The sequence below is a fragment of the Rhamphochromis longiceps genome, linkage group LG4 (genome assembly GCF_057381845.1).
Source record: "Rhamphochromis longiceps isolate RC_006_pf linkage group LG4, R_longiceps_female_GT1.1, whole genome shotgun sequence".
In the NCBI taxonomy this organism is placed as follows: Eukaryota; Metazoa; Chordata; class Actinopteri; order Cichliformes; family Cichlidae; genus Rhamphochromis; species Rhamphochromis longiceps.
This window is the reverse complement of record NC_140560.1, coordinates 28,228,526-28,483,007: the sequence shown is the minus strand read 5'-3', so window position 1 is coordinate 28,483,007 and position 254,482 is coordinate 28,228,526. Positions and strand designations below refer to the sequence as shown.

At 39.8% G+C, this 254,482-nt stretch overlaps 14 protein-coding genes across 23 annotated transcripts; 7 read left to right on the top strand and 7 right to left on the bottom strand.

Annotated features, from left to right (window-relative positions):
• The first annotated feature begins 31,414 nt into the window (after positions 1 to 31,414).
• gpr146 (G protein-coupled receptor 146) lies at positions 31,415 to 43,721 on the top strand. The gene is made up of 2 exons (XM_085404353.1): positions 31,415 to 31,749; positions 39,138 to 43,721. Exon 2 carries the CDS (start codon positions 39,179 to 39,181, stop codon positions 40,178 to 40,180), a length of 1,002 nt encoding a protein of 333 aa, XP_085260479.1. The 5' UTR covers positions 31,415 to 31,749; positions 39,138 to 39,178; the 3' UTR covers positions 40,181 to 43,721.
• An 8,559-nt stretch (positions 43,722 to 52,280) lies between these two features.
• Positions 52,281 to 53,345, top strand: gper1 (G protein-coupled estrogen receptor 1). Its single transcript, XM_085405250.1, has one exon. It carries the CDS (start codon positions 52,281 to 52,283, stop codon positions 53,343 to 53,345), a length of 1,065 nt encoding a protein of 354 aa, XP_085261376.1.
• Positions 53,346 to 60,279: 6,934 nt separating this feature from the next.
• Positions 60,280 to 75,689, top strand: unkl (unk like zinc finger). Of its 5 annotated transcripts, none has more exons than XM_085404349.1 (16): positions 60,280 to 60,419; positions 61,044 to 61,253; positions 67,425 to 67,601; positions 68,615 to 68,748; positions 68,889 to 69,024; positions 69,103 to 69,220; positions 70,215 to 70,299; positions 70,401 to 70,567; positions 70,740 to 70,931; positions 71,912 to 71,962; positions 72,063 to 72,240; positions 72,338 to 72,427; positions 72,528 to 72,764; positions 72,984 to 73,171; positions 73,252 to 73,509; positions 73,688 to 75,689. In XM_085404349.1, the coding sequence occupies exons 1-16, from the start codon at positions 60,355 to 60,357 to the stop codon at positions 73,841 to 73,843; spliced, it is 2,442 nt and encodes an 813-aa protein (XP_085260475.1). In that variant the 5' UTR covers positions 60,280 to 60,354; the 3' UTR covers positions 73,844 to 75,689. The 5 variants fall into 5 exon arrangements, with proteins under 5 accessions (XP_085260475.1, XP_085260476.1, XP_085260474.1 ...); XM_085404350.1 differs by having other exon boundaries at positions 72,317 to 72,427; positions 73,053 to 73,171; XM_085404348.1 differs by having other exon boundaries at positions 72,317 to 72,427.
• Positions 75,690 to 79,299: 3,610 nt separating this feature from the next.
• On the bottom strand, positions 79,300 to 88,226 carry LOC146671923 (dynein axonemal assembly factor 8). Of its 3 annotated transcripts, none has more exons than XM_085404345.1 (27): positions 87,396 to 88,226; positions 87,207 to 87,308; positions 86,919 to 87,014; positions 86,715 to 86,834; positions 86,530 to 86,632; positions 86,348 to 86,453; positions 86,006 to 86,224; positions 85,779 to 85,923; positions 85,524 to 85,709; positions 85,292 to 85,432; positions 84,264 to 84,455; positions 84,052 to 84,159; positions 83,772 to 83,916; positions 83,385 to 83,664; positions 83,073 to 83,152; positions 82,752 to 82,906; positions 82,198 to 82,324; positions 81,939 to 82,070; positions 81,700 to 81,858; positions 81,267 to 81,569; positions 80,918 to 81,199; positions 80,715 to 80,809; positions 80,493 to 80,607; positions 79,953 to 80,155; positions 79,776 to 79,852; positions 79,631 to 79,700; positions 79,300 to 79,493 (listed from the first exon to the last, which is right to left on the bottom strand). In XM_085404345.1, exons 1-27 carry the CDS (start codon positions 87,480 to 87,482, stop codon positions 79,425 to 79,427), a joined length of 3,897 nt encoding a protein of 1,298 aa, XP_085260471.1. In that variant the 5' UTR covers positions 87,483 to 88,226; the 3' UTR covers positions 79,300 to 79,424. The 3 variants fall into 3 exon arrangements, with proteins under 3 accessions (XP_085260471.1, XP_085260470.1, XP_085260472.1); XM_085404344.1 differs by having other exon boundaries at positions 83,073 to 83,155; positions 87,396 to 88,224; XM_085404346.1 differs by lacking the exon at positions 86,919 to 87,014 and having other exon boundaries at positions 83,073 to 83,155; positions 87,396 to 88,225.
• A 365-nt stretch (positions 88,227 to 88,591) lies between these two features.
• Positions 88,592 to 99,866, bottom strand: igfals (insulin-like growth factor binding protein, acid labile subunit). 2 transcript variants are annotated; one of them, XM_085404343.1, is made up of 2 exons: positions 99,619 to 99,866; positions 88,592 to 90,820 (listed from the first exon to the last, which is right to left on the bottom strand). In XM_085404343.1, exon 2 carries the CDS (start codon positions 90,813 to 90,815, stop codon positions 89,079 to 89,081), a length of 1,737 nt encoding a protein of 578 aa, XP_085260469.1. In that variant the 5' UTR covers positions 90,816 to 90,820; positions 99,619 to 99,866; the 3' UTR covers positions 88,592 to 89,078. The 2 variants fall into 2 exon arrangements, with proteins under 2 accessions (XP_085260469.1, XP_085260468.1); XM_085404342.1 differs by lacking the exon at positions 99,619 to 99,866 and adding an exon at positions 90,958 to 91,380.
• A 9,375-nt stretch (positions 99,867 to 109,241) lies between these two features.
• shisa9b (shisa family member 9b) lies at positions 109,242 to 127,296 on the bottom strand. The gene is made up of 4 exons (XM_085405249.1): positions 126,484 to 127,296; positions 124,198 to 124,304; positions 111,601 to 111,732; positions 109,242 to 109,990 (listed from the first exon to the last, which is right to left on the bottom strand). Exons 1-4 carry the CDS (start codon positions 126,990 to 126,992, stop codon positions 109,611 to 109,613), a joined length of 1,128 nt encoding a protein of 375 aa, XP_085261375.1. The 5' UTR covers positions 126,993 to 127,296; the 3' UTR covers positions 109,242 to 109,610.
• A 34,688-nt stretch (positions 127,297 to 161,984) lies between these two features.
• mrtfbb (myocardin related transcription factor Bb) lies at positions 161,985 to 176,650 on the top strand. The gene is made up of 14 exons (XM_085404337.1): positions 161,985 to 162,246; positions 165,554 to 165,619; positions 167,911 to 167,966; positions 168,056 to 168,131; positions 168,336 to 168,482; positions 168,877 to 169,055; positions 169,289 to 169,435; positions 170,537 to 170,784; positions 171,065 to 171,197; positions 171,308 to 172,177; positions 172,918 to 173,028; positions 173,147 to 173,284; positions 173,358 to 173,418; positions 173,507 to 176,650. The coding sequence occupies exons 1-14, from the start codon at positions 162,147 to 162,149 to the stop codon at positions 173,935 to 173,937; spliced, it is 2,763 nt and encodes a 920-aa protein (XP_085260463.1). The 5' UTR covers positions 161,985 to 162,146; the 3' UTR covers positions 173,938 to 176,650.
• A 4-nt stretch (positions 176,651 to 176,654) lies between these two features.
• LOC146671919 (uncharacterized) lies at positions 176,655 to 182,793 on the bottom strand. The gene is made up of 5 exons (XM_085404338.1): positions 178,504 to 182,793; positions 178,240 to 178,374; positions 178,067 to 178,168; positions 177,618 to 177,765; positions 176,655 to 177,483 (listed from the first exon to the last, which is right to left on the bottom strand). Exons 1-5 carry the CDS (start codon positions 178,640 to 178,642, stop codon positions 177,375 to 177,377), a joined length of 633 nt encoding a protein of 210 aa, XP_085260464.1. The 5' UTR covers positions 178,643 to 182,793; the 3' UTR covers positions 176,655 to 177,374.
• Positions 182,794 to 182,930: 137 nt separating this feature from the next.
• On the bottom strand, positions 182,931 to 188,694 carry snrnp25 (small nuclear ribonucleoprotein 25). The gene is made up of 5 exons (XM_085404340.1): positions 188,289 to 188,694; positions 183,623 to 183,713; positions 183,392 to 183,497; positions 183,229 to 183,303; positions 182,931 to 183,131 (listed from the first exon to the last, which is right to left on the bottom strand). The coding sequence occupies exons 1-5, from the start codon at positions 188,514 to 188,516 to the stop codon at positions 183,074 to 183,076; spliced, it is 558 nt and encodes a 185-aa protein (XP_085260466.1). The 5' UTR covers positions 188,517 to 188,694; the 3' UTR covers positions 182,931 to 183,073.
• Positions 188,695 to 188,737: 43 nt separating this feature from the next.
• polr3k (polymerase (RNA) III (DNA directed) polypeptide K) lies at positions 188,738 to 191,433 on the top strand. Its single transcript, XM_085404341.1, has 3 exons — positions 188,738 to 188,984; positions 189,085 to 189,172; positions 191,176 to 191,433. The coding sequence occupies exons 1-3, from the start codon at positions 188,874 to 188,876 to the stop codon at positions 191,301 to 191,303; spliced, it is 327 nt and encodes a 108-aa protein (XP_085260467.1). The 5' UTR covers positions 188,738 to 188,873; the 3' UTR covers positions 191,304 to 191,433.
• A 705-nt stretch (positions 191,434 to 192,138) lies between these two features.
• cdip1 (cell death-inducing p53 target 1) lies at positions 192,139 to 203,663 on the bottom strand. Its single transcript, XM_085404339.1, has 6 exons — positions 203,551 to 203,663; positions 201,817 to 201,870; positions 198,580 to 198,732; positions 197,807 to 197,953; positions 197,105 to 197,381; positions 192,139 to 195,631 (listed from the first exon to the last, which is right to left on the bottom strand). Exons 3-6 carry the CDS (start codon positions 198,653 to 198,655, stop codon positions 195,520 to 195,522), a joined length of 612 nt encoding a protein of 203 aa, XP_085260465.1. The 5' UTR covers positions 198,656 to 198,732; positions 201,817 to 201,870; positions 203,551 to 203,663; the 3' UTR covers positions 192,139 to 195,519.
• Positions 203,664 to 209,196: 5,533 nt separating this feature from the next.
• mgrn1b (mahogunin, ring finger 1b) lies at positions 209,197 to 216,341 on the top strand. Of its 2 annotated transcripts, XM_085404336.1 has the most exons (17): positions 209,197 to 209,555; positions 210,234 to 210,352; positions 210,478 to 210,566; positions 210,666 to 210,812; positions 211,416 to 211,533; positions 211,657 to 211,723; positions 212,319 to 212,362; positions 212,477 to 212,524; positions 212,923 to 212,991; positions 213,071 to 213,230; positions 213,335 to 213,444; positions 213,578 to 213,792; positions 214,174 to 214,285; positions 214,364 to 214,409; positions 214,492 to 214,596; positions 214,960 to 215,005; positions 215,260 to 216,341. In XM_085404336.1, the coding sequence occupies exons 1-16, from the start codon at positions 209,468 to 209,470 to the stop codon at positions 214,998 to 215,000; spliced, it is 1,578 nt and encodes a 525-aa protein (XP_085260462.1). In that variant the 5' UTR covers positions 209,197 to 209,467; the 3' UTR covers positions 215,001 to 215,005; positions 215,260 to 216,341. The 2 variants fall into 2 exon arrangements, with proteins under 2 accessions (XP_085260462.1, XP_085260461.1); XM_085404335.1 differs by lacking the exon at positions 214,960 to 215,005.
• Positions 216,342 to 218,693: 2,352 nt separating this feature from the next.
• Positions 218,694 to 220,949, top strand: aanat2 (arylalkylamine N-acetyltransferase 2). The gene is made up of 3 exons (XM_085404334.1): positions 218,694 to 220,023; positions 220,182 to 220,336; positions 220,429 to 220,949. Exons 1-3 carry the CDS (start codon positions 219,855 to 219,857, stop codon positions 220,732 to 220,734), a joined length of 630 nt encoding a protein of 209 aa, XP_085260460.1. The 5' UTR covers positions 218,694 to 219,854; the 3' UTR covers positions 220,735 to 220,949.
• Positions 220,950 to 221,262: 313 nt separating this feature from the next.
• Positions 221,263 to 250,206, bottom strand: rhbdf1a (rhomboid 5 homolog 1a (Drosophila)). 2 transcript variants are annotated; one of them, XM_085404332.1, is made up of 19 exons: positions 249,814 to 250,206; positions 230,487 to 230,631; positions 230,272 to 230,411; positions 229,669 to 229,776; positions 228,214 to 228,427; positions 227,692 to 227,898; positions 227,420 to 227,542; positions 227,189 to 227,352; positions 226,640 to 226,888; positions 226,429 to 226,540; positions 226,252 to 226,326; positions 225,943 to 226,104; positions 225,751 to 225,851; positions 225,598 to 225,661; positions 224,973 to 225,067; positions 224,803 to 224,878; positions 224,504 to 224,604; positions 222,315 to 222,468; positions 221,263 to 222,191 (listed from the first exon to the last, which is right to left on the bottom strand). In XM_085404332.1, the coding sequence occupies exons 2-19, from the start codon at positions 230,601 to 230,603 to the stop codon at positions 221,772 to 221,774; spliced, it is 2,682 nt and encodes an 893-aa protein (XP_085260458.1). In that variant the 5' UTR covers positions 230,604 to 230,631; positions 249,814 to 250,206; the 3' UTR covers positions 221,263 to 221,771. The 2 variants fall into 2 exon arrangements, with proteins under 2 accessions (XP_085260458.1, XP_085260459.1); XM_085404333.1 differs by lacking the exon at positions 229,669 to 229,776 and having other exon boundaries at positions 249,814 to 250,204.
• Between the last annotated feature and the right edge of the window lie 4,276 nt (positions 250,207 to 254,482).

Sequence of the window (254,482 nt, the reverse complement as noted above, 5' to 3'; positions counted from 1 at the left end):
TTAATGAGACCCATCGCAGAATCATCTTCACACAAAGTTGTATCGACTGATCTCTATAGAGTGAGAAGGCGAGTCTATTCCTGGTCCATCAATATAGACACATGGGTTTTGACATAGACATTACCTTTAACCCAATGTTCAAGCAATAAGTGCTTGAGGTCTCTCTGAAGTCTACAGTCCCACCAACACTTTTTAAAAGAATTACTGTGGAACTGTATATAGTATTATACTGCTAGCAGGTAGGGCTGTGCGATATGACCAAAATCTCATATCCCGATATAAAACATCTATCGTCCGATAATGATATAAATCACAAAAATTTAACATTTTCTGTAAATTCTGTGAATTCTCGGGTAGCTGAAGTGTTTCCAGTGTGCACCTGGAGTCGAGTGTTTTATTGATGCACGAAACTACACATTTTTAGACATAGGTTGTAACGGCCGCCGTTTTCTTTGTGAGTATTTATTACGCGTGCTGCGGGGAAAAACCTGTTCTAACGTTTGAGTCTAAGGTTTATTTTTTAGCACCTGGCGGCTCTTTTTTGCTTCTCATGCATAAACTCTTTGCATACTATTTCACGCGATTCAGTTTATTTTGAAAAGTCTCAACAGGATCTTGAGCTTTATTGTGAAAGGCTTATGTGGAAAATAAACACGCAGGCACATGATGGTTTTACCATCGTTGTTGCTAACGACAACACATAAAAACAGGCGCTTGTCTGTTGGTAGTGTGGTTATATTAAATATAAGAGAAAGAGAGAACTTTAAGAAATTAATAGAGCCACTACAGTGACCATCAAAACGATGAAAAAATATTGCCGTAAACAGTTTCTTTTGCAACACCACAAAACAAGCGATAGCGTAAAATGAAACGATAGACGTTTTTATATCATCATCCGATACATATCGTTATATCGAACAGCCCTACTAGCAGGCCCCTTTGTAACTGCAGGAGCAAGTAGTTACAACATAAAACAGCAGTATAGGAAAGAGTTCAGAAGTAGCATTACAGGAGTGGGTGAAAAGGGCAGCACTAACTGCCGTCTAACACATCTTGATAAGTATAGATCAAAAAAGTAGAACTAGGTAGAAAGCTTAGCTTATTTAGAGACCCTACATGCAGCACCCACGTGCATAGAAAATGAGGGCGTGCAGAGAAGGAGAGATGAATTCATGTAAGACTGTAAAAGGAAAAGATAAGAATGTTAAAGGAAGGAGGAGATGTTTTGATCAAAACTGTGTATGAAGGGTACAGGAACACAGAGTACTAAATAACAGGAAAAGTAGGCACTGAATGAGGAACTTTGAAAAAGTATAAATGTAACAGATCGAGGGACTTCGCGCTGTGCACATCTCCCCTTCATGGGTGAATAAAGAAGTTCTTGAACTGAGAAGTCCGCCTCGAGTCGTGTGTTTCCACCAGGTCAGAATCCAAGAATCGGGAGCGACAGCTGGTCGGGACATTACCCATGATTCATAGCGTTATTAAATTATTAAAATGAACAACAAGGGAAACCCAAAGCCTGGATTTGACCCCAGATTTGGAAAGAACAAGTTTAGGCCTACAAGAATATAGCCAGGCACCATTGCAGTGAGTTCATCCAATAATAGCAAATTTCTAATGTTTATAGATGATCTCAGCCAATAACAATATGGCTTTATTATTATCCCCCCTTTTAGTAACACTCATTTAATGAGATACAAAACATGAGCCTCACTTCCCTGACCACAGAAATGCCTGTGCTTCGGTCACTATGAAGAGCAATATGCTATTTTGAGCTATTATCCTCATGCATTCATGTTATCCTGTCCGTGACGTTAGTGCAAGCATGTAGGTCACCACTCGTGGCAAAGGGTGACAAGTGCCAACCACCGTGGCTGACCAGCAAAACCAGCAAAGTTCATATACATTCCATTAAATACAGATTTTCTAAACTATTAAAGCTGTGCTATATTGTTTGATTACCAGTTTCTTGTGGCCTCACCTCAAACAAGTGAACTACCTTGAAACAACTACCAAGATACATCACTGTTCATTTCATTTCCCAAGAAACAGTGTTTTTAGAAAGTGAAAGAGATCCACACACATTTATTAATTCAGGTTTATTTTGCACAGGCTAAATACCCTCATTTCCTGAGAGGTTGCCACAATGGATGGATTTGCATGTTTGATTTGGCACAGACTTTTGCTCTGGATGCCCTTCTTGACGCAACCCCCAGGCTACATAATAAAACAGAAATATTTCAAAAGCTAGCGCGCATGTATTTACATAAATACAAATTACTACCGGTAGTGTTGCCACATCAGCCTCAGAGTACTGAGGTGATGACATATTTCCTTGATGTGTACTTGTCAGGGATGCATCAGGACCTATTCAAATTTAGACTGCAAATAATTAAGTAATCAAATGTGACCCAGATCGCTTCACAAGGGGTAAGTAAACTGTGTGGAGCTCGGCCCCCTGATGGGTCGCGAAGGTACTGCTGACATCATTTGAAATAAATAAATATAATAAAACTTGTTTGCTCAACAGTGATAAAAAATTTATTTTAAAAGAATGAAAACTATTGAAAGTTGTTTTTTTTAAATTACATTAAATTTTGTGCTTTTAAAAAAAGATATGTTTAATTGTCATAGAACTAAATCGATGGTGCTCGAAGAACAGTCATTAAAGTAGAATAGACTTTAAGAGGTAAATTATTTTTAGAATAAAATGAATTTTAAAAAAACCCCAAAGACTTTATTTTGGGTTTGCTTGATGATCAGAGGTGTTATCAAAGGTTTGGGTGGCCTGCAGAAGGTTTTTCAGATTAAAAGGAGCGTTGGGGCCTTAAAATTGTGAATGGCTGGTTGTCAATTTTCATCTAGCATTCAAAGTTTAAACCAGGTAACTGTTTTTTTTTTTTTTGTGCTGCTAAATTTCTCAGCCCTAGCAATGCAGAGCATTTAGATATTTATTCCTCTGAGACATTTGTGAGAGAGCAGGAAGGAATTTGCAATAAGTTACCTATGAATTTGAAAGATATTAAAATGCCAGTGGTTTGTTAAAGTTGCTCCCAAGTGGCCAGAAAATTCTTCAATTCAGTTACAAAAAGAAGTCAGAATATCAGTAACCTACACAACACTATTTGACACTTCAATACATTTGTGTTTAACCCTGTGTCTACACAATGCACTCGCACGCCACTGAACTCCCTTCTTCTCTCTGTGTTGTGCATTATGTTGTTGTTTTCTTTGTCCACAATTGCTCCACATGACATGACTCCCGGGTTGCAATAATAATTAACTTTTCCTCATTCTTCACTTGAAGGAGTGACAGTTGGAAGTAGTTTAAAGAACAAACTAATCAAGGAGACACCCCGCTGTCTCGCTCCTCCCCTGCTGGTGCCCTTGCAGAGTCTGCCTCAAAGCCTTCACTCCATCTTTCTGTTCATGCTCTTGTTCAAATGTCTCCATTGTGTTCACACAGTAATTGTGCTGTAAGCTTTGAAGAGCTGTAAATAATTAGTTATGACAGCTAAACAATAGATCGTATACACAAAAAATGTGCAGTGCCTCAGCACACATTCAGCATTCTGGCCTTTTTTGACTTATGATATCTGTAAAAGGTTATCAGAGGATTTTTTTCTAGTCATACTCCAGGAATTACTAGACAGCTTGCATGTGAATGACTCCTTTGCTGGTAGACCATGGACTGAGGAGGTCAGCTGCACAAACCCAGAACCTAAAAAGCAGAGACAGGAGCTCACAGTTGAGGCAGGCCAGCTCTGCGCTTTGATGTCGGTGAAGGATGTTCATTTTGGGACTTAAATAAAAACAGAACGGTTTTCTTTCTTCTTTCTGTGAAGAAGTCATTATTGTGGCAGGGCATGTCCACATGAATCCTCTGTTTATCCACTCAGTGCGGGGAGCACACTAACCACAGTTCACTCAGTTGGTCTCAAACACGCACATCTATCCCCAGCTATTTCTGCAACATTATAAAAGACTTATACTTCCACAGCAGTATGTACTTACACAAAGCTCCCAAACAAATCACAACGCCGGAAGAAAAACATGTTGGCACAGTAATTATATGACTGAAAGTGAGCATTAAACATTGTTATCTCCCCCTGGTATTCTCCTTTGTCTACAGTATGGGCATTCATGCTTGATTTTCTCTTGGCAGTGCGTCTTAATGGAGAGACTAACTGTTCCTAACTTTGCTTGTAGTCTTAAAATAAGCCCGTAGTTTAACAGGAGGCCAACATAATTTGCTGCTTGGCAGGACTTTACATGCAAGGCTGGCCTCAAGCTGCTGATTTCTTCAAGTCTTCAAGTCTTCATCAGTAAGATGCCGCTAAAATTTAACGTTCATCAGCGAACATATGGTTCAGAGCAGATGTAAAATGGTAAATGACGGAAAGTTTGAGATTAAAAACCTGAGCTAGACGCTAGACTGTGCACAACTCGCCACAATATAGCGCTTGGTAGAAAAACACATACCATAAATGGTCATTTCAGTTGAATGTGTGTGATTTTAATTTTGGATGTAAATGCAGGTTGTATTTAAGGTTTTGAATACATGAGAAAACATATCTCACCACAAGGATGTTTTTATTTTCTTAGTTTCATTTACAATCAGGGGGACTTGTTTATAGAGATGGACCGATCCGATATTACGTATCGGTATCGGTCCGATACTGACCTAAATGACTGGATCGGATATCGGAGAAAAATAAAAAATGTAATCCAATCCATTAAATATCACGAAAGCACCTCACAAAACTTGCAACATGCCGTAACTCACCTCAGAACGTTAGCACGTCGGAGCAGTATGCATCACGTGATAGAGCGGCTGTGGCATGCGGGACCTGTCGGTGGTCTGGATAGCATGTGGAGCTTCGCTAGCAACCCGGCATTTCATCTCTGACAAAGTTACCCCGAGAGAAGTAAAGCAAGTGTGTAAGTCCATCTCTGAATGTTTGTAAAGCATTCCTGCGTTAAGCTTAACTAGCGACTGCCTCTCGCTCTCCGGCTGCTACTTCAATCATGAAACTGCTTAATGATCAGCTGATCGGCTTTTCTGTCGCGAGTCCGTGTCTTTTGTTTGTTTTTGGCCCACTTTGCACCAGAAAGAGGAAACCAGCGGCTGAACAACAGCAGCACGTTTAAGCTTGATCAGCTGTTGTTAGAATGTATTTAATATTACTTTCTACTCCAGGATCTTTTTCTACGTAGCTGACGCTGGTAACTGTGCAGGGGCGGATCTAGCAAAGTTTAGCCAGGGGGGCCGATAGGGCATTAACAGGGAAAAGGGGGCACAAAGACATACTTTTCTTTCTTATTCTCATTTAAAATGTCGAGCTTTTAATTATTTAATATTTATCTGAATCTTACACCCAAAGTTTTAATTTGATGTAAAATGAATAGAAGTCAATTACTGTACATAGTGACTATTAAGTCTAATATATATACCCTAGTAAGCTATAGTACTTTTTACTTTGGGAAGGTACCATCTGTGCAGTCTGCAATTTTGTTGAAGAAAGATGTTGAATCTATTTAATATTTCTTGAAAAATAATTGATTTCTGTGCATTTTTTTTCACACTGCATCAAATTAAGGTTGATTACGTTGATTAAGCATCATGAGGTGGAGCGTGAGGGGTGGTTCCCTATTTTTTATTTATTTATTTTTGTTGTTGCTGGGAGTTGGAACCCTATTAGTTAGGTTGCTTAATATTTATGCTAAGTACTCTTTAAAATACCAGAATAGGGAGGATGGTGCAGGTTTGAGTTTATTAGATTGATCAGTATTGCTGAACTATGAAATATTTTTTTTTGCATACAGGTATAACAGAATAGCTTTAGTGTAGTTGTTGTTTTAAACTTGAGTATGAACTTATACAAAATGCAGCAAGATATTTAAAAAACAGTTTTGTTGATTAAAAAACACTATATCGGATTCATATTGGTATCGGCAGATATCCAAATTTATGATATCGGTATCGGTATCGGACATAAAAAAGTGGTATCGTGCCATCTCTACTTGTTTATACTTCTGGTCTGCTTATTATAAGAGCAAAGCGAAATAAACGACTTTTTAATTGTTGCGTGTTTCCCTAATAGCTTTCGATACCTCACTCCTTATATGCAGTCAATAGCATTAATTAGAAAAACACACTATTTCAACACAATGTGCACTTATTCATGCTGTTTGCTTTGGCACTGAGAGAGAACATTGGCAGGCTTTAAGGAGAACTGAATTTAGGGATCGTGCCAGCAATCTGGCATTGATAAAACAGTTCAAAGTGAATAATTTTTATCCAGCACTAAATCTATTTTTCATCACATTAGTCATACGATGTGACGCAGCCTTACTTTTACTACAACTGCACAAGCAAACCTAAACCTTTCCTCTTTCTGGCTCATGCTGGCTGTGTTGATGGATGCAATGAAAGTTATTTCACTTCCTTTAAAAAATGGGGAAGAAAAAAAAATGCGCTCACTCTAATTTCACGAGAGAGCAAGAAGGTCACAAAAGGTGGGGACCGCATCCAAAAGAATGGATCTGTATCTCATGCATATTGAAGAATGCAAACCATTGCACCAATGCCTGGGGTGACATTAAAGATGACATTTTGACCAGAGTTGTTTAGACCTCTTGTTATTCATTCGTTGTCACCGCTGCCCTTTTCACAGGCAAGAAATAACAGAACCAAAGTCTGAATTCTTCAAAGTAGCCGCCGTGCCACCCAAAGTCAGGATTAATTGAATCTGAAGGACCACCACCCTAGTATTTATCTCTGAGTGCCCGGTGTATTCTTCTCGCTTCTTGTTGCAAAGGCTAATATCCTCTGGTGTAAAGCCTCTTTTTATCCCCTGACTGATTGTAGGCAGACTAATCTTCAGTTCATTTCCTATCACAGCTCTCCACGAGCAGGGCATCTGAGGGTCAAGTGGTCAGTCTTAAAGCCAAAGTGCCCACAGCTCCATCTTTGAAGTCTTTGAAGGTGACTAACTAATAAAGACAACTGTATCCATGGCCACCAGTGGTGAAAGAGGGAGAATGTGACCAGTCACTGCAGTTGAAATCTCCCAGTTCATTTCAAAGTCAGCAGACTTTTCACACTTCCCCAACTTTTTTTTGGACAAGATATAAATTGTGTACCAAACCTTTACCGCTCCTTTATAACTTTCATAGGCTTGTGATGATTCATACAGGAAACGCTGGCTGCCGAAGCAGACTCCACCACAATGTGTTTCCTCTCGCATCCCTTGGGGGCTTTTGTATGACTGCAAATTCATAAAGTATACGTGAGAGCTCTAAAGAGCTGTCTTGTTTTTTAGTGCCAGCTATTCCGTTTCCTTGGAAGATTTCCAGTCAGCTCACATGAAGGATCTCATGCCCTCTTTCACTGCACGCATTAGCTGGATGACTGAACAATGCAGTGTGCAAATGAAGTGGTGAAATATAACTGTATTGAACAGGGAAACGCATATCCTCAACAATTTCAGATGAAATAAAATAGCACACATTTCTTCGTGGACGATGAGGAGATTTGCAATAATGGGGGCTATTCCTGCAGCACTTCCTGAAAGTGCCATAAAGTCGAGGTTCACAAGGTAGAGGGTACAGCTGTAAACAGTGCCCCCCTTTCTCTTTCCTGACCGGACCTCTTGCATGGAGGCTGTGGGAATAGATTCAAAGAATCCTCCCAAAAGAGAATAAGGGTAAGAAACACAAATCTAACACAAATCTGCGGTTACTCGGCCTGTGGGTGTAGTGTATAAATGTCAGCCTCTCTCCCATGCCCCCAGACCTCCACATAAGCCAAATCAACTTTCCCTGGGTGGTGGAGAGTAGGTGGATGGGGTCTCAGTTATGGGGGTGTTGGCACTTTCAAATTGTGTGTTTTTTCATGGACGGGAGCAGCTGTTAAAATGTTATCCTAACACCCTGTCCAATCACACATATTTTACAGCCGGCTCAGCTGTCCCACGTTTTGTTTTGCAGTCTCCTGTGATCTTGACTTTAAACGCCTCTTAACAGATCATCAGAGCAGGTAGGAAATCTACCACGAAAGGCGGGAACAAAGGCACAGACCCTAGCTTGTCTTACTGGTGTTGAAACATGCAAATGATTTCACATGAGCCAAAGGGGAAAGCTGAGGCTGTCAGAAATAGTCCTGTTGTCTCCAAAACATTCTTCCAGCCATGCCATGTCTGCATAAATAAACAGCCTCAGTTAAACACAGTATGTGACCACAAAGCTGAAGAAATTCAAAAATTTTAAAAAGCTCTTTTCTCTGTATTGTAAGCAGTATATTATTTGAGTGTGTCACTGGAACAAAGATGCATACACAGAAGGAGACAAACGGCTCAAAGGTGACAGTTTAAGCAAACTATTTGGCCTCGACAAGTCAAAATGCTCTACAGTTAGACTTCAGCCAAAAACCCACATTCAGCCTATTTAGTTTGCTCAGAGCCCCAATGGATGCCATCATTGAGTCCCCTGGGACCACCATGGCAGCTGCCAACACTCACAGTCTGCTCTCATCAGCTCCCACGCAGTTAAAAAACTCTGTGGCCACTGTGGGTAAGCACTGCTCCGTATTTTCATATCATGTGGACATCATGTGGTGAGATTTAGAAAGAAAAAATTGCCATCCTGTATTCCAGTGGAAATGTAGCTCGGGCATCCCTCTCATGCTCAGTAGTATGCAGTTCTTTATGCTAATGTACTTGTTTGTTCTTGCTGGCATGCTTGACAAAGACCATTTGCCCCTAAATTCCCCTAAATCCTAAAGTAACATGCAAACAAATTTGTAGACTTTGTTCTTACCCAAAATGCCAGTAAAGGTTACAATCAGCACTCAAAGGTTCGCAATAAAGTGGACAGAAACAGAAAGACAATGCTGTTAATCAGTCACCACCAGCTTTTTACTGTAAATGAAGCTTCCCCTACCCTGATCACAGAGGCGTGTACGGCACTCACTTTCCTTACATGTTATTAAAACTGGCCTTTGGACAAGCATGCATGAAATGTGTGCATATAAGTGAGAGGGCTGCCCCTCTGGTTCTAATCAGCGTTGCTTGTTTGGCGAGCACCATCTGCTGAGGACCAGGCCTCAGCGTGATGAAACTCAATCCAGATGCCTGCTATTTGGCAACACCAGCACTGTCTCATCCTATACCCCTGAGTGGATTCCACTAACAACATGGCTGATTCCTCACATAGCAGCGGAGCTTTGCTTTAACAGCAAATTTATCCAAAATCAGACAAAAACGTGAGCAGGTCTTCCACTTTTTCAAAGCTTAGTAATTGTCAGTAAATTGTCAGGATTCTCTATCAAAATAAGACAAAAAAAGAACAACGTATTATGTCATGAAATAACATTTATATAATCTGAACAATTGACGTGAATGTAAACCGAGGTTATCCAGTCTTCGTTTATATGCACATCTCCCAAAGCTTCAATGGAAAATACCAAACAGCCTCGGTAATCAGTGCATGAGCAGACAGACTGTACTTTATCAGATCAAGTGCATACAAACATCCACACGCTCACACATATCAACCCAGCCAGCCAGACGCACGCACATACGCACACACACACACATACAGCTTCCCTTTCACTCAGATCCTAGAAACACCCCATGGTTGTTACACAACAGTAAAATCCTGCAGTTTGCCCCAGAATGCACTGCTCTCTTTGAAGTGAGGAGAGTGGGGAGTGGTTGTTTTTTTATCATCTGAGGATGAAACCCTACTGTAAAACCCTGCTCTGTCTGTTCATCTAACATTTATCTCGCCGTTATTGCAGGAGCAGATGTCTGAATGGAGATAACAAACAGGTTAGTCTGGCTCTGTGTTAATCTACATCTTCAGTTTCCCAGGTGGATAGAGCACACAAAAAGTAGAAACCATTAAATGTTCAATGTTCTCAGTGAATTGAATTCAAAATAGTTCACGAGCCTCACGTACACATAGTTACCCCTCAGTTTAAAATCATTTTTTTTGTCTTGTATGCACACACTTAGACAATAATCGGTGTCATAAATCTCTGTCCCGGCTAAACTGCAGTGTAGTGCACAACATTTAAAGAACCATACATCACACTCTTCGTCGAGCCAAAACTAGTAAACAAGCCATTAGACTTAATGAAATATTACTTAAGGAAAACTGAATGCTGCAAAAATAAACGCCAGCATAATGACATCAGATATTAATGGGATGGAAATACTTCATGATGACTTCATCCATCAGCAAAACTCGGGAGGTGTGTTACCGTAAACGGAAAAAGATTTACAGTTTTAACAGCAATTTGTGATGAAAGCTGGTTGACAACATAAGTGTGACTTTTGATTTGATGGACAGAAGATTTAGATGCAATGTATGAAAATCAGGAAGCAGGAGTCTAAAGGAAAAAGTTAGAACCTGCAATTATATGCAGACATTACCTAATAAGAAATTCTGACTAAAAAGAAAGATGTACTTTCTAGATACGAAAAGATGTTTTATGTTAATTTAGTTTTATTCTTTATTTGTTAGGGATTATGCACAAAAATATTGATCTCATGAGAAAAAAAATTTCTCATTCCAGATTTAGCTGCTAGTTAATTTCCATCTGTATTCCCTGCAGGTACACAAAATAGTAAAGTGATAAAACACAGGATACAAGATCGAAGTAATAAAGTGAACATATGGTAAAAATAACATAATCAAATGTGCAAGTGATCCTTATACTTTTACTGTAAAGTTGACTGCGCAGCAGGCTTGTTAAAGGCTGGATTGTGAGTGTTGCTGCTGACCCTTTCCATCCCTTCATGAACGCAGTGTACTCATCTTCTGATGGCTACCAGCGGGATAACGCACCACGTCAAAAAGTAATCTCAAACTGCTTTCACTTTCAAAATGTTTCGACTGCCTTGTTATTTCTAAATCATGAAACACTAAGGTAGTTCATAAGGAAAAAGGGGGTCCAGCCCAATGCTAGTGATATGTACCTAATCAAATGGCCAGATTATATTTCATCCTTTTCTTTGTGATTAAGAGATCCTAAAAGTCTTGGCAGGTAAGACTACATCTACCACAGAAATGTAAATGATCTTTTTTTTTACTTGTGCAGCATATTTTCTTTGAATTTAATGTAGCCAGGTGTCGGAAATTCAGAAATGCCCTAGAGGGCTTTGAATATAATGATAGTACTTCTCCCTGTGTCCCAGCAAAGAACATTAACCCCTTGTATCTCCAGCTGAATGCTACAGTGCAAAGCTCAAGATGAATTCGAACTTACATGTGCTGTCTGATGCAGTTTCTCAGACACACGAAAGGGAATCGTTATTGAAAGGTGAACAAAACATAAAATGTTGTACGTATATAATAATTATGTAAGTGCAGCTAAATTAAACTTTAAGTTGGTTATTTAATATGCAGATGCAGTACTGTCTCTCTGGAGTTTATATGGCATTTAATGCCACGTACAGCTGGGTGGCCCATTATCTACAGTAGATGTAGGCTCTAATCGCATCATCTTTCTGTGTGATCCAGTTAGGCACAAGCAGATAAAGCCTTTTGCATCTTAAAAACAGCACACATCTAACACTCCCAGTGAAATAGGGGCCACAGCTACGGAGGGAAGACAAAAGCCGTCTTGTGTAGCAGCACAGGAATGCTCAGAGAAGTCCATGCCTGCTCCCTGGACTTACTCTTATCTGATTGAAAGCACATGGAGGCCCATGCATTTATTCAGGCTTTCTTGTACAAGTCATTTAAGCTTGAAGTCTGCCTCTCCTGCACAGCTGCTCTGGAGTAACTCAAGTTCAAGATGTCACCCTGGAAAACCCAGGACTTTGGGAAGTCAAACTTTGCGGTGAGGGCAGTCAGTCTGCCTTTGAGTTTCTGGACAGAGCGGAGGCATGCTCTTTGTTTGCACTACAGTCATGTGTTTTGGGGTGTGAAGGATATGTGGCTGATGTAAGCAAAACTGTGTAATGACACCCTTGCGGTTCAGTGGTCCTAGTCGCACCTATATAGCTTTACTTTCCCAACACGACTTTCCGGTCTTGCAGCTTAAGCATATAAATAATAAGAATTTTACAAACATGGGAACAATCCCTTATGTACCTGCATCGTGTAGATTCTAACTCTGCGTGCAGACAGAGAGGTAAGTCTGTCATCTGCTAAACTCTGCATGTCTCTAGAAAATCCTGTGCGGTGAACGCAGACCTCCCATAAAACAAACCTTCCAGACAAGGGCGGGCAGCCTTAACTCTACCTCCACACAAGCCTCCCACAATGCACTAAAAGGGCCAATAAAAGGGGCTGCTGGCAGGCAAAGGGTGGAGAATGTCCTGAGAGTGAGGAAAACTTGGTAAATGTGATGGATGCAGACAAATATGTCCTGCAGATTTGTCAACTAATTAGCTGTGTTTAATGTTATATTTGTTATTGCAGCTTTCGGGAGCCAGGCAGTTAGTGCGCAACGGGGGGAGAATTTGAGATGTTTATAAATAGGACAGTTGGAGCCTGTACAGATGATAAGAGAAAGCCTCAAACAAAGCACCAAACAGATGAACAATAGCGAGTAGGAGGGTTTTGGAGGGGAAGGAGGCCCAGAGAGGGGCAACTGAAAAGGCCCACAGTGTAGCCAGACAGAGAGAGACACACACACACAGCACCACTCTGAAAACAGCATAGCTAATGTGTTTTGCTTGCACTATTTCACAGATCAGCAACTACATTTCGTAACTCAGATACCAAAACCGGCCAATATTCCAACCGTAAGATCAGCTGATGAAAGGAACTGGTTTTAGGGAATGACTCTGGAGCTTGGAATAGCCTCACAGCCTTGAGGTCAGGTTGGCAAAATATTGAAGTCTACACAAATAAAGTTTACAGTGACCTGAGAGACGATGTGTTTATTTCATTTAAACCGCATCTTTTCTCAACACCAACCAAGGTTAGATTCAAATACTGTGTGCGTTTCTTTTCTCTAGGAGACAAGAGTACTACTGAAAAGAGTCCATTTTATTTTCCATTTCAAATGATCTTCTAATTGAAGATTTTTTACCAAATGGGTACAAGATACAGACAGACCAACAGCTTATTGCACGGGTCAGTTCTATAGTGATCCAGCTAAAGTCAAAATAAGAAAGAGGTTGGATGAAAAGATTAATAGCATTCTTTTGCATGCTAAGAAGCATTTTGATTTAACTCCCTCTCAAGAAAACAACATCTGCCTACAAGCACATCTGGAAGCTCAGTGTGCACATTGATTAGTTTTTGCTGAAAACACAATTGGTTTTATTGGCTGTTCTTCAGAACAACCACAACCAAGGTTGTAGTTGACTCAGGTGGACTATTGGTGTATTTATTTTATTTTTCACTGTACAACTGAATAAGCTAGCTCAGACTTGTCTGTGAGAAACTTGGAAAAGTTCTCCTTTTTATACCAGCAGGCCACTTTATAAGGCAGACATAGCCACCTGACCTGCTGAATCAAAATAGGCTTAAAGATTAATTTAAGTGACTTTGAATGTGCCATGTGTGTTGCTGAAAATGCTGATCTGCTGGAATTTACAGAGAAAAACAGGAAATATCCAGTGAGCAAAAGGTCTTTGGGTGAAAATCCTTTGTTGATGCCAGGGGTCAGAGGAGAATGGTCAGACTGCTTTGAGATGTCAAGAAGGCAACTGTAACTCAAACAACCACGGGCTACAGCCAACATATTCAAATGAGTATCTCTGAAAATCCTGAAGCAGATGGCCAAGAGCAGTAGAAAACAACACTGGGTGTCACTCGTCTCAGAGTAAACTGAGGCTACAGCTCGAACAGGCTCATCAAAACTGTACAACAGAAGAAAGGAAAAAGCTGCTTTGGTATGATGAGTCTCGAGTTCTGCTGCAACATCTACATGGTATGATCAGAACTTCGGCGTTATCAGTATGATGGCATGTGTCCAGCCAGCCATGTTTCATTAGTTCAGGCTAGTAATAGTGGTGTAAGGTGTGGGGAACACTTTTTTGGTCCACTTCATCATGCTATGATGTTAATATGGACTAAAATATCTGAAAATATCTCGTTGAATGTATGCAACAAAGAATTAAGGCAGTTTAAAAGCAAAAGAGGGTCCAAACAAGTCCTAGAAAGCTGTAGTGAGTGTGTGTGTGTGTGTGTGTGTGTGTGTGTGTGTGTGTGTGTGTGTGTGTGTGTGTGTGTGTGTGTGTGTTTCTAAACAAGAAAAAAGGCGCATTTCAAATTGTACAGCTTCAGCCCAGCCTTTACACGCCCAACTCTACTCATTATGACATCACTTATGAACTTGATTTTTTTTTTATAACAAAAATTATAGTGTTTTCTCAGGGCATCTGTGTAACATTAGTAAAACAACAGCAAGCTGCAAGATTTCACTTCCAGTTATATCATGTTTGCCAGCAGAATTTAAAAACAAAGGCAAGAACAGTACATGTTTACAGTGAATCTAAGACATGTTTCTGGCATTATGCACAAAACACAGCTGTTTTAGTCATTTACATGTTTGTAACTTGACGGCTTTGCTTCACAGTATTAAAGTGCCTATTACCACACAATACAGAAATATGACAGGTTTGAGTTATGATAATAGCCTTCAGATTTATTGCCTTTTCTCAACCACGCTATGTTGGGTAACTTTGTCCAGACCTCCCTAACTGTGGCTTGAGCCATGGTAACCAAAGATTTCCCTACAGTCAAGAAGATGTTTTAATCGTACAACTTAGTGTGCCAGAAAGGCTGATATTGTTTAACCTTCCTTTTTATCCCCACATGAGTCAAAGCAGAAATGTGTATTTTGTAAGGAAGCTAATGATTAATCTTTCGGGGGCTATTTCAACATGAACCCACCTCGTCTCTGATGAATACACTGTTTTTGCGCATGTTTTCACATCCATTCGCTTTCCTTCCTCTCCTTTAACAAAAGCATTCCCCTGCTTGGAAAAGCTCAAGTTGAGAAAAATAGACAAAAATAATACAAAATCAACTTTTGTGCAAGTGTAACCTGATCTGTATCTGCACTATTCATCAAGCTGGAACAGGTGCTACAGCCACTTAAACATCATGCACACAGCAGATGTTTTAATTTGGGTGCGCTAGCTTTTAACACTAAGAGATCTCATGGAGCCAGTCATCCATATAATGAGCATCAGCGCGAGATCAATGGACTTCATGCGTATGTAGTTTCATATAATTTGAGCTCTGAGAGAAAAAGCACTCTTTGAACTTGAATCCAGGAATGTGGATTATCAGCGTTTGAAGCTGGTTGTGCAAAAATGACAGCTGTATGTTTTGTGGCTTTAGAAATTTTAACAACTTGAAAAGAAGCTTAGGATAATGAATTCAGAATTTAAATAGTCCCACCTCATACACTGACTGTACTATCAGGTATATGGAGCTGAAAAACTGAAACACAAGTATAGGCAAGTGACACTAAGAGTGCTTTCATCTAGAAGTCTAGGCCTAACAGCTGAGGGTGATGAAAAGGAGGAAGCCGCATAAATAATGAATTTAAGGCTGGATTGCATTCATCTGCTAGCACAGTCAACTTCTCCCTGAAGTATATTATTACACAGTACATGTTCCCCATGTAGAAATCATTATTTGAGCTGTTTCATTCAAACACTTGCGAGCCAGCATGTACCTTATGGGACTGTGCATGAAACATGTGGTCTGATTCTGTGGCTTTTTTCCCAAAAAATGCATGGTTAATGTTAGATCACCCGCTGGTGGCTGTTTGGCACACCACAACGGTGTGAAAAGAGAAACGTCTTACAAATTATGGTTTCAGCCTGATCTCGTGTTAAAGCTACAACATTTGCCACAACCACAGCATGAAGTCATAAAACGTCTTGCTTTTTGGTTATTGTTATTAAATTACACAATAGAGCATATCTTTGCATGCAGAAATCACTAAGTAGTTAAAAAAAACTGGCAGGTTGATGAAACTAGTAGAAGGGTGAGATTACTTGTGTATTTGACTTTAGAATTTTATGAAATATGTGCCATTCTATCGCTTACTAGCTTACCCTAATATAGCTATAGTAGCTATGTTAACCCTAGACAGGGTGACGGTGTGACATGACATGTTTAGGAATGACACTAAACAGGTCACGTCTTGTTTGTTTAATTTGTACAAAAAAAGTGACTGCTATGGTATGTATGTTAAGCTAACTGGCTCCAGGAAGTAAAGCTTTTTTATTTCAGGCAGTAAATCATTCTTCTTTGGGAAAGGTATTTCTCACAGCTCTTAAACTTTATTTGACTTATTTATGCAGTTTGCAAATTAACACTAACATTTTCCAACACTATACAACAGTTGTAGCACAATCGCCTAAGCTACTGAAGAGGCTTTAAAGCTAATGTATGAACTAGAACCAGTTCTTTCCAAAGGAACTAATTGTCAGGGTCCTGGGACTGGGTGACCCAGGATCCCTGAGCAGTCATGTATTATATTATTATTATTATTATTGCTGTGTATTTTGGTGTTGCTCCCCCTTCCCTGTGCTTGTGTATATGTGTGTGTGGGTGGCTGAGCACTTGTTTATAGGCGGCGTCAGGCCTGGAGGGTGTGGCCCTGCAAGGGGACTGGCCACACCCGAAGCCACACACCTGCTGCTGATCAGGCCTCGTCGGGGGAGCTACTTAAGAGAGTCTTGGAGCTCCCACCGACGCGGGATCATTCCTTGAGACGCCACGTTAGTCGTCCCATTGAATTGAGTTAATGTGTGTAAGTGTATGCCCGCGGTTATTTGTGTCCTGACGGCTGCGTCTATTGTTTCCCGCAGGAGGAGCGTGGAAGGCACGAAGAGCAGCGAGCACCGGGGGGTGCTGACACGGGAGCGGAGAGCACAGAGACACGAACTATTCACGCAGAGACACGACACGGGAGTCTGGGAGAACACGGGGATTTATTGTTGTTTTTGTTCCACTCTGTAAATAAACACACTGTTTATACATAGAGCACCGCGCCTGGGTCCTCCTTTCCCCACATCCCCACGGTCTGCCACCCAGACCGTGACACTAATTGTGCAAAGAAGAAGCAAGTTCCAGCCGAGGAAGTGACTGTTGTTTAAATATTATGTTTTAGTAGTACTTATAATTTGACCATAAAGCCATTGGTGGTGCATCAGCAAGAAAGTTAGTACTATGTTTTTGAAGAAGTTCAAAATCAGTTGTATCTCTTCACCACTAATGGCGGCATAAGAGGCATAAGACTTATGCCACCATTAGTGGCACAGGCCTAGTGACCAATCAGCAGATTACCAGTGGTGGCCTTAACTTGCATGGAAGAGTAAGTAAAAACACTCACCAACTAACATTGGTGTCTTGCCAATGAAACCAACAAGTTTCAAAAGGCACATTTACTCTGAAGGCAAACTGTTTCTGGGGGTTTTTGTCACACTTTTCACCATTTGTTTACTACTTGGCAAGCAATTGGTGAGTGTGCACGAATAACCTATTTTCCTAGCATCTGGTGGATGACAAGCAGTCACCCACTGGTCTCTAGGCCTGTGTTACTGAGGCCTTGTAGAATTGGCACCAAGGAGTGTGCATACTGTGAAGTGTCCTACTAGTCTTCCCTTACCTTATTAAATAGTAAACCAGAGGTCAATAACTGGGATATACCAGAATGATCAATAATGTTACAACAAATGACACACACAGATGTAGTCGAAAGGTGACACATCAACGTTAGTAAGTCATTCATAGATTGAAAGTTGGGAAGTTGGGAAACTATTTTAAGACAGGAGGTGTTGCGAAATATGATGCTCGGAAGAACAGAAATGATCTAGAGTCAACAGCATGTCCTGGCAAAGAGCTTTTCAACTTCTGTGTTTTGTCATCTCTGCTTCACTAAAAAGCCAAAATGCCTTTTGACGTCATTCTTCCCCTGACACTCACTCAGTGGAACTAAATCACAGCAAAGTTTATTGTTTATTGCCCCATAAAGATCATTAGCATTTCCTCCCCTGCCATCATCCAGTCCCTTGTACAAATACCCACACCAATTCAATTCTTCACACTCAGAGAGGCTGCCCTGAGTCACAGCCAAAAGCTCATACAGCCAAGCAGCAGAGACAAACTCCTCATGCCGATCAAAAGTCATAAACACAGAGGTCCTCGATTGGACAAGATCCCGATCACTTTTTCTCTCTTCCAAATAAAAGAATCAGTGGGGCTATCAAAAACCATCCCCTCAGTCTTTTTATCATTGAATTTTAAAAAGTTAAGAGACATTCAGGCCTTAATGTCATGGCTGTGTGGAATATTTGCCTTGTTTCTTTAGAAAGGCACATATTCCGTACATAATTAACATTTCTTTGCAAGCTCCTTTGACTACATAATTAACAGTTACCACATTTTGCATTTGTGACAGAATTTTGTCACTTAAATTGTAAGAAATCAGTGCATGAACTATGTCTCTTAAAAGCCTGGTTAAGGCATACATTTTTTTCGTAATAATCACCAGCCATATCAACATTACAGTATTCTGCATAGACAGCAAACCCATTTTAAAGGTTGGGGGGTTTTTTGTCTTTAAAACTGAACGGATTTCTACGTGCCTTGACTATGCAGCTTGCAAAGACATTGAATAAATATATTTATGTGTATATTATCCTATATATATAAATTACTTCGCTTTTAAATGTTTATAAACAAACAAAGGTTTTGTTCATCTCACTGTGTACAGCTGTCTAACACAAATATTTGAAAAATAAGAACATGAGTTAACCACATCATGAAGTCATACAAGACAACAACCCACTCTGCAGGCAGTTCATGTTAGCATAAATAATGATATATTGGACAACGTTACCATTTCTTCCACAGTTACAAAGTTTGCATTTAGTAACGAATAAACAAGCTGTTCTTAGCACGAGTCATCATTTCCTATAAGTCAAAGTCTTTCTGTTTCTGCTTCTATTTAAGAATAGATTTGGAATGGTATGTCTGCTGTTTAAGGAACTAAGGAAGTGTGACTAAAGTTAGTTTCCTGAAAAACTAAACGAAGAGCACTCTTAACCCTCTCGAGGCAGGCGTTGCCGATTTGCAACAGTTAAAAACTAACAACCTGATTACCCCACATACATATTTTATGAGGTTGTTTTTACTCAGAAGTACCACTGCAGGACTTGGTTGTGCATTAGCAACACAAAGTTGAATTTGAGCCTGAGAGGGTTAACAAGAGAGAATAGGCTCTGCACCTAAATGAGCAGTCTGCTCCGAGTCTGACCATGATTAAAGATGATGGATATCATTAAAAAGTAATGAGCATGTTCTATGTACACTCCTCATCCTCCCAATAATAGGATTATGAGATGACTGCAATACACTGCAACTAAATGATGAGCAGAGCTGGAAAAACATCAGCTGACTTGGGATTGGTTGTTGGGTGCTTGGCTGACAGCCAGGGGCTCTTCTTTATGGTTCACCTCCTCTGCTGGCTGAATAAGTGTGTTTTGCAGCAAGTACATACAGCATATAGGAGTGACAGTTTATTGTGAAATTTACAGTAGTGGTGCACAAGAAGAAATACTGTGTATACACACACACACACACACACACACACACACACACACACACACACAGGCACACACACAAAGCAGGCAGTTGTTGTAGTGGATGGTAGACCACAGGGTGTAGGCAGACAGCCAGTGAGTCAAAATGAGGCCCAGAGTAACCACTCTGAAATGAACACTTTAGAGGACAGCCAAACCACGACATCAAACACACAGACACACACAGAGAGTGAGAGGAGAGACACACTGAATCCAAAAAATTGTTAGCAATGTTGTGTGCAGACCGAAGCCTTCTAGAAAAAGCTTAGAAGGACAGCATTTTCTCCTGACCACTCCACTTTCCAATTTATAGGGAAAGTCTTTGAGAAACAATGCAGGAATACAGCCTGTGTCAACAACACAAACTGTGGATCAGACACCTTTGAACCAGTGTTTCTTCTGGATATTGTTTCTAGGGCTGGTAAGGTCAGGTTGTGTCTTCCAAAAACTCTTAAACACACCCAGTTTTTCCGTTTCACATACCACAAATGTAAGAACACAGTTTTTTTCTCCAAAAGTGAAACCAATGTTTCTTTTTTGTGTCATGACACAACTTATTTGGAAAATGGTGGTCTCCAAAGCCCATGATAAATGTAAAACTGTGTTTAATATATTTTTCCACATCAGTGCGTTGTAGCTGTTTTTTTTCCCCCAAAGACATTTATCATCTGACTCTTTTTTTTCTACGGGGATCGTTTTCTGAAAATAAAAGATGTCAGCTAACAGGGGCTGCTACAGGGAGGTGAAATATGACTATAGCAGCCAAAAGGATATAAAGTCACCCTTTTTTTCGTAAGACTACCAGCAAGGGTATCAGTTGGCAACCACTGGTCACTTGGAAAACTGACTGATTGGCGGGTGGATGCAAGTGGTTGGCAGCAGCTGCTAGGTGACATCCCAGTTTGCAGAACCCCTATTTGTCTGCAAACACTTGCCAACTACTTGCCGAATGGAAACTCTTTGCAATCAAAGCAAAAGTTCTTCCTTAATGCTGTAACCAGGAGCTTTTGAAGGCAAATGAAGGAATTTGAAGGCAATCAGTCTTCATCCTGCAAACATGGCAATTATTTGCAGACAAATCGATATTTTTCATGTGTGCAATGGAGGACTGCTGCGATCTGCTACTAACCAAAGAAATTACAAAGACACTTTTGGTATGCCACCTTCTTTGTTACCAGTTTCACCTGGTAACAGCCAGCAACCACTCACCAGTCAGTAAAAGTGTGTATGAATAAGCCCGTTTGCTTCCCCCCCCCATTCACCCATAAGGCAGCTAATGGGCAGATGGATGTGCTAATGCAGAACTTACATAACTCAAGTTACTTAATAGTTTGATTCCTAACTCTGATGTGATTACTGAGTTTAGGAACAGTAATGTGCTTCTTAATGCATGCATTGCATTATCCTAAATGCTGTTTACATGTCTCCCCAAGATACTGCATTCTGAATATTTTTCATTTTAAATGCATGAGATGTTTTTACACAACACTATATAAATTTCTAGCAGTTGTGGCCATTAAAAAAAAAAGAGACAACGCTGTCAGATGATGGTGTTTGTCTGAGCACTTCTCTCCCACAATACCTCAGGGAGAGTCTTGTTTCTCTAAAAGCTTTCATGCTGTTCCAGAAATTTAGGAGTTCCTGCTGTCTGCAGTCCGAGAGTTCCCTGAACTGTGAGGTCAGCGGGAGGGAGAAGTGGTTCAGGGTTGGAACCAAAGCCAGAGACAGACCAGAGGCCAGAGCATTATGAAACACAAAAATACACAGCTGTGTGTGGACAGCCTCCCAGTGTTCAACAGCTCACTAATCCCTCTTAGATCTGCTCATCAGCGCCAGACAGTGCCCATCCAGTTGTGCTGCTACATCTGGTGGAACCAAACAGTGCAATAATCTTGGCTTACGGCCACATCAGAGCAGGGGAGCCCAAGAGGCAGACGTCCTGGTCTCCTTCACTGAATCCCATTTTTGATCCTCTTTGTCATATGATGAAACCAAGGATAAAACTCACACATAGGTCTAAAAAGGCTTTCAGTTGATTTTTCCCTGTTTCGAAGGCATGTGGTCATAGGTAGAATCACATCAAACCATTAAGCAACTTAGCTATGTAAATTATTGTTTACCCAATTCTAATTATTCTCTCAAATTCAGCTAATTACTTCATTGAAGACACTGTAGTGCATTCCTAAATGTTATTTTCCTTAAATAAGCAACAAAAAGCTGTTGAAAACAAGGCTGTTGCACAATTAAAGTGTTTAAACCCAATAAATTCTTAACTAGATTAGGTGCAAGAGGATTTGCATGGCCTCCCCAGACTCAGCAGCTCTAATAAAAACAAACATCTGAAAACGACTTGCACTTCAATATGACATAACCCAAGCATATTGCATGCACACACTAATGACATTATTGGTTTGATTATTATTATTCTAAGAATTGATTCTGACTTGCAGTTTCAGAGTTATCCATTTAAATTTCCTTATCGCTATAGTTTTGCCCATGTTTTCAGAATATCTCAGCAATACCTGCTTGACACATCTTTTTTGTGTGTGTGTTCATCCACCCGTTTTTGTATTGTTTTCTCAGTATGACCTTAATGCAAGTTAATCTGGCAAGTTGTAAATAGGTCTTTTATGCTGGTGCCAAACAGCACCACCAGGGAGATGCTTAAGTACCACTAATAACCTATAAGCAATCCAAAACATGGCTGTTCATCCACATTACACCAAAAGAAGTGAATCGAAAACATAATGAATACATATCGAGGGGACATTTAAATGTGCTGCGCAGCAAAAGCTTGTGCAATAATGAATCTGCCAGCAAGAGAAAGTACATAATCAAGACCTATTTAATCACTCACATTCCTCATGGAGGTCACCCAAATCTTCTGGATTTTATTACCACTAAAAGCCTCACACAAGCTGGCCTCATTTGAACTGCTATACTGTGACAAAAGGCAACAATTAAATTTCCCATGAGATACAAGGAAAATTCAAGGAACGTGCCATAAAACTACCGCTAAAGCATACAGCTGAGGTGGATGTTATTGAAAAGGATAGATTACAAGGTTGATCTGAGGTCAGTACTCATTCTGTCACTGGGACAAGGTAACAGGAGAGCAGTGTATGGAAGCAGCTGTCTGTTTTCCTCCCTGAGCTCGAGCACCTCCTCGGTTACTCTGTAGTTTCTTCTCGAATACGCCCAGTCCCAAAACATCAGTCCTATTTAGTTACTCCAGGAATGTTAGGCCATGCAGCCATGTACTGTGCAATTTCACTACAACAGCACATTTAAAACAAAGGTATAACAAGTATTTCTGTTTAAAACTAAGTCAAGTGTGTATCAGATTACAAGCAATCAGTATTTGTTTATTTACATAGCTCAAAAAGCCGAGTATCAACGGAAAATGTGGAAAAAAAACAAACCAAAGAAGGAAATTGCATTTAACGGGTTCCTTTCATTGCTTCAAAGCAGATGTGTGCCTCAGCAGTTGAATTGTGAAATTCCCTGAAGAATGTCTTAAGAGGCTGTGTAAATATCTTTCAGTTCAAGAAAATGTGCAAAGAAAGAATTATTAGACTATATGAAACTGCCCAAAAAAAATGTTGCCTCAACTGATGATAAAATATTGGGCATTGTTTGATTGTCTTTGTACTTGCTATGTAACTGTGAGCAACACATCGTATATCTATTCTTGATTTTGTATCTAGAGTTAAAGTCAGTCAGATTAACTCTTTCCTTTGCCCTGTTCCTTATTGAAATATATGCAAACAGTCTTGAATTTTAATCTCTTTGTTATGCAGTTTTGCATTTCCTCAAGCACAACAAATTAAGAATTGACAATTGTATCGGTTCGAGTAAGCAAAAATGTCAAGCTAAGCTCCAATCCCAGCAGATCAGCTCTCTGTGTGCCAGCCTGTATCAGCTGACCGATCAGCTGATAATCTTCTATGCAGCTGATTGCCTAATCTAAAACAGGGCATGCTGTTTAAGCTTTTTCAGCCTGCATGCTGCAAGCCACTGAGCAACCCACCTCCACCTTAGCTCCTCATTTCATCGATGCCTCCCTGTTCCATTCCGAGAAACAGCTATCTGACTTTGATTATAATCATCCTGAATTAAACCAAATTAAATAGTTAATATGACTGCTGAATTGAAAAATAAATGGATGGACAGTATGTTGATATATATATGTAATAATGTCTCCCTACATTATACATGATTCATTTTACATGAGGAATATCTCCAAATGCATGGAGACATTGACTTTATTTTATAGGTTTAATTAGGAGATTTCCTGGTGAGTTATTATATCTTCCTAAAAACTCTCGGAGCAACTATGCTGCAACTATGTACTCACATACATATGTTATGTGGGTTGATATTCCTATGCTGAAAGTAGCTACTTACATGTGTAAACTTGATGGTTTGGATATAAATACATCAAATTTGCATGTGGCACAAGGCCGCAGTATAGCTCACCATGCTAATGTGTATCTCTGGTCCTGCCGTTATTAACGTGAACCGTTGGGTGACCTAGTGATATTACACAGGTGCTGAAAGTACACACACAAGGTTGATTATTTCTTTTTTATTGCAGATGCTGGGAACATGGGCAGCACAGGAATAGCACATAATTGTTTTTTTTCTGCTGCCGATTGCAAAGTGTTCAGCTCCCTATCAGACAATTACGTCTTTCCTGTTATAAAATATGACTCACTGCATGTGAAAAGTCGCACATAGTGGGTCATGGTCATGGTTAGCACAAATACAGTTTTTCTATGGCGTGGGAGGGAACAAATATATTGCGCCAATTCTGGAAACAGCTTTTATTGGACAAAAAGGAACATCAGATGTATTAGCCTTAATTAATTAGTCAGCTAATTACTGGTATAACTAGTTAGTCTAATTAATAGCTGGTTATTGACTACACAACAGTTATTATATATGGTAAGAATATGGTGAGGGAAGTGTGAAGACATAAAAACAAACAAATGGATCCCAATAAGAAACCCGGAACTACAATTTATTAAGGCTTTCACAGCACAACTGTTAATAGTATAATGAGTATAAGCTTAGAGATAGTGTTGTACTGTTATACATATGAGCTACATGTCTTTAAAATATTCATGTTCTACACCGAAATCAGTCATGATGCATGTGTGCTCAGTCATTTAAGTACATGTACACACACTTTACGGGACTGTACATAAATTATAGTGCCTGACTTCTTCTCAAAGTGTTCTGTTATGGCCATTATACCTTTATCAGCACTGATTAGAGTAAGATGTTTCTTCAGACTGACAGATGTGCTATTTGCCATCTCCCTCCAAGGCATACTGCTCATTTCAGCATAAATATGAGGATGAGCCAGGACAACAAAAATATCACCGCTGCTCGTGACATTATTTGGCTCACAAAGCCCAAATGTTAATGAATCTTTGGAGAAAAATGGATGACACAAACAGATGGGAAGGGAGTACCAAAAAGTGACAGCAAAAATCTTTCCAAAGCATAATTTGTCCCAGCAGGGAAACACACGCAGACACCAGCTTAAAGGGATAAGCTTATGTCTTGTCATATTAATCCATTCTCCATTGGGATTCCTTCCTTTCGAGAAACACCATTGGTTATATGTATTCATCTATACCTGGTCCACCATTAAATATTTTAATACTGTATTTACATTCATATTTCTAGTAATACAATACGGTTAGCCCTTTGTCTGAAACGGAAGTGTCAATAGTGAATAATAAGAAGAGCTCCTCCACTCTTTCCCCTGGCCTTTAAAAATGAGGAGATGTCCAAGCTGCTGGACAGCGCTGCCTGGTCTGCAGTAAACCATAATCTCCGCCACAGACTTAATGAGCTTAATGTGCACTCCCAGGCCTCTGAGCTTAAAAGGAGTGTGCACAACATAGTGCTATGCAGTTTGCCTCAATGTGTTTGTGAGGAGGCAGTTTCTCACATAAATATTTTTGTAAGTCAAATAAGTATTTAGCTGTGTCTGCTCCTGTGAAATATCTCAAATTTCTTTGAGCAACCTAATCATTGATTATTTAGGCAATTGTTCTGTGTAAAAGGACACAAAGTAAGACTAAAATCTGCTGAAATGCTTCATACTTTCAGAGTGTCCACAGACACTGTGTTTTTTCATTATCATTAGACTCACATTACGTGTCTGAGACCATCTGGTGCCAAAGTGACTGTGCAAACAGATGCATCCAGGGCTGAATGAAGCTGAGTGTAGATGAGCATTTGTAAACAACCCCTATGTCGTCATGCAGCCTAACATATTTAGGGGAAAGTAAATTCAGTCCAGAACCTTACAGTGGATTGAGGCTTCCAAGAAGAACAGATTTTTTTTTTTAGCGTGATTAGGGATAAACTGTGTTTAGTCCTCAGACTCACGACACACTGTGCCCCTAACACTCACTTTCTCCCTGCTGGAGTAAATGCCAGCATCACATGCACTGCCACGCAAACAAATACACGTCAGCACGTTTTCCTTGTTTAAACCTGCCATTAAGACTTTAAAAGAATTCACTTTATTCTGATGACGCTCATTAATCTAAAATTGAAAAGGTGTTAGACTATACCTCTGATCTTTAACTGATATAAACACGGGAAATATGAGGTGTAAATTCAAGGTTTAAATTCTTGGTTAGAGTAACAGTGGTATGTAAAAGTGTCTGCCTCTTCCTGATTTCCTATTTGGTCATATGTTTGTCACATTTAAATGTTTCAGATCATCAAACAAATTCAAATACTAGACAAAGATAACATAAGTAAACACAAAATGCAGGTGTTTGTTATTAGGGGAAAAAAATCCAAACCTATTTCCTGTGTGAAAAAGGGATTGCCCCCTAAACCTAGTAACCGGTTGGGCCACTCTTAGCAGCAACAAGTGAAATCAAGTGTTTGCGATAACTGGCAATGAGTCTTTTGCTGCACTGTGGAGGAATTTTGGCCTACTCATCTTTGCAGAACTGTTGTAATTTAGCCACACTGGAGAGTTTTCGAGCATGAACCGCCTTTTTAAGGTCATGCCACAGCATCTCAATCCGATTCAGATCAGGACTTTGACTAGGCCACTCCAAAGTCTTTGTTTTGTTTTTCTTAAGCCATTCAGGGGTTGACTTGCTGGTTTGGTTTGGATAATTGTCCTGCTGCAGAACTCCAGTGCACTTCAACTTATGGTCACGAACAAATGGCTAGACATTCTCCTTCAGGATGTTTTGGTAGACAGCAGAATTCACAGTTCCATTTCCATTTCTTCCAGGTCCCCAGGTAGCAAAGCAGCCCCAGACCATCACACTACCACCATATTTTACTGTTGGTACAATGTTTCTTTCCTGAAATGCTGCGTTTGTTTCACGTCACATGTAACAGGACTCAAACCTTCCAAAAGGTTCCGCTTTAGTCTCATCATTCCACAGAATAAATTCCCAGAATATGTTATGTCTTGGGGATCATCAAGCTGTTTTTTGGCAAATGTGAGACAAGCCTTTGTGTACTTTTTGGTCAGCAATTGTTTTCTCCTTGAACTCTCCCATGGGTGTCATTTTTTTCACAGTCTTTTTATTCTTCTCTTCTTCTTATTGTTGAATAATGAACTCTGACCTTAACTGAGGCAAGGGAGGCCTGCAGTTCTTTGGGTGTTGTTCTGGGGGTTTTTGTGACCTCTTGGATGAGTCATCGCTGCACGTTTGGGGTAATTTTGGTCAGCCGGCCACTCCTGGGAAGGTTCTCCACTGTTCCATGTTTTCGCCATTTGTCGATAATGTTTCTCATTGTAGTTTGCTGGAGTCCCAAAACTTTAGAAATTAGTTTGTGAAATTATGTTGTGATGCAGATATGGATGATGGAGAACATTCAACCAGGGTATGTGATAGTTTAAAATAAATTTTTGACAAGAGATTGTGTCTTGATTAGCTACAACAGATGTGCAGCATAGGTGAACCTGAAATATCTAAGCTGTCAGAATTGTTCATCCAACCTGGATAGCCTGTGCAGACCCAAGTTTACATGACAAAATGGTAAGTATAATACATAAAATCTCATTCTGTTTGTTTCTTTATCTGCAAACTCCTCTTAACACCATAGCAACCAAACCTTACCTGGCTAAAATGACCCATTTTTAAAAAACATTTATACACTTGTAAAATGTTACAGATGTATCAGATCATTTTTATTTTGCAACAGTGACATCAAATTTATAACCACAAAAACTGAATTGATATGATGATGCATTACGATGCAATCACATTGCCTGCCAACATTCTAGCAACAGGCTAAAATTATTTTGACCTTTTTGCACCCATCACATCTTATAAAAGCATTCTAGTTTTAAAATACCTGGTTGCTTCTCATTTATGGTGATAACATTTTCATTATAACTGCCTAGCAACCATCTAGCAACATGTTAAAGCGACCTAATATTAGCACATAAATAACACCTACCACACATTTTCCCCCTCCAGTGTGATCAAGAAACACACAAATAGGCCAAACAATACTGTAGCATGGACATGTGGTAGTTAAATAAATAAAACTGGTTTCCTAGTAGCAGGTATCTGTTTTCTAGATCTCTGTGCATTAAAGGAAATGTGGGGGATTTGTTTTTTGTTTTTTTTTGCTTTTTAATGATCAATCATTTAAGTATATGATTCAATGAATACCTGTGGGGTTGAACGTGCCCCTGCTTTTAATTGTTCCTTACTTAAAGTTCGCCTCAATGGCCTTAAACAATTGAATGCAATTTCATGATATAAAACAGACTGTCAATCTGCGAGACAGCGGGCTGTGAGATTAACGTAATACTGAAATTCACTGATTGTAAAGAAAACCAATCGTTCATGAATTTGATCAGTTTTTTTCAGAAGCAGAGGGGGTGGTTGCATGAATGAGCACTTTGTGTTCCAAGGACAATGTGACAAATTCTGAATGTCTTACCGGACAAAGGAACACAGTCAACGCTGTAATCACTGGAACAACATCTCTGTCTCCAGGGCAATGCTTTCACAAGAAGTGCAGCGAGTGTGTGCTGTTCTACTGCAGCACCTCAATTAGCTGAAAAGCAATGATAAAAGACTGAGACAAGCAGGAACAAGGAAAATAAACACTTTACAAGAACTCTGGGGATTGAAGTTATACTTAATTTACAGAGTGGCCACTTTCAATCTAGTTGTGAAACGGAACTACAACTGCTTCTGTTTTGTAAAGGTTAGACTCTTTTTCGTGATGCCTTTATGTTGCTAGATAGTTGTACTATTGTTGACATTTTTCTGCTTGGTCCAAGCCTTTTGTAACACTGACTAATAAACTAACACACTCATGCGATACTCAGTATCCCTGCCTTTTGCATGTATAGCACAGAGTTTTCAGTTCTTATTAGCTGACAGAGTCAATGATAACAAAGGAAATAGTGTAGCATACAGTTTCCTGTATTATGACTACTTATCTGATTAAACTTAATGTTCTTGAACATCACAGTTCTCAGTATCTTTGACTGGCTGTAAGTAACCACCAGAAATTGTGCCAATGTAGCTACTTTGTTTCTTTGAAAGTGGAACAAGAGACTAATGTTCAGCACTCTTAAAGGGCAGGAATACTAACTGAGACGACGAAGCACAAAAAGCACAGGTACTGTACTTCTACTTCTCTTAGATATTAATGAAGTATATGTTTTATGTCCTTGAATACTGTGTTTTACTTTGTTACTGTATTCCTCCTTCCCTCAGGTAAGCAGTAAATTCACACTCTATGTATGACTCCTGTATGGGCAAAAAGGTTTTTGTTGTAGGGTAATTTAAATACTTAAGATCACTGAGCTCCAGTTCAGCTATAAAATGATGATATCCCAATAATTGCATATTTCTTCTTGAAACACCATTGCTTTTAAATAAATGAGTTTCTAACTTGGCCCATTATCTTGTAACAATGTAATGTTTGGCAAAATGAGCTATTAGTTGCAATAATCCTATAGTGTTACTTTTTATGTTACTGACATGTCTCATAATCCAGGTTTCTGCTTTAAACTGTAAACAATTTGCATTATAATGCTTAAGCTCCTTAACCAAACTCCCGCTGCTTTTTCAGAGTCCATTCAGCAGGACAATGCAAACGATTTTTATTGTACTGCATTTATTGTAATGTTTCCTCAAGCAATTTCTTCCTCGTGCGTGTAACAAAGTAGAAATCCACCAGTACGCTACGTTTGGGGTTATGAATGTAACCTTTGTTTTCTTTCTTTCTGAGAGACGGGAACATTGCATTTCATCTTCATTAAAGAAAACAGAAACGGAACGTTATCATTACTTTCTCATTTAATTTTCTCTTTAGTTTATAAAAATGTGTCAAAATGCATTAAAACACAATATTTTTCTCAGGAATCATACAAAGCCACAGCAGAAATTGTATATACAGGCATCTGTCTTCACCTCTATCAAGACTTCAATTGTTTCTGGTGTTGCTCTCAACAGTTACTGTTTAATCAGCTGGAGAAACACCAAAGCTACTTTGAACTTTGCAGGTGTTATGAAGGTCAGTAATGGGTTGAAAGCCAAATTCAAATTTCTGATCAGTTCTGATTGAAATGAATTGAGCAAGAGCGCCTAAAAATGTTGCATGTCAAAGCTTTTGAATCACAATAAGAGTTTAAGAGTAAAGCAAGTCATGCAACTTGCAACATTAAGTTGGAAAGGAGGTTTGGAAACTTTCTTTGTACCCCAGAGTTTCAGCAATACAAACTCAGCTTTTGCCCTATTCTTTCACAACCTGATGTCTTTGACAGATTATACACTGATCCCAGACCAATCGACTTACCATCACTGGGTTGTCTGAACCCAACATTAAATTAGGTTATGGTTAGGGGTCCTTTGACCTTTAAAAAAACGCATCTTTTAAAACAATGAGCTGGATTGTTTTAGATTGTGATGAGACAATAAACCAAACTGTGAAATACAGCTTAAGTAACAGACCCATGCATTTAAAGTTCAAAAATACTTTGCTCAGACAGGATACTACATCTCAGAAAAACATAACATTGGTAGCTGTTTTGTCTTTCACCCCAAAAACTAATCTAAAAATAATGCCGCCCAGTGATCCTGTTACAAACTGTGTGGAATGTAGAGGAGGAGGAATGCATGCCTATTTTGTGTGTGCATCATCATAAAAGCACTTTGTCTGTCCTGTGACAAAACTTTAGGTTACCTGTATATTTTTTTTCATGTTGTTTTGAACAGGTAAGTAAATTAAGGTAGAGGTTAGGTAAGTTAGGGACAACTAGTTATGTTGGGAATAGGTTTAGGTAGGATTAGGTTGATTGGATGGTTAAAATTAAGCATTGCATAAAAGGGTTAAGTTCCTGGTTGGAGTTAAGCAAAACAAAATTGGGGGACAGACTGCTACAAAAATGTTCTGTTTATTCATGATGAATGTTTTGAGATTTCGCCATTCACAGAGAAGTCCATAACAAATCAGGCTGTGTATTATGCCATTCTTCTGATGAATTACTATGTATATTTTGCACCATGATGTCCTGGAGATTCATTGGACTCCTTTTTGGGGGGTATACAAAATTAAGTCCACGTAACTGATTTTAGTATGAAGGCTTAGCTTGAGGTTTGGATAAGGTTTGGATTAAGTTGAACGTTAAGACAGGACTCCAGGAAACAAACATAAATCAAAGTAATGTCCTCTAAAGTGATGAAAACACGAGTTTGTGTGTGTGTTCGTGTGTGTGTGTGTGTGTGTGGGGGTGTCCCTCGCGCCCCACCTCCCTGTCCTCCATCCAATCAGAGCACAGAACGGCCACTCGGGCCTCGCGACCATGGAGCGGCAGCAGCAGCAGCGGGGAGCGGAGTGAGGAGACAGTGGGGGAGGGTCACGTGTGTACACACTGTAGAGCTCAGCAGCACTCCAGCAGTAGTAATGCCTGTAACGGTCGGCCCCCTTTCAGATCCAGCCTCGTCCGAAAAGTTGATAGATGCGAAGCGAAACAACTGAAATCCACTAAAACGTGATTTTTCCCTTCCCGCTGTTTTACTTTTCACGAGCGCAAGTCTTTTTTTTCCATACCCAAATGAAACGACTGAGAAATGCCAGTGGAAATGCTACATCAAAACCCAATGCCTCCCTAGGGTTGTCACCGATCCAAGCCTATACGTTTGTGGTGAGTTCTCTTCTCGTTTCCATTGTTTCATCTCGACAAATACGAAAGGTATCGGTCTCTGGCTTTCACCTGAAAGTGGGAAGAAGTGAATTTGCACCGCTGGGGATGACTAGATGCGAGAGTGAGTAGTCGCAGTTGTGCCAACAAAGAAGGGGGTGTAATAAATAATGGTAAAGTCGTGACAGCTATCCTCGCTTTCATCTGCCTGGTCAAGTGTAATGACACGGCGTGAAGAAAAATAAATAAACCCCCCCTCCAACTCCATTAGCTGGTGTTTTCTTAGCTTTGTTCAGCTTCAGAAGTTCCACAATTTTAGCGACGGGCTTGTATTTGGAAAACAACACCTGACGAGGAGGTTTCTCACGGGATCAGCTTTCTGAGGTGCAGGGGAGAAAAAAAGTTGTATCATTTTGATCAAAAGGCCTCTCAGGTAATCTGCTCTTTATATGAATAATCATTTCCAATCTGTTGTTGATACCTTCTGTTGGGAGCTAAAACTAGTGGCTCTGTTAACTGTGAGGAATATGTATGTTATGACAAGCTGCAACATGAGCACAGCTTTGTTACCTAGGTCTGAATGCGCTCCCTTATATCCATGCCTACACATATACAGTCTTGTAGTGCTAAACCATTAAGATACACACAAAAAATAGTCTTAATCTTAATTTTAATGAGGTTTTACACCCAACTTTCGGTTTGTTTTGACAGATCGTGTGTCTTTGCTTTACCTACTTCAGTCCTTTTTTTACTTCATCATTGCTTTTAGCAGATGCAGGAAGGTTATTACTGGTAATTACTATATTTTATCATTCATTTTGAAATGGGTGCCACTTCATTGCGAAGTAGCTCTAGCCACTAGTCAGTGGTGCTTGTCACCCAAATGAAATGCTTCTTAAGACTCGGTCTTTGCACTTGTTGTCATCAACTTCATCCATGTGACCGGAGGGCAACTGGGCGTGTGTGGCTGTGGCTTAATGACAGTAAGCCTGCTTTGTGCTGACCATTGAACTCTTCACTTTGTTGAAGCCGCTGACAGTTCAGCAAGTTGCCGGAAAAGAAGCCGGGAAGTCTGCTGAGACTCAGACCGACCTATGTTTGCCCAGACTCTGTTACACTAGAACTCAATAAGAGGAACTACTGTTTCCTCAAAGATAATCAGATGATGTTTGACACCCCTTTTGAAGTAGATAATCCATTAAAGCATCAGTGATGCGCTCATTAATCAAGGAAGCAGATCTCTATCGTTTGCAGGAAAATGTGCCGTTTAAAAGCTTTCAGACTCAAGCTATTTTGCCTCCGCTGTACAAAAACTGATAACAATTTGTACAATTTGTGCATAGAACCTTTCCCCAGGGCTTGAATTGGAATGCAATGAGTTACTTTGTAGATTTGAGGGTTATTAAAGAAACGCATGTGCTGTATTGTGTCACCTGTCACGTCTGATGTTGCTGCATAGCAACAGTATCTGAGGCGAGTCTACTGGGGTGATGGCCACCCCTCAGAGTGTGGGTTATTTTGAATATAAAGATTGTACTTAATGTACCATTTTATATCAATGCTGTAGTTATACAATACATACATAACAATAAACCAATGTCCACATTAATAAATCAGTAGTTATGATTCAATAATATCCTATATATGATGATAAGAATAACGCTTGCTTTAATTTTAGATACTTGAAGCATATTTCTTTATATATTTTTAACAGTCTAAATATTGGAAAACAAATAGTCCATGCAAAAACAATCTTCAGTGTCCAATATATTCAAAGCCAATTTTCTACACTGTTTATTTCTAATCAAATATTATGATTTCCGTCCCGTGGACAGCCGTTTGAAAAAGCCCCGGAAACACCCTTGCACAAAAACGTGCAAAAACGAGTGGCGTAATCTTATTTTCTGGCTGTAGTACATTCTGCTGCTGCTGTGTTGCTGTAGACATGGCTACAGAATCATGTGACATCACTCGCAGCTTTCTGAGAAGGGCCTGTAAATTCCAGTAAGGCTATACGAGGGGTGTGCGCCCAGTATGTCACACTGCTCCCATCAGGCGGTGATATCTGGCTTCAGAACGCTGAGACGTCAAGCACGTGGGCGTCACTGTTACACGATCGTGTTTGGTGGGGCCGAAGCATGCCGAAGCAGGGCTGCCCCCTCTGGGGATAATAAACTTGACCACTTTTCACATGGCGTAGTGCAAAAAGTTCAGACAAGGTTTAACCAAGTGTACAACTGCAGTCAAAGTCACGTTCAAGAGTTTTCAGTTTAGGCTATAGAGCTCTCTCCTGGTTTGCATGCTTGTAGCAGTAGATGTAAATGAATGAATAGTTATATCTCCTGTTAGCACAGCTCATAATTAATGTAGCATAAAAGAAGGGAACCGTGATGGGCATGTTCTCTAAGGAACGGTCCTTGAAAGACTTTATTCAACAACCGTATGAAAGGAAAATAAAGTGACAAGTTACCATTCTCCTTGGAAATTAATAAAAGATAATATGCATACTTCAATGACTGCATGAGCTTAGCCCTGACCACAACTGCTCTGACAGCGCTCGTGCCGTAATAACAGCTGGGTGTAGTGTCTCTCTCTGACCTTCACTCAACCCCAACAACGTCACCTCCAGCTGTAGCCTTGACAGGCTCCAAAATGGGATAGAAAATGAAATGGCCCTCATTACACTGAATCAAAACAGACGTGGATCATGCAGCATGAAGCTGTTCTGCCTCCGAGTCAGGGGTGGACGTTTTCTTACACCCCGCTTGTTTTTCCCTCAGCTGAGTAGAAAACTAGTGATTTCATTATCGTGGGCTGCTGGCAAAACGCGCAGAGCTAAAGTGCACTGACTTTCACGACATGAGTGGTTGTTGCCTAGAGTGAATGAATGCTTTTGGTAAACAGCGAGCAGTCCACAAGGATTATACGAAAACATTCATTAGAATGTGGGCTTTTTCAATTTTACATAGCAGGTCATTTAAAGATTCATCTTTGCAAAAATAATATTAATAATGCAACTCTGATATACTCTGCACTGCATTGGTTGTTTGTAAGATTGGATTGGTAATTAAGACAATGCATGTCTTTTGGTCATATTTTTTAATGCATAATATTGTCTGAGAAAATCGGCAATGGTTGTTTTACTATGCATTTTCAGTGTGATCCCTCTAAAGCTTTGTTTATGGTCAGAGCATTGGTTTTTGTGCACTCCACAAGTCTCCACAGCCTCACAACTATTTGACACCGGCATTTGAGGTGTGCAGTCGTCGTGTCAGAGCTCAGAAAAAACAAACAAACCTCAGCATCAATGCTGGAAAAAGTCAAAACAGGAAGCAAAGGAGTTTTCTCCAGAAAGTCTAATTTTTTTCCAAACTGTTGCAGTGTCTCTCTGTGTATATCATCTGTGACTTTGTGTACTGATATATCACAGAAATGGCGGTTAAGACCAACACGATCGTGAAATCGTGTCTCCAACATGGTCACGCCAATCGCACCACAATGGCAAAAAGGCTGTTACTGTTACTGTTGTCATTCACGAAGGCGATGACAGCAAGCATGAACGCTCCCGTTATTTTTCCTCTCGCATGACGTACAGCCTTTTTCCTACTGTTCAAAAAGAATAGAAGCAGAGAGAAAATGCGACCTTTAAGTGGAGAAAAATATCAATACGCCAGCATTGCTTCCTCTCGCAATGCAATTATTGATATGCCGCTGTCAGATATCGATATTTTAGTCAAATTACAGATTACAGATTCTGTAAGTGGATTTCCACAACAACAGCAGACAGCTCCTATTAACTCTGCTTTGGAGGGTTACAACAATACGGCTCCGATTCCCTATGGAGATTATTAATGGGACTTTTTCTTCTGGAGTTGTTGAGCATCACTGCATCCTGAGTGACTTTGTGATTCCCACCATCTATGTGCCCGCAACAGTAAAGCACAACTTTGTCCTCATGGGGGGAGTACTGTCCAGAAGGTCACTAAATTTGTTCCTGAAAAGCAAACTAAGATCTGTTTTTGGCCCGATGAGCACTCCTTTGGATGGGAAGAGTGTCAGGGGAATAAACTGAGATGCGTATCAGGGATTTTCCTGAGGGTTTTTGGCATCCCACAGATGGTTTTAAGGGAAATGGAAAGAAAACTCACCAGCAGTGTTACAGAATTACACTTTTAACCTGTTTTCTTAACTTGGGATTCACATTCTCAAGCATAATAGACTTTTTTTAATAAGATAATTAGATAGAAATAAATTAGAAACCTACACAAAGTGCAAATGTTCGAGTCATACATACGAGAGAAAACAGTTGCCCTCTTTTTTTAACAACTCCTGCAGCTATCAGAAGCTGTAGAGTGAGCCAATGTGTTAATGACAGGGAGTTAGAAATGTCCGTATACAGCAGGTGCTAATTAATGAGGACTGCCAGCCACATTGCAGTGAGTCCTCTTTAATAATCACGAACTTCCCCTTAAGTCATTTTCTCTGTAAGTGATGAAAGGTTGTGGGAGGAAGTAAAGAGTGAATAAGCTTACTGTACTTCTTAGTATATGGAAGCATTGTGGTGGTGGTGGTGGTGAGGGGGGTTTAGCACGAATCGATGAAAAGAGGAGCACTGGTTATAGTGTGCTTTTTTTTCAAGGTCTGCTTTCGTCAATGAGTCACCAAGCTGCCGGTGTTTGAGAGCAGTGTTTACAAGTGGGCTGACCAGTGCTCCCAACTCGGTGAAGACTGCCCTCCTCCCGATCCACTTCTTGTCCGTCTCTGTGCTCCAGCCCCCACTACAGCCCCGTTGCAGCCAATTGGAGCAGCACAGAGGAGAGACTGAGTGTATCTGTGTGTGTGTGAGAGGCTTAAGGCTAAAACAGCCTCTCTGTAGTGGTGTTACGTAAGCACACAGAAGAATGTTTCTCCTTTACTGGCATCGTTACTCATTCTCTGAAAACAAAACTGCCTTCCTACACTTTGTTTCAGGGTGTTCTCGGGGAGAAAATTTCCAGAAAATTCTGCACAGATTAGCGGGCGTACTGTTTCCATGTAAAAATGTTATCGTCCCTTCCCAAAAGCAGTTTTGCATGTGGAAACATCTCTCTCAATTTAGTTCTGAGGAAAGGAAATATTGTGGGACCTGAGTTATTTACTTTAGCTTATAATAATAATCTTCCGAAGAATGACCCCAGTTAATTATGTAAGGAAACATCTAAATCATCCAGCCCCATCAGCTTCACTCCTAAATGTTCCTGACATCTACGCTGTCTCCCCCTTTCCTTTGTTTTTTGACCTTGTCCTGAACTCCAACCTACACCACGTCCTTCGCTGACCCTTCACCAAAGCCTGCTTCACATTTCACTCTTTATAAATCTACCCATCGCCGCCTGCCCAGCCCCCAGGCAGCTTGGCAGTAACTTTGAACGGAAGATAAATGCTTTTGACTGGGCACCAAAGCTGTCTGTGAAATGTTCTTCTTTATCACGCTGCGTGTGAATGAAAAATATAAGGGCAGCTCTGCACAGTCAGCGGCGCTCTTGCATGCAACTGTAGGAGGGAGAACGAGGAGGCCGAGGCAGAGCGAGGGAGAGACGCCAAGGTGTCAAACAAATGCAGTTTTGTATTCTTCCACCAGAACAAAGGCCTCATTTTCTCTGGCCAGTGAGGAGCAATGGTGGGTTTTTGAGGCTGAGCTAGCAAATCAAACATATTGTGAGGCGTTTGTATTCAGTCAGTCAGATGCAGTGAAGTGAAATTAACAGTGTTACCCGTGGCATAATAGGCGAGACGTGGTGGACGTGTTTTTGTGTCGCGGCCTTGCTTAAAAAACTAATCATTTTAATAATATCAAGCAGGATAAACTCAGAGACCTTTTCATAAAAGCCATAAATATGACATAAAATAAAGATAGTTTTGGGTGATGTTAAAAATAAGTTTTAAAATGTTTTACAGTCATATATACTGCTGTACACGCATAGATGACAAATTAAAGGAAAAGCCTGAACTCAGTGGCTCCCTTAAGCTGTTGAGCGTATTTCGTTGTGCACATTGTTTAGGTGCACTTGTTCCCTAAAGCCCAGTCCGCATATAAAGGGATTTACCTCTGACGGTTGCCTAGGTAATCCACTAATGTATTTAGTCATATGTCAACAGCTGTATCCTTTACTTCCACGGATTGTTGCTTCAGTCTCTCACCTAAAGGTGAGGTACATTTACCTCAATATTCGCCCCCTTTGTGTCACCAGTGGTTATTTTTCCCCACCGTCACCACAAGTTGCTGAATTCATTGACATGTTATGGTCACTGCTAGGCTCTTCCTATGTCTGTGCCCCTTAAGAGGGAAATCCCTTTGCAAGACAAAATACAGTGACTGTTTTTATCCTATAATGAAACATTTCTGTCACGATGGTCGTCATCAAAGCCCCTCTAAAAGAAAGTCTGGCGACTTGACTGTTATTTTGACTCATGTCTGGGTTGTTATTTTAAAGCCCTTATCTAAATGAATGGGGAAACAAGAATGACTCACTTTAACGTAAAAATTAAATGTTTATAATCAACAGTCACATCCCAGGAAGAAAAGGTTTTAAAAGCTTCTTCCTCTTGAAAGCTGTATGCATCACGAGTGAGAAGGAGTTACTGTTCTTCTTCTACTGTAACCCTTCTACTCCAACAGGATTGGCTAATATGTTTCCTGTTTAAGCTGTTAATTGGCTCACCACTTATGCCCTCATTGGTGGCCACCATCATTAGCATTTCAGAGGTCCTTCACTGTTCCCTGTGTGTCACTAGAGTTGTCTTTTTTCAGGATTTCAATGCCCTGATTCAAAGGGCGCAAGAAGCCACTTAATGATTTGCTCTGTCTGAAAATGATGGAGAGTTCAAATAGCAAACGTGCTATTCAGCTTTCTCTGGTAACCGTTCGATTGTTATTCGAAGCTCGCATTCAGTCCTAAACCGCTCTCTGATGACTCTGCATAGTTGTGGTACATTTATGGCACGCTTTATCTTTATCTGTTCTAATTTGCACTGCACCGTGTTTGGATTTATTATTCAAAGGAATTCCAAACATTACTCTTTAACAGTTATTAACCTCAGACTTTGCGCGTTTGTCCTGTTTGTACAGTGGCACTTGGCAAAAGGCGTGTAGGTGCATTACCTCCAGCTTCTGACAGTGGAAGCACGTGATGAGGGAAATTCATATATGTTAAACAAACAAAAAGAAAACAAAAGCCACACAAACTTTAGGATGTTGTGAACTTTATGGTTTTTGAGAAGAATGGTAAACTAATCCTTATAGCAAAGCTTAAGAGTTTAATGAATCTACCAGGAATTCTATGTTATTTTTACCTTTATCATACACATATCTCATTAATGACTAATTCTTTTCTCCTTGACTCTGTCCACAGTCGACCTGTTGAGAGTGCTTGATCCGTGTCAGAGCCCAGCGATGTGGATCTGCATGGTTTACAATGAGACGGACACCAGCGTGGACTTCCGGCTCTGCCGGGACTTTGGCCTCATCCTGTCAATCCTCTCCCTCATCTACCTCCTGGTGTGTTTCCCACTGGGCCTGTGCTACAATATGCTGCTGGTCGTGGTCAACCTCTCAAACAAGGTGTCCATGACCATGCCTGATGTCTATTTTGTCAACATGGCCATTGCGGGTCTCGTGCTCAACCTGGTGGCGCCCGTGGAGCTGCTGAGCTCCACCTTCACCCGCTGGCATGTGTGGGAGTATAACAATGAGGTTTACATCACCCTACTCATCCTCTTCAACATCTCATCTCTGGTTATCATGTATTCCACCACGCTGCTCAGTCTGGACTACTACATAGAGCGCGCGCTGCCTCGCACGTACATGTCGAGTGTGTATAACACCAAACATGTGTGCGGGTTTATCTGGGGCGGCGCAGTGCTCACGAGCTTCTCCTCGCTGCTCTTCTATGTGTGCAACCACATCTCCACCAAGATGGTCGAATGCTCCAAAATGCAGAACAAGGAGGCAGCGGACTCGATCATGATGTTCATCGGCTACGTGGTGCCCGCCCTGGCTGTGCTTTATGCTTTTGTGCTCATTCTGCGCATCAGGAAGGAATCTACACCATTGGATCAGGACTCTGCTCGCTTGGACCCTTCCATACACAGGTTGCTGCTAGCTTCAGTCTGTGTGCAGTTCGTACTGTGGACTCCGTACTACATGACTCTTTTAGTACATACTGTAGTTGTTGCACCAGGATACATTAGCAGTGCACGTTACTTACCTATCTATTATTTCTTGAGATGCGTATCTAAACTGTTGGCGTTCTCCAGCAGCTTTGCAATGCCTCTTATGTACAGGCAGATGAACAAAAACTTCTCCAACAAGCTCCAGCGGCTGCTCAGGAGGCTGCATTGCAGAGACCAGTCCTGCCCTCGTGAACGCTCAACAGTGCAGCAAGTGGTGACGTGAGATCCCCCGCCCCCCTTGCTTGCATTTTCCACTTCTCGGCCTAGCCAGCACTTATCTCCCCTCTATAGCGCCAGTATCTGACGGGGATCTCTCACAACCCCGGACTGTTTTGAGAGCGACGTAGCTAACTCTGGAATTTCCTGTCACCTTCCCGGATTTTAATCTGTTCTATCTAGGTCTGCAATGAGGGGACAATGCAAACAAAAACCACTAAGTGCTGGGTTTTTTTTGTTTGTTTGTTTATTTTTAATACATTTCTCCACCAAGAAACTCAGGCTTCTAGTTTAAGGGTAGTAAATTGGGAACAATCATCCAATAACTACCGAGGACAGAGTTTCACAACAAAAAAATCCCGTTTTTCCGCATCCTCCTTTGGGAGTGGGTGTGGTTTTTGTGCCTACATTTCACCTCTAACACACAAGCAGATCCAATAAGCTATAAAAGTTTAATTATCAAATGCAGCCAAGTTACTTAGTTTTTTAACAGAACCCTCTCCACCCCTGCAATAATCATTTTAATAATATCAAGCAGGATAAACTCAGAGACCTTTTCATAAAAGCCATAAATATGACATAAAATAAAGATAGTTTTGGGTGATGTTAAAAATAAGTTTTAAAATGTTTTACAGTCATATATACTGCTGTACACGCATAGATGACAAATTAAAGGAAAAGCCTGAACTCAGTGGCTCCCTTAAGCTGTTGAGCGTATTTCGTTGTGCACATTGTTTAGGTGCACTTGTTCCCTAAAGCCCAGTCCGCATATAAAGGGATTTACCTCTGACGGTTGCCTAGGTAATCCACTAATGTATTTAGTCATATGTCAACAGCTGTATCCTTTACTTCCACGGATTGTTGCTTCAGTCTCTCACCTAAAGGTGAGGTACATTTACCTCAATATTCGCCCCCTTTGTGTCACCAGTGGTTATTTTTCCCCACCGTCACCACAAGTTGCTGAATTCATTGACATGTTATGGTCACTGCTAGGCTCTTCCTATGTCTGTGCCCCTTAAGAGGGAAATCCCTTTGCAAGACAAAATACAGTGACTGTTTTTATCCTATAATGAAACATTTCTGTCACGATGGTCGTCATCAAAGCCCCTCTAAAAGAAAGTCTGGCGACTTGACTGTTATTTTGACTCATGTCTGGGTTGTTATTTTAAAGCCCTTATCTAAATGAATGGGGAAACGAGAATGACTCACTTTAACGTAAAAATTAAATGTTTATAATCAACAGTCACATCCCAGGAAGAAAAGGTTTTAAAAGCTTCTTCCTCTTGAAAGCTGTATGCATCACGAGTGAGAAGGAGTTACTGTTCTTCTTCTACTGTAACCCTTCTACTCCAACAGGATTGGCTAATATGTTTCCTGTTTAAGCTGTTAATTGGCTCACCACTTATGCCCTCATTGAAGCAACAGTGGTGGCTGGTATACCCATAAGCAACCACCACTAATGAACGGTGTGCGTGCCAGTGGAAATCACTGTTTACCGCCCTCAAACTATAAGCCTCGGCCACTTCTTTTTTTTTTAATTTGAACTCAGTTTTCCTTCTGCTTGAATTTGTTTTGATTATCAGATTAAATAATCTTCACATGTTGAAGCTGGAGTACAATATTAAGTTTGTCTTGGACACCAATACTACCCTGTGGCTAGAACTAAGTACTGATATTAAGATATGTTCCCATTTTAATTTCAAAGATTGTATTCTGAAGTTTTGATCCACTCAAACATACAAAGAGATTATTTTTACGTCTGTCAAGCTCCACTATATATATACAGACACACACACACATCTACACCACTTTGAAATCACACAGAACTAAATGGAACACTCACGTAAAGCTTGTATTCAGGGTTCAGACATAACCAGTATACCTCGTGTGATCTCTGCTGATTATAACCTTACCTGATAACCACAAACAGTTTGAAATCCCCTCATTAAGCTGAGCTGACAGCCAGTGTTCTGTTAACTTTTGATCTATTTCTGCAGGAATTATCCACCCAGTGGATCAGTGAACCCCCACACAGGGTCACAGAGAGAGCCCTGAGGGGTTGTCATGCACAGGCCACAAGACTCATGACTGGCTGTGAAGTTTTTGCACACTAACAGTATCAAAAACCTTCTTAAACATATGAAAAGCCCACTTGATAAGCACCTAGAAGCAGTGTGTACAATACAGAAGAGTTTGAACTTTAATGCTGCTCACATGCACATTATTATCAAAGCTGCTTTGCTTCCTTGCCTCCCATGGTAAACAGTGAACATAACAATCTGATGGCGACGAATCCCAGCTATCAGAACTAAAAACACGTTCTAGCATTCGGTCTGCTGCTTCACTGCATTAGTTTGCATATTGAATTAAAAGGCCAGTTTGTTAATCAGCCTGTGAAATGATACACCAGCAAGGTGGGGCGTCCACTCGAAGTTAAATGGAGACGGGCGCGCTCTGATATGAATCGTATGTTTGTATTCAGTTTTAATTTACACCTTCAAGCACACATTAACTCTGTTAATGACCCAAAGCTGAGCTGAAATGTTTGAAGTATTTGGGCGAGTGCTCTTTTGCTGTAAAATGTGAAGGAATGCCAGATGTACTAACAGGTTTGACCCTTTTTTTCTGTCAAGATTATAACAAAGTCACATACACACTCTCTCTATTTTTCCAAGCATTTCATGCGCTGCCCTCGTTACATGCATATGGATTCGGTCACTGGGAAATAGTATTCACCTAAAATGCATCATGTGCTGCCCCACAAAATCCTTGAATGGATGGTTTTTGGCACAGTTAATCATTATTTGCTCTCAGTTCAGTGTCCTAATGTGAACTGAGCATTTAGGAATGAAGAGCAAACACTGGACTGAATTTCTAAAAGTCCTTTTATTTTGTTAAATGTAGCATAGAAATTGCTACGTTTTGTAATTATAAGTTCATTCCTCCGAAAAACATACTTAAATTGATTTTATGCAGTTCATGTGATACACTACCAACTGCATGTAAGTGTTATGAAAAGATATCCAAACAGAGGGTGCTCATAATTAATCTTTTTTAGCATAAGTCCTGAAGCTGCACCAAACGACACTAAGAGAGTGACAATCATGTAGAGATTCCAGTAGCTAAATAACTGCACTGTTTTGCTTCAAAATACCATCGAGTTTTTCTGAATTGCTTGAAGATGATGTGTGCATGTGCTGCCTAACTTTGCCTGATCAGTTTTCTTTAACCACTGCTGCAATTTCATCCATTAGTCTGTTTTTTTTAAAATGTTTTTTAACTATCCAACCCCAATCCCTTGGCAGAATTAATGATCAGCGGTCACTACATGGAGTGATAGCGTGATGTTCACATCTAGAAACTAAAGCGTGATCAAAGCTCAAATCACACCTAACTCAGATGGCTGCTCGTGTCTGAGAATGGTTTATTATTTCAGAGGTGGCCAAAACCTCGCGTCGGCGCAAAGAAACAGCCCTAAGAGGTCTTGTATGTTGAACGAGTACAGATACATTTTAGTTATTTGAACAACCAAACCTCAAACATCCAGATGAATCCACATTCAGATGTTATGCTTTTGTGACTGTGTATACAAATGTATATGTATAGTACAAAATGATTTGTATATATTGTATGTAAAAATCTTGCAGGAGGACACCATGCTCTTTGAAAAAATACAGTATTATTTTCTGAGAGATATATTTAGATTCTATAAGTACTCTACTGTCAGCTGAGTCAAAGACTGATTAAACAATAAACTAAAATGGATATAACCGCTCCTTCCTGTCTCAGTGAAATCTTACCATTCGTGTGGTCATGTGAACAATGTTTCTGTTTGTCAGATGTTTGTATTATTTTTAAATAGTGTACATGTTTGTGTTTTGAATCCATAGATCTGAGCTTACGTGGATGTTGGCTAAGTTAAAGTCATCTTGAGATGTTGGTTATTGGTGGACTGGTGGTGCATATGTGAGCTGTTCATTAGTGACACTAATCTCAGTAGTACCCCTGATTAGATGATGGGATGAGTGAATCAGCTCTGATGTAGGCATTTATATACTCACTGGCCACTTTATTAATTACACTTTGCTTGTACCACCACAATCTGCCTTCATTCTTGACAGTAAAGATTCAACGAGATGTTTTCATGTTGTTTATGTCACATTTTTAAACTACCATCTTAATGTTACAGCAAAGATAGAGGCTCGTCTTATTTTCGTGAGCCTGTGTAAAAGCCTCAGTGCACTTTTATAGCTGACCAGACTGACACCTGGGATGGTCTTCCCCTGTAGCCCATTATGTGGGACAACATGTTGTGCATTCAGATTCATTTTTTTTTTTTGCCTTCCTGTCTGGATAGCTTGTTTTTTTTTTCCAGATCAGTTTCTATAAACCCGAGAGATGTTTTTACTGGAAAATCCCAGTAAATCATTCGTCTCCATTTGGATGCTCAGTGTGGACTTCAGCAGGTTGTTTTCACCACTTCCACATACCTTAATGCACTGAGTTGCTGTCATATGATTGGCTGATTATTGGTTAATACTTGCAGTAACAGTTGAACATGTGTATCCAGATGAAGCGGCTGGTGAGTGTAAAGTAGAATGCTTAAAAACTACACGTTTTAATGATGAAGGCTGCATAGAGTGAAAAGCATTGTTTTTTGTTTTCTTTTTTAAGGAAGACTGAGTGCATGTCTGCAACTTAATCCCACAGACCTTTATCAGATCTGGGAGGGGACTGTGAAAGTTGTGTAGGTTGTCCTGTATTTCTAAGCTGCAGTGAAAGCGATTGTGAACAATGCCACAGCTCCCTTCCTGCTTACCACATGGCTAACACCACATCTTTTGTGGAGGGACCCTTTAACCAGGACACACAGGCTGGGGAAAATAGCAGCATTCCCAACATTCTGTGGGTCTGACAGTCCGAGGCTGCTGCTATTCTCTGTCACAAAACAATGTTGTGTAGGCATCTAATAACAATGCCCTACACACTAGAGCTGCGCCAATGTCTGCAAGTAAGAGCTTGAAGTGTGTGAGTTAGCAGGATCACACTATAAACAGCCAACTTTTCAGTTAAATCTGAACAGGCTGAAGTAATCGGTTATGATGTTCATATTACAGTTAGGAAGCAGTTACACTGTATTGCACAACAGTGTGTGGATTAATAATACCTGAGAGACCAAAATATAGAGGCAAACATAAGATCTCCAGTGGGAAGAGGGGGGGGTCTTGAATCATGTGCACTGCATCTGGAAATGATATGATAATGAAGTGAAAAAACATGGTTGTCATGGCTGCTGTTTCCATCTCTGAGGATTGAACTTTCTCGGAGCTTTTTAACTCAAAAAGCACAAACCATCACTCATCAGTTACTGAGTTTGTCAGTTGTTTGTCACTCTTAAAGAGCAGGAAACTTGTCATGCACGCAGGGATTATTATTCATATGTGTTGCTGATTACAATTGGGTAATTGGACATGTTTACAAGCCCACATGATTATGTCCAAAGAAACATACAAACCGCGTACAACCCAAACAACTGCACACCAACTAAAAGCCCTCAAGGAACTATGCAGCAACATGTTGCACTTGATACCAACTCCCCCAGGCCTGCAGGTGCATTAAGGAAAGCATATAGAAGATCTTTTCCAATAATGTCAAACGACTTTTTTTGCCATATACTGTAAAGTTACACATACACATTATCTGGTATGGATTATCTGCTTGGAATAAAAGCAAAGCGTGAAGTGTGAAGTGTGTCAGGTTACAAGTTTCACACTTTCGTCCTTATTTTGCTAAGTGCACCAGGAAAAGCTCTTAAGTGTACCAGCATGTGTCTGGAAATGGAGTAATGCTGACATAGCACAGATTTCGTAATGTGCTACATTAGTCTTAATGTTGTTTTTCTCCTTTAAAGGTTCAGCCAGACCAGAAGTATGAGGGTCGGCTTCGGTCTTACACACAGTATCAGAGACCACCTATGAAGATGGAGAATTTGGCTTGCCGTTTGAAATGTTTTATCTGGCACTCATCCACATTTCACACACAAACCTTAACCCACCGCTGTTTTTTTCTTAATGTGGATGAAAACTGGGCTATATAATGTAAAGGCAGGAGCAAGACCAAACAGGTTACAGTTCTCACGCAGGTATCTCACGCTGGGATCAGAAAAAGGGGAAGAAGTGGCGTCAAATCCTGAATTCCTAGAGCAACCAAACCACAAGAAAAAGAGAGCGAAAGTGTCTGACTGCAGGCAAGGAAAACCCTCCACATGATAGTAAAAGAATAAGAATTAATACATTAAATAGGGCAAAGGAAGTGAAAAGGCAGGAGCACAGCAAAAAGATAGCAGTTGTACAAAAGAAAAAACAAATCTAAAGATTGCAATTTATCAAGAACATGGTGAACATGTTCTTGATAAATGGCAGAATAACAGGGCTACGGTTCCTTTCACATGGTGGAAGGTCTGGCCTTGACACGTTTGAAATCTCCCACCATAATAAATTCAGAACAGACCAGAAAGCTTCAGGAAGGAACCTTCATGTTCAGCCCATCGCATCGCTTCAGCTCTGGGGAAACATGTGCACCAGGGCAGATGCTTTGATTTCAACCCACCCTTCCTCCATTGCCAAACCTGTTCTTTTTGCTTCTCATCTCCAGAAACGAAAAAAAAAAAAAAAAAAAAAAATAGACTAACAATAAAAATCCCAGCATCAGCTAAATATCAAACATAGGCCTGGAAGCAGTGCAGAGGAGCTGGACTCAGGCAGGATGTTCCATTCAGAGTTTGTGGTTGTGGCTGTGGGAGATGCTGAATAGAGCCAGCAGCACATCAGACCGGTAAGTGGAGGCAGATGAGGGTGCTGTACCCTCCCTCCTCCAGACCTCCCACTTTCACTCCCCCAACCACAAGCAGTTAAACCCCAAAACTTCCCATTAACACTGGTTGTACTGATAGTATTGCTTCCATATTTAGCCTAGTTCTTAAAGAGGAGTTATAACAATAGTATGTTTTGTAGTTATGACAGAATTTTATGGCTCAATTTTTAAAAAATGAGACCAAAAGAAATGTTTGATTCATCGTGCATTTATCCATCAGTTTCATCAGTTGACCTGCTGTGTATTTTTAGAATAAAAACATCAACATCTGACCTGCTTTAATACTTTGAAACACTCAGACACTTTCATAAATCATCGTAAACACCACAGAAGACTTTTACCGGATTCCTGTAACCCACTGCTCATCCCACTCCAACATCAATCACTGTTAATGCCAGTGGGCCATCCAGTGGACATAAGCATGAACTGCAACCTTTCTGACAACATTGAGCATATACTGTAAGTCCAGTTGAAACGCCTCAAGACAGAAATATATATTTGAAGCACAGTATGGAAATTCTATGTTATGCAGATCATGAAAAAGGCAAAAACTGGTATAATGATTTGTTTTTTATCTGTATAATAAAGAGCAAAATATGGAAAACAGAGATTTCCTGCAGCATTTTTAAGTAAGTTTTAAAAAGTGTCTTGCTCAATATCTTTTCAGCCGTGCAAGATCTTGCTGGAACAAAAAACAAAAAAACCTTATCCAGATGAGGCCCAGACTTTATGTAACCTTTAGCCTGATTTGTTTCTCAGAAGTGTTTTATACTGCAGAGAAATCCAACAATCGGTCAGTGCCCTACCTTTTCTTTTTCAGCTTTTTATCGTGCTTTGGTGGGGAATGGCATATGTGAGGTATTTGTTCTCTACTAAAACAAATACAACTAAGTGTGCTTCAGCAGTCATCATGAATTTGGTTTTGTTGACTTGCACATTTGACCACTACATCCCCGCTTTCCCCTTATCTGTGTGAAGTCACGCAGACTGAATAACTCAGATTTCAGGTAGCTGGGGAAAAAACAATCACACCAATCTGGCTGACTGCATGACCTCTCGGACCTGCTGCTCTCGTCTTTCTTCATGTGTGCTGCTGTGCTGACCTTCTACCGCAGCTAAAATCCTCTTTTATGTAACCCACAGAAACAGCTCTCTGTTGTCCACTCTCCTGTCAAAACCCCAAAGTTGTTTGCACCAGCAGGGCTTCCAGCTGCTGTATTGACCCTGTCTGCTCCCTCAGACTGCTACTGTTGCTCTGCTGTACCATATCCTCACTGCCAAAACACAGCTCCTTGACGACATGAAGCTCTGCGACATATTGCTGTTGCATGCTGCTGTTGTCCCTTAAAAGTCCCTTCAATAATACTGCTATGTCTTTTACATTATTAAAACACAGTAAAGATCGTAATGCTTTATGTGAGCAACTCCACACACAACAGATTAAGTTGTAATCCTGTGCTGGGGGAACAAGGTTCACATGTTTCCCTTTTTTTACCTTTCTAAAGGGAACCTTTTATGCTTTTCTTCATCTTCTGCCAAATATAAATTCACAGTGGTGGATGCTGATATTTAATATGTCCAAGGTTTTGAGCTAATTCATTGGGTTTCGGCCTGTTTGATTTTGTTTGTTTGTTTGTTTTTTGTCTAATCCTGTCATCACATTATTTACGAGAAAGAAAATCATTCAACATCATTAGGTATTGTTTTTGTGTTGGCTGCAGTTTCTTCAATTCTAACATTTATTTTTGTTTTTCTGTCCAAACTTCAAGCCCAGACGCCTCTGAGTGCGTTGACCTTCCCTGTCTTTAAATTCACTACCTCCACAGACTTTTTGTTGTTGCTCACATCTTTTTTTTAAAGCCCTGAGGCTGGCACACAGCAATACCAAAGGAACTTCAACACCATACCTACCAGCACTGATGCAGCTTTGACCCCAACTCCCTGCCTTCCCCAGGCTGTCTTTAAATGAAGCGACCTTCCCACCTTGTGAGAAGTTTACAGTCAAGTTTGGTCTTTTGGAAGCTTTTGCCTGAATTATCAATTTTTCTTCACTTTAGTCCTGCTTAGATGTTTTTGTTTTTGAAGGTGAGCTATTATGCTCTTCTATAGTTTCACGTTTTTTATCCTTAGACTCTACCATTGTGTTTTTGTATAATTCATATTGAGAAATTAAGATGTTTAATGATATTGTAAAGCCAAAATTAGAAAAAGACTTTCCACATCAAGCCTTTGGCTCACAAGTCACTGTGAGTGATAGGGATAGGATTATACTTTTCAGCTACTTGGGATACCAAAATGATAAAAAAAAAAAAAAAAAAAAATTTATGTTTATTGAACCTTGGCCAGTCTTGGTCGCCGGGGATTGCTCCGCCAGGACCTCTGCTCCTGGTGGCCGCCCAGCTCACAATGCATCCGACCCCTATGGTGCCCACCACCTGCAGGAAGATGGGCCCATGTCCCTTATTTTGGTCTGTGCCCAGCCGGGCCCCATGGACTAAGGCCCGGTCACCAGACGCTCACCCTCAGACACCCTCCCTGGGCCTGGCTCCAGGGTGGGGCCCCGACAACTCTACCCCGGGGAGGGTGAACTATTCCCTCGGTGGTTTTCTCATAGAGGTATTCTAAATCGCTCTTTGAACCTTCTGACAAATGAAAGAAATTAAGTAAAAATTTGCATTTATAAGTCATATTGTTTTTGCTACAGCCTGTATTTTTGTTTAGGTGTTTCAAGTGAATGGAAGTCACATTGACGATAGAGGTTTTAAATATTCATGTATAAAATATTATACACTTGGAATTACAGGGTCAGGTTAATTTTAGCATCCACCACTGGATACGTATATAATGTCCCCTTTAATGAGTTTAATGAGTTCATTTATTATAAGATTACATCATTGTTTTCCGTAGCTGCTACCGTTTTTTGCATCTGCCAACTGATCATTTGGGAATACCTACTCTTAATTATAGTAGGCTTAGGCTTAGGGCATCAATAATTATACTGGGATAGTTTAATCTATTATATTTTCAAGCATAATTTAATTTCACATTGATGTCTTCTCAGTAAATAGCTCTGTTTTAGCACATGGTTATTGTATGTCTGGAATAATTGTAGGTATCTGTGGCTAATCCATCTGAGTGTTCAGGAAGATGCCAAATCAGCCAACACTACATCCAACAGCTCTCCATAGTCTCAGGTGTAATAGAAATGAGCACAAATTATACTGATGTTAAACCCTGGCCAGTAGCAAAATGCCTGTTTTGTTTCCCACTTATTGAAAGTGACACCTCACAGCGTTTTAAAGATTTATCTGGGTGTAATTGTCGTATTGACCATGGGCATTGAATAAGCAACCGTCACTGTTTTTTGTTGTACATAAAAAATCAATTCTTTACTTATTATACAAGCATACTAATGAAAAAGCAAGGTAATGCCTGGTATTTTTCCACTGGCCCTAGGACTAAATGCTAGGCTACCCAGGTGAACAAATACTTAAAACAATATGTGGTTTCTATAACAACACAAGCTGGTTGTGTCCAGGTAAATACCACGCTGCATCTAATTGTTGCCAGAACTTTTCTTTGATTTAAAGTTTAGCACGCATCCTGTTCAATTCTGTGATTTTAGGATTTAGATGTTTGTCAGATCCTTGGAATCACTAAGTCGGAGGAGAAAGAGTAAGATAATGAAATGAAGCATGTTGACAAACTATGCGTGACAGATCATCTCTTGCCTCCCGCCCTCCCCTCATTTCCAGACAGGGTTGGGCCAAACAGCAGGTGGTGCAGAGGAGAAGCCTGGACATGGGATATACAAATCTCTGGCTCCCTGACTTCTACACCAGGCAAGCAAGAAGGAGCAATAAATGCTAGAGTTATATGTAAGTGTATTTTTTTTTAATCACCAAATTCTTTGTACTGGTTGGAGATTTATGTATTTCATGTGTTTTGTCTTAAAAAGACAGAAAATAGCACATCACGTGTGGGTGTTACGCTATGTACTCAGTTAATTTCACTGTGAATGGGGCTTTCTCTTGTGTGAATGCAGTTACGTAAGTTATGTATCATGGTCTTCAACTTGAGTAATCACTCAGAAAGCTGTAATATATTACATTTCTTAGATGTCAGATGATTTTTACTGAAATTCTCCACCCTGATTAATTGATTGTTGAAAAAATATAGGAATAAAGTGAATTGTTGATCAATGCTGCCATCAGATTTCAGGGTTTGCACTGCCTTTAAATGTTTAATAGAAAAGTCTAATTAGCAGCGCAATCATGACGTGCAATGCATTTAAAGAGCAGAGACATTTAAAGTAAAGATAAAAAAAATACTGTACACATATTGCTTTGTGAGATTCATAGTCTACACATTAATTTATGATATTTGCCTCCCAAGAGTGCATTAATATTGCAGAGGGGTTTACTCTGATGGGAATAAAACCCTGGGAGCTGAGAATTTTTGTTAAAGGTCAAGTTTGCCATACAGAATACACTCTGCGTTTCACCAGGGAGGGTGTTCGGATTGGTTGAGGATTTTAAAGAAGGATTTCAATGCATCTGTTTAAGTCTAAAGCTTGAATGTTAATGTGCACATTTGGTTGTTGCTATTCATTTATTCCCCTAACTGTTCTGTTTAAGGTGTATAATTTTCATGTTTTATCTTTGATAGTATTTTTAAGTAACTGTTATGTACCTGATATATCTCATTTGTATCATGATTATAATGATTTGTGTTGTTTTTCCAAGATTTTACCCCTAATTGTCTTTCATGTTGTTGTTTTTGGAGGGGCGTTTTTGTTCAGACAGCTCAGGTGTCACAGCAATAACATCTTGGGTCAAAGCCTGCTGAATAGAGATACACGTGGACTTGAAGAGACAAATCAGGACTCAGATCAGATGACTCAAAAGAGGAGAAAAAAAAGCCACCCTTTAATCTCAGGACTGCAGTTGTGATGTGAATTGGAGAAGCTGAGGGCCAATGGCCATTTTAAGACATGGAGGCGCTCCTGTTCAGCTTCAAAAATCTTTTGGTAGATGAAACTTGATGTAAGCATGGGGTCAAAGAAGCCATAAAAGATTCTCTCCACTCACCTGACTTCTGCCAGCATGCCGTCACAGCATAGATGATTCACCCTTTGAAGAGGCGAAGCTGGGAACTACTGTGGTGTAATGATGTAGCAGCTACAGGTGACTTGCACTTGGCTTATGATTTAGGACAGGCCGACCACAGACAGTATGGAAGGGCAGACAATCTCTTGGGTCTGGATATATGTAAACAGTACGGAACAACTGAACACTTCATATCCATACAATGCTACAGACTTAAGCGAAAACTCAGACAAATACCAGTCATACATCGTTGGTCTCTTCCTTTCCTGCCTGTATACCATCCTCCTTTTTCCTATTGGATTTATTGGTAACATCTTAATCCTGGTGGTGAACCTGAACCACAGAGAGAAGATGACCATCCCCGATCTTTACTTTGTTAACCTGGCTGTAGCTGACCTCATCCTGGTGGCAGATTCCCTCATTGAGGTCTTTAATCTGAATGAAAAGTATTACGACTACGCCGTCCTCTGCACCTTCATGTCACTTTTCCTGCAGGTCAATATGTACAGCAGCATCTTTTTTCTCACGTGGATGAGCTTTGACAGGTACATCGCCTTGGCTAGCTCCATGAGCAGCAACCCACTGAGGACTATGCAGCACGCCAAGCTCAGCTGTGGCCTCATTTGGATGGCCTCCATCCTGGCCACGCTTCTCCCCTTCACCATTGTGCAGACCCAGCACAGAGGTGAGGTGCACTTCTGTTTCGCCAATGTCTTTGAGATTCAGTGGCTGGAGGTAACCATTGGCTTTTTGGTGCCCTTCTCCATCATTGGTCTATGCTACTCTCTGATTGGGCGAATTCTCATGAGGGCCCAGAAGCACCGTGGACTGTGGCCACGGCGGCAGAAGGCTCTGCGCATGATTGTGGTGGTGGTTCTGGTATTCTTCATCTGCTGGCTGCCAGAGAACGTCTTCATCAGCATTCAGCTACTGCAGGGCACAGCTGACCCATCGCAGAGGACTGCTACCACCCTGTGGCACGACTACCCGCTCACAGGCCACATTGTTAATCTGGCAGCTTTCTCCAACAGCTGCCTCAACCCCATTATCTACAGCTTTCTAGGAGAGACCTTCAGGGACAAGCTGCGTCTCTTCATTAAGCAGAAGGCCAGCTGGTCGGCCGTGAACCGCTTTTGCCACCATGGTCTTGATTTACACCTCCCTGTCAGGGGTGAGGTGTCAGAGGTGTGAAGAGAGACAGTTACTAAAGTTACACAAACTTGCGTCAAATCAAAGTTACGTATCAGTTTTCTTCAACTGTTATTTAGCTTTGCCTCATACAGTAGCTGTGCCAGTGTCTCAGTTAATCTGCTCACTTTCTGAACAAAAAAATTAAGGATTTACACCATGAGAAGGAAAACAAGGTGTTTAGTAAATATCAAACACACAAATACAGTATATAAAATCTATTTCATGCTAATCTCCAAATTTACTTTTCCTTAAGTTCTCTGTGTGGCATCAGAAAATGAATGACAAGCAAGATGTTGGTATGTGCTATTTAAAGTCTGGCAAAGTGAGATTAATAATAATAATAATAATAATATAATATATATAATAAATATATCACCCTGTGTGATATATATATATATATATATATATATATATATAGCATAAGGACGCCTACACATCCACACCATCATGTGGCCTCATTTGGAACTAAATTAGCAACCGTCTTTGCTCTCTTCCTGTCTAAGACAATGCAGTGCCTATTTATTTCTGCTTTTAAGTTTTTTCTTTACTTTTGTTGAAATGTTGCCATGTTTAGTGAAAGTGGACCTATTAAACTTATTTAAAACTCCAGATTTTTATGTTTTTACTCTACTGGAGTGACTTTGCATGATTCACAGCTCCAAATAATCCATATTTATCTCATACTGGGGGTCATTCAGCCCCTCAGTTCAGCTCCCTGCAAAAAAAGACGTAGCTCCTTCTTTATTAGCTGCCCCTCGCAAGCAAAAGATTTGCAGATCTATCTCTGACAGCCATATTTGGTATAACCAGCCTCATAAAGAGCTATAAGTGGATGAAAATCTACATTTCTTTTACATGGATTTAGCAACCTGAAATGTTGGCCATGTTTAACATGACAGAAAACAAAGAAAAGCATAATAGGTCCACTTTAAACATTCACTGGAGCATGCAAACACATGTTCACAAACTTACTTTATTGTTATAAATAAAGAAGATGTCCCACTTTTCCATGAACTGAAAGTCAAAGTTATTGATAGCATCAATAAACCAGTTTTAAATATTGAGATTATTTTGTAGATCTTTCAGGAAATAGAAGTTAACACACAATCTCTATTTCTTAATTGATAAGCAGAACATTTGTGCTCATATTTATATTGAATCCAATGTCAGAATCGGGATCAGGGCTCAGTTTAAAGATGGCTGCAGTTATTACCTCACTTGTCAGTTCCTGTTAGCATGACGGTAAAGCAAAGAGGCAGGTGTTGTTTTTGCCAGAAGAGCAGGAGACTGAGTAAACATATCATTCAATGCTAACAACATAAAGCTGCTGCTTCATTCAGGCTTTCTTTAACATATATTCTTAATTTCTAAGTACGAGGCTTTGACAGACAACATTTCATCTTCTCATACTGCATCCACATATTTTATTTACAAGGTAAAAACTTCTCTTTTTTAGGTAGAATCAAACAACTAATGACAGTAACACAATTTGGCCAGTCAGACATGTGTTTGTTCCAGATTCACTGTGTTCCCAGAGGCCATCACTGCGATATAGCTGCCTGTAAATTGACAAAATGATTTTGACAGAACATTATAAACATTAAGATAATGACCACAAAGGTTAATTTAATTCAAATGAGCAGGTGCAGTGTACAAATTTTCAACTGTATGGTCCCTGAGGCGTTGCATGAAACCTGTCATAATTTGTTTGTTGATCTGTAATCAACGTCGTAAATTCTTGTGTAGTACTGCACTTCCTTCTTAATTTCACAAGTGCTTCTAGTCATATATTTTATCATTTATTATAACATGGTTCAAAGCATATTAACAGTGTTATTTACATTTTTACAAAAGCAAACATTTTACAGTATCATGCATTATGAATACTGGATACAGGAATTGCCATCACAACCAGGTTATCTTTATACACAATCTGTGTATTGCCAGCCTGCAGGCCGTGTGTGTGTGTGTGTGTGTGTGCGTGTGTGCGCGTGTGTGTGTGTGTGTGTGTGTGTGTGTGTGTGTGTGTGTGTGTGTGTGTGTGTGTGTGTGTGTGTGTGCATTAGGCGACCAAAGATAATGGCGTAACTGGGAAAAACAGGAGTCCAAACCACAAACTGTTATTCCAGCTGTAACGGGCCCTCAGCCTGGGAAAGCTACTCTCAGTATTGCTTCAGTGATTGTTTATTAGACATCCGCAAAAAATGCTAAACTTTTTGCAGTGCACGATGCTAAAAATTCTCTCGACTAGTGTTTCCATTACGCTAATTTTGGTTTTTTGTTTTGCACTTTCCCCATTCAACAAGCTCTGCTTTTCACACCTGTCCATAAATCTGTTAATCTTAACAAAGATTAAGCACAGATTGTATATTTGGAAAATTTATATGAACGTAGACATTATCTGAAGATTTATAATGTTCTGTAAACGGCACACGGCTATAACAGTGCCGTGAGGGCACAGAAACAGGAAGACAGGCAAGTAATAATGCAATGAGGACTGTCAAGTTCATTGATATAAACAAGCAACACCTAGACTCCAGAGGCAAGACCCTCTTTGTTAAGCCCTGAAGGAGAGGCAAAACCCCCCATCTGTACACATATAAACACACACAACTGTGAGAAGAGCTTTTCAGTGAACTATGTGAACAGCTGAGACTACTGAGGAAGGTTAAAGGGTTGTGGTGGCTGACGTCACAGAAGGGAAAAGGGTGCGACTTTTCCACTGCCTAAATTCAGTCCTTCCTCTTGATAATTCTGACTTGCACAATAAGCAAGAACCATTTGATAAAAGCACAAAATGAAATACTATTGACTTATCCAATGTTTGAATTTTTGGTCATTCCTTAAGACGGAGATCTGCTTTATTTCTTCATAGTTTGCTTCCAAGGAAAAACAATCGATTGTAATTGTTTAAAGTGGTCTTCAGCAACAGTTCTTCGCTCTTTCTGGAGGGTTTTAACAGTTCTTCTTCTTTCCCACGTCATTTGAATCCAGTGCTTTTACCGGACCATTTTCAGAACAATGTTTTTGTTTGTCAGAGGGCTCGGTGGCGCCAGTGTCCGGCAGCCTCGCCTCTGTCAGTGCGCCCCAGGGTGGCTGTGGCTACAATGTAGCTTGCCATCACCAGTGTGTGAATGTGTATGAATGGGTGGATGACTGGATGTGTAAACCGCTTTGGGGTCCTTAGGGACTAGTAAAGTGCTATACAAATACAGGCCATTTACCATAACATAGACTTGTGAATCATTCAAAGCAGCTAATTCAAAAGTTAGCTAACTGAAGGGATGAACCAATTATGTGTCTTCAGTCTGAACAGTCTCTCAAAGTATTGTCCTTAAGAATTAAGAGGAAATTCAGCAGACACCTGACAGAGGACCTGAGAGATGCATCTGACCCTTCAGTTGATCCATCTGTTGTTTGCCAAAGCCTCAGACAAGTAAGGGTGGCTGTCAAGAAGCCATTATCAAGGGAGAGAAACAGATAGAAAAGGCTGAGGTATGCCAGGTATTACACAAGAACTGAACTGAAAAATAGTGGCAACAGGTCTCATGGAATGATAATTCCAAATTCAAAATGTTTGTTTTTTTCATCAGCATGTATGGAGAAGATTGAGAAAGAGGTGTTGACAGCCATCTGTAAAGCACAGTGGAGGCTCTGTCATGGTTTGAGGCTGAATTCTAGCCATTGGTGTTTGACATTGTGCCAAAAGTGATGGAAATATGAACACAGAAAGGTACAGTCAGAGTTTGATCAACCATGCAATGCCATCTAGAAAATATCTGACTTGCAATGGCTTTATTTTTCAAGGATGACAATGATCCCAAACATACTGATAATCCAGTAAAAGCATGGAACGATTGAACAATATCAGTCATGGATTGGCCTCCAGAGTGCAGACTACAACACTGAAGCAGTGTGGGATCATCTTGACAGAAAAGAGAACAAAGGGCAGCCAACATCTAAAGAAGAGCATTACATTCAATTCAACTCAATTGAATTTTATTTATATACCACAAAAGCAGTCTCCTCAAGGTACGTTATATTGTAACGCATAATAACAATGTCCTTCAAGAAGCCTGGAGACCTATTTCTGAAGACTGCTTAAAGAAACTACAAGAAAGCTTGTCTAAGAAAGTTCCAGCTATGTTGAAGAATAAAGGTGGTCATACCAGACACTGACTTTTAAGCTCAAAATATTTCTATTAACTCCATTTTAGCTTTATGTACAGTATTTCCATGCGTGTTTGCACATTTCAATAAAGCTGTGCACTAGGGCTGCTCAATTAATCGAATTTTAATCATGATTACGATCTGGGCTTTCAACGATCATTAAAAATGACTGAGCCGATTATTAGCCCCTCCCTCATTTATCCGCGACACCTTAAAGGCCAGTCCGTGAAAATATTGTCGGGCATAAACCGGTCCGTGGCGCAAAAAAGGTTGGAGACCGCTGATTAAGAGGACCCGAGGGAAGCTCGGAAAGCTAAGCAGAAGTTATTTGGAGAGGAGAGTGACTGCTGTTGGTTGAAAAGAGAGGTTAAAAAAAAAAAAAAAAACTTCAGTGGTGTTGCACACTATTTTATATTATTTTTTAAAGTCATTGAAGCCGGTCAGAGCAGCACACTCCGTTTTGTGTAACTATTTTTAAATCCCTGTAGAACCTGAACCGTGTAAGCTAGCGCAATAATTTTTTTTGCATATGAAACCGGAGGAGTTGTACTTACATCTGATGCCATCAGCTTGTCCTCGGTCACGGTTTCCTTCCACATAAAGCTTTGCAAAAACTGCATAAAAAGCGCTTGCAGGAACAAAAACATAATATTCCAGAAACACGCTTTGCCGATCCGATCAGCTGTTCGTAACACTTCCCAGTGAATCAGATGTCAGCACGAACTACCACATGTCGGCCATTTCCTCCCCGAAACCGGAAGTGACGTCATTTCGCGGAAATGTAGTTTTTTACTTGTAGGCCTTAAAAGCCTATACTGGTCATGTTTGACTTTTCTGAATAGTTGCTGGGATGCTTAGAACTCGAATTGCACTGCTGGAAATCGTTTATTTTGATGCACCTTCTGTTTTCTTTGCAAATTTGCATCATAGGATTGTTTTTTCGTTTTTCCTGCAGTGTATATAAAAATTGGTGTATCTCCAAAATAAAACTATGAAGACACTCAAAATAAATTTCCTGTTGTTGTAAACTATTTTTTGCAACTTTTTTGTATTTAAAGTTTTGAGGGATAAACCTCTTAAATTTCTCCAAGTAGAAATATATGTAAAAAAACAAAACCGATTTTCAATTTTTTTGTAGTTTATTGCAACTTTTTTGCAATTTATGTAGTTACTATGGACATAATGCATACATATTATTAAAATATGGGCTATAACAGTTGTATAGCAACTTGAAATGCTCCCACAAATGGCACTACAACATGTAAAAAAATAATATAAGCTCTGGCGGACTTGGTTCTATGGTAGGTCTTAAAGGGTTAAATAAATATCGTCAAATAATCGAGATCTCAATTTCAGTGAAAATAATCGTGATTATCATTTTTGCCATAATCGAGCAGCCCTACTGTGCACCTATTTCTCATTTTCCTAATAAAATATAAAAGAAAGGTTGGGTGGCTCAAGACTTTTGCACATTACTGTATGTTGAAGGATTCGTATTGCTGAAATCTAAAAAGAATCTATCCTCTGCTATGAACATGAGCTGCTTAAAGCATACCAAAAATAATGCTTGAAAAATATGATTCCGCTCCTTAAATGTTATTTTTACATAACAAACATTCCCAACATTGTCTAACTGTAAGCTTAGCATAGGTGGGGCATGTCAATGTAATTACAACGGGATGCTCTGGAGCTTATGCATAAATATAAGGCAGTGCACTCGGTGCACCTGAGCAGCTGAATAATGGATGAGCTGTATAATTGCATTTGTACATTAAAATCCCAGGAAAAAAAGAACTTGAACAGTGCAGATTATATTCCCAGATACAGGAGTAAAGACCCCTGAAACTACCTGATGTCAATTTAATGTGGAATTCTGGTAAGCTGAGAAAGATGCAAAAAGCAAAACAACTACTCCTTTAGATTTTTCGACAATAAAGAAACAGAAAAAACAATCTGATATATCACCATCTCATAACATAACTTACTACATCAAAGCTTACTTACTACAAACTACATCACATTGATTTTTATCTGTCATTCCAGATAATTCATCATTCAAGCATATTTTTTAAATCCTGTGACATAACAGAAAGTTGGCCTGAAATCGGTTAGATTTAATGAACACTCAGCACATAACATGAAAAACAACTGATTCTAAGATGAAGCTTGGTTTTCTGGCCCTCTCTGACTGGAGCTTTAAACTCCACTTGTTGCTCAGTGATGGCTTGATAATCCTTTAAAAGGTTTAATTGGATGAGAGACCATTTATTTATACTACTCACAAGCAGTAAGGTGCATTTGACTAAACAAAGTCACTTTTTTCAAGTAACACTGAGGGTTTTACAGGTTTTAACACGACAAGCTTAATGATTGCAACTATTTAAAAACAAACAGACAGAAAAAGGTAAATAAAGGCAGAGAAATTATTTAACACAAAAGCTTTTTTTTTACTTTTGTGTTTAAGCCAAATATTAAACACAACCTATAGCAAAACAGCTATTCAGACTATTAAAAATAAATACAAAAGAAAAAGAAAGAACGCCATATCCATAGGTAAAAACTACAAAAAGAATGACTGAAATATCATGAAATCTCTAAACGAATGAAAATCTAAGTACAATACAAACAAATACAGGTATATTGGTATGAGGCGTAACAAAGGCATGTGAATAAGATATAAACAGTGTGTGAAGTGAGTCATCGTTCCGTGATTACAGTGCCCCCATACTCCCCCCGTGCGGTCGCGTTTGGTGTTTGCAGTGCGCTGGCGTGCAGGCGAACATGCATTCACGGGAGCAACAGATCCGAGCGCATGCGCAATTCATTGTTTTGACTGAAAATGCCGTCGGTTTCGAAAACGGCGGCCAATGCGTCTCCTCAAACCGAGAAACCTACCCACTATACGTGAGTAAAGCTGCTGCAAAGAAACAACAAAATCGTTCGCTGCTGAAAATGCTCTTTTGAACGCGCACCTTTGCGCGCGTGCATTTCCAGCATTCCTCAACTCCTGTGCGTGCGTTAAAAACATGGTGCTTTTCCTGGCTTTGTGACTACCTAACGTTACATAGCAGACAGCGACTGTACGCTAAAGACATCTGCGTCAATACAGGAAACTCTAGGATCTTAAATCACCAAACTGGTTAGCCAACCGTTAGCGGGATCGTTTTGAAGTGTTTCGTGCTGTTGATGAAAGGGTTTTGATGGGTCTGGTTAATATTACACCGTCAACTTGGTTCGCTAAATGATTAGCCAGGAACTCGCTAACCAGTCCGCTTGTAAATAGCTCGGCCTTATTTTGAGTTCCCTCTTGCTACGCACATTTATAGACGTACGCTCAGGTGCTCTGTACGAGCTTTACGACGAAAAACATACGTAGTCTTCACTCAGCATAGCAAGCTAACTCTACTGACCCAAAATGTATAGTAGGCTACAACACGACTCCCTGCTAAACTTTTCCCTTGGCTAAGCTCTTACTTGCTAGCGGATAGCCGTTTAAATCCCGCTTCGTGTTTGCCCTGCTTGTTTCAGATACTTGAAGGAGTTCAGGACAGAGCAGTGCCCGTTGTTCCTCCAGCACAAGTGTACGCAGCACAGACCCTTTACGTGCTTTCACTGGCATTTTCTCAACCAGCGACGAAGGCGACCCATACGAAGAAGGGACGGGACTTTCAACTACAGCCCCGACGTTTACTGCACCAAGTACGACGAGACCACAGGCATCTGCCCAGATGGCGATGAGTAAGTCCCGCAACTTCAGTCAGGGCAGCTACATGAGTGTGTCACTGCGTCCTGGCAGCTGTTGACGTTTGAAGCATGTTTGTTTGATCTCAGTTTACTCTTTTCATGTCATGTTTTACATTTTTCAGGCTGTATGACCAAAATAGCTTTCCTGAAAGGTTTTAAAGAATTTTAGTTGTTTATGTATAATGAACATGTCTTTGTCTCGCACATAAAATGAAATTAATAACAAGTAAAAAAGCAAATAAGAAAAAAATGATGCCAGCATTAGGTAACATATTTTGTGTTTAATTTTAACATCAGTATTGCTTAGAAATGTCCATCAAAAAATGACTCAGTGTTTTGTGTTTCTGATATACGGCTGCACATTTAATCGAATATTAATCTCAATCGTGATTTTGATTTTCCACAATAAAATGATGATGATTAATTGATATTGTAAATCCGTCCTTCGCCAATAGAACATAAAGCAAGAGCAAATCAGACACTCCCTGACGACATGCCTGCCTGTGCCAATCATAGCTGTTACCTGCAGCACACTACACAGCCTCAGGGCTCCTAAATGCACTGGACCGCAGTGATGACATACTGTAGATAACAAACCGTTAAAAAGTCTGTCAGCGCAGCAGAAAGTGAAGAGCTCATTCCTAGAAGTTGGATCATCATCATTTGTTGTTTAGAAATGCTTTGGATTTAGGGCAGGTGATGTTAATAAATGCAACAAGCCTGCAGCATTTTTTCTAGATGTGTTGCGCCACAAAACAGCACAACTACTCAGTGTTCCATCCGCTTTACAAAGCAATCACATTCTTTTTGGCCAACGATGTGCCTCCATGAAAATGGACTTCAGGTTCATCATGCAGGTACAATGAATTGCATGAAAGGCTTTATATTGTGCTTCAAAAGGTGCACTTCGGTCTGGTGTATATCACAACACCTCAGAATTTTTAAATGAATAGCAATGGAGCACAATGTAAGAGTAAAAGCTGTACTTATTTTGGGGCTTTTTTTCCCCAATATTTTTCTTCTAAAAGCTTCACTGAATGAGGACCAGTTTTATTTGAATACAAATTTTTTTACATAGTTTTGTCATGCAATATGAATATAAAAACAGCTTTATATCTTTTTGTTAGAGCTGGGCGATAGAACGATAACGATATGTATCGCGATATAACTTTTACTCGATAGAGAAATTAAGCTATCGCGATAGACCTCGCCGCTCTTGTCCTCTTAAAAAAAAAAAAAAAAAGGTCAGCCGATCCAAATTCAGTAGCGCAGAGCTGAACCAATCACAGCCGCAGCGTCACGTCGCGTGACTTGCTACGCACAGCACAAGTGCCAAGCCGCACGTGTGTTTGTTTGGGAAGCAGCCAGCGGGTAATGGAGCCAGCGCATAATGGAGGAAATGAGTGTGCCGACTAGAAAAATCAACCGAGCGTGACCGAAGAGAAAACAGATGATGGTTCCAATGCCGGAGAGATTGTCGAACGGAAGAGCCAAAGAAGTTCCGTAGTGTGAAGGTATTTCGGCTATTTCAAGTCTGACAAAAAACAGAGTAGCGTGCACTGTAAATTGTGCCGAAAGCAAGTCTGGAAATACAATAAACTGGTGCATGCGTCACACTGTGCGCCACGTTATTGTTTCGGTGAAATGAATTTCTACAATACTGTTACTTCTACTCTCTGCAGTGTTTAAATGCTTACATATACACACAGTTACTGTCCCTCCACACATACGACTCTGTTCTGCTTCTATGCCGCAGCTTTGTTTACTTTTTCCCACCGAGGCTTCTAGACTTCTGATTGGCCAACATTTCTGCACGGTTAGGAATCTAGCGCCACCTGCTGCTTTGGCATGTTCATAGCAGCGTTTTCCTTCATTTCTGCCTTTATGTGTGGACGGGATTATTTTTTAAAACGAAAACGGAAAATCTCAGTTTTCAAAAATACCCGTGTACGTGTGGACGTAGCCTCAGTCTCTGACTGGAAGCGCTAATTCGTCATTCGGCTTTTGTCAGACTAAAGTAACTGTTAAAACTGTTTGAAAAGCTAAGCTATACAACAAGGAGAGATTGAGAATTTCCTTTTAGTTCTCAGTTTATTTGATATTGACAAAAGTTAGTCAGTTTTGTCTGTTCTTCTGTAAAACAAACTAAGATTTATTTTTAGAATTAATATTTTGTTTCTAAGTGGAATTGATAATTTAGTCTGTTTCATTTGTTCTATTTTGAAACTTAAACGCTTTAGCGGCTGCCTTTTGTGTAGTTTGCAATATTTGCCTTTATTTATCTGAAAAAGTCTCATGTTCCTTAAGTACATCTACCCTGTTGAACTTATTATGGGAAATAAATATTTAAAAACAAGCTGCTGATTATTTCACATTTTACTTGTGAGCAACGGCACATTTAAATCTTACAAATATAGTTATTTGGCTTATATCGTGATAGATATCGTTATCGCCTGAAATGAAAAAAACATATCGTGATATGAAAAAATCTCATATCGCCCAGCTCTACTTTTTGTTAGTTTTTTTTTTTTAAATCACAAAAATGAATCAATCATTTTGTTAAATATTCACAATCCCAGTATAGAACCAAGCAACTGTGATAAGCATTTTGGCCATAATTGTACAGTTCAAGTTTGATAGTGATAATAGGGGGGGGGACATTTCCATTATGTATGTATGTATGTATGTATGTATGTTTTGTTGTTGTTGTTTGTTTTTTTTAACAATCTTTTTAACAATTTTGTATGAAGGCATTGCATGACTTCACACCAGTGTTGCATGCATTGTGCAGATAAGTGCAGGTCAGACATAAACATTCCTGCATATCTTTACTGCGCCATTATTAACTCATAAATTGGCTGCATCTACCATTTAGATCCCTTTTGTAAAGGAGAAATTTTGCCACAGATGTTGTCAGCACATTACAGATGTAGCATTGCACTGGCGATGTATCACCTTGCCTTTTGGTGTCTCATACACTTACTACGTATAATATAAAAAATATGCAATTAATGTAATATTTAGAGATACACTGATGCTGGAATTGTGGTCTACTGTTGATGTTCACTGGAACAGTGTGAGTTCTTTCTTATGAATAAATAATGGAGCTATTTCAGAGACTTTTAGCTCTTTATGACTGTCTGAAAATGTAGCTACTGCAAAATCATGGGACACAACAGATAAATCAAATATTGGCCACATCTTCATTTACTGATGTTGATAAAAATCTACAAGTCTGAAATCACCATTTTTTTTGACAGGATTTGCCCTTTATGTGTAGTATGAGAGCAAACCCTCTTGTCCTTGAAGTGGGATATTTGGCTACGTTCACACTGCAGGTCTTAATGTTCAATTCCAATTTTTTGATCAAATCCGATTTTTTTTTCTCTGCTTGTTCACACTACAAATAAAGTGTGACAGCAAACACGCTCTAGTGTGAACCCTCAAAGCGGCCCGCATGCGCAAAAGAAGACGTCACACACAACGCGCTCTGTTTAGACCCAGACCAAACAATATTGTTTGACTGATGGCCCTTAATATAAAGACTTGTGTCGGACTTTACGTTTCCCAATTTTTCTTTAAGTTGTAAAGTTATTTTGTTATTTACATATGGCCTAACAATGATCCATATTGCTGTTTTAGAGAGGAGCGGTGCTTCAAAGGATAGTTGCAGATTTCTGTCAGAATCTGCAGATTATACAGTACAAATAAAATATTCACGTTTCTTCAACGTTGTCTTCCCAACAGTTTCACTGGATGGCCAGGAAGTGTTCGCGATGTCTTATCTGGCGCTTCACCGGCGCTGATAATTGCCGTCTGTCTTGTGTCAGTGACGTAAAAGACGGATTTAATGCGACATGACCGTTCAAACAGCAGTCGCTTTCTAAAACATCAGATATGTATCGGATTCAGTACCACATACGAAAGTGACCCAGATCGGATTTGAAAATTATCGGATTTGTGCCGTTCACACTGTCATACCATGATCGGACATGGGTCGCATAGGGTCAAAAAAGTTGGATTTGATGCGCTTTCGCCTGCAGTGTGAACGTAGCCTTTGAGAGGCTGACTCTGCCCCCCAGCATTATATTTACTGCTTCTGCTATTACCTCTGTCTAAAGGCTGTGTAATTTGACACACAACCATTTATTTATATTCCAGGCGTCATATTTTCGAAATATCCATTTACCACAGTGCCCCATTTATAGTTTAATATGTGATTACTGATTATGGAACATCTGTAGTTTTGTGTGTTGGGTATTTTGTGGGCTGTCCCTGGGGGGAAATGGTTTCGCTAAAGGGCTGCGCTTCTCGGTGAGGTGGAAGTTTAATTATCGAGCTGCTAAAGGGTTGCAGTGACATTCCTAATACTAATGCAATAATTTGCGCCGAGTAGTATATACAGACAGCAGCCTCTCGGTGTGACAGGAAATTGTGATGGCGCATTTAATCGAGTGCCTGATAGAAATGATTAAAAAAAAATGAAATGATTAAAGTATTCAATCCTTACAATTCCTCCTCTACTAATGGATGCTATTTTTGTATGACCTTATGTGTTGCTATAGCAACTGCTCAAGAAAGGAAAATTTGGTTTATTCAAGAGGCTTATTTGCTCTACATATCTTGAGGCATTGGTAGTGTGTTAGCCCTGCATTGTGGTAACAGAATAAAGCGTTTTAGCGCAACTTCACCTATTTCCAACATGTATGGAGGAAAACAAAGTCTGAAGCAATTAAAGCTCAAGCAACATGCATATAAAGAACAAGTTTAACATTGACTGATTCAGCTTGTGGCCTTCAGGATCATTATAAAACGTGCTGCAGGCAACATTTTAATGTGTGCAGACTAAATAAATAAGTAAAAACATTTCTATATGGCCAACATACATATCCATGAAAGAGGCAACAGCACAGATGGCTGGGTGTATGGTCATGTGGCTTAAAGCCAATCATTGTCCCTGAAAATGGGGTGTGCCCAATAGAAAACCAGGGTGGTACTTAATGTGGCACTTAGACAGGAAGAGTGTAAATAACTGGGGTTATTTAAAAAAAGAAATCCCCATCTAGTATCACACACATATCCACTACAAGGGGCACTTTAAAACAACAGGAAGAAAAGTACAGTGGGTAAATAAAATGACGTATGCATGTAAATGCTTTTCACAAAAAGAAAAAGTGCTTTCAAAGGGATATGTCATCCAAATAAAATGGTGTAAACTATTAAAAAAATGCTCTGAAATCATAAAAAGAAAAAAATACACATATTTTGGAACCACGGGGAAAATCATATTAATTAAACATTCTTTGATATTATTAGGTTAGGGTCTTTTTTTAAAATAAAAAATCAATAAATATTAGAGATATTATTGTCTGATATAGGATTATGTTCAACATTCCTGTGTCTTCCTTGTTGTACTTTTTTATTTCACGGTGCAACAAATGTTTTGAGATGGTGAAAGGTCTGAATTACCAGCAGGCCAGTTCAGCACCTTGGGCTCTTTGGATGAGAAACCATGCTGCTGTAACAGATGAAGTTTGGGGTTTAGTATGCCCTACAGAAATATTCAATCCCTTCCCTGAAAAAGTTTGTGATTTGGATCAGAATATATGTTGCTCTGAAGCCAGTATATCTTTTTAGCTTTGATGCTGCCTTTGCAATCTTGCAAATCCATAGGTACTAATGCACCCGTTATACCCCATATCATACGGGTCAGAGATGCAGGCTTTTGAACTGAGCACTGATAACTGCAGAGCTGCTTTTAAGTTTGAAAACATTTGCTCGGAAGAGTGTGTTGCAACTTGTGTGGTTGGTACACAGATTGCAACATTTACATCAAGGTTAAAAGTGTCAATCACTGGCCTGCAAAGTTACCATTTTAAAACTCTAGATTTCCAGAGTCCTGCACTTACAGCAGAATCTTAAAATATGTACAGCTATAAGAATTCCTTTATAGTCCTTATGGATTTATAGTGAATTGTTATAGCATTAACATTAATAATCGAAGAAGGATGAAGCATTTTAAAATAATTGTACTTGTGCTATATGTTTAGTTTTTGGACATTTTATGTTGCATATTATTTCATTGCCTTGTCAGATTGTTTCTGTTCGGATATCCTATTTGGATCAACTGGTGAAAGTTGTGAATGTGTTCTTTGTTTTTCTTAGCTGTCCTTATTTACACCGGACCACTGGTGACACAGAGCGCAAGTACCATCTACGATATTACAAGACTGGCACTTGTATCCATGAGACAGATGCTCGAGGGCATTGTGTGAAGAATGGCCTCCACTGTGCTTTTGCTCATGGGCCACATGATCTCCGACCTCCAGTCTATGATATCAGGTGACATGCAAAGCAAATAGTGGCCTCTTTTATGCCTGCCAGACTTTTCACTCAGAGCTTACAATGCATTTAGCAAATGAGCTAGATTAAACCCCTGCAGTGCAGAGTAGCTATTTTGTATGTGTGGATTTGGTTTATAGAGACTTTTTTTTTCTGAACAAGTTATAATATATAAATATGTTTTAATGAGCTTAAGGAGTCTGTTTAAATCAGTGCATACACTCATAAGTAATGGTCATTTTCTGCTCTGCTGACTTTCATGTGAGCTGGACAAGTAAAACACATCAATGACAACCTGTTAAAAAGAAACGCCTCCAAATTTGTCTTTATTTCTCATGTCTCAAGACAGTCTGACAACATTAACAATTAGCTAGTCATTTATAAAACAAGTTACAGCCAAATTAAGAAAAAGAAGACATCATGTCTTGGTTTTTCCAGCATGGACTACACTCACATTACAAAGAAATACTACTATTGAAGATGAAAGAAGGGTGTGGGCACAGGGTCTTGGTTTTCACGCTGTCTGTCTTTGTGAAAGTGACAATGGTTCAGACTCAGATGAAATTACCAGCTCACACTACTACTTTAATGACATCATTGTCAGTGTTTCTGCTGTAACTTCTCCAAAATCCCTTAAAAGTTTTACTCTCAAAAACCATTACAGTGGGCCCTGTTGGATCCTTTAGTGGTCCAATTCCAGCCCACAGGCCGTAGGTTTGCAGTTTCCTTTGGATGTACTATATACAGCTAATCCATGATATGGTGTCTCTTTATATTTATTTGTGTAGTATTTTGAGTTTCAAAGTAAGCAAATATCATTAGATTGAAACTTGTTTTTGACTGGTTATGAGAGTAGGCTTGGAGATTTCCCCTTCAGAGTGTTTTTCAGTTTCCTTTAAAAGTGTTTTTTGGTGTTGTTGTTGTTGTTGTTGCTTTGTTTTTGTTTTGTTTTTTTTTTGTTTGTTTTTTTAAGGTACACTGAGTTAAAAATGTTTTTAACTCTTTATGCACAGAGAAATCCAAGCACAAGAGGCCCTCCAAAATGGACAGTTGGGATCTGGGGAAGGGATTCCTGATTTGCAGCCTGGTGTGCTAGCCAGCCAAGCTATGATTGAAAAAACTCTGACAGAAGATCCCCGGTGGCAAGGTTAGAAACTCCAACTTGCATGCCGTTTGTTGTATTGAATGCTAATCAAATCAATGTTCTTTATTTATTCGTTTTGTTTATTTATTTATTTTTCATTGTAATAGGGATAAGAAAGTAAACTGCGATGCCTCTTTTTGCAGATACCACTTTTGTTTTAGCCAATTATAAAACAGATCAGTGTACTAAGCCACCCAGACTATGCAGACAGGGCTATGCTTGCCCCCACTACCACAACAGTAGAGATCGGAGGAGAAATCCTCGAAAGTTCAAGTACAGGTGAGTTTTCATTCTGTATAAGTTAAAATATGAAGGCTTCTAATTCTAAAATGTTAAAGCTGCCTCTTCTGAATGCAGGTCAACTCCTTGCCCTAATGTGAAGCACGGTGATGAATGGGGCGAGCCCTCAAAGTGTGAAAGTGGAGACAGTTGCCAGTATTGCCATTCTCGTACCGAACAGCAGTTTCATCCAGAGGTGAGTTAAGTTTGTTTTAGTCACGATGCGAGTTTTTCAAGCTTAGAGTGAAAATACAATGGCCATAATGCATAATATGATGTATTTTTGAGCATTAGTTGTGCCTAGAAGTAGTGTGAAATGTCAACAAAATGTTCATAGAGATGCTTATAAGCAAAAAACTCTTTCACTCACATAATTATAACCATTTTGTGTTAATGCTACATTTAAAAAAAAAAAAAAAAAATTTGTAATAGTAAGATTATTTTAAAAAATAAGATTATTATTATAATCTTAATTTTAAAATTAAGATTATAATAATAAAGATTATTGCACATTTTCATTACTAGTACATGTCCATGGTACTGTATTTCTTGTCCTGTTCATCTTCTTGCCAGACAGATACATGTATCATTGAGAAAAATTACAAGTGCTCGGTGGATGTTGTTTATATGGAAAAACAGAGTAATTTTAGCCTTGTTACTAGGCATGTACAGTTAAATTTTTGTGATGGAAGTTGTTGTTGTGAAATTAAAACAATAGGAAGCTTTCATAAGGTGCTGAAGGAAAGGCTAAAAATGGATTGTCACCCATTGATAGGTGGTTTCCAGGCAACATGATGGCATTAGATCCTGCGTAATTCAACTTCTGTGGATATAGATTCAATTCAGTTTTATTTATCTAGCAGTAGTTTATAACAACGGCCACCTCAAGATGCTTTATATTTATTTTGTTTATTGTAAGTAAAAAGCCTACAATATCAGTGGTATAGAATGAGAGGCCCCCCCAGGAGCCTAAGCCAGTAGCATAACCATTGGCTGGTTCAGGGTCACCTGAACAGACAGATTTCATGTATTACAGTCATATTACTGTGACTACATCACTCATCTCCTCAGTCTCTAATGTATGAACCATAATATTGTTTTGTTGATGAGACTGACGCTGTGGTTAGTTTTCTATAGTGAGACACATTTTCATCTTATTTCTTTATAATCCTGATTTTCTGTCTCCCAAGATCTACAGATCCACCAAATGCAATGACATGCGCCAGACTGGATACTGTCCCAGAGGACCGTTTTGTGCATTTGCACATGTAGAAAGTAAGTGCATGTTTGCCTTAATACTATCTGAGTACAGTGAAAAGGATTTGAGGGTGTTTTGAGACTTAACATATACATATGTTATGTTTATATGTTTTTAGGAATTCCTTCTACAGAAGAGACCATGAGCTCATTGCTAACAGCGATACAGTCGAGTTCTCAGTCCCAGCTGAGCTCTCAGCAGTATTCAGAGTGTCCAGTCACTGAGTGGAACAGTGGAGGAAACTCCACCAACAGCACAGCCAGTAGCAATGGACAAATAGGAAGTGTAGGTTGTCTCCATTTCTCACTCACACGAGACACAATTTTAAACAGTTTGATTTCAAACGTCTGAGAACTCTGTCATCACTTTCATAGCTCATCCATTGTGATGTTTTTATTTCGTGTCATTTTTTTGTATTCATCGTTTTTATAAGACCATGTGCACTTGTCTTTCTCAGGTTTCATGTTCTAATAGCTCAACTGTAACGTCAAGCTCAGGAAGCGACACTTTGTTATCCCCAATGGGATCCATCAGCAGCAGGCTCAAATCCTTAAATAATAATAATTCATGTTCAGAGTCCACCACATCCAGTGTCTCATCTCTGACGTCTAACTATCCCAAAGCTCCGGGCTTTGAACGTGAAGATCAGGTACACAGACTGCTCTCTCTAACCTCGGGAAAACCAAACCCCACACACAGCTTAGGGCTTTACACTTTTATCGCAGCCATTTGTCACTCGTTTATTGTTTGCCATGCCATTTTAATTTGACCACTTCAAGCCCTTTTCCTCGTATTTCATTGTTTGCTTGTCATGTCATTGATTTCTTTAAAATATCCCATTACGTACATGCACTATATGTATGTGATGATGACTTGTTAAATGTTAAACACCTGTCGAATATTACAGGACACTTTTCAATTGCTTTAAAATGACTTTAAAAGAGCTAAAATTTTGTTTTTGAGACACTACACTAAGGCCCAGTATAAGATGAAATAACTAGAACTGTGAATCATGGAAAGCTGCTTTATTAGAGCCCTAGAATAAAAATATGGCATAAAAATGGTCTCCACCGCTCCCCTGCAGCTGAGCCACAAACCACATCCTGGACTTTAAAATGAACATAATATGCTCACTTTATGGCATTTCTGTTCATCTAAAGAAATGTCAAATCTTCTGAAGTGTAGCATTGTCTTATGATCAAGCTGACCAGCAAATAGTTTCGGTTCTTAAACTGCATTTGTGGTTTTATAGTTCCTTGCTAAGAATTCCCCTAAAGGGAATTTTTAAATGTTTTCTGGCTTTATAGAAGACTTCCACTCACAGTAAAATGTTACTGTCTCCTGCACTCACGATTTGCTAGTGCTACAAGATGAAGGCAGAATGAAGTAACGTGATCGGTTTAATTACAGTCTGCAGTCAGTCTGAAGAAAGGTGCTCCATAAATGTTAATCATCAGAATGACAAGAGCCGTGAGCGCTGCGAAGCCTAAGTGCAGGGACGGTGAAAAATGGTTAAGATAAAATGTGTTAGTCCAGGGCAGGTGCAATAAAACTATTTTGATTAATACTGGCTTGATGTAAAGGATATGGCACTGAAATAGACTGTCTTTGCCATTTGATCATTTCCAGATTAAGAACAAGGGACAGGTGGATCAAAAAATGATGGACCAAGAAAAACAGGTTTGTTTTTAGTGAGTCATTTAGATAATGTGTTTATTTTATTATGAAACTTGTAATTGAGAACATAGGAATTAAACGCTTTACTGTGCTTTGCTTTTAGACACAAAATACTGTATTCTCTGTGGTGAACCCATTGGCATCAAGCTTTACCTCCAGTATAACATCAAGCTTGGCCTCTAGTATTGGTTCAGACAGTTCTTCACCCACCACCTTATCAACGATGAATGCAAAAGCCACTCCTTTCTATCCAGGGAGCAACACAGTGGAGTCTGTCATTGGTAAGTGTATGCAAAACAAAGGGAAAACAGCTTGAACTGACTGTCACTCTGCAGTTTGTTGTCAAATTTCAGTCAGATTTGTTTTGTTTCCCGTCAGGATCCGCACTGGACCTCAACTTTAGTGACATTAATGTTGCATCGCTTGATAAGGAGTTAGAGGATCAAGATAACAGTGTGGGAATGGCAGGTAAGGTCACTTCATATGTTTCAAGCACTTATTCATCACAAATCCTTCCATTAGGATTTGTGTGTTTCTAAAGAACACCTGTATATGCTTTGTCCTTCAGGTCAAAGGGTGCTAAGTGGATCTGCTCCTGTCAACATTCCTGGCTCATTGGCACGATCATCTTCTTTTAATTCTTCATCATCGCTCTCCACCTCCCCTCTAAGTTCTCTCTCCCAGTCGCTGTCACAGTCCCTGCTGTCTGGGACAGTATCTCAGCAAAATCAACCTTCAAACATGCTAGCCAAGCAAGAGCACGGCCTTCTGGGAACACCCACCTCCTCTTCCCAGAACTCTCTGGGTAAGCTGATCGCATTTTCCCCCGAGCAAGCTGGAAAGCATTTGCTTTCATCAGCCCCTTCCTTCAGCTTCCCTTCGGTGTTTAATCTAGTTCTGTGTGCAGTAGTGAAGCTGAAAGTATGACTAATAGAGATGGATCGTGTAAAAAGTGACACAAGTTAGTGCAACCAAGATTTTGTTTAATCTAAATCGCTCTTATCTTAACACGTCGCTCACCTAGGCTTGAACGGAGGAGCTAGCAGCATTTGGGACTTTGTAAGTGGCAGCTTTTCACCCAGTCCATCTCCAGTTTTCAGCAGCCTAACCTCCACAACCACCAGTGCTGATGTGGCCCGCCTTTTCAGAGAGCTGGATGAGGCCAAGAGGAAGATCAAACAATTTGAGGAGGCCTGGCATCAGGTGAAGCAAGTAAGTATACACACTGACTGTGTGCCAGTTATTTCCCTTTTTATACTTTTTTTTTAATTCAACCCTCACCTTTGTTCCAGGCCTGTGAAGCTTGCCAGAAAGACGCTCATGAAGCAAAGGAGCAAGCAAAGACAGCAGAGGCAGAGCGGCAGCTGGCAGAACAGAAATGGGAAGAAACGGAGCGCAAGCTGAAAGAGCTCCAGGGGGACTTTGATGCGCTTTGTCGCACCCCTGGAACACCTCTTCTACGTAGCTATGGAGAGCTGGACCAGCTTCCCTTGTCTAAGCTTCACTCCATCCAGAGTCAGCTGCGTAATGACCTAGACCTTATAGATGGGGTAAGAAAGCCCAGAGCACACACAGCATTTCATTTGTAGCATCGGTTTAGTTTTAAAACAGTTTGTCAGACTGTCATTCAGATCCATGTTTGTCATCAAGCATGTTTATTTGAAAAGTCTGCATGAACTGCATTTCCCTAAGTTGCAGCTGATCTCAATTCTCTTCTTCCCCCAACAGGTAATATATCAGCTTCAGTCAAAGAAATGTATAGTTTGCCAAAAGCATGATCGTTGCATTGTTCTGCAGCCTTGCCAACATTATGTACTCTGTGAGAACTGTGCACCTAGTAAAACAGAATGTCCCTACTGTAGAACAAAAATATTGAAGTGGTGATGTACAGTTACTTAAGGTACTATTTAATCAATTAGCCCTTTGAAAAACTACTAATAAATATTACAATTTTCTACACAGCAGTGTCTGTTAGGATGAAATGGTGTTTGACTGACCAAACAAATAGTATTATCAATCAGATTGCATACAGGGGATTCAATCGTTGTGGTTTTTGCTCATTTTATGTTCACTTGACATCAAATAGCCAAGCACTTTCTATATGAAAACCAGGCACTTAGTTAATGAATAATATGGAATCATGATTAAAACATTGTACAGGACATAAAATCAGGTCCTCCTAGCACACAGCCACCTGTCTACTATCCCACCTAGGCAAGAGTACATACAAAATTATACATTAGAAGTCTGCTACTAAGCTTACTTAAAAATTCCGTACATAAGGACTGAGTTTGTATCTAAATGCAATGCTTATAACTTACAATTATGAACTGCTTTAATGTGAATAAACATTAAAGCATTGAACCATAAGGATGTTAGAGTGACATCTCAAAAATTGGCAAATGTTGGGAACATGGTGGCCATCCAAAGCTGAGGTTATTCTGCTGATGGTAAAGCTAAAGTGAGCAAAACTCAAAGCAGATATGTCTTTAATTACAGAGGAACTCATCCGGATCAAAAAATAACAATTTGGAAACCATTCAAGAAACCAGACATCCTAGCACCAAGTGACTGATGTCTAATCCAGGAATCACATATTTGTTTTAAGCTCAATTAGTCTGATCAGGAAAACAATATGTGCACTGGTGGTGTATGTGATGGAGAACCACAAAGCAGGTCCGTGTCAAGCTGAATTAGTATACATTTCATTATTAAACACAGCGCTACGAGAACTGTTTATGTGATGAAAACCACATTTTCATTGTAGTAAAAAAAACAGATTCATAAAATACTAAAGATCCAGTAAGGTTTGTCATCTTTAAATCAAGAGAAAATCTCAAAACCCCATTTAAAGCAGTCCTCTTTAATTAAAGTCATGTTTTCTTTAAACCCTCCAAAATAAAATTTCACCAACTTTCTTTTTTAAATGCAAAACAGTCAAGCATCATTATTTTGACCAACTTTCTGAAGAAGTTTTTCTTATTAAAAGCACTTTGTTGACCTGGGACTTTATTCAAGGGTATATATAAATATATATAAATATAGAAATTTGCTTTAAGCTGCTTTGTAGGTATTCTTTTGTGTCTTTATTTTTTAGATTTATACATTTGTTTTCTACATAATAAGCTACACAATGTCTGAAGCTTTTGTGTGTACTGTGAAACATAATTGAATATTTCATGTTTCCTATTGTTAGATCATAGCATGGTTCTACATATTAAGATTTCATTAAAAAAAAAAGTACTTAATAGTTTCTACTTTCATAACTAGATTTATAAAAATTTCAATCAAATAAGTGCAAATTTAAACTGCACTTTAGGCATAACCAGCAGCTGTAATATCAGTAAGGCACATGCTACATGTTAAGGCTGTTTTTCAATCAGTTTTGTTTTGTAGAAATTTATATAGCCTATCCATTAGAGAAGCATGTATTGTATTTGCTATAAGCCTGAAACTGGGATTTTTTTTTTTCTTTCCTTTTTTCCCACTTTTTTTTTTTTTTCCTCTTATTTTTTGTAGGAATCTAGCCTCTTGACCTTGTCTAGAACATATCGGCCTCTAACTCTAAAGTGCCTTGCCTTAGTTCAAAAGGTTATGTGTAGAATTGTCAACGCAAACACAAGTAGTCAAAGCTTGTGCACGCGTTTTCTGCAAAATGTGTATTTTAATTCTGCAGAGGCATTGACATGTTTATGACTATATGTGTGTAAATATAAATATATGCCAGTGTATTTGGCCAAATTCCATTAAGTATTTCTGCAGAAGATGATTGAATATGAAAATTGTCAGTGCCTGTGTCCTGACTTTGCCCTTAGAAATGAACCTTCCCCTCCACCTACCCACTCACCCACTCATTCCTTGGTTGTGGTGCTCTTTTGGTGCAGCTTCAGTCTTTGAATTTAGATTTCCAGTTTAAGATTTGGGAGTATGCAAAGTTAGGCCACATGAATTTATACGGCAACATACAAAATGCTTTTTTTAAACAGTTCAGTAGGGTTTGTTGTAATGATTCTGCAGTGAATGAAGATTTCCACAGTAATTTTCTGCGTTGGGTTTGTGCTTAGATTCCCGTAATTCAGATGACCTTCTACTGTGTTTAAAAAAACAAACAAAAAAACCCCTTTTTATTCTTGCTTTAAAACCAGTAGAAAGTCATGCATCTCCAGGTACACTTTTTGCTACTTATAAATGGGAAAATGCATTGTTTACATTTACACAGATGACAATTAAGAAACTCAGAGGAAAAATATCAAGAAAGGTTAATGGTATTTTAGGATTTTCATGATTATATTAAAGCATAAAAGGCAGGCTAAACATTTCATGTATTGCATGTTATGCGATATATTAACCAGCTACACAAAAGGAGAAAAAAGAAAAAAAAAAATGTTCGCACTGTGTCACACTGCCAGAATATTTGTACTTATTTTAGTGTAGTTAAGGCTTAATAACTTCTGCAAGCTTCGCTGCTACTGGAAAAGGTATTAATGTAGTTTCTTGTAAACATTTAGATGTTTGAATGTTGTTGTGCATCCACAGCTCAGATTTCAGATCCTGGAATAATGTCTTCTGCATCTAACTTGACTTAATCTTTTTTTCTTGTTTCAAATTGAATTCTTCATTTGTAAATTCATTTCAGTCTAAGTTTCAGTACTTTTGTAAATCCTTAAAATGATGTCAAGGACCTGCACTACAGTAGATGGTCCCTTTTTTGTTTATTTTTATTTGAATTGATTGAAGGTTGGCTTTGTTTCCTCACCCCCCTATACACTGGATAGCAGTGTACAGTGCAGCTAATTCACAGTATCCTTTTGTTCTGTTTTGTTTTGCCTGTGAAGCCAACAAAATTAATGATGTCTAGTGGGGAAAATCTAAAAATGAACCAAAGCGGTGGTCTAGTAGCTGTCCAATTATGTATTGTGAGGGGAAAATTTACCCTTGAACAGAATTCAGACAAGTACTCGAGTATTGGGCAGATCACCCTGTAGCTGTCAGCATAGCTCGGTCTTTCCCGAATCTCTAGGTGAGACAGCGTTGTGAGTGGCAGGAATTCTATTTTTAGATGGATTTATTGTAATTTGTTTTGCATTAATATTTCATTCAGTATATCCTGAGTCAATAACAGGACTTTGCCAGTGGCTTTCGCTTACAACAGTAACAGACTTGAGCCCATGTTTTGTAGTTTTACCAAAGACCTGTATTGTTATTTCTTTTCTACTACATTTCATCATTTGTCTTCATTAATGAAAAGTGAAATTGATTTTAAAAAGTAAATCACCTAGTACCTTAAATAGTTAATGTTCATTAACAGTAATCTTTTTTTTTTCTTTTTTCTATCTAAAGCTTGTCATAGTGAGTGGCAGATGATTATAAATGCATGGGTCAGATCCTTACAAAATGTGTATTCGTACATTTGATTTTTGTATTAAGTATACATTGACGTTTATGGCACATTGTGCAGTACTGGCAAGCACATGCTGACCTTAAGCGCGGATTCAGTGTAAGTTTAATTGTTGTCTACAGTGAAGGAATGTCAAAGGTGAATGACATTTGTGCTTCTGAAGTGGCCATATAAACTTCACTACTGTTGTGAAGTCAATTTTGTTTGTTGATTTTTGCTTATCTACATAAAAATCAGTTTGGAAATGAATAGCATTGTGTACTGTTATGCTAGGCCTGTAAGGTGCTTTCTTTTTATCCGACTCTGTTTTCTGTTTCTTAAAGCCGTGGTCCAAATTAGTTGTTGTTTTCCCGGGGACAGATGACAATTGTGACGCATCAATTGCAGATACAGACATAATTCCACTTAATTTGTTGCTGACCCTCAGTCTCTCTAGAGACTAGTCTACCTGCCAAAAATTTCTAGAAGAAATGAAACGTTCTCTTTGGAAGCACAGCTTGGTTTTTCTTTACATTTCTTCAGATTTCTTTAATTGTTTCTCTCGGACCAATTACGCTTTCAAATGTGTCTGTGCCTTTTAATAATTCTGTAATGTGGATTAATTGAAGAGACAAAATATAACTTGCTCAATTGGAATCAAAAGTTCAGTGCCTTACAGTATTTTGTGGACCATAATGTGATCGCTAAATGTCTCATACATTCAGCCTACTTCAGCTGAAAGGAAAAAGGCTAATCTAATGAGGTTTGCTTCACCAGTTTAAGAGGATGAAGCAGATTTTTTTTTTTTTTAACTGACTGATAATCGTCTGTATTTGCCATGCACTTCAAGAAAACACAGCAACGCCCGACCACTGAACACACAGATCTGATGTGGATTTGTCATTTGATATCAGAAACCCAACAGTTTGCAAAGAAAAGCACCAAACAGGGAGAATCTTGTATATGAACTGTAATAGATGTATCATTATGCTCTGCATTGGAATAGTTTAATCTATTTTGCATTATTGTTAGTTGTTGTGTCTTCTTTGTTGTTGTTTTTTTTTGTTTGTTTGTTTGTTTTTAACATTATAAAAATGGAGCCAGAAGATTTATGCAATCTTGTACATGTATGGAGCTGTTCAAATTAAGTAAAAAAAGAAATATTAGTGTAAAGTCAAAAGTAAATGATCTTAATGTGGAGCCGGTTGTTCCATGTACTTTAGAAAATTTCAGTAAAAATGTTATTTTAACATTGAAACCCTGAAATATTGAATGTATTGCTCTAAATTAGAATTTCAATGAATAGGTCACTGGATATTATGGAGCGCAGTTAATTGATTATGATGTAGCATCTAGTTGTGAACTTCTATTCAATAAAATTTATTAGAACTTAAACAAATGCAAGTTTTCAAGTTTCTATTTGTTAGCATAATCATAAAATAACTATAAAGAAAGAAATGTATTTTTCTCAGGGTAAAACAGTGATTTGTTAGAGAATGTTAAATCTGAGGAAACTGCATTTCATGGATCTATTTACTTAATGTAAGTGGGTTTAGACATTATAGATTAAAACATATGTCCCTTATTTTGTGATGAGCTGTATGGATATGTAGGAAATTCTATACTGATAATTGTAGAAATTATTCTGTTGGTATATATTGATATTTTTGTGTTGTGAACACAAAAACAGGTGCAAGTCTTAGAATACTAGATGTTTCTTTTCTACATTGAGGATTGTGTACCGCATATTTACTGTAGTGTATTACTAGTTTGTTAACACTTGTTAAATTGTTACACTACAGTTATGCAATGGTTTACAGAGTTCACAAAATTATTTTTATCATCTTGAGAATTAAAATAATTTTTCATCTGAAAAGTGTGACTAATTTTTGTCTCAAACACAACTGACAGAAAAAGATTTTGCGCCTTAAAGAGGAAGTGGACTAGCAGAGGAGGCAAAATGCTGTTTTTGAATAAATATTTATTGAACAATATCTAAAAAGTAAAACAAGTGAAAGCTATAAATTTCTATGCACTTTTTGGAGCAACCTTTGGAAAATATGCTTATACGTGCACACATTTGAATGTTTATGGCACAGTGACATCACAGCTCTCAGAAGACAAGGTATCAAATAGGTAGCATATCAGCAGCATAGCCTGGAAAACAATATAAAATGAACAAACTTCAAATGTATATTAACACATTGTTAGGGTTATTAAGCTGCTGAGGATGTGGTTTATTTAAATATATTAAGAATAAAAAAGAATCAAAAGTTGATATTTTTCAGGTGTACCTCTTTTTCATTTTCTGGGAAGACAATGCTTTTCCCTACTTGCTCCAGGTCTGGCCTTTCCTTGTAAATCCTGTTGCAATAATGCAGAATTTAAAAAAATAAATAAACAAAGTCTACGTTTATCAAGTTTGTTTTTCCTCCATACCTTTTAAGAATCAGGCCAAACTCAGTTGCGATATTTTCTCTTCGGAGAGCCACGATGAGACAAGGAGTTGAGTTGATCTTTTGAGAGCATAAGAAAACAGCCAAAGTCAGCATCTGACTGCACTGTCTGCATGAATTTATGGTCCAAATAAACCTGTATCAAGGTCCCATTCCTCACCTTCTCCCTTATGCTTGACGCTTTAAGTGTCTCTGATATATGTTTTTGCTGCTCATCATCTAGGATGCTCATCCTTCCTGCCATTAGATGGCAGTCTGATCCCAGCACCTGCTCCACTATCTCCAGTTGGGAAGGCACTTGGCTGCCTGGTGTAGCGTTCAAGGGTATCAGCAGACAGGTTGTTTGCCTGTGCTTCAGGGACCCTAGTACCAACAAACAAGCAAAACAGAACATTTGTTTGCATACAGCTTACAAAGGTTACCTGGAACTGAGTCATATTTCAACATCCTTTCCAAGAGAACCTCTGCCAAAAAGATAAATCATTTAAAGGGACATATTTGCTTAAAAATAACTAGTGAACCCTGCAATGTTCACTGTTGTCAATTAAACTGAGTCATATTTAATAATGGGGAGATGTGGATTCATTAATATGAGTACATGGCTAATGCGTTATGATTAAAAGGCATAGGTGCTCATAGCTCTGTTTTGTCAGCAACAATACCGTATAATTAAATAAAATATTAAAGAAAACACCAGAACCTCCATTTGGTCGTGACTCAGAGGAGACTGAAAGACTTTCCTGAGCTGCTTGAGTCAGTGTGCAGCTCCGCTGACGCTCTACGGAGGCTAATGGGTCTGAACATAAGCTGAGTATCTGGGGAAAACAAATCATCTGTTTTTTAGCCAAAATTACAACCCTTGTATTCAACATAGGATGGCTTTGAAGTCTGGTTACCCATGTCCCGTGTTTAACAAGCATACCTGCTCCTGTCTCATTGTGTTGGTCTCAGTACAGCAGAGCCCCTCAGGAAAAAACCTCCTTACATCCATAATTGCTTGCTGATACGATCCTGATCCTGTAACGTTGGTTACTGACATTTTAAACATAATACTTACATGGTAATCCTGTTCTCGTGTACGAGTATACAGGGTAGTGATCACAGAAGCTTATAAGTAGGTCGTACCATGACAGGTCATCCACATTGAAGAGTCCTCTTGGCTCAGCATGTCCAGCAGCCTCTTCACAGCATTTTCTCCCTGAAGGCAGAGAGCCAGCGAGGGGCCAGAGCACAGGTTGTGCCCACTTTCTGCACGCAGCAGTGAAGTAGCACCACTTTTGTCATGGGTCACTACCTGTATGCCCACCAACGTGAGGCCACTCTGCTGAAGTTTGCTGACTATTTTAGTGAGACTGTGATTCCAAGCTCGTGGTTTCAACAGGCACACGGTGAGCAGCATCTGTGGGTCTGAACAGAAAGTTAGCAGCTCTGATGTATCACTGAGAGCACCTTTCATAGAGAACAACAAACTTACCGGGAATCATTTCATGCTCGAAGAAAAAAAGGGAGGCTTGTCTGAGGGCCACTTCAGGTGTGGGAGACATGAGGACACTCAGGCTTTGAGGACAGTCATGTGGTAGGAGCTTCCTCAACGAAGAAAAATCAGCAAATCCTCTCAAAGCACACACTAGAGCTGGAGAAGACATCAGCGTTTCCATGCTGGTGTAGCAGAGCGGATCTCCCACCTCATACGGGCTCAGCTCCTGGGCTTGAAGTCGAGTCAGCACAGGAAGCCACTTCAGGCTGAGGAGCCTAAATCTAGCATGTTGTTCATCACCTATAACATTAAAAAAAAGTATTGCAATCAATCAGAAACAATAAGGGTAATTAAAAGAATTGTGATGAGGCCAAAAAAAATCACTCAGAATGAGGTTTGTTTAGCTAGTTGTGCTCTCAGATACTTCTACCTTCTTCTATCAGCACTCTGTTTAGGAGGCTGAGGCCTTGGGTCAAGTCCTTCCCACACAGAGTCAAAACTACTACCTGCTCCATGTCAGGTCTGAATGAACACCTGTGATGAGACAGGATCACACTGGAGGGATTTGGCACTGCCCACATGCAACTAACTACAAAGAAAACATATATAAGTAGAGAGTTACAGCACGGGATCGTCTTCTCGTATCTGTACTGACCATAAACTGCTTACCAAAGTTTTGGAATAAGTTCTTGTTGATCGGTACAGTGTGGAAACACAAGCTTGGCTCTGATGTGTGAACACCATCCTTTCCTGAGTGAATGTAACCCAGAAGCTTTTGAGCTTTGAATTCTTTCATTAGCACTGAAACATATGACAGTTGGACGAGATTATGTTGACAGCAAAGACTTCCAGCATTATAAGACACACATTTTGACATTTCACGTTACAGAGATGAATTATGTTATAGGGTTGAGACAGATTTTGAGACCTGATGGTAGACCGACACTGTGACGCGATGCATTTTCTTTTCTCAGCAGTAACACGAGACAGTGAGAGGGCAGCTCTAGCTCTTTTTGATCTGGAGTGGAAGCAGGTGGACTGCAGAACACAGATGCCTACCAACAAATTATATATTATTATATGTTTTACTGATTAACTTGTACCTATGAGTAAAAATAAAGTCATATTATATTTCTCTTCTATTATTATTGTTAGCATTTTTATTATTATTATTAACCCTTATTTAACCACGAAAAAGAATAACTCAAAGGACAGCAGTACAATAATAATGACTAATTATTCAGGTTATTCAAGCAAAACATTTGAAACCTGAACTGCCTTAAATTCATTTGATTCCAGCAGGAAAGAGCTGCATTTGAATGCTCTTTTTCCAAATTCAGTATGAACCTTTGAGACAGATAGAAGGAATAATTCTTGAGACCTAAGACAATCACTTTCAAAACCTTTTTTGCTTAGATTTGATTGATTAGAGCTTCTCTCTCTAAGACTCTGTGTACTGAGCGAGTGTCTTGGTTCTTCTACCTGGAAGCTGCTGAAGCCCAGGAGGGAGGCCCCGTGGCTATGAACCTGCAGTCTCTGCAGCCCTCTAAGACTGAAGCCTCTGCGTTCACATACAGCCAGCACTTGGCCATAGCAGCATGGAGGAACAACAGGTGACACCAAGAGGAGGAAATCAGCTACACAAATTAGGGAGAGAAAGAAGAGGAGCTCCACTCAAGTAAAATGTTTTTATCCTTGATACAAACAAGGACTTTGACTCAGGATGATAAAAGTTAAAATTGAAAGGTAAGCACTGACAAATTTTCCCTACTGTGACAGTTTGGACTTGCTGAATTATCATACCTTTAGTTGTGGCACACAGGAAAGAAGATGATCTGCTTGGATTGGACAGGATGGCTCCAGCTCTGTCATCTGAAGGCACACTTCTAAAAAGAAAATGTTAGGTAGCTGATTCTAAAAACATCACACTGTAACACTTTAAAATAAGCTCCAGTCATCCCCACAGGATTACACCAACACCCATCAGTTAATGGCATCAATTAAATGTAATAAATACCCTGGAATTTGTCCAGGGTGGTGGAAAATGTGCAATAATCAGTTATTTGATAAAAAAAAAAACTTCATGGACATAGTTCAAGAACATTTTCCACACACCTGTTGTGATCCTGTGCACTTCCTCCCTGCAGTCTTCCTGAAAACCACAGGCACAGCTCACTGTGGACCTGACTGGCCAGTTGGGGTGAATAGATGAATGGTGGTTCTTGATCTCTGCAGTGTAGACCATCGCTGGAAGTGGTTTCTGCCTTTTTGGGCCGCAGAGAATCTAAGGAGCTAGTTATGTCCTTCAACAAGGAGTGGGCATAAGGACCTCGGACTGCTAGAGTAACAACGGGATGACAGGGCTCATGGTCTCTCAGACTACCCGCTGTTCTACCTGAATGAGAGGAGACGTTTTCAAAGGCTTTTTTTAATCAGTAAAAAAACAAGCATCCAGGCCAAGTGGAGTAACTTTAAGCACAGATGGTATTAGTTATGTCCTACCAAAGCGCTCACTCAGAAGCTCCTGTGGTGGATAAAGCAGCCGGAGACCACACACATCGAGTCCTGAGTCTAGGACCAGCTGGAGGGTGTAGTGTGTTAGAAGAGGATGTTGAAAGAAGCCACTGCACCCCAGAACAACTGACACCTACAACAAAGTCGAGTAAAAATAAATTTAGTCCCTGCTGTTCCTCTGACTCTGTGCTTCCTGCAATCAAAAGAAAGCCGTTAAAGAAAGCACAATTACTCCTGCAGATAGCACTTTTAAAGACACCCCGCTCACCTCTGTGTGCACCTCCTGTGTGGTCTCTTTCCCCTTAAAAGCACGATCCCGAGTTTCCACTGTCTGCCAGTAAAAACCTGGACTTAGACCAAATGTCCTCTCTATGACCTAAAAAACAAAAAACAAAAAACAAAATACAGTGAGCAGGAAGGAAAAACATCTGAGTGCTCTGATGTTGGGAGTCTTAAAGCAACCTTCCTGCAGCAACCCACCGTTTGGTTGGAGGTGGCAGAGATAAAACAATTTAAACAAGATGAAGGGAGGTGGATGGGAGAGGTGCAGGGTCGCTGGTCCAACAGGTTTTTAAGGTGAGGCAGCCAGCTGGTAATTGCAGTGAGTGAGGTCTCAGAGAGGAACCTGCAGACATTATTATAGAAAGGTGCATAGACGTCTGTGTCCCGTTTCTAGAAAACAAATATGAGATCTGCGTCACTGTCAAATTCATGAGACAAAGGCTACATTCACACTGCATGCCTTAGCACTCAAATCTGAGCCACGGTTTACATCCCTTTGTTTGTTTGCCCATTCAGTAACAAAGCTTTCACATACTGTTTCTGATGCAGTGGCTATTACTTCTGTATTAGGTGTCAGGATGCCGTTAAAGGAAGGAGAATCTTGACTCTGACAATAAAATTCCTTCCAAAAAAATAGCTAAAAAATGTTTTAATGTGAAAAGATAATCACAACGAGTTTATATCCAAAACATCAGACCACTTTGTTGAAGCGATAGCCTGTGCAGCTGAACTAGAGCCAGGCCATACTTTCATGTCATGCCAAGTACCATGTCACTTTATCCTTTATTTAAGCAGGCAAAGCATTAAAAAAAACTTCTACAAGCATTTTACAATGCCAATCTGGGAAAGGGTAGAGCCTCTTGAGGAACTAAATTAGCTTCAAAGAAGTCTCAAAAGCAGTAAGAGTCGCTGGTAAAATTTTGCATCCTGGTGGTGAAAGTTTTAGCTAAAAGTTGCAGGGGGGTAATTACAAAAAAGGAACTGTGTCTGCCAGCACATCTCCACTCAACTCTCAGGTCAGGTTAGAGACCGGTGACATGAATTCTGATTTTACTGTTCAGTCTGAACTCATGATGTACCTACAATCTTTGCAAACTATATACAGACCTGTGTCTGATTTAGGCCACAGACTGAATTGGCTCAAATCAGAATTTAAAAGATCAGTTTTGTGCAGTTTAAATGTTTTTTTGTGTGTGTAATTTCTTCCTCTTTTGTTTTGCATGTACCCTTGCTGGATAACAGTGACGAGCCACAATTAAAACATGCAAAGCCAGTCCATCTTCTGTCCACAGCTGGTGAAGTCCTGCAACCCAGAATGGGACCTTTGCACTGATCTTGTCTTCACTGCTACGTGGCTCTGAACCGACCTGACAAAACATGAACACAGAGGGGAAAGAACTCAAAAAAACAAACTACAGTATGGCTAACATAAGAAGATAGAAGCCACTGTCCACTAACCAGAGACAGAAACCATGCCACTAAAGTGTTATAGATGTGCAATTTGGTTGCAGCTGGATATTTTCTCTTCCCATGTCCTCTGTCTTCTATCACACCAGGACTGCAGAGGTTGACTTTCAGCAGCAAGGAGCCCTTACTTTCAATACCTGCTGGTAGTGTGCTGATTGGCTCTTGATGAGATGCTTCCTGAAAAATGGGAAGTAGTAAGTGTAGGGAAATGCACTGTGCATTTACTCTGAATTAAGTGACACTTACAAACTCATAGAGAACATCAGTCATTTCGGCAGCTGGCTGCTTCCCGGACACAGATTTGGTTGGACAATGTTTTTCCAGCTGCCTAAGAGTTTCCTGGGCTTGTTCATGGTGAGACGCCTTCTTAACCCGTCGTCTCAGTTGGTCCCTAATAGTTCGTCATCATCGCGGTTAACATATTTGTTTATAAGAGTTAATACAAATAAAGGCAAACAAAACAAACTCCATACCTCTGCTGTTTTGGTTCTTTAACTAAACTTCCTAAAACAGTTTGTGGGCTTTCCACTTCAGGTTCGGATTGTTTATCTACCCACAGATGTTCTGACTTAACATCTGTGCTTGCTTCCACGCCGAGCTCTGGATGACGCATACGTTTATCAGGATATTTATTCTCATTTCTATTCATCTCCCTTACTTTTTTAAGCAACATACTCTTTCCAGTCTCTTCCCTGCAAGCACAGCAATGACAACATGAGCATAAAGAAAACAAGCACAACTGCAAGAAAAAGGTCGATTATTATAATAATATTATCTTTAAAGGCTCACGGATCCTGGGCAGTGATATGACTTACTTGTCGGAGTCTGGACTCACAGGTTCTAACACAGACGCAGTCTGATTCTTACAGAAAGCAGCTAATTTCTCCATTATATTCTCCTGCAACTTGTCTGTGCCACCACCTGCAAAACAAAGATTCAGTTCATAAACCTGTCATCGATCACTACAGCCTCAGTGAATCGTTTCATAATGACTTACCTTGATGCGTTTTCAGGGGTGCCACTGTTACATGGGGTTGCAAAGACAGCTTGTTCTCTTTTAGATTTTTAAGGGCATCATCCAAGTCCCACTGGTCAAGGCTCTGAATGTAAGTTTTTAGAGAATATTTACTTGCATTGTTTATAACTGCTTTCATATGATGTTTTTCTACTCTTCAAACTTACAGCAAGTGAGAGAACAGGGCAACCATCATAGGATTTCACATTTTCCAGGTCTGGTTTTAAAGAGGCCTTCAGCTTGACGCCTTTATTCAACACCTCAGAATTATCCTCACCAGCACCCGCCTTTAATGATAACAAGAAAACAAAGTACATTTAAAATGCTGTGGCTTTATGGTGCTGTGCTCTAACCAGACCAGTATATCCCACCTCAGCATCATCCACACAGGCTAATGTACTGCTTTCTACAGTTTCACTAACATCCATCGTTTTGCAAATCTCTTCAGATAATGGTTTTGGGAGCTCCTGATTGAGGGAAACGAGACAAATAAAAATAATAAAAATAAGAAATAACAATGATCATTCAGAATCAGAATCACAGAAACAGAGGGAAATTGAGTATTTATTATTATCATTCATGTCATCATAATCAGTCATTCGTTTGCTTGGGTTTCATGATTTTTCTATCATTAAGAATAAAAAAAAAAATTCACTGACCTCAAATTCAGCATCTACTGAAAAACTGTTGAAGTCCTCAGGAAGCTTCAGGGAAAGAGCAGCTGGTCTTTCATATATGGCGATGATTTCGTCTTTCTCTGGCTATACAACGTTAAAACGGCATTAATTGTGTAAATAAATAGTTATTAGCGGACGTTAGCAAGATTTAAGTTTAAAAACACAACTTACAGGTGAAAGGTCAAAGTCCATGGTAGGAATATTTGGTTTAACTTTCTCCAAAATTGAATTCCAACACGAAGAACGGTTAAAATCCATTTATAACAATGTATAAAAAGAAACTAATTTAAAGTAAGAACGTTTTTTGTGTTGTTGGTGTGTCTTTGAGCTGAATGTGTAATTGCTAGTCCCTGGGTACTTCTTGGTTACCATTGGAAACGAGAAGCTTCACAACAGTGTTGCCTTCAAATGCTGCCAGTAATTCCCATACTGAAACGCGAAAGTTTCGCGAAAATGTGAAAGCAAACAAGTACTAAATTGGCATAGTGTTCCAAAGTTGCGTTGTGTGTGTGTTAGGGCAGGTAAGCTCACCAGGATGTAACTTTTCTAAATATAGGGAAATGTTCTTTTTATGCTGGCTAACACTCTTTTATGACCTTTTAAACAGGAATTTTCCTAGTTTGCTAGCTACCGTGCTAAAATTGCTTAAAGTTATAGTTTTCATACAGCTGAATAAACGTCAAACAGAAAACCGATTAAACAGAAGTCTGAGATGATCGAATATTTACGCCAGTGTCCTGTTATATTTTAGACAGAAAGGAGCAGACGGCTGAGTTTATTTAACTCCACCGAGACATCTGATGACGCAAAACTGAAGGCTAGACCGTCCAATTTCACAGCCGCTCACTTCCGGCCTACCGGGACTTCGGAGGACCCGGCCCACGTAGACCGCGAAGGCCGGGTCCTCAGGTGGATGCAGGCTATGAATTTGGACACCCCTACAGGTGCTGTGCATAGCCATACTATACCTACTATTTCAAGGCCTTCATACGATTTTACAGGATTGCTTGATGTTTTTTCTAATTTTAACTAACCAATACTCAGACATTTTTGATGCATTTGTTCCAAATTACAGATCCTGTTTCATTTTTGTGGTAAGCCAGGCCAGTGAAAATGCCAGGATTTAATCTGTGAAATGTTTTGAGTTATTCATGTTCAAACATTTCTTCAAATTTCAAAGGCCCATGATGATGATGATGATGATAATTATTAATATTATTATTTTACTTTGCTTGAAATTACTGCAATTAAAGTACTGTCGGGCCTTATCATAATCTTAATACGTTCTGTGCTAAAGTTAAGTTATCTGTGTTACAGATCATTTTATAACTATTTTAGCAAAAGTCAATGAACCACATTTGCACATTTGAAATGTTTTATTAAATATCTCAGGCAAACTCATATCCATATGAAGCACTTCAGCAAAGGTATTACAAATTGAGCTCTTCACATTCCATCATGCTCTCTAATACTAACATAAATTGATGTGTCACAAAGCATTGTGAAGTTGCTGCATCACATTTTGTTTTTCCTAGTGTTGACAATCTGCCAACTGTCATCACATTCAACCACAACCACATATTTAACATATCTAATGAAGCAAAAGGAATATTGGTTTTCATGGGATTTCCTTTGAAGAGAATCCAGATATGTTTAGAAACAAATAGCATTTTCTGTAAAAGCATGAGATGGCAGGAGCTTATCTGTTAATAGCTATATAAGAACATGAAACACATTTCAGTATTGCAGTTTTGATGTTCAAATCAAACTTAAGTAATTTACAATGTTGAAATGCTAATGCTGATAGCAGAATTTTAACCAACCAGCTCCATAAAACTGTCTTTGTAGTGCAGCTTAGCAGTTTTGGAAGTGTTCACCGTCCACATCCCGTAAGTCCTGACCTGCTAGGCGAGGTGGGCTGGTGCATGTGATGTTGTTGTATATGGTGATTGTCGTATCAGGCTCTTCACCTTCTGCGTGGGTCTCCACTAGCCGAGGAATCACCTGTGACTTCCTCAATGCGTAGTTTCTAAGTGGGAGGTTGCTGCAGTCACATTTCCACCTGTTTCCAGACAGTAATAGTTTTTCTATATTATCAGAGAAGTCTGGGGCCAAGCTTGTTAAGGCATTATCTCTCAAGTCTAGGTAGCGCAGCCTTGGAAGAATCTGCCTTGTGCCATTTTGCAAAAACTGTCTACACTCATTGTTGGACAACAGCAAGTACTCCAAATTCTTGAGGCCAGAGAATGTATGGGTGGTGAGAGCACCCAGCTTGTTGGAACTCAGATCAAGTCCCGATAAGCCTACCATATCCACAAAACTCTGGTGTTCCACAACAGAAATATTGTTGCGTTGCAGAAATAGCCTCCTTAAACCAGACAGTCCTCTGAAAGCTTGAGTTGTTATCTTAGTTAAGCAGCCTCTGTCCAGATGTAGGCTGTGAAGCCTTGGCAGACCTTTGAACATTTGGTCTGGAAGAGTGCGGAAGCAGCTTCCAGAAAGGTTAATGACAGCCACATGAGAGAGGCCTGTGAAAGCCCCCACGTGTGCTTCCTGCACTTGATTGTGTTCTAGTTCTAGGACCTCTAAATGGCCAAGATCTTCGAAGATCCTATCCCCCAGATTTCTAATCCTGTTGTAACTCAGTCTTAGTTCTTCTAGGTACTGCAGATCACGGAAAGTTCTAGGCCTAATTCCAGTGATAGAGTTGTGAGAAAGGCGAAGTACATGGAGATTGTGCAGGCCAAGGAAGGTGTCATCATGTAGAGAAGTCACTTTATTGTTTGTCAGATCCAGCCATCTAAGTGACTTCATGCCTGCAAAAGCTCTGGGGACCACTGTTAAAATCTGATTCTGTCCCAGGTAAAGCTTTTGCAGTTTAGTTAGTTTAAGAAACACGTTGGCTTTGATCACCTTCAGGTAATTTCCTGTCAAATCTAACTCTTTGAGCTCACCAAGGTTTTGAAAGAGCTGTGGCTGCAAGTAAGCAAGTCTGTTTCCTGCGAGTATCAGCTCTCGCAGACCTTGCAGGTCATGGAAAGCTGTCTCAGGTAAGACCGTTAATGAGTTCCAACCTAGGTTAAGAAGCCACATTTGTGAGAGTCCTGCAAACAGTCTTTCCTCAATGCGACTGAGTTGGTTGTTATGCAGACTAAGTGAAGCAAGGTTGGGTGTATTCTGGAAGACTGTACCTGGTAATACCCGGAGGCGATTCCGCTCAAGGTGCATATGTGCTAGTGACCCAAGGCCCTTGAAAGCCTGAGGGTCAATAGTCGTCAGCTGGCCATTCTGAAGATTTAAAAAGTCCAGGTTGGTCAAATCCCGAAAAGCTGCGGCTGGGAGCGTTGTAAACCGGTTGCCATCCAGCCAGAGAGAATAAGTGGATGGTGGCATGTCAGTTGGTACTTGTGTGAAGTTGTGAAAACTGCAGTACATGTTGAGCTCCGAGATGAAATCATCGTATTGACAGGTGCACACCTTAGAGCAGGGAATGGGATCTTCAGCCACCTTCTCTGTAGCTGCTGTGTCTGACTGTGGAAACACCAGTGATGTTCCCAATATCCAGACTACCATCAGAGCAGTGATTTGCATACTAGCTGTGGAGAGAATATTAACATGTAAATATAAAAATGTAATACATAAATTCATTATAGAATGCAAAATATGGTTAAGAAATAAGAAATAAACATTAAATTATAAAATTGTTAATAGTTAAAGGCCAGAAAAGATTTACCTTGAGTTTCAGAGGTCATGATTTAAGGCAGACAACCTGTGTAATAGTGAATGACTGATCCTTGTGCAACTGTATGTTGAATGAAAAGTCCACCAAGCCCCCAAGCTTCTTTTTTTTTTTTTGGTCAGGTCTACTTTTTCTGCACCATTAACCCATTCATTTCCATCAGAGTTGTTAGTAAGTACATTTATTCATGTACTTTTTCTTAGAATTTTCAGTTGGGCTTTCTAAACCTTTCTTCCCAGCATCAATACTGATCATTTCAGTGTCATAATAATAGCATAATAATAACAAAGTCTGCAAAATGAGAATATTTTAGACTTTCCATTCCTCTCTGCGGTTTTTGCTGTGCTGAAATTTCTCTTTTTATGTATCTCATTTCTTTGTAAGCTTTCTAAAATATTGTCAGCCCAGGTGGCTGGCAGAGTCATGCCACTGAGTGCATTTACTGTAGATTTTAACTGAGATACAGTGTTAAAGAGATAAGATTACACAGTGCACTGAGCCATTGACTGAATTTATGACATTTTTCAGTTTTTTTTGTTTTTTTTCCTGCTTATAGGTAACCCATTATCAAAGGAACATTTGTCTAAGGATAAACTGACTGAACATATATTTCACTTCCAAACTTAAACTTGGAAGCATACATCATATGCATATTAAATATGCAATAACATTTTGTCATCTGTTATTGAACAATACTTTTGGAACAAAGCTGTTATATTTGAAAAAAATTAAGATGTATGTGTTTTGACAAAAGCTGCATGTGACATAGAAACTGACAGCAGTGCCAGAAATGCTTCATTCACAAAGTTCATAATGTAGGATGGGGTCAGTTCCAGAGATCAATTTCCTTATCAATGGCTGTAATGACTAACTTTGTGTTTGCTCTTTTTCCTCATATCTGAGATCTTTAGAGAACCATGCTAAAGCTCTGAAGTCCAAGCAAATCTAGATAGTACTGTGTGCTTACTCATTCATTTGATTTAATTTAATTGGGTGATTTTCCAACACTGAATTTTTAACAATATGAAGACACATTATATTACATATATAGTGACTATTTGCTAAATATTGTCCACTGCTGCATTCCACAAATAAGCAAAATATTATCTGTTAAGAAGTGTACGTGATGTGCAGCACAGCCTTCTTCAGTTGTTGATAATTACATCTGGCAGATTTATATGTTAATATCAGTGATAGTTATGTTTATTCCAGCATTCATCTAAATCAGATGGAGCTTGGTGTGTGTATTGTAGTCTTATTTTATATTTGATCTAAAATACACATTTTTAAATGATCTTTAATAGACATTTGTATTGATTAATACATGTGGCACAAAGTTAGAGTTTACACATCGTTTTTTAGGTATATAATAATACTTTTATGTCCCACGCTGAAAAGAAATGCACTCCATATTTCTCATATGAAAGGATCATGTGTCCTGACTGAAACCTTTGTCATGCCTGCAACTCTGATAAAGGCTGCAGAGTGTACAGAGATAAACAGCATTAAAACGTTCTCTTGCCAGTAGAGAGCACTGCTGGTTTGCTGTTTTAATCTTGGTCAAACAGCACTGTCTTCATCTGTGGAAGCCTTTCCTATACTAACCAAAATGGTTAATGCTTAATAGAGTATGAGCAGCAGCGATAAGCAGATCTATGGATTTTGCTGTGTCTTTCTAGGCTTCACTAGATCAACCGTGGAAAGCAGCTTTCTCGTTCTGAAGTCAATTTCTTTCTTTTTTTTCTTTTAAATGACATGAAAAGAAAAAAAAACTTGGAGAATGGCTGCTGCAGCGAGCTGTTCTTTGATTTTTGCATCGCTGACAAACACCTCTGATTGGCTCCTTCTGTGGCATACACAGAGGTTTCCAGCTTGGTCGGTTGCTATGAGCTCACTTGGTGGAGGAGAGGCATCTTAATAGTGAGCGGGAAAGCCTGTCGCTGTGGTTGTAGTATTTTGACTGGGCTTTGTCTTGTTTAAGGAAGAATAATTTTCTCAAATAACTCTATATACATTTTTTTAATTGTTTAGCAGCAGATAAATTGGCTAGAAAGCAAGAAGTCAATCTAAATTAAGCAGCTGGATGCTGATCCGAGTTAAAACTAATATTAATTCTGCTACTCTGCCAATAATTGAGATTGCCAGTTAGAGAGATAAAGTATTAGAACACATACACTGTAGCTAATGAACACACAGGCTTATCCTGCTGCAGCTATGTTAGGCCTGTTTAACTTAGACTTTTGTCATTATCTGGATACAGAAATCATACAAGTTTAAACTGAACTGGGTTTTCAGGGATTTTTATTAGGTTTAACTGTTTTGGAAATATATACTATTCTACATTGCCTGTCCATCTATCTGTCTATTGTACATCATTAACAGTAAAACACATATATCTAGTCACTCTCATCCCATCCAATGACCTACACTTTTTCAACATCACAGTAAAAAACAATTAAACATGCCTATTTAGCAAGTGAAGATGAAAATTTGTTGCTGTGCTTGTTAAAGTGATTATGACTCAGACTTTAGTACTTTGTTTTTTCTCTGTGTTTTTTTGTTTAATTGGCTGGTATTCAATTCACAGTCCAAGCTGATTCACCTTTGAAACCACACAACTTATCTTGTTGTCTTTTCAAACATAAAACGCTATGTGACAAGCCAACACTAAAAAGACTGTGTGCGGTATTAACTGCTTCATTTTAGAAAAGCAATGACAGACAAAAACCACCAGAATTCTAAAACGAGTCTAAGAGAAGTACATAAAAACCAGCTGAATGTAGTAACTTCGGTGAAGAAATAGCTCTATCAAAAGAAGAAGAAAAAAACAAGCTGTAAAACCAAAGATTACTCCTCCTGTGCTGCTGTAGTGGGCCTCAGGACATGAATAATGTTGGACCCTCCTGCTGCTCTCATCTGTTGCACATAACACAGTGGAAAACAGCCAAAAGGAGCACTTTCATTTCTGTGCTCTGTTGCTGTAACAGGGAAATAACTTTTTACTACTAAAGAAAGGTTAAATAACTGATCTCTTTTCTTATTCTTATAATCTGCTATTAGGGAAGTGGAGAGACTTTAGTGACCCAAATTGTTTGATTTGTCTCTGATTAAAGTTGGAGCGACACATAACGATAAACATATATAAGAGCTTCATATGGAGTGACAGTCAACACTGCCATCCTCTGGTCGATTGTTGCACTCCTCCCTTTACATTTTAAAAACAAATTAATAAAAGAGAAACGTGTTTTATCTGAGTTTAAATCATTGTTCAGTTGCCTTTGGTTCAGTACTGCTCTGAAAGCGCTGCCACCTCACCCTTTGACAGTAAAAAGACCCTCAACACCCCTGCAGTGGCTATTAATAACACCCAGGGCTCACAGTCAACTTGCTGCTTTCAAGGAGGAAAGAGAATTCAATGACTCAGTGTCCACATCTGGAATCTGCTGGAACTGGCCATTTTTTGGTAATTGACTGTGATGATGTGACCAAATCATGCAGCTGAGGACCCAGATTAGATTTCTATTGTAACATTGTAACCGTTGGATGTGTGCTGCCATAGCCAATCGAATGCCTATCTATGCTTTTTTACATGCCGCCTGTTACAAAAATATACTTTGTTCCCATATATTTAGTTTAAGATAACACACTCTGACATATATAAAATTGTATTTTTGCACCAGCAAGGTGATTTCTAAAGAGCTATTTGCTGAAAAGTATCAGACCTAAATGAATGTGTACAGCAGATGAACAGTATCTGAAGATTATGTCCATAGAAATAGAAATGATCAAGCAAGAAACCAGACACATGACGTGAGAGATGAATCACAGGCTTTAGCTGATCCATCTAATGTCAAGGGTGGCTGTCAAGAAGCCATCCTTAAGGAAGGGAAATGAAACAAAAGTTTATGTATACCAGATTAGACGAGGCTTAGACTGAAAATCAGGGGTAAGAGGTCTGATAGAGTCATGAATCCAAATGAGGTTTTTGGTTAGAACTGTTGTCAATATGTACAAGATGCGACAAGTATATTTTATCTAACATTATAATGAATGCCTTGCAGTAAACCTTGGCTAGCAGACCTCGAGTACTTAAAGATTTATTGCTGCAAAAGCTTTTATTTAAATGCTTTTTATTTTTATTTAAATGCTTTTTTTTGTTGCTTTTTTTACACCTGATGCCCTTCTATTTCTATTTATTAAAGAAAGAAAATGTTTTGCAGTGATAGACAAGAATCCTGACAAGGTGAAAAAATAGTTTGGCTACTTCAGGGTTAAATTGATTTATAGTAAACTGCTATCACACATGTCAATTTATATATCATCAAAGAAAAAGCTCTGAATTGAAATGAAACTCCATTGAAACGCTCTCATTTTTTTCCCCTCACTGTCATCCTGCCCATTTAGCTATGCTCAGGGGATCCAGGATGAAACTGAAACAGCTAGACAATGTCAGTTGAAGAAGACAGGTGAAAGAGACACAACCAAACACTAATGTCTGTGTGAATTAGGCAACTGGGAAGAGACCTGGATCTCATTGAGAGGAGGGAAGAAAAGCAGCTCCTGAATCCCTGTAGAAATGCAGATAATCTGAAGCTTCATTTAGGTCTCTCATTCATTTTTTTCTTCATTTATACCTTTTTTTTTATCTTCACATGAGTAAATGCAACTTCATGTGACCAGCGTAACCCAAAAATGGAAATATAAAGGTATATTAGCTATTTTATATATTACTAATAAAGCTACATATCAAACATTATAAGGACTTTGTAATAACCTCCCTTTCAAATGCATTGGTGAATGCTGTTTGAAGGGTATGGATTTGATTTGCAGTGGGTTCACTTGTATTGTGGTCCAATTTTGGAGGCCTGTGGGCCAGACGCAGGTGGAGCAACATTAATAGTGACATATCATTGATCTCCTTTGTCTAATGTTAGTTGTCGGCTTGTCTGCAATTTCGGCATGCTTCCTAAAAGTTGGCTTTGAAAAGTTGCCGCAGACCCGATCTTGATTGTGTTTTTTTCCTACATGCTATTATTAATGGAGAGTGTCTTCTGGTAGTTCATGTTCATTTTTTTGAGGAGACATTTCCCTAAAAAATGCCAAAACTTTACCTTTACTCAGCAACTTTAGCAGCGTGTTTGTGCATGTCACATCAGTTCTCCAATTGACAGTGAAATTGGCGCCTTTCAAAGCTTTCTGCCAGAATCAAAAATTTCCTGTACTGCATCCTTGAAAAGAATTCTACATTCTTATCTTCATACTTCTTAACAACAAAAACTCTTTGCACTGTCTCTCTCGTTCAAGTCCTCATCGCTATTGTGACATTTACTATATCTTTGGACCTGTCACACTACAGTAAGAAACCTTCACGCGTGGCAGTTTCCTTCTTTCAGTTGGTCCTGCAAACTTTCCTGACATGCCTTTTATTTAATCTTCAACAACAATGTTGAGATGCTTCAGTGGTCATCTTACAGTTTATAAACAATATATATTCCTGAAGTGGTAAAACACGTAAGATGCTTTTCTATCTACTCCTGTCTTTGTACGTAGGTCAAGTCAAAAATGTGTGTCAGGGCAAGACAATAGAACTGGTTTTGTGTTAACAGTCTGTAGCCCACAGCTCCTGCTCTACATTTAAGGCAGTAGAGTGTATAAATGTGGATAGAAGTGTAGGTCAATAATAAAAAAAATAACACTGTGCCTATGGGACAATGGAAATATTTTAATAGTTCCTTTTCTTAGACAGCTTATAGCACATAGATATCACTTTGGCTTTATCATACAGCCATGAGAGGGCTTTAAAGGGTAAAAGGCAAGATTCTACATTGTTTGCCAATCCATTGCAGAGCTAAAACAAAGAGAGGGGCAACCAGTTCACACTCACAACAGTGGACAACACCAATCAACCAGTTAAACTAACCCCATTAACTGCATACTTTGGGACTGCAGGAAGAGTCTGGAGTACCCAGAGAGAAGCCATGCAGGCACGGTGAAGGCTCCAACAACCCAGTGCATTTGAACAGAAGACCTTCTTGTTGTGATACAGCTGTGCAGCATGCTAATCATTTCAGAGTGAATATACTCACTCTTAGTATGCCCTTCATATAAGGAAACGTAGTATGTCTTTATACTATTAACAAGCCCATAGACCATCCTTGAGGTCTTTCTTGAAACAAAGCAACCAAAACGGCCCATTGATTTGAACTTTTTTTCAGGCCCCAAAATAGTGGCACCTCATCAAATAAAGAGGTTAATTCCAAAACAATCCATTACTACTTTATTTAAAACTTTAATAACTGGGCCTCAGCAGTTGAATTGCCTAATGTCTGGATAAAGAGATGTTATTCTGGGATTACTGGGAAAAACTAAGAGCATCTCAAAGCAGTTTAGATTGGTAAAAACTCGCAACATGCGCTTCTTTTTCTTCAGATTTACTTTACAGTCAGAATTCCTTACAGACAGTGGATAAATGAATTATTAACTAGTCCAACAGTAGTTTCACTGCAGAAGAGCTCGTTTTTGCTGACAACATGGGTTCTGTTTCTGCCTTTTGAATTCTGCCAACTGCTATGCTCCTCTGGAGAAATATAAAGCTGCTTTTTCCCGTCTTGTTTTATTGGGGCTGTAATTTTCTAGCTTTGTTTCTCTCCTGAAAGAGAATTGTTACTGTAATGGGCTGCTGTCACTTATTGTTAATGAGCAGTGTAGGGACGCGGTTTTTCTCCTTCTTATTTCATATGCATGCAGTGAAATATCTTTGTTTTGTTTTCTTTAACTCTTAGAGCGAACTGTAGGGAATTAAAATATAAATTATCATCAAAATAAATTCCCTTTCTAAGTGTGTGGATCAATAGAAGTTGGCTGATATGTTATTTTGTTTGTAATAGTCCATACTATTAAGCTGCAGAGGACTTTGCAGAAATGGGGTACATATCATTGCTAGCTTTGTCAGTGTGTTAAAGTGACGGCAGTATATTAGTTTAGACATAAATGACAAGGGTGGCTTTTGCATTACTGTAACTACCTGCTTCATTTAGGCATTCATTTACATTGTCATTAGATTGAACAGTACATGAAATGGCATTTAATTAATGAGGTTAGATATTTGAGAGGTATGATATTTTGTGAGCAACTCATAAAGACACACAAGATGTCTTTGCAGGTGACAGAAAAGCTTTGTAAGTAGATATATGTTAATGGGCCGCGTGCAATTCAGAATTGAGTTGTGTTGAAGGTAGTATGTCAAATTATTGGAAAGTTTGAATTTTAGTACAAGTGGAAAAGTAAACCATGAAATAAAACACAATAGCATGTAGCCTTGGCTGATTTTACAGAATTCGTGATGGCGTGTACTCCACCTCTTGCTCAGTGTTAGCTAAAAAAAAAGGTTCCAACCCCTCTACAACCCTCGTTGGAATAATGGTTAAGAAAATGGATCGATGAATGCCTTGATTGAGCTTGCAGAATAATTTGGGAGCCGGTTTAATTTTCTTGTGAACCAAAGGGTTCCCAAGCATTCATTTTCAAAGTCACTGATATTATTAAGCTGCAGAGGACTTTGAAATTCATCAGCTTGCTCTCAGTTGTCACTCCCCTCTCTGTGCCATTTCTTGATTAACTAAGCACTCCGCAGAGGATCAGACACATTTTCAAGTGCTCTAAGTTTATGTACATTTACATTTACTCTCATTTTACATAATTGCTAGATTCATAATTTGCAATTTATTATTAAGTATGCAATTAGGGTAGATTGCTTCCAAAGGACTTCATTTTGTTTTTTGTTTTTTAAGTGTCATGGGTACATTCAAGGAGAGATTTCAGAAATAAAATGGTTTCTGTAGATGCTTAAAAATTGCTGTGCTTACAGCTGAAGTACAAGAGGGTATTGTTAGACATGGCTGAACAGAAATAGAGGGACTTTTAAAGTCCAAGCTTCTTTTTGTGTCTCTTTTACCTTTACAGCAATGACTTGGCCCATTTAAAGTGCACCCAAACTGAGGAACAACTCAAGCTCAGAAGTAACAAACTATAAAAAAAATTATATGTTCTTTATATTGTAAGGTAGACCCTACAATAAAAGGAATCTGTCTGTAAAAGGATTCCAAAAGGACCTGGAGTGGTTTGGCAGTTCCTGGGTCCAAGGATAAGCAAGGTTTGAAGGACAGGTGGGGAAACAAACGATCAAATATAAATCTTAAAGCTGTAATATTTTTAAACTTACTTTCCTTAGAATTTCATATGTGACTTGGGACCAACACGCAAACAACACAGGAGGTCCAGGTGTACTTATCTCACAGTCACACGTATGCTTTTCTTTGGATTGACTGAAATCTCTTAGTAGATGACAAGCAAGAACATTCACTAAAATACTGGAGTAAAGAAAAAGCAATCTGGTCTTTGAGGATTAAAGAACTAAAATGGTTCATGTAAGTCTTGTAAGTCTCTGTAGGACAAACGAAGAAGGCTGATAGAAAACTGTATTTAAATCTTCATGAAAGCACAACACAAGTATGCATTTATAATACAGTTAATTCCATATTTAGTGAAATCTTAACTTTTAGGTAAATTAATGAATTTACAATTATTTTACGTTCACACTGATATCATTATGTTATCTTACTTTTATGCACAAAAAACATAAACAGCAGCACTCACCGTTATGATTGAATCAAATCTTCAGTGTGCAGGAATACAACACCCAAAATTTGGTAGAGGAGCTGAAATAAAGCAACTTTCATTAGTAAGGTAAAACACTATGAACCCAAGTTATCACAAACTCCAAAGGTTTTGCATTGCTTCTCTGAGGTAATCAGAGTATCTCAACTGTGCCTATCCCCAAAATAACACAATGACCTTTCTTTTGACTTGAGCTAGAGGAAAGACTTCCCTGTGTCTCTGTCTGCTGTCTAGGCATCTCTCAGAGGAGCTCCACATTCCTAATCTCTGTGTACCTCCCTTCAGAAAGTCTCAGATTGTGCTGTTTCATTTGCTCCACAACAATCTAGGCTAAGTTGCTTTGCAATTGGAAATTTCTTCCTCGTTTAACGTCTAGCTTGGCTGCAGCACAGCTGAATGTGTTGTGATCTTTTCTGGCCTTTCTCAATTAACATAGCTGCCTTTTCATTAGAAATGCTGCATGACTTCTTTGCATTAAGGAATTGTCATGAGAACAATACTCCAGTAAACATCTACTGGTATTGTAATGCTCTTTAAACTGAACCTATAAATACTTAACTATAGTGTAGCATATTTCAAAATGCCTCAGCCCTCCAGGTACATCAAACCAAAGAACACCTTCACTGTATTGCTGTTGCTTAAAAAACACCAATTGTATTCATTTAAATGCCACAAGCGCATTTTTCCTGTAAATACAGAAATCGCCCACATTTCCTCACTTTATGACTCATAAAAGGTAGTTATCAGCTGTTTTTTTTAATAAGCATCAGCTCATATTGAATGCATCTGCAGCAGAATATGCAGCCTGTTCACTTTGTCATGTCAGCGACTATGAAATCTCGACAGCTTGTCATCTGAAGCTTCTCACTGGGCTCCTATTTTTATTGCAGTCACAAGGGAAAAAAACTGGCACAGTTCCTCTCTGTTTACTGTGCGCATAAAAGATATGTATGACTGTATGTATGTCCTCATGCATGTAATTGTTATGGGAACCGATTCTGCAGTCAGAAGTCAAATCAACTGAGTAATTGAATAAGACATGTTAAACTTCCCTTTAGTCCAGCAATGCACATTTCATGAACCCCAAGAATTGTATCACTACTGGTGTGGAAGCAGAGAGGGCTTACACAATCCATTCATTGTATAATTGCATTCTTATAATTGCGTCTTTTGTCTGCTGCTGAAGCCACACAGAGCACCTGAGTAAGTCTGTTTCAAACCATCAGTCAACTGTTCTATTAGCCTGTTGTTGGTGAGCTTGATGATAAGGTTGAAAATTATCACATGAGAAGAGGGTCTTAGTCAAGATTCTGCGAATATGCTAGTGTGACCTTAGATACTAACAGTTACTAATCAGATAGTCTAAAAGTACTTATTCTGAACGTTGCCTGCTGATGTCACTATCCTGAACAGTAATATCGGATAAGCTTTTTTGATGCATTCATTGAGTCGCCACTGACTTTTTTTAGGATACTGGTTAGGTTGTTGTCACGTGCTACACAAAGCTGAAGTTGCACGCATGCATTTGGCCTCATAGTTGTTTTGAGTTAACCCTCAGTAGATATGTAAAAAAAAACATGTGGATGTTAATCTAACCCTAAACAGGTTTTCATTATTTTGGTGATGGATGCTATAAAGTCAAAATGCTGCATGGTCAACATATAGTTTGGGCCATGAGTCTGTTCTTTCCTTTCCTATTAAAAGTGGTAAAAATCTATTTTTTATTACATTGCTGGTGATTTTTGATTAGAAAATCAGATAACAAATATGAAGTGAAACTAATTCAAATAAATATCATTTTATTGGGGGAAAAACAAGATTTTTCTAATGTTAATGTGTTAAGGCCCCTCCTCTACAACACACTGGATACTTGTATTGCCAGCATTATGTTAAAGTGGATTTATAAAGGTTTCACTATACTGTGTGTTTAATGCACAGCTAACTTTTTTTATGCAGGATTATTTTCTTTATGAATTTATTTTTAGTCATTTTATATTCCACTAATACTTTTCTAAAATGTTTTGAGGAAGATCTGTTGAAGCTGTTGAAGCAAAGATTTGTTTTTCAGTGAATGTCTTATAGAGTAGTTAGCCTGCACAGCTGTATTTTAAATTACACAATCAAAGCAAAAAAGTGTAGCTCAGAAGAGGAAGCAAAAAAGAAATCGATATGAACACCAGGGCTTTGGTGATGCTGATGACTTCTCTGAGGACATAGCCCAAAAGATGAAGTTCTGATAGCTGAGTAGTTTTTGTAAAGGACTGAAACATTGTTACCACTCATGTTGAAAATATGCACTCTACTCTGTGTGATTATAGCTAGAAGCTGGTGTACTGTTACTGTTATGAGTAATGATTGATAAAAATGATGGGAATTATTGAGTGAATTATTTTGGTTTCTCAGTTAGAGAATGCCAAAAAATGACTTTAAAATTAAGCAGATATTTAAGAAAAGACCTCTAAAATAAATTGAACTTAATGACATTTGAGTTGTATGTGAGATAATAAGCATTTTGTTTTTCACACCCACTTTTTTCGGTGAAGAAAGCTGAACATTTCTTTTATCTGCATACCACAAGAAAGATAAACCATACGCATCTATTTGTATTTCTGCTTGAGGTTTTATTCAACTCTGTCGCTGCCCAATTTTAATTCTTCCCAACATGTTTTTTTTTTAAAGTAGATATTCTTCCCAACATGTGGGTTTGTGTAAGCAGAACTATAAAACTATGTTATAGTGGTTGACTTGTAGATGATTCTCTGAGTTAAAACCTTTGGCATACTTAATTTTTTACTCCAATGCATTTGCCTGTTTGCAAGTTCGAACTGAAACGTACTTTTCTCCCCTGTGGATGGACTGTTGTTGCATTATTTCATGTTTGAAAAAGCATGCAGTTTTTTTTCTTTTTATGTCATTGCTGAAGTTTTTTCTCACCATAGCTGTGCCCTTTTATCTGACTGAATTAGGTTATTGTGCTGATTTAATTTCCAGAGGGAATCACATTGGTGGAAGGAAACATGATTTGCTAATTAACAAATGTCTCCTGGCATTTTCAAGTAAATGACAGAGCTCCCAGAGGCTTGTTAACACTCAAGTTTTGATAGAAATGCAAACTGTAAACAGTAACTTGTGCAGGATGGATTGAATTAAGTGAAAAGAAGAGTGAACAGCAAAAGGATTTACTTTGTGGACTAAAATGCTGGGGCACTTATAATCCAGGAGGGGCCACCTTCTCCTCCTTGAGTTGCTCTGCGTTGTAAACCCAGGTTTAGAGCTCTCCTGCTATTGAGTCAGCAGAACGTTGGTGACTTTTACACAATGTATGCCTCCACACTTTACAACCCCAACTCTGGTCAAGCTGCTGTGGTTCCTAAACACTTCCACTTTGCAATAATACCATTTACAGTTGATCATCAAATATATGACAGTGGGACTGGAAGTCAAAGATTAAGAGGTGTAAGTGTGTACAGGGAGTGCAGAATTATTAGGCAAGTTGTATTTTTGAGGAATAATTTTATTATTGAACAACAACCATGTTCTCAATGAACCCAAAAAACTCATTAATATCAAAGCTGAATGTTTTTGGAAGTAGTTTTTAGTTTGTTTTTAGTTTTAGCTATTTTAGGGGAATATCTGTGTGTGCAGGTGACTATTACTGTGCATAATTATTAGGCAACTTAACAAAAAACAAATACATACCCATTTCAATTATTTATTTTTACCAGTGAAACCAATATAACATCTCCACATTCACAAATATACATTTCTGACATTCAAAAACAAAACAAAAACAAATCAGCGACCAATATAGCCACCTTTCTTTGCAAGGACACTCAAAAGCCTGCCATCCATGGATTCTGTCAGTGTTTTGATCTGTTCACCATCAACATTGCGTGCAGCAGCAACCACAGCCTCCCAGACACTGTTCAGAGAGGTGTACTGCTTTCCCTCCTTGTAAATCTCACATTTGATGATGGACCACAGGTTCTCAATGGGGTTCAGATCAGGTGAACAAGGAGGCCATGTCATTAGTTTTTCTTCTTTTATACCCTTTCTTGCCAGCCACGCTGTGGAGTACTTGGACGCATGTGATGGAGCATTGTCCTGCATGGAAATCATGTTTTTCTTGAAGGATGCAGACTTCTTCCTGTACCACTGCTTGAAGAAGGTGTCTTCCAGGAACTGGCAGTAGGACTGGGAGTTGAGCTTGACTCCATCCTCAACCCGATAAGGCCCCACAAGCTCATCTTTGATGATACCAGCCCAAACCAGTACTCCACCTCCACTGGCGTCTGAGTCGGACTGGAACTCTCTGCCCTTTACCAATCCAGCCACGGGCCCATCCATCTGGCCCATCAAGACTCACTCTCATTTCATCAGTCCATAAAACCTTAGAAAAATCAGTCTTGAGATATTTCTTGGCCCAATCTTGACGTAGCAGCTTGTGTGTCTTGTTCAGTGGTGGTCGTCTTTCAGCCTTTCTTACCTTGGCCATGTCTCTGAGTATTGCACACCTTGTGCTTTTGGCCACTCCAGTGATGTTGCAGCTCTGAAATATGGCCAAACTGGTGGCAAGTGGCATCTTTGCAGCTGCACGCTTGACTTTTCTCAGTTCATGGGCAGTTATTTTGCGCCTTGGTTTTTCCACACGCTTCTTGCGACCCTGTTGACTATTTTGAATGAAACGCTTGATTGTTCGATGATCACGCTTCAGAAGCTTTGCAATTTTGAGACTGCTGCATCCCTCTGCAAGATATCTGACTATTTTTGACTTTTCTGAGCCTGTCAAGTCCTTCTTTTGACCCATTTTGCCAAAGGAAAGGACGTTGCCTAATAATTATGCACACCTGATATAGGGTGTTGATGTCATTAGACCACACCCCTTCTCATTACAGAGATGCACATCACCTAATATGCTTAATTGGTAGTAGGCTTTTGAGCCTATACAGCTTGGAGTAAGACAACATGCATCAAGAGGATGATGTGGACAAAATACTCATTTGCCTAATAATTCTGCACTCCCTGTATAAGGATATGTCTCCAATCAGCCCTCTATAGTTTGGGTACTTTGATGTGTTTTGGAGATGTTTTTCCAAAGACGTATGTTTTTTAATTTAAATGCAAAGTTATTACCAAACACATAAGAGAGGAAAAAACAACAAAATATTTTCTCTGTTAAGTTGTTCTGTCCTTTTATGCTATCATGCAGTGCTCTTATCAACAAGCCCCAGGCTCTCTGTGGAGTTAAACATAACGCCCTGGGTCTTAGTTCTTTGCTGAATTGATTCATCTCCTTTACTTATCCAGGTTTTGAAAGATGAGCATGAGTGTGTCACATGAGCGTAGGAAAGGCCACAGTTAAAGAAATTTATTTGCACAGAGTGTAGAAATTGTGTGGTGTAAATGAGTTTACTTGTAGCAGATTGATATTATTGATATTATTTAGTTAATATACACACACACATTTTCATATCTTAGTGAGGACATCTCATTGACATAATGCTTTCCCTAGCAGCTTAACCTAACCATAACCATCAAAAATGAATGCCTAATCCTAAACCTCAGCCTAAATCTAATCATAACCTAATTGTAACCCTGACACTAAAACCACATTTTGAGTCTCAAAAATGCCTTCAAACTCATAGGGATCCAATGTCAGCATTATGTCTTAATGAATTGAGAGATACAGTTTCACTGGGAGCAAAAGTAGCAAATCATCTAGGTTTTAAGAATGTGTAAGCACAAGGCAGAGTTTAAATGAAACATTACTTTAATGTTGACACTGTAATCACACTTCACTTCTGTACAGCTGGAGCGCATTTTTAACAGAAGGTCCCAAAAACTGCAATGTGTGTGATATCAAAGTGGTCTTTTGACATAGCTCAAAGGTTCTTCTGTGTTATGATACCATCTGGTGTGGTGTTTGAGAGCGGTGCGTGTGTGTGCGCGCGCGTGTGTGTGTGTGTGTGTGTGTGTGTGTGTGTGTGTGTGTGTGTAGAGAGGGGACAAGTATAAATTAGGAACAAAAAGACACAATGTGTGACAGTGTGTGCGTGTTTTTAAAGCACCAAAACTGCTACTGTCAACTGAGCGCTCTAGAAATGTTTCTGTGATTATGTGCTCGTCACTTTTAGTGCTGCCACAGTAGGCCCTACCATATGTCAGGTGACTGTCTTCCTATTGCAAAAGAAAAAGTCAATGAGAAAACAAGTTATAAAATGTTTAATGTGTAAATTTTATTACATTTGTTCCTGGAATGTTAGTGAAGTCTATTAAAGCCCCAGTCGAACAGGCCTAGAGTCCAGTCAATGACCCTCTGGCAACCTTCCATTGATAGGAAGGATAGCGCTCACTGGAGGTCGTTGAGAGTCGCTTTTGGTTGCTAGCAGTTTGCCGCGGTCACTCATAGTGTGGGAGGAAGATGTCAACTTATCTACAAATGTCTGCCAATTGTTCACTTTCAGTGAGTAAAAGTTGTGACTATTGGCTAAAACCGGTACAACTTTTACTTTGAAGGCAAAGTACTCCGTTTCAGTTTTTAATTTGCTGTGCACTTTTTCAAGTTTCATACAGTTTTTTGAGTAGTTGGCAAATATTTGCAGACTAGGCAGTCTTTGTAACCAATTTCACCTAGTGACTGTCAGAAACATCCAACAACCACTCACCAAATGGTCGGGGAATAAATATTTTCCTTCAGTAACAGCAGGTTGTCAGGTGGTCACTGACAGATCTCCAGGCGTGTGTGACTTAGGCTTAACTACAGGTGATTATTGTACATGTGTGCCTGTGCTGTCTTGTAGAAATCTTGTATGAACATTAGAGCAGTTGCACATACAAGGACACTGTCATGAACCTTGAACCACAGTGAAACATTACTGGATTCAAGGTTTTGCAGGGCACCAACAACATGGGAACTGCAGTTCACAACACAAAAATAACATATGGAAAACGTTCAACGAGTTGCTCAGAAACTTCCCAGTACATGTTAACCACTTCAAGAAAAAGTTCATTTTTTAAAAACAAAGTAACCCTGTACTGTACATAACACATGACAGATAAAAGATAAAATAGGTACTCAAATGCATCTTATGATAATGAAAAAACAGCGATCAAACAAATTGCAGTTATCATTGTGAACAACACTGTTCATAGGAGCGTTCTTTTAATCTTTACCAATGCTGCAGTCCAGATGTGTATTGGTCACATTATGCTTTAACTGGCAGTATAACAGTAGAGCTTCATGATTAAATGTGATGTGCTGTAGTTAAATATACAGTAAGTGATTTAAACAGTATTGACGAGGTAATAAAACATTCACGAAACAAGAATAGTCAAAGATTGTGACTACTCAGTATTGATTAAAAATCTCAACTGACCTTTGAATACTGTGATTATCAGATCAGGTGATTGCTGACACAGTTGATTAATAAGGTGACATGATAAGCTAGTTCAGCCCACTAGATATGTGTAATGGAAAATAGTGCATAAAGTTTGATTGGAAGTGTGTGACAATACGAACAACTACCAAAACACAACAATATGCATATTTTCTGGCCTTGTTATATTTTTTGTTTGGTAAGATGTGGACTCGAGAAGACATAAATATATCTTTACACTAGCAGTTCCCACTTCCCACTTGTGTGGCAGCTCTGAGAACATCCCTGTCCTCAGCTACCTCAAATAGTCAAATGCATGAGTAAGACTTGCATGGAGGCAGGCGTGAATGTCCTTTTGTATTGCTTGGCTGTGAATTCAGCGTAACAAATGATCAACGGCACCTGAAAACCCTGTTTATTAAAAACCTTTTGCCATGTACGGTAAAGAAAAAAAATTCAGTGTATGGCAAAAATGTTCCTATTGATTCAGACCTGACTTGGAATATTTCATTGTAGTTCAAAAACACCTTTGAATACCCACTTACATTGCTTCACAAGAATTTTACATTCATTCTGATTTATTATTGGCCTCTAACAGTCAACTAATATCACTTGTATTTAGACTATCCATACCACGTACATTCTTTAAATGTCAAAATTGGGATTTAAGTCACAAAAATAACATGTTAAAAAACCCAAAAGGTTCAACTATAATGCAAACATTTAAATTACTTTTGTTGGGAGCATAATACATTACTAAGAATAAAACCAGTTTCCGCTCTAATGCTGGGTTTTCAAGTACAAGATTTTCTAGGATAATCACACATACTGATATCGCATGAGGGTCTATTACACCATGACAACACTGGTTTGATTACGCCACAGCTACTGAATGTTTCTCCAAGTTGTACGTCAGTATTGACATGGTTTTCTTTCAAAGTAAGACAACCACAACTTTAAAAAGGGAAACTACGTCAAATTTAAATGAGTCTTAAGTCATTTAAGTAAACATCAACACTTTTACAAACTGATTCATCTATGCTTTATCAACAAACACAGCTTTTGAAAATAGACGGGATTTTGGAAACAGATTGATTCTCCCCGTGAAGGGATCTAGTATGTAAGGTATGTTTGGCAGTCTGGCATCCACAATTTTCAAGATATCATGTTCAAATGGTGTTTGATAGCAGATACCAATAATAGCTCAAGCTAATTTAATTCTGGTGAAAATCAGATCAAGCTGGAGTTACGCTCTCTGAGTGCTCTTGTTTCTGATTGTTTTTCCTTTTAAATAAGTACAGCTATTATCTTGCCCCAGTCCCAAAGGGCTCCCACTGTTTGCTAGGAAAAAAGTTCTCCAGCTGGTTGGTGAGCGGTTGCTGGCAGTCACTATAAAATCAATTGCTAAAACCTCTTTCATGTAAGCCTTGAGATCAGACAGTGATCACCTGGCTACTAGGGAAAAGTTTGTATTTTGCGATGAGGAAATGAAGCTGCTAGAGGTTGCTAGCTGTTGCGAGTGTAGAATTTGCCACAAAGAAGTTTTTGATTTGGCACTAAAATCCTGTAGTTTGCACGGAAGATGCCGGCTTGTCTGTGAAACTGTGAAAAGAGCAATGCAAATTTTAAATGGAGACCCTTCGCATTTAAAGTAAAAGTTGCGCCTCTTGAAACACCTTTTTTTTTGCAGCAATTAGGTTCAACTTTGAAGGTTATTATCATCCGTTTCCAGTTTCAGACATTTTCAAATTTCACTACAGCTCAAAGTATAGTAATCGTTTCCAGGCAAGTCGGTGTATTTCATGCAAAATACGGGTAACTGCAACAATCAGCTAGAGGTCAAAGCATTTGCAGAGAGGTGTCCAGAGCAGCATCCTTTTTTGTGACCAATTTCACCAGTCAACAGCTGGTTGGGGAATTCACAGTTTTCTCTGGCACCCTCCAGCTGCCAGGGTTTCTGTGCCTGTGTGAATAAGTCCTTAAGTTGGACTTTAGAGATATTTAGTCTCATGTGAGGTTTTAGATTATCTCATATTCAGAGTATGGTACAGATTTGTATAGACTGAAAATACAAACCCTGGTCCCTGCAATTGGTCCAACTGCCACTGGATATTAATCCGTACTCTTAACACATGAACAGTTCCCAACATTTTTAAACACTATTCATTATCTAGTGAAGCATTTCATAAAGATCCCACCAACCACAGGCTATTCCACTCTGATTAGATAAATATAAACCTCTTTTTTTTTTTTTTTTTTTTCTTAATAGAAGTTACATAATACGCTTTTATTTTAAGGTCCTTTCAGTAGATACTGGCGATAGTACTTAATGTGTCACATCTCATCACTGTACTATAAGTTATGTAACTTTAGCAGTTTGATTATGTGAATATTAAACACAAAATATTCATTACAGTGCCCATCTGAGGCACGGTGTTAGATACAGAGTCCTGTCAAAGTACACTTCACCTCGTGACAGTGTCATAAATGTTATCCATTACAAAGACAGAGCCACATACTACAGTTCACACTGCTTTCCTGTAACTACATCTGGAGTCTGCAGACTCATTATAAGCCTGACAATTAGGCAGTCGTTCATACTGTCACTTCTGTCTTGCTGTTAGTGACATAGTATGGTTGTGGAGGCATGTAGCGAATGGTGTCCAGCTCCTTTTCTGTGATGCAGAGTTTCTTTGGGCCATAGCTCTGTCGGAGTCCCAGTGTGTCCTTGCTTTCCCAGGATCTTAGCACGCCTGGACTGGGAGCACTGCTGGCGCTGTAGTACAGTGACTGGGAGCTGTGGCTCTTGGAGCTTTTATACTTGTGTCCATTCTGCTTTGACAGCTGTCTGGGAGGGCTGTAAGGATTGCTCGGCTCTGGCTCCATATCCACACCTTCCATTGGAAGGCTACCTTTGGCTGTCATCTCAATCACTTGTCGACGGTTGTTGTGAAAGCTGTCATTAGCTTTCTCCGCTAATAAACACAAAAATAAACAAGAGATTTATTGTAGCAAAAAGTGTGTGCGTTTGTGTCATCATCATATATTAGACATTGTTTACTAAAACAATAAATATATACAGAAAGAAATCTTTGATTTGGCAAAAGTGATGCTGTAATTGGCACAGACACACACACAAGCATATCCTTGCACCAGTGAAACACAAATCATTGTAGCTCATTATAGCTCATATATTCGGACCACAGAGCCTCTTGTGTGCACACAAGATGCATCACATCACCATCCCCTCATTCATTTTTGTTTTGATTGCTCTTGATTGTCTCCTGTTCCTGCTCTCATTTGCTAAGATTTGCTCCCTAATGATAAGTTCGTTTGACGGCACTTCAGTGGATTAGCGGCGAAGAAGCATCAGCTGCTTGTGCCATCACAAAGACTGCGAGCAGTGATTGGACCTCGTTTCACGCATGCTGATAGCTGTCATCTCTCCCATGCTCAGGTCCGTCAAACAGAGCCAATTGATTTCAATGGAATCTAAATAAAGCATTGCACTTCTGTGTTAATAGCATTATGCACAGATCTACAAATACCATCACTAGAGACTTGGATGTGATCGGGTCAAATTAGGACTATTTGTTTGGAATTATTTTTTCCTTCAGTAATCAATGTGATAAGTAGTTGGTTAACTATAGTTCATTCAGATTACTGATAAGGTTAATATAATACAGTGGGAACAATACATTTCAAAACTGAGGTTTTGAAGTTGGAGTTTATTGCTCTTGAGGATATATGAACACACCAATTGAACAATAAAAGATACTTGCTAAATACATACCACTACAATATTGTTACTTAAAGTGGAACTGAGAAGTGATTTTCTTTTCTTTACCCTGACATTAAAAGCATGTCAAAAGATATTTAAAAAGATATTTTTAGCCACGTTTCTAAGTAGTACTATTTTGACAGCTTCTATAATTTCTTGTTTAAAGTGCTGCTTGTCCAGGAACTGGCTGTAGACTTTCCAAAATTAGCCCATGAGAAGAACAACAAACTTGCTTCTATAAATAATCTTTCAGTTCCCCTCGCTGTTGGCATTGATGGACGGTGGATTAAATCACAAGGATTTCTGACAGCAAGAGACTTGATAGAGATTCAAACCAACTATTCTCCTTTATAATAACAAAAAAGCACTTGTAAAGTTTTACCACTGTATTATGTAAGTAGTATCCTTGGCATGTAGATAATAATCAAATAAGAAAAGCTAGATGTATTAGATAAATTGTTGATGTTAAACTAAAAAGAGAGAGATGTCATCTTACTCTTTTCTGTCTGTTGATATGAGCAACTTTTAACACCAATTTTATTGAAATGCCAAAGAATATTTAATGAAGATTTTCATCCAAAATCTTTGCCTCATTAACTTCTGAACTTGCCCTCATGGTTACTCATATGACAGATTGTTTCAGCTCACTCACCCTGACACTCATTATAGATCCAGGGAAATCCTCATTAATTATGCAAATTGCATTTATATCTGATGTAAGATCCTACCTAATAAAATCAAACAATGAATTTCAAGTGCTTTTTCACCATATGTTTTTTTGGTTTGTGATAAACAACCTCTTACCCACAGCCTTGAGTGTGGTGTACTTGTTGAGATCCTTTGGGTCCTCATATGGGCTGATTATTGGTCCCACACCTGGATATGGCTGACTTACCAGAGTTGGTACATGAGCTGCATTGTTCATCTGGTTGCTCTCTAAAGAAGGGCAATCAATAGTTATTAATGCAGAAACTGAATTACAGTTTCCTCTTTAAGTGCATTTGTAAGCAAGATGTCAACAAATTTAAAATGAGTCATAATAACACAATAGCTTTATTACTGTAGCAGTTTTCAAAACACACAGTTTCATGGATGAAATAGACATTAAAAAAATGTACATTTCTACAAGCATGCAGTCGATCATGCGGCCTTCCATTTCTTCATTCTTCCATACATGCATTTGCTCTGAGCTATAGGCAAAAATTAATGCAATAATGGAACAGATTAAGGAAATACAAGCCTATCTATGTGAGCTCATTGCAGCCGTTTGAAACGAACTACTGATTCAGGTGAGCTGATTAGCTGAGAGGGGCTGATCTAAAGTTGAGGCGCTACAACCTCAAAAGTATGGTTGACTTTGGATTTAAAACAAGTGTGTGTGAAACAGTCAAAAGACCCTGATCAGGTGTTTACAGAGGACCAACTGCTGGGAAAATAAGATTCCATAATGCCTTGCCATGGATGTAATTTACATGTAAATAATAACATTTCAATATTGCCGTCAAATGAAATTTAGAATCAGTGTCGGGGAACAAAAACAGGAGTGATGTGCAGGTTTTTAAGTTTTTATTAGCAGCTTAGCTTTTGTGTTCTGTGCTAACTGAAGACGGGCTAGTGGCTAGGTTTGATCTTATCACTGATAATAAGTAACTTTGCTTTTGCTACACGCATTAGCTCTTTCGACATATTTTGACATAAATATGAAACAGAAATTACAAATGTTGGGTTTTTTTCAGAGTATGTTTAATTCAAGTGTACTAGTACTAGAAACTGCAATTCCTCTAGTGGCCATGCTATTAAATAAATAGCAAATTAGTCCTTACAGACAGACAGCTCAATCCAAAAGTGTTTTGTTTTGGTCTCTATGGATAGTCGAAGGAGCTTGGAAAGAAAAGTGTCTGGACTTCTTTAAGTTTCCTTGAAGACGTTTCACCTCTCATCCGAGAAGCTTCTTCAGTTCTAAGAGCAACAGGTGGAGAGCCCCAAAAGAGGAGTGAGAGAAGCCATCTATGTCCACTGTGAGCGACCATCTTTGAACAGAGGCGGTGGCTTACAACACCAACTGTCGGCCATCTATAATCCACTTATGAGATCCCTTCCCAGACGCCTTAACGCCCACTCACATCCTGGGCCATTTGACCTCAGTAAATCACATGATAGGGTGGGGCCAGGTTTCACCTGAAAACTTGGCTGATTGTGACCCACACCCGTTTTCGCGCCCTGGCTCGTGTGATTAGGTAGAGAATCAACAGGGGACACTCCCATAGGGTTTAAAATCTGGGAATCTCCACCAGTTGCTCTTAGAACTGAAGAAGCTTCTCAGATGAGAGGTCAAACGTCTTCAAGGAAACTTAAAGAAGTCCAGATGCTTTTCTTTCCAAGCCCCTTAGACTACAATGACCTGGTTGACTGAGAACCTTCACAGACACGTCTCCATGGATAGCTTCTTCCTTCATAACAACACTAGAGGGGGTGATTTTGATACTAGAGTTAGGGGCATGGCTACTTTAAAAGGTACTTGATCATGTTTCCGCAGTGCTTTTTTGAGCTTTATGGTTTGCAGTGTGGTATAGTCTGTGCACAAAGTTTATGCTTCAGGTTTTATGAATGAAATTTTTGTATTTTATTCACTTATTTAGTCGTGTCTCAGTCAGCTAGTGATGTTCAGTGATGTCAAACTTCCAAAAAACAAATCAACTGTCCAGATGTGAACATATAGGCTAAAACATGAAGTGTTTTCTTTGACCTGCTAGTGTCACTTTCCTTTAAGTAGCCTTTTCTTGGGGAGCCAGCTGTAGAGCTGAACTGCTCTTTGTAAAACCATCCTAATCGTATAGTAGACATCTGGTAAATTAAGGGGTGCACAGCAGATAGACTGGCCCCCTGCCTACTGGCATGACAGAGCAAACAAATGTTCAGAGTGTCTACTCCTACTTTAGATTGGAGAACGTACCAATTCACAGCCGGCTGTTTGAGGACTGCGCTGTGTGCTGTGTTGAATCTGAGTAGAGATATCAACATGCTTATGGTTGTACATGTTGTGGACAGTTTTAATTAAATGTTTGTTTATTATATTTATTTAAGTTTACAAAGTTTAAAATGCAATGATTCCTTTAGCCCCATTGGTCTAGAATACATCTCATAAAAACAGATCATTAATACAGAAAATGGGTTAATTAGGCTCCTATTCCCCACTGGTCAGCAAGAAACTTTATTACTGTGCTAATTAATTCAGAAAGTCTCAAATTATCAATGCTGTCTCATGAAATGATGCAGAGGACAGCTGCAACAGATACTTCACCATAGACAAGGGGAGGGTATAATTAGTACGAACAGATTTGGGGATTTTAAATAGCAAAGGATTAGTGGTGCCACAGTGGTCGTTATATTATAAAAATATCTATATATCAAGCTTTCCTTTCCTGGGACTTAACTTATTCAGTTCAATAAAAACTAAAGATCATCTGTGATCAAGGACATTTTACAGTAGTTCACTAAAACAGAACTAAAAAATTAAAACTAGTTGTAAAAAAAGTTTTTAGTTAACTAAAAATATTCAAAAAGGCAAAAGGTAACAAAAAAAACAATATTTTGTACTTGCAAAGCTAATTGAAACAGGAAACAGTTATATTTCCGTTTTTGTCTTTGTCAGTGTGGTCAAATTTTTCAACAAAATGAGCATCAGGATGACAGCATGACAAGAGTCCAATAAAGTCAGTGGAAACAAATCAATACAAATCAATATGTGACCCTCAACCTATGAATTAGAGGTTTAAGGTCATGGTCTGAGCAGGAGACTTCAGTAGAGATGTGAGTTGACAGTCCAGTCCTTGTACCTGCTCATTTTCAAGTCACTGTTTTTACTGTTAGTGAAGCCAGTTAACACTGACTTATGAATCATTCAGGCATAAGAAAGACACCTAAGTCAAGAAATGACATGGTATTGAATGTGTCCATAGCAGATAACTTAGCAAAGAATTTTAAATGGTCTTTTCTTTCAGTCGTTTGGCACTTTTTTTATCAACAGCCTGTTGCAAGGAAGAAACAAGTAATTTCCTGTACAGTATGTCCTCAATATTTTTAAGGAAACTGAAAAAGTGGAGGTCAAAACATTAGTGGTGACAAGTCTAATAGAGTGATGAATCCAAATGTACCAATCTTCTCAAATTTGGGGTCATAGGAGGGCTAGAGCCTATGGATGGATATATGGGTTCCTGTTCCAAGCTGACATGACTTTGTTTTTTTCAAAGTGTACAAAACAAGTCAGGAGAGACGTACAACAGTGAGCGTCTGCAGCTGCGGTGGAGGCTCTGTCAAGGTTTAGCTGTTGGGGGATATGCTGGAATTATGAACGCAGAAAACTATCATCAGATTTTGATCCATCATATATTACCATTTGGAAAAGATCTGATGCAGTTTCTTCACTTTTCACCATGCCAATGACTCCAAACACACTGCTGGTGCAGTAAAACTGTCCCTGAATAGAAATACACAATGGAACATGATCAATCATGGACTGGTCCTGAAGACGTGAAAACGGAAAACATCAGTGTTGGTGGTGAGGGTGAGGATGTAGGTAGGAGGGAGGACTGCGAAGCTGTCGGCAGCCAACATTGTAGATGCCGTTAAAATGATCTTTTCTTGGTAAAAGAAAAAAGAAACCACTGTTCTGTGTGATGACTCAAATGACAGGCTCTCAAACACATCACAAAAGAGCACGAGGTCTCAAATACCATTGTCCAAGTGAAGACAACCATATTGACCATCTGTAAAATAAGGGGAGGAAGAAAAGGTTCTACAAGACAGAAACCTGGTCCTGTTTCAGTTATTCACTATCTCGGGCCAGCTTAACAACTAGCCTATTTTATTTTTACGGGATGTTCCTCTATTAATTCTGCTTATCAAATTCAGGGTCCTGGGGAGGAGCTGGTGGATGGATAGATGGATGCAGGAATGGATGGGTTCCTGTTTCAAGCTGACATGACTTTGTTTTTTGCACCTTAAAATCCTATGAGGCAGATTATTTATGTATGTATGCATTTATGTATTTATTTATATTTGTCTCCCCTACCTTGAAAACTGAAAACACCAGATGGTCCCATTTCAAGTTGTTTTAATAACCGGAATAAATTTTTCCCCCAAGGTGTTCTTTTTAAAAAAATGTTTTTTCATGGGCTTAGCAGGTATTATTACATCATGAGACCCTGGTGTTAAAGTAAAACTACAGTATAATGGCCATCCTGTAGTTTGTGTCTTGTTTTGTCTGTCCATATGCTTCATGTACATGCTTCATAATTCATAGTTGTCCATATATGCAAATAAATATTCTCTCGGTCTCTATGGATCGATGGAGTATAAACGCTTTAAACGGACTGTGCCATGCTTCCTGCTACCTTTAACGTCACCAAGACCTGGTTTGGTCATGAAGAGAAAACAGTGAAACAGTGGAAGAAAGTCCAGCCACATAGTCACTGCTGGTAAAAATAGTCAAAACGTTAATACATTTAATCAAATCCCTACATTAAATCTGTCTGGTTTAAATTGCTGTCATACTTTTTTTCTGAGCTTATTGACCTGTTTCAGTTTCATACAGTTGTTGTAAGTGGGCCAGCCACAGAGGCTCTCATTCAGCCTGATCTTGTTAAATCACATGGATTAGAACTTTTGCTTTCATACCCAGAAGTTACTTTACTTTTAATAAAAGCAATCGGTTTACTCTTTGACATACATGTTAAATGACATTCCTCAATTAAATATAGTTCCATGTAGTGCAATTTTCTTTTGGATAAGCTATTATCTGTGGAAAACTGTCCATGCCCTCATTTGTTGGGCCACAGTCTCAGGCAAGTTTGTAAGTGATACCATTTGAGCTGTTTCACCTGACTTCTGTTTATCTGATACTCCAGCCAAGGTCAAAGTCTAGGTATCTGCTTAAAGGCAGAGACCACTGAGAGTAAATATTTTAATTCCCATACTCTGAATGCTTTGGTAAAACTGTCATTTCAACATTTGTCATAAACATTTGATCTTTTCTGTGTCTGGAGGTCTCGAGTAAATCAAATTTCCTCTTGAAAAATGGACACTAAAATTGAAACTGGGAACTGATTTTTTTTTTTTAGCATCTGATGTCTTTTTCAGGATTCCAAACTCAGCATCATTAAACTGATGTACTGGTGTGTACTATTGATTATCTTCCTCTTTATTGCATATTTTACTCTGATTGAGTGCCATTTGAGCTTGCACTGTTGTTGTAGTCACGGCTTCTGTGTCAGCTGCTGGTGGAAAGTAGGCCACTTCTGAAGAGTTGTAAGGTTAAAGACTCAATGGTTGATGCGGGAAATAAGTGAGTTAACACTCCAGACACAGACACCTCCCTGGAACTCATAAAAGATTTAAGAGAGTATTTTGGGAGCTGTATGCCCCAGAATAAATGGTACAAGGAGAAGTTTTGCTCTTATTTACAGGCACCCTACTTTCAAGTTGGTAATGAAAATATTAATTTCTTTCTGATTGAATATCTTGACGTTTCTACCAGATTTATGAAAATTTGAATTACCAAACACATTTATATATTTATTTCAGTTTATGTATTTAAACATTTGTGTAAATTACTTGATCAAATTTGAGCAGCAGTTTTCATTTAGGCATGTAGACACTGTGAGTACAACCTGACCTCCAAATAGCAGCTCATATGCCAATCATTACAACCAAGATGCAGAAGAGCACTTCTGACCGCACAACACAAATGTTGAACATTGAAGTGGATAAGCTACAGCAGCAGAGAACCACACTGGAAATGGTCAGTTAAGAACAGGAAACTGAGGCTACAATTCACACAGGATCATCAAAACTGAACAACAGAAGATGGGAAAATGTTGCCTGATATGATGAATCTTGATTGCTATTGTGAGATTTGAATGGCAGGATCAGAATTTAGTGTAACTACCAGTCAAACATTGATTCACCATGCCTCATATCAATAGTTCAGTCTGCTGCTGGTGGAGTAATGGTATAGGACATATTTTCTTGGTGTAGTTTTGGCCCCTTAGTACCAACGGAACAACATGTAAATGCCACAGCCTATTTCAGTATTGCTGCTGACCGTGCCAATCCCTTTATGACCACCGTGTACCCATGTTCCAGCAGGATAATACTTCATATTACAAAGCTCAGATCACCTCAAACTGGTTTATTGAGCATGACAATGAGTTAACTGTACTTAACCAAATCTTTAAAAGAGCACCTTTGGGATATGATGGAGTGGGAGATTTGCATCATAAATATGCAGCTGACAAATTTGCAGCAACTGTGGGATGCCGTCATGTTAATATAGACCAGAATCACTGAGGAATGTTTCCAGCACCTTGTTGAGTATGTGCCAAGAAGAATAAAGCAGTTGTGAAGTCAAAAGGGGGTCCAATACTAAGAAGACTGACCTAATAAATTGGCCAACGAGTATGGTTTAGTCTGATAATTATTAAGTGAGGATTACTTAGTGTACAAAGCTTCATTGTTTTTTTTGTTTTGTTTTTTTAACTAAAGGCATTAAAAAACTTTGTACAAACTCAGATATTGAAAACATGGTGAAGTTAAAAGTTAGTTAACTTTTGTTAGTTTTCTTAACATTTAAGTACATATAGTGCTGTGCAAAAGGTTGAGGAAGTTTAGGTATCATATTATGTAATCAGAGAAACATTTTATTGGTCCCAACTGCATTTTGCATCAAGACAGCACCAACCACAAACCCACAGCCAAAATTATGAAGCTCTATATTCAGTGACGACAAGAACAAGGAGTGCTGCAGCAGATGGTATGGCCCACACAACGCCTGAGCTCAACATCATGGAATCAGTCTGGGATTACATCAAAAGACAAAAGCAATTAAGACAGCCTGGATACACACAGAGACTGATAAGTTCTAGAGTATACTTGGGACATCCTATCCACCAGTGTACCTGTGAAAACTGGTGATGTTTTACAACTGAAGTGTGTTCTAACATTAATTTAATTTAGGAATGGTTTTTGTATCTTAAAGAGATTTTTTATTTACAATAAAAGTTGTAAAACAAACTTTTTACAAAAAAAGTTTGCTTACTGTAAATTATAACCGCTCGTGTTTTTCAATGCTTCCTCGCTTATATTTTTTATTAAATCTCCAACAATCAATTTGAATGTAATAATTTGTTATTTAAAAAAAAACTGAGCTCAGCAACATAAACAAGAGATTCACACAGAGACTGGTACGTAAGTAAGTAAGTAAGTAAGTGTGGAATCCTTTCCATTGTAAAGAAAAGACACAGCAAACAAGACTCACTATATTTGACTCTACTATAAAGAGATGACTTTATGAGTGCCAATACAGAGGACTCACCCCAGGTTGCAAGAACATTTCATAATTCTCAAGAAAATCCAGATTAAACTTAGTAAATAAAATGTGCATAAACATCTGCAAAACTCTGAAGCAACATTCTTAGGACAGATGCAGCAAAGATCAACCTGTACAGGAACTAGGGGAAAAATATGGAAAACGGACTACGTGATGCATGGCTATGTATAGTTTCCTATGCCAGTGAGTCACAGGTGTTTACTGATGCGATGGAAGACAGGTGCAGCTCCATGAATTTGGAAATGCTCTGAAAAGCTATTATTTTTGCCGGATGCAGTAAAGTTGACTGGAATGTGTGTCACAGTACGAATGAGGAACCCAAAATATACTGCAGAAGCAACCTGAAAGATTCAAGGCCAGGAAATGTAATATTTGTTAATGGTCTGCAGAGAAATCCAAAGTAAAATCCTTGAAAACAACATCAGATTTTATGCAATCACTGGCTGCAAAGGATTCATGATAAATTATTATATTATATAAAAACAATTATATAAATAAAGAAATAATTCCTCAACAGTTATTACAATATAATGGTTTACCCCATCATGTGTACTTTATATTCTGCACTTTAAGATCATATTAAGCTCATATTAATCTCATAATGGCAACGCTCCTCAGAGTATTGGCCAGTCAGCTATAAGTGAGAATCCACAACTGAACTTTCTCTCACCATCCAAATAATTTTTCAGGTCACTATGTAGTCACATAGTAATCATCTTCTTTGAGCCTTCTCTACGAGTTTCAGAGTACAGCATGTGGCAGGCGGAAATATAACTATAGGTACACTCTACATTTGGTAGCTGTTTCTCAGCTGCTGTCATAAGTAATGCTGCTGAAATACATTTCTATCTGAAAATGAGGAAATGGGCTGTCATGCACCAGTGGAGTGTTGGCACTGAGTGGAGACTTTGTTCTCACTGGCTGACTGCCTGGAGTAAAAAGAGGCCACTCTTCACAATTACCCCCATGTACTCGGATGTCCAGCAGGACAAAGATATGATAGTCCCGGTAGCCAAAGAAGCCCTTGTCATAAAGACAGTGTTGCTGGTGTCTTAAGGAGAATAAGAGCTCATAGCCCAGTTTAACAGATTTCTATTATCTTTGACAGGCAGCAGATAAAGACGGGTATCCTACGGAGATTTACACCTCTATCTGTAAAATACAGTGGCTTGGGCATGCCACTAGAAACCACAGCTGTACAAGATGGGTACATGTGTCAAAAAATACCACCTCACCTCATGTAACCTTCCAGGGTTTGCTGTCAAGAAAACAATCATGACTCTTCTGTTGCCACCTCAATTACACAGAGTCCTTGTCATAAATTTCTAAGCTGCTGTGCTCTGAAATGGCATGTGCAAGGTCACAAAATAAAAGCTGCAACCGTCTTCTCCTCAATATAGTTAAAAAGTAGAGACTAACTGAATAAACACAAATCGTATTAGCGCTTTTGTTGTTTCTTTGTTTTGCTTTGTTTGGTTGGTTAGTTATTTGTCCTGTGAATGCAGACATCTCACTTCAGTTTCAAAAATCCCCTTCTGCCTTGAAATTGTATGAATGCACTGATGTATAAAAATACACTTGTACGTGACACATCACGCACAGCGGTCTTGTGTTAGCAATATTAGCATGATTGGTGTGATTGCATAACATTTCTTCAGCCTTTTAATACACCTGATTGCTGCTATTATACTATATTTTAACTCTGTAATGCCAAGTGTATTATGTTTGATACATTAGTTTTTGTGTAAGTTTTTGCGATGTCTACAATCAACAATGTGATTTTTTTTTCACAAAAAAATGAAATAAATTGCACAACACATTATAAAGCAATAAATTGCACAAAAATGCCATATGTAGCATATTATATTATATATTTTTTCATAAGGTTCAGTAAGCACTCTAGTTTAAAAAGGAGAATTTTCTGGCATTTATTTTGTAGTTGAGGCTTTACAGAGATTTAAAGAGATTTAACTCGTGCTTGTAAAGTCCTCCAGACCCTCTCTCTGTTTGTCATCTAAAAATGAATGAGAACATTTATTACTATTCATCACTCATCTGTGATCATCTTGGATTTATGTCTCAACATCTTAAAGTTGACAAGTATGTGCTAAGACCTAAAAGATTTTCTTTCTAATCACAGAATTCATGTTTTCACTAATTAGAAACCCTTGCAAAATAATAAGGGTGCACTTGCTGCGCCCGTAAATTCTACTGAGAAAGTGCAAGTGTCTGGGCCTCATTAATGATAAATTAACAAACTGGTGATTTTTATTTCCACCTGAATTTTTTTTTTTTTAATTAAGAGAACCATTTACCATAAAATGGCAGAGCATCCCTCATTCTTTATTTGAATCAGAACCTAGCTTAAATCATGTTATTTCTTTTACCTCTAACTCATACTTCCCAGTATATACTGTATAATATTGGACCTAATCAGTATCATGTCAGTGTTTATCCTAAGTTAAGAGTTTGGAATTTACTTTTTAAAAGTCAGATGTCTGGCTGTAGCAGCTTTTCAAAAATGAGTGCTGTTTGACTGTGTCTGTAAAACCTTTTTTATTACAATGGCATTTGCCATAATTATCCATCTCGTTGGGGCGTGGGGGTGCAAAGAGACCTTTACTGGCTGTAGCTGTTGAGGCAGAAAGTAGGTTGGCAGTTAGCATTAATAAGAACTCCTTTCTGTCTGCGTGCATTTGTGGGTGTGTGTAGGCGTTGGTGCTGACGAATGAAAGAATCACGGTGCAATATAATGGCCGTGGCATACAATAAGTTTTGGCAACGGAAGAGCTCAAGGTTGTCAGTATGAGGGTATGACTAATATGTTCGCCAGGCTTGAGGATATGGGATTTTTTTTCCCCCTGCTTCCGATACTTCCGGTTCCGCACATTTAGGCCAAAAAGAAAACAAAAAACATACAAAGCTCACAGTTTCATATTTGTATTTGAAACAGTTAAGACCTTCGAGGGTGAGCTTTGTGGTACAAAGCAATTAGTCGCTGAAAGTGGGAATTTACTAGAATTAAAAGCTTATGATGGCAACATGAGTTAACAGATATTACCCATCCATCCTGTGTGCTCAGATACTGACACTGACACAAATTAAATTTTTTTTAACTGTTTACTGAAACATATTTCAATTATAGTATATAATGGACATGTACATAATTTGTAGACTCTTAGCTTTCCTTTGGAGGTATCCGCTTTTGAAATTGGATGAAGGTTTTAGGAGTTTTAGCTCCTTAACTTGTGCCACCCTCTTTTTACAGGGACCAAAGTATTTGGACAGTTGACTCAAAGGCTATTTCATAGGCAGGTGTGGGCAACTCCTTTTTTATGTCATTATCAATTGAGCAGATAAAAAGCCTGGAGTTGATTTGAGGTGTGGTGCTTGCATTTGGAAAATTTTGCTGTGAACAGACAAGACAAGAACAGACAGTCAAAGGAGCTCTCCATGCAAAGTGAGACAAGCCATCCTTGAGCTGCAAAAACAGAAAAAACCCATCTGACAAATTGCTACTGTATTAGGAGTGGACAAATCTAAGGTGCCGCACAGCAAGAAGGTCCTGAGTTCAATTCCACCATCAGGCCGGGGTCTTTCTGTGTGGAGTTTGCATGTTCTCCCCGTGTTTGCGTGGGTTCTCTCCGGGTACTCCGGCTTCCTCCCATCGTCCAAAGACATGCAGCTTGTGGGGATAGGTTAATTGGATAATTCAAATTGTCACTAGGTGTGAATGCGAGTGTGAATGGTTGTCTGTCCCTATGTGTTAGCCCTGCGACAGACTGGCGACCTGTCCAGGTTGTACCCCGCCTTTCGCCCTATGACAGCTGGGATAGGCTCCAGCACCCCCCGCGACCCTGAAAAGGATAAGCGGAAGCGAATGGATGGATGGAAATCTAAGAGAGCACTGGTGAACTCAAAAGACCTGGACGTCCACAGAAGACAACAATGGTAGATTGTTGTGAAGAGAAACTCCTTTACAACAGCCAACCAAGAGAACAACATTCTCCAGAGGATAGGCATATCGATATCCAAGTTTATCATGAACAGAAAATACAGGGGGTTTACTGTCAGGTAGAAGCCACTTATAAACCTCAAGAATAGAAAACCCAGATTGGACTTTCCTAAAAAAAAAATATTAAAAATTAAAATATTAAAAAATATATATATTAAAAATCCAGCACGGCTCTGGAAAAACATTCTTAGAAACCAAGATCAACCTCTACCAGAAGGATGGCAAGAAAAAAGTATGGAGAAGGTGTGGAAGAGTAAAATACTGCAGAGGCAGTGTGATGGTTTGGGCGTGCGTGGCTGCCAGTGGCACTGAGACACTAGTGTTTATTGATGATGTGACACAGGACAGAAGCAGCCAAATGAATTCTGAGGTGCTCAGAAACATACTGTCTGCTCAAATCCAACTAAATGCACTCAAATTGATTGGGTGGCATTTCATAATACAGATGGACTGACCCAAAACATACAGCCAAAGCAACCCGGGAGTTTTTTAAAGCAAAGAAGTGGAATATTCTTGAATATTCAAGTCAGTCACCTGATCTTAACCCAATGGAGCATGTGTTTCACTTGTTGAAGACTAAACTTTGGATAGAAAGCCCACAAACAAAGAGGAACTGAAAGCCACTACAGTAAAGGCCTGGCAGGGCCATGAGATCAAGACTTCAGGCTGTCATTGGCAACAAAGGGTTTTCAACCAAGTATTAGAAATGAACATTTTATTTTCAGTTGTTTAATTTGTCCAATTTCTTTTGAGCCCCTGAAAAGAAGGGATTGTGTTCAAAATCTTTTAGTTCCTCACATTTTTTATTTCATATCATCTTTTTGTTCAATACACTAAATAAAACTGAAAGAATGCCCTTCAACTACATCTGAGTTGTTTCATTTAAAATCCACTGAGGTAATGTGCAGAACCAAAATTAGAAAAACATTGTCTCTGTCCAAACATGTATGGTCCTATGATATGTATGTGCATGTAAGTAGATATGTATGCGGCTACTTACGGAAACTGTTAGTTGTGAGTCTGGTTTGTATGTTCTCATAGTGCTGACCGAGTCCAGCGTCGTCTGTATGTTCTGAGGCAGGATGGCGGATCACATGTGCAAGAGCTCTGAAAAGATGAAGAATGTGAATATGAACACATACATGAAATACGTGCAAAAATAAAATATAAGTAAAGATCTGTTTAACATGTTATATAATCCATAGCCAAATCTACTTGGGGTTAAAGTTGCAAAAATGGTTTTCATCAACTTTTCAGGAGACAATTCACAGTACTAAGGTCGCAGGCTTTGTTTCTGCAGTTTTAAGAAATATTGCAGCCAGTGATTGTTGCTCTTCTAAACATCTGCAACACTACTCTCAAGAGACAGACTGAAAAATAACTGAGGCTAAGTCATTCCAACTTTTAGTTCTTGAAGAGTTAAAACACTGGATCATATCTTGAAAGCAAATCTTTAGACCATGTTTGCCTCCTTAAAGCTTCCACACGTTACATCCCACATGCAGAATTTTTCTCTTTTAAGTCTTAGTCCTTGTTTGGCATAAACCAGATGTCATCAGGGCTTGGAGTTAGGTTGTCAACACTGCTTGTCAGAAGGTCGAATATCTTCACACACACACCTTTCCAGCAGTGTATTGGGGAGGGTTGCATCTAACTATTTCTGTAACATTCGCACTCATTTCACAGCGTGACCGCCCTGCTGTGCAGAGGTGAGAAAGGAGATGGGATTTGATCTTCTCTCTCTATCTTGATTTTTTTTTTCATTCTTGAAAATAACAGAACTATTTGTGTCATTTTATTGTAAACAAACACATGCTGCACTGATAGATGTGAGGGAGGTCTTAACAGAAAATATCTGCTGCTCTCCATTAAATTAAACTAAATGCACCTTACTCTCTACAGCTGTTGGCTTGGAGAATCGTTATACACCTAGTTTGATTTTAACTACAAACCTCTAAACCTTGATGATATTTATGGATGTGATGTTTTCACATCAGCAATTCTGTCCTCAAACACATCTCACACTTCTCACAACTCTTGTGGTAGTTCCTGCTGCAGTCTCCAGGACCATGTTTTGCCATGAATACACAAATAGACTCACAAAGTGAAAAGAATACTAGCGCTGCCTCTGTAGCTGTCAAACATACATGCAGAGGACAGGGTCTTTGCAGACAGATACACAAGCACACTTGTAGTGGGAGATAAAGTGAAGATTACGTTGTTGTTAAAAAAAAAATACTCGAGATTTTACGAGCTATACACATGCATGGATTTTGACTAATTGAGGCATTGAGGGTTTTTTTTCCTAATTTCTTTTAAATAGCTATTTGTCTGTGGTACTCATAAATGGAGTAACTATGTTTTTAGGGTGGTCTGCCTCTTGCAATTATGACGCATGAAAAAAATTGTGAATTGCATTAAATCTTACAGTAAAATCCACTTAGACTCATTCTCAATCAGAATTTAGTAAAGGTTACTATGACCTCACCTCTTTCCTATTGTTCTCTTTAAGGAAATTTCTACAAATTGGGTAGAAGGATTGATTCAGTTGAGGCTTACAGATTACCTTGTAAGTCAAGAGTGTACTTCCAATAAAACATAGATTTAATGGGATACATTTGTGTTGAAAAGTCATCAACAAACATAGGTGTAAACAGACACAAGCGGTTCGCTGATGGTGATATCCTGGACTGCTCCTTAAGTCTCTCAGAAGGTCGTTCTTCCTTTAGTGCAAAATCACTGTGAGTATATATAGAGCATCAGCCCTGCATGTGTTTGTGTTTGATTGAAAAGCTGTAAATACTGCAAGCAAATAATGATGCAAGGCATAAGTCCCATTATAGGTCACCGGCTTGGTTTCAGTTGTAATGTACTGAAAATAGGCAGAGACCTAGTTTTCCAAACCCAATATAGATTATATCCATTTTTTTGTATTTACCATCTTCAATCTCGCTATAGATAAAGACCAAAAAGCTAACATTCAGCTTTATATTCTGCTTTATAACATTAACAGACTTAAGAATGAGGAAGATGTTTCTAAAGTCCGTGCGCTACCTCGGGTTGATAAGACTCATTTAGCGTGTATTTAAACAGAATCAATGTCCATATAAAAATAAAACAACCTGTTGCTTTGACTCGTTCTTGATATAAAGTTGGAACATTCTTTCCATACTGACGGAATTTGTCTAACTTGGGGGCTTTTAAATATTTAGACAGATTAAAAACAAAACAAAAAGTCAGAAACTGTAATCCAGCAGAACCAAAAGTTATTACATTTGTAGCTCACCTTGACATGTTTTCTCTGTGTGGACGCTGCGTCTTTTCCAAACCAAGCTTGGTGAAAATCCCTATCAGTGCCATAATGGCCACGACCCCGCATATGACATAAACAATGAGGTTGGTTTTATCCTTCGCGGACTCGAGCGCTACGTCCACTTTTGGCGGAGGTCGCCCTGTCATCATCCACGGTGGGGTGTCGTAGTTCTTACAGGTGGTCTGGTCCAGTCGGGAGCTTTTAAACGCGCAGCAGAACCTAAAGCCACAGGTGCCGCAGCAGTACAGGTAGCTGCCCGTCCTGCACACGAACGGCGGATCCCACTGGCCCATCACGTCGTAGTAGCCACGGCACTTGTCCTCCACGTGTGGGGTCTCCGTGACTCCAATCTCAGCCTCCATTGAGTCGTTAAATCCGGGTATAATATAGTCATCGATAGTTTGACCGGGTTCGCCCTCCGCATCGCACACCATAACTTTCACCAGAAAGTAACCGAGCAGCAGCTCAGTGCCCCGCATCATTGCTCACTTATTCCGCCCTGCTTGACGCCCTGGCGCGCTCTCACAAACTCGCAAGCATCTTCCAAGGAGATGAGATACAGCCATGCGTAATCGGGAAAAGGCTGATTCCAACCTCCATGCGTAAAAACAATATGCCACTCTGTACTTTTTTCTTTCCTTTAACAACAACAGCAAAACGATTGTTGTGGAAAAAGCAGTTCAGACACCCAAAGGGTCGCTTATAGTAGTAAATAGTTGGAGAGCATCACCGAAGCTGTGCCCCTGGCTGCGCTGGAGGGTGTCACACACCTCTGAGGCTGCTCCACTCCACAAAGCCGTCAGAGACAGAGAGAGTGGGAGAAAGACAACGCAAAGGACCCTATGAGCATGTGAATTGGGGGAGAGAGCGAGAGAAGGGAGAGAGCCAATGGGAGAAAGAGAGAGCGATGTGCAATAGCGCTAATTACAAGCCGTGACAGCCCATTATTATCGGGTTGTGTCGTAAAATCGTCTGTAGGCTACAATTCGTGATCCACATCAACCAAAAAAACAGTCATTCCAAGCAGTCATTTCCAAGTTTAGTTGGCAGGGCTTTGATGTGTAGAAGCAAACGGTGTTATTATTGAGCAACTTAGTGATGTCTGCACAGCAGTGCAATGATTGATGGTTAATGAGAAATCATAAAGTAAATACGTTTTCAGGGAAGCTCAGCCAGTGTAAAAAATCTACACAATATTCTGTATATGAAAGAATTAAAACAAGTAGCTTTTCACAGTCAATTTTATTTTGTCCATAAAGATAAATGATACACAGAGTGTGTTACATTGTTTAGTCGACAGTTCTGATTAAAAAAGTGATGGCATCCATTCAAACCTCTTTCTTGTTTAGGCGTAAGGTCATGTTGAAACAGCCGTGACCTTTCAAGTTGCACCACGAAAAAAATGTCATTTGATCAATGACAAAAGAGTCCCAGAAATCATGCATGAGAAATTAGATTTAAATCATTTTCATCAACACACAAATGAGGTTCTAATAAATCTCAGAAGTTTTCATTTCCTCGAAGTCTATCCAATGAGAAAACGTTTAATTTTAGCAGTTTTAATTAGAGCGGTAACCCTCCTGCCCTCTGTTATTGTCGCTTCTCCCACACGATTGTAACACAAGTGAAAACTATCATTCAGGGTGTGTGTTTTTTCCTGCTCCACAGAAAACAAGCGCTGTGGAGAATTTATCTTCTATCTGATAGGTGTAAAACTCCATCCAGCTTTTGGACCTGAATTTAAGATTAAAGCACTTTTAATAAACATTTTATTTTAATAAACATTATAACCTGTTTTATCATAAAAAAAAAAATTTACCATTTGTTGACCTCAGCTATTGATTACTAATCAAAAGGACGATGAATGAGTCTCGACAAGTATGGAGCTGCAAAAAAAAGAATGTGGCAAATTATTTTTAGACAAATCGTTTCATCTAAACTTATGATTAGTGAAAGGAGGCATACCATCTGCCACTTGAGAATTCTCACTCCTCTTGTTTGATGTTGAATCATCTTAGGTATGGAAGGCTACTTGTATTTACAGTTGGCTGTCAGAAGAGTTTTTGCTTGTCTTTGTGAATCTTTAAAGTTTACTATAAATAGTTATACACAGTCCCCAGGGATGAATCTTCAGAGTTCCAACAAAGTGCAGGCAATGAAGTTTTATAAGGACCAGATCAACTCCAGATAATAAATTCGTATCTATGTATTCCTGTGAAGTTTAAAATGCTACATTAATGCTCAGTGAAAAAAGCACATTCTAGTTTTATTGCTCTTTATTCCCCCCCCCATCAGTTTGTATTTTTTTTTGATGATGGTGACACTTTTTTTGTTGTTTTAGTTTTTTCTTTACACCTTCTTTAAGTAGATGGCTCACTAAAGAATTTAACAACCAAGTGATTTAAAAAAAAATCTGCTTATAAATTCAGTCTAGAAAATTATTGTTTGTTTGGGTCTAAAGTGTTTTGATATATGTCCTAATAAAGAGTACCACAAAGTAAATGCTAAAGCTTTAGTGTTTATTAGTCTGTTCAATTAATTTTTGACATCTGCTGTGTTATCGCTGTTTTGTTTTGTTTGTTTGTTTGTTTTTAGCAAGTGGCACATAGTTTAAAATTTCAACTCTCAGACTAAGCTCGAGTAGATAATGAATGAATAGAGGAAATGACACGATGTACCATTACAAAATAACACAATCTTTAATGAAGGGGCTTTAGCAGTAAAGGTTTTTATTTTAAAGCATTAACAACTAATGGATTTCTACAGGATTGCTCTACAGAAATCAAACATGCTCTTCATAAATTCTAGCAATTTGCACCATGAAGCTGCTATATGAAAACTGCATGACTCTGGCAGGTAAATCTTTGCCAGAGAGTTAGTCACCCTGTGCTGTGTTTTGGGTGGGAACAGGTGGGCAAACGCGGCGGTTATAATTCCACTCTGACGGGAGCGTGCTTAATGAAATGCTCGCGCGGTGGGGGATTTCAGTGTAATCCTGTTTTAATGCGACTGTCGCTGACTGCTGTTACAGTCTGCTGGTGGGGATTGCCCTAAAGGGAACTATGAACCACCTGTATGCATACTGTGATTTCTACAGTACAGTTGGGACAATACAATATTCTCACCATATGTTGCTCATAACAATAGTAGTGCTGTGATACAATAGTTAAACTAAATATTTATATATGCCACACCATGACATCTGTGTAAATCAAGAGGAAATAAAAGGCACAAAAAGGGCTTATGCATTTATTCACTGCAATTATGGTGTTTATTGTTATTAGCAGTAGTACTAGTATTAATTTTGTCTCCTTGTAGAACCACTTATTAAGGAGTTACTATAAGTCAGATTGTTGGAGGAATTAATTTGCAGTGATTGCATGTTTTCATAAAATTATCAATATTTGGTAACTTGGATGGACTCCAGCCACCCTGCAACTCTGGTAAGGATAAGTGGCAAAGAATGGAATGGATCAATATTTAGTGCTAGTCTGTTATTTGTCATATGAAGCAAAGGAACTATACTGTGCTATATGTTGTCATATCCATATGTTGTACCATCTTTAATGAAACCTGTGTCTCAGGAAAACCTTTAACACTTCAGTATTGTAAAAAAAAATGGCCAATTAGATGACAAATTACAATTGAGAACCTTAACAAAGTTGTCAAGAAACACACGAATTGGAGACGGTTCCACTAAGATGCACTGCATGGCGTAGCACGCTGTAACATGTATAAAATTGGCTAACGAGATCTATTTGATTCTGATTTTGCATTGAGATGGCAGGAGTCTATTAGATTACATTAGTCTTGACACAGCCTCTGCCACCACATTAGATCAATTGCTCTGGGCCCCTTTTATCAGCTCCATCACCTAGTGGGGGTGGGGGGTCATAGTTTGGTCCCGCCTTCACTGTTGTGATTGGTGAGGGGGTAGGGACAGGCTTAGGGCGTCGGGGGGTTCCCCGGAGGCATCTTCCTTGGGGGGCTCAACCCGGGGTAGCGGTCACGTCCGGTTGAGGGCTCTGTTGGCTCTCAGGTGACTGTTTCCTCGCGGCTGCGTGCAGCGGGGCTAGGGGAGGGTCTGTGCTGACGGACGTGGGTTACTGACCTGGCAACCTGGCTGCCCCTGGGTGGGTCCGGGATGGGCGTGAGGTTTTGGGGGCGCTCCGTCTCTGGGCTGGGGCCCGGGCCGGGCCTCGGGGGCTCGGGTCCTGGTTGGTGTGTTGCCGGGGTTGTGGGCGGGTGGGTGCATGGGGGCCCGGCCCTGGAGCAGGGTGCCGCCGGTGCATCGAGCCGCCTGGGGGGCTCTTCAACTGGTGGGGGGGATGGTCACATCTTGCAGGAGCTTTCTTCTCTCAGGAACTCTCTGCAGGAGGGGGAGATACAGGAGAGGTGGAGGAAGATCTCAGCCTGGGCGTTTACCGTCTTATGTAGTCTGGAAGATGTGTGGTTGGTGGGGTGGGTGCAGTTTTCTCTGTGGTGGGGTTGGGTGGACTGTCCAGGGCTCTGTGGAGCCGGGGGGCGCTACTGCACTGGGCCCCGGTCTGATGGGCCTGGGCCCCCCTTCCCTGGCGGGTCGCGGAGGGTGGGAGTGCCTACTGGGGTCAGCGGGGGAGCTGGCCCCAGGGAGGGGTTGCCTGCCCCTCCCTTCCTTCCCTCCCCATCTCCAGCTGCCTCCCTCTTCCCGCTCCTCCACAACCACCCACACATGCAGGGCCTTGGAGTGGGGGTATGTCACCAGGGTGCAGAGGAGGCTACCCCCCCCCCCCCCCCCTGTCCCCTTCTGGCTGCCTCTGCCTCAATTTTATCCCACAACTTAGACATTCACATTATTCACACTCTCATTACACATACATATAGGATCTTGGGGGTGGGCACAATCACGGAGTCCAAATCACCATCAGGGTGTATACCTCACCCCTGACGTCGTTGCCCACCTCTCAATTTTAAATACACTTAGTCATTGAGGGTTAGCAGGAGGGACTATGCGCTTACCTGCTGCTCCTTGGCAGGTAGCTCCATGCCCTCCTGGGTTTTAATTGCACCTTAGAACACATATGCATCAACACTACAATGAGCGGGTGGAGGGAGGTTTGGAGTCTTCTCCCACCCCCATTCTCTGCGGCCTGCTGGAGCGGGAGGGCTAGTAGGAGGAGTTGGCCGTCCGACTGCGGTCTGGGGTGTGGGGCCTCCCTGCTGCTGCGGAGTCGGGGTGGTCTGCCTCTCCCCACCGCAGGGAAAAGGGTAACACCACCTGGGTCTGGGTGCAATTCCCCCCTCCAGGGGCAAGGGTACCTAGACCCGGTTTGTAGAGTACGCTTGGGGAGTGTGATTGTGTGTACAGCGTCTCTTTATGTCTGTCTCCACGTTGGTTGAGTGTGGAGTGAGTGCATATGAGAGCATGAGGGTGGGAATGGATGTTTGTGTCTGTGTGTGCCTGTATGTCTGTGTCTATATGTCAGGTTGGGTATCAGACGCTACCTCTCTGGGGACACCTCAGGCCCTCCAAGGTTTGGAGGCCTATCTCCACCCACCACCACTTCCCCTGCCGGTGGCGGACTCCCTCAGGTGTCGGTGTGTTGGTGGTTCTTTGTGTCTGGGGGTGGGCGTCCGGGTGCACACCGGCTCACTCCTTGGCGGCCGCTTGTCGGGGCCTGGGGCCTGGGGCTCGCTCGGGCCCCTTTGGAGGTGGGGTGCCCCCGGCCTCTCGGCCTAGGGCTCGGTCACTCAGGCGCAGCTGGGGGCCGGCGGAGCTCACGGGCGCGTCACTGCAACTCCCCCTGACTTCTGCTCCGCGGCTGCTGGGCGAGCCCTCATCTGGGACTCTCCTCAGCTCTTACTGGGACAGTGGCGCGGCTGCCCCTCTGTTGGTCTTCCATGGTCTCTTGTGTTCTGGGGGCCTCTGGATGTCTGGAGTTTTGATCTCCTCCATACCCGCTTCACACCCTGGAGGACGGGGCTGTGGCCCCCCCACACTCCCTAGCAGATCATTACATGGAGAAACCTTTGGAATGCAAGCATGCTGATCCACACAGGTATGCACACATGGGTATTCACAGACGCGGACTAAAGCTTTCTTGGCTGCTGCCTCAAAGCACACTGTGCGCTGTCTATCTTGCGTGCTGCACAATATCGTTTATTACTTAGTAAATACTGATATCTATGACTAGCTAGTTTATTGTGATGGTGCTTTGTTTTCTCTATTATTATGTTGCTCTTTGTTGTTTGCTGTCTCCTCTGTTTGTTTTTGTTTGTTTGTTTTTTTTTTGTTTTTTGTCTCCATACAGGTGACCCAGGAGTTTTTTTTTTTCTTTTTTCTCTCTCTTCCCCCCCCTTCTCACCGTCTCTTCTCCCCTTTGGTTTTCTTTCTTTCTCTCCCCCTCTCTCTCTCATTCATTCCCCCTGTCCTATTTATTAAAAAAAAAAAAAAAAAAAAAAATGACAAAGGATGAACTGAAGCTCTGCCATCACGTAATGTCGCATACTGCTGTTTCTGATGTCATTTAATAAAAAAAAAAAAAAAAAAAAAAAAAAAAAAAAAAGAGATGGCAGGAGTCACGAAGACTGGACAACTTGGTAATTTTTTTAATAGGAACAGTGACGTCTCCGTGAAGGCAGAAATGACTGTGGTGCTCGTGCCTTGGTGATAAGTGAGGTAGAAGAGAAGAGCAACTAGTCCTTAGGCGTCAGTGCATTTAGAGTTGGATTGCAACTCTACTATTGCAACTGATAATGAATCCCTCATTATGAAGATGAATGCACTTGTGAGAGGCACAGGTCTACAGAGAGGTGTGAACAGAGATATGTGGTCAGATGAATCATCCTCCACCATATTCTTGACAAGTGGGTGTGTTTGTGTGGGGAACACTAAGGGGTGTACTCACACTTGGCATGGGTTCCTTGTACCATGTGCCGTGCCCAAACACAATTGTTCCTACTCCCCCGCTGACCTGAACTCAGACTGCGCTTAACAATCCAGGCCCAAATAGGCTTCACTTTCTCTCAGCATCTTGGTTCCTCTCCTATCTTTCATGCATACGCACTTTTTTAAAGCAAAAGCTAACGCTTTTCTGCATTTTAAGGCTTAACTGGGGCGTTCTTGGAACTACTTAAATTTGTTAGAGCTCTTTTTGCAGCTGCAGGTGTAATTGAGGAAACTCCGGAGTTCCGTGTTTGAATTTGGTTAGCTCCCTAAATGCATATCATGTAAGAGTCCATAAGCACAGGCAGTGATCACAACTGTCATCCAATTTGGAATAAGTAAATGGTATAGCCCCAGATGACTGACCCCTACAGTGAGGCCTGTAGGTCATTCGGAGAAAGGTCTCTGCTGTTCACTACATTGACCATCTCTTTTTGTAGGGTTCACTGAATGATTACACTGTTGATTAGTATGAAAATGATGTGAATTATATGCTAACCAGATTTCAAGCCAACTGAACACACATGTTAGACTGCATTCTTCAAAGCCATCATCAAAACACTGAATCATTCTTTTGGAAGACTGGAAGCCTTAATGCAAAGGTAGATTGTAAGGTGTTGAGACATCTTACAATCCTTACAATAGGCTTTCACACTGTAGTTTGGTTTCTCCTTTAGTTTGTCACCTGTTTGCATGTTATAATTATCAAAGAATATAGATACTGTACGCATACACTTTAGCTTGACTAAGGCAAGGCTTTATGTCTCTGTTGTATTCTTTCAGCACGTAGCCAAGTCTCTCGATTAGAGGGAAAGATCAGGTGAGGTAGCGCGTGGTTGTGTCAGATCTGTAAAAGAAACACGTGGAGAATAACATTAGCACTTACATTCAGTGTCAGCAGCAGTGTGACAGCATGTTTAATTGGTTTTGATTTTATTTCAGTTATCTGCATATTCATACTTCATACCTTTCTGTGACATTTGAGTTGTTTCCCTTACAGCTTCTTGTTTTGTCACTTCAGGTTAGTTCTATTCTCTTCTTCAGGCATCTATATTTATCTCTTCTTTTACATGTCATTTTAACATCAGTCCTTTGATCAGGTTAAACAGGTTGAGATTTCCAAAGTGTACTATCCAGAGTGAAGTGGATCCACATTTGGTCCTTTGCACTTGTAACTTGGTTTTTACCCCTACGCCATAAAAGGCTGACTGGGTATTGCTGACACCCTGCTGGGCATGTGGGCAGAACATAGTAAGAGTTTCAAATTGATGCCATAGGTGCATCTACAAAAAATCTCAGGTGAGTTTGGATTTCAGTGACTTTGACCTGAAGGTCAGGGGTCAAGTTTTCTGAAAATCTTGTAAAAGTTTCATTTTAACATATATGCCTTTTATTGGCAATCAGTAACTATTAATTATTTAATTTACTGTATTATTGTATGAAGTGAAATGTGCTAATTAAAAAAGGTAAACCATACAACAAAACATCAACATTAACAGTTTAGTTCAATTCAATTCATTTATATAGTGCCACAGCATTCACCTCAAGGTGCTTTAGAAATATTAGAACTTGGGTAACAAGGGTAAGGAAAGGCCTATTGCAGCATAACTAAGGGAGGATTCAGGGTCACCTAATCCAGGCCTAACTATATGCTTTATCAAAAGGGAAGATTTTAAGCCTACTTAACTTCAAAGTGGAGAGGATGTCTGACTCCCAAATCAAAACTGGGAGCTGGTTCACCAAAAGAGGGGCCTGAAAGCTTAAGACTCTGCCTCCCATTCTAGGAACAACAAATAAACCAGCAGTCTTAGAGCAAAGTGCTCTGTTGAGGTGATATGGTACTACGAAGTCTTTAAGAGAAAATGGGGCCTGATTACTCAAGACCTTGTATGTGAGGAGAACAATTTTAAATGTGATTCTGGATTCAACAGGGAGCCGGTGAATAGAAACCAGGATACGCTCTGTTTTTCTAATCCCTGTCAATAATCTCACTGCTGCACTTTTGATCAGCTGAAGGCTTTTCAGGGAGTTTTTAGGACAACCTGGTAATATAGTCCGTTAAAGTCATTTATGTAAAATGCAGTTACCACCAAATTTCCTCAGCCATTAGGCAGCTACGGTATTTAGGCAGTTATTTTGAGACACCTAGCTAATGAACAGGAAGAGCGCCTCATCATTTATTTCTGTACAACTGGGAATTCAACTCATTCACCAGTCAAAAAAAACATAAAAAAAAAATTTATTTGTTTTTTTAATGTTTTCTTTAACTCTATGTTGCTTTTGCTATACGGTTTCACAATCCTATACTTCATTATTGACTCAAGAGTGCCAGACGATCAGCACATCTGCTCATCCAAAGAAAACACAGGACAAATGCAATGCTTATTCATGTTACAGGTTCAGTAAGACAACAAAAGCACACTTACCTACATCACTTACCTACACCTACATGTCTCCAATTTTGGTTATTGATCTGCTCTTTTGGGGACAGATAATCACCATCTTTGTTGTTGTAGAATTCTCCCATAAAGATTTCAATTAAGATTACTTTGGGTGCTATTTGTGCACCTTTTATATAAAAGTGTACACCATCGTGCAAACGGCGATTGCTCTTGTGATCCTGGCGTTATGGTCTCGAGTTCCAGCTGCATGAGTTGTTGATGTGGGTGTGGCGTGAAGCTTACTACCTCAAAGCGAGACACACAAACAAGTACATGACCTTATGATTTGACTTTTTCAAATCTGTGGTTTCTTTTCATCTCCAGAGTCTTTTGACAGTGAAGGACACAAAATGCGGAGGAGCTACACTGTTTTCAAGCCAGAAAGAAAAAGCCGTGCTTTTGTGCTAAACCATGTGACAATTTGGGAGTGAAAATGTATTCTGCTTCCACTGAGTAGCGTTAAACACATTCCCGCCATCAGTTTTATTTTACTTCACTGACAAATGGCAGAGCAATGACAAACAAATTTTCAAATCCTTTAAAAATGCTTTTGCAAATTTCTTCGGAGAGAGGAAATCCATTTGATATATTGGACAGGGATCAGAGTTTTGAAATGGCGTTAATCGAGAGCAAAACAACTTAATGGCTGACTCAGTCATCCACATGGACTCAAGTGATTACAGACATTAAGTTGCCATTCAAAAGGCTATATTTATTTCATGACACACAAAAACAATACTGCAAGTCACTGCCAAGGATCATTAACTGCTATTTACAGCACTTGGGAAACATGCGCTCAAATTATGGCACTGAAGTGAGTTGTTTTTAAGTCCTAGTTCCATTTTTAGTACGTTTACAGGAAGTTCTTTGAAAATACAGTGCCCGGCTATCATACTGAAGTTTTCCTCTTAAGGCTACTGCATTCACAGGACTTTTCACTGAGTGTTACTGGGTCAAAAAGCTGTACGCTTTTACTTCAGGCTTTTGGTCCCATAGTGTGTCTTGGTGAACATCCAATGTGCTTGTTTTCTCCTTTGTCCTAGTTATGAGAAGTACTGGAGGACAGTGAAAACACTGGAGCTTCAAATCTGAAGGTCACATCAGCGGTACGCCACTGAATGGAGAATTTTTTAAAACAATTTTTTTTGGCGCCTCCCATTCAATCTGATCAGTCTGATTCACTCTGATCAGTTACACCCCATGACTGGTTTCACTAAATGTGCAATGGCAGCGAAGGATTGGCCTGTAAGATCGAGCGACACACTTTTCCGCAGCTATAGATAGACAGCGACACTGCAACTAAAGTTGGTGAGATATTCAACATCTCAAACACATCAAGCTGAGCCTTTTAAGTAATTTGTAGACAAAGTAGGCCAGTCAGTGCTGACTGTTCGCCTGTGTCGGTCTCTGCTGCTCGGCGCCTGACATTTTTCCCTTTGTCTTCTCGTTCATTTTCCACACAATCAAGAGGCAGAGGAGTGCAGAGGGATGTTGTCATGGTAACAGAAAAAAAATAGCCCCAATGACCACGAGTGAGACAGACCTGATTGAACGCTGTACTCTGCAAAGGGGTTTCATGACCTGACGCTAAAGCTGCAGGATATTACTGTGAGATAAAAAAAAAACGAGTGTGAGCCTTAAGTAGAGCTGGGCGATATGAGATTTTTTCATATCACGATATGTTTTTTTCATTTCAGGCGATAACGATATCTATCACGATATAAGCCAAATAACTATATTTGTAAGATTTAAATGTGCCGTTGCTCACAAGTAAAATGTGAAATAATCAGCAGCTTGTTTTTATTTAAATATTTATTTCCCATAATAAGTTCAACAGGGTAGATGTACTTAAGGAACATGAGACTTTTTCAGATAAATAAAGGCAAATATTGCAAACTACACAAAAGGCAGCCGCTAAAGCGTTTAAGTTTCAAAATAGAACAAACATAACAGACTAAATTGTCAATTCCACTTAGAAACAAAATATTAATTCTAAAAATAAATCTTAGTTTGTTTTACAGAAGAACAGACAAAACTGACTAACTTTTGTCAATATCAAATAAACTGAGAACTAAAAGGAAATTCTCAATCTCTCCTTGTTGTATAGCTGAGCTTTTCAAACAGTTTTAACAGTTACTTTAGTCTGACAAAAGCCGAATGATGAATTAGCGCTTCCAGTCAGAGACTCAGGCTACGTCCACACGTACACGGGTATCTTTGAAAACGGAGATTTTCCGTTTTCGTTTTAAAAAATAATCCCGTCCACACATAAAGGCAGAAATGAAGGAAAACGCTGCTATGAACATGCCAAAGCAGCAGGTGGCGCTAGATTCCTAACCGTGCCGAAATGTTGGCCAATCAGAAGTCTAGAAGCCTCGGTGGGAAAAAGTAAACAAAGCTGGGGCATAGAAGCAGAACAGAGTCGTATGTGTGGAGGGACAGTAACTTTGTGTATATGTAAGCATTTAAACACTGCAGAGAGTAGAATTAACAGTATTGTAGAAATTCATTTCACCGAAACAATAACGTGGCGCACAGTGTGACGCATGCACCAGTTTATTGTATTTCCAGACTTGCTTTCGGCACAATTTACAGTGCACGCTACTCTGTTTTTTGTCAGACTTGAAATAGCCGAAATACCTTCACACTACGGAACTTCTATGGCTCTTCCGTTCGACAATCTCTCCGGCATTGGAACCATCATCTGCTTTCTCTTCGGTCACGCTCGGTTGATTTTTCTAGTCGGCACACTCATTTCCTCCATGACCCGCTGGCTGCTTCCCAAACAAACACACGTGCGGCTTGGCACTTGTGCTGTACGTAACAAGTCACGCGACGTGATGCTGCGGCTGTGATTGGTTCGGCTCTGCGCTACTTAATTTGGATTGGCTGACCTTCTTTTTTTTTTTCTTTTTTCTTGAGGACAAGAGCGGCGGGTCTATCGCGATAGCTTAATTTCTCTATCGAGTCAAAGTTATATCGCGATACATATCGTTATCGTTCTATCGCCCAGCTCTAGCCTTAAGGTTCATACTAGTGTGTAGCTAGCGTTTTTGTGAAGGTTATCACTGCCCTGAGATGGTGTTAATAAATTTCATTGTAGCTTAAGCTGTTAAATATGCATTTGGAACAGCGGCATATTTCTGAGGTTGTTTCATTCGCTGAAGTCTCTGCTGTCACTGTGGCCAATTTTCCAAATTGCTTATTTCTTTTTGTGTTCCCAGTATGTCTTCTGGAAATCAACTTCAAAGTACGTAGCGGGGGGAAAGAAAAATAATAATTTGGTTTTTGTGTAGTCCGTACCAATCTCTACATAGACTGACAGCTATTATTGATTCAAAGCATTTTTTAGATTTATCACTGATAGTTTTGTGTGGTTGGGGAAAAACTGGTGAAATTGTGTTCTCAAGTTTTTTCTGTTTTTTTTTTAAAGCAGAAAGAAGCTGAACAAGGCTGAAAGGGTTTGAGATCAGCTCTCTGTTTTTGTTCTGATGATGTATGTTCTTGTCATTAGACGGGGAAACTTAAACTTAATCCTTGGTGTCGTAAGAAGAGTACGCAGCCTCTTATGTTTTTTTTTTTACTCTTTCTACACTTCAGCACTTTCTGCCTAAGAGCCAGAATCCATCGGTCACTCTCAGTGGTCGCTGTCCCATAAAGAAGCTGCTCTGTGACACAGGAGAAGATTCTCTGCTGAGACAGAGTTGAACCACTGACATACCTGCAGCTGTTTCTGCGTACTACTCTGACAAAGAGTTGTAAGAAATGTTTCATCATCTTTGACTCTGTAGCTGCAAATAGCAACTGGAAAGACTTCAAACTCTCTCATCTTTAAAGAAGATGTTTAAAAGGATGTCAGGAGAAGTTTTTGAACATTTTTATTTTTATAGAAATGTCTATTTTAGCAGTTCCCCTTCTTTTATCTGCTTCAGCAGGGAAAAAATGGGCCGAATCACAATAAAAATAACACACTGATCGAAAACGGAGTTGTCTTTTTAATCTAAAAGCTTCAACATGTGTGAATATTTTACTTTTGTTTGATCATACAATGTATGTATGTATTCTGCAGTGGTATAATTAATGCACCAGCTCCTAAAGTAGGTACACTTGTACTGTTCTTCTTGAGTGAGAAAAGTAAAATAGAAAAGAACATCCTGTTCTTCCTCCAAAACACAAGAAAAAAAGCAAAAATATGTACAAAAATCATGGCTAATAATTTATATACCTCAGCGGAGTGACTCAAGATATTTAAGTGTCTTTTTTTGCTCTTGTAAGATGCCGATATGAACAGTTGCGACTTAGTCAGAGAAAACTATAAGAAAAGTCCCGAATGCCTTTTTAATAGTTGGCTCAGAGTGCTCACAGGAAGTGGTGGAAGCAGCGTTGCCTGGCAGTGGGTACCTAACGGCCCATTCAGGACATCATCATAGGGTCCAATCATTTTCCTCAGTCATCTGTGAAGCAACAGGGTGGCTGATTTGTTCTGAGTTGGCCGGCTTCATGCAAGTCTCCATCGGGATGCCAAGCTCATTATACCAGAATGAGAGTTCACCTCTCTTCTAACTATATGAGCTTCACAGGGGATAATGAGCCTCCTGACCACTGGGAGTAATACTCGTCTGGCTGCTACAGTCTGTCTGTGTCAAGCAGACAAAGTTGAAGAAGCTTTCTCCCTGACTTGCAATGTTTTCTAATAGGTCAGCTAGGCTTATAGCTATGTATATTACATATTACTATAACATTTTAATAAGCTGTGATATGCAATAATATACCTTAATTTAATGTTACTGAAACTTGTCTTATAGCAAAATGTGGATATTTTGGAAAAGTACCATCCATCTATGGTATCATGCATGTTTATCTAATAGGTTTAAGGACACATGCAGCTGCTGGTTAGTTTGGTGTGATTTAAAATAAGAAGCATCTACCTATTAGCACTATTTCTCTGACTACATGAGATTACTTTACACTTAATGTTTGTTTGCTTTTGTTGTTGTGTAACTTGGTGACCTTAAAGAAAGCTGGCATTTAGCAGAGCTGTCTTGGTCATAATCAATTTAGAAGCATTAAGCTCACTAAAAGGTCTCAAAAATGATAGAAATACATTAGTTTTGGCAGGATTAAAAAGTATTTCGATACTCTCTGGTACTCAACAGATCTGCAGTGAGAAACAATCAGATGTACAAATGCAACCTTCCAAAATTCCTTTAACCAACAGATCATCTGGGAAGTGACACTAGATTTATACTGTTCCAAAAAATAGTAATGTCAAAGTATCTTACTGTATATTTTACAGTTTTGTACTGTCTTTCTAGAATATCATTAAATTTACATAAGTAGACTGTGATTTTACATGTCAAAGGTAAAATAACATAACATCACTGTAAATATAGTAAAACACAATTTACTTGTTTTTTAAATATATTTTTTGTACATATGCATATTTAGATTGTAAAAATACATTCAGAAATGTATCATAATTTCACAAATATTTAGCTGTTATGTGAGAGAATGATCTGTTAAAGTCAAATGTAATACTATGGAAAAATATATAAAATGATCGAAAATTAATGAGAATAATCAATAATTAAAGGAGTATTTGAATTATAATTGTGCTGAAAATTTCATGTCATCTAGGTCTGATTCAATAATTCAGAGGTAACAAGTGAAAATATAATTAATAGGAATAAAAACTAAAAAAAAACATATAAAACATTGCACGGCCACGCTGTGCTAATTATATATTTTTAAAAATAAATGTAGAGGTAGGAATTGCAATTAATATAAATCTCAAAGTATTCACAACATTCCTGAACAGAAATAGGCCTCTGCACCTGGGGTGAGGGTGTGGCCATGAAAACAATGTGACATGCCATTGGATGTTGGGACACATAATAACATGACGCTAAGCATCGGCCAATGAATGTGAACTAACAACCACAAGGTCGTGGGTATGGCTGCACTGTAGGAAAAAATCCTAATATAAAAGTATTTTACTGTGCATTTTACAGTTTTGCTCTGTTCTTCTAGAATATCATTAAAGTTACGTAAATAGACTGTGAGTTCACATTTCAAATGTAAATTAACGTTAAATCACTGTAATGTAATAAAAAATAATTTTCATGATTATTAAATGTATCTGTCTGTACATATGCATATTTAGATAGTTAAAATACATTCACAAATGTATCATGATTTCACAAATATCTGTCCGTTATTTAAAAGATTGAACTGTTGAATTCAAATGTAATGCTATGGAAAAGTATATAACATGATTCCTATAAGCTTGTGTTACATCACATAAGTATTATTATTATTATTACAATTTAGGGCGATCGTGGCTCAAGACTTGGCAATTCGCCTTGTGATCAGAAGGTTGCCGGTTCGAGCCCCGGCTTAGACACTCTCGGTATTGTGTTTGTGGTCAAGACTCTTCACCTACTGGTGATGGCCAGAAGGGCTGATGGTGTGATATGGCAGCCTCGCCTCTGTCAGTCTGTCCCAGGGCATGCAATCCATTATTATTTAAGCCATCTGTTAACTGTATATTTCTGTACATTTACGTATTATGATTCATATTGCCACATTCATTGACCTTGTTTATAGGTAATTTCATTGTTTGATCACGTTAAAATGTTCTTAATTTGATGTCTAAAATCACTTGAAAAGGCAAGATCCCATGTAAAATTAGGGCAACAAACTGTATTGTCATTACTGGAAAAAAACATATTTTTATGAGGAAGCTGCCGGAATATTACTGTTTTTTTAAGATGTTTTTTTTAACAGTGTAGGATAGTGTTCCAGTTACTGTGAACCTCTTGCACCTCGGTTACCTCAATAAAATTATGCTGCAAAACGCCAGCTCAGCTAAGAGATCACTTCAGTTTTCAATTTAATTCAATTTCAATTCAGTTTTATTTTTATACTGCCAAATCACAACAACAGTCACCTCAAGGCACTTCATAATGGATGTGCATAAACAAATGTTTACACCCTTACCTTTATGCACAGCTCACACCTTTTTCCCCACAGCGATTCTGATGTAGTTTTGCTAGGGTGTTTGGGATCATTTGAGCAAAATACTTTTGTGGAAAGTGTGTCGGATGGCTTCAAAGTCCAAGAAGCAACTCTTTCCATTCAACAGCAATTTTGCAATGTATTTGGGTACTTGTCTGGTCAGTTATTTATATAGCTATAAAAGCTGTATGTATAGAATGTGATCAACTAATTCTTTTTTTTAATTAACCGTCTTTTTTAATCTTAAGTTAATGTTTGATCTAAGTGCTCCATCTCCTCCTCATAACATGCACTTTTAATAATCACTAACCCAGAACACTCAACTTCCACTTGTCTGAAAGTTCAATAGAACTGAAAAAATGTACAATCATAGCTCTACTGTAGAAAATTGTTCTTCTTTTCCAAGAATCACTGCTGTAGGTGGTTATTTTCAGATGTCATTGAGTATTCACCTTGCCATTCAAAAACACTCTTGCTGCAGGCGATGCATTATGTGTGAGAGACCCAGATATGTAGGTCTGTGGAGGGGGGGGACATATTGCTTTTTGGTGCTGGAACATTAGATGCTTGGAGGGAAAAGACTGTGGACCTGCGACAGCAGAGATATCCAGAAATGGGTTGCCAGCCTTGGCATATATCCCAGAGAATTGTGACTCAACTATAGCACTAATGTCTGGATGTCTGTCCAGTCTGCTCCCGGGTGAGCAGCCCCATAAAATGCCCTTTACTATGTGCAATGTGCTTGTGGCTTCTTTGATTATTTTTAGAGTCTTTCAAAGCACAAGTGTAAGAAGCAAAGTCACGCATTGTAATAAGAATAGAAAACAATTGTGCCAAAAGACAGCACTGTGGACCTGCATGTTTATGACCTACTTTAAAATGATGTCGAATAATTAATTCCTGTTTGAGGTCACGAGCCAAAACAAACAAGTTAAAGCACCTTTCAAGTAATCTATAGGTCAAGGGTTCTTTTGACAGATCATTTAGTATCTGTGCAGCTCCCTGTCCTTGGCTTCTTTTACTTCCCTGTGGTGATAATGTGACCTTGCCTGGTGTCCTGTTAGAGTCCACAGTGTGCTGTTCATGAGAAGTGGAGACCTCAGTCCAGAAAAGTGAAGAGGACATCAGCAAGAGCTTTAGCTGCATGGGTCTCCTGTGCACTGTAATATGAAACACTATTCTTCGATCAGGCCTATTTTCAGCTCACACATTTTACTGGAGCAAAGCTGATCTCCCTGACATGCTCTCTGGGAGAATTTGGCAGCAGTGCACGCACACACACACACAAACACACACACACTTGCACACACTGAGCAGACACTTGGCTGGGTTACTCAAATCAAATTGAGGCTAAATTTGACCTTTGAGGGAAAGACTCAGGTCTGCCCAGCCCATCATAATCTGCAAATAGTATCTGAAAACACCCAGATCTGCAGACAGCCTCGTTAACAGTGCTTCACCAACAGCCTTTAATGCCTCTCACTTATGTCTAGACGTATTTGCTGTGTCTTTATTGCTCTGTTTATATTTTCTGTTTGCATGTGGACAGAGCAGATGCCTTTCATAGATCAGGAAAGCTTTAACAAGCTGGTGAGTGTTGCTTGTCACACTTCTTTACAATGTGATCAAGCTGTTCAACTGTTGTCAGGGCTAGACAACTTTTACATTTACGACAAATTGTGCTTTTATTTCACCAAGCCCGTGTCGGGATGGTATTTCAAGGCGGCAAAGATTGACATTTATTTATTTATTTATTTATTTATTTTTTGTTGCAAATTTTCTTTTCCGTGTCATATATTCAGCCCTGCCTTTACCTCTGCCCAATGTTTTTAAAGCTTTATTGCTAAAGGTGCTCGTTGGTGTTGTATTGAAACTGACAGCTGTTGGCATCACAGCTATTTTTATGATGTTTTCTCAGACAGTCTAAACAGATCTAATTTTTGTGGTCTGGTATGATGAAATTGCTCATTATTACAGGGTCTTTATTAAACCCGTTAGAGATTAAGAAAATGAAATCGATATTAGGCTTGTTCGTGTACTTATTAAGAGAAAATAACATCCGTTAGTGGCATAAAGATGGAAATCTGGAAAATTAGCAGCGATTCTGATTGTGAACTAAATCATGAATCGACATCTTAGTTTATTTATGAATCAGGTTTCTGGACTCTTGCCGGTCGTCTTCAGGCTGAAACATGTTGCAGAATCATCTCTAAAGAGTTTAGACTCCATCCACACTCAAACAGACTGTGTTACCCTCCTCAGGAGGGGTCTACAAAGATCACTGAACCACAGAGTTCATTGGAGTCAGTTGTTGGTGTGCTTAAATTATAGATAAATTATCTACTCACAGTCATGTCTTGGAGCAGATTTTCAAGACTTATGTCAACAATACGGTGATATGTATCAGACAGAAATGGATTGACTGTTGCATGATTTATGGTTCATATCAGCATGGTTTGAAAGCATATCTCACACACAGCATTAAGAAAACAGTGTCATTTTGCTTTTTTTCCAGGACTGGGTCCTTAAAAGAAGCCAATACATTAAATGTAAATATTTATGTGCAATTCGTAGAGGAGGTTTAAGATATAAAGTATGATATTTGGGCCTTATTTTACATTCACATCTGAAAATTGAGAAACAAATATATTAAATATATTAAAAAAGGTAACCAAGGTTGCTTTAGCAACATGCATGCATTTAAATTTATTAGAGACTGACTGCCATACAAATGCTTACATAATCGGGCTTCCCATGCTCAGTGATCTCCAAAAGCTTTGGTTTCAGTAACATGTGGAGCATCTATTTGAAACTGCAAAAGCCAAATGCTCATTTGGACAAACAGGGTTTCGGTTCAGAAGTCAAACTGGATCCTGATTGGGATCATTTTAAAATGAAACAGTTTTTAAAGTGGAATCGCTCATGCAGCGTTTCAGTAAACTGAAGTTTGTGCCCTGTACTGTCTGTCTATATTTTGTCACTTGAGTTTTGTCTTTCTTAATGTGTGTAGTCATTATATAGATTGTGCATGTTTTTGATTTTAAAGGAATACTGCCATTTGTATTCACAAGTTCACAATCAGGAAAGTGCTGAAAGATGTGGCTTGCAGGGGTGCAAGGACAAAGCCATGCCATGTACTCCTCTCCAAAAAATAAAAAGACTGTTACCAAAGTGCAGTTTGCAAAAAATCACATGGACAGACCAGAAAGTAGTTTGATTAGCCTTTTATAAATGAAAAGAATAAATGATCGAATGAATAACACCAAAATAAAACCTTGTCTGGTGCTCAGATGCATTCTAGCTATGAAAAAGGGTGATGTTAGCATCATTGTTTAGACCTGTTTTGATGCACCGGGCATGGACGGCTTGCCACCACTGATGGAGAATTGAATTTTGAATTATACAAGAAAATTCAAAAAGAAAATGCCACGACTGAATCTCAAGCGAAAGAGGCTCATGCAGCAAGACAACAAACATGTCTTTTATACCAGAGAATGGTCACAGAAGAATGCAGTTAATGTTTAAGACTGATCTCAGTCGGCAAAAATTACGTTTGCAGTTCATGTGAGAAAACCAGCCAGCACCCCAGATGAAGTTGTTCTGTTTTGGGGGTAAAATTACTCCAAGCTGTTGCGCACTGATCAGTAGTTATCAGAACCATTTAGCTCATATTATTTCTGTACAAGGGGTTCAGACAAGATGCTGAAAGTACCACTGTGGCCACTTGGTGATATTTTGAGACTTATTAAAGATTTCTGTTTTCCTAAATCACCTATAACCCTCTGAATATAACTGACTCAGTACCACTTTGGACATAGGCTGAACTCTACAAAGGGTCTCCGTAGTTCCATATCTTAATTACTGGCTCACATGGACAAACTAAATGCCCAGAACAAACATTGCATAAAGGTTTGCACTCTTTCAAAAGCTCACATCAGACATAGTCTTGTTAAAGCTGAAATGACTGACTAGTTCTTTAACAGAAAATAGCTGCTTTTGGAATTGATCCAGTAGTTTTATGCTTTGTAAAACTGGAACTTGTCATCTTTAAACTGCAGTCTGCCTAAAACTGAGAGACAACATGATGCATCATTTAATTAAGAAAACAGCTGTCAAAATAATAGCTAATAGAAAAAAACAAAGCTGATTCACTGAAGCCATTTTTAATTAAAGTTGCTTGTGTTAGGTTTTTAATATACTTATATAAGTGGGGCTCTTTGGAAGGTAGTATTTATTTGTACTGATTATTCAGTTGAATTAAATTGAATACAGACTTCCAGGGTGCAAAAACAAATGACACAGAAAATCACAATCTGCAAAACACCCCTTAAAAAACCTGATTACAGTGCGAATGTGCTGTTTCAATTATAGCGTTGGCTTATTGTGGGAATTCGATGAACAACTAAAAACTAAATGCCATAAATGGAAACAAGAACAGGGCTAATAAGCTGTACCCAGAGGGATTTTATATCAACCTGTCAACGCTTATCTATTTAAAACAAACGCTGTGCTTCTCGAGATGATAGACGCTCGGAAACCTCAGTGACTCTGGTGGCGCTTTTGCCAAATGGCAGTGTCCTACCTCTCAAATAGTTTTGACATTTACAATCAGAGGGCTTCAGGCTGAGTCCGGCTTATTTGTATATGCCTTAATCACCACTGCAACCCTGCAAACACAACTGTATCCATGGAGAGAGAGCAACGGACTGTTTAAAACTGAAAGGACTCTATTCAATTTAGCATGGACGCAGCTTTTAAAAGCCACCAGTGGCTTTGAAAAACTACACCGAATCCTGTGGTTACTGAGATTGATTTTAGTCATGGAGCAGGATATTGCTGCTAATATGAAACCACATTTTTTATGTTTTTTGGACATGTTTCTTTACACGTTGTTTGCTTGCTTTGCGAAATGTGACATTAAGAGAAACGGTTTGCAATTTCATTTTGTCAGAGTTTTACCAGTATATGTGTGATTTTGAAATAAAGGTGTTATTGTACATACTGAACATTATTTGAAGCAAAACCTTCGCATTTTGATTCTTCACTCCAGAAGTGCTGTTGTCATCAATTTTTACTCTAGTTGTTGTGTAATTTGTTATACTTAAGGCTTTGCTCTCCATTTCCCTTCCTTCAAAATGGCTGGTTAATAGCCACCTTTTCACCAAGAACATTTCTGAGGCTTCAACAAATAGTAGATGGTCGTGATTCATTAGGTTCCGTGTCAGGGCTTTACTGGATTTGTTTTTTCCTGTTTTTTAAGGACATTACTTTCAGATATATTGGAGAGTTTTTTAGGCCTTCCGCTTCTTCTTGTGTCCTATAATTGTTTCGTCGAACTGACATGCTGGTTCCACAGAAGAGGGGCCTGAAAACTAAAGGCTCTCTCTCCCATTCTACTTTTAAATACTCTAGGAACAACAAGTAAGCCTGCAGTGTGAGAGCCAAGTGCTCTAATGGGGGGATATGGTACTATAAGGTCATTAAGATAAGATGGGGCCCGCTTATTTAAGACCTTATATGTGAGGAGCAGGATTTTGAATTCAAATCTAAACAGCTATTAATAACTGGTTATTTTGTCTGTTATTTGTAGACAGAACTCTACTTCATCTCTTGAGTTAGGCGCCTTTTTATGCTTTAAAGCTTTATAGGTCATTTTAAAGCACTTTGAAAAAACATCCCTGACAATTGTCAGGTATAAGAACTGGACTGAAAATGAGTGTAATAGCAGCCAATGTCCAAAGGAAAACATTAAAAGACCTGGAGATTTATTGCTCAAGAAGAAATCTGGCTCCTTAGAAGCAAAATGTAAAGAAATGACAGCTGGATCAAGACTTTTGCACAGCACTCACTATTCCTCTTAGCTGTATTTGAAGTGAAGTCATTTAGTGTGCTGAAAGGAGCTGACATCCATCGCCCTATATATGAGATTCTTACAAAAAATTTAAGCCATCCTGACATACATAATGAAACTTTTAATCATTCTTTTTCAAACTTCATAAAAATAACACATCAAAATGACTGAAATAGATGTGAGTGCAAATTTGAGAAGAATTATCCCAAGCAGGCGTACCTCGTGGTAATTTTAATATAGTTATAGAACAGATAACATCCCGCAGAATCTTGATGGAGTCACTCCCACAATTTGCCTCCGAGGGAGAAAATCACTGACTAATATTATCATCACACTCTTGTAGCTTCATACTTGGATCCATATTTAGGGCAGAGCTGATGGAGGGCATATGTACTGAAAAAGATTTTAAAATTATCGCTCTGTGGCACCGAGCAACACTTCAGATATAATTTTAACCTCCTCTATTCAAAGCCAGATGACAAGCTGCTGCTCTTAAAGACTTCACTGCCCCCTTGTGTCTGTGATTAAATCCAAGCATGAGAGGAAAAGCAAGAGATACATGATGTTAGTCCTCAATCTAATCACTGCATTCATTTTTACATGTAAATAAGCTCTGAAGGCTGACATAAAGATTGTCTTTTTTGGATAATTAATAAAGCAAAGAACATCTCACAAAAAGCAGCTACACGATCATACTACTGATCATTATCCACTCAATTTCCAGCTTGCTCATCCCCGTAGAACTAATTCACATTCGTGCAGCTTGTGCTCACTTAAGAAATTAATTTGGTTTTAAAATTGCACCCCCACTTGGCTGAACGTGCCCATTTCCACATTAGATGTGAAAAATTCTGAAGTACATGTGGCCAATATTCAACACAGCTTTGTAATTTATGCTTTCATCTTTGGAGTGAGAGTCCATGGTGTATCTGGTGTATCTTCTACCACTTATTGCTTTTCATGCTAATTTGAAAGGTAAAATGAAAAACATGTTTGGCCGCTTGTGTCGTGTCTCAGATGAATAGAAGCATGATGCTGCAGCTGCTTTTGGTTTCAAGTTTCAATTCTGCATAAATCACATCATTGTTTGCTGTGGGGCACATATGGCTCCCGAGTAACAGGACATTGATAATGGCTTTCTTCTTGCTCATCCTCTCTCTGATTATTCCACTAGATGGCAGTGTCATTCAGCTGACTTCTATTTGTGATGTTTGAACCTTTCTAGAGCTCCATGCTCCACACGGTGGAGTTTTAAATATGCGATCTTTGCTTCATGTTGCATCCTTTCATCACCTCAGTGAAAAAGATTCTTTAAGAGACCAGAAGGCCAACTGATGCATTATTCAAAACTTTAAGAGTCTTAAATATGATCATCGCTAGATCGAGCCTTCTCAGCAAATTCTGTGCATGGAAACGTTTTGTGTTTGCATTCATATAAATGTGTTGGTGTATTAAAACTGCACAAATCCTATCTCATCCAAAAGAACAAGAATGTCCTGGTGTGCCAGTACATAATAAAACCATCACAATGCTGCACTGCGGGAGCTCCACCCCTCACTTCCCTTGCCCCATTGTGGTTCCTCAAAGATTATGAAACAGTACGTAGTGTGGTATAATATAATAGGTGCTGGCCTCTCCCTCACAGAGACGGTGTGTAAAAGTGCAGTTCTGTTTTCATATTCAAATATACTGAAGTCATTTTATCTGCGTTACAAGCCTGGCACAGGATTGGTCAACATTAGGAGAGAAGTGAAGAAGAACCCGATGAGTATTTCACCTGACATTTTTACAGTCAATCAAACTTTTTTCCCTTTTTTTTAACAGATATTTGTGATACTTATACTGTAGGTGTTTGTGAATGTTTTGTTTTTCACTCACTAGGGATTTCACAGCATCAGTGGGCCTGAGGCCAAAGTGCTTACTCACAGAGTAACAATCATTCTGGAGACATTTGTGTACAAAACCCAGTCTCGGGTCAGGTCACAAGTCCCACACCAGCACCATGGATTCAGTCAAAATAAAACCAGTCAAAATCCTTTGAAATGCCAACCAAACTAGTCAGGTTATCTAACTGCATTGCATAGCTTGTGAACGATTATTTTTATTTCTGTCTGGATGGGGAAGAACCACTCTCCAAGGAAGCCTTGGCTTTTGTAACCCATGATGCATATGCCATGTGGGTGTGGGATCTGCAGTTTACTGCTTCGGGCCTGAGTAAATAGTGCAGCCATTCCAGGCATTGCTGTGAAGACGGGAGGAAGGAAATGTCTGTAATCAGGGTAACTTTCCCATAGCTGAGTCAGGAAGTAAATCAGTTGCAGGGAGATGACAGTAGATGAATAGAGGTAGCATATCCTGATAGACACAAAACAAGGAGAGGTTTTTCATAAACGTTGGGTTTTGAGATGTGATTTATATGTTTTATTTCTGATGTGCATATTTCCACAGAAATGAGATGGATTTATCTCACGTTTTACTGCTTTCGGTGTATAAGCTGTATTATACATTGTTCATCTGAAAACACTGCACACTTTATATTCCTGGCATTTATAGGGTAGTTAATGCTTCCCTTGTGGTCTGGATTGTGTTCTTCCAGTCTGTCTGTCTCCCTGGAGGCTGAGGCCACAGTTACACTGTTGTTCTTACCTGTTATTCCAATGGACAAATATTATTCCTGATCTATTCCTGGGGACGCAGAATTGTAGTCATACCACTTGGTTGTGTTGATGGACAGAACATTTGTGTCGAAGGAAGAAAATGTTCAGAACGCATCTGTAAAATGGATTATTCCCCCTTTATCGGGGGAACTGCAACAAATGTATACAGTTATATGCTTCTTCAAGATATTTTTTGCATCTGTGTCTATGTGTAAAGAGAGAAACATTATTAAACTTAACAGCTGTAGCTTGGGTCTACATGACAAAATAAATCCTAGTGTTCAGACCCAGCAAGTGTCAATTTAGGCCAAGCAGGCTGCTGGGATTGTAATACAAGCCTGTTTACTGCCTACATCCCAGAGTACTACTGCATGCATTCATGCATCCAATATAAGCCTTTGTTGTTCTTGAAGCTGATAAAGCTTCTCAAATTATATCATATTGAAATGATTGATTTATTACTGCATCAGAACAGAGTTTAGGGGATCTATGAATTGAGCTCATTACTCCCTGCAAATGTAATACCCATAAAAACTGGAAAGTGATTAATAAACATCCCCCCAGAGTCTACAGGTGGATTCTGGAGCAGTGAAACACAAGGCAGTAGGAAATAATGTGTCAGAGGGAGAGATGCAGCTTAAATAGACTCACAAGTTGTAAGCGTGTGCTGGACTGGTTCTTTTATAGCTTTTTTTTTTTCTAAATTACTGGAGCACTCAAAGTCTCATTAACCAATTCACATCCACAGGCCCTGAGTGCTTTCTATCTAACACACATAATAATCCAATGGTGTATGTTGGATGCTTTAATAATTTGGCACAGACTGGAGCAGCCAGGGATTGAACCACCAACATTTAGCTGATGACCTGCTCTACCTCCTGAGCTACAGCCACCCACAATATGGGTGGGTATATGCCATGAGACATATCAGTGTGTATAACACAGTGTAGCTTGAGCTCCCTGCAACATCTAACTCAGAGGCTTTGTTACACTTCAGACCCTATTAGGTCTTTCTAAAGAGTTCAAGATCCATCCAACCAACCAACCATCCATCCTCCACGTATCTGAAGTTGAGTTGCAGTGGCAGTAGCTAAGCAAGGTTTTCTACATATTCTTCTCCCCAACAACACTTTCCAGTTCTTCCTGGGCGATCGCGATGCATTCCCAGGTCAGATGAGATTTATAATCTCTTCAGTGGGTTCTGGGTCTGCTCGGGGTTTCCGTCTAGTTGGGCATGCCTGGAAAACCTCCAAATTGAGGTGCCCAGGAGGCATCCTAACCATTGAACCACTCCAACTAGCTCCTTTTCTTGAAAAAAGCAGTCCCTCTGCTCGGCCCTCAAGTTTGAAAATGAATATAATCTCATGTTGTGTTAAGCAAATCTTAATTTGTTTTGACATGTTTTTGACAAAGAAGAGTGTCAAATGCAAAAAGATAATATTTGTCCCCCGAATCAGTTTTCTTTATTTCTTTTTAAACTCTGTAAATGTTTCAGTGACTGTAGAAGTCTCGAGGCAGTGTTTTATTTGCACAACAAAATCCTGATATCTGATACCAAGAGCAGAAGTGTTTATTTTCCACTCAGGCATGGAAAAGTTACGTGACTGTTCGAGTGCGGTGCGTTTAGAGTAATGACTTGTTTGCACTTCGGGACCTCCACGAACCCTTTTCAATGACATCATGTTCACTGGTTATGCCTCACACTAAACTCTAAACTAAAATCAGGTTTCTGAAAATGCTTTTTGAATTAATGGTACAAACATCAAAATACAATATGAAGATTATGGCTGACATAAAGTAAGAAGCTTTCTTCTTTTTCCCTAAGTCGCGACATATCTGTGACCCTATTACATAGGCTACAACATAGTTTAGCAGTCTTATTAAAAAAAATATTAGCTTTTAAGAATCATTTTGTATCTTCCAAAGATTTTAAACATAAGCTGTGAGCCACAGAGCGTGTGGTATCATTGTCAGTGGTTTTCCATATCCACTACCAAAACATAAAGTCCTTTCCCGATTCTCAAAACAACACCATGAGCTGCGGCATGCCAGTGAGCAAACAGGAGGTTATTTTTGTCTGTGGGCGACCCCTAACCGACCCCCTGCTAACCACACTGCTGCCTGGCTTTAACTAGGAGGAGAGATGGGGAGGGCTCACGTTGTGTGTGACAGCCACTCGAGGGTTAATTAGACTGGAAAGTTATGGTTGTTGAAATCAGGGAATGTTGGTGGGGAAGTGTGAGCTGTTTAGTTTTTTACATGTTGTTCAGATTGTCAGGACAGAAAATATTTCAACCCCCCCTCCTATTCAGCTGCTTTTTGTGGCTATACACTCAGCTATTTTTAGCAGCACAGCCTGTTCCTGCTTTATAGTGCTGATTTAATCACTGGATAATGTGGTGTGTTTGTTCACGACTAAGGTTTTCCTGGTATAAATCTTTGGATTACTCATTCAACGTTTTTTCAGTGGTGTGATATTTTTAATTTACCACATATACATGTCAAAACAGCAGCTCGTTTGTTGTACAGAGATGGACATTATGAAAAGTTTTCGTCACCTTTAAGGAATACATGAATTTCTTTTATACAAAGCCAGTTAAAACCAGTACATTGTTTTTGTGTAGTTAATGTGTGCTATGGTTTAACAACAATAGCATTTACCCTGCTTAGTGTGTCAACCTCACTTCCTAAAAGTCGTGTTGCCACTTGGACATGTTACCATGGAAATATTTCAGATGAACCAAGTGATGAATAAGAAATTCACAGGAAAGAAAGAAAAAAATTTACACCTAGGAAAGTGAAGCTACGTTTTTAACCTGAACTGAAAAGTTCCATCCATCCATCAATTTTCTGCTGCTTATCCAGGTCACAGGGACAGCAGTCTAAACCAAGACTCATCTCTCTCCCTGATCACCTCTCATCCAGAAGGTGTTCCCTAGCCAGCCGAGAGAAACTCTAGCATGTCCTGGCCTGGGGCCTTTTCCTAACCGACCACAACTGACTCTTTCAATGTGGAGGAGTAGCAACTCTGAGTCCCTCCCGAATGACTGAGCTCCTCTCCCTGTCTCTAAAAGTGACTCCAGCCACCCTTCACAGGAAGCTCGCTTACTCTAAATTTCAGCAATGTCTGTTATGTGCATCATCCTTCATTGCATCATAGGATATTTGTGCTGGTGTCCAATGTTTGCATATTTCAATATTCCTCACCTCACTGGTTCTGACATACTAAAATATCAGTCAAATTTTTTTAGCGTACAGCCAAACGTTACGTTTGTAAAATGTACATAATTTGTTAATGTTAGTCGACTGTTTTCTGGTTTATTTCAGAAGGGAAAAGTTTTTCTCAAAGATAAAAAATACTTAATCTTCAAGGTCTGCAGAGGAAATATAATTAGGTAATAATTAGAGGTGAGAATCATGTTGTAGCTCACTAGTCAATGAGCTTCTTCACTGCATCAGCTGCTTATTTTAATAAAAATATCCATATTTGCTGCTAATGCTAACAATCATATCTGAGAGGAAGTATTGTGACATCGCCCGCTGGTTAGTGAAGTGCTGATATGAAGCCTTTGTCATGAGTATTTTTTGCCACATCTGATGTTTTGAAGCTAGACGTGGCGAGACAGCAGTGGCTCTAACAACGTAACCTCAGAAACCTCAAGTTCATATCCTCATTAATATTTCTTAATGACACTCAAAATAACCATAATTTACAGAATGGACTTAATGTTCTATTCTGCATCCCCTGAAACTCGCAATTGACCCCATAAAGTCATCAGTGAAGTGTTTACTGACGTCACAGAGCAAGTGAATAATTTTTTCCCATAGACTATACAACCAAAATTATTTTTCTATGTGTGTGTGCAACCAAAGGAGCCACCCACTAGTGGCCAATTTTAAAAAAAGTTTTAAGGCACTCCATGCTCACCTTGTTTATACTTTCTTTGGCCTAACTCCTAATCATAATAGAATATAGAGCTTTATGGAAGCAGATACTGCAGAAATATTTTGTAGTTTTGTAGGTGTAACATTAGGTGGTATGACTGCTTTTATTGTGTGCTTTGTTAATAATACACTGACTTCAACCAAAATTTAAAGTTTTGATCACTTTATGTGAGTCTAAACATCAAACATGAAAGAACTGTGGGGTTATTTCTAAAGTGTTTATTTTATCGGATGCTGTGACTAACTCAGTTCTGTTTCCTGTGACTCTTTGTGTTTCAGTCATTGTTCTAATAAGTCAGTTGATTTTCTATTGTATTTGGATTTATTTGGAAAAACAGCGTATTTGGTGAACAAAAGTGTCTGTTAGTTGCTGTAAAAACTGAATCATTACTTATTTTGGTGAAACAGTTGTTCAGACTGGCAGCAGAAAAAGATGCTGCCAGTTTGTCAGAAAATGTGGGAAGGAATGTGAATGTTTGCATATCAGAGAGGGAAAGTAGTGTACAAATGCTACGGTTAATGTGCAATGAAATGTAATTACAGTTTGGTTTCAGGCAGCTGTGGGTATGTTTACTTTTTGGTAAATGTGTGCAAATGGTGTTTCGGTGACTATGTTAATGTGGCCAAAGCTGTCGCGGGCCGGCCTTTATTTATGCTCTCGTGACCGCTGCTTGTAGCACAGCTTCAAAGAAAGCTGCAGGCCTGCAGGGATTTCTTTCTGGCTTTCCCACCATCTGCATGTGACAGCTGCTTTGGTGGCTCCCCTGTGAAAATGAATATCCAGTGCAATTCCAACATCTTCAGCACATGCAGTCTTCTCTCAGCACAATTTTGGACTCTGTATGCTGGCAGATGTTCAGTGAGCAGCGAGCGTACAAAACATTTTTGCTTGCATCCTATCACTGAAGCACATTCTTGGTTTATTGTCTTGGACTAAACTTAAATCCAGGTGTAATTTAACACACCTGTTGCAGAGATAATACTGTGGCAGCTGCCCAGACTTTTCACTTCCATGATAAATAACTCCAAAGCTTGAAATGTCAGTGTTTTAGAACCTTACAATCAGTCATCGAGTTCTCGACGTCTGATACTTTTAGAGTTTGATTAACATGTTCATAGTTTGATTAAACTGAACATCTGTCTTTAGTGCAGCAGCACATGCTGTTCGCTACTCAGATCAATCTTTTTCACTTTGACTACTCGAGTCAGAGCTGGCCCAGAATGAATAGTGTGTTTTGGAAGGAGCTGTCTGCTGTGCATACCTGCACCTAGATTACCTCTAATGTGCTTCTTGTCCTGACCTTTCCTTGAATTCTTCCTGAAACCGCTGCAGCAAAGATCCACAAGGAATATGAAGCTGGCTGCATTTTATGTGAAAAACCTATGCAAGCTGAGAGGAGTCGTACGGCTCACTCTGTTAATACAATACACGTGAACTTGCCCATCAGCAGGCACAGTCAGAAAAATCTCATCTTTTGAGACTGACTTTGTTTCTTTTCCTCATGAATGAGAGAGGTTAAACCAAATGTGTTTGCCCTAAAATGTTGTTTAACCTGGGCTCTATGCTGCCAACATGATTTGGTGAATCTAAGTTTGAAGCTCTGGACAGGAGTTGGATTTAGTGAGTGCTTTGATGTTAAAAGTAGCTTCATGTGGGAAAAAGCAATGTGGATTTTGGCTCTGAAAAGTCATTTGGCAAGGTGTAATAAGACTGTCAGGATCCCTGTGATGGGTTGAGCTGCACTTTCTCACTAGGAGATTATGATAGCACAGCAGCATAAACTATCTGATACATGAGCTAAAAAGAACTTTAGCAATCATCATGGACTGATAAATATTAGTGTCTGTAACACATTTGTTGTCATTCATTGCTACACTAAGCAACCACTTTTTTCATTTAACTTACATAACACATGCATATGGGATGGTAAACACTGGGTGTGAAGTCAGAGAGTATACAGAGTAATAGAGCAGGAATACACACAGTGTTTTCAAAAAAGAAAGATTAGATATGGTTTTCATAGCCTAAAGTAGTGAATACTAGTCCATAGTAGTCCCTGTTACTTGCACGTTAAACAAACAAGAAGTGGCTAAAGTGCAGGCTTTCAATTTTAATTCAAGGGGGTTAATAAAAGTATTGCACTGAAATCTCTTTGGGCCTCGTGTCGAGAGTTCCAGCAAACAGCTACCAAAGCTCAACTCTATCAGCTCCACATCTTTTATCTGCTTAAGCTGTCATGAGACAATGAAAGAACTGGTTATTAGTCAGCTGTCCAAATACTTTTGAGCCGGTGAAAATGGTACCCTGTGTATAAAATGACTATAATCCAAAGCAGTTAATACAAAACTTTTCTTAAACTCCTTAAAGCTTAAATTACAAAACAAATATCAAAGACCAAATACTACTAATTATACAGCTGAATGTAACTAATTACATTCAACTATAAATCTCACCAACCTGTCAGTGCATCACAGGTATAAAGTCTAACACAGCAGTTTTACAGTACTTATATTGCTAACACAGGATATCAAAAAATGTAACAGATTTGTAGAACTTCAGGTCGTTCAGGTCTGAAGCCTGAAGCAACAAATGCCACGATGCGCACAGCACATCTGGTGACAGTAAAAAAAACAGCTGTTGTTGAGTGCCCTCACCAAATTTGATTGGCTAGTTGTATTGAAATTATATTGTTCATTCTATTACTTTGTCTTGGTCAGCTTGGTAAAAACTGTACAGTTATTTAGTAGTAGTAGTATTATTTTCATAAAATAGGATGTTTAAACATGATCTGAGTATTTCATTGTTATGTCATTAGCAGATGGTTAATGGTTTGCATGCACACACCTCAAACATCTGCTCAGAGGTGGCATTGAAATACTTGAGGTGAAGCTTCATAATCAGTGTATCAAACTTCACAACTTTTGGCCTTGTGGGTCAAAGAGCGAAGAAGAAAGACTTTGGGTACCCACGCCACTTTTGTGCCTTGCCCCCAATAGATGATTTAGACTTCTGCAATGAATAGTTGTCTTCAGCAGGCCTACAGCATAACCAATGTTAAGTAGACGACGCTAATAACAGCATTCATACTTTTCATGATGGTTTATTTGTGTTTTATGTACACCTGACAGCAATGATAGAAACAAATAAAACTCCCCACTTTTTGTTGTGGTCAGTATTATTCAAGTGCAAACAGATTTGTTCCTGATACTTTCTGCAATCTCCCTCCAGCGTATCTACAGTGTAGATTTAACACAGAAGCGTAACCCCCCCTGTCAGGTGAACAGGCTACATTTGTCCAAATATGAATAAAGTTAACGTTTATTTCTTTGCTTTTCTTGTTGCAGTGGGAGCAAAGAATAAAAATAAATGGGAAGCTAAACACTTCAACCGCAGCACACCTTCAGTGAAACAAATACCATGAAATCCTAATCTTTTAGACTCTCATACCAGGATGATGTGGAGCTGATAAAGTGTAAAAAAAAAAAAAAAAGAAAGAAATTATTTCAACATAATACATTATCGGAATTATTCTCATCTGAGACTTGTGTTATAAATTGCCCTGCAACACCAGCAACACCTACAGTGTAGCTCCTTTATCTCCTTCCTTATGCCTGATTGTGTCTTCGATACAAGGCAGTTTTTTTATATATAGTACCAAATCACAACAAGAGTCACCTCTAGATGCTTTATATTGTAAGGTAAAGACCCTACAATAACAGAAAGAAACCCAAACATTCAGTAGCAAGGTTGTGGATTTTAATGACAATTTTAATTATTATCCTTTATTGTTGAAATATCTTGGGCATTTCTCATATAAAACAGCTATTACAAAAAAAAACCCCACTATGTTAATGAGAGAAAAATAGCATGGCGTTGTCCACCCTTGGGGAATCAGCAGCTTCTTATTACGGAGCTTCGCAGATAGACGAGGGAGGCCCAGTCAAAAACTGCAATAAAACTGTGGCTCTGTGTCGCTGAAATTACTCTTCTGCACTGTCATTATATTTTCACATGAAGACAAAGAGTCTAAAATATCACGTAGCCTTACACATAACAGATTGTAGTGTATCTGTATTTGTGTCCGTGTACGCATACTCGTGTGTGGATTGACAATATTCATGTGTTTTCTTCAACATACTCTCCCATCGCTTGAACTCACAAGAATGGCATCAGAGGTCACCAACGCACGTTGCACACTGACCATTTAAGAGCAAGGCCACTCTGGAAAAACAAACTCAATTCAGCGATTTGTTTATAGAATGAAGAATGAAGTCAGATCAGAATTGCCTTTGGAAGCCAACACGTAATCACAGCTTAAGTAGCTTCTGAAATCAGAGTTTTCCTTGGGAACATAGATTTGTCAGGGAATAAAGTGGTATGGCATTTATGTTGTGCTTTTCTAGTCTTACTGACCACTGCGCACTTCACGCATTTTACCTTTTGGACATATTCATATTCTAGGCATGTGAAGCACTTTATCTATCTTACATTTACACCTATGATCAATTTAGAATCACCGATTTGGCCTGACATGCATTTCTTTGGACTGGTCATTGAAGGAAAGCAGTGGAAACTGATGCAGGCCCAAAGACTAAAAGATTCAACCCCAGGATCTTCTTGCGGTGAGGCAATAGCGCTACAACAGAAGATGATCTTTCATGAGTCTCCTGGGTCTACCTAATAATGACAATATCTGTCTGTCAGTGATTACTGGGTTATGTTGCACAAGTGATGCACAATGACGGCATCCAAAACACTCCAAAGAATGAGTCAGTTATCAATTTCATATTTACTGCTCTTGCTCAATTTGTAATAACACGAGCACACCTAGAACTAAAACACAATATCACAGTTCCCTTTGGTACCTTGAAGTCAATAATACCGCTGGCTGTAGCGTTCCTCAGCACCAACCTGCATCATGAATCAAAGTGATTTAGTGGCTGCAACTGCAAAGTCCTTCACTCAGTTCTAAATGAATTATTAGGAAGTGAAACCATCTGGCCAATGGGAAACAGATGGATGTAATGATGTAATGAGTGCAATAATCATCGGGCTAAAATGGTCGTTAATGGTGAAATTGGTGGTGCACGAAAAAAAATACCCCAAACTGGAAATCAACACTAAAAAAGTGTAATTTTTTCATGTAAATGGAAAGCATCAACAGTCTAGACTAGAGAGATTAGACTTTTAAGTTCTTCGAGACATTTAAACTTTGAAATCAACATTCCCTTAGAAGAAAATAAGAAAAATATCCAACAACTAAGAACTTATATTTTAGAAAAAAAGCTGTAAAATAAAGGTCTTGATGCAGCGGCCAGAGTTTCTTGTATAAAACAAAATCTTTTCATTTAGTATTCTAGGCTTTAACCAGTAAGGGTGCAAATGAAAATGTAGCAGTGAAGACTTTGAGAAGTAGACAGTAACAACAGCTGGATGATTTTTTTAACCTCCGTCTTTTGTGAACGAATTAAAATCTTATTTTTAAAGTAATCTCACTATTTTAATGACTGTACTGAACTGGGCTCCTGCACTGGACTACCAATAACAAAGCTATGGAAATTTTGAGAGCCCACAGCTAGATGTTCGCTGTGGTTTAATACAGGTGTGCACGCATTCCTAAAAGCTTTTGTTTTGTTTCTATATCCAGCAGACTTTCGAAATGTGAACTTTTTGTGGACAAAATGACATGCAGGAAGATGTTTTTCCACGTTCCTAAAAAGCTCCTCCTACTACTCTCCCATATTTTTTATCATCTTGTTGTGCATCAGTGTTGAATCCCCACTGTGGGCTGTCATAACATGCTGTGCCTGCCCTCTACCAGTTCTGTTTATCATCTCTATTTTTCCCCGTCCCACGCTGTTTGACATGCATATTTCTTGATCCCACAAGTGACATTATTAATCCAGAGTGCAGTTGTCCACTCCTCCACAGCATGCATTGACCTCACAGTCAAGCGCAGCGCTGCCACAGCATCATGTCTTTGCAGCGTCGCCTTGACACGAAATCGTTTTGGCTCACATGCAATCCTTCCTGGATCCACTGAGACACACACAACTTCCCACAATTAGTCTAATCCGCTCCTATCTCATTTCCTGTTAGCGTTTTTCTAGCTGCGGAAAGGCAAAGACGACTAGCAAAGATGTTTTTGGACGTCCCCTCTTTAAATTTCTCTTATACATTCCCTTTAGTTTTGATTTTTATTGGGGGTTTACTGGGAATCTAGAAAGAAACAAACACTGTAAATATGTCATTTTGCAAAAACACCTCAAGGAATAATCACTCATTTAAAAATCAAATCATCCCACTATGTGTTCTTGTCATTGTTATTTAGTGCAGCAAGGGTCCCTGCGCACACACACACACACACACACACACACACACACACACACACACACACACACGCTATTTCTCATAAAAATGTGCCAACTCAAAATTCATCACAGCCTGTTTTGATCAGCTTCCTATTGGTTGCCAGTAAATGTTTTGGTCCCAGGCCAAGTGAATTTCCCCAGCATAAGAAATATTGATTATTACCACGTTTAAAAGTTGTTCCCTCTGGTGTCGTGTTGCAATTTGAGTCTTCTGTGAACACAACACAGTGACCTAGCAAGGGTTAACGCAGGCACCACTGTGTTCCCTCCTTCTGACGTTGAGTGAGCGCTCACACATACTTACACACACTTTCTCCACTGAGGCCGGCAGAGAGACGGAGAGAGAGCGAGCCAGCTGTCGTCCTCTCAGCGCTGGCTCTTTCCTCCCTCTCGCTGACTCCCGTGTTCTCCACTGGCCTCATCACCACATGGGACTCCAGACCTGGCCACCAATCGAACTACAACTTTTCCCTATGGCGTGCCTTGACGTGGAGACCCCTTCCATCTGCAGGGGTAAATTCAAATCAGGTACTGCTTCTTTCTTTCTTTTTTTTCTAACCAGAAAGCTTTGTTGTAATGTAATGTTAATCCCCTGCCTTCGGAAGCAGAGGGGGGGATTGTTGTGATGGACACACAGCCATAACAGGAAATGACAGTAAAAGATCATGATCGTGACTCAAGTGGAGCATCACTTCTTTTGAATTCTGATGAATTTGTTTAAGTAGAAAGTAATTACCCATCGCTTTAAATTACCTGTGTTCAAACTGGCACTCTGTAGGATCACTATTATAAGGTATTACCTCACAGAAGCATGACTTCACTCTTGTAATGCGCATACACAATGAAGTTACTTCAACTGAAGTGCAGTAGTTGGATATGCTGCTAATCAGGATTCTGATCATTATTTGCATGTTTTTATCTTCCTGGTTTGCATTCATCACCAGGACATTCCTCTAAGCAAGTGGCCTCTGCCAGTAAAACACAAAATACCTGTCTTGTTAGTGATTTATAGGCTTTGTTTGGCAATGTGAGAAAAAAAAACCTTTGCAAATACCAAAAGTTTATAGGGCATCCAACATAGCGTGTTTTGCATGCTACGTTTTAATACTGTGAGCAGAGAATCACACTCAAATGAAAACAGTGTATTATACTGGATTTATGCAAAAGAAGTATATATATAAGTTTTTCCACTAGAACTATTCTTGCTGCTTTTACAAAAATCATTATTCATTACCTGACTAAGTATATCTCTTTCTTCATAGATTCAGATCACTTTGCCAGGACAGAGTAATAATCTGACACTAATCTGACCAAATCCTAACAAAGTAAATGCTGGGGAAAGAGTATGTTTGTGTGGGATGATGCTGATACCGATATTAGGAGTTAGTCTGAGACTTTAATGTGTCTGTCTTTAAAAAAAAATCACAATCTTTGCAGGTTTGGCATTTAGCCAAAATGTGTTTCCTTGAATTTTACTCCTTTGCTAAAAAAAAAAAAAAAAATACAACAAGCTTGACAGGAAGCAGAAGTTTGTGCTTCTGCTTCACTTCACATCATATTTTCGCCTGTGTATTTATACACTTTAAAACTCAAACAACTGGCTTCCACACAGTCATTCTGCTTTTTTCACTGTCATTGGATGAAACCTTAAAAAAACTTTTGCCATTTAAAATGTGGGATAATGTTATTAAAAGGCTTTTCTTTCCCATATAAAGCGAGAAACCTGGTTGCCCTGACACCTAATCGTGGCAGAAAGGAAGCAATATTTTTTTACTTTCTTATTATTAATATGATTCTGGCTTTTTTCACTGAGGCAAAATAATACAAAAATTAAAAAATAATGTAAAATTGAGATACTGAGATAGTCTTGCTGATGAATTCTCTGCATTGCTAAACGTAGGATGTACGTGTTTTATTATCGATAAGTTTGCAGGTATTTTTTTTCCAAGGATTGAAGTCAGCCTTTAAGTTTCTAGGCTCCACACAAAGGCATGGAAGGAAAATCAAAATGACATTTTTGATAGACTAATTTTATTTCAATATTCATGATGCATTCCATCATAAATGCCTCAAATGCTGTTAAAGTGGGACTCTGTTTGGAGAATTCTGTATTTATAACTGCAAAATCAACATAAGCCAGCATGAGTCTCTTTCTAAACTAAATTCAGCTTTGGCCACACCAGTTTTTATTTGTATTGTTTCAGAGGTCTGATGGGAGACCCCCATGGATGATTTGCTGAGAACAACATTACATCAGTAGACAAGGATTTGAGCCGAGCCCCCTCTCTATGTTTCTCCAAAACCTCTGTTTACGCTTTGCTGGTGAGCAGGAGAGCGGAGCCAGTTTGCATCACGGAGAAGGTTAGCCAGGGTTCAGGTTGAACCAAAGATGACACCGAGTGATGAGGAGGACCCGGCATGAGTTGTAACCCCATACTACCATACCTCAAATTAAAAATTGCATTCTCTGTCAGAGCTAGGAGGCACTTTTTGATATTATTCATATGATGTAGTATGCACTCTTCTCTTGCTTGTGGCATTTTCTACAATCTTCCGTTATGATCCATCTCTGGCTGACCATAAACCCCTCTGGCCTGTGTTTGTAATAGGAAACACAGCAGGCAGAGCAGGCACACTGTGTTCTCTGTCCTGCAGTGGATGGGCTGCTATGAGAGTGGCCTCGGCCTTCCACCCTTTGCCTCGGTTCTTGTCACTCCGCGTTCCCTTGCCCACCAGTAGAAGCCCATGAACATCCCCTCGTCTCTGCGTACGAATGCAGAGCCCACCCCCTTAACTACCCCCAAATTTCATGGTTCCCAGGCCTTGTTCTCACAGCTGCCCAGTTTATTTTTGCTAGCGTGAGTCACAGAGGCCCGTTCAGAAGCAGTGCCTTTCCCAGGAGAGTTGAGCAGGTCTGCCTTGTATTTGTGTGTGTTTGTGTATGAGTGGGAGCTGCCCCCCACCCCCCAAAAATGCCCCTGAGTAGATCGAGCTAAAGTTAACTTCACTTTACTACGAGGGTGACAATAAAGGCCTCACGTATCTCACCACCGCCACTTCATTCGTTCCCATCACCCATCGCCTTCTGTTCAGACTTTTTTTTTTTTTGCCTGCACTGAATTTCGGCGTTCTACTGAAATAACATGTCCACGCTCACGTGTTTATAAATGTTTAAACAACGTCTTACTACAGTTTATATTTTTGGGGAAATAAAACCGAAGATCATCCAAGTGCTATATGCAGAGCTCGCATGCAAGACTCAACAATTTCTGTTGGAAGATAGTCATGTCTTTGATGTTCCACAGTAACATGACTGGTCACTTCTTATCCATCCAAAGCAAGATTAGTTTTTAAAAACAATTTATTAAACAGACACAAGTTACTTGGCTCTCAGTGGTGTCATGACCAGCTCAAGTTTTCCTCATTATTGTAACTGCAGGTCTGACATTAATCCCTCTTTTATCTGTTTGTGTTCTTCTCTGTAGTTACTTTATTTCCTCAGCGCATTTGCAACCCACACAGAGATATTGCCTCTCACTGGGAAGGCTGTCAGCCAATCACACTGTTTGCGTGTTGTAAAATGTGTGGTACTCCTCACAACCCCTGAGCTAAAACCATACAGGAAGAGTACAGAATGTCTGTGGTGGTGAACGGGGTTTACAGTTGAGCCCTTCGGGCAGCGTATTGATTGAGAAATAATAAGTGCCTTGTTTTATTTGAAGTCTTGCAGGTTTCGCAGTTCAAAGCCAGAAGGGATGGTTGTTAGGTGACTCAGTCAAACTGGTTCTGAATGGTAAAAGTTTAACCCTGACTCTGTGTCTCCGCTTTCTCATAGTCCTGCAGCTCTGTCTGCAGCAGAGGAGAACTCGGGAGCAACTTGTGGACCAAGGCATCATGCCGCGTGAGTATTTTTACTACATAAGACAACAGTGAACATCACCAACAGTGTTAATAAGAAATAAAAAATTTATAGCTAGCAAAATATTCTGTTTTTATTTCTCCCAAATTAACAGGCTCTATTAGCAAATAGCTGGTGAACATAGGGGATCATGAAGCAACTCAAAATACAGAATTTATTGTGGTATTTTTTTGTGCTTTTATTTGATAATTTAATAAATCAAATCTAGTGGGAGCTGCAAGAGTAGAGCCTACCCAATCAGGATAGTTTTTCTGAGCATGCACATCTGGAAGGAGACCCAGGGGTAGGTTTTGAATGTACTGGAGAGATAATATAGCTCAGCTTACCTTAGGAAAGTGTCCTACAAAATGTTGCTGGGTAGAAGGACATCCAGTATACACTGCTTATCATGAATCCTCTGTAATGATTGGATAAGTGGAAGAAACTAGACTGAGGGATGGATGGATGGATTTAAATGGAGCCCATTAGTGTGAAATAATGAGTTTCTTTAACTACAAGTAATTTGAGCCAAACGCTCAGGCTTCAGACTGTTTTCAGGACGTTTCTATTCTTGACTGTGTGTGATGTCAAAGAGATGGAATATCCCTTGACAGGCATACAAGTGTGAGTACAGAAATTCCGGCTGAACCTGCTGATCAAACCTCAAATTTACCAGGGGCAGCCAATCAGAAGAAAGTTGGTATGAATTGAGGGTGGCACTGAAGAGAGAGGAGCTAAAACGACTTGTTTGAGACAGTGGAAGAACTGAGGAGCTGCACCAAAGCCTAATACAGGATCAATGAGGATTATTTTGACTTATAAATCATGCAAAGCCACTTTAGTAGAGTCCAAGAATCGAGAATATGGATTTCAGAGTTAATATAATAGATCCTCTTTGTACATCAAACTGCTTTATTTTATAAGGGCTGTTTTATAGAATTATGTCAGAGGCTGAAATCGCTTCACTGTGCTTGAAAACCTGGTGAAAATGGTTGGAATATATAACAGATAAATGACACACTGGTGTCAAAGCTGGAGTGGCTTTCTCCGCTTTAATACCATCCACATCCATCCTTTGATCCAGCAGAGGTGGAGCTGACTCGGTCCCTGTTTTACCTCCCTCCAGCAAGCCTTTTGTTTAGGAGTACAGTCAATAAAAGATGAGCTGAAACTGTGACAGAATCCCACTGAGAGCTGGAAAGACAGAAAGGGAAAAAGATGGACATCTTCCTCTTTATCTAGTTCTGTCATGAAAAGCCCCCTGTAGTCAAGTTTTCAGGTCCTCTCTGGCTCCACGCGGCCTCATGAGTCAGCGGCTGGGCCTTCAGTGGAGGTCAGACGCCCCCCCATCTCCTCTGCGGCCTGGCCAAGCGTAGCCTGCACACAAGCCTCCCAGGCCATTCTCCATAGCAATCTGCCTCTCCTACACTTAGAGGCTTATGATAGGTATGCAGTGAGGTTTTGGTCATGAGGAATGTTTGCTTTGCTCCTCTGACACACTCCTCAGAGCACCCCCCAGGCAGAGTGTCCTTAAACCAAACAATGTTCGTCATAGCAGAGGTGACTCGCCGGTGAGCCAGACCTCGTCTGAAGCTCAACAAGTTTACTCGGTCAGATCAGAAATTAGGACGGAATAATCGTTGTTTGAGTCAGCTAAACTGACACTTCCTGTCAGACACCCGCCCACGAGCTGCTGATTATTAATGACACGCCATTGCATGCCAAAAAGGAGACAAAATAATAAACAATGACATGAAACTGGACGACCCTAGAGTGTGAAAATAGTTTTTTGGCATATTTGGGAATAAAGATGCATTTTATCTCCCTTCTTTTCTTCTTTATATCTGCTTACACTGTTTGTAACAAATGTGTATTTGTAGTTTAGATTTTTTTTACATATGTGTTGTCCATAATTTTAAACACTTTATGTCGGCATACAGTACGTTATTGGTACTTTTGAGAAAACTGCTTGATAACTTTAAAAGACTTTTTAATGAGGGCCATTATGAAAAGTATATGTTTTAGAAATACTGAGATTTCCTGTGGTATTATACTTATGCTGTTACACCGTCATTTCTGTTGTTGTGGAGTACAATCTTATCACTAAGAGGCTTGCTACATAAACATACTTTGTCATGATATCAAAGGCAGACAAAGGGGAAACTATTTGGGATTAGAAAGAAAGAATGCAAAAAGACGTCAGTCTTAAAATCAAAGGAACATTCGTGTGTGTGAAATTAGCCTGTATTAAACAAGAAAATGTATTGATTTCTTATGGATTTCTCTTCTCGTAGCCCTAAAAGCACCTGCTGCCTTCCATGAGCAGATTCGCAGCCTGGAGAGAGCCAGGGTAAGCCAACAATGAATGCACTCTAGCCTGCAGATGATCACAATCCTGTACCCAGAGTATTTTCTTATTTTTTTTCTTTTCTTAAACAGACTGGGACCTTCCTGAAGCACAAACTCTGCAGCCGACCCGGACGTTCTGAGCTGGTCCGCATGCACATCCTACAAGGTAATCATCCGGGGGTGTTTTCTTACTGGGCAAGAGTGTTGAGATAAGAGAGATGATTACCTTTGTGTTTAACAAAGCTATAACCACACGCATGGCTTTTGTGAGGTCTGGCTCAGTCTGCTGTGAGGCAGTATGATAAAGCAGTTTGAGAGACTGACTGATACTGGCCAGATCACAGATGAACATCCTCTTTGTGTTTATCAGAGACACATGCAGAGCCCTCCCTGCAGGCCACACAAATGAAGCTGAAGAGGGCCAGACTGACTGATGATCTCAATGAGAAGATCGCCCAGAGGCCCGGACCCATGGAGCTGGTGGAGAAGAACATCCTGCCTGTGGAGGTTAATAATGGTAGAGCCTCATTGTTATTATTATATCTGTTCACCACTTACAGTGAGTGCAGCGAAGGTAATTCAAACCAGCTGTGCAGCACATCTGGTGGATTTTTATCTATTTTTAATGATGTATTATCTTTGTTTGGGAAGCAAAGGCCTGCTGTGAGAAAGGTCTCCCCGTTTAATTACAGCAGTAAAACTGTGATAATGCTAATACTGATAAGCTGGCCCTCACTGAAAAAACTGTAGCTTGTTTTTTATGACATTTACGTCGAAATATCTCAGCAGGGCAGTCTCAGCTTACATCTCTAAACTATAGTCAGAGATTTTTGCTCTATTTGCATTATTTTTATTTATCCTTGAAATAAATAATAACCAGTGCTTGCTTATTTTTTGATCCTGTGCCACAGGTGGTAGCAAGGTGGATCGTGCGAAGACACCTGACACTTCGGACGTGTACAACTTTGATGAGGACAGCAGCGATGCCTTTTCACCGCAACGTCCTGCAAGCCAACACTCTCCCAGCTCTACATCGGCCTCGCCGCGGGAGTCTGAAGAAGCCACTCTTATGTTAAAAACGACCATACAGGTACAACAACACCAGTATCAGACGACCAAAAACCTAGGTTACTTAAGTTGCTACATACAGCACATCAGCTGTGTTTTAGTAGTTTTCCATGCTCATTTTTCAAGTGTTTATCAGCCTATTTTGGGTCATATTTTCTTCCTTTTCATAGGTGGCATGATAGTTAGCAGGTGTTTCAGCTTTGCTGTTCTTACTGAGGGGCTCATGTGATTTTGCTCTCTCTTTACTTTTCTTAGCACTCCCCGCCACCCAGCTCACAGTCTGCATCAGATTTAAACAACCCTATGCCCACCGGTGAGCAACAAAGCAACCCACAATCAACTCAACCTCAACCTGTCACCACTGTCGTCACCTGTGTTACACCGGGGCCAGTTCTTGTGAAGGTGACTTTTCTCTTAGTCATTTTAATGTGATCTTACAGCTAAAGTTAGATTAGTGATGCTTTTTAAAATCCTCTGAGGTCTTAAATCATCATCATCATATGTAACCGTAACCAATAACACTATCATATAAAAACATGAGATTTTTGGCTGTGGGAAAATAGTTTCCAAAGTCTTGGCAATCTGACCTTCAAAATAACTATCTGTATTTCCCCTAAAAACCCAATCTTCTTTATTTTTCTAAAAATAATAATAATAATAAGTTTATGGTTACTTGTCATTGTTGTCGTGTAGTTTATACGCAGCTGTTGCAGTGTTGACCTCTGGCTCTGTTTTCCTGACTTATTTTCTTCATCTGTGTGTTTGATTTATTTTGTCTGCTTCCTTTGAAAATGTGACGAGAGACACAATGTCAGAGTCTGTTATTTCTCATGCTAAAAGTTACATCAGTTTTGGCTCAGACAAAAAAAATTCAGCATTTAGCTGGAGTTGAGCGCAGGTCAAAGAGCAAGGGTTAAAGTTATTTCACCCATCCAGAGGTTTAAATCTGTGCCACAGTTTGTCTATTTTTAGGGTCAAATGACAGGCCGGCCCTCCTCATCGTGGCTAAGCTGTGAATCAAAGAACGGGAGTGAAGCTATAACTTATCCATTTATCATAATGCAGTTATCCTCAGAGTATAAGCTAAACTCTCCCTCCCTTTGAACATAATAAGGGAGTGAGTTTGACAAACTGGAAAGTGAGTGCTTGTTTAACCCGGCCCGAGTTTCTGATTTCATTGCTAGAACCTGCTGCTCTTGTGCCAAGCCATTTTCATGAGTACTACATCCTGTAATTGCAGGTGGTAAAACAATAAGTGTAACATTTCCACTACCCGTTTCCTCATCCTGCTGTTCTCATCGAGTGTCAGAGCAATGTTAATGTTAAAGTTATAAAAGTACCGTATCAGTTCCAACTCTTACAGTGTTGGTACTGGCAGTGCAAACTGTCTTCCCTGATAAAGTTAACTGGACTGGCCTGAGATCAGTCATGAGGAAAGAATATCCTCCACATGGTCCTCTCTGGTCTTATGTACCCCTTTTTTGTGTGTGTTGTGCTCTGCAGCAAAGCTTGGCTAAGCCTCCTGCTGAAAAAAGCCGCAGCAAAAAGAGCAAAGAGCCCAAACCACGAGTGAAGAAGTTGAAGTACCATCAGTATATTCCCCCGGACCAGAAACAAGAGCTTAATGACGTGCCAATGGACTCTGCTTACGCCCGCCTCCTGCAGCAACAGCAGCAGTTCTTGCAGCTCCAGATCCTAAACCAGCAGAAGCAGCAACAGCAGCAGTACAATTACCAGGCCTCCAAGCTCAAGTATGGCTCCATTAAGCTTTACTTCATCGCAGTCAGGATTTTTCTTATCCTCATTACAATTACTTCAACGTTGATTTTCAAATCCTCAGTCAGACGTACGCACCTTGTTATGTAAAATGTAATAACTGTTATCACGGTTTAATCACAGCTGCTTTTTGTCTCAATTACTCTGCATTTCCTGCTCGCAGCTTCCTACACAGAAGGTGCTCATTATGAAAAATGGATTAAAGAAAAAATCCCTCTCTCATCTGCACTCCCTTTTCTTGACATCTTATTACAGCAGACCAACAACTGAGGTACAAACCAGCTGTTCTAACATTGCTTTTAGTGGAAACGCTGCGTCTGCCCCTTTGCAGCTCCACCACATGAACCGCAAGCCGGATCACTTACCAGCTAATCTGGACGAGATGAAGGTGACGCACTGCAGCCTGCGCAGCCTGATTGTATCATGCATATATGATTGCTGCAGAGGTGAACGAGCTGAGTGTTGTGCAGCTGTTTTACAAGTCTTTTATCTTTGCAGGTAGCTGAGCTGAAAATGGAATTAAAACTCAGATCTTTGCCTGTTTCTGGGACCAAGACTGAGCTGATCGAGAGGCTAAAGCTGTATCAGGAGAACTCTAGCATCCAGACTGCTGCTCCCATCGATGCAGCAATCTCACAGTCAGAAACTCCTAAATTAACCCCACCAGTGTCCCCTATTGCTTCTAGAGTCTCTAATCTGGGCATAGAAGATAATAGTACAGCAGACAGTCCAACAAAACTGCTTTCAGATGCTCCAGCCCATCATGCTCCCTGCATGAGCTCCCCACAGAGTGCGCCACATGAGGAGTGTCCCATGGACACAAAATCCCACGAGCAGGACTCTGAAAAGGACAAACGGCTACATGAAAAGGAGCGTCAGATTAAGGAACTAATGAGGAAGCTGGAGCAGGAGCAGAGGCTGGTGGAGGAACTGAAGATGCAATTGGAGGTGGAGAAAAGGAGTCAACAGGGAGACTCTCCATCTCAGCTCAGTCCTCTGCTTCCTGTGCAGGTCAAAGAGGAACGCATGACTCCGTCAAACTGCACTGCATCCTGCAGCTCTCCTGGTCTGCCAGTACTGGTCAAACAGGAAGAGCCTGCAGATCAGAGCCACGTAGCCAGTCAAAATCAATTCATTCTCGGTCACCAGACCATCACACAGTCTGAATCCCGTCAGCCTGCGCAGGCCGGAGCTCAGATCCTACTGCCCGCATCCCTTCCTGCCTCAGCAGCCACTATCCAGCTCCCCACCAAAGGCATTGCATTACACACAGGCCTTATCCAGGCTTCTGGATCGGTGCCACAGAAAACAGAGGCCTCAGCAGCAATACATCAGCAATGCAGTACTCAAACCCAGCCACTGGCAAAGGTAAGAAAAAAAGCTACGCTGCTTCTACAGACTGCCTCAGCCTGTCTCCCCATTCATCACCACTATCAGCTGTGACTTTGTGCTCACTTTAGTCTCCTTGTAGGAACTGGAAACGTATCAATGCGTATGTATGCGCGCCTGAAATCATAAATCCAGTATTGTGCTGTGTAAACACAAGATAACATCATAAATGTTCTGCCATGTTTTTCATGGCACTGCATAATATATCACGTAACTAATTTAACAGTCAGTTAAGCGCTACCATGGCTAATGCGCCTTCCTTCATGCTACGGTAATAACAGGCCTCTGCTGAGTGGTGGCATCTTTCACTCCGCACATCAAAAGAAAGCCTGTGGAAACATGGGTTACTGGAGCAGGTGCTGAGTGAGAGCTGACCATCGTGCCCTCATCGCTCCCAGTCATTCCTCTGCTCTGAGTCCGACATGCAGGCAGAATTAGTAACAGAACCCGCTGCTTAACTCAACCGCAGCTCTCATGGTTTACCCTGCAAACAGTGCCGTCATAGGTAGATGAAACATTGTCATCCTCCGGCTGGAGAGGGGCTGAAGAAATTTAATTTAAGATGTCTTTGCGTAAAAGTGAATGATCCACAGTGGGTTTTCTTTCAGGTTTCCACAGTTCTCATGCAGCTGCACTGCTACTTTAACCAAACTCCCTGAGAGAAAGTATGTTTGATTGCACTGATGCCTCCGTGCTGACCTCTTCAATTCTCTGTGCAGACGTGGAGGATTAATACCGTGGCACAGAACTTTCTCAATACATTCCCAGTGAGTGGATGCACTGCAGGAGCTTCTTCAGGCCAGGCTCTTCCCAAAGGACCTACAAATAAGGTGGAGATTATCCTTATGTTCCTTCTGCTTATGTTTAATTTTTCTGTAAAGCATGCAAGAATTAATGTTATGTAGTTAGTATTTTTGTATTTGATGTTGTTTATTTCCTGTTTATTAGCCTCCCTGTTCCAGCCAGTCTCCAAACAGTTTGATCTTGCAGCATCCAAAATTCACGAACCACGTGTCAAAGTGTAAAGACCCACCGCGCTATGAGGATGCCGTTAAACAGAAACACAGCATGTTAACAGCTGTTCAGGCAAGAATCTGATACATAAATATAGCATCTCACTTGTGTCATTCAGACATGTAACGGTTTCTCTTCTCTGCAGGGTCCCACTGCGGCCAGCCAGGAGATGGATGACCTGTTTGACGTGTTGCTGGAGAGTGGTGGTGAGAATACTGGGTGTGATTTGATTATTGTGATACCTTTATGAGGTTTTAAATCTCACCATGTCCTTCTCTTCTTCTTTTTTTCCAGAGATCTCCCCCTATATTACACAGGATCCTCCCAACCTGGATAAGCTTCTTGTGGTGACAGCTAGTGTAACCACCCTTCCCATCAACACAGCTTTATCCCGCCCTCCACCCTTAGTCCAGGTAGCAAAGCCGCCTGCGTGCGTGACCTCCGACTCCCGGCTGGAAACCCTCCTGGAGGGCGCACTGCTCCCTGACACAGAACCACAAAAACTGAAGCTGATGGATGAGTTACATGCACCTGGGGACACCATGGAAGTGGATTTTAATGACAACATGTCCACCTCTGCTCTCAACATGGACAACATGGATTGGCTGGATCTCACTCTGTCTGTGCCAGCAGAGGAGGGTCACTCTTTGGATGTGTCGGTGCCAGTAGGCGTCTTCTCGTCTGACTTCCTGGACTCTAGTGAACTGCACTTGAACTGGGACTGAGTGCTGTCAAGGCGATCGTTTTTCATTGTGAGAGAAGACTGCTTTTGTTTCCATGAGACAATAAGAGCTGTTTGGATGCTTCAGCAGCCCCATTCTGCTTTCCAGAGAGATAAATCAGCTCTGTAATAATCTCATCGTGCAACATCACTTTAGAAGTTGCTGAACTGCTTCCTTTGAGGTCTCTAAATCCTCTGGTTGTATCGGGAGACAGATAAAGTTAGAGTGGTACTGGCAGTTTGAGCTGAAAGTGGAAGTAAGCTTTTAAGATTTCCATCTCAAGACACGCCGCTGATTTGTTATCAGTCTCATTTAATGTTATTGATTCCTCTTAGTCCTCTGATCTCAGTGAATGTAGAGCTTTACAGTCAGCGTGGTGTGAGCAGAAAGAGCAGGAAAATGTCCCAAATCCTGGCCACAGTGCTAACGGCCAAACAGCGAATGTAGCTGAGGGCTGCTGTGTAGTTTACTCCACCCTGTCTTGGAATGATTATCACTATCAAAACAGATTGTAAACACACAACCGCTGCACGATCCTTGTGTGTATGTGAATTGTGAAGTATAAATCAGATGTTTAATTTGAGCTGGGAGTGTGAATATGATGAAATTAGAAAAGGGGCCACAACAAGCAGCCCAGCTGCTCTGACTAAACCAAGGCCAGTATTTATTACCAAAAAAAAACCATGTTTTCCTCTCTTGCACTTTGCAAAACAGATCAAAGAGTGAAGACAAGTCTGTTATGTATCTCACCGTGCATCTGTACACACTGTCAAACATACGCGAGACAAATGCGAGCTTAAAAAAGGGAGCGAGACAGAGAAGAAGAGAGCCAGACTCTTCACTTACAGCGATGGGCGATGGACTGATTCCTAAAGGCTGAAGATGTTTGAATAATTTATTTTCATTTTTCAGTAAATAGACATCTGCGCAGCTCACAAACACACAACACCAGAGAAAAATAACAGAAGTATGATCCAGCGCTTGTTTTTGCTGCAGCATCATTTCAAAATCAAATAACCATCAGACGTTACAAGTCAGGTTGTAGTTCAGTGACATCTACTGGCCACATCTGATTTGAATCAGCTTCATACAAACAAATGGAAGACGTGCTATCCTTTTGGTTTCTGTTGTTAATAGTGACACAAACCATTATATCTTGGCAGTACAGTTTGTGTGTAATAACTGTGTCATATTGTTAAATTATTGACCACTTACTGGCAGTTTCTAAGCCACCCAAATATGGAAATAGTTGTTATGAAAATGATGCAAATTTCTATTATTTTTTTTTATTTCTTTTCCCCATCTCCTCCTTTGTGCCTCATTTGACCACCCAAGTGTCTCTCCTTAAAAAGGGGTTATGTGCTGGAATGACAAATGTTTAGTCTTTACTACACTAGCATACAAAAACCTTGCATTTGTATGATTTACACATGATGTATTTATGTTGGCTTTTTATACAAATATTAACAGTCGTTTTGTAAATACAGAGATTCTTTGGGATTTCAGTGTCTGGCTATGAGCTTCAGCACTTGCCCTTTACTGCTTGCCATTAAAAATTTACAAGGAAAGTCTGTAATTTTGAAGTTTTATTGTATTTAAAAAAGATTTGAAAATAACTAGCATGTTTAAAGTACCAAAGTATTAATGAAATATACATTTTGTTACACAGACATGCCTGAAAAATGCATTATAATACAGGGAGTGCAGAATTATTAGGCAAATGAGTATTTTGTCCACATAATCCTCTTCATGCATGTTGTCTTACTCCAAGCTGTATAGGCTCGAAAGCCTACTACCAATTAAGCATATTAGGTGATGTGCATCTCTGTAATGAGAAGGGGTGTGGTCTAATGACATCAACACCCTATATCAGGTGTGCATAATTATTAGGCAACGTCCTTTCCTTTGGCAAAATGGGTCAAAAGAAGGACTTGACAGGCTCAGAAAAGTCAAAAATAGTGAGATATCTTGCAGAGGGATGCAGCAGTCTCAAAATTGCAAAGCTTCTGAAGCGTGATCATCGAACAATCAAGCGTTTCATTCAAAATAGTCAACAGGGTCGCAAGAAGCGTGTGGAAAAACCAAGGCGCAAAATAACTGCCCATGAACTGAGAAAAGTCAAGCGTGCAGCTGCCAAGATGCCACTTGCCACCAGTTTGGCCATATTTCAGAGCTGCAACATCACTGGAGTGCCCAAAAGCACAAGGTGTGCAATACTCAGAGACATGGCCAAGGTAAGAAAGGCTGAAAGACGACCACCACTGAACAAGACACACAAGCTGAAACGTCAAGACTGGGCCAAGAAATATCTCAAGACTGATTTTTCTAAGGTTTTATGGACTGATGAAATGAGAGTGAGTCTTGATGGGCCAGATGGATGGGCCCGTGGCTGGATTGGTAAAGGGCAGAGCGTCTGACTCAGACGCCAGCAAGGTGGAGGTGGAGTACTGGTTTGGGCTGGTATCATCAAAGATGAGCTTGTGGGGCCTTTTCGGGTTGAGGATGGAGTCAAGCTCAACTCCCAGTCCTACTGCCAGTTTCTGGAAGACACCTTCTTCAAGCAGTGGTACAGGAAGAAGTCTGCATGCTTCAAGAAAAACATGATTTTCATGCAGGACAATGCTCCATCACACGCGTCCAAGTACTCCACAGCGTGGCTGGCAAGAAAGGGTATAAAAGGAGAAAAACTAATGACATGGCCACCTTGTTCACCTGATCTGAACCCCATTGAGAACCTGTGGTCCATCATCAAATGTGAGGAGGGAAAACAGTACACCTCTCTGAACAGTGTCTGGGAGGCTGTGGTTGCTGCTGCACGCAATGTTGATGGTGAACAGATCAAAACACTGACAGAATCCATGGATGGCAGGCTTTTGAGTGTCCTTGCAAAGAAAGGTGGCTATATTGGTCGCTGATTTGTTTTTGTTTTGTTTTTGAATGTCAGAAATGTATATTTGTGAATGTGGAGATGTTATATTGGTTTCACTGGTAAAAATAAATAATTGAAATGGGTATGTATTTGTTTTTTGTTAAGTTGCCTAATAATTATGCACAGTAATAGTCACCTGCACACACAGATATCCCCCTAAAATAGCTAAAACTAAAAACAAACTAAAAACTACTTCCAAAAACATTCAGCTTTGATATTTTTTTGGGTTCATTGAGAACATGGTTGTTGTTCAATAATAAAATTATTCCTCAAAAATACAACTTGCCTAATAATTCTGCACTCCCTGTATGCATATGCATAAAGGCAGAAACCACCTGTCTCGTCTGACAGGCTTCTAAAAAGTAATAGCAGCTATAGTTTGAGATTACAAACATCACCGGTCATGCACTGATGTTCAGTGCATTGTGCAGGAGACCCTTTGCAGCTGTGTTGTTATCATCACTAGGTGGATATCCAGCATCTTCTCCATCTTTCCCTATCTGCTTTCATCTCAGAGCTTTTTAATAGTTGTGATTAATGTTCGACACTTAGGACATCTGTGGTTGGTGGACTTGAACCTATCCATGCAAAAGGGGATGAGGCAGCAACCAGCCACACAGCTGCGAAAGAAGAAACAAGAAGACACTTAAGTGACAACTAGCCTGGAAGCTGTGTAACGGTGACAATAACACTGGCTAGACAAACAGAAACAGTCCAAATCTTTCAATGGTAAATCTGGAGGAGACTTTCATACCCTACTAAAGCTGTCATGATGCACACCAGCCATGTCACACTGCTGACAGAGGAGAACGTCTCTGTCGTGATGAACTGCCGACACTCTGGGCACTGTGTCCTGCACGGAGCTGCCGGGAGCTTGTCCAGCTCCAGAACCACTTCAGGGGCTGTGAAGGGAAGCAATGCATGACTGATGATTTATTTTATAAAAACAAAACATCCGTCTCTCTCGTTTTAAACTTGGACAAACTGTTAAATAGTTTTCCACAAAAAAGAAAGAAAAACACACATGAAGGTACAAAAATCAGTAGCATGAAGTCGTATTTGATCTGCAGCTAAGGGAAAATGCACTCAAGAAGGCCCGATCCAAGCACAAGTATCTGCATGCAGTCCTCACCACGAGTGTGGTTTTCATTCAACTTTTCATTCTTTTATGTTTTACAGGACAAATTTCCAAAAGTAGCTCACCTGGGATAGTAGGCGGAGCCACAACATAGACAATATTAGAGCCAGGAGGAGGAGAAGGAGGAGCAGCAGAATCTATATTCTCTTTGTCTGTGAAACTGACCACTAACAAAGAAGAACAAATGTGGTTAGCTGCGTAAAGTGTGCTAGATTTGCCATAGCAAACTGGGACTCACCTTTCTTGTGCTGTTTGTTTTTGGCGGCATTGAGCATGTTGTCGTAATTTTTCTGGAGCTCGGACTGTTTTTCATTCAGTTCCTTCAGTTTCTCATCGATGCTCTCAATCTCCTTCTGAGTAGAGACTGCTTCCTCTGATTATAAAAACAAAACAGTAACCGTACAGAGATTATACATATAGCGCAACTTGCTTTTATTCCTCATGGAAAATATAAAAGACTGCAAACAGCCATTACTGTCACAGAAGTTGCTTGAGTGCTCACCTGTTTGTCCAAACTCAGCTCGATTCCTCAACTCTTGAAATATGCACATAATGTTTTTCCTCTCCTTCAGTTGTACCCTTTTGAGTGAGAGATGTTTCATCTCAGTGGCTATCTCTTTTAGTTCGCTGTCCAAATCCATGGCAACTGCTGGAAGGACAGAAGCAGAAGAGAAAGCGTGATCTTATTTAATTGCAGACATTGTTTTTGGACCGGTTAAGCATATAAAATGTTACTGTGAATCAAAGATTTACAAATGTGCTTCTTTTCTAAACCCCACATTCTAAATGAGATGATTGCATAAGAGAGTGCATGCATTTATCTTTGTCTTTAAGTTGTAAGAGGCAGAAAATAGTAGAAATCCAACTCCCTGTTTATTCCTACCGCTTTCTTTTTCACATAAAGTTGTTAAAATGACAATGATTGTGTAATTTTATTTTATGGAACTCAGATTCCATGATTATCCTAATCATTTTTCATATTGTATTTGTGGTAGTTGTTTTTACGTTTGGTTTAAAAATACAGAATAATTGTTCTCAATTATGCCAAAAACATGTTACCTACAGCATCTTTAAGATGGCTCAGAGACTTGGAAGGCTCTTCTAGCATCTTATAGCTTCTAGCATTAGGTAAACCTGATCAACTGCGAAACACAAATATCTAACCAGCCAATCGTGCGAACGCAACTCAATATGTTTAGGCATTTGTGCAAGACAAACTGCTGAAGTTCAACCTGATAGTCAGACGGGAAAGAAAGATGAACGTGACGTGCTTGTTGGTGCCAGACGGGCTAGTCTGAGTATTTTAGAATCTTTTGATCTGCTGGGATTTTTCCCAAACAAACATCCTTAGCGTTTTCAGAGAATGGTCCAAAAAAAGGAAAATATCTTACTTATGTCATCAATAGAAATGCCCTGATGATGGTAGAGATCAGAGTAGAATAGCTAGATTACTTTGAACTGACTGGAAGGCAACAGTAACTCAAATAGCTACTCAAAACATATCAACATATCAAACCTTTAAACAGATACCAGGTGCCACTCCCATCAGCTAGGAACAGGAAGCATGTTGTGGAGGATATTCTCTTGATGCTCTTTGTGCCCCGTAGTTTAAATGACACAGTACACTTGAATATTGTTGCTGACCTTTTATGACCCGTCTTCTGATTGTTGCTTCCATCAGGGTAACACACCATGTCACAAAACTCAAATCACCTTAAACTAATATCTTGAACATGAAGTTTTCTGCACTAAAATGATCTCCACAGCCACCTGTGCTTAATCCAGCACAGCACCTTTGGGATATTGTGGATCAGGAGGTTCACATCATAACAAATCTGAAGCAGCTTTGTGATGCTATCATGTAAACATAGACCAGAATTTTGGGGAATGTTTCCAGCACCTTGTTGAATCTATACCACGAAGAATCGAGGCAGTTCTGAACCCAAAAGGGGTCCAAAAAGTGATTGCCAGTATTTAAGCTGTTGTAAATAGCTCGTTGGCTTATAATCTGTCACACATATCTCTCATGAATGATATTTAGTCATTTTGAAGCAGAAAGAACATTTCCATCACAACGTAAAGACTGCAATCAGTTTTTTGGCAAAGTGACTTTTAACAGTTCTATAAAGATATTTTAACTGGCAAAAAAGACTGGACTGATTATAATGTGACTGATTATAATGAACACAGCGTAGGTACAACAGTGCAGGGTCACGAGAATACTTGCAAAACAAATAAATTTTATATAAATCCCCTCCATGAATTTACCAGTATAACTATGGATATTAGACAAAATGCACATACAAACATCAGCAATCACTTTTTGGCACAATTCCCAGGACCGAACGTTATTATAGTTAACTGACATGTAACTAAAAACTAAAACCAGATTTTAAAAATCGTAGTTAACTACAATGAAAGTCAAAACAAGACTTTTGGAATAAAGAATTTTGTGAACTTAGAAAACTACATACAATAAAATAAAACCATTAGTTTTAGTGTTTGCTAGTTTACTTTAAATAAATAAAAACTGTGGACTATAATGTGCTGGTGATGAAGTTCATATTCTTTTAATTCATTCCAACCATATTTATTTACATATATGATTTGCTTATCTTGTTCCCCCTTCAAATATTTAGCACGAGATCAGCAACAAACATGCAAGTTTCAGGCTTAACAAAACAGGTGCACCGTGTTTTGGCTTTAACAGAACACTCTGGAATTTACTTCCTCTTACCAAAACGTTTTTAAAACTATGTATGTATTGGACTAAATATTGTTAGTTTTTTTCTAATTCTGCAAATACCCCTTGTAACTATTTTACAAATAAACTATAGAAATAAAGTTTATTACTACTGATATGAAATAAAAAAGATGCAGGACATGAGTTCATCCAGCATGTAGTCAAATATGCTGCTTTCTCTGAATCAGATAACTTGGTCACAATCATTAAAAGAAACATGGCTTCTCAGGTCTGACTGGATGCTTAGAAAACAAGCAAAAGATCTATAAAACAGAAAGAGACACGGACGCTGATGATTGCGTGTAATCGTCTGATCAATCGTATATAAAACAAGTTCAAATAAGTATCCAACTGCACTGATGCTCCGCTGTAACATTTATCTAACATCTCAACTTATAACCTCATAAAAATCTGTTTCACCATTATTTAATGGAAGATATCTGCTTTACCTTTTTCTGTTCCTGCCGTATCGTGTATATCCTGTAACACTGGTACTGGTTCAACAACAGCAAACTGTTCTCAGGGAATATTCAAATCATCAGGTTATGGTTATAACCTTATATGCAAGCCTAGGAAAACAGCTATGTTATTGCACAGGTATGCAAAAGTCTCTAGACCCCATCTTTTTATCTTTTGCTAAGAATATGGGGATTTACACACGTGCACAAACACAGTTTGCAATGTAAAAACTATTCTGTACAATTTTAACAAGCTTGAAAGCCAATAGTTGGTTGGCCTCTTTATTCTTCAACACATTCTGAACTCTCTTATGCAAGCTTTTCAGGAATAGTTCTCCAGGATTTTAAAGGACATTTAAAGCTCTGATCACACACTGCTTCAGTAATGTTGAGGTGTGGGCTCTAGGGAGGCCAGTCCATAGCTGACAATGTGCCAGTGTGTTTTTATTTTTAATGCACCGGCAGGAAAAGCATACCATGCTGAAAAATGAAGCCATTGCCAATCAGTTGCTTTCCTCTTGGTATTGAATGGTAGGTCAAAGTTTGGTGGTAAGTTTGGGGCGATCGTGGCTCAAGAGTTGGGAGTTCGCCTTGTAATAGGAAGGTTGCCAGTTCAAGCTTGGACAGTCTCGGTCGTTGTCTCCTTGGGCAAGACACTTCACCCGTTGGCTACTGGTGGTAGGTCAGAGGGCCCGGAGGCGCCAGTGTCCGGCAGCCTCGCCTCTGTCAGTGCGCCCTAGGGTGGCTGTGGCTACAATGTAGCTTGCCATCACCAGTGTGTGAGTCCTTAGGGACTAGCAAAGCACTATACAAGTACAGGCCATTTATTTTTCTGCATTCTTTATTCCATCCGTTTTGACAGGATTCCCAACAACACTCGATTAAATGGAGCCCAAAATATAACCCTGCTTTATAGATGTTTGTAGAGACTCACTCTTCTACTCCTCTCTTGACCTCCTCTGTACACACTTAAGATGGTTTGAACCAAAACTTTCAAATATGCATTCATCACTCTATAAAAGCACTGTTTCCACTGACTTTAAGTAGAATTCTTGTGGAAATTTGCATACCTCAGCCTTTTCTCCTGGTCCCCCTTCCTCAAGAATGACTCTTCGACAGCCACCCTGCTTCAGCAACCATATTATGGACCGACTGAAGGGCCAAATGTATCTCTCAGGTCCTGAGTCAGGTCTTTGCTGGATTTGTATTTGCATTTTTTTTTTTTCAGATTATGTTTACCTGCTGCATTTCTTCTTTTGGCCTCAACTAATGTTTTTTAAGGACATGCTGCACACCACGGTGAGATATGCAAAGGTTTTGGCTAGTAGCTCTTTGGAAATCACCTTCATTCACAAAATACTATTTATGCCTGTGAAACTTATCTGACCATTCTGCAGACTCTAAATAAGAAAGTGGAACATATCATGTGTTTTGTGACAGGTTGCCAGTAACAAAGTGCCTAAATATCACATTCAAGTGGTTCTTTGCTTGGATGTCTGAAGTGTGTAGATACAACGCTGGTTCATACTTTGGGTTAGGTGTCTTGTTTGTGCTTGAATGCTTCATAGCTCAAAGGTACAAGGACTGGAATGAAAGTAAGTAAGAAAGCATCCAGTGTCCAAAGGCAAACAAATACCTTTAGAAAACCTGAAGAACTATAATGACTTTAAGAAGTACAAGAAAGTCTGGCTTCTTTAAAGCAAAACTGCACACTGGAAACAAAAGAGACAACTTATAAATATTTTATTTACATGAAGCCTCTTTGAGAGGCTAAAAAACTACAACAACGTTGTTTTTAAAGTTATTTTAAGAATAAAACGCTGTGAGCACGAGCACACACGAGGACTGCAGCAAACAGTGTTTTTCGTGGTTTACTTTTTCCTGAGTCTCTTCATGAACGTCACTTCATCTCTGTTCCTGATCCCATAGCTGAAGATATACACAAATGAAAAAAGAAAGGGAGGGGGTGAATGGATAATAAGCGTTATCAACACTGTTAAATAAAGTGCTAACTTGATACACTTACTCTTTAAGCCTCATCTTGTCATCTTCGAGCTTCTCGCCCTGAAATACTAAATGATACGTCCTCCAAACATATCTCCTGGAAACACAGAACACAGGGAAAGAGTAAAAATAAGATTTTTTTTAAACATGCCCTTTTTCATTCTTGTGTTTGTGAGTGTGTTTACCAGCTGATGTGTTTCACGCCGCCTTCACGTTGCTGTTTTAGCTCCATAAATCTGCGAATAGCCTTCTTCAGATCAAGAACCGTAGCATTTTGCACCACCACAATCGCTATGAGGAAAAAAAGCAGTTTGTATGTTTTGGATTTTTCTGATTTTTTTTAATCAGAAGAGTATAAAAGGCTTTGCGAATTTAAAAAGCATGTAAACGGAAAACAAGGCCGCTTCAGCACTTACGCATCACTTCACCATCTGCTTTCAAGACTCTTACAGTCATCGCCTGGCCGTACTCCAAAGCAATCTGAGAGTTGACCTCCTCCAGAGTCACCTGAAGATAGATATTTTTTCATTTTTTTGTCGGCACATAAATTCACTTGGTCTCAAAAACATGCAGGGAGTTCCTGGATGTTCATAGTTTAGTTTTAGTTTCGCTTATACTTAATGTTTTGATCTATTTAATTTATTTTTGAGTCATACTTCTAAGAACAAAAGCGAACGGTTTTCTTTTTAGCCGCTTCCTAGTTCTTTGAGCCTATATAATATGGAAATTAATTTTTGAGGTTTTTCATTTAGACAAAATAAAAAAAGCAATCTATGCAGCACCAGTTTAGCTGGTGCAGGTAACAGGTCCAACAGGTAATCTGCAAGATTGAATGCAGAGGCAGAGGTCAGATTCCAACACAGCCCTTAGCTGCATGTCTTCCTACGCTCACTGGCTCTCTGCTTTCCTGTCTCTTCGTCACTGCATAACATAATGACAATGAGAAGCCCCCAAATAATGTAAAAAAAAATTGCATTAAAAATTAACCAATTTATGCTGGTCTTGGGCTTTTATGACATCAGTTGGAGACATTTCCCAGTGGACTGAGTCCTTTTGCTCTGCTGTGAGGAGTCTGCTCTACCAAGGATATTATTGCGAGCAGTTGTTCAGTCAAAGTGTACAGAGGGATACAAAAGGTGGAAAGGAGTGGAAAAGAGAGAAACGAAGTACCTGAGTAAAAAACATCAGCCGAAGCACAGGTTTCTTTTCACACTGTTGAAGCTTTTGTTCGATGTCAGTGAAAATGTGGATGTGTTCAGTCTCACCCTGTATGTCATCTCATCTTGTATTTTTAGACTGTAGGCAAATTAGTTTCTGTGTCTGGCCTTACATAACTGAATTAGATTTTCATGCCCTTAGGATTTTATATTTTGGCACATGTAACACAGGAAATTCCCAACTTTTGGGAAAAATAAAGTCCCCTTGCAGGAATCTGCTCTTTGTTTCAAAGTGCAAGAGAGGAGGCATTGTTAGGCTTTTTATTGCGCAAGCAGCTTGAAGAGCCTGCTGCAGGTCCTGAGAACAACTGGAAATGCTGCGATGTTCCACTTCAGCCTGTGATTTTTAATCTTTTTTACATTTATTTTTATTGCATTTTGTTCTGTATCATTATTATTATTTTTATTATTATTCACTGATCAGACCCCTATAAAATACTGCTATGCCGACGACTTCCAAATTTACTTCCCCTTGAACTTGGATGTCTCTGACCCACTACAACCTTTGTTCAGCTGTCTTCGTGATGTTAAAGTTTGGCTATCAAAAAACTTTCTCACTCTGAATGAAAATAAAACTGAAGTAATTGTCTTTGATAGTCATACCCCTCTGGGTCAGTTAACAGACACCCTTGGTCCTCTTGCCAGCCATCTATCTTGCACGGTAAGAAACCTTGGAGTGTTTTTGGATAGCTCTCTTAAATTGGAGAAGCAAGTGTCCTCAGTGGTAAAAACTAGCTTTTATCAGTTGTGTTTAATATCAAAGGTGAAGCCCTATATTCCTTTAAAAGTACTTGAAAAACGTATTCATGCATTTATCACCTCTAGACTGGACTATTGTAACTCTCTATACATGGGCCTCCAACAATCCTCCCTCTACCGCTTGCAGTTAGTTCAAAATGCTGCTGCACGCTTTCTAACAGGTACTAGAAAGTATGATCATATCACCCCAGTTCTAGCTAATTTGCACTGGCTGCCTGTCAAAAACCGTATAGATTTTAAAATTCTTTTGCTTACTTTTAAAATTTTAAACAATTTGGCACCCAGTTACCTGACTGAACTCCTCCGCTTGTATAACCCCAGGAGGGCACTAAGATCATCTTGCCAGATGCTCATAGAACAACCTAGATCCCAGCTGAAGTCCAGAGGTGATCGGGCCTTTGCAATTGCAGCACCTAGACTCTGGAATAGTCTCCGTGCTTCTATTCGCACTTCTGAGTCTATACATTCTTTTAAATCACGTCTTAAAACTCATTTTTTTACTTTGGCTTTTGGATCAAATTAGTTTTAACTATCATCGGGCCTGTTTTATGTCTTTCACCCTTGATATTTGTTGGTGTGTTTGTTAACTCTTAATTTACGTAAAGCCTTCGATACAATAGATCATTCTTTACTTTTACAGAAGCGTGAAAGGTATGGTTTAAGAGGTGTTATACAATTTTGGTTAAATAGTTACTTGAACAATAGGTTCCAATATATGAGTATTAATAACATGAAATCTAAGCTTAGAAAAGTAACTTGTGGAGTTCCGCAAGGATCTGTTTTGGAACCTAAGTTATTTTTACTTTATATAAATGATATTTGTACAGCCAGTGATACTTTAAAATATGTGATATTTGCTGATGACACAAACTTATTTTGTTCTGGAAAGGACATAAAGAAATGACTGAAAACAGTGGAAAAGAACTCATGAAGTTAAATAGATGGTTTGTATTTAATAAACTATCATTGAATGAAAGTAAAACAAAATTTATGTTATTTGAAGGAAGTAAAAGTAATATTAAAGTAAAACTGAATTTAAATAATGTTGAAATTGAAAGAGTATATGAGACAAAATTTTTAGGAGTAATTATTGATGATAAACTTTGTTGGAAGCCCCACATAGAACATGTGAAACAGAAATTATCCAAGTCTATTTCTATTCTTTATAAAACAAGAGATTCTTTGAATAAGAACTGCCTTTATTTATTGTATACTTCCCTTTGTTTGCCTTTTATGACCTATTGTGCGGAAATTTGGGGGAACACATACAAAACATATTTGGATTCAATTTTTAAATTGCAAAAAAGAGCTATTAGAATAATAAATAAAGTTGGATATAGGGAGTCCACCAACCAGTTTTTTGTAGGATCATCTATGTTAAAATTCATGGACATTATATATTCCAAAACTTTAGAAATGATATATCAAGTGATGAAAAAGAATGTTCCAATTTGTATTTTAAGTATGTTTAAACTAAGAGATGGAAAATATGATTTGAGGTGGTCTTATGTGTTTGAAATACCTAAAGTAAGAACCAGTGTTAAGTATAGATGTGTGTCAGTTATGGGAGTGAAATTATAGAATGGACCTAATGATGAACTGAAGATGTGTTTTTCTTTGTCATTTTTCAGGAAGAATTTAAACATTTGTATCATACAAGGTTATAGAAATTTGGTTTGATGATGTAATTTCTTGATTTATCATTGATTTCTTTTCAAACTGTTATATAACTTATTTATCAACACCATTTATTTTCTAGGTTAAGGATTTGATTATTCCTATGGGGGTAAAGGATAGGATAATTATAAGCCACAAGGCTTCAGCCTATTCCTTTTTGGGTTACTGTTTGATTGAGTACTTTATGTAAATGATAATCTGTTGTTGTTGTTGTTGTTGTTGACCAAAATAAATATTTCACATTCATTTCACATTAATCTCTTGCTGTTTTTTTGCCGATTGTTAAGCACTTTGATCAACCCTGTTGTTTGTAAATGTGCTATATAAATGAATAAACCTGAACCTGAACCTACAGTGTTGAACAACAGGTTGTTACGGCATTTTTGCTAGTTAAGCATGCGTGTTTAAGATTGAAACACCAATCAGACAAAACCAGACACTAGCGTCCTTATACACTCACTGGAAATTTTGGAAGACAAGCCTTTTCAACTTCTACAGATACTTAAACAGCCACGGTAGCAATTAGGCATCGTCCCGATGTCACGCTGAAGATCAAACCAAGAATCAAAAGGATGAAGAAAAGTTACTTTTACAGCAGCATGTTGGCTGGTTTGAGTATTTCAGAAAGTGCTGATCTACTTGGATTTTACCATACAACTATCTCCAGGGTTTACAGAGAAAAAGAGAAAATATCCAGCGAGCGTCAGTTCTCTACGTGAGAACCAGTGATTTGATGAAGCCAGAGGTCAGATAAGAATAGCCAGAATGCTTCAGTAACTCCAACAACCGTTTGTTATAAACAAGGTATCAGAAGAGCATCTTTGAACATGCAACACATCAAACTCTGAAGCAGGCATCCTACAACAGCAGAAGACCACACGGGGGGGGGGGCGACACTCCTGTCACCTAAAACCAGGAAGGCTAAAATTCACACACTCACTAAAACTGAATAATAGTAGATTGGGAAAATGTTGCCTGGTCTGATGTGTCTTGATTTCTGCTGTCTTGATTTCTGTTGCAATGTGGGGATATTTTCTTTGCACACTTTGGGATGTTTAGTACCAGCCGAGAGTCGATTAAACCCAACAGCCTATATATACCCCCTACTATTGCTGACAATGTCCAACTCTTTATTACCACATGTAGCCATCATCTGAAGGCTGCTTCCAGCAAGATAACAGCATGTTACAAAGCTCAAAACATCTCAAGTTGGTTTCTTTAACACAACAATGAATTCACAGACACCAGATCTCAGTCCAACATAGCACCTTTATGATGGATCAGGATACTAGGAGTGGCCGGTGATTGTATACCAATGGCTTTGTAATAAGTCATTATATGACGTGATGTCTCTTTTGACCATAAATGCAAATCTCTTGTCTGTATGTATGCGATGCACATGCGCATGTTCATGTAGTGTACGGAGCACCTGAATCGGCAGGTCACAGAGCAAAGGATCCTGCACGAGTCGAGCAAGTCCTTCCTCGAAAATATCCAAGATTTCTGAATGAGGAAGAGCGTCCTCATCTTCCTCCTCTTCGCCTTGAGTTGCTGTATGTGTCACATCTTCCTCTTTTACCTCTTCTTCATTCTTCACTGATTGTCCTCCTTCTGCAGCTCCAGCAGCAGCGGTTCCCGCTCTCTGCTCCTCCTCCATCACCGCCAGCTGCTAAATTTACTCAACAGACAAGCAGCTTAACAGGCAGTTTAACAGGCAGTTTGTCGACTTAATTTATAACTTTGGGGAAAATATACTTTTTAATGGAAACTAATTTAACTGGAAGCCAGTGGAAGTAAGTGCGTCCGTCACCAATAATAACCGGGCGAGGAAATGGGGCTTAGAAAACATGGTTCCGCTTAATAAGCCGAACTCTCAATATGGGTGCATCTCATTTTCTCTCCTTCTCTTCCGGTGCTCCACACGCAGCAGTGTTTACAGCTGAGTCCACAGAGTGCTAGTGTTGTTTAATAGTTCAAAATCTAACAGGGTTTTGTTTTTTAAGTACGTGCTAACATGCTTCTTTTCTGTCCAACCTGCGGGAACGTGTTAATCGTCGAGGAAGGGCAGAAGTGCATGAGATTCGCGTGTAACACCTGTCCCTACGTACATAACATCACACGAAAGGTGAGTAACGACGAAATATTTCACATATAATGTATCACATCTTACATTAAGGTTAGCGTGGCTTCTGAGAGCCTCACCTTATCTGTTTAAACCCCTGTAGGTAAATAACAGGAAGTATCCGAAGTTAAAGGAGGTGGATGATGTTCTGGGTGGAGCTGCTGCGTGGGAAAACGTGGACTCAACACCTGGTGAGTGTCATCAAAATAGTTTATGGTGTGGTCTATGTATCTGTTTATAATCGCAAAATTAACTGGTTGAAGAAATATTGTTTTGTTTTTTTAATTAGCTTGAGAGTTAAGTTGTGTCTATCGTCCCGCATTCCTGCTCAAAACACCAATGTCTGCAGTGCCTTTGAGTGGTTTGTAATGCAGTTTTTGACAACTGGATACAGGCTTATTAGCTCAATGTGATTGCTGACAACAAGTATTGTGGGGTCAAAACTCTAAACACACACTTTCATGTCAAAATGAAACTCTTTAAAAGAAGCACTTTTTAAAACAAAGTTATCCAGCCAGCCATCCATCTTCTTCCACTTACCCGTGATGTGTGTGAGCAAGCGTGTGTTTGGATCAACTCAATTTATCAGATTGAAACAAAAACTTCCCACCTGACCATGGACAGATTTTCCTTTAAAACACTGAGGGGAAATATGCACTTCTGAACTGTTGTTAGCATCCAAGTATTCCCATGGATGACAGTAGGGATGTATTTTGTTGTGCCATTTAAAAATGTAATTATTTAGAAAACCACTTGAGCTAGGTCCTTCAGTTTTTCGTTATTTTAGGGTAAATATCTATTAACACTGTCAATATGGACTGTCAAATGTGTAGCTCAAGTTAACAGTCATGTGAAAAACAGAGTTTTCATGTGCAATACTGTGAAAAACAAAGTACATTCTTAATTAAGAGGGTGAGTCCCTGCCAGCTGCTGCTACCTTAACGTTTGGGCACAATGTTGTCACTGTGTCAAACAGAAACTCCTCTGTATATAAATATTCTAGAGTTAAATGTGAGGCTGTCTATCTGACAGATGGTTAAAATTGCATCATTCAACAGCACAATGACCACAAGCACACCACCAAATGACAACAGAATGCCTGAAAAACAAATTGGGCTGTTGCAATATCCCAGCCCAATAAAAACATAACTCTACAGATAGATTAAAGCTCTAAGAAAGACAACTGTAGCTTTTTAACTATCCAGCTTGGATACCTACACTTTATATTATAAAGAATAGAATGTCTTTTTTTTTTTTTGTCTTTTTTTGGTCCACCCTTGATGACATCAACGTGAAAGTCTTCTCCATAAATTCTCTGGAACTAGATATATTTTTCTAATTCCTGATAACCAGGTGGGGTTTGTCAATGATATGATGACTGAGTCACATTTTAGGGAGCCAGCATATGCTAGAGACCTCCACTGAGTAAAAATGCATTTTATACAAACTTTTAATTACAGTGTGTGTCTGTCTATGTTTGTGTTTGTCTTTTCAGAGGATGGTAATTTATATGGCATTTTTGTACATTTCATTTTGTGTTGGCTTGTTTGTTTTAATCATTAGTGAGGTGGCTTTTATACTTCTTGACCGCTGCTGTCTTTGTTAATTTAGGAAGGTTTAGTCTATTATAATGGATACCAGGGATGGAAGAGCTAAAATTAATGTGGGGTTGTTAAGTGTGAGAAAAAGTTTGTCTTTGCATCATTACATTGCCGGACTGCACCCCCTTCAGGGTAGGATGTAAACAACAACCTTTCTGCAGGTTGTTGTTTTCCTGTGAATGGCAACACGGGCAAGAAATTGAAAGAATTAAAGTCCATTACGAGTCATATTCCTTCAATTGGTTACTAAAGAGCATTATTTCTAAATAAAGACCAGATTTCATATTTATTTAACACAAATTACATACTACAGGCTAATACCTCGATAATGTGTAATTTTTCTACTTAAGAAAAACTGAAGTTATTGTATTTGCACTCTGGATGACATTACTTTGGCCTCCAGGTGCTAGTTTGAGAAACCTGGCAGGATGGGTGCTTTAACATCTTTGTCAAAATTAGGAACATCCTGTATCAGTGATGCTACTCCGTGCATTTTTCTATATACTGCATGGCCGAATGGAATTAAATTAAATGAGCCAATCCCAACAGTATTAGTGATTCCACACTGACATGATGCACTTGTCCATTTACAGAAACGTGCCCGAAGTGCGAGCATCCTCGAGCATACTTCATGCAGATTCAGACCAGATCAGCAGACGAACCGATGACCACGTTCTACAAATGCTGCAACGCTCAGTGCGGACATCGATGGAGAGATTGACACCTTTTCACCTATAGCTGTGTTTTTCAGCTTCATTCACAAGCACAGCTGAGAAACATTTATTTTTTTGCTTTACATTTAATATTTAAATAAAATATCCACTTTCACAATTTCAAAATTGAGTTTCCTTCATGACTTTTATTGATAAAATAGTAGCTGTATACAACAGTCAAACAAATCTTTGACTTACATAGTTATACATTTCACAGACATTTAGAGCAATGCAGACCACCAAAATCCACAACAATGGTGTGCGTTACACCGTATTAATATTTCAATGCAATCCTTCATTTCATATTGATTTTCTTACAGAGCTCCGTTAGCCTCAAGGAAAACAAAAACAAATGCACATAGAGTCAGGAACTTGCCAGTGAGAATGACTTGTTTCAATGTGTGACTCGTGCAGACAAACTCTGCGCTTGGTGCATGAGACATCCAGCATGCTGATGGTGGAACAGTATCTGTTGGTGTTAAATTCAGTGGGATCGCAATGTTGGAGTTAATTTGTTATTTAAAGCTTTTTCCTAGCAAAGAGCTCACTATTTAGTATCTGTAATTGTTTTTTTAACATGCCTCTGAGCAATGCAAGTCATCGGGAAAGGCTAATGCTAAGTCAGGGACTCTGTGGGAAGATGGTCCCACCACTGTAATGATAGTGCTGTACTTTAAATTATACATGTTAGCACCTCTCATCAGTGAGAGTGACTTGGAATGACTTTTCAAAATAAATTTACGTTATAACAGAACACTTAACAGAACAAATATAACACACTGTGCCACTAGTAACAATTTTCTGTTTGTTTTGAAATAACTATTTTGAAAATCATCTTAAACGACTCAGACTCAGCATTTGGCCAGCGACAGGACAAATCACTACTGAGATGTTGTGAAGTGTTCGTCCATCAGTAACAGTCGAGCCCTAAGTCTGTCAGCTCTACTTCCATCTACTAAATTCTGAAAAGGTGCCACCATGGTGGGATTCACTCAGCTAACAGCAAACCAAAGTAAAAACCAAATGATGCATAGGTGGTTGCACTTTTTTCCCCCCTAGACAAATGATGCATCTGAGGGGCAAAGGTGAACTTTAACTTAAAGTGCAAATAATGACTCAATCATCAAAATAAAACACCTTTACAGACAGAGGGCACTGATGAGCATTAGCTCAACAGTAAGTCACAGGACATTTTGTGACTACAGCCCAAATTAATAACAAAATATAGCAGGTTAACATAAATCTTGAGACTTTCCCAACAAGTAGATTTAGTAGCTAAATATTATAAATGGTTCATTTTGCTCACATTCAAAAGGGATCGATGATTAAAAGAAAACACTAGACCTGCTGGAACAAAATAATCAGACAAAGGAAAATAAAAGTTCAGTTCTAAATATTAAAATAATGAATTAAATATCTGACATCAAAGTTAAAAATTAACCCGTGTCGGAATACACTTGCTATAGAGCAGGGGTCGGCAACCCTAGGAAGGGTTAACTGATGGCACGACCATAGCTGGTCGTGCCATCAGTTTTTTATTTTTTTTTTTTTTTTTGTTACAGTACAACAATGAAAGGTGGTGGATTGGCCAGATGCTGGCCAGTGTTTAAAAACAACTCAGTTATTTGGTGGTGGCTATGGCGGACCTTCCACAGATTCAGTAACATTAGCAAGTGGTGGAGGCCAGCAGGTGGATGAGAGAAAGGGGAGGCAAGAGGAGAGACCCGAGGCAGCCGCCGGTCCAAGCGTCAGGTGAACTGAACTTCAGGTAAGAAGTTATGACCTGCAGTCTGTCTGGGTCAGATATAAACCAAGTTTAGGTGGAGTTTATTTTCGTTATGCTGACTTTTTACAGTCAGTTACAATAACTCGTACTGCGTGCTAGCTAGCATGACAGAGTTTCTATACAGCTGGGTGGTTGTTTTGATGTTACTGATGTTGAACTTTATTTTATTCACAAGGTTAGTTAGTAGAGTTGCCAACCGTCCCATAAAAAAACGGAATCGTCTCGTATTCAGAGAAAATATTACGCGTTTCGTATTGAGCTGAAAAGGAACACAGTTTGTCCCGGACTTCAGCTACAATGAAAAAGACACAAAGCTGGATTTATTCTGTCGTTATGCTGCAGCTGCCTCTTCTTCTCTCATTCTCTCCCCCTCCCTCTCCTGTTTCTGCTTCAATCATGAAACTGATCAATGATCAGCTGATTGGCTTTTCTCTCTTGTTTATTTATCGCCCATTTTGTGCCAGAAAGAAGAAACCAGCGGATGTCGCGTTAAACAACAGCAGCACATTTAAGCTTGATCAGCTGTTGTTAGAATTTATTTAATATTAATTTCTAGTATCAGCTGATGTTTGCTGGAGCCACAGCTGTAAAAGCTGCTGGTCATGATATCGGTTTGGTTATCTGGTGAGAGGGAAACATGAAGATGAAACCAGGAGATGTCCTTACTGAATCATCAGAGCTGAACAGGTGATGGAGAAACAGGTTTACCTTTTAGGTGACATGAATGAGTTGAAGGGAAGTTATGAACTGTTTCTGAGAGATAAATAACACCAGGATCCTTTTTCTATGTAGCTGACAGCTGGTAACTGTGCAGGGGCGGGTCTAGCAAAGGTTTGCCAGGGGGGCAGGTAGGGCATTAACAGGGAAAGGGGGCACAAAGAAATACTTTTCTTTCTTATTCTCATTTAAAATGTCTGGCTGTTATTAAATAATTATCTGAATCTTACAACCAAAGTTTTTATCTGATGTAAAGTCAAAAGGAGCTTGCAAAGAAAAGCGTCTGGACTTCTCTAAATTACTTGAAGACGTTTCACCTCTCATCCGAGAAGCTTCTTCAGTTCTAAAGTCAAATGGTGGAGAGTCCCATACACCCTAGTGGGAGTAACCCCCCACAGAGGGACAAAAGGACCCCCTGATGATCCTCTAATCGCCTGAGCCAAGGTGTGAAACTGGGTGTGGGTCCCAATCAGCCAGAGTTTCAGGTGAGTTCATTGTGAAACCTGGCCCCACCTTATCATGCGAATTCCTGAGACCTTAGCCTACTGGTGAGAGGGACGTTGTTAGCTTTCCACATTCCGACACTTCAAAAGCTTCAGCAGCTTTCCGCTCAGCACAGCATCAGCACCACGGAGATACACGGATACATCCGTAGACTCGTGACAGAATTCACAATGCAATTAATGAGCTTTAATGAGCAGCTAGATTTGTCTCACATTAACTGGCTGAGTTAATGCCAGTTAATGCGACATCGAAGCAGCTGGAATCCATATCTGTGTGTGTTCATGGAGCTTGCATTTTCACCTGCTGGACATCACTACCTGACAAGTTTAACTGTCTTCAGAACATTGCAGAGGCCTTATTGACAGTATTTGGCTCTACATATCTGTGTGAGCCGGTTTTCTCCCACACGAAGAGTGTCCTCAGGTAGCCGTCTGAATGCTGGACACTCAGAGACCTTTGTATCTGAGTGGGAGACCAAAGATCACTTTAACATGTGTATCTCTGTATTAACAAAGATGCCACATTGGCTCAGTTTATTTTTCTTATCATTGTTGTGAGGAGACCATAAATAGCATTTGTATTTTCTGTTGTACAGTTCATTTGCTGTTATGGATAAAAAGTGTCTTTTTTTTGTTTCAAAATAGCTGATAACTATTCGCTGATAGCTGCTAACATCTGCGAATAAATATAGAACAAGTGGTTCTATATAGTGTGTAACTGTTAATATAGAGAGTTATTAAATTTATTGCTAATGCAATCATATGGCACACTGACTTCTGAGGAAATTTTAGATAGCACTCGTCATCAGAAAGGTTGCCTACCCCTGCTATAGAGCAAAATTCACAGATGAATTCAAATAAAGTGACATTTTCACAGCGTTCTCTAACAGAGGCAGTTTTTTGTTTTGTTTTTTTCCTTTTTTTATTCACATGCGAAACATCACAAATTTACCTGTGTGCCTCTGAGCGCCTTCACCTGCTGCGCTTAAGTCAGAGAACTGTACATTTCAAATGCATGAGAGAAGTATGCTGAACGGTATATACAGGAAATATGTTGTGAACTAATTAGAAAACTTCACTTACAATTTAAGAGGGCTACACAACACTTTGCAAAAATGTAGAGGGGTGGGGGGGGAGAAGCCTGTCACTACCAGCAGGGGGCACTGTGGGTTTATGTGTGTGCATGTACTTGTCTCTGTGGCATCCAGCTGTCCATGGTTAGCATATACGCTTGTATGTATAAATGTAGCCCTTACAGTAAGGGCAGGTGTGTGTCACATCCTTGAGGTCATCAATCATACAGGGAATCAAGCAGCAGCCGAGATCACAGCTGTGAACGAGGAGCAGACAGACAGAAGATGAAGCGAAAATCAAACACCTGCTCATGATTGTACACGTTACGTACATTAAGCTCTCACAAAACAGTCACTGGGTCAAGAACATGGCAACACAGAAGCATGAAAAATACACCATCTGCTTATCTGCTCCAATCAGCACTTATGCAAAAGTTGAAGGTCACAGATGCCACAGTATACTGTTGTGCAAAATTTAAGATAGACACGATTAACAAGTTACTAAGTCAAGAACATATTATTGAAACACCATCTGTCTGAATGTTCAGGTAATATTTTATCTTCCAAAGTCCTTAAAAGGTGAGCTGGGAAGTAATGGACGCTATAGGGTATTTTATTTTATTTATATACTGCCAAATTACAACAACTGTTGTCTCAAGGTGTTTTATATTGGAAGGTAAAGTCCCTACAATAATCAAACGACAGCCTTCACTGTGGTGAATGTGGAAAGTAAAAACAGCTCCCTTTTAAAAGAAACCTGACAGAACCTCCAACCAGTCGTGGCAGGTAGCTGCCCCTCCTTGAGTCTGGGTATGCCAGAGGTTTTTTCCTGTTAAAAGGAAGTTTTTCCTTCCCACTGCTGACAAGTGTTTGCTCATGGGGGGGTTGTCTGATTGTTGTTTTTTTCTCTCTATTGTTGTGGGATCTTTACCTTAGAATAAAAGTGCTTTATTTGAGTATTTGCTGCTATATGAATAAAAGTGAAGTCTTTCACATTCCCTAACATGCTCAACTATGGACAAACCTGGGCGTGTCTGAGAGCAAGAGCACATGTGAGACTCCAGTGACAATTTAGTATCCAATAAGGGAGCTACTTCAACAACTTCCAACAAATGCAAAGCATTCTGAAAACTAGTAATAGTTAATCTAGCTAAAGCTGGAAACAACTTTCTTTTTTTACTATTTGAATCAAAAAAACAAAAAAAAAACAACCTCCCACCAATGAGCATAACCAGGCCACAAAGTATGAGACACTAGCAGCTGGTGATGTGTGACCTTTGTGTGACATATTTTTCAGCGTTATTATGTGCTGAAAAATATGTCACACATATATTATGTACAATATTCTGCAGTCTCCTGACAAGTTAAATGGTCAAGTTACTTTAGTTTTGTTGAAGTGTTGAGTAAACGTATAAAATAATTGCTTAACTTTCCAAAACACTACCTAGGCTACTTAATGCATCTAGTGTCAATAAAGTGAAACTTTGAATTAGAAAGTGTCTCATCAAGTAAATTAGCTCAATGGAAATGCAGCAATATAACAACAATCAGTATTCTGTGATAATGACCGTTTTATATTGTCAGATATATGATTCTTGCAGATTTTCTTGACATAATTTATCATCCAGCTCTAGTTCTGTGTATTTAAAACTACTGTCACTTTTAGGCATTACTCATGTGTAAAAACAGCGAAAACCCACCACCAGATGTCTTTTCCAGGACCTACTTACCCTACAAAGAAGCAGAAGAGGCAGAAGAGTGTGTTCATGAGGCCGATGTCGTGGGAGATGCGGGTGACGATAGCCTGCTGACAGTGCGGACACACAGTCTGCACTGGTGAAGTCTGAAACATTTCACCCTGCAGAACGGTCACAGTGGTGGCTGCTCCTGGAGGAGCCAGGACGGTCGCTGTGTGACCTCCCATGTGGACAAAGTGACCAGGACCCGGGCCCATCTGTCCTGGCATCGGTTGAGGAAAGTGACCAGGTGGTGGTGGGTAGTGGCCACCTGCATTTAGACAAACCAATGAGAGTGGGCGAGCACAAGAACAGCAGTCATGATATTTAAGAAGATGAACCATAGCCTCAACAGTGACGTGAGCCAAAAGGAAAAATAGATTTACAAGCCAGTGAGCAATAAAATACTCTTTTTAGCTCTTTTACATTTCCACATTATTAATTCAATTTTCTGGTTTCTACCAAACTAAACTGAAGCCAAATAAACTATTTTCAAGTAATGAAAGTTAACAAGCTGAAGTGTGTGTGTGGGGGGGGGTGTACAGCTATTGCAGTTTGTACTGTGCATAGCTGTACACCATGTCGGGTCCAGAACCATGAACACTAACATGCCCTGACAGCTTTAGAAGACAGTCACATATTGTGGGAGTATGATGCTTCATTTCCTTATCTATATATGCAGATAGTCTGTCGCACCTTGTGGTGGTGGAGGCATGGGCATTGGCATGGGCCCTTCCCCAGGGACATGTGGTGGTAGGAAGCCTGGCTGTGTGGCCTCATAGGGTGGTGGACCATAGTCTGGAGGTAGGGGTTGTCCCTGTGGAGGACCAGTCCTTACCGCTTCTGAAATACAGCACACATTAAAAAGATGGCACTGGAGATAGCCCCGCACAAGTCTGACACAACAAACTGAAGTTTGTGGTCTGAAATAAATAACTGCAGTAGTACACGGCTGCAAGTGCATGACAACATGGGTGTTCACTTCACTGGTCATCTATGAAGCTTTCAAAGGTGAGACCATTATTTGCTGTGATTTACATTTACTGTTCTTCATCAATCTAGCAAATATTACAATGAAGTCTCTCAAGCTCAGTGAGTGCCCAAATTTCTCACATCAACTGTAGGGAAGTGGTCAAACTGCTTTTGAATTATCTCAATGCACTCAAGAACTTCTCTTTTTCATTGGTTAGTATATCAGAGTAGGTAGGCTCCATAATGAGACCAAGCTGTAATAACTTAGAACTGAGTCAGACTGATATTACAAAAGGTACATTTTGACTAAATTATTCAAATCAGACTGGATTTAAAATGAGCAAATTACAATTTTTTTCAACAGTTAAAACGGCCGCAGATGTACTTCCTCTTGAACTGAGGAAGTTTACCGAATCACTCACACTGAATGTAGAACATATGTCACCACCAGTACCACTACTGTAACATTCACAATCCTGTGTGTTCAGCTTTATTACCAGGTTGTCCATTTTTCTCCTGGATGAGGGGCGCACTGGGACCTCCGGGGTACGGAGGGGGAGGATCGCTGGACATACTGGCCGGATGTCTGAACTAGCAAATGGGTCGGACACGTGAGCTCCACTCACAACTCGACAGGTTGACTTCCCCCCCTGTGAGGAATAAAAAATGAGCACAGTTTGAGTCCCCTGGCTCATTACTCTCTGACACAGTCATAAAATGTTCCATCAACAGTCAGAGAGGCTAATGAAGGAGCTGATGTAACTGCTGATGTCAGTCTGCACATACTGTACCATAAGTTTCAGGGGAATTGAAAGATAGAGGTTTTAAGACATCTTAACGCTGGCAGTGTTAATCACATTTTCTTGGTTTATAGGAATACTGCCTGGCAATAAAACAGAAGTAAAAGCAAAACTGTTCATTTGAACATGAAAACAATATCATGATGGGTTTACATTTCATTTGCAACTAAAACCAAATTATTCAATTGCAGTCTTATAAACCAAGATAAAGCAGTAAAAACCATAAGATGACCAGAGTAAGTGTGATTACTGTGTGAAAACCTGGATGATCTTGAGTGCAGTAAAGAATGGTAAATGGACTGGTTCTTATATAGTGCTTTTCTACTCCGAGCGCTCAAAGTGCTTTATACATTCACCGATTCATGCCCAAGGATATTTGGCAGGAACCAACCTTCCGATTACCAGATGACCTGCTCTACACCTCCTGAGTGACAGCCACCAGTTAAGAAGAAGCCTTTAGCAAAAGCAATTCCAGGGAAGGCCTGGATTAAATGAAGAATGAAATGAACTGCTAGGTGTGAAAACTTCAACAGCAATACAATCGTGAGCTCCTCCATCCTTCCCCGGTGCTCAGGTTTCGGCAGGAAGCACCTCTTCTCTCTGCTTAAATAATGCAAATGGTGTCTGAATGTAAGGTGCAACAAATGCCTCGGAGAAGAACAACAATTTTGGGGGGAGATTTAAAAGTATGTATGTCCAGTGATGACAACTCCAAAGCACTAAGGCACAAGCAAAACCAAAGACTGTGTTATTGTATGGTGCTATAATTTGTTCTAAGGAAACACATCATTTGCATTTTCCACCTGTTAGGTCAGAGAAGTGAAAGTACTAACACAGAAAGAAGCAGGCTCTCACATCTATACATGAACCTCTACATACTTGAAAATATGTGTAATAGACTACACTACTGTTAATACAACAGACCCCTTAATTTTAAAGACTCTAAACGAAGTCTTTCTGATGAGGGAATGTCTACAAAACAGTCATGGTTTTTCCTAAATCTGGCTAAACATGTTTTAGCCTTCTGATAGGACTGCAATAAAAAAGCTGTTTATAACAATGGGCAAAAAAAATGCCAAAATTGAGACTTCTTTTAAGTACGTTATACAGATACTATGCCTCTACTAAATGTGGACGAATCGTGTAGGCCTGTTTTGAAACAGCACTGGCACGCCAACACCTCTGATCCAAAGATGTCTGTGTAAGATTGATTATAATATTTTAATTCTCACATAAACGGTGGCAAGTCCATAAAGTACCACTGGAATCTAGTACAAACAAAACCCACTGAAAAAAACTTCCTCCATCTGTTTTAGTCAAATGTGAACTGACTTCTTAAATATGTGAGCTTATCTGGAGAGGAAAAGAAAGGTGCTGCTACACAGAGACGAGTATACAGACAAAGGAGGTTTGTGTGGACTAGATCATTCCTCGCCGACCAAAGAAAGTGTTGAAATGTCTCTAGACTTCAGTTTGTTTTGATGTTGAAATGTCACTACCCTATATTTTTAAACTATGGGAGACCTTTTTATTCAAACTGATATAAACAGAAATGCCCACAAAATAAATAAAGATTGACTTTAAAGACCAGCGGTGCAAATTTTGAGCCTGTCCCAGTGATCTCCTGATATCATTTCAGCACATTCCTCAGTTATATTAAGGTGTTCAAAGCATATGATGCTAAAGAAGGTGTTTGCTAAGTGCAGAGGAGAAAAATAACAAAAGAAATTAAACTGCAGAAAAATTCTCCTTTGCCAGTTAGTCTTGTTAGCTGGGGTTTCAAATGTACCAAAATTGTATGTCTGTTTATTAACACATTATTTATCAAAAACATACATGCACACTAGTCGCTGTCAAATCAATAGCACAGATTAATTTCCGTTAGCAAATAAATACACTTATGTGCACAGCAAACCTCAAATGATTCTTTCTGAGTCAGAAACAAACCTCAATGCTAATACTAAATATGCTACAAACCCTACCTATTAAATGTAGGTCAATTATGTTAACTGACTCAGTGATGTTTCTTTGGGCTGAAAGCTGACTAACCAATGTGCTCATGTATCAATTTCTATAATGGCATCTACACTTATAAGCAGCAACAATAACAAGCTCCCCTAATAGAGCCACAACATACACTCCTGTATTTTGAGGCTGCATGCTAGCACTGGTGTAGTTCAGTCAGTTTGACATTTCTCTTTTCTCAATGTATTAAGGTGTTTTTTTGTGTATGTTTGTCTGTTTAGGTATTTTTTACAAGAAATACCAGACCTTACTTACTAGGGTATTTTACCATGGTAACGTATGCTGCAAACCTAACCTGCCTTGAACTAGGCTAAATTGCAGATTAGAGATCAACAGGTATGAAATGACTGCTGACAGACCAATGAGTTCTAGTGAAAACAAGGTCACCATTCCCAGAAGATCCCTTGGACATCTGTGCACAGACAGTTGAAGTGTCTAAAGTCTTTGATTTTCCTTGACAAGCAACAGCATTATTTTACCTTTGGTATTTTTTTCCTGCTGGCTGCAAGCAATTTCACAACAGTTTTAATGTACTCTGAGCACTAATGATCATATTTGATACTTCCTAAAGTTGTATCAAATTTGCACTAATTTGGCCTAATTTTCAGTTCAGCCTTTGTTATGTGTTTAATCCTTCATATTTTTCTTTTTTTTTTATCTTCCTATGTAAAGTCAGCCGTTTTGCAGCAAGTACACTTAGGTAAAACTGTGATTGGTCAGATACTGTTAGCAGCACCACTTTTTAAGCTGACTCAACTTGATAACCAGCTGTGACCTCTTACCGGTACTCTGATTGCCAATGTTTGAATCAAGAGAATGAAAAAAAAAAAAAAAAACTGGGTGTGTTAAACTTGCTTTGTAATAAAGGGCTAATACTACTGCTACTACTACTATTACTAATAGTTTTACCTGATATGACTGAAATTAGGGATTCCTCCAGAGAAGCCTGAGATCTGCCACACCCTGTAATATGAGCAAAATTCACCATTATTATTATTATTTTTATTATTAAAAATGTACAAGTTAAAAGAGTACATTATTAAGCCAACACTGTTATTAAAATTTACACTAAAATTTACAAAAACAAGTCAGTCTTTAGCAGTGAACTGAAATAAGACACTGCTGCTTACAATGCTGTAAGCCATTAATGAAACTGTTGTAAATAACTTGTTAACCTATAATATGTCACAAGCCTGTACATACTTATAGTTATAGCATATTCATAACATATCTTCACACCGTGTACATTGTAACATACCCATAATAGACCCATATTTTGTACCCTCCTACCTATAATAGACCAATTTTTGTAATATATCTATTGCCAAAGCACTTCTGGATAGATGCAAACTGCATTTCGTTGCCTTGTACTTGTGACATGTGCAATGACAATAAAGCTGAATTCTATTCTATTCTAAGATAAAAGCTGCAATCAGTTTTGCCAAAGTCACTTTTATATGCCCTTTACTTATCCGAGTTAAAAGTCTAATTAAGATTATAAACGTCTTTGTTAAGAGCAATTTTGCCAACAGGGCAGCAGAAATGACAACAAATATAACACAGTAGTTCTATGAAGACATTTGAAGTGGCCTGAAAGGATGGTTTGATTAGCATTTAGAATACACTGAAAATACAAATAATGTCATAAAGATACTTGCATAACAGCTATTTTTTTAATTAACTATATAACCCGTTTGTAAATCCTGTTGACTACAGCCCATTTACCGATATAAACAATGATAATGGTCATTTAAAAAAAAAACGATTCAAACGTTAACTATCACTTCCTCAGGTTGGTAATTTCACAACCAACGAGAAGAAATAACTATATTATAACTAATATATACATATATGTGTGTCTGTATGTGTGTGTATGTGTTTCTTTTTTTAAGGCTGAAATTTGGATTCTTCTTGTGTCCAGAGCAAACAAAAAACAAAAGTGAAAAGAAAACTTATACGTGATCGCAATAACAAGTACTAACTTCGGTGCCTCCACAAACCAAATATCTAAGTTTACTGAGTGTAACTGCTCCCAACTTATTGCGACAGTTTTCCCAGATAAGCAACTAGCCAGCTAGCTGGTGTTTTTTAATAATCCTGTATCGGATAATCCTGCTCAAATCTACTTGCACAACTAACCATGAATAACTTAGTTACGTAAGTGAGGCCAGAGGAAGCCAGCGGCGATGTTAATTTAAATTGGTGCTTGGATTTAATACATGTGGTAGGGTAGCTAGCTAACTGAGAGGCAATGCGGAGTGATGTGAACGGTAAAATAAGCCGTTGCATTCGTTATTTCTACAACATCTCTGCAATTTTAAAAAAAAATACGAAAAAGAAAGAAAGAAAGGAAACCCGTGAAGGACAGCCGGCAGGGAGTGTTTTCCTGTCAGCCGTTGAGGTCATCTTAAAGACAGCGATGTGTTTGTTTAGTTAAAGCATGTCTGTTTGGGTAGCAGTGGTTAGCTGGCTATAGCTAGCGTCGCCATTCGTGACACAGAAACGACCTCGTAAAAAGAAAAAAAAAGAGATGCGGACAGAAACGGTTAAGGAGTGAAGACCCGGAGGGCTGTGGAGAAGAAAACCGTCTCCGGTCACGACTCTTTAACGGGGCAACTGTCAGTATGCTGAATGCCAGATTACCTGGTTGTAGATGAGACGCCAGCCCGCTGCGTGAAGTTGCTTGACGTTAGCAGCTCCGTCCCTCCTGAGGAGAGTCAACACCCGTCGAGATGGATTTACACCTGACGTCATTAATCAGGAGTTACAAGAGCTGCTGCTCAAAACTTCTACGTCACATTCCGCTCGTTTCCTTTTGTTTAAGTAAAATACGAATTAACTTCTTATCCTGTAAATAACACGACAAAAATAAAACTATATTAAACAATAGCATGTAAACAACCATTACTTTTTTACATTTTTATTATATAATTATTTAGAGCATTAAATATGATTACAATATTTTTACGACATCGCATACTTTAGAAAGTGGAACTCCAGCATTATATTCATTGTTTATATGTATTAGTCAAAGCCTATATAGCTTTTTTGTGTGATTTGGAGATCAATCTACCGCTTGCCAGAAGATTCCAGTTGAAACTAATAGCTGACCTTCGAGTGTTTAAAATCGTTGTTTACTGGCCTCCTGCGGTCGAACTGGAGAACTGCAACGTTAGTCAATTAGTCAACGTAGACAATGTTAGTGTCAGTGAAGGCATAATGGAAAGACAATGGCAATGCTGTAAAAAAAATAAATAAATAAACCGCACCATTGTTGTTTAGTGAGCTAGTCTTTTTTATTATGAATTATATATTCAACATCATATTTATTATGTTTTAGCTTTATTATTCTGTCGCCAGCTATTCAGAGTCAGAGCTGGCCCAAGGTGCCTAGACCATCACCTCCAACCAACCCTCAGCACTACAAATATTAACTTTAGTTAATAGTGCTAATAGTAGTCCTTGCTTAACCATTTCTGCCTTGTACAATAACCATTATCATAACCATTCCTGTACCATAACCATTATTATTATTGTTGTTGTTGTTATAGATTATCGTTATGGTGGCTTATTAGTGTGGTGAGAGGTAATTAAATAAACCCTGCAGACAATGAATTTATGAAGTATAAATTTAAACATAAAATATAAGGATATCTGTGTACAGTCTCACAGTTTTATCAATATGTCTCTAAGTTTTGTGTTTGAACACATTAAAGAAATGCTGACAAAAAGTGATTTTTATATATCACATCATTACGCATTTAATCTAATTTACCCTAATGCATTTTTAATACACTTTTATTGGGCCCAACCAAGGTACTGTAATTTTAGGGTTACAGTTTCATAAACATTTAAAGATCTGGACATATATATATTTAAACTTCCAAATATATATAGAGATAGACTGATTACACTATTCACTAGGGCAGGGCAATATGGCCAAAAATATTTATCACAATATACATTTGAAAATTTGCAATAACAATATAACTGACAATATAATTGACGCGAGACAAAATACTTTACAACTCCCAACTTTATTAGTGCAAAAAAAGAAAAAAAAACATCAATGTATTTTCACTTAAACAAGCAGCTGTTTAAGTGAAAATTTAACAGTGAAAATACAAATTCCTTGCTGGCAGTTTAACCAAAAGGCATTTCCAGTGAAAATGGGCTGACATATCCTGAGCATAACCATGTATAATATCCACAAAACTTAAAAAGAGGTTATACACACACACACACACACACACAATATGGTAATATTATGTTGAAGCACAGTAATCCGGTTGTTCAGTCTGACGTCACTAGCCGTGTCTGGGTCTAAACTCCGCTGCAGGTCCATATATCAAACGATCACTATGGCATTACTGAGAGTTGAAAAACTGTCTAAAGTCTTTCATCTTTAATAAAATGATCAGCGTTCTGCTCTACCAGGTGTAAAAATTGAGTTTAACATCCAGGCATCCATGAAAACGGAATTTATGACATTTAACGGAGTTAGAAGTTAGCAGGAAGTTAGCTCGCTAGCTTCTATCTAAATACAATATAGCATGTCCTGACTGCGGGGTTTTGGAAACAAATTAAAACGTACAGCTCTGTTATCACTTCCAGCATAAATGAAGACAGAAAACTAAACAGCAGTGACGTTTGCAGGGTTACTGAAGTTTGGCTAGCTGGTATATAATGATGTGCTACGTGACCGCTAGCGACACAGCTATGTTAGCATAATATAAACAAGCTAACTTTTTTTCCACTCGATAAAAGTTACCGTGAGTGTTGTCGGTGGTCAGGAACAAATGTAATCGCATGGCAGGATGCTGTAAAAGGACCAAACTTCAGCCAGGAGAACAACTGAGATAATCCATCCACAATACGAGGTTAGTCATTCATATACTGCTGCATGGGCTGGGCTGTAGTTAGATCCTAAGGTTTTAAAAACTGAGCTTAAATAAATGATTAGTGGTAATAAAAGCCGAGGGAGGTCAACAGGGATCACCGACTGTTTTAGGAGCTTTTTGAGATCAAATAGAAGAAAATACATAACATTAAACATGTTAACAACACAAAAGCCATATTAAACGCAGACTACTTTAGACCCGGAAGTAGGATTCGTCGCGTCATCACTGAACAACCGGATATCACTCCGCGAGGTTCCTGACTACGATAGCCATAATGCTCTAACAATCCATCAAGCGGTGCGGGTTTGTAGCTTAGCAAAGTCGTACTAAAACTTTTTTTTTTTTTTTTGAGCACCAGTGTACCACACAAAATCGTTTCGAGGTCAGTAAGCACAACCAGAATTCATACATAAGAATTATAAGGGGCAGTGTCAATTTTTTCAGAAAATCAAAGGATTTAAAGAGCAACTTATTTTCCCAAAACCACGGTAATAACAACGGCCCGCTAGCATGCTCTAGCAAAAATTGTGCTTTGGTGTGTATCTGACGGACAAAAGCCAAACCAGTTCCACACCACTGAAGTTGCACCATTTTAACAAACCAATTCTGGTTCATCTGTTTCATTCAACGCCCTTCTCATTCTCGGTCATTATGCTTTTTCTGCCATGTGCGTATGAAAACAAAGGCACTGCACATGCGCGTTTTACCCATATTGTATCGCGATATTTATCGTTGCCTAACATTATATCGGTATTACCGTGAAAGGTATGATATGGCCCAGCCCTACTATTCACTATTATTCTGCTGTGCTTTGATCTTTTATGACCTCTGATGTCCTTTAGCACCAAAAAGGTTGAGAACTGAACCAGCTTGTATCATTTCTGTACTATGCTACATTCTTGTAGAGGTCTGTCTGTGTATCAGATAGTTACAACAAGATGTGGTAGAAGATGAAGCAAGTGGAAATATCAAGGAAAATTAAAGTTGCTCTGACAGTGGTGAAAAATATGAGGAGAAGAGAGAGTGTGTTTAAAGATAAAGTCAATGTATTCTCTTTTTCTTATATAAATCAGGGTTGCACTGAAGGTGGAGCCTATCCCAGTTGTCACAGGGCAACAGGTGATATTATATAAAGCTCTGAATAGGAAATTACTATATATGAACCAGTCCATTTAACTTGCAAATTCCATCTATCTATCCATCCATTTTCTTCCACTTATGGGGGCAGCAGCCTAATCGGAGAATGCCAGACCTCCCTCTCCCCGGCCACCTCCTCAAGCCTTTCCAGTGCACCACCACTCAGTTCAGTTCAATTCAATTTTATTTATATAACGCCAAATCACAACAACAGTCGCCTCAAGGCGCTTTTGAATTGTAAGGTAGACCCTACAATAAACCTAAATATACCTAAATCTTTCAGCTTGGGGCAGGAAGTTGTCCCTGACCTAGAGTGGTGACTCCATCCTTTTTCCAGCTGAGGACCAAATTATGAACAGAATGTGTGATAAAGGGCAGCCCTGGTGGACTCCAACACCCACCAGAAACAGTATGCAGACAAAAGCTCATGCAACGGTTGAATAATGATCGAATGGCCTGACACCCCATACTCCGGAACACCTCCCATAAGACACTTCGAGGGAAACCCATGTAGACTGGTTGGGCAATCTCCCATGCCCTCTCAAGTATCCTAAAGAGGGTGAAGCTGGTTCAGTGTTCTGCGACCGGGACAAAAACTGCATTGTTCCTCCTGTATCTGAGGTTTGACTAACGGATGGGCTCTCCTTTCGAGCACCCTGGCAAGACTTTCTTGGGGAGGCTGAGGAGTGTGATCCTCCTATAGTTGGAACACACCCTCCGGTCCCCTTTCTTGAAGATAGGAACCACCACCCAGGTCTGGTAATCAGGAGTTACAACCCCTGATCTCCACACAACATTGTAGAGGTGTGCCGACCAAGACAGCTCAACAACAGCTAGAGCCTTCAGGAACCCAGGCCTAACCTCATCCACCCCGGGAGCCCTGCCACTAAGAAGTTATTTAACTGCCTCAGTGGCGTAACCCCCGGAGATAGACAAGTTGTCTCCCTTGTCCCCATATGCTGCTACCTTTACAGAAGATGTGTCAGTGGGATTAAGGTGGTCCTCAAAGTATTCCTTCCAAAGCCCGACAATGTCTTCCTTCAAAGTCAGCAGCGTCTGGACTTCTTTAGGGTTCACAAGAAACTTAAAGAAGTCCAGACGCTTTTCTTTCCAAGCTCCTTTGACTACGATGACGTGGAGCACTGAGAACCTCCACAGGTATACACAATGTAGGTAAAGTACCACTTCCCCTTCTGAGTCGCCTGATGGTTTGCCAGAATCTCTTCAAGGCAGTCCAAAAGTGTTTTTCCATGGCCTCTCCGAACTCCTTCCACACTCGAGTTTTTACTTCAACCACTGCTCGAGCTGTGTTCCTCTTGGCCTGTCGGTACCTATCAGCTGCCTCTGAAGTCCCACAGGCTAACAAAGCCCAATAAGACTCCTTCTTCAGCCTGATGGTTCCCTGTTTCCCTGCAGCTTCAGTGCAGCAGTTTTAGCAATGGAGGCCCAACCACCAGACGTTTGCCCCTCGCTGGGCCTGACTCCAGGGTCCCGAGAGGGTAACCAGTAACCCTATCCCAGGCAGGAACAGTTCCCTTGATCTTCTGCTTATAGGGGTTTTTGAATCCCTCTTTGGTCCCTCACCCAGGATCACTTTGGAGACCCTGCCAGGGGACAAAAAGCCCCCAACAACACACTGTGCTGCCATGTTATAAAGAAAAAGTTAAATAAAACACTTTTGATGGGAGAGATTTTTAAGCTGACAAGAGTGGTGACAATCAGTGAGCAGCATTATGCCTTGTCATCGTTTATAATTTTTTTCTAAAGCACACATGGGAAAATTATACAAGGAGCTAGAGGCCTGGGACTGGTAAAGGGCGACCAAAATTTTTATAAAAGATAAACGAACCAACCCCACAAAAAATCATAACTATGCTAAGGAATCTCAAGATTTCTTCAGTGATTCTGTATTGAAAATTCCCTTCATCAGTGACCTAGGAAGTGCTACATATCAGTCAACTGGCAAGCTGTAGACTAATTTAAGTGCAACTACTTTGATAGACTTTTTTATGTAATCTGTAACCATGCAATGCAGTTTGTTGCTGCTTTCTAACTTTATAGAAATCAGTATGACCCTCTGGGAAGCACCCTAACCCTAGGTCAAACATTTCCTACACGTAGTTCATACAGCGTTGAATTTGCTGGATTGGAGCTGACGCCCGTGCTCTGACACCTTCCCTTCGTTACTAAATTAGCTCCGTGTGGACCTCCGGGCAGTCCCTACACACAGAGCGAACGCTCCGGAACGCTCGGCGACAGCCAATCAGCGTATCTCCCTGCTTTGTTAGCTCTCCTCTGGCAAAACAACAGCTCGTTTCGATTTGTTTTCCTTTTCGCCGCGTAGCCACCAACAAACAGAGCGAGTAAAATGTTAGAATAAATAAAGCGTGTATTTGTGTTTGGTGTTATTATCGTTTTGGTGTTAGTCTAGACTGAAGGCAGAGGAAGTTGGAACTGCCGACGCATCGTTCGCTGCTAGCTAACTGGAGCTAATATCGAGCGACCCAACAGAGAAAGCAGAGATGGGGTCCATCCTGAGTCGTAGAATCGCTGGTGTTGAAGACATCGATATTCAAGCCAACTCGGCTTACCGATTTCCACCGAAATCTGGTAAATGATCGTCAATGTCTCCGATGAAATCATATTCGTCATAAACCCCCATCTTCCTAACTAGTGCGGTCTAAATGCGCTTTCTGCTAATGACCGTCAGCCGCGCAGACAAATAATGATTGTAAACATATGTGATTGCGATTTTTTTTTTTTTTTTTTACCAATAGACGGTAACTTAATAAAACATTTTTGTCAGATTTACAGTATTTTCGGTGTGTCGGACATTGCTGCCACCGAGGATAAAGCACGATGGCTGTTTATTAGGCTATTACAGACAGACAGTCTTGATGTTCATCAGGATGATCATGAGTAGATGGACTTTTAAGAACTGGGGAATCATAGATGTTGACGTAGTGACCCTCTATGTCATCAAATGTTTCTCACCCTTTAAAGCAATAACCTTTAAACAGTTTGATAGCATATAGATCTTTTCACATTGTAAAAACAATGTGAAGATGAGTATATAAATTAGTTTAGCCACCATTTTATTGCTTGCCAAACTAGTTTTCTTAGCATTAACTGAATAATGGAAGTATTTTAAATTTGACAAATAGCTGAAAAGAATCAAAATTAAAGCTTCAAGGTTGCTGTGCTGCTTTTTCCGAAATGACTGCACTATTAAACATGAGTGCATCCAATCTGTTCATCGCTTTTTCTTTTAAAATATCTCACCTTCAGGGAATTATTTTGCCAGCCACTTTTTCATGGGAGGAGAAAAATTTGACACGCCACATCCAGAGGGATACCTTTTTGGGGAAAACATGGACCTGAATTTTCTTGGAAATAGGCCAGTGCAGGTGAAAACTGTTGTTTATTTAACCTGCTGTTTAGCACTGTATTTTCAACAGCAGTTTGACATTTCTTATCAATAAAATGGTCAGTAGAACTATTTCAATAATTTCAAATCCTTCTATTTCACTAGTTTCCATATGTAACACCTGCACCCCATGAGCCTGTGAAAACCCTGAGGAGTCTGGTGAACATCAGGAAGGATTCTTTGCGTTTGGTCAGGTAGTGATATAAAGGCACTATCACAATGAAACATCACCATAACAGTTTTAATGAAGCCAGTCACATTGGCCTAAGCCTTGTCAAATGTCTGGATTGTAGGTATAAAGATGACTCTGACACACTGGCGGAGGACGGCGGGAAACCAAAGGTCCAGTATGGTGTGGAGTTCACTTTTGATGCTGATGCTCGAGTGGCTATCACCCTCTACTGCCAGGCATTTGAGGAGTTCTCCAATGGCATGGCAGTGTAAGGATTTAATCTTACAATTAATACAATCAAATCATCATCTGGTTTTTTACTTATTAAATAAAAATCCATGCCGTGTGTGAAGTAAACAAAGATGGGGCAAATGCATCTGCGGATCAGTTGTACCATTCACACAGACTGATACTGCTCTGACACAGCGTCTTCATGTTAATGTGAAGCAGTAACAACAAGAAACATTTAAATGCTGTTTTATGGGTGTGAGATTGAGCTCCAGAGCACAAAGTCTAGAATAGATGCAATGGGTCCTTAGCAACCACCAGTCACCATGGATACCAGATAAGACTCAGACAAAGACGAAAGTGATAGTCTGAAGTTGCCGTCTTATGAAACAAACAAGATGATCCATAAAATGACGGCGGCTGCTGCTGTTGTGCTTGGTTTTCTATTTTCTTTAGTTTGATTTTATTTAAAAAGTGTACTGAATTTCTTAATACATATAAGTGTTAGTTCACATTGAGTCTTCATTGCTGATGTCTGTATAAGTGCAGCAGCAAAAAGTTTCCAGGTTGTACTGGAATATTTCTTCCCTTTTCTGTCATTTCCAAAGTCAACTTTGATAGTTTTGCTGTCTTCTACATGTAGGTACAGCCCAAAGGATCCGTCGATGGCCTCTGAAACTGTGCATTACAAGCGGGGGGTGAGCCAGCAGTTCTCCATGCCGTCTTTTAAAATAGATTTCAGCGAATGGAAAGAAGAAGATGTAAGCATTTGCAGTAGTTAATGCATTTTGTAATCAGTTTAATTTAGCACATAAAAAAGCATTGCATCACCACGTTTGATTTGATATATGTCTTCTATTTATGTGTAACTGTCTCCTTTAAAGCTGAATTTCGACCTCGACCGAGGAGTGTTTCCCATGGTGATCCAAGCTGTGGTTGATGAAGGGGACGGTAAGTCGCTGGAGCTGCACAGGACTAATACCAATATTGACTCTGTTAAAAAGGGGACTGTTGAACTTTTTCTTACATTTTGTCTTTAATATATGCTACAGTTGTAGATGTTTACAGCAAACATGGCCAAAGTTTTAGATAATTTGGTCAGTTTATGTACAGGTAATTCTTGTGAGCCAAAAGTTTAGGCATTTAGGTGCTCTAAGTGTTTGGTTTCTGACTCCTTTCTCTGCTTCTATATGATATCAGAGGAAGCAGATCTCCCTTATATAGTCATCTCAGGCAAACAGTTTTTCTCTTGTGAAAACAGGAGAGCCACCCCCATGAACTTTCTTTTTGGGATGAGCAGCCAATCAGAGGAAGGTTAGAAGGGAGGGTGACCTTCAAGAAAGAAAAGCTAAACTGCCTTGTTTAAGATAAATAGAATAATTTTGAACTCTGAGTCATGCAAAGCTACTATAGTGGAGTCAAAAAAATAAAATTAAAAAGCTGGAAATCGTCTCTCAGTGGGCTCCTTTTTAACATTTGAAAGTAATGGACTACGATCACAGTTTAATTGTTACCTCAATAATCTTGATGTTTTGTTTTTTTCAAGATTGTCTTGGACATGCCCATGTGCTTTTGGCAGCATTTGAAAGAGTATGTATATGTTAAAAAACAATAAATAATTTTAACATGTAGAGAGCATGTTTACTATTTATATGAGCTAAAACATGTCTTGTCCCCCCCCCCCCCCCCCCCCCCCCTTCCCAGCATGTTGATGGGAGTTTCTCAGTGAAACCTCTGAAGCAGAAGCAAATTGTAAGTTTATAAAGGTTTTTATTTCAGTCTTGTTTTATTATAAGTTATTGAAGTTTAGAGTAAAGTCATATTTGAGCCGTTAGTTATTTATCCAGCCCATGTGTGGCATGTTTCTATCAAAGAGCAGGTGAAAGGTGGATGTTTCAGCCTGTGAAAGCATGTGAGCAGATGTGTGCCAATCTCTAAAATAGACTTGATTGTAAACCTGCGCTTTAGACTCTGAATGTATTTATTTATTCTACATTTGAGCGACAAGCACTACTTTAATGTTATTAAGTATACATAACAGATTTACAGTCATTTGTAGTGAATGGGTTTTCTTTCAAACTTTTAAGAATATGTGGATATTTTTTTTATAAAATCTAAATGTTGAATTTCATTTTTTACTTTTTTCTCAGGTGGACCGTGTAAGCTACCTCTTGCAGGAGATTTATGGAATCGAGAACAAAAACAACCAAGAAACTAAGGTTGGAATTGCTGAGAAGAATCACGATGTTGGAAAAAGTTGGCTGTGATTGATTTGTAAGCCTTTTTGTTCTTCTTTAGCCATCTGATGATGAGAACAGTGACAACAGCAACGAGTGCGTCGTCTGTTTGTCTGACCTGCGAGACACGCTTATCCTGCCCTGCAGACACCTTTGTCTCTGCAACTCCTGTGCGGACACTCTGCGGTACCAGGCCAACAACTGCCCCATCTGCAGGCTGCGTAAGAAGTGTTACTTTCTTAAAAAAAAAAAAAGTTGTGTCATGCTATATGAGCAGGTTTAGATTCAATCAATGAATTCATTAATGAATGTATCTGCTTTCCAGCCTTCAGAGCCTTGCTTCAGATCAGAGCTGTAAGGAAAAAGCCTGGAGCTCTTTCTCCCGTGTCCTTTAGTCCAGTTCTGGCTCAGACTATGGACCACGATGAGCACTCAGTAAGATATACGTTTTTAACCAGCTGTGCATCTTACCTAACTGCATTAACTGTAAAAAAAATTTTTTGAAATCTTTATTATAATATTAAGATCAACAATAAATCCACTTTTCTCTTTCACTGACTTTTTGCAGGGCACAGACTCAGTTCCTCCTGGCTTCGAGCCCATCTCACTGTTAGAGGCCCTGAATGGTTTGCGCTCGGTGTCTCCTGCCATCCCATCAGCCCCCCTCTATGACGACATCAATTTCTCTGGGGGTCTGGGAGGGGACAACAGACAGTTAAGCTCTCCAGAGCATTTAAGCGATGGAAGTCTGCAGAAAGGCAAAGTCAGCAAGTCACCTGACAGGTAATCTAAGACATAAAATCTTTACTGCAAGTAATCTGGTTTAGGTAGGAAATTGGATAGCATGTAATGGTGTCAAACATCATTTCCCATGAGACTCTGCCAGTAATCAGATTTACCCCTTTATCCATTTCCTGTAAAGAGCTGTGTTTTTAGTTAATCTTTATGCCTCCAGCAAATTTTCTTTTTTAGAGGAAAATTTAGAACTGACATAATCATGTAAAATGGGCCTGTTAGAGGCTGAAGGCCCAAGGGCTTATCTAAGGGCTAGAATATTTTTGTCAAAGTCAAATTCTGTGCATGAATGTCACCGTGAATAATTAAATTACCACTTCTAATAGTATAGTTAAGTATTTCTTATTTTTCTGCATTGTTCCCCTCCAGCACCCTGAGGTCTCCATCGTCTCCAATCCAGGAGGAGGATGAAGAGAAGCTGTCGGAGATGTCTGATGCTCAGCCACACACTCTTCTGTCCAGTAGCCCCGCCCCCACAGATGTAAGCTTCTTCTTCACTAACTGACATTAAGCTCTGACACCAGTACAGACAAAAACCTACCTTCCTTTATTCTTCCAGGCCACAGCGACTGAGGACGTGGCAGAATCCCTGTCTCCAGATGAAGGTGAGTTTTCTCCTTTGGTTCTCAGTGAACAGTCATGTGTTTGAGTGACAGTGATGACATTCTGGACTTTGTTGGTATCCAGAGGACAGGATGCATTCTGGAGGAGACATTCTGCAGGACTGCATCAGTGAACACAGTAGCTTGACCAAAACAGAGAGTGACCCACCAGGTGATCTGTCTTTGCCAGGTAAGAGATTTTCCATCTGGGACGAAGAACAAAAAAAAGCCCTTACAAGGATCCTTTTAATTAAGGAAGAAGTGATAAAAATGAAAGATGTGTCATTTCTTAAACTTTGGACCTGTACTTTCCGATGAAAGCTTAGAGCAAATCAGGTCTTCACAAAGTGAAGACTTGTCACTGTTGACTGGAAGTTAAATATTCCCTCTGGTACTTTAGCTCAGTGTCTTTCTTCTTTAACCCTGGACTTTAAGGCTGCAATTCTGTGTGCTTTGCCTCTAACGTGTGTGCTCTGGTGCTTCTGTGTGTTACCTACCCCCCCTCTTCTGTTCCCTGCCATCTTGTCTCTTTTTACCATCTCACTTTGGCCAGCTCTAGGTCCTGATTCCTGCTCTATTGGTATGGAGGAATAACTGTGGTATGTAGGCTTTCCTGTCTGCTCTGCTTCTCTGTGTATGAGCTCTACTGATGATAATGGTAACATTCACTGCTATCATTCACAGCTAGAAACCTCCCCCCAGCAGTGATATGTTCTGTTATGATCAACAATTAAATGCCTGCAAGGCCAAACTGGTGTAGAACAGTTTGTTCTCCTACTGAAAGTCTGAAAGGAAACTTCACTTTTAACTATGTTTCTTATCTATTGATTGTTTCCCCTTTTTCCAACCCCAGGGTCATCAGAAAGCCTGAAAAGTCAGAGCACAAACTGCTCCAGCCAGCCTCTCCTGTGTCCCACGAGCAGCCTTCATATGGAAGATGAACATCTCATCCACTAACTCCTCCCATCTTTGCTTCAGAGATCATCCAGCTCTTTCATTCCTTTCACCCCCACAGCTCAGTCTTCTGCTTGCGTGATCAGAGCTGACAACAGCCCCGAAAGGAAGTTAACAAGAGTGAGGCAGGACTCTGTTTATTCCATCAGCATCTCTTGACAAAACAAAAGAAATTGGACGGTCGCAAAGATGTTTGTGATGGCTTGTTCTATGACTGAAGTTTAAAAAAAAAAGATCAACTCCCCCCAGCTTTTTATTAACTCTCGAATGGTCTTCAGTCGTCGAGTTGTTGTTTAGTACTGTTTATTCCAGAGAAATTTCACTACCTGTCATGGTGGTGCTTTTAAGCGCACTTACTTTAAATTAACGCTGTATCAAAGTTTTTGACACTAAATTCTAAAGAATTTGTATTACTTGTGTATCCGTGTGGCCATTTGAGGTGATTTTGCTCTCCCAACAAAATCAGTTATAATTCATTCCTCACAACAAAAGTATATAATGACATATGTCTTAAGCTGTCTGCTGTCTAAAACATCAACACATGGTTTTATCATTTCAAACTATATATCTATGTATTACAACTAGAGTCCTGTGTAGTTGCCTTTAAAATTGTACATTTTTTTATATATATATTATATAATATATAAAAAAATATAAATAAAGGAACTACATTCAGTTAACATGCACAATATTTAAGACTTTGATAATCAAAAAGAGCTACAGATTTACATCCTAACAGCTGAACTCAAAGATAGCTAAAGCCTGCTACAAGCATAGATGCTGCACCTACATGTTTGCTGACTTAGTGTGGCACAGTAAGGGTGCTCGTGGTATATGTGGCAACTTTCTACAGTCCCTTTTTTTCCGTGGCAATGCCAGTGTCTGCTTCTGTGATGTAGCTGCAAAAAAAGGGGTCACGTGTTTGTGTGGCTGCAGCGACTGTACTTACCTTGGTTGTGTACGTGTAGCACACTGCATATAGATCTATGTGCCTTGAATTAATGTGGTTGCCTGCTTGTTGCAATGGACATTAGTGTTCTTAAAAATGCCACAGTATACAACAGTTTCAGCCCGTAGACAGGATTTTTTTTATGCTGATGTACAGAGCCTTTTTTTCGTATCGCAAACTTCATGCTACTGGAAAAACGTATGTTGTTATTGAGCAATATTCAATTGAACTGTTCATTTACTATGTTATTGCCATGTGTTGATTATGCATTCAATATTAGTGTTTAGGTTCAAGTGGGTTCTCCTCGTAACAATTGTGTTTTTGAAAGGAAGGCATCCAATGCAATAGATGCAAAGGCAAATGCATCTTAATAATTGGGCTCGCATTTGCATGTGAATTTGTAGATGCTTAAACCTCTGACTCCTTTGAATGCTTTTTTTTTTTTTTACTTTTGGTAACGTGCTTATTTTGTCTTTACTCCCTCCTTTTCTGTGCCATTTCAACTTGACACTGTGCCTTCCCGTTCTGACCACTGTTGACCTGGTATCCAGGATAACTCCACACTAAGTGGTATTTGGCTCTCTGTAAAATCAATACCTGTCTCTTCCCGTGTGTGTATAGCAGCATGTGTATAACAATAAAGAAAGAGTCATTACTTCAACTGCAAGTTGTTTGCTGATCATCTCAAGAACACAATTCTATTAAGACAATATTATGCTGTAGAGCTCACAGATTACAGTTTAATGCTGACAAATGTACAAGTTTTTGACAGTAAAACAGTGACATTTGCTACTGTGTAGATGTAGGAAATTAGCCCAGAAGTTTAAGGATTCAGAGTTTTACAAGGTAATTACAAGCATCGTGAAGAAAAGCACACACGTTTAGTAGTGGATGAAGAACATAAGAGATGTAAAATGATGTTTGCAGTCATCACTCAATATCAATTAAATCTGTCAAGCTTCAGATGAAGATGTTGGTCCTGAAATTGATAAAAACATACAAATCTGTGTTCTTTAAATGTAGACAAATACTTGGTCACACCCAAAAAGGTTCAGTGATAGCACAGTTTCCTATGTTATGCACTGCGTCATGTAAACGGATGAAAAGCAAAGAAAAATTCAAAGTTATCAAAGTCTGTCTTCTCTTCTTTTTTTCTTTTTTGCTGTGTGCACAATAGCAAACAGAATACTGGCAAGTCTAGTATCAATAAATATTATGTATATTATCAAATAAAATTAAAAGTGTGCATACTCTGTTTCTGTCATTATGAAGACCAAGCACCTGACACAGGGTTTTAGAATTACACTTAAGCACTCTGCTACTTTGGATTATATCTTTTATTGTGTATAAACATGACAATAAGGAGTCTTCTGTCACTGTGAACACTGCTCTCTACTGGCCACATGGCCAAGGAAACGTGTAGCTTTGGATCACATTTCAGTGTATTTTTCACAGGGAGCGTTGACTGTGAAGAAGGTCTGAGTGAATTCTCTATCCTGAACCTACATATGCATGAATGTGCAAATATATGTATGATAACACACATAGGAGGTTACACCCATATTAAAATAAACAATTAAATCACCAGAACATCTAAAACATGAAGTCTAGTCTGATATTTAAATAAATGGATATAATGTATCCCAGAAGAATAAATAAATGAACGACAGCTCATTTCAGTAAGAATTTTCCACCCGTCTGATGCAAAATGTCTCAGAGCTTTTCTGCAGTCATGATTAGCTGCTGCCCAGCTCAGACAACAACAGCTGTAAGCCAGTTTAAAGTTTAATGAGGATTCGGTTACACAAGCTCGCTTCAAGCTAGCCTGTAAAAACATAATACACTGTAGAAATGTGCATGTGTGCAGTATGTGTGTATCCACACACACACGCGCGCACACACATTAGATTAGATCTATGACACTTTGGTCAGTGGGTCAGCGAGGCTAAATTACATAACGTCAGAGTTTAATAAGCTTTCACATGCTTACACCTTTGAGCGTCAGAGGTTCGTTTCCTTTTCTAAATTTGTCTGAATGAGTGAAAGTCAACTCTGTCACTGTTTAACTGTAACAGTGTGTTCAGCACTGAACGATTCCCAGGTCAGAAAAGGTAACGCAATCTCTGGCTGTGTACATGCCTGACATCTGATGATCCGGCTCACATAGATGTTCTTGTATTTGTGATTAGCAGGCTGTCCAGATAACACAGAATAAATGAGATTTACAAAACATCATTACAGCCCAAGGCCAAAGGGAGGAGTGGTATGAAGCAGTAATCCCTAATAATAATGTTCCTTTTTTAATAGTTGAGGCCATTTGGAGAAAGTATTTGTACAGCCAAATAACTGCAGTATAAAATATAAAACTCTTGGGGCCAGAGAAATAAGGCTTTCTTTTTTCAGTCTTAACAAAGGAAACTCCAATGAAAAAGTTTATTAGATGAAGAAGTTTAGGAATGCAATGCATACACATCCACAGAATTTGTGATATAGAGCACTGTGGTTTTATTTCATGACATGAAGTGGTTTGCTGTAGAGTGAACTCAAAGTGTCCTTTGAAATTCTACTGTTGTGCTGACAGCTAAACACGTCTGTGTAAACAGGTTTACCCAAGGCCAGCTGATGCTCGTGCGCTCTCATTTAATTAGCCTGTGCTAAATCTCTTTAAGGCATGAAATCACCCCCACAGCAATCCGCATAAAATCTCTCCTCCTTACTCAGTTCAGTCAAAGTAGCCCGGACGCCCTTGGTCTCTAAAAACACGAGCATCACCACAACAGTCACACCATGTCCTGCACATCCCCACGCTGAACAAGACAAAACCCAGAGGACATGCAAATGTGCATGTGCCAATATCCATGTGCCCATGAAAACTAGTATCTCAACAACACACTTTTTTTCATACTGAAGGTTCACAGTTTTACAATTAATCTGCCTGAGTTATTCCATCTGTGCAGGCAGGATATTACCATTACAAAAAGATATTCTAACACAGAGGGAAAAACTAAAAAAAGACTTCTGTAACTACTCTGACACGAGGTTGATTCAAATGTTTATCTCAGTGTTGGAATGATTAAAGCTTTCTGAATACTAATAAGTAAAAAATTCTCACTGAACTGCTGCAGCTACAGACTTGTCAATCTCTTAATGTGGCAGTGCAAACCAAATCCAAAGTATAAAGCGCATAAAAAATACAGCAAGAACAATAAAGTCTGCTGTTTAACGTTAGAGGATTTAAAGACTTCGGTGGCACGTGCACAGACAGCTATCCTACTTGGAAGCAGCCACTTAGAGATCAGTTAAAAAAGAGGAGGAGGGAGAGAGAGTGGGGGAGGCGAGAAGGTCAGCATCTTGCCAGCTGAGGTGACTAAGACTGGACTCAGAGCTGTGGGAAAAGCAGGGCACGGGAGGTTTTGTTTGCAGGGTTTAACTTTATCTGACTGCTACTAAAAGTTCTAGTAGAAAAAGGCTGGAAAAAAGGAGACAGACTCACAGGAGGAACTGTGTAAAATAATCAGAAGCTCCTGTTGTTGCTGTATTGAGGCATGATGACACAACAGGTCAGTGGCTTACTGTTCTTCAAACCCTTCTTTCAGAAGACACCTGTCAGGGTGGACAGCTCTCTGCAACAGAGGCGGCACACACTCCCAGCCAGCGAGTTCAGGAACCTCACACCACAGGATGCCATCAGTGTGTTCGAGATTGAAAGAGAAGGCAAGTCATTAGGCAAGATCGTTGCATTTCATATAAGCAACATATTAATGTGTAACTTCATCTTAGTGCCATTTACAGAGTTAGTGAGAGCATATTTCTTTCATGCTTTCATTTTCATTCCTCCCACAAACTGACGCACTCTCTAAAATCCTCCCCAGCATTTATATCTGTGTCTGGAGAGTGTCCACTTACCCTGGATGAAGTTCTTAACTTCCTGGGTCAGTGCCCTGAGCTGTCTCTGGGCTGGTTTGAAGAGGGACAGCTGGTAGCTTTCATCATCGGCTCTGGCTGGGACAAGGAGAGGCTTTCACAGGTATTTCACAATTGCCTGATTTTGGTGAAATGACTGGGATTCTGTGGCTCATTCATTTTCTTTTTTTAATAACATTACTTCTATTTAACCAGGAGGCCATGACTCAGCATGTCCCAGACAGCTCCACTGTGCACATCCATGTGCTGTCTGTGCACCGCCACTGCCGCCAGCAGGGAAAGGGCTCCATCATCTTGTGGCGCTACTTGCAGTACGTGAGCTGCATGCCAGGCCTCCGTCGAGCTCTGCTGATCTGCGAGGATTTCCTCGTGCCCTTCTACCTCAAGGCTGGCTTCAAGGAGATAGGGCCATCAGCCATCACAGTATCTAACATGCACTTCCAAGAGATGGAGTACACTCTATCTGGACAGGCGTACTCACGGCGGAACAGCGACTGCTAGTCCTTCAATCCTTACCCTGCACTCTCCACTCCACTTATTTCTAACATGGACTCTTGTCAAGCACAAAATACTGCAGCAGGAGAAAAGAGGACACGAATATAGCTGGCCTGGGTTCAGTATCCTAATGCGTCCCCTGATCCACTGAACATGGAGTTAAGTCTGTGTTAAGGCCTGAGGGGAACAACAGTGGATTTAGGTGCTCAAGCAACAAAATGAACCTGTTGCTTTTCTCAGTTATCTATTTATCTAGTCTTCTGTCACTTGTACAATAGATTAATAATGTTTTTAATTATTATAGAAGGCAATTACTGTAAACAACATCTCAGTGTAAATACAATTCTATTTTTATAAACCATACAAATCCAAGCTGTAATACAATCCCATAGCTTGTTGTGGTTTTGTTTGAATTCTTATGAGTTTAAATACTTTAAAGCGATCTTCATCATGTGCTCAAGCAGGAGAGGCAGACATTTTCATTTTGTAGATTTTTTTTTACTTTTCTTTTCAAATACATGTGAGTAGACAGGTAGCTAAAACACTACCGTGTTCAAAACAGTAATCACTTCTTGAGAAGCAATAAAAAAAAAAAAGGAGAGATAACATTCGAGTGCTCAGCATAATGTAACAAAAATATGGCAGTAGTTGGTACATTTATCAACAAGGCACCAAAGGTATCAATATCTGATTTTTGTCCCTGCTTTTGTATGAGGTTGCCTGGATAATAATATTAATAAATCTTTTGCCTGGAGGGTGAATGTACAAAAAAAGGGGAAAGAAAATCTTCATTGTTCCAGCGCTGGCTTTTCTCATTTCTGCAGGACAGCTAGGTGTTTTGGTGAGGTTCACAAGTGCCTTAGCTTTGTTTCACTCGACAGTGAAGGAGTGATGATGAAAATAAGTCCTTATGATGAGTGGTATGGGTATTCATATTGAGTAAAATAACACAAGCATATTATCATAGTCCACATAGAAGAGGGAGACAATCCCCCAGCCAGTCCGTGTCTTTTGACCTGATGCCTTCCTGCAGTGCTCACACGTCAGTGGAGGTGAGCATTGAGGTCATACTTCTCGCAGAACTTGTCTGTAAAGGGTATGCAGGTGAGCAACTCGCACCATTCACACTTGATTGGGTAGACGTAGAAGAGCACCACGAGGCCTGAAAAGAGTCCAACAAACACCAGCAGGAAGATGATAATCTGGCAGCGTTTGCGGTACAGGTCCATGCGGCCAAAGCTGATGTAGGGTAGGAAGGCGAAGGACAGGAAGAAGCCAGAGATGAAGCCACAAATGTGGGCAAAATTGTCAATCCAGGGCAGCAGCCCAAAGGCAAAGAGGAAGAGCACCACACACAGCAGCTTGGTGAAGGCCCTCCAGGGCTGGGCCAGGATCTGCCAGCTCTGAAACAGCTCCACAAACAGGCAGGCCAGAATCCCAAACTGCGAGCCAGCTGGACCCACCTGAGACAAAGACAGCATCGAGGGACACAGGCTTGAGAAAACACAATGAGCTGTTCAGTCTTTTATATCTGATCAAAATTACTTGTCATTTTGTGAAAGGTATTGTGTCTAGCTGGTGATCACCTCTGCTCTGTAGGGCAGGAAAATGGCTGAAGCTAAGTTGCCAGTGATGCCACTGAGTATGTAAATGATTGAAATGCGCAACCAGCCTGCCAGCTTCTCCAGATCCCTCAGGATGGTCATCTGGAAAGCCACCGACACCAGGCAGTGAAGGATTCTGGGAGGACAGACAATGACAAATAGTTCATATGTGTGACGAGTGTGATGCGCGAGTGAATGTGGGTGAAAAGCCGCACGTGTTGGGAAGATAATCCCTCTGTGTTGAAGAGGCAAGCCCCTCAAGTGCCGAGTGGGAATGACTTTGCTCAACAGCAAAATCAGCCTCCATCTCACTGAAGCTTAATGAGTTCGTGTGGCGAGGGCACTTTGTTTAATTACCCAGGAGAGAGATAAGAGACTGAATAAAGATGAAGCACTGCTCTTCTTAAGGTCAGCTCTTTGTGCTGCCTGACTGACAGGTCTAAACTACACCAAAGAGAAACTGACAGTCTGATATATACTGCGAATAACTGCAAGTAATGAATACGTGGAACACATGGAAAACAGCTGGAGTAACTTTAGCCAACTGCATATGAGGCACTGCTGGTTCATCTGATAAGAAGATTGCCCCTATCTCTCTAATGATATTGTATTATAATAACATTATTATATATACACTTTTAAACAGGAATAAAGACAGAGAACAATTAAATCCCCCCAACAATGGAGGGGAGAACAGAGCTTCCCTTGAATTTGTATTGCACAAACGTTCTGGTTTAAAAGAAAAATATGTATAAAAAAAGGAAATTCCTGAATGCAGCAGTTTTATAGGATGCGCTACCAACAGGGTAATGAACCCAGAGCTGCCAAACCAAAGAACATTTGCAGGAGTCAAATGTGGCAACGACAAGTGAAGCGTCAGCAAGAAGAATCAGAAAACCTGTCACTTCTCTGCCTATTCATGCAGCGTGCACTCCTGTCACTATCTGACACGTCAAATATTAAAATGTCAGTTTGGGCAACTGTATTTATATCTAACACATTATTGTGGAATATTTAGTTATTCAGCAAAATAAGGAACATTATTATTTACTAAGTGCTTTATAGTTCAGTCGCACATAAGTAAAAATTGGCGGTTGCACGTAGAGCATGCACCACTCTCGCCTACGGGTGACCCCTTGCATTTGCAAGGTAAATGAACACGTCACATGTCAGTTTACAATCTTGTTGTGTTTACTTTACAAAACAGAAATAAACTACCCACGAGTTCTTAATTTTTATGTATTCCAGAGAAGCCATTTGCTAACAAGTGGCATTATGATATTACAGAGGATTTCCTGGAAATTATTCTTCATTTTGCCAAGCACAGGAACTTGGACTGGTAATATTATTACTTACTTTATGTGACTGCATTTGTGCTTCAGTAATAATGAAAGATGCATTAATTTGTGAAGTTTGTTGTGCCAAAAACTCACATAAGTATGAGAAACTTTATGATATTATTATTATATGCATATTATCTTATTTTCTGCACTATTCCAAAAAGTGTAGAGCACAGTTAGCAACCAATAAATATAATATAATTTAAAGAATGAAAAAGTCATCCCTGCAGTACTCAGGTGCCTACATAATCAACTAGCCAACACTATTTCAACACTTCTTAACTGGCATATTCTCCCATTCAGTGTGTATTTTTTTAATAAACAAACAGGAACCAACCACATATAATTCATTGTCTGTAAAGGCACTATTTGTCCTCACCTCCTTTTGTTGTCTTCTATTACCCATCTATTCATCTTTCATATATGTGTTGAGGATGCCTCTGTATTTGATTTGTTGTGATACGAGGACATATTGATACCAAGAGCTAATTTCCTTGTGTGTGGCAAACATCTTGGGCGGATAAACCTGCCTGATTCAGATCTTTTAATAATTTCTGTCGTCGCTGCTTGGTGCTAACACAGACCCTGACGTGGACCATTTCCACTGTCTGATAAGAAGAACTGTGTTAATTGTCCCTCTGGTTGGTGAAATTAGTTATTATTATTATTATTTTCTTTTTGTTTAATCCAGCTCATGTTAGAAGTTGTCTTGAAACAATAACTAAACACCACAAAACCTGTTAAAACTTTCCAACTATTACTTTTATTAGTACTTGATTCTTTTGCCAGGTAGAAAGCTGAATGAGCAGCTACTGCCAGCGACTGACTCACCCAGCATGTAGGAAGAGTGAGAGCCAGAGCCTGTAAAACTGATCTGGGACCTCAGGGTTGAGGAAAGGCAACAGTCCACACACATCGTCCATGCAGTGCACCTAAAGAAAGGGCAGAACACGGTGTCGTGACATAATAACATCACACAGTCATAATGAAAACCCAAAACAAGGAATGGAAAAACTGGAAAGAAAGGCAGACACCTACACAGTTCCTTAAACATTAAACCCCCCCACATCTTTCTAATCAGTACTAAGTGGTTTTTTTTTCTTTCTTCTGTATTAAACAGAGTTGCTTACTTGAGAGCAAAGAGTAGCCTCCTCATGAAAGTAGCCCTTCATGAAGTCACAATATTCCCGGGATGTAATTTCACACCTTGAAGAAAGCAAACGGCATGTGTTAAGCAAGTGAATCAAGTGGTTATTCATCCAGTGTGCAATTTATTTGGAATAAATGTTTCTCTCCTCACCTCCCTTTGGTTCCAATGCAGCAGGGTCGGCCTGTGATGGTACAGTCTATATGAGGCAGGTTGGTATGGTTCCCTGTGTTGTACCTGGTACAAACCTAAAAGCCAGGGAAAAAGGGAACAACAGTCAATTTATCCTGATTATATCCAAGGCAAAAATTTTAAAATAAAACAGAATGAATTCTGTAGTGTAAATTTTTTTTTTTTTACAACTCAGCTACACCAAAAGCAAGCATTTTTTATACTGAGAATAGTATAAAAGTAGCAGGGAGAAAGATGATAACATTGCTAAATTGCAAATGATCTAAAATTTCTGTGTTTTGAGGTATAACATAAATATTAGAAGGGTGTCAGGATTTACCAGTCGTAGCAATAAAGGTGAGATTTAAAAAACTATTTTAATGCATTTAATCGATCCTTAGTAGTGGAAAAGTGGGTGGTTGCCCTGCAGTGCTGAGGGTACCAGCTCCTCGAGAAAACCGGCACAAACACAGGGACAACATGCAAACGCCACACAGGAGGGCCTAGCTCTAGATTTAAATCCTGGACTCTCTTGAGAAAAATCACAATCTGATCTATCCTTCTTCTGTTTGGGCCTCAAAACCAAGCGGCGTTTCAGCATACTCACTGGCCACTTGGTGATGTCATCGGGCCATTCATGAGGTGACACTGAGGCTGGCTCTAGACATATCCTGGAAGCACAGAAGGTATAGCAGTACAGTGTCGTTATCATTAAATAAACACCGCAAGCTTCAACCACTGAAACTACTAGGCGCCTTACCTGGGATCCTGATGGCACACTGAACCGTACTGTCTGTCTTTACCATTTAACTTGGGAGTGCTGGGATGCCCCGGCCATTTCACCCACACAGCCAGAGTACTCTGAAAACAAGAAATCAACATTGCCCACGGCTTCTCTTTGATGCAGAGCTGCAAATGTCAAGGATCCCAAAATAAAGGGTTGTTTACCGACCGAGCATTCCTCCTCTGAGGTTTGGACGCAGCCTGAGCGATCGTTGCGCACACAGCAGGCAGAGTTTCTTTCGATGTCCCTCTTTTCCCTGATGAGATCATGCACTTGCTGGTCTTGGCGCATGCATGGAGAGTATTTGGCCCCCAAGTGGATCAGGGCTTCCTAAAAATGAATGGATAGAGGTATAAAGGAAAAAATTTAATAATTTGCTGACATTTATGCATGAACTCTAAGATTTTAAAAAAGAACAAATTACAAAAAAAAACAACAACAACAAAAAAAAAAAACACATAATCAAAGACAGCTTACCGAACTGGGCCCAATCCAAAAGTTCTCCTGCTGTACAAACTTGACATTTTCATACACACCTTTGTTTCTTAAAACCTGAATTATCACACACAAAAAAAGAAAGGTTACACATTATTGAAAGATGAAAATTGCCAAGGCGTCAATGCACATACATCCCCCATCTGAGCCTGGACTCACAGAATCAACCGTCTCATGCTGGGAGAAGCCTGGAGGTGCAAAACCATAGATGGACACAGCCAAGATAGTGATGAGCAAATGGACAAAGGTGATCCAGTATGTAAAAAAAGGCCTAGAAGAGACAAAGAACATGTTTAATAAGCAGCAGCTACACATCCATCAACATCACCCACTGTGGGGTAGAACTGCTCATTAGTGAGAAGTTTTGTACCTGTGGTCATCCATATCCTCTATTTGTCTCTTGACGTAGCTGTCAATGCGCTTGCGGTAGGTGCGGTTTGTGAGTTTCCCCACCATGCCCAAGCCATAGGGCCGTTTCTCTCGGGCAAAAAGCTTCTTGACAGGAACAACAATGCGCTGCCCACGCCGCTGTCCGTGAACACTCACGACCTCCTGCCGCAAGGGCACCTTTGGTGGTCCAGTTCCTTCTTTGGCTTTACGCCACCCTCGCTCCAGAGGTCTGAAATAAAAGGGAGACGTATGTCCTCATCAGATAGTGCATTGTCTTTTAGAACAAATTTCCAACTTGCGATAATGTCAGACAACATCGCCAACCAGAATCACAAACCTACACTGTCAGTTTATATATTGCTTTTTATATTGTCTATTATATTTTGATTTTTGGAAACACTGATCTAAACTAACACTACTGTCTGACTCATATCTTTTGCACTTTTCATGAGAAAACTGCTTTCCAGGAATGAAGATTCATGTTAAAATTATCAGCACAGCCTCACTGACAAACCCTGTGGCAACTCACAGCATGAGATGACTTCTTTCCAGCTCCGTCTTATCTAGGGCGCTGCCTGTCAGCTCCGTCTCATCCTTCTTGCTGCTGGGCTCGGCCTCCTTCACGGCCGCCTCAGACGGTGACTCAAAGACTTCGTCTGCGTATGTGGACAACTCCTCGTGCATCAGAATATCCTACAAAGAAGACGCGATTAGGGGCTTTGAAACATGAACAAGAATATTGTTATTTGTCTCGTCTTACTCTAGCAAAGAAGGATGTGTCCAATTCATCAGGAAAGTCAACCACATCTTCCTCCATGAAGCTTGCGGGGGTGAAGCTTCGTCTTTGAGCCCGTCTTAGAGTGCTCTCCCGTAATGAGCGCCCCTGAGAAATATCATCAAAATCAGTGAACCAGCACAAATAGAGCCCACATGCAAAAGTGTTTTACTCTTTATTGTACAGTATTAATGCTAATTTTTATAAAGACTGCATGTATTTAAATGTAATCTGTTTACTGGATCCCTCCCTCCCACCTTGACCAGCGCCGCTGCAGCCCTGAAACTCATCTTTGCCACAGACTCCCTCTTACGTCGGCGAGGCAGCCGATTGAGACCTGAGCGGGAGCTGGTGAAGGAGCAAAGCGAAGCAGCTCCAGGGGTGATGGGGGTCTGGGGCACGCTGTAACCATCCACCTCCTCCACCATGCGGAATGCTCTTCCTCGCGCCAGTGGGTCCACAATCTGGAGATCAGTGGATCAACAAGTTAGGCAGATCTCACAAGAATGTTTTACCTCAGATATTAGATACATGTTTTTAAAAAAAGTTCCCCTCTTTAATTAAGGCCATAGATACCTGTGTTTTCTCATTTTTTTTCATCAAAATTACACATTTATTTGCAATCACAAACAAAATAAACAGTGTGACACCTGCTAGATAAGTTTTTATTGCACTTACACAGTAATGTCTTTTGAGCAGTGTTATTTTCATGTCCTCTCTGCTAAATTAGATCAGTTTGTTTTTTTTTTTAAACATGTAGTGTCAAAGTGTCCCTTCACCTTTTGCATGCCATGTTGTGAGGAGGGGACATAGAGAGGAGGTGGAGTCTCAGTGCTGGTCAAGGAGATGTTGTCCTGGCTGGGCAGGTCCATCTCTCGGATCACCTGTGGTTTTAGCTTTCCATAGCGCAGGCTGCAGTGGCGCAAACTTTTCCTCTGCCATCTCTGAGTGGCATCTCCGTCCTTACTGACTCCAAACCAGTCCGCCGTTCCCCTTAAAACCACAAACACCAACTTTTCAGCTTCATTTCCCGCAGAGATATTAAATTCACCTACCTTTCTAAAGAAAGACAGAGTGAGAGAACCTTGCAATATATAGAGGAGTTGGTCGGCAAACATGCAAGGCACTGATAAGACAACACCTCCCACGGTGTAAAAAAGGTGCCCTAGATAGTCTAAGTAATGGGCACAGGAGAGGGAACAAGTCTAGGCATGTATTGCGTATGTCCAGATACACTGGGAAAGTCACACATTTACACACTCCAAATATTTATGCACAGTGTTGTCACGCACTTTTAGGAACTAGTTGAGTTTTGAGGCGCCAAATAAAATACAACATACTAAGCTTTCCTAATCTTAACTGACACCAGCAGACAGCAAATCCCATTAAACACACAATAAGGATGCTTTTTAAGTTTTATTTGTGTCCCACTGTGCACACCGGCACATTCTAGTAACCCTTGATGTATACACATGCAATCATGTTGTTTAAGTTGAAGCCTAATAAGTACCAGAGCAAACAATGTTACAGCTCCCCGAGGCCAGGAAGTGGAAGTGGAAACATTCTTCAAAGGAAAATTCAGGCCAGCTAGCTGTTTCTGCACTAATTGCCAGCTGCAGAGTGAAGGCTAGGTGGAAATTTGATGGTGTTTATGTATTCTTAAGCTCACCCTTTCCTTAAGACGATGTAATATCTGTGTGACCCTTAGTTCTTGAAGTGTATGCTGGTGATAGGACTGCGTGATAAGCACAGACGTTGAGAGCCTTTTATTGCGTCAGCTTGGCTTCCGTGATTATGCCTGGTCATTGTCACTGCCCAGGAACATACTCTCTAATCTAACGGGGCCGTCAAATCTGGCATGTCATCCTTAAAATGCTGGTTCACTAATGAGCACTGCTCTAAGACAACATATACATCTTGTGATTTGTTTGGCAGATGGCCATTATTGGCCATTACTACAACATTTGTTTGTAACAGTAACAGGAAAATAACAGCTTTTGGTTTTGCATGCCCTTCTGACTCAGTTATAAAGAAGTCTTTGTGGTGATGACATGACGCATGGATGCGACATCCAGTGACTAAAAGAGAAATGGTTTCCTGTGATTTGGAAGCTGGACTGATACTGATCAAATGTCTAAGGCTGCATTAAAAGTATCAAGCCCATATATCATAATAGTGAAATCAGTAATTACAGATCTCTAGCCTCATTCTGAACCAAACACATCCTGGCGTACCTGAGCAGAGTTCTGGAGAGAGAGTGGTGTTTCCTGGTGCTGCGCCGTGCAGCCCGCTGCCCCTTAACGGGCACTGTGTTAATCCGCTCAAAGTGAACCCTCCTGCTGCTGTGACCAGGCAGAGCAGGACCACGAGGTGGCGAGAAGGGACAAGAAAGGGGAAGGAGAAGAAAAGAGAAAAGACAACAACAGGCAGTGAAAAGGAAATGTGCAGCTGGATAGCGCTGTGGCAGCCATGCGGAGAGAGCAAAGCAGATTGTTATGTAAAGGTTTTCATTTAGAGTTCCAAAATTAGGAAGGTAATACCGGGCAGAGGACATCAAGATGTTAACGGGAAGCAGTTAGGAAATTTGGAAAAAGGTAAGGAAGGGGAAGTTACTTTTTAACATGCCACCATCCACTATTTAACTTTGCATGACATCCCATAATCTGTAAACTAAAGTCACAAACTCTAGCCAACAAGACGTGGGCTACAGCTTCACTGCATGCTACTCTGCTAAGGAGATGTTAAGTTCTTAAAGTTAAAATTCTAAAGCTTCCTGAAGTGTTAATCCTAAACTTCCATATTGTGGGTGATGGCAATAAAAAAAACATGTGTTTTACCTCTTAATGGTCTGAGTGATGGATGACTGGCGTTGCAAGACAGGCCGCCGGGTGTCAAAGACATCGCGGGGTGGGGACTGGAGGTGAGAGGGCTCGACTGGCATACTGATACTGCGCAGAAAACCCTGTCTCTTCACCGGCTGCAGAGGAGATTTATTGGAAAAGTGTTAACACACATAAATGACAACAGTGACAAAAAGTAAGGGAAAGAGCACCTGAACAAATGTGGGAGGCTCATCTAGTGACATCTGAGTCGTGGGAATGTCCAGCCTGAGCCAGGGAGGCTTCTTCCTCTGCAGGCTGCTGGTGCTTTCCCGCTGTGGTTCAGCCATGTTCTCTGTCCCACCCCAGGCCTGCCAGCTATGCACACAGAGAAGGAGCAGATGGCATTAATATAATGAGCCTCAATGTATCAAATGCAATTAACAGAAATACCACAGGGCCACAATGCACATGTGTTTTCTGCTGTAAACATGGTGATCACAATGATTTTGTGCTGCAGAAGTGCTTCACAAGAGGGTGCTAAGGCCCCTTATTTGATTCAAGCATGGGCGTTCACACAGTTTCACACAGCTCTGATTATCAGACAGTAAAGTGGAAACCACTGAGAATAGTCTACAGCTCACTCCTTCCTTGAAACAGATCATCTTAAGTCTTTTTTTTAAAGCAATAAATATCTTTTTCGGAGTGAGGAAGTTAGCAGGTTTCAACATAATCCCTTAATTCTACAGTTAAAAACCAAATGCAATCCTTCTTTGCGGTTAAAAGCAGCTCTACAAGAGACTAATGACTGTGTATGTGCTCCCACGACAAGACCCGCGGACCACAGGAGGCGCTCAGTATACATCAGCATCAGACATCCCCGTCTGTAGCTGCAGCCTTGTTATCACCAGCCTTTCCTTTAATTGTCCCATCATCTAACTCTGGGTATGTTTTCTATTATTTTCCTAATTCCTATGAAAATCTGCACTCTTTAACCCCCTTTACTCTACTCCTTGGCACTTCCAAAGATCAAGCACTACCCTATGAATTTTTTTGTACTCATTTATCATTGATTAAATCAGCTGTTCAGTCAGCAGTTTGGAGGAATGAACAAAATAACTGACCGCCTTCCTTTAAAGTGGAAACGTGTGAACTTGTGAGACTATAGAGCGGTTAAAAAAACCCAAATAAATCTGATAAGTCCCTTCCCTGTCCTTGTGCAAGCTCTGACTGGGCTTCTCATGAGGTTAAAATGCCTCACATGGCAGTTCATTTCTTTATTCATTTTAAAAATAAAATCACATCAGGGGCTTTGACTCAAGCTTTCATCAGCCACACTGGGTCATGTCCTCACTTCTCTTTCTACAGTTCAAGCGTCTTAAAAAAAATGTCCACGCCTTCTAGTGACCACATCTGCTCCACATTGTCAGTTTAATGCACCACAGGCTTCTGTTTCAAGCCCAAGTGATGATGGGAAGTGTTATTAGTTGATCTCAGCAGAGCTGGAAGGAAAGCCTCACAATGAGACCAGCAGGGTCATCGCCAGTGTGTTAACATTTAAACATGGCTGACCTCTTCCTGACAGATATTTCTTAATTTGCAGGCTCATAAAAGGGCACCGGTATAATTGCTGTGTCACATGCTGACATTTCTCCCACTGCAATGCTGGGAAAGTGCTACTTTACGCAGAAAATCTAGATGGGATCTTTATAATACAATAGCATACACTTAAGGGTGTTACATTGGGGGTTTATCTGTCATTCACTCTCCCTGTGGAACATTTTGGACTCATGCACCTATTAGGTATTTATCCCAACTGCTGTTTGACCTTGAGTGACACTTCCCGATACCAGATTATCACCGCAGACTGGACTAAAGCCGGCTGGTGATGAGTCAAATGGATTGATGAGTAGAGCGATGACAGCATGCAAAATGTATTTACTTTTTTATTATTCTCAACTTTGTCCCATATATTTGGCCTCCGGTGACTTCACTTATGTTTAATCTGTTTAATTTACATGTAAATTCACAAAAGAACAATCACTGTCTTCATCTTTGTCATTGCCCAGCCACTAACATTTGGAAAATACAAGTGTGACACCAGTCACACACTCACTGTTGCAACAACAGCCATCTCTCTTGCCCCGAGCTAGAATATCCAACATTTAATTACTTTTGCCATTAGTTCAAACAGCGGGGCTCCTGATATAGAGCAGATCAGCGAAGGGAGGGAGGAGGGAGCATCCGCTTCAGGGTTGCAGACAGGCATAAACTGGGACTGAACTGAAGCACCCAGAAGCTAATTTTGATTTATGCTTAATCTGTTTTGATTGCTTTGGCTTGGGCCACTCCTTCTTTAACTTATTTTGCCCTGAATGCTGTGTTGATGGTGCTTTGACTTCAGAAAATAAAGGAGGGTTAGGTGGAATCAGACTAATTTACTCTTATTGTTTCAACGCTAAGCTTCCTCCTGCTTTAGGCTCTTTTCTTGCCTGCTGCATCCCACTCATCTCATCTGTATTTGCATAAGTGATTGTCATTTACAGGCAATCACAAGTTTCATTTTCTCTAAACAATTTTTTAGATTATGTAAATGACGTCAGAGAGAAAATCTGACAGCTGAAAGAGATGTTTTGAATATCTCACAGAGCGGGAACAGCAAGAATGGCAAGGACTGTGTCCCAGTCATTCCACATCTGTAAAAGTAGTCTTGCTGGAGATGCCAGTATAACCTGATGTGGCAGGATTAATCCAGCCATATGCTACTGTTATAATTTTCCATTAGTCTACTGGTCAGTGGGCTGCAAGGGCGTTTGGTCAAATCCCAATGTGAACTTCTAACTTTTAACAGACAGACAAGCCAAGTGCCTTGGAAGTCTGTTTCTGTCTTTCTCTCCCGTCTCTCTCAAAAATCAACATTGCAGCTGACCTGGCATGGGCCCGCAACTCGTGTCTTTGGAGGGGTTTAGCTGGAACAGTGGGTATAGTCATTGCTGAGTTGCACCAACACACGTTTCACAGTGAAAAAATATAAATCACTGCAAGGAAAAGGTCAGATTCAAGGCTGGTCCCTGTCTGAGGAAGACTGGACATCACAAGCAGGATGTCCTTCAGGAGCAGATATCCTTAGGGGAAGAGGAGTTAAACTCTGTCTTTGGCACTTATTCAGAGTGCTGGATTATCCTTTCCTCAACATTGCACTGTTATCTGCAATCACTTGGGGACTCAAGGCTAAAACGCACCCGAATGTCTACTATGAAGGTGACTGTGCTTTTTTTTTTTCTCGTGGCGTATGGCAACAATTTCAAGTGTCTGTTTACATTCCCACTGCTGATTGATGTGTGCATACCACAACCACAGATTAAATCTACTTTTTAAAAAAAATTTCCAAACGATTTGTTTTGACTTCAAGATTCACATCTAAAGCAGGAAAGGGAAAACACCCACATCCATAAATTAGGACAGCGCCTCGCAAGACTGGCTCCCTGCCGTCAGCTGGTCCTTGTAAGAAACTAACACTTCCTACTCAATCACGAGATCCACGACAGCGTGGATTGTTTTTCATTCTGCCTCTCCAGGACACATTAGGCAGCAGAAGACAGACAGGCGAACAAAACACAGAGATCAAGCTGACATCTCTCCAGGTGCGGGGACGTCCAATGGGCCATAATGAGCGGGGCTGACAAGCATAACCGGAGCTCTTATTCTCTGTCTGGGAAGCTGCGTTATAGTCTGCATACAAACTCAAGCCCAGGGAAGTTTTCCATGCCATCATTTAATGTAATCACTTGGGAAATGGTCTTCAGTCATGCACATAAAGACATTAGCTTATGACAACAGAGGCCCAGCTGTCACAGGTGAGGCTTAAAGTCAAATAGAAGACAAGCTTGGAGGATGAAGCTCTAAGTGCTACCTCCGACACTTTCAGGAGCAAGAGAGAGAAAAAGCTTCTCTCAGACGGAGGCCATGCTATTTTTCTCTGCAACATATCAGTTTTTGTCCAGCAGCTTGTATGCCTCAAATATGCCTTGTGTTTTACATGCCTCTCATAAATAAAATAGTAATCTGGCTGTGACCTCCTTTATATCAGAGACATTGCCTTTTCCACACACGCCTGCATCACAATCTACGGCTCTCAGTCAGTCGCTTTACATTTTCATCACCATTAACATTACAATAACATTTTTTTCCGATACAAATGAGTTATCTAGGTATTTACCAAGGGTATGAAACTCTACGATATCAGTTGTTTTAGATATCAAATTAACGAATCAAACATTTCTGAGATAATTAGCCCAGAGACGCATTTGTACAGTCTTGGAATCTTCTCCATCCGCGGTCGTTTATAATCTCAGTGAATGCCATACCCACATTCCACAAGAGCTCTGGTAGAAATTAAGCCAAGCTAAAATGGCAGCGCCAAAAACCACATGAAGTCTAACAATTATGGACAGGAGCTGGCTGGTTTCCGGGTACTGTGTGTGCTCTGCTGCTATGTGCTGCTCTACAGGAGGCAGACTGGCTGCAACCACACTTCGGGTGGCTGAGAGAGCTGTGTCACTGAGGCTGACAGAACCTAAGGTGCCTGGCCAAGTAGGGTCCTGCTTGTTCCCAGCATGGCTTGTACATCCAAGGTTTACGTTGGAAAGGAAGAAAGGCTGGATACGAAGGATGGATGACCTGGTTAATCTGAGGAGTGAAAAATCAAGACACCTGATTCATGAAAGCATCAGTGCTTCCTGGCCTCGAGCATTCATTCCTCCGTCGATACTCTTTATTTTGGTTTCGTTTTCGTTTTAATTCCTGCATGCGGTTCCTGCGGTCGTTTTCTCACTATAGCCAAGCTTTAAATTAGCACTCATGCATTACCTAAACATTCTTGCTTGATGGATTTTTTGACATTTGTATGTAATCTATGCAGATTCCAGACAGACTAACAAGTTAGGGACACAATGAACAAACAGGTTATATTAGTTTCACTCCCCCATTCTCTAACAGTTAGTCATTCACTATAAATGCTCCTACTATCCATTGTTTCTCATTTTTCTCTCCTTGCTGGAGGCAAGACTTAACACTGGAAACAATGGAGGGAAACCGCATTATTCAAGTAGTCACTCTTACTTAGTTATTCTTTTACTAGTGTAACTAGAAACACTATTCATAAAAGGCTCTTTGCAGCATAAATACACAGCACAAAAAAAGAGAAAAAGTCTTCAAATTAAATGTCATCTAGAGCTGAAACACTCTTAAATCAGTCTCAATATGCAGTTGACAGAAGCTCCCCAAAGGGAATTTCGTAATGATGAGTAGAAACTCATGGCTATACAGTCATTCAAGGAAAATGGGCGGAGGTATCTCACACTGACAGATGATCTAAATATAATTTGTTTGCACAAAATAACACTGCAGGCTTGTGTCTTGTGTAGTTCCTGCATGCATCTGAGACCCATCTGCGCATTAATTGTAGAAGGTGGCTTTTGATCTTTATATAGCACATTGTGCCTCCAACTGGGATGAATTAAGAAGCTGACAAAACTACAAAGCTACTGATATTTCATTCGGGCGTGGAGAAGAGAAAACAGGCGCTAAAAATAGACGTGGTATACTGCACGGCGGACATTACTGCCAGGTGACTTCACCAGTTGTGGAAGTTGATTTGATGATAGAGTTACAAGTTATGATATAACCAAGGGAGTAATTAGAACATGCCACTAACGTGTCACTTCTTTTCTGGCCACTCTTGCGAGTATGAGAGCAGTGGGAAAACAAAATTAAGCTGTGTGGTCCAGACTTTGAAGCCACTCTCTATTTCCACTGATTATTATGCATATTTTACAGGAAAGAAAATACTCTGCGAATCACTGCCACAGGCATGAGAGTCAAGCGCAAGTGAGCGCCAGCAAAAGCTGCAGTCATCCGAATTGACCCTAGTGACATGTGACAGGCTGTCACAGCAAACCAGCCCTTACGACATTAAAAAAAATACACACAGAGGCAGCAGAAATATCCGACGCAGCTGACCCTTAGATCAAGTGTCACAGCTAGCTGAGGCGCAGGCATAGTGGGCGGGCAAGCCCGCTGCGACTGGCAAGGTAGATGGTGGGCATGGATGATATGCCCAGCCGAGAAGGGTGGAAAAGCTCAGGCGTTGCCTTGTTTGTTTGTTTTTTTCAAAATATCTCAGCTCAGGCTTTTAGATTTATAATTTTTTTTTAACCTAGCAGATTTTACCTTTTAGTTGCTGTAGCTTCAGTATCAAGTGTCAGATTTGTATGGCATCCAACGCTAGGCTCTCCCACCAGTGTTTACTTTATGACAGGATCACGAGCCAAAGATATGAATAGCGTACAAAAGTATAAATGGCCTCCTAACAGCAGGCTGTGTGCATGTGGTGTATTTATGGAAGTCGATTGCAAATGTACCTCTAGACAAAAATAAATAAATAAAAAAAAACATCCTGCTTCAGATCACCGGGTGGCAAGCTGGTTTCTGACAAAAACCAAACTGTGAAAAAGCGCATCAAGTTATCTATAAGGAACTAGATGTTTATCCCTGTAAAAAGAAACGGGCACCACAAGTTCTATCTGTATTCGCCATCAAACGACATGCACCCACTTCCCTTCCGTCACAAAGCCTTATATCTCGCCCAGGAGCTAGAAAATTGTGCTCTACTATTTTATCAGCACAGGTCCCCGCCCTTCACCGCGCATTAATATCCTGCAACAGGAAATCAATGCAAAGGAGTGCTGACACATGTTACACTACAATGAAACCAAGATATCATATTTCTTTAATCTTAATGTGTTTAAAAACAAAATAGCACCCACCTGGATATGAATTCTACTCAAGCCAAAGCTTGCTTCCTTTTTGCAGACACTTTGGTCACATATGCAACAACACGTGTGTCTAATTCAGCGCTTGAATTATTCAGTCATTCTGCACAGGTAAATTATTTACAACATACCTCCTACTGGAGCCCCTGGGCATATACAGGTGGCTGCATGTGGTCGTGGAAAGTTAAGCTGTAGCGTCGCCATTCTCGGTGTTGTTAAGAATAGATAGATAAGGCCTGTCTTCACTTTAGTGGAACAAGGAGGGAAAATAAAGCTCATTTGATAAATCTGTATAAGGTCTCAGTCGTGGGCTGTTTGCGTCTGTAATCTTCAGGAAGCAGCAGACAGTAAAAACTCCCTCACCGTGGGTTATATACACTACACATGCCAAGACAACTAGATAGAGTTTCACATAATAACAAGAGAGTTGTGTGCATAGTCTCTGTCTCTTCAGTTAGATAAGGTACCACCCTGTTGAATCATTTGACCGTGAAATGGCCTTCACCACTTTGGGATTAAGTAGTTGATAAGCAGTTAGTTTTAGGCTTGGACTCCAGCTGCCAGACCTGAAACCTGCTGCATTTGTTTGCTGTAGAAGCTTATCATCAAAGCGCTGAATCTCTAGCTCCAGCCTGTCTGCAACAGTGTGGGAAAATTCAGCAGCAGCTAAGTCCCGATGTACAACTCTGCACTGTGTGGCGTATAAGAGAGCACATGCAAGTACGCACAAAATGCATGTCGAGAGCACTTAATGAAATTCAACAAGGCTGTGATACCTTCGAGGAGACGACCTGATCTCAGGAAGATGTTTTAGATATTAAGCCAGAATATTAAACATTACAGCATATTCTGAGAAAAGCCGTGAAAGGCAATGGCATAAAGTAATAATGAAATGAATCAAATGGTATTCAGGGAGCAATTTTACAGGCAATTGCATTCTCATAAATCTGAAAGGCAATTCCAAACTATGAAAATATTTTGGCATCCAAATTAAACAAGGGCTGTTAGACCAGATCAAAATAATGTAAATGTCAAAGATATCTATTTGTGCTACATGCCATAATCAGAAGATCAATAGCATGCACATCAGACTTTCTGACAGGGTTGTATTTTCATTAAACCTCCAACAGTTTGACAGCATGTTAAGCGAACAGCTTAAAAACGAGAAGTCTTTTTACACAACAAAGGGAAGTAAGTCAGTCTTCTTTGTGAATACCATCTCTTCCTGGTGTGTCCTGAGACTACATACAACCATCTTATTGTCTATAGGAGGTTTGACATTCTCCCCTTGAATGAGTAAGAGGAGAATCTTAGAAACGGCGTGCCCGAACAACATGTGATCCTCATCTAAATAGTTTCCAGCATGATATCAGACTGAATCAACCCTACAAAAGACTTCATTGTATGGGCTGATGTGGACTGGGCTGAACAAGGGTCATTGTGCAGGCCGATCACAGTCAAAAAAGCTACAGCGGGCTGAAGTCTTCATTGCTTCATCAATGGAAATGGTGCAGTAAGCAAATTCCCAGCTGAGATAATTACTGAGGGTGACGCACAAGATGAGTTAGCGACGTTAAGGTGGTATGCACCTTAAATGTATATGCGCCAATACATTTTCAACCTAAAACACTGTTGCACATAGAAAACCATCTTCATCTGGACAGACCTTTTAGCGCAGCTGTTTGTCTATAATGTTTGTTTGGCAGTTCTAGACTTATTTATTCATCATCATAAATCATCACATAACCGTTTATGTACACAGGGCAGGTATCAGTGTAAACAGGAAGTGGACGGAGCTTGTGTAGAAAGAGCAATAACCAGAAATACCAGAGATTTCTTTGCTCAGGCCAAAAATGAGGAAGAATTGTTACTGAAAGAAACGTATGTGCAGCTAAAACTGGGTTTGGGGGCTGCAAAGTAAATATGACAACATGCTTGAGCAACAGCGAGAAAATTATCCATTGCTGGGAAAACACATAACAATGGGAAAGTGGGAGTATCCACATGAGACGGATGAAACCAGAAAGAGAGAAAAAAAAACATTTGAGGTCTGAAAAGTTAAACCTCCATTCTCGATTCCTTATAACCAAAGAAGTTTGGTTAAATGGAATATAGCCCCAGCTCTCTTGATCTGTGACACCAGTAAAGACTTTCATTAAGACTTTATAGGCTCAGTTGCTGGTCATAAGTCTTACTAAATACAATATTATATCTATTTTGTAAATTATGTCCCCATTACAGTGGTCCCTTGCTATATCGCAGCTCACTTTTCGCAGCCTCGCTGTTTCATGGATTTTTTTGGGGGTGTAATTTTTTTTTTTGTTTTTTTTTTTTTTACAGCAGATTGTGTTCTGCGTCCTGATCGGATGTAGCTTATTTTCAATCAATCTTGTGCCGTGTCTCCTGTACAGTACAGAATTCGTTCAGCTTGTCAAATTTACATAAATCTTCGCTAGCAGAAGACAACAAACACAACAGTGTCAAGGTCAAAGGATTATAAGGCGCATTAAGTGAAACCAAACGGTCAGATAAGTCAAACTTTACTCAACTCATTCTTCTTGCTTCCTCTACTTCTGTACCATTGATTCATTCATGTTGCTCTAACCTAAATCTTTGATTTCATTCTATAATACTGGACTTATTTTTCTACAACGGTTTGAACTTTGACAGTGTTTAAACAAGAGAGACACGTGTGAAAATGTCGATGCCTGTTTGAGAAAAGTGTATAAAGTGTGTCGTGAGAGGTTTTAAAGCCTTAAAACAGCTATAATAATTGTAAAAAATAAAGTTTGCTACTTCGTGGATTTCACCTATCGCGGGTCATTTTTAAAACGTAACACCTGCGATAAACGAGCGAACACTGTATAGTCAAATAAGGCAGTAAAGGAGGCTTTAGAGCAACCCCACTTTCTGACTGACACGTAGTACTAGTTGCTAAAATGAGCTTGAAGTGTCTCTTGGTTTCTCGCTCATTCACACCATACCGTCACCCCTAACTTGTCACGTCCGGATTTAAAACACTAAGACTACCACAATGATAACGCTAAGCTCGACGCTGCACTGCTGGAGTTCACCAACAAATGGCTGTCTTCTATATACAGGCTGTAGATGGGACTAAAACAGAGTTGTGACATTTTCAAAGTAAACCGTGTCAGCAGTAAGCCTGTGTAACTAATCTGAATTAATGTTCTATTACAAGTTTGGCTTAAACAGCTGTGCTGCGTTCTCTTTAGTTATAAACGCAGTTTACTCTGGTTTCTCTCCTTCCTTTGAACCCAAACCGTCTGGCTGTACCACTGTGGCAGTTTCAGTTCAGCTTGAGCCAAGACGAGAAAAAAAGGTTTTGGTCAAAAGGAAAGCCTTTTGGTTTCAAGATGTATCATGAGAAACAAGTTAGAAAAATAATATTTTTCTGTTAAGGTAATCATGTTTGAAAGGTCTCAGTGTTTACCAAAATAAATGTGATTATGAGTTTTGCTTTAAACAAGCATCCTTAGCCTTTTCTAACAGTCTTTTCTAAAAACGTTCAGGTGCTAGTAGCAGCGTCTGTGCTAAACTCAAACACAGCAAAAGTTAGACATGTGGATAGACCACAGTTATGTTAATAGTTTAAAAAAATATAAAACATTAAAAACAAACTGTAATGCATCATCCTCCAGTGTGTGTTTAGGTTTATCTTGTGTTCTAATCAACATGATTAAAAATACTTCACAAAGGGCAGCCATTAGCTTTGTCATCTTGTCTCACATCCTCTGTGAGAAACCACGAGCACGACCACAGAGGTCAGGTTACTGCTAGTTTTAATGAGGAGGGCTGGAAGGAAGGAAATGCAGAACAGAGAAGGGGGCGAGGTGAAAATGAAGGCAGGAAACACACCGCAAACTGGGTGCGTTCTCTGCGTCCGGTCCACACGACCACGGAAACAACATACATTTGCTCACATGCACAGGAACACATCCACACTGCTGTCCACTGTAAAAGAGAACATCACCATCCGCCAAAAATAATTGGTCTGGTTTGAGTCAGGGTCGCCGCCCACTCTGGCCGCAGAGCGAGATCTGTGTAGTGTGACATCAAAGCTAACATGCCTGTTGAAGAGAGCAGATAACACGCGGCCTGTAGCACGGTTTCAAGCAGAGGAGAGAATAGATGCTGTGACACTGAGCTTCCAAAGTGGAGATGGTTGTGTAGAGCAGTTTAAAAAAGGATAAAGGAGAGAAAAAAAATTAATTCTGAAACTGGCACTGTAGATGAAAAACTAATCCGCACAGCGATGAAGAAGAACTTTTGAGAAACACACAATCAAAATCATTTAAGCCTTGATTATAGTTGTAATAACTCGTGAATAAAAACTTAAAGCATTAAGTATTCATTTTTTCATCAAAAATGAGCAAACCGAGCCGCCTTCTTCTACGAGCACACTAAAGAGAATCTATGTTATTAGGCAAACAGCAGCATCCATTTCAAGGATGTAAGATAAAAAGCTTATGTGAGATAAAACCCAACAAGTGTTTATAAAAGACACAAACGGAAAACAAATGTTAATTACGGCTCACACTTATTAATCCCAAACACAGGATATTCATCGCTCAGTCTAACACCAGAAGATCTAAATGACGAGTTATTCTCTTAAATATGAGTCACCCTCTACTCAGCTGCTAATTTTATTCAGCAACTGATGGACTCGACCGTCTCACAAAGGTACAATCATGGTTTTCACTCTTTCCATCTTTAATAATTTCATTTAACACACTTGCTGTTATTACTAAAAAGCCTCATATGAACTCAACCTTCACATCCAATTTCAGGAAACGCCTCTTTGAGAGATTTGCGGACCTTAAACAGAGTACTGCTTATTGACTGGCTGCATTGATTATCACCACTGGAGGCTGTGAAAATACACAGTATAGCTACATAGGAGCAGTGGATTGTAGGCATGTGTGTGAAAGCATAAAGCTGTGCATGCAGGTGCTGAAAAAAGGCCTGAATTATGGGGAATATGAAACCAATTCTTCTGCAGCAAAACAGATTCAGCGTTCTTGTAATAGAGCCTCTGTCTGGGTTGATAGAAGAAGCTTGATTCTATAAAGATGAGATTTCATTTCTTCCTGGAGAAAACGGCAGCAGAAGCCTGTGTATTGCAGAGAGAGCCAGCCTTTTCGGTTTCACATACAACAGCTATGTTTTTCAAATACAGCTTACACATTTAACTCCCCTTCGAATGTCACACGGGAAAATATGTGGATGAAAGGAAAAGCTGGAGAAACAGTATTTGTTTGGTTGGTCGTAACGTATGGACGGCGAAGTGATCCGACCAACAGATAAGTGCTTATTCACAGCCAGTTCTCACTGCTGGGAGGAACACACAAATCAGCCGCGCGTAATCAACATTTGTTTGAACAGTTGTGCGAAAAAGGAATAAAATTAACGATAAACAGTCTGCTTCTGATCTAGTCTTTGAGATATTCAACCCACTCAGGAGAAATCTGTGAGGCCAACTGTGCTGAGACACCAATATGAGTCACATGGCATTTTGGCAGAGGCTGTGAAGAGTGTAGATTGGGGAGCAACGACTGAGGAACAAAGAAAGTCAGGTGACTATGTGTCAAAGCTATTATTAGGTGGTGTCATTTTAAGGCATTTCAATGACTAGTTTTCACGAAAAGGATGAAAATAATGTTTTTTAAAAATATTTTCACATTTAATTGGAATTTGAATTGAACTAAATTACTTTAAAATAAAGGTAGATTCATTGATTTTGACCCATTATTTTGTTTTTTCTGTCTTTTGTCAGAATACTACAAATATTGAACTGCAGAATTTCACATTTGTAATAGTTTTCAGTTTACCTCTCGTGAAAGCCTAATTCAGAAAGTCTGGCTTTCTTTCCATCTAATGAAGGGGTAATTATTTCATGACTTCACAACTAATTGTGCAGACCCTTAAATATGTTACTTTGTGAACACGCAGGGGAATGCAGGGGGGATCACCCATAAGTGAACCCATGAGCTCTGAGCTGTGATCAGGGAGATGTAAAAGCAAGGATGAAGGGGGAGGAAAGAGCGAGAATAGAGGCGTGCAGCTGGGCCACAAGATCTATGGAAAACTCTGGACAAAAGCACAGGAAAACTGGGAAGGCTGGGGCAGGTCCTATGGGACAGTCACAGGCCCAGTGAGGGGAAGGCCTCCTTACTCTTCATGTAACTAAAGAGAACACAGTTTCTTTGTCTATGGAACTGAAATCAGTTTTTCCCTCCAGGTCAGAGAGCACGCACATAAGGACGGCTCCAAGTTTTGTTTGTGGTCTGAAAACCAAGACAACTACTGTGATGGAGAAGTGACAAACCGTCAGGAAACGAGGCAGAGACAGGAGACAGAATGTCTAAGTGGGAAAAGATGAGAGAACTGAAAATAAAACGAGAGGGCACAAACTCGGGTCGGTTCAAGAAAAAAAAACTTCTTTTTTTGCATAATTGTTAATGTTTGTTTTTGCCTTTTTCTAAGCGAATATGCTTCACCACATATTAGGCTTGCAGACTGATGCCTTTCACTATAACTGGGCGTGATCAGCCGGGAACCATAAAAGACAGGCTTTACATCATTTTCCTTGGCACACTAAATTTACAAGCTCTGTCGGCTGGCAAATGGGAGGAAAAGTTGGCACCGGTGTAACAAGAAGCAGAGGAAGGAGAAAGGGAAAGTTAAGAGTTACAGAATCAGGTACTTTTAAATGTGCAAATTATGCCTGGGTTAAAGCCACATTATTCACAAAACACACAAAATCTTCCAAGCAGTTACTTAAAATCTGTTTGTATTAAACATCTATATTTAATATTTAAAGAGATGCATGACTGGCACATTTTGGACACTACTCAGCGTTGGTCTTTCAAGGGTTCAGTCTCATTCCAAAGAAAAGAGCATTTCCACTGACTGTGATCCACCTCTTCCGAAAAAAGGCAGTAAAAAGACAAGTCACGGGAGTCCAAAACACACCCTCATTTCTGGGAAAGCTGCTGGAGTGAGTTTGGTGCATGGTATGTGATGTTGGTGGGACTGCGCTGAAACTGTCCAGATATAACTGTGTGCGTGCAAATCAATTCAGGGAACTTGGGTTTAGCAGTCTGGTGCACAATGAGGATTCAGAGCCTCTGGATATGACAACCAGCTGTGCCAAAGATAGAGGGTTAGGAGGGGAGTGGGCCGGGGGAAGGCTTCCTATTTAAAACAGCACTCTCATTGCTGCTGTAATAGTGCTGAGATACTATATCAGTCAGGGTGTTCCTAGTCAGGCCGACCCTCTGGCCTGACAAAAAGCTGGGGAAAAGTAAACAGACACTATGCAGTCCTGCAGTCTTTGCAGCAATGTGGACTAACAACAACTAAAAAGGGGGATGTAATTTTAAAGCTTCTGCGAAGAGACTTCATTCAAAAAAAAGGAAAAGTTATTATTTATTAAAGAGCAATCCTTTTCTGAGCAACTAAAGAGTTTACATTGTTAAACTGGAGCGTACCTGCCTCTTTGGCATTATGCCCTAATCAATACACAAGTAGATATTGGACATTTGTATGAGATATTCATTGATTGAAATTTTTGTTTCCGATCCAGTTCGCTTTCACTTAATTTCCTGTTTCATTTCAGTTTTTACTGTTAAAAAATGTCTTTGTTTAGTTTTTACTAGTTTCGGTATTACATTTAAATTTAGGCCAAAATGCGTGGGTGTATTTCTCATATGCAAGACGTAATACGTTAAGAATATGTATTAGAATACCCATGTCATGCTGCTGACTCACAGTCATGACATCCCAGCTGCATTATGAATCAACCGTCCTCACGGCTGATGTGTTTGAAATGTGTTTTGTAGCCCTAATTAGGTTATTTTAGTTACCTAAAACACTGTACACATCCATTTCTAACTTCTAAATTGCAGTATTTCAATTAGCTGAAAAAGGAAGCAAAAGAAATTGGACATTATCTTGTGGTGAATCCTTCCTGCTGCTGGAGGATGAAAGCAGTTTAATGTATTTTCAATCTGGATGTATCAATAAGGCAATATATGGCCTTTAGCAAACGTTAGTTAGCTATCTAACAATCTGTTTGATTTTAGTTTCTGGATCATTCTATCGTGGTGACAAAGGGATTATATTTTGGTTTGGTTAACCCACAGGTTTCTCAAATCTTATCCAGAAGGCCCTACTTCAGAAGCCAAAAAAAAAAGTTCACGTGCAAAACACCTTACAAGATTTTATCAATCATTAACATTACCAAAGGATCCAACCTGCCTTTATTTGTTTAGCTTCTGTAAAGCTATTATGTTCATTCAACTTCGTTTCAATTCATATTTTTCTCTTGGCTGTCAACACCCCACCTGCGGTGGCTTTGTAGAGCACATTAATCTAATCATAGTTTTTTCCAGTGTCCGTTTGAATGACCCAAAATTGACAACTAAGGTTTCTGTCCAAAAAAAAGAACTGCATAAAGGAGCGAACGGTGCAAACTGACAATAAGAAAAGTGTGTTCACAAAAACTACATTTTGTAACCAGTGACAAACAAACTGGTTGAGACAATAAAAGCATTCATCATTTCCAACAAGGAGCAACTTTATTGTTTGGTTTCCCACAAGTTCACTATCACGTTGCACTGCAGTAACTGAACCCTGTGTAAGCTTTTAAATAGTCAACAGATTTCAGCCAGGGAAACTTCCCAGTTGCAACATACGATGTCTCGAGACATCAGGTAAATACTGCATATTTATTGGTTTATACACAGACACACCCTTTACGAGCTCTTCACACTCTTAAGAGGAAGATTAAAGGCCAAGGAGCCATTGCTGCTTGTCTCCAAGCACTGGCCTTCTGGGAGAAAGAGCAAACCATTCCCACCGCCCTGGAAGTGAGCTTTGCCCTGAGGTTAACCAGCCTCAGACGCCGTGTCAGTGATAACACAAGCTAGGAAGCCAAAAAAACACCCTGTAACTATCAATCTGACATTTAAAGTTTTCGTCTCTGTTATGTTGAGTTCAGCCAAGTAACTCTGAAAACAACTCCGGCAACACGTTTTTAATTTACAGCTTTTTTCCAAAGCAGTACACCTGAGGTTTCTAGTAAATTCTGTGAATACCAGTTCATGTATGGCTGTCATGCTCATGACAGACGAGGTGCTGACTGAGAGAAGGGCAGGCTGGCATTCTGGCAAATGGAAGCCCTGAAGGCTTAGAGGTAGACCTGAAATAGCACTGCCGCTGCTGCATGCAGCATTACATCACAACTAACTTCATCGTCATGGCTGCCACTGCATCACAAAACCAATGAGGTATCATGGGAAGGGGACAGCAGCGCCTGTGACTCACGCATCAAGTCATAAACGGGGGAAGAACTCGGACACTGTCTATTACTGTACCTGGTGTAATGTAATTCCAAACAAACAGCAGCCATTGGATGTGGATTCATACAAACACTGCACTTCCTATATAATTACATTTTGTGCACCACTACTAATACATGTTATATTCTGTTTATTGCTCTGAAAACAAGGCAGGATGTATCTGCTTACATTCCATGCTCTAAAGCATACTCTAGAGGCAGTTTTCTCCCACAAATATCACATGATTGGACATGCAAGGAGGGGGGGGGGGAGAAAACTCAGTGCTTCTTTTTGACAACTTAGTTAAAACCACATCAAAGTCAAAAAGGTACGAGCTGAGCAAGCGCCAGGGAGGGAGACATCAAACATTGCCTGTGAGCTCTCTCACTAGCAAGCAGACCTGACATGCTTTTAAGCTAATGTGCGGTTGTGGTAGCAGTTGTAACCAATATATTTAACGGGAATGCACATGCATTGTTTGGAAAGCAGCAGAACAAGTTGGTTAACATGTTTGACTTCTCTAGGTAATGCTGCCGTGCCCCTGATTCATACACCGGGCAAGCAGACAAAACTGTTGCAGCTTTCGCACAAAGCAGACGCTTCCTGAGATGACAGGTATATAAAAGTCTCAGACAAAAATGTGTGTTTCAGCTGCACAACGGTTAGACATCAATCTTTTATGACACTACAATACATCTTTAACTCCATACGCTGGTAGGGAGGTCGAGCATTACAAATCTCTTTGAATTTTGTAGAAGAGAGTTTAAGAAAGGATACCAAACCTGTGAGGTCATACATCCTGCCGAGTGTTTTAAACTTGGGTTTTAATATATTTTTCTGATTTAGAAAAACAGAAGATATAGAATAACCAGGATGAATATCACTGCTTTAAAGGTAGCTTAAGCAAAATCTAAATCCTCTCTGCGTTTTAACAGAATTTTAACATGTGAAAGTTTTACATGAAAAGCATAAGTATTACATTATCTTAAAATTTAGAAGTGACAATATTTTGGGATAATAATAATAGCATGCAATGCTTTCTAATAAACACACTAATAAACAGCTGGGCTTCCACTGCAGAAACTCTGGACAGGTGCTAGGTAGAGGCAGTAATTGCTTCTTATTGCTGCTTTAAGCCTTTTATTTAGTAAAATTATTTAGCAACATCTTTAGCTGCATCTGGCTATGCCCCCCAGCTTTTTAGGGCTGCTCAGAGGTATCTTCTACAGAGTAGGCACTGTTCCCTGCATTGCTATTTAAACATTAATTAAGCAAATCAGCAGAGCTATTTTGTAGCAGGTTAGGAATTAACAGGATTGTGAAGTGAGCCACTTTCTGACTCGTGATACAGATGTGTGTGCTGGTGAAACAGCCTGAGGTTATTTTGAGAAGCATGTGCTCTGCACACATGGAACTGTTCAGCCCAGTGACGCTCATTTCATTTGGACTCGGAGAAAGCGCAATCCAGACTGAAAATGACCCACAATCACAGAGAGTACACTCAAAGTTCGAGAACAGGCAGATTTTAGAGTTCAGAGGGGGGCTTTCAGGAAATCTCCAGCTTGTTTGTAGTCTTACTGAAAACTGCATCAGCCCATTGAAAGCGCATCAAAGTGAGCCTGCTGTAGGCCAGATAAGTGTGTCCTAAATGTAGATACAGCATCTTGAAGTGATTATAGGTCACACATAAAAACATTGCCAAGTTGCTGTTGTTATGCTTTGAGATACACAGGGAAAGATATCTACTGAAAATGGCAGTGAATGAAGGCTGATAATATCAATCACTGAGTGTAAAATCCTGCCCCGAAACAGTTTTGAACACCATGAAGCAGTTATACAGGATTGTACACTTGGCTAGGCTGATAGACAGATAACATACTGTGAGTCATGTAGGCATGACTACACCGTGGCCCCCTAAGCAGCCCTCTGCAAAACTCACATAGCAGTTGGTCAACAAAAGCCAGACTGAATGGTCGACCGGCCTCACCACAGCTACTCCCAGCTCCTTCCAAGTATCACATGGACATACAAACACACAAACACAGACACACTGGGAATATTCTCTCCAGGGTCCAGTTGGAGCAGACACAGAGGATAGGAATGAGTGCCACTATCACACATCGGGAGGTTGCTTTATTAGTGTGATTACATCACCCAGAGATATGATCCCCCCCTCCTGCTCCATGTGATCAGGAACACTGGGCACACAAACCAGGCCATGTGCTCCTATGTCCTGTCTGCCAAAATAACTCAGCAGTTTCTAATACAGTATGTCTATGGTTTCACTTCAGTCTGCCCAGGTACTGTATGACAGAGGTGCACATACCCTTTGTGGATGTCAATAAGAGTGCAGTTTGTTAATAAGTTTGCGCTGCTTGCGCTGCCATCCTGGCAGAGCTCCGGACCGCTGATGAGTCAAATCGAGACATTTAAGTGTCTGCTCCATGGGTATGATTTTGAGAAACGTGTGCCCTTCTCTTGAGTCACACTGAGTCACAGTGTGTCTGTGCATCACAAAAGCAGCAATTCAACAGAAAACAAACATCCAAAGACAAAATAATACTTTCAGGGTGCACAGAGGCTGAGACTGGGGGGTGGAAAGAAAATACTGTTTGCTACTCTTTCCTCGCACCCTTTACCCATGAATTATGTACCATTTATGTGCACCCAGTTTATGATGATGAGCAAGAGGAAGAAAGGGTGATATGGGAGGAGAATGACAAAGATAAGGTCAGGTGGGATTCGATGTGTGCTGTGTTGCATGATTATCCACAAAACATTTATGCTACATCTATAATTCAGATGAGGCTGGGGCTTTCTCCCAGTGATGAGCCTACAGCCAGATTAGATAATCTAACCAGATGTTGAAATGGAAACCACCTCGCCTTTGGCTCATATGAGTCTAACGAGAGTAATATATCCTGAATTTGAGGAGTTCAAGTACAAAAATAAAAGTAATTCACCTTTCCAGACTTCAAGCTCATTTCACACCCCATTAATTCCACTTCAACGCCTCTTTTACTATGTAGGTTAGGCTGTATCACACTTGTTAAGCAGGTGATTGGGCAAAAATATAGACCAATTATTGGCTGCTGTTGGAGCACTTTAAATAGCCCACTTTCTCTATGAAAACTTCACAATGAGTGCAAAATGGCAAAGCACTCCGTAACCTAACCGATGCCATGTTTACTACAGCCAACCCGAGTCTGAAGGGTTCCTCTGTGGATCAATTAACTGACCAGTAATTCAATCGACCGGATTGAGCTCGTTTCCACCGCGGTCACGACGCGTGAGCGCTTCCTCCGAGTCCTGCCTTCCGTAAGGGCGACCACACGAGAGTGCCACGATATAATGTCTCAACTTACCCTTATAACAACCGGTTCAGTTGATTTCCAGCAGTGGAAGAAGAAGAGAAAAAATCCGATTCCACTGATTTTTCCACGGGCAGCAGATAAATGATTTGTCACATCATCCTGACAGCGGTGCGGCGATTAACGCGCTTCTTTTCTCACCCCGCAGATGGGTTTTCTTTCTTTTTTTCTGTTATTTTGTTTTATTTTATTTTTTTAAGCCAATCCCAGTGCTGTAGTATTCAATCCGGTCACTCTCGATCCCAAGAGCAGCTGAGGCAGTCCAGGATGATTAAGTCGAAATGAGGCTGCCGTCCGGTTCTCTGCTACAGACGGAGCATTCCCACACTGCTCCATGGATCGACCCGGGGTAAGTTTCCTCCTGGCGGTTGTAGCAATTCAGTTTGGTAGAGAATCAGCCCCGCCCTGGGCTGAAGACGGTCTGTAGAGAAGGCGAGCCCGTCAAGATCACCAACCAATCGGTGTGTACACAGGGAGGCGCTGCTCCTTCTCCAGACGGGGTGACTAAGCGATATCCTCAGCCACAGTGGGGTCCAGTGACTGAAACCTTTAACCCTCATCTACAGTGAGACGGGGGGGACCATGACTGTTATAGTTATGAGAGGCATTAAATTTCACGGTAAATGGCTGTGGCCAATTAAACAATAATAATGCTTTCATATCAGCTATATTGATGTGTCCCAGTGGAGTGAATGAAGGAAAACCCACACAGACTGTAGTTAAACACGTCTGCAATAAACCACAGTGAGTTTTTTAAAAAAAAAATCACAGCTCGTATTAATAGTTTTTGATAATTACACGAATTAACCTTCAGGATTTAACAGCACATATCATAGTATTTTGAATCTTTATCAGCTAAGATACATAACTTTGGCTTTTTAAGGCATTATACAAACACACGCACACAAAATCCCAGCAATGAAGTGATTATATTAAAATTTCAAGTGTTTACACGAATATCTTCATCCAGTAAATGATTGATTGCACTATGCATGTGAAGAACTGCTCCCACAGACTAAAGACGAGCTACTTGGGCTCAAGCTGTTACAGCACAGGGACCTGTTTGAATTCATTTGAGGGTATGGACTTTGAATACAGGGTAAGACATTTTCCTACCAAATAACTGTAAGGTACTGGTGGCTAAACTGGCCCGCACACACAGAGAATTGAAGTGAATTCTACGTCAAAATGCAACTCGATATGTCTATAAAACAGTATGCATTCAGGATTATTATAGCGGTCATCAAAGCGCTCATATTTATGTAGTTCTAACAACAGTATTTATTTATATTCATCTAAGGCAAACAAGTCAAAAGAATATGAAACATGTATCACAAAAACCTAATTCTTCAGCTTATTGGTCAATTTTTAGACAAAACCATGCTTGTTGCCACATGATGATCATAACACCACATGCTTTCTATGATTATCAAAGCCTCCACCCTCTGCTCCCCTGTGTATATTTTAGTGAAATGATACACTCCTGCTTCATTACAGAGGCAGCAAAGAATCAATTACATAAACAGTACTTCTTTTTTTTATCAACTCGATGAGCATCCACAGGCTCAGTATTGCATCGCTGTCATAAGACTCTGAGGTTGGGTCTGCTGATGTGGCTGACTAAACTCAAGAGGTTTCTTAACTCAAAAGCAAGAAAGAAGGGGGAATTAGCAATGGAGATGTCAACAGTTCCTAATATAAGACAGCAATCCAACTCAAACAGCAAATTATGCTACCATAGATAGATAGACAGACTTTCCTTTACGCTGCAAACTCAGAGATTTAATTTGAGTGACTGAGGCTCCTCATTCAGGCAACCGTTAATACACACTGTTGCTCCATCTGGTGAAAAGACCACTACAGCGCATTCCATCCTGGTTTCAGTGAAAGCTCAGATTCACCTGGGAATTTTCTCTAGAGCAGAGATGGATGTTAGGAAGCAGAAAGTTTCTGAGGTGCTGATAAGGGGCACCAAGCTCAGAGCCTTCCCTCAGATGAGGTTTCAGGGCACAAGCATCTCAGGTTCCTGGAAAAAGTCTCTTTCATAGCTGCTTTGATCTGCTTCTTTATTAAGACACTCTCCACTGAATATGGGTATCGTTGCCTTTCTGCTGTTAAAATAATGGAAGACATAATATGGCCCCATTTTATGCTGACAGAGTAGATTACTTGTCTGGATTATGAGAACAAGAGGTTTTTACATTCAACAGGATCCCCTAGAGATCTAGAGGCAACAAATAAATGCTTTTTTTCAGTTTTGGGAAAAAAAGTATTTGACAGTCAGCCAGCTCCTTTAACTAATTTTAGATTTGTCAGGAAATCAGTATTCACATTTCCGGGTACAGGAAATATGAGTGTGGTTTTCAAATTTTGTAACATCGCCTCCACGTTTCTTCTCATTTATGAGAAATCTGATACAAGGATCACGCTATTTTTTAACCAATCTCTGCATTAACACTGAATTAAATACGTTCAAACACAGTGATGAACCACAGCAGTTTTCAAACACATTGGTCTCACAGCTATTACTGCACAGTATATGGTTAAAAGTATAAAAAGCTAGTTTACTCTCACCTCAACCTTCCACTTCGTCTTGCACCCGGGGGTCTCGTCTTTGCCGGCGTGACTGAGAGCCACACATCAAATCAAGCTCATTCAGAAACGTCCTCCTAAATTAGGCAAAAGATTGTATTCCCACCACAGGAATGAGTTTATCAGACTTCAGTGGGTCTTCTACATGTACTTGACTGTAAAAGGGTGGTTGAGAGGCCCCTCAGGACACTCTGATTGATATACCATGAAGTCACAGTAATTAATGGTGAAGTTTCCCCTAGGACCAAGGAGAGTTGAAGCTAGGTCAGAAGCAGCAATTAGGAAGCAGCACAGGATCTGTAAGAGCACTCAAACCCCCCTGTAGACCCATCAATCAGACACAGATAAAAGGGGTAAGCGTGAGGATCATGTTTAACCAAAAGGACATTGTCAGACGGTCCATAAACAGCTTCCTCTGTCTTCAGCCGAGTGGAAAAGCAGAGCAGAGACCATCATTCGTAGCACTACAGGGAGTGTTTTGCTTGTACATGGGTGACATGCTTTATGTTCTCAAAAGAGGCAAAATACAGTTTCCAATCATGCAACTTTGTAAATGATTTTTTTTAAATTAATTTTCATTTGATGGAAAAAGCCCATCTGCCAGCATCAGTGACATCTAAGAAATCACTTCACATGACGCTTGCTTTTAGTAGCAGCAATCCAACAAGCAAAAGATCAGGAAAGGTAAGTTAAATGAGTTAAAGTGCTTTGCAAGCATTCATTCACTAAAAGACCACATGACTGCACAAAATACAGAAGTAGAAAGAGGCTGTGGAATAACTCAGACAGATAGGCTTTCACTTTGTGGTCATGTCGGCTACATTTATGTTCACTTGTTTCTGTGATAAGACCGGTAATCTTCCAGGCAGTCTTCCTGCCCTCAGCCTGACTCAACAACTGTTCCCTCTGAGGGCTACAGGTGTGAGCCGAGACGAGGAAAGTTTTATCAGAGTAGGGCAGAGAAAGGTCAGGTAGGTTCAATCAATAACCAAACAGCTCAAAATTTTGAAAAAAAAAAGGTCTTCAAACTGTCATAGGCTCTCATGTTATTATGTTGAGTCATACAAATAATGAGCTCTACCTGTTGAATGTCTCTGTGGGAATTTTGGGAAAAACTGACAACATCTTATGCGTGATTTAGATAAACAAAGAGAACCTTTGAACTATTTACAGTGATTAGCTAACCTGTGGTTAAGCCTATTTAAGCCGCAGTGGTTATGTTTAAAACTCCACATGTGAGTTCAGAGATGTGGAAAGAGACAAACCTGTTTCTTTATAAACGTTTCTTTGTTGTGCAAGGTGTATGAACTGGGTCTCAGATGACGTGATCCTCTTGCTTCCATCTCCTGATGAGAGCTCAGCCACCTGTACAGCACACACACACGCCACACCTCTGCAGCAAACAAGAAAGGAGGTGCATGAATCATTAATTGCTGGCAATTAATAATTAATCCCATCACACACTGAGGATGCAAATACTACCTACCACCTAATGACTCTTGTAGTACTAGTAAGAAAGAATACCCTCCAGTCATGTATGTTATTGCTCTGGAAAAGAAGGTTAATTTATCATGTAAATTAATGAAATTAAATGTTCTATTGGAATTATTTTCTTTATAGTGAACCTTTATCTATTAACATAAAGCTTGTTCTGAAGAAGAGAAATGATGTTAAGAGGTCCATTAAAAATGCACAATGTCCACATTTTTTTAATAACCTTGGTTAAAAGGCTCTCTGAAAACTAACTTAGACTAACACACTGTGAAATGGAATGAGCAGCGCTAAGTACTAAAATCTCTTTCAAATTGATTTCTGGCTTTTTATGGTGCTTAGATGTCGATTATATCATGCAGGCAATACAAATTTAAACACAGACCAAGACCAGACGTAATCTCAGCAATGCCAGTAATAGTTGCTTGTGTTTATTTACACCAACCAACATCATGGCTGTCTCTTTTTAAATCATGACTGTCATATAATAGCGACATGGTGTTACGTCTCAAACGGATACTTAATATAGATAGAATATGTCTTTATTTTCATTCATATATTATGCAGTGTGACACAATTT

What these genes read in the sequence shown, in the direction of transcription:
- LOC146671919 (XM_085404338.1), bottom strand. Translation starts at nt 178,642, where the DNA reads ATGGATTTGGACAGCGAACTAAAAGAGATAGCCACTGAGATGAAACAT. An exon ending in AGCTGAGTTTGGACAAACAG is followed by an intron (nt 178,375 to 178,503) that starts GTGAGCACTCAA and finishes TTTTATAATCAG; the next exon opens with AGGAAGCAGTCTCTACTCAG. An exon ending in AAACAAACAGCACAAGAAAG is followed by an intron (nt 178,169 to 178,239) that starts GTGAGTCCCAGT and finishes CTTCTTTGTTAG; the next exon opens with TGGTCAGTTTCACAGACAAA.
- aanat2 (XM_085404334.1), top strand. Translation starts at nt 219,855, where the DNA reads ATGATGACACAACAGGTCAGTGGCTTACTGTTCTTCAAACCCTTCTTT. An exon ending in GTTCGAGATTGAAAGAGAAG is followed by an intron (nt 220,024 to 220,181) that starts GCAAGTCATTAG and finishes AATCCTCCCCAG; the next exon opens with CATTTATATCTGTGTCTGGA. An exon ending in ACAAGGAGAGGCTTTCACAG is followed by an intron (nt 220,337 to 220,428) that starts GTATTTCACAAT and finishes CTATTTAACCAG; the next exon opens with GAGGCCATGACTCAGCATGT.
- mgrn1b (XM_085404335.1), top strand. Translation starts at nt 209,468, where the DNA reads ATGGGGTCCATCCTGAGTCGTAGAATCGCTGGTGTTGAAGACATCGAT. An exon ending in TGTGGTTGATGAAGGGGACG is followed by an intron (nt 211,724 to 212,318) that starts GTAAGTCGCTGG and finishes GTTTTTTTCAAG; the next exon opens with ATTGTCTTGGACATGCCCAT. An exon ending in TGGACCACGATGAGCACTCA is followed by an intron (nt 213,445 to 213,577) that starts GTAAGATATACG and finishes GACTTTTTGCAG; the next exon opens with GGCACAGACTCAGTTCCTCC.
- cdip1 (XM_085404339.1), bottom strand. Translation starts at nt 198,655, where the DNA reads ATGTCCAGCGATCCTCCCCCTCCGTACCCCGGAGGTCCCAGTGCGCCC. An exon ending in CATGCCTCCACCACCACAAG is followed by an intron (nt 197,382 to 197,806) that starts GTGCGACAGACT and finishes GTCTAAATGCAG; the next exon opens with GTGGCCACTACCCACCACCA. An exon ending in CTCTTCTGCTTCTTTGTAGG is followed by an intron (nt 195,632 to 197,104) that starts GTAAGTAGGTCC and finishes CCTCGTTCACAG; the next exon opens with CTGTGATCTCGGCTGCTGCT.
- snrnp25 (XM_085404340.1), bottom strand. Translation starts at nt 188,516, where the DNA reads ATGGAGGAGGAGCAGAGAGCGGGAACCGCTGCTGCTGGAGCTGCAGAA. An exon ending in AGCAGATGGTGAAGTGATGC is followed by an intron (nt 183,498 to 183,622) that starts GTAAGTGCTGAA and finishes TTTTCCTCATAG; the next exon opens with CGATTGTGGTGGTGCAAAAT. An exon ending in GACAAGATGAGGCTTAAAGA is followed by an intron (nt 183,132 to 183,228) that starts GTAAGTGTATCA and finishes GTATATCTTCAG; the next exon opens with CTATGGGATCAGGAACAGAG.
- gper1 (XM_085405250.1), top strand. Translation starts at nt 52,281, where the DNA reads ATGGAAGGGCAGACAATCTCTTGGGTCTGGATATATGTAAACAGTACG.
- mrtfbb (XM_085404337.1), top strand. Translation starts at nt 162,147, where the DNA reads ATGGGACTCCAGACCTGGCCACCAATCGAACTACAACTTTTCCCTATG. An exon ending in GGACCAAGGCATCATGCCGC is followed by an intron (nt 165,620 to 167,910) that starts GTGAGTATTTTT and finishes CTCTTCTCGTAG; the next exon opens with CCCTAAAAGCACCTGCTGCC. An exon ending in AAACCCAGCCACTGGCAAAG is followed by an intron (nt 172,178 to 172,917) that starts GTAAGAAAAAAA and finishes TTCTCTGTGCAG; the next exon opens with ACGTGGAGGATTAATACCGT.
- rhbdf1a (XM_085404332.1), bottom strand. Translation starts at nt 230,603, where the DNA reads ATGGCTGAACCACAGCGGGAAAGCACCAGCAGCCTGCAGAGGAAGAAG. An exon ending in AGCCTCCCACATTTGTTCAG is followed by an intron (nt 230,412 to 230,486) that starts GTGCTCTTTCCC and finishes TCTCCTCTGCAG; the next exon opens with CCGGTGAAGAGACAGGGTTT. An exon ending in TTTGGATTGGGCCCAGTTCG is followed by an intron (nt 226,105 to 226,251) that starts GTAAGCTGTCTT and finishes ATTCATTTTTAG; the next exon opens with GAAGCCCTGATCCACTTGGG.
- LOC146671923 (XM_085404344.1), bottom strand. Translation starts at nt 87,482, where the DNA reads ATGGATTTTAACCGTTCTTCGTGTTGGAATTCAATTTTGGAGAAAGTT. An exon ending in TGAGTCACGACCAAATGGAG is followed by an intron (nt 80,156 to 80,492) that starts GTTCTGGTGTTT and finishes TGTTGGTACTAG; the next exon opens with GGTCCCTGAAGCACAGGCAA. An exon ending in CGTCAAGCATAAGGGAGAAG is followed by an intron (nt 79,853 to 79,952) that starts GTGAGGAATGGG and finishes TGCTCTCAAAAG; the next exon opens with ATCAACTCAACTCCTTGTCT.
- gpr146 (XM_085404353.1), top strand. Translation starts at nt 39,179, where the DNA reads ATGTGGATCTGCATGGTTTACAATGAGACGGACACCAGCGTGGACTTC.
- unkl (XM_085404348.1), top strand. Translation starts at nt 60,355, where the DNA reads ATGCCGTCGGTTTCGAAAACGGCGGCCAATGCGTCTCCTCAAACCGAG. An exon ending in AACAGCAGTTTCATCCAGAG is followed by an intron (nt 69,221 to 70,214) that starts GTGAGTTAAGTT and finishes CTGTCTCCCAAG; the next exon opens with ATCTACAGATCCACCAAATG. An exon ending in GCTTTGAACGTGAAGATCAG is followed by an intron (nt 70,932 to 71,911) that starts GTACACAGACTG and finishes GATCATTTCCAG; the next exon opens with ATTAAGAACAAGGGACAGGT.
- shisa9b (XM_085405249.1), bottom strand. Translation starts at nt 126,992, where the DNA reads ATGATGCGGGGCACTGAGCTGCTGCTCGGTTACTTTCTGGTGAAAGTT. An exon ending in CACAGAGAAAACATGTCAAG is followed by an intron (nt 124,305 to 126,483) that starts GTGAGCTACAAA and finishes TCATCTTTTCAG; the next exon opens with AGCTCTTGCACATGTGATCC. An exon ending in CACCACACTCAAGGCTGTGG is followed by an intron (nt 109,991 to 111,600) that starts GTAAGAGGTTGT and finishes TGTGTTTATTAG; the next exon opens with CGGAGAAAGCTAATGACAGC.
- polr3k (XM_085404341.1), top strand. Translation starts at nt 188,874, where the DNA reads ATGCTTCTTTTCTGTCCAACCTGCGGGAACGTGTTAATCGTCGAGGAA. An exon ending in TACATAACATCACACGAAAG is followed by an intron (nt 188,985 to 189,084) that starts GTGAGTAACGAC and finishes AAACCCCTGTAG; the next exon opens with GTAAATAACAGGAAGTATCC. An exon ending in AAACGTGGACTCAACACCTG is followed by an intron (nt 189,173 to 191,175) that starts GTGAGTGTCATC and finishes GTCCATTTACAG; the next exon opens with AAACGTGCCCGAAGTGCGAG.